We start from the raw sequence: 226,786 nt of genomic DNA, 5'->3' as shown, positions 1-226,786 counted from the left end.
TCTTCTGGTTGGCTGACAAACTCAAAATGGCCGCCACAGTCAACATTTGAGTGTTGTAAACTTTTCCATAAAATATGCCAAATAAACTTTGCAATTCTAATTAATTCAAATATAATAGAATAGTATGTTGAAATCATTAATCAATTATAAAATCTTTAAAAATATTACAGATAAAGTAAACTGAATCTTACAAGAGAGAAAACACTTATGAATATATACTGGATTCCATAAAAGACTATTGACTCATAAAAATGAATTCTTTAATGTTTTAACAAAGTATAAGTTTCTATAATAAAATGATTAAAAACGGTCGAATTATCTACGTTTTGATATGTATTGTTATATAAATTATTTATTATTTTTTTTTTTGTTGAGATGTTTTATTAATATTATGAGCATGTAACATGCTACTTAAAGCATTTGCAGTGCAATTTAAAGAATTGACAGTACAGGTAAGTTACAGGTTTTTTTTAACAGGGCAGGACTCAAACCCAGTTATTTTTCAAACTTTAGTTTTAGTTATGTGATAGGTCGGCGCCTCTAACAACTGAGCCGCGGAACCACACATTGTTAGATAATAAATAAATTAAAACCAAAAAATAAGCAAGACAAAAAATATATAATTAATTTAAATTAAGTATTCAAGTCCCTCTAAGTTAAGCTTATAGCATTGCTTATATAGCTAAACTTTTAAGAAAACTAAATGGCTATATTTAAAGAAAAGTATTCAATTTAACAACGACGTATCCATGAAGTTTTTAGCACATTTTTATTTAGCTTAGATTTTTTTATTAGGGGTGCCACAGAAACAGAAACCAACCGAAAATCTCTCAATAATGTTTGTAGATTTGGGAGATTTTCGGTTGGTTTCGTTTTCTGTGGCACTTTTGTATATAACATTGGTTTTTATTGATGACTCCGACTGACAATATTGATGGTTAAGCTGTTAATTATTGCTAAGAAAGCTAAGCTTTTATAAGTAATAAGTGACTGCATATGCGGAGTCATTTTCCTTAGACTATGACATATTGAAAATGGATTTAAATGTGTTTTAATAACATTAACTGTCTATACATATATCAAACAGAGATACTTACTTTAATAAGTAGTATTCAAAAGTGCCCAAAATATGCATTTAAAGAGACTTTTACTCTTTATCGCGATGCATTGTTCCTAAAAGCTGATCAATGTATAGAAATATAAGTTAAGATTAGTTGTTTAAAGAATAAAAATCTAAATACATTTTTGCCATTTTCTGAGTTGAGTTCACAGTTTTTGCCCATCCCTCAAAATATTTGAGACTGTTGTAAGTTGGGTTTTATGAACGCTGTGTGCGTCTTGTGGCTTGTAAACCACTTGAAACAATTTTTAATTGTAATTTACGCAGAGCAACGCCCCCTGAGGGCACCCTGCACCACTCCCTCAGCCTCCCCCTCAGCCTCCCCCTCCCCTCCCCATCAGAGGAAGGAGGAGAGAGAGAGATAGAGAGATAGCTGAGCTGGAGTGGTTGCATAGTTTTAGATGGGGGCATTGCTGGGATGCCAGCCGCGGCTGCGACGTTGCCAGGAATTTTCATAGAATGGCGCGTCCGGCATGCAGACGCTTTGAGCCAACAGCTGGGCGAGATTTGTAGGTGGGCCAGGAGCTAACAGGCCAACGGGAACAGTCAGCAGTCAGCAGTCAGCAGTCAACAGCCAACAGAAAGTCGCAAAGTCGACTCTTTAATGCACAGTTTGCAGACTCCTTTAAATTTCATGCTGTGTGTCTGTCGTTGTGTTTGGGCCTGGCCAAGTGCAATTAAAAATGAAAAATTTTCCCACACATTCGGTCAACAGTTGACTGGACGATAAGGTGAAAGACAAGAGGAGGCATCCCCAAAAGCAAATGCGATTGCAACCCATCCCAAAAAGCGAGTCCAATGCGTTTTGCACTGATTTCTTTTTCATGTCAGAGCAATGCAAACTGCGTCCACTGATTGGAGGCCAACGGAATTTTTCACATACTGAGAACGCAACTCGAATCGACTTGAATCGACTTGAATCGCATCGAATCGGGACTTGAAATGGTTGCCCTTTGGGTTTGGGTTTTGGGTTTTGGGCTTACCTTGTGCCACTTTGGCCCCTTGGAATGCGTCGAGTTATGTTTGTTATGTCGTCAGGTTGGCCTCCTGCTCTTGCTGCTTCTCCTCCAAATTGTCTCATCTTTACTTTGATTAATTTTCGCTTAATTTTTATTTTTATTTCTTACTTTTCGCAAATATTTGCAGCACAAAATTTGCGTCATTTTGAAATGTTTGTCGGGATTTATGAACGTCGTCGTTGAGTTAATTAAATTCAACAACAGCAGCAGCAACAGCAACCAACCGAAAATTAACTAAATTATGGGTCTATCTCTGTCTCTCTCTCTCGCTCTGTATCTCTCTTTCTCTCTCTCTCTTTCTATCCCTCTCTGTCTTGCCTTCCTGTAACCCTGGGCAACGCCATTAAAATGGTTGTTTTTCATCATTTTTTCCTTTTAATGAGCACAAATTGTTTTGGACTTTATGGCGCACCTGCAATTGTCAGTGTAGAGTTTGGAAAACTTATGACAAAAAAAGACCAAGTGAAAAACAATGAACATTATCATGTTCTGGGCGTGGGAATTGTCATATTATGGAAATCATTTAAATAAATCTGTAGTAATATCTGTTATGCCAAGACAACCTTCAACCCCCGTGCTAATGAAGGCACTATACGAAATTTAATTGGAAGAGAATGCGACTGTTGAAATACTCCCCAATTTGTATATACTGGAATTAGCATTTTAGACCCTGGACTTATTTTACTATGCTAATCTGATCTTTTTTCATTGAGGTTCCAAAAGTATAAATGGGATAAATGACAAAACTGAAAAGTATAAAAATTAAAATTTGTTATTTTAAACAAAAACAGTCTTAAGTTGCTTAATTCTACGTTAATGCAATGTGCACTTAAAAAAAATGTATCCATTTATTATAAAAACTAAAAGCTTCTAATTGTATAGTTCCTTTTCTAAACTAATACGACTTTAAATACCCTGTAGATAATGCTCAAATAAAAGCAACCCCTTCGTCAAACAGAGATATCAACACTTGCCCCGGACGACAAAATATGTTAATATCTGTGAAATTGATCTGATTTTAATTTCAATGGCATTTAGCCCCCACCCCCATTCCGTTCCACGCCCCTTTACTCAACCCCTGCCTCTGTTGGGAATCCCTTACAGCTCACTGCATATTTATCATGCTCAAAAACAACAAAAGCAACCATTACAAGAACAGGGGCAACAACAACAACAACAACCCTTTAGCGATTGCAGTTGCTGTTGCCAGTTTCATTTTCAGCTGTCTCGTTGTTTAATCCTTTTGGTAATTTATGCGCACTCCTCTTGCTGCCACTTACCAAACTAATCATCATCATGATGCTGCATGCTGCATGCTTTATGCTATGCTGCATGCCCCTGGCCCCGCCATGTCACGTGTCCGTCTGCTCTGTGGCTCATCCTCATCCGCTATCATTATTGCTGCTTCTCCGGCTGCTGCTTGTCGTGGTTGTATTGTTTATTGTGACAATTCTTGTCAACAGCGCAGCAAATGTCAACGGCACATTGATGGATGTGTCGCCAGAGCCACAACCGCAGTCAGAGCCTTAGTCAGAGCCCGAGATCGGAGAGTACAACCAAAATGAGATTCAGAGCCAGAGGCAGCGACTGAAGCTGAAGCTGAAACTAAAGCTGAAGCCACAACCAGGTAATGGTGATTCATGGCAATTGCATGCGGTAAAGAGATGCTCAAATTTGTTGTGGTTGTTATTATTATTACTGTTGTTGTTGTTGTTGTTGTTGTTATTCTTGTTGTTCTTGTCAAAGTAATTTGGTGGTTTGTTTGGCTATAAAGATAATGCCAAAGTGCTTAACGCAAGTGTTTAATGTCAATTAACTGATAATAAGACTAGGCACATATGATCCTGAAATATATATAAAATAAATAATCTTCGATCTCAAATAAATTTACATCTAAAATCAAGACTTGATGCTCACACAATATCTTCGACCGTCAATATCACTTTAAAGTATCTCTACCCAGTCCGCAAACCTTTAAAATATTGATGAAGTTTCGGTTCGATGGATAGAATCAAAGTCAAGATTTTAAGTGCAAAATCCTTTCAGAAAACTATGGACTGCCAGTAGCAGAAACTAGCAGAAACAGTTGGGATTTAAGAAAATAAAAGTAAGCTGCTAGCCTGAATCATTTGGAAATGAGAATTTCCTTTTGAAAAAGAAAAGATAATTTCTCAATTCAAAGTCTTAGCCCATTTACCAAGGAGCTTAAATAGTTGTATAATAAATATTTTAGCTAAATAGTCTCTAAAGTTAATCATAAAAGTCATAAAGCTTTTACAAATTCTGTAAGAAAATTGTTATGAATTTAAAGAAAAATTATTTAAATATATTTTGTTATGAATAATTAAACAATAATTTAATGTTCTATCTATAAGCCGCAGCTGCTTAAAATAGTTGCACGTGTTAAAATGCCATATTGTCATATGTTGCAAGCAAAGATGTTGCCACAATTTATAGCAAAAGCAGCTGGCAACAAGTGTTGCTTTTGCGGCATTCGCATCCTTTGAAGTGTAACAAGTGCAGCGCAAGTGAAAAGTCAAGGAGGGTTAAGTTCACACACACACAGACACACACATACACATACACATACACACACTTACACACACACGACCCACATTCGAGGTCGCTTGGGGCTTCTTAGAAACTAGGAAGTAGACGCGAATCAATTGTTTTGTCCTCAGCACTTAGTTGTTGTAAGGACGCCGCTGCATGTAAATTAGCATATTTCAAAAGACAACAACAAAAGCAACGAATGCAATAATTGGAGTCCTTGAACTGCGCCAGTTTCACTTCTGTTCTTGTTGCCGCTTTAATCCTTTGATGTTCAACAGAAGTGGCACTCGGTCGCGTGTCCTTGCCCCCTTGCAACAACAATGCCACTTAATCAGTTCTCATTTTATTTTTCGTTTTTCGTATTTCTTTCTTTTTTTAAAGAGCTTTAAACAAACAAATTAGGGTAGAGCAGGTGACGAAAGCGAGACACTAAATCCTGAATCATTGAAATGCTTTTTGTGTTAATTAGGCCGCAAGTGCAACAAAAGTCAATGGGGTACTGAGCGGGGTGGAATAAAGAGGGGGTGGCAAGGGGGTGGATGCATCGTTATCTCGCATGCGATAAATGAACACGAAATGGCTTCGGCCCTGCCTCAATGTGGCTGGCTGTGTGTGCCCTTTGATGTATTGTACTTTCGCCAGCCAGTCGCTGTGCAGCCCGTAGGAGCACACACACGAACAAATACACACATGCACACACACACACACACACACACACACACACACACACACACATACATATACAGACAGGACACACAAGCCACCCCAAGGACGGGCGCACATCAGTCAAGGCACGCGCATAACGGCATCATCTTCATCACCATCATCACCATGAACAACAACATCATCAACATTATGATGAACGTTTGCTGGCACTGCAAGGATAACAAGGCACACGCACACAGGACGATGGCAGAACTCAGACTACTCTCAAGCGTTTTCAGCTTCTGTTTCAATTTTTGATTTTAATTTGCATTTAGAGGCTGTCGCACTCGGCTCTTGCCTCATAGTCGTGCGACGCGCTTCGGTGACAGGACGTTTTGTGTCCTGGGTCTTGCCTCTGTGTCTTCCGTCAAATTGGTGAAATAGATTTTATTCGAAGCAAAGTTGATGTGCAATAAATACTCGCAGTCTAATACAATTTTAATTGAATAGAAATAAAATAAAGTCATTTTGTATAAATGATTTTTTTTTTAATATGAATAAAAATCAATTAAATGAAATTGTGAAATTTTTAAATTAGGTTCAAAGAAATTAAGAGTTTAACTAATTTATAACTGCAAATGAAATAACTTCTCAACGGCTTAAATTATTCAAATACAATTATATAAAAAAAGCAATAAGAAAAACATTTTATATTTATAAAAAAGATTTAAAAATTTACACAAGAAAGTTACAAATGTGTAATAATATTATCAATAAATAAAAAACAGAAAGAAAAAAATTAATTAAATATATAAAACAATATCAATTTAAAATGTATTTCATCAAAAATGTGTAGTTTATATTATATATATATAGAGATATATAGTTTTTATGTATATATAATATTAATACAAAACTCTCTTGTCAACATGATACAATAAACAAAGCAATAACAACCCCTAATATGAGAATAAAGAGAAAAATAAAACTTAAACTCTATGAATAAAAACTAAAAAAAAATATATATGAAAAAATTTAATAAACACAATTAAATTGAAAAATGTAATAAACTTAAATATTATAAAATATATACAGATTATGGATAAACCAAGTACCATTAAATATTAAATGTTAACAGCCATTAAAAAACAAATCCTAAAGATTCACATGTATCAGAAGTACGTGAAACTCTTCTAAATGGCATAATATCCACAAGATAAAAAGCTTTGAAAAAAAAACCACCCAGAAGCAAACTTCGTGTGCAATACAAAAACAACAAAAAATATAAAAAAACTATAAGAAAAAAGAACAGAGAAAAATGCTGCAAGCCGCTAACAGCGAACCAATCAGACCAGACTCTGATCACAAAGCGCAGTAAAACCGATTGTAAATAAACAGAAAAAAATAAGAAAAGAAAAAATAGAAGGTAACAAACAAATATTACAAGAAGACGGCAAAAAAAAGGCAGTTCCAGTTGGCTAGTAGCCAGATAGCCGAAACCTCAGCTCAAAAAGCCTAAGCTGAAAGATCAATGTTTATTGGCGCTTTGGTCACGATCGCGATCTACGGCAGTTGAGCTGCGAATGTGTCTATAAAAGAAAATGTGAGAAAATTGCATAGAATAAAGTGTGTACAAATATTTAAAAATCAAAAATGTGTAAAATGTAATGAAATAAGTAGAAATCAAAATTAACAAAATGAAAGAAAATTCGAAAATAGAAATGTAAATGTAAGGTGTGTTGGGAGCAGAGTTTCTAAAATTTCTTCAATGTGTTCTACAAAATGTTTGCTGTTGCTTTGCCTCAGCAAGCCAGCACAACAACTTGCCAACTAACTAGTGTGAACAGCAACAACCGCAGCAACTACAATGTTCAGCAATTAAAAACTAGGCTTCAATTGTATGAAAATTTATGCAAATCAAAGCCGAGCGATGACTGCGTGGCAAGCAACAACAACAACAACAACAACAGAAGCAGAAGCAGCAGCAGCAGCAGCAGCAACAACAACACAGACACAGTGCAACAATAACAACAATGGAGGAAACAACGTTGTTGCAACACAACCGCCGTCGCGTCATTGCCATTTGCATTTAATTGTTGTGATTATCTTGGCCTGCTGCACACGCTGGTAAGTGAGGCGAGTGTATCTTATAGATACATCCCATGTACGAATATCTACGAATATACGTATCCATCAACACGCTCTCCGGCTTATGTAAAGCAAATTTCAAAAGGTGTAAATCGCCTGTCAACAAATTAACTCAAGCGTTGCCGTTTGTTGTTGTTGTCAGTGGCAAGTTAATTAATTAAACGACAAACCACTACAACAACTACGACATCCACAGCAGTGGCAACAACAACGACAACAACAGCACTTTATGTTGTTGAGTCGACAGATTAATCAATTCCAAGTCTTACACGTCGTTCAGCTCCGGAAAACTGTCAGCCAAAGGTGTTGGCATAATTAATATTGATCTAGCATTAAGATTGATCAGTTAACCTGTCACCTTTAACTCCTCCAGCAATTCTTTTGGTTTCTGGGGTGTCTTCTAAAAAGCTTATTTAAAAATTGTGTAAATTTGTAATCAAAATTTGTAGTTTCTTTAAAACATTTGTAATCATATTTTTGAAAAATTTATAAAAGCAAAACAGCAAAATTTCAAATAAGTGGAAGAAATTTGTCATATATCTAAAGGACAGATTTTATGGCTTACAGTACTGAAGTTTTAAATATTGACGTAATTTAATTGTTGAAATAATTTTAATTTCTAGTCAAAAAGATAATTGCCTATTTAGTGGATAGAGAATTTATTATTCTAATCGAATATAATAATATCACAATATTGTACATTTTATTTTCATTATTTATAAATTTATTATATGATCTGTTAGTATACAAGTATTTTTAGGGAAAAATTCATCACCACTTAACTATTTTAAATAATCGTTTAACCAATATATCTAAGAAACATCCCTAAAATTATATACAAACTATATCAAAGGAACACCATATCATCAAATAAAAATTATTTTGGTACTTTGAAAAATAATTTTAAAAAAATACTATTTCTTTAAGAGAAAACTATTTTTGTATTTGGGAAAAATATAAATATATATAGTATTTAAATTTTTTTAACTTTTAGTGTAAAAATAAATTTATTATTATATGTACATACAAATTCAAGACACACAAATATTCGTCGTAGCGAATAAATAGATTATACATTTCTAATATCCATTCAAAATACCGATTTCTTAAAATGAACTCTTTATAGAAATATTTATAAAAATATTCCTTAATATTTTTTGCAATTACTATGTTAAAATACTATTTTAATCTCTAGTTATTCTTATATTAACCAATTGCAGTCATTTTTTTGTTAGTTGCATTTGCGATTGCCAGTTAAAATGGCAACTCAACTGCTGCGTTTGAGCCAAATAGTGAGATTAACTGGCAAAGCAGACAACGCCATTTTGAACAGTTCATGGCCACTGCTGGACATCTGGTATCCAACCAGAGCTAACTTGCAACTTGCAACTGACAACTTGCAACAGCTCCGCTTGCAAGCTCTCTTTTGACTGCTGTTGTTGTCATTATTGCATCTCGTCCTCCCATTGCCTCAGCCTACACAATTGAGTTGATTTCAATTGCAGGGTGGTCCCTGGTACTGAGGCCTTATAATGCGCCTGGCGCTGTCAATCGGCCTCCGTCTCCGGCTCCGTTTCTAGCTTCAACTTTGGACTGTGCGCGCAGTCAGGCGGACGAGAGAGCTGTTGTCTGTCCAAGTTCCAAGTTCCAAGATCCAGGTTCCAGGTGCGGCTGACTGACTGCCTGGTTGGTTGGTTGCTTGGTTGGTTGGTTGAATGGTTGACTTGCCTAGTAGTTGCAGCTTGTTAATCTCGTTGTTGTTATTGTTGTTGTTGTTGTGTTGTCAACAAGCAAAAAAGTATGTTGACAACCCCATGCAACAACAACGTGCATTGCAGTCAACTCGAGACTGCAGCAATGCAAGTTGAAGAGCAGCCTGCAATTCGTTGTCTTCCTCGTTGCTGCAACGTCATAATTGCAGCGCATAATGAGGCAACTGCAACTGCAGCTTGCCACAGTTTTTCGTTTGAAATGCAAATGAAGCACACAGACACGCACGCACACACACACACACGTACACACTGCCACGCCCCCCAAATAAAGCTGGCAAGTGCATTGCATAATGTGCAGCAGCCAAATCCTAATTGGGTGCAAAAACAACACACACTGGCACACACACACACACGCACACCTTTAAGTGTTGTCTTGTCGCCTGCATCACATGGCGTATGCGCAACGAACTGACTTGAATTTATAAATGAGTCGCTGCTACTTTAGCTGCCTCGAGATCTTAAGTACGTATTTGGAAGCATAAGTTTAACTGGCAGCTCATTTAATTAAGTACTTGTTAAATTTTCTGCATTTTCTTATCGACAGGCAACGCGATAAACTTGCCTCAATAGGTTGCAAAGTGATCGGCAATCGGCGAGATAGTTGCCCCTTGCAAACACTTTGATTCGAGTTTAGACTTTGGAGCTCGGCTTAAGCTGTATTATCTTAAATAAAAGTCAATAAAAGAAGATAAATGCAAGCAATGTAATTTTAATAAAAAGAACAACAAGTTCCTAAAAACCTCACTGAAAATTGCTGATGTTTAAAGATTGTAGTGATTGTAACATAATATTCTTTAAAACATGTCATTTTAAAATTAATTAATGTTTACTCATATTTAAGAATAAAGAATAGCATACTAAAAGAACATGCTAATATAACGTGAGCTGTTATTCATATATTATTATTTATCTGGATAAAGGATTGACTAATTTCATAAAATATTTTGCGGAATTTTTGACTTCCATTGTAATTTGTCAAAACACATTTTATTTAATTGCGTTTAAGGGCTTAAGCCCTTTCAGTTTTTTTCTTACTCCCAATCGATATCATGAGCTTGATGCTCTATCGCAAACTACAAATCAAGCAAACAAAACTGCAATTTAAAGAGCCGCAAGACTAAGGAAAAAATAAAAAACTGAAAAATAAGACAGAAAAAAAACTTCTTGGCAAAATGCATTTTAATTGGTTGAAAGATATGCAATGCAGGGCATCGCTGAGAGCCATCTGCCAGACGTCTTTCAGATAAAGAATTTAAACTGATGCACATTTTGTTAACAGCTTTATAAAGCGTATGGCTTTTAGTTGCCGTCTCTCTCAATGTTGTTGTTGTGAATTCAATAAAACTGATAAGGCAACAAAGTCAAGGAACCGACGTCGACGACGGCGTCGCTGACTCATGCAGTAAACCAACTTCAACTTCAATTCGAACTGGAAGATCAAGTCTTCGATCGGATCCTTCGATCCAATGCTGATGCTGATGCCGATGTCGATGTCGATGTTGAGACTGTGCGTATTTCACGCGATGCGATAACAGACGCAATTGATTCGCTTATACAATTTATCGATCTGTTAGCCATGGCTTAAAATGTGGCCAACAATTGGATTGCAGGACGAGGATGCTGCTGCTTATCAGAGGCAAAAGTGTTTCCACGATAAACTAAAACTAAATCTGAAATATATAATGCACGATGCCTGCTAAGAAATTTCAATTAAATTTTCATAATTTCAGTTTCTCACGCTCTAAGGTTGAGAGTTCTATTGAAATGCCATAAAAAGATTGAAATGTGTGGCAAAAGGCTTTAAGAGGCGCCGCCAAAAGTCGCTCTCATGTCGAGGCTGGCCTCAAGTTGGGGCCTGTCAAACGGTAGCCCATGCATAAATCAAGGATTTTTGTCGGTTTATGCTACGTCCACATATACGAACTATATCAAATCAGTTAGCTATCTAAGCCAGTTGGCATAAACATTGTTTCCCACACACATACACACACACACACACACACACAAACGCACACAGATACGCACAATCACATACACAAAGTCAGTTGGGTTGGATACGTTTGGGTTTTCAGTCGACGAGACGAGATACATTCCATGCCAGGCTGGCAACAGAGCCACGGCAACAGCTAGGAATGCTTTTGATCTGTGGCGACTATTCAAAATATACAGGGTGCCCACTGTATTGTAGCATTTAATTTCCATAGCTCACTGTAATTAAATAAATTTATCACATTCTCTATTTTTTTTTTTTTTACGTTTTGAGTAATAATAAAATGAGCAAATGTTGTGCTGAAAAGGAAATGCCTAAAACTTGACCAAGCGCAAATGCTTCTCATCCATTATAATCAATTCAAGCTATCAGCTTTTTAATTCCCCCCAATAATATACATATTTTAGCATTTAATTGCTTTCTATTATTGCTGAATTGCACATTTCTTAATTTTCTAATGTAGCTAAGGTAATCTTTGAAAATAGTTTTAGTGAAATACAGAAACAGTTGAGTATTCTGAAGCTTAAATACATTTTTAAAGTGGAAGCAAAAACGAAAGAGTTCTGCTAAAATCTGAAAATTACCATATTGATTTATTAGATTATATACAATAAGAACATATTATTCTAGATTTAAACTCAGCAAAAGCCAACTCAAAGCTTGCACCTCATTAACATGGCTAAAGAGTGTCGCAACCTGGCCAACTTGATCAACAACTGCAGCTTTTTTAATAGAGTTTGGGAGCAAGTTGTGATCAGCTTGCAGTCGACAGGCTCTATAGACTGAATGCTTCGTGAATGGCATACCAAATGATGGGCTCAAGTTAAAGCTAAAGATGTTGATGAGAGATCCTCAGATCTGCTGTTGAATTGCAGTTGAGGACGTGTGTGAAAATGGCACGTTTCTACATTTGAGTATTTTTTACATGCGCTACGTGCCCCAATTAACAACCCCCTTCCCCCCCCTCGCTGAGCTTCACGCTCTGCACGCAACAGGGATTTAACATTAAGAGAATACATTGCAGACGCCATCGTGGAGCGCATCACGTATACGTGCGGTATGCCAGGCTGCCAGAACTGCGTGTCATAGATCAACGCGATGCGATGCGATGCGATGCGATGTGATGTGATGAGGAAGTGTATCTATATGTGGCAACGATGAAGTTGTTCAACGTCAACTGCCACTCGCAATACTGTATCTGTATCTTGTGGTGCAAGATCAGAACACCTCTCCGCTGACCTTGAACGCGATGGCGCGCTCTAAATGAGTTCAATGAGAGCCACAATGAACCACAATGAGCCACAGCTCTTTGTCAGTGCTCCTAACCAGCCCCGCTGTCTGGCAACTCTGCATTTTTTCTGTGAGTCATAGACCAAAGATTTGACTTGAGATTTATGACATTTCAGGAATTTAATTTAGCTTCTGTCCATCCGTCTATATGTTGAGCTGTATATTCGCTCTTGCTGATTAAATCAGCCGCAAAACTCAAATTAAATTTCACATAAACATATAAAATGAAATTAAATTAAATTTGTTGCCAAGCATTTTTTCTACTTTTTTTAATTCAATTTGTATTTTGTCTGCGGTTTTTTTTGGCGCTCAAGGTTAATGGCAAATTTGTTGTTGATGTTGTTGTTGTTACTGCTGCTGACAGAGCAACAAGCTTGGGTCAGATTCGGAATTAAAATTGGGACTGAAATTCGGACTCATATTCTGATTTAATTGTTAGCTGCGGTTACTGTAATCACATTTCTATTCAAATGGCGAATAACAGAAAAATCTCAATCGAAATACGATATCTTTGCGAATTGAATGTCTGTGCTGGAGTATCGATAAAAATGCTGTGCTTAGATTTCAACAATCTTACTATTTAAGCAACGGATAAAAAGGGAAGGAAGGATTTAAAACACCTTATCAAGGCAAAAACAGAAAAATACAAAAAAAAACTAGTCGAAAAGGCTTTAATCAACATCCCGACCATAGGATACCCGTTATTAATTTCAATATATATGAGTACTTTTAGGAAATTATTTGTTTTACTTTAAAAAAATTTATTCGCTTTAACTGTCGTTCTACTTGTCCAACCTTGCTGCGATTCAGTGGGGTAATAGATAATAATAATAGCTAACGTTAATTACTATAAAAAACGTATTATCTTAAAAACTGTAGGTGTGGGTTTTTTTTCCGATTTGCGGGGGGGGGGGCGTGGCTAATATTTAAACATACTTGATCTGTGGGTTAAATTTGTGGATCTCTATCATAAAGTTATTACTTCTTTAAAAATATAATTAAAACAAATATTATTCTATGTTGATGAGGCTCAAATTAAAAAAAGCGTTTAGAGTATATTCAAAAACTACATAACCTGAAATTTTTTGTTTTGCGAAACAAGTTTTGGAGTTAATTTACAACAATTTCTAAAATATATCAATTCTTAAATCTTTCAATTTCCGAAATCTATATATATTTATAAGCTCAGTTTAAGGTCTCAAAATTTTCGATATTTTTTAAGAGCTCAAACATTCTTTTATCCTGTTTTAAAACTAATAAAACGATTTTAATAATTTTTTTTATTTGCCAGGTTGTATGGCTTGCCAGACGGACGTGCCACATGCCGCTCAGTGCCTGGTCTGACCAAGGATCAGGTGGAGTTATGCTACAAGGCAAGTGATGTGACTGCTGCAGCGTTAGAAGGCCTCGATATGGCCATCAGAGAATGCCAGACACAGGTATACGATTTCAAATATTGATAAGAAATGCTACTTAATGTTTTGTTATCGTTTGACTTAATGTTTTATAACATTTACATGCTGGTTAGTCTTATGAGCAGATATTCTGAGATATTTCTGCTTTGTTTGCTTTTGTTAATTACTCTTCTAAGATTGTATCTGAAATGACTTTGTTGGCTATTAAAAATCAAAACGATCTCGCAAATTGCTGCTGTTGATTCTGATGTTGTTGAGTGGCATTTCTGGTTCGACATACGAAATACTTGCAGAATTTCAAGATTTGTTTCCATTTAGTTTGTTGCATCATTAGCTAATCATTTCTCTTCTTCTTTTTATGCTTTTTATGCTGATGTAGTTTCAGTGGCATCGATGGAACTGCTCATCGCTGAGCACAAAGAGTCGCAATCCGCATGCCTCCAATCTGCTCAAGAAAGGTGAGTTCCCAAGAGTCCAAGTAGCCTGGCCCAAAAGCCATTAAGCTGACACTAAAATGTGCAGTAAGTGTGGCTCAGCTTTCACGCAAACAAAATCGCTTTATGACCAACTAACGACAACAACAACAATAACAACAACAGCAAATACAACAAACTGTCAACGAGTTTGCGGTTATTCATAGAGCAACGGCCCACACGCAAACCGCTTGGCAAAAAATAAAAACCTTAAAGATAAACGATCTAACGACTGGCTGCAATTCAAATACCCTTTCTAAAAGAATTCTGTAATAAAAAACCCCCTTTAATCGCAAGTTTTTTATCTTACGCTCTGCTTAAAAAGACTGAAGTCCGAGTTTTAGGTAGATATTGACTTATCACCATCGTCCATCCAGAAATGAATTTAAAAGAAAAATTTTGAATGGAAAAAATAATTCAACATATATCGAATTTTTGATACTTGATTTCTGAAACTATATATTATTAGCTTGAAAACTTCTTGTAATATTATTATACTTACAAAATTCATAAAAAAAATTGTCATACCTTTTGCAAGGGAACATAAAAAGTCTAATTAAATGAATACAGCACTTCTTTCCCTCTCCCAACCTTAGTCCCCTGATCAGGCAGCCAGTGTCCGAAGCTATTAGCCGTCGCATTATTAGACACGCCATGGAACAAAACCACAGCAGAGGCAGTGGGAGCCCAAGATGGAGATGGGAAACGAAGTTGAAGACGGAACTGCACTAGATGACTGACTCTCTAATACCCCGGTCCAGTTGACGCGGCTAGATCATGTTTCAAAGTTTAGCAGCTAGTAAGAGTGTTTCTTTGGGCCATGTACTGTAAACTGGGCACTGTAGTGGACGCACCTTTGTCACAGCCTAGTGCATCTCCAGGCAACGCGGCAGTGCGAACTTTGACTTTGATATCTTAATCTGTTGTCGAGGCATTATATTACACACAATCTTCCGACTACTACGGCGTGTGCCTTATGATGGCGTTCCAGCTGACCGTCTACAAAGAGTCGCCGCTTTCTTAGCGCTTTTGTTAGCCAGGTAGCAAGTAGCGGTAACTCGGTGATCACAGGCGCCGATCTTTAACTAAAAACTGTATAAAGCGACTACTGTTATGATTCAAAGAGTCAGTGTCTCAAGTTCTTCATAGAGAAGATGTAAAAATACATCCAAATAAATCAACAGCTCGATTTTCGCTAAAGCTTTTTTCCCATAATTTTTAGACCCAGTACTAAAAAAAAGTACAGCGGTCTGGCAGACCCCATAAAGTATATATATTCTTGATCAGCATCAATAGACGAGTCAATATAGCAATGTCCGTCTGTCTGTCTGTATGAACACCGAGATCTCAGAGACTATAAGAGCTAGAGTCACCAAACTTGGTATGTAGGTTCATCTATATTGCAAGCAGATCAAGTTTGTTCGGACCACTATACCATATAGCTTCCATAGGAACGATCGGTCAAAAATCAAGCTTTAGTATTAATTTTTTTGGTTCTTTGAGATATCTTAACCAAACTGATAGAGTTTACATATAAGTTAATGTTTTAAATCCAGACCGAAGTTAGTTCAAATCGGTCCACTTATCATATAGCTGCCATAGGACCAATCGGGTGAAGATCAGTCATAGCTTCTGCCATAGTAAGTCGAGTATTCTCGACTCTAGCACCGCGAGCGAAGCGAGCAGGGGGCGGAGTCCCCTAGTTTTTATTACAATTTGATTCTGATTTTTCCATCAATGTCCATTTTTCTGTACTATTCTCTTGATACTGTTTCACAAAACTTCAAAGTGTCATAACTTTGTCAAATTTTAGCCGATTTTCATGCAGAATGTCAATTTTATCATTATCTGGCCTCTAATTTGATTCTGCATCAAAAGTAAAAAATTCAATTAATTTCCACCCCTTTTCATACTTTCCCCGTGATACTATTTCAAAAAACTGCAAGCTGTCATAGCTTTGTTAAATCTTAATAATAAGTATAAGATTTTATCAAAATTCCATGAAAAAAACCCAGAGATATTCCAGGTATTTAAACTAAAAAACAGAGCCATCTTTAACTTTTAACTATGGCAATTGCTCAGGTGGCAATCAAGCGATGCTCTCAGGTTAAGTTGTGACATGCTTGGGGCGCGTTCCCAAGCGCTTCATTAGTTAAATTATGCGTCATCCAATTGCAGTAAAAATGCCAAAACAATGGGGCAGCAACCAATGATCAAAATGGCGGCATGCAATGCAGATGCAAACGATATCTGCCCACAGTGGCAATGTTGAAAAGATTTCTCACAAATTTCAATGCGGCTGCAATAAGAAGGAAAAAGTTGTGTGGAGTGAGAGGGGGGTAGAATGAAGAGAAACCCAAAGAGACAGGCAAACAAGAAGAGTTGCCTGGGAGACCGACGAGTAAAAGGGAAAGGCTTACCTCAACTCAAGTCAAGTCGTCCAGTCAAGTTGACTCGAGTCCGGCGTAATTTATTTGCATTCATCGTATAAATTATATTGTAAGCAAACCACTTCATTCAATTTCAATTTAAAAAATTGTTATCTCTCTTGACGGATGCTGCCGCGACCACTGACAACGTACTGCAAAACGACAGCGAGACATTCAAGAGACAAACGAACAAACTGAATCGCTTGGGAGCCGACATGGCTCCATGAAGGTAGACGGAGAAGTGGAGACCTGTGCTGGGAAAGACGTCAATAGCCAACCATTGACAACAGAACAACAACAGAATGCAATTTTAACTATAGAGAGGGTACTGTGGGGTAGGGAAAGAATCTAGCTATGAGTTTCTAATAATGTAATTGGAACACAAACTCACAGATACTTTGTTTAGGAGCAACCACAATAAATGTGGCAATCTATGGTGTACAAATTAAGAATTGCATATATAAATTAGAGAAAACTCAATAACAAGGTAAAAGAACCTCTTGTATTGGATAACAACAGGATCAAAGCACTGTCAGGTATGATATATAGTAGATCTGGCAATGACTTTCTAGTTATTCTATATAAAAACGTTGGAAACTCTGTATAATATTGGGTAGTAAGAAAGGTAGAACTGAACCCAGAGCTTCTATTTTAATTAATATCAAATATCCAAAGAAAAAAGTGACTCACAATTAAAGATAAGAACTACTAGTACACTTGTAAAACGTAAGGGATCGATTTAATTGTGTAAAATGCGCTGAAATGCAAAAAAAAATTTATCAAATTTTGAAAAAGATAAAATGTACTATATAGGCCGTTCTTCTTAAGGTATTTCTTAATGAAAAGTATATCAAATCATTCATTCATCTGATATAAATTTTCTACTATATACAAATACAACTTGAAACTTTAAAGGCGGATTAGCATTTATGTGATTTGGACAAAAGCCAAACAAAGTAAAAACAATGTCATTACAGCATTTCTACAAATAATTTGCATTTGGCCATAATCTTGGGGCTGCCATCAAGTGCAGGGAAAAACTTGATCAGGCCAAATGCGCGTACACATAAAATGAGGTAGGTTAAAGTTAAAGCTTAAAGCTTAAAGTTAACAACATTGGCCAATATAACAATGCCAAACCATAAATCTTCAAATGCATGCCACACCACCAGCACTTCCAAGTAACTCTCTCTCTCTCTCTCTCTCTCTCTCTCTCTCTGTCGTCTCTCGACTAGCCTTCAGGTGAACCAATATGGTAAACCCAAGCTTATGTCAGTGGCATGTCTGCCGATCCGTCCGTCTGTCCGTCTGTCCGACTGTCCATTAAATAAGGAAGGAAACAGCGAACTGAACTCTGCACATAACGAGAGTCAATATTGACAGGCAACAGCAACGCGTGCAACGTTTTGGTCGACTGGGGCGACATATAAGGGCAGAGGCAACCTGAGCAGCCCCCAATAGAGAGAGTAGGGGTATTGAGGTGGGGATGGAGGGATCAACGATCGACCAAGTGAAACGAAACAAATCAAGTCCGAGAGCCACAATGACTGACAATCGAATCGGCACACGGACAGGTCAACTATTTTGCATACATCTACTATAACTTATGGCACTGGTCGCCGATCGGTTGATCGTCGTCGCCGTCGTCGTTGTTGCAGATCGCAGATCGTTGCTGCTACTTCGCCATGCATTATTGTCAATCAACTGAGGCTGGGTCTCAGACTGGGAGATTGGAAGCGGCAGTCAGGCAGCCATGTACAAAAGTAGTAAAAGGATTACGTACGATCGTCGTCAACGATCGACCTTTATCTTAGTCTCGGTTCAAGCAAATGCATGTGACAACAAGCGAGCGACGTATGTCGCAAACAATTACTTGGGATTGCAACACAACAGAGACTCGGAAACGAGACAGGGACTGCGACTGCGACTGTAGACAGGTCGTTGTTGCTGTTGTTGTTAGTATATGGGGCCAAGTGGAGCGATCGTTGATCGTCGATCGGTTGCCAATTTATGCGCAGTAAGAAGCACGTCACATCGAGCCAGCCCCAAGGCATTGTCAAATGTAACTCTCTGGCAATGATGTGATTTGGATTTGCAAATGGCCTGTGGGGGGAACACAAAGCATGCATAAATCAAGACTCCAATCGACGATCACAGATCTCCACAGATCGCGAAATGGGCATGAGATTGCTGCAATGCCTGTGACTGTGTCTGTGACTATGTTTGTGACTGTGACTGTGATTGTGACTGTGGCATGGCATGGCTACTGTGCGCATTGATGCATTGATTGATGGCGTCTTAATCGTCAATCAAATGCGCGCTACACTTTTGCATTGCATTTCGATCGCACGTTCGATCGACCGATCGCTTGCTCGATCGTCTTTCTCGCTGTGTGTAAGACAACGACAACGACAACTTGTCACAACATTGACATTTGCATTCGTGCGCATCCTGAGTGACAGACTTGTACAAAGTTGACCGTCTGACTGATTGTTTGACAGCTCAACCCCATCCCATCTCATCCCATCCCATCCCATTCCATAGTAACGATCCTACCGTGATGCACGCCTGTCACATTGACATATGTACTGTCGCCGTATATCGATTGGCGCTGACAATTTGCATGTCAATCGATTGACAAATGTTGCCAACTTTGGTAACGCTCAATGACGCTACATGTCGATCATGATTAACGTCAATTTTGACAGCCGTTTGACAGCTATTGCATAACCACCTGGGTGGGTGTGGACTCTCCTCTATATCTCTATCTCCCTCTCCATCCCCCTCTCTCTATCTCTTGCTGACCACAAATTTTGCATCATTAAAACTTGTCTGATCTGGCGATCGATCGTTCGTTCGATCAACCGATCGATTGCAGGCTGGAGGCCAAGTTGGCTGTGCGCTCTGCCCACTTTTGGGGCTTGGCGGCTTGTCCAGGTTTATGTCAAAGCCAAATGCCGCACAATTCCCCATGGTCAGATCGTTTGGTCATTCAGTGTTAAAAATAACACCGCATAGCTTGCCAATAGTTGGCCATGATTCCCCCAGGAAAACATATTCATTTCACAGCTCTAATCCCAAGACCTTTCATCCTTCTTCCTCTTTCAAAAAGGTTATCGGGAGAGTGCTTTTGCCTTTGCTATTTCAGCAGCGGGTGTGGCACACAGTGTGGCAAGAGCCTGTAGTCAAGGACGTTTGATGTCCTGCGGTTGTGATCCTACCATCAACCGGAAAACGCTTAACAAGAATCTCCGTCAATCCTTGGACAAGGAGAAGAAGCAGTTTCTTCAATACCTCGAAACGAATCAAATACTTACCCCCGAGGAGGAAAAGAAATATGAACGTTCGAAAATTGCCAGTCGCTGGAAATGGGGCGGTTGCTCCCACAACATGGACTTTGGCGTCGAGTACTCCAAGCTATTTCTCGATTGCCGCGAAAAAGCTGGCGATATACAGTCCAAAATTAATCTTCACAACAATCATGCGGGAAGAGTGGTAAGTTAGAAAAGTAATTTGAAAACATGATGTTGAGCAATTTTTCAACCTTTATGAAAGTCAGAAAAGTTAACGAGACGTGTTTTTCTTATTTTTCCTCGTCCTACAAAATCTTAATAAACTATTATATTTTTTTGGGTACAGCTAAGAAATCAGAAAACACATGCACACAATGCATGCGTATGAGTGTGATCGATATTGAATTCTTACATTAAAATTAGTTTGTAAAGTAATAGGATTTTAATACAGACGGATAGTTTTGAAAACTTTTAATGAGTATGTTCCCAACATTATATTTTATAAAGTATACTTTATAAACTTTTTTTTGAAATAAGGTTAACTCTTTCAACTCAATAAGAACGCTCCAAAACCCATGATACTTTGTAACTTTTAAGTTTCAACAACATCTTAAGTAGTTCCCAAAATCTTCCCCATTTTGATTTCCAGGCCGTCTCCAACAATATGGAGTTCCGCTGTAAGTGCCACGGTATGTCGGGCAGTTGTCAACTGAAAACCTGCTGGAAATCTGCTCCAGATTTTCATATTGTCGGCAAAGTGCTGAAGCATCAGTTTCGCAAGGCCATCCTGGTGGATCAATCGAATCTCGGCAATGGGGAGCCCGTTGTGGTCTTAAAGCGGGCACGCAATAAAAAATTAAATGGTGGCAACGGTGCCGGCACCTCCTCGGATATGGTGGCCTCCGATGCGTCTGGCATATTGGGGGGTCGTGAGACACAACGGGATCGGGACGGCGAACGAGGCACGCGACAGCCGAATGCTGATAAGAGCGCCGCTCGCATGGCACGAAAGCTGGAGACGTCACTTTTTTATTATCAGCGATCCCCGAACTTCTGTGAGCGGGATCTGGGAGCAGATATACAGGGTGAGTAGGAGTACTACGAATTGTAATTGAATATCTATATTTAAATAATAATAATAAATAACGGTATTTTCTAGGTACTTAAGAATCTTATTTATCAATTATTTGAATTTTTTGAGGGATATTCCCTAATGTATTGAATTAATTTCATTAAAAACCAGTCATATGCTTAAGATAAATATGTTTACATTAATTTAATAAAGCAACATTATCTTTCTAGTTAATCTTCTTTTTTGAATTAATTTTATTTTAGTTAAATTTCATTTATTATTTTACAAATTTCAATTAAATTTAAGTTTTCGTCAAAACTTTCAAGAGGAAGTACCACAGAGATACGGCTAATTATGAAAAATTGCAAAAATTCGGCCACACTGCAAAATACGAGATAAACTAATTAAAAATGATTTATTGGCATGGATTAAGCGATAAATTTGATTTGCCTCTAATAAATAAATCACAAATGCAAATTAACAGCAGCCAGGTAGCAACAACAACAAAACGATAACAACAACAACAAAAACTGCTAAAAAAAAAAAAAAAAAACAAACATTTATTAACGCAGCTACCAAACATGCCACATAACTCAAAATTCGCAACGACAAAAGTCGAGAGTTGCGCATGCGCACGGCACGTACTCAACACAACAACAAAAGCCAAGCAACAACAAGCAACAACAACCAGGTAAGTAGCAACAACGTAGCAAGCCAACAACATGAACGTCTAACTGCCACTTGCAATTTTCGTTAGCCATTTTGAGGCTGTTGCTGCTCATTGTTGTTGTTGTTCCTTATGTTTGTTGTTGTTGCCGCTGTTGACACATTTGCAAATTATCAAAAGCCACTGCGACTGCGGGCCAGTTTAAAGTGTTAATTACGACGCAAATTTATAATTAATCGTTGACGGTAGCTACCAAAGTCATTGTGGTTGTTGTTGTTGTGACCGTCCCCTGCCGCAACTCCCAACTACCAACCCCAACCCTCTGCCAACCCCCTCTTCGACGGACTTGATTCATGTGCCGTGTCTAGTCAAATGATGGCAATTAACGTTGGCAATTAACATCTAACAATTATGATACTTTGCTTTTAGTTGCACTTAATTGTTTATTTATGGTTTTTTAATGGCCACAACGTGAGCTCTCTTGATTTGCGACGTGATGCCAAGAGAGCTATCGATAGACATCGACTGTTTAATTTAATAGAGATATATTTAAACTATCGTTTGATTAATGGTTAAATTTTTGTTTATTTCTTAACATCAAAGACTGAGGTTATTATTTTTTATTATCAGTTTTATTCTATGGATAGTTGAAAAAGTAATTGAAATAATTATGAATATAGTTATTGAAAGATTATATATTGATTAGCTATATTTGAGTCAGTAAATACCTATATCAGGAGTGCCACAGATAGTTAACTATAGTAACATTAAATATGGCATACTAACGATAACTCATCTAAATGGAAATTTGACAATGTCGCTTAACTGAAAAGTGGCAACGTTGCGTAACTCTAATTCCCTTATCTAACTCCTTTCTCTGTTGAAATTTCAGGAACAGTGGGAAGAAAATGTAATCGAAATACGACAACCAGCGATGGCTGCGCCTCATTGTGCTGTGGGCGTGGTCACAGCCAAGTTAAGGAACGACGAGCGGAACGCTGTCGCTGTAAATTTGAATGGTGCTGTACTGTGGAATGCGATGAATGTCATATAGAGGAATGGATAAGTGTGTGCAATTGAAAAACCCGATGGCATTCAAATAAGAACTGGATAAAAGACTTATTCTCATGAATTAACAGCAGCGTCAGCTAATATAAAAACCAACAGTATTAAAATATAAATAATTAATGAAAATAAGAATTATTTAGTCTAAAATATTTCATATCGAATAGGAATACTATAGATCTGAATATACGAATACGTCAATAGCATATTAATTGATAAATTCATGATGTGTGAGTGTAAATACGAATAAATAAGATTAACGATTGGTTTGTCAATCAGCTGACTATTATTCCATTTCCTCATCTGTCTCTCTCTCTCACTCTATGTTTCTACATCCCTCTTATTTTATTGCTTGATCCCTCAGTTTGTTTTGGACTTGGTTTCACGTGAATGCCACTAATTCAATTAGATGGGCTAAATAGTTACCCAAGGTGCATTTTACGTACCCCTCTCTATCTAGGGGGTCTTGACACGCCATGGCGACCTTGCGGGGCTTCTTCAATCTAGTAAAAGTCTTCGATTCCATTTGAACAACTTTCAGTTGGCTTTCTGCAGCGGTACATGCAGCAAGCGTGCGGTCGGTCCGGTTTAATATTCAGTCAAGGACAAAAAAGGGGCTAAAAGGATAACTACAATAGTTTGTGACGTGGTAATTCCTATAAAACAAAGGTCGGTTTACAAAGGATAACCCAAAGTTGTTGCTGCAAATAGTATAACTGAACACTTCTGCTTTAAGGAGCTGCAATTGAAACTTTTTCTAAGCAATATGCACCTTAATATCCTTGCAGGAATAGCAGAAATTATAAGCAGTTAATAAACGTGTTTTAGACTTCGCTTTCAGTATGCTGAAGAATTATATAATAAATTATTATATATGTTATTTATTATTCAGTGATATTAAAAAAGTGTATATTTTGAAACGATTATGTTCTGTAAAGTCTGAAAAATGTGTATAAATAAATAAGATTTCCAAATTATAGGATCCGCTAAAAATAGTATACAAAAAGGTCTAAGAATTACATTTTTTTTTTTGACAGAATCAAGTGTTAAGTCAAACCCTCTGCATTTTTTTAATATTGAGCATGAGAGGTCCTTAAACTCCAAATTCCCTAGAATAAAATAAAATAATTAAATAAGAACAGCTTGGTTTCTATGATTCTGAAACTAACTTAATATCTGAAGTTTTTAGTACGATGTTCTAAAAATCTAAAGATGTGCCCCTCTTATAATGTTAACTTTCTCAATACTCTATACACTTTAGTCTTCGGGTTGCTTAAATAAAATACGTAACTTAACTAAACTAAAGTCTTTCACGGTCCCATAAGTTTCCAATTCACAGCTTTCAAATCCAACCCCCAATAATTCACACAAATCTGATGAAGCCCTTGCAATGCAGTTAGAGAAAATGTTATGCAATTTTTCCATTGCTAATGCAATTTGCAGCAACAACATCAGTAACAGCTTCGTCGATGATCTCCTTTCTAAAACTACAATGATATATATATATATATATATATATATATATAGCTATTGCACACTGTGAGTATTTTGGTGAGTGAATCAATATGTATTTGCCGTACTCGCAACTGCCGGATCCGACGGATAAATTCGAAATCTATGAGGAAATTGCACAGGGTGTAAATGCCAAGGTATTTCGGGCCAAGGAACTGGACAATGATCGCATCGTTGCATTGAAGATTCAGCATTATGATGAGGAACATCAGGTGTCCATTGAGGAGGAGTATCGCACGCTGAGGGATTACTGTGCACATCCTAATCTGCCCGAATTCTATGGCGTCTACAAGCTATCGAAACCCAATGGACCCGATGAGATCTGGTTTGTCATGGAGGTGTGTCCTAGAATCAATAATAAAACTTATCCTTTTGGCTAACGAATCCTTTAATTCTTTGTAGTATTGTGCTGGTGGCACCGCTGTGGACATGGTTAATAGATTACTCAAGTTGGATCGTCGCATGCGGGAGGAGCACATCGCCTACATCATTCGGGAAACTTGTCGTGCGGCCATCGAGTTGAATCGGAATCATGTGCTCCATCGGGACATACGGGGCGATAACATACTCCTGACCAAGAATGGACGCGTTAAGCTTTGTGATTTTGGACTGTCGCGTCAGGTGGACTCGACGATGGGCAAGAGAGGCACCTGCATTGGTTCGCCCTGTTGGATGGCACCCGAAGTCGTGACTGCCATGGAGTCTAGGGAGCCGGATATAACTGTTCGTGCCGATGTCTGGGCTCTGGGCATCACAGCCATTGAGTTGGCGGATGGTAAACCTCCATTTGCTGATATGCATCCCACAAGGGCCATGTTCGCGATTGTGCGAAATCCCCCGCCCACATTGACACGCCCCACGAACTGGTCGCAGCAGATCAATGATTTTATTTCCGAGTGTCTGGAGAAGAATGCCGAGAATCGTCCCATGATGGTTGAGATGGTAGAGCATCCGTTTTTGACGGAACTCATTGAGAACGAGGACGAGATGCGATCAGACCTCTCCGAGATGTTGGAGCTGGCACGCGATGTCAAGACGTTGTACAAGGAGCCCGAGCTCTTTGTGGATCGCGGATATATCAAGCGTTTTGAGGAGAAACCCGAACGCATGTATCCCGAGGATTTGGCTGCTCTCGAGAATCCTGTGGATGAGAGCATCATCGATTCATTGCGCAATCGCATGGAAATGGGAGAGTCCTATAGTTTTATAGGCGATATACTGCTCTCTTTGAACTCCAATGAGATCAAACAGGAGTTCAGCAATGAGGTGGGTAGAAGAAATAAGCAAAGAGTTCACTTAACATACGAATCTTCTTTAAATTTACTCGATAATGATAGTATAATTAATAGGAAAATTATTGAAGACACCATTTTTCTGTCTATGTGTATTATAAGTGCAGGTTAACTCCCTGTCGAACACACTCTCACCACAGCATTCTTACTTATTGTATTTCCCACAGTTCCATGCCAAGTACAAATTCAAGTCCAGATCGGAGAATCAACCGCATATTTTCTCCGTGGCGGATATTGCCTACCAAGACATGTTGCACCACCGTGAGCCACAGCACGTGATCTTCTCCGGAGAGAGTTATGCCGGCAAATCGACCAATGCCCGATTATTGATCAAGCATCTCTGTTATCTCGGAGATGGCAATCGTGGTGCCACCGGACGTGTCGAGAGCTCGATTAAAGCCATACTGATGTTGGTGAATGCAGGAACTCCGGTTAATACCGACTCCACACGGTGTGTCATGCAGTATTGCCTGACATTTGGCAAGACCGGAAAGATGAGCGGTGCCGTCTTTAACATGTATATGCTGGAAAAACTTCGCGTTGCCACCACGGATGGCACTCAGCATAACTTTCATATATTTTACTATTTCTATGACTTTATCAATCAGCAGAATCAGCTCAAGGATTATAATTTGAAGGCGGATCGCAATTATCGCTATCTACGCATACCGCCAGATGTACCTCCATCCAAGTTAAAGTACCGTCGTGACGACCCCGAGGGAAATGTGGAACGTTTTCGGGAGTTCGAGAGCATTCTACGTGATCTGGATTTCAGTCACAAACAGTTGGAAACGGTTAGGAAAGTGCTTTCAGCTATACTCAATATTGGCAACATACGCTTCCGTCAATCGGGCAAATATGCAGAGGTGGAAAACACGGATATCGTCTGCAGAATTGCAGATTTGCTTCGTGTGGATGAGAAGAAATTCATGTGGTCCTTAACCAATTTCATAATGGTTAAGGGTGGCATTGCGGAACGAAGACAGTATACCACGGAGGAGGCAAGGGATGCCAGGGATGCGGTGGCTTCCACAATTTACTCGCGTCTCGTCGACTTTATTATCAATCGTATCAACATGAACATGTCCTTTCCCCGCGCCGTCTTGTAAGTAATGCTTCCCGATCTCCCCCTCCAGCTATGAATATATGGGTTATCTTTTTATAGCGGCGATACCAATGCAATTATTGTGCATGATATGTATGGTTTTGAGTGCTTCCATCGCAACGGTCTCGAACAGTTGATCATTAATACACTGAATGAACAGATGCAATATCATTATAATCAACGCATTTTCATCAGTGAAATGCTTGAAATGGAGGCCGAGGATATCGATACCATTAATCTAAACTTTTATGATAACAAGACGGCTCTTGATAACCTGTTGACCAAGCCAGACGGACTTTTTTATATTATTGACGATGCCTCGCGTTCGTGTCAGGATCAGGACTTGATTATAGGTAAGATTAATACAGTACAAATGCATCAAAATAAAGTAAACTTTCATAAATTAGAACCAAGTGATTTTTCGGGTAGCTCGAATTTTTGAGTCTCTAACTAAAGTTTAATTTAACATTTGTTAATATTCTATATTAAATTCTATTTAAAACTCTTGTCGGTTTCTAGATCGCGTGTCGGAAAAGCACAGCCAGTTTGTGAAGAAGCACACTGCCACAGAGATATCGGTGGCCCATTATACGGGCCGAATCATTTACGATACTCGCGCCTTCACCGACATCAATCGCGACTTTGTGCCGCCCGAGATGATCGAAACGTTCCGCTCCTCGCTGGACGAGAGCATCATGCTCATGTTTACCAATCAGTTGACCAAGGCTGGAAATCTAACCATGCCATTTGAGGCCGTTCAACATAAGGACGAGACCGAACGCAAATCCTATGTAAACGAAGATTTCATCTCTCAAATGTTATAAGAGATTTCATTCAATCTTCACCTCTCTCATATAGAACCTGAATACGTTGAGCGCTGGCTGCATCTCCCAGGTGAATAACTTGCGCACCATGGCCGCCAATTTTCGCTTTACCTGCCTGACCCTGCTTAAGCTGCTCAGCCAGAATGCGAATCTCGGTGTGCACTTTGTACGCTGCATAAGAGCTGATCTGGAGTACAAGCCACGTGCCTTCCACTCGGATGTGGTGCAGCAACAGATGAAGGCTCTGGGCGTGCTGGACACGGTTATAGCTCGGCAGAAGGGTCACTCCACACGTCTGCCCTTCGATGAGTTCCTCAAGCGGTAAGTAGTAAGAATCGGGGACCGAAAATGGAAGATATGGAACACACAATTTAAATAAATTAATAAATGTGAAAAATCAATCATGCGCTCAAAGCATATAATTATCCTTTACTTGAGCATTGATCAAAATAATAAATTTTAATTTGTATACCCGTTACTTAAAAAATAAGTAAAATGGTATATTGTGTTTGTTGGAATGTATGTAACAAGGAGATGGAGGCATCTCCGACCCCATAAAGTATATATATTCTTGATCAGCATCAATAGTCGAGTCAATATAGCAATGTCCGTCTGTCCGTCTGTCTGTCTGTCCGTCTGTATGTCTGTCCATCTGTGTGAGCGCCTAGATCTCAGAGACTATAAGAGATAGAGATACCAAACTTTCACCCACAGACACCAAATGGGTTGGAGCTGGTCAAGTTTGTTTTAAATTTTAATACAGTTTTTATAGTAAATAACGTTATCTATTACTATAATCTATAATCTCACTTAACCGCAGCAATATCGGACAAGTAGGACGGCAGTAAAAGCTAACCAAAGCTATTAACAAAGTTATTATTTCAATACAATCACCTACAAGTTTGCAGTAGCTTTTATTAGGCCGTAATTTCTTTAAAGTACTTTTATATATATTGAAATAAGTAAAGGGTATCCTGTGGTCGGGATCTCGACTATAGCCTTTTCCACTTGTTAAATATTATTTTCATACTCTTTAATAAAATTTGAAAATGTATTACAGTTTGCAATTCTAAATATTTACAATTAAGAATGATTTTTTTGCTAAAATTTTCAATAAAATGTACTTATAAATACTCATTGTATTTCTTCTTTAGCTATCAGTTCTTGGCCTTTGACTTCGATGAGCCTGTGGAAATGACCAAGGACAATTGCCGTCTATTGTTTTTGCGCTTGAAAATGGAGGGATGGGCTCTGGGAAAGAACAAGGTCTTTTTGCGCTATTACAACGATGAGTTTCTGGCCAGGTGAGCTTGGAAAGAGAACTTATCCAACTTTATACTTAAACCATTCAATACCTTCCAGGCAATATGAGCAGCAGGTAAAGAAGGTCATCAAGGTGCAGTCCATGATGCGGGCTTTGCTTGCACGCAAGCGTGTCAAGGGTGGCAAAGTTTTCAAACGTAAGTGGCGCCATCTGTGCGATAATTTGAGACAACTCAGCTAATCTCTTTTCTCTCCTTGTGTTAGTGGGCAAGAAGGGACCGGGCCAACATGATGAGGCTGCTTCAAAAATACAAAAAGGTAAAAAAACTCAAGTCGATAGGCTTAGGGAATACGAAGAGGAGCACATCGACGTCAGTGAAACTCCCTCGGAAGCGGATGAACTATTTCTGGAGGCACGAAAGGACGAAGCACTCGCTGCCGTATGCATATCAAAAATCGAACAGGCCTCATTCGATGAATAGTCGCATTCCCAACCTATAACATAATTAAACTATGCCCATGTGGGCTCACTATATAAGGTGGTTATACACCACCTCACAATACTACAACTACTACAGCTACATACGAGTACCAACAATAAAATATCAAAAATAACCAAACCACAAGTCTACATTCGTGTGGTTTAGGGTGTTTCCCTTCGGTGGTGCAGTACATCCACTTAAGCCGCTTAAGTGGTGTGACATCTTTTCCCACCCACTGATGCAACCAATCGGCTTAGCACCCACCTGAGACATTTGACTTGACAGGCACCACCCCCCCTCGCTCCCAGTGTGATGAATTATAAGTGCTGCATAGAAAATAAATGAAAACTTAATTAAATTAAGGTGACTCCCCCCCCCCACCCCTTCCACGACTCTGACCCGCTCTTATTTACTCTTTCTCTGTTTCTGTTTCTTTCTCTGTCTCAGCCTTTCGTGGCTTCCGCGACCGCGTACGCTTGCCCCCCTTGGTGAATGAGAAGTCTGGACAGCTGAATGAGAATACGGCGGATTTTATACGGCCCTATGCCAAGAAGTGGCGTGAAAAGTCCATATTCCAGGTGCTGCTCCATTATCGTGCCGCACGCTTTCAAGATTTCGTCAATCTCTCACAGCAGGTAAGGTCTACTACTCTATACCCATAAATCTTATAGATTCCCTGCTCTAATCCCTTTGCTCCTCCAGGTGCACATCTATAACCAACGCATGGTGGCTGGCCTCAACAAATGCACTCGAGCTGTGCCCTTCGAGCGGATTAATATGCGTGAGGTAAACTCCTCGCAGCTGGGACCATTGCCTGTTCCCATTAAGAAGATGCCCTTCCGCTTGGATCAGATTCCCTTCTACGACACACAGTATATGGTGGATCCTGCCAATTCCATTTCTCGCCAAACATTTCCCAATCATTTGCTGCTGCAGCAACAGGAGGAGGATGAGCCCTGGGACAGTCCTTTGCAGCGTAATCCCTCGATGACCTCGTGCTTGCTCACATACAATGCGTATAAGAAGGAGCAGGCCTGCCAGACCAACTGGGATCGCATGGGAGAAAGCGATAATATATACAACCAGAGCTACTTTCGGGATCCACAACAGCTGAAACGGTGAGCGAAATTGTTGAGATCTATATCAAGTATTTCACGATTCCCCGTCTAATTTTGTTAATTATTCTTATTTTACTATGCATAATGTTTCAATATCTTTAACATTTTTTTGTTTTAGCTTGTCGAGCTTCAAACTACCCCAAATATTTTAATGATTTATATAATTTATTCATTTTTGCATATAAGGTTAGGAAACCATATATATAAATTTAAATAAAATCAAAAAAAAAAAATTAAAATGCGACACAAAAATAATAACTATCTTTATACATTTACATTTTAGAGTGTAGCTATCAGAAATGATGAACCTTTACAATTCGTTACTAGCATACCTTAGTTACGAAAAAAATTGTACTTCTTGAAAAATGTTTTAAAAAATATCATTCAACATTTTAAAGTAGTTTTTGTTTTGAATACAATGCCATGTGTATCCGATTAAGCTGAATTGAGGATCTGTTGCCAACTATTGCTGTTGAAATTATTTAATAAATTATTTTAATATTTATATCCTACAGAAATCAAATGCAAAGGAATATGAATGACTACAACAATGCTTACAACACCTACAACAGCAACTATCAGAGCAACAACACCAATTGGGGTGTCCATCGATCGGGTTCACGTCGCAATTCCTTGAAGGGTTATGCAGCGCCACCGCCTCCACCACCGCCAATGCCCTCATCCAATTATTATCGCAATAATCCCAGTCAGCAGCAGCGTAACTATCAACAACGCTCCTCCTATCCACCCACAGATCCAGTGCGGGAACTTCAAAATATGGCGCGACACAACGAAGGCGATGTAAGTACAGTAGTGGGTTAGAAGGTGGAACTCTCTCGAATTAGAATTGTACAAAAATTGGAGGCAGTAAAGATGCGGAGCTTAAAATTTTGGTTCTTAAATAAAATAGAAGTGGAATAAATCAAATAGCGTATTTTATGAAAAGTTCAGAAAAGCAGAATTTTTTGGATACTTGTTTGACCAAAACTAAGCGATGTGATTGAAAAATAAATTTCTTTACAATAACAATGTTATTTAATCAGTAAATTAGGTTGTGTTATGTGCAGTCTAAATTTCTTGATCACCTTTCGTCGGAATAAGACAAATCATAATGGCTATAATTCATAAGAGCATTATTACAAATTATACAAGGATTGCCAAAAGATTTATATTATAAAGAATACTAAAAATATTAAAAATAAAATATAATAGCCCAAGCGAATCGAATTTATGAGGACTACTGTACAAGAAAATTTACCAATTTCCATTCAATCCTGCCAGAACTCGGAGGATGCACCATTCAATTTCAAGGCCATGCTGCGCAAGACGAATTATCCACGAGGCTCAGAGACGAGCACATACGATTTCCACAATCGTCATGATTCCGACAATGATCAGCGGCATCAACACACATTCCAGGCGCCCAAGTTGCGATCCACGGGGCGACGCTTCGATGAGCAAGAACAAAGTGGTGGCAACTATGGAGTGTCACGCAACTTTGGCCAGCGTGCACCACCGTTGCGCCAAACACCACCCAGTGTGGGTCGCAGTTTTGAGGATAGCAACGCACGCTCCTTTGAGGAGGCGGGATCCTATGTGGAAGAGGAGATTGCACCAGGAGTGACACTCTCCGGGTATGCAGTGGACATTTAATGAATCATGGAGCAGAATCTCCCATTTAATTGTTATTGTTATTAAATTTGAAAAAAAGGAAACCCACCACTATAGCCTTAACTTATAAATAAATCTATGACATACTTAGCTCAACAATTTTTAGTAATAAACATGAATTCAGCAAACAATATATGCGATTTATTTAAACACGGAAAAAGACAGTAAATATATCGACGATTACAGTTTACAGTTTAGAGTTTACATCTTACATTGCTTTTGAAAAGTTGATTCACTTGTAGTCCTAAAACGCAACAACAATACTCTCAGTATTACATAGACACTATGCATAATACATTATATATTCACTTATATGTATATACATATATATATGGATGTATATATTGTATATTAATATGTATTTTTGTATATGTATAAACGCTAATAACTACGCAAAAATTTGTAGGAATGGTAAGAACAAACACTCGTTTCGTCGTAAAGACCTTTGTGTGTTGTCATTATTATTAAGAAGAATAAGGATTTTAAGGCTAAAGTATATATATGTAAAGGTTTTAACTCCACTCCCAATAGAGACATAGTGCTATAAATTCTTGAACATGATAAAACCAAGCCTATCCATCTCACAAACGACCGCTATCAATCATCCATGCCTGGCTCACGAAGTCCATCCGAATGCATTTGCTTTCCAGCTATTTCCAGCATGGCACGATCCTCCAGATTTCCATCCAGCACTGAACGTTTCTATAGTTTGAAATAATGAATGCAATTAACATAGTTTACGCTTATTTGTGCTTAGAAATACAAAAAAATCAAAATTATTGATAGTTAATTATAATTATTCATTTGAAATCTTATTTTCTAATTTAAATTGCATTTTTTTTTGTCTACTGCTTTTCTACTTTTCGACGACTTTAAATAAATAAATATTTGTATTATGGTAAATTATAAATAAATTACGAAAATTGTTGATATGCCAAGCATTCACTTAATGAACTTATGCACTTACCTGTACTTCACCACCTTCCTCGTCCTTGACAGGCAAATCGCCTACAGCCCAAACTTCCATGTTGCGTATTTTGAATTGCTTACGTTTGCTATAATATATTTTAAAATATATTATTAATAAATAATTAAGTGACATTATGCAAGAGTGCAATCTAGGACCTTGCTTCTATAATCCTAAAATCCAACTTGATAAAAAGCAGGTTAAGCTAAAACAACACTTTGTTTGGAATTATAACCATGTACTAATCTAATCGAACTTTTCTAAAGTAAACTTGTATACAATTAAGATCTGCATATTATAATTTTTTTCTAAATACGCAGCTATCTCGTTTGTATAAAAATGTTTCTTTATACTAAAATAATTTTTCGTATGAATTCAATTTAGAGAAGGTCGTCTATTTAGCTTATATAACACACCTGAGCTGCACATAGTCTCCATATGTGGTGCAGCTCTCCACACTCTGTCCCTCGCCAAACATGCAGTCCAACCAAAGACCTGAAATAAAATATTTCCTATAAAAGATGTAAGATTAAAAGCATTTATGAATGCTCACCCCAAAAATCAAACTGTCCGCCCATGCCCTGTAACACAAAAAGATATATAATTACAGCAATAATCAATATATAGTATATGGACAATATTAAGTACTCACGAGGCCATTGGGCATTGTTTGCTGATTCAAGTTAAGATACTGATAGTGATCATTGTAGCCCGTGGAGTTGAAACAGCGCATGGCAGGGCTGAGCGTATAGAGCAATGAGGTATCATTTCCTGCAAATTGAGGCTTGAGAGCCCAAGATTCCGGCGCATAGCCACCGAATATGTATTGATCCTCATCCTCAATGAAGAACAGCGTTGGACCCTTGTCTAACACCTTGCCCAGCATTGTGGAGAAGCTTTCTCCGTGTATTTTCGATGAGAAGAGGAAACGCCATTTGTGACGCATCTCGCGGGGCAGCTGTGCATTAATATAGAGCACATGTGGCAGCTCCATGATTGGCCTGTAGTGACTGCTGTGCGGTGCATCTGCAAATATGTTTGTTTAAAAGAGATTTACGATTGTTATGATTGAGATTAATAATAAATATGACCGTATATGTATATATATACCGCACAGCTGTGGAAGAAAAGAAATTTCGACCTCCTTGATGTGTGAACGCTTGCTGCCACCATGACGTGTGTAAAGTTGTGCGAAAACCTCGCGCCATAATTGAAGAAACTGCGGTGTCAAGTGGAGCCAACGTTCCAGTGTCTCATTGGGCATGGTGTGGTCCAAATCTTTGCCAATATTGCGCATCAAACCCTTGGCAAAGGCACAGTTCGAACGTTCTGTGGTGATAAAGCCCAAATCTTGCCACTCCTTAATGCTGGAACCCTTTGCGGTGCTCTCCAGCATCAGATAGCTTTTAATAACCGATTGTATATACTGTACGAAATTAAATTAAATTAATAAGTTAATTTTTTCTTACATTTATTTTGTTTAAGGTGTCTTACATGTTCCAACTCTTTGATGTTGAAGCTTTCGTTTTGAGTACGTTGCATTGAGGATAAGAGAAAATGCATTTTCATATCAATGCTGCCCCGCTCCATAATATAGTAGGGTTCTCCAAATCGCTTTAAGGGTAAATTCATGCTATGCTGCTTAGTTGGCATAAACAAAAACTGAACTGTGTTCTCAGCTAACGACGGTTCGATTGTTTGGGACCAATATTCCTAAGAAAAAGAAAGAAAGCTTATTATTGGCTAGCCGAAGGTTTGATTCCCTTGTTTGAGACTCCTGAATTAAATTTACGATAAATATTTCCTATATAATTTATTTCCAATTTAAGTTGTGTGGACATGTATTACATAAATTTGAGCTATTCATTTTCATCAAAATATATATTTTTGTTGTTTTAATGCAGCTTTTTCTTTACCCTGCCTAAGGTCAGGGCTGGGTATAGAGGGAAACACAATTGTCAGCACACTTTCTTGACTAACTGTATATGTATAACACACTTCGCGACTAAATCATTATACCCTCTGCAAGGGTATCCAAAATAAACATATTATGCGATCGTTTGCAAATTCTTTGGCATTGAGCGATGGTCGAGGAACTTAATGTTTATTATCACATTGAATTCAATTCAATTTAATCTCGTTGCCATAATTATGAGAACCCTTGGAATCGCGACTAATTCGTTAGCAAGCAAATTAAAAACAGCAAAGCAAACAAAACAAAAATCAGCCGCAAATGCGCAAAGCAAACAAATTAGACACGTTCAGCCTAACGATAAATAATACTCGTATCGTATATAGTCGTAACAATCAATGCAAAGTAAGTTCCGAGTACGTTATTGCTGATAACGCTGATAACTTTCACCATAGATATTGTTTATATATTATAAAAATATAATGGAGTCGCATGACACTAAATGAGGAACAGCACTAAACCTTGAACTTGTGACCGGAGACAACACACTGCGTTGCAACTGCAGGCAACTGCAGCATTGATTTTTGGTAGCACAAGTGCAACGACCTAAAAAAAAACAAAAAGTACGTACCACAAGTCGATCCGAAGTTAATTTCTCCAATGTACCGCCGGATGCATTGCGATATGCTGCCTCTAGAAATCGTATTTCCTCTGAGGTGTACATATTGTCCGTTTCCTTTTTACTACTTGCGTTACCCATGATTATTTGTTTTTATTTAACAGAAAGTAAACACGCGACTGACGCTTGCAATTTAAAATTGAACACAAAGAGGTAACACAACAACGGCACAGCTGATTTCCAAACTTAGTTTAGCGCTGCCAGCTCGTTTTAAGAGTCATGACGAAACAAAATGCGGGCTGGCAGGCTTGGTTAACGGACTTAAGCCATTTTCAATTGTGATCAATTTCTTAAATATGAAAACTTGTGCAGAGTTTTTGCTAAAATTTTTTCAAATTTGTATTTATTTTTAGCAAAACATTGCAGATCATCAACATTTTTCTTGCATTGAAAATAGCCCGAACTAGCTATAAAATAGCTAAGTTGGCAATAACGGCAGTATTTTCTCAATTCGCCGCACCGCTTCCTCATTACATTCATTTTGCCACTAGATGGCGCTAGTTTGGTGCTCGAATTTGAAACTCATTTCGTATTTAAAAATAATAATTTGTTTTAAAATTTATTTATCTAACACAACTTATTGTTAAAATGTTAAATTAAAATGAAAAAATTTAAGAACTAATTCGAACAACATTTATAAAGTAGCCAAGCCATTTAAAATAATGAGTTTTAGCTAATTGCGAAATAATACAAATGGTAAAACTAGTATTCTTCAATTCCGATAAGAAATGCACTTGATTTTCTTATCATTAATTGCGTTAAAGTCAATTTCAATAACCTAATCGCTACCAAATTACATTTTTCAGAGTATGACACTACTATTTACTGTTTGAATATTTTCAATAAGCACTCTTATTCGTAACTTAATAATTTATAACTTAATATTTATTAAATTATTATTAACGTATCTTTAATATTATCAGAAATATAAATTAATAAATCCCACGAAAACTAACTACAATTGATTTCTATGTATGTATGTTTGTTGTTTTCCAAGAACTCTATCAATCCCTTCGATTTAACAAGCTTGAAAGATATGAATGTCAAGTGAAATAGTAAACAGTGCTCTATTATAAACGTATGTGGAGAATATAAATGCATAATAGTGATATAAACATTAGTATATCAGTATTGTGTGTAACAGAACCTTTTCCAATCAAAATGACGTGGAATATTTTAAAATTACTTGTAGACATTCGATATCAATTAAACGACAAAAAATATTAATGATATCATGTAGTTAAGACTGATTCAAGCTGATAATGCATTTTTGATTATGCGATAATAAAGGCTCAAGTATTATCAAAATTGTTATACTGATAAAAAAAAAACTAAAAATATCAGTACTATTGAGAATGCTTGTAACTTCCTATCAGGTTAGTCTGTCGGAAGAGCTGTTATCGATCGGACATGGCGCAAAGTGTTAACTTTTGTGATATAGAACTGGAGGAGGTAACGCTTTAATAGACACCAAATAAAATATGTAAAAAGTTGCTAAATTAACATTATTCAGGAGCTCGGGAAAGACAATTATTCTATTGTGAACAAAGCTGAATGGGAATATAGAACGATTGCGGTGAAACAATATTGTAAAATTGGCATTGTTTCGAAAGAAAATCTGAAAGAAGCGTACTCGAAATTGTTGTGCGTCAATCATGAAAATATTTTAAAATTTTATGGCACCTCAGTGTCGCTTAGTAATTGTCCATCCTTACTAATGGAATATGCAGACTGTGGATCACTGCACGAACAAATTTACGGAACGGGAATACAAAAATATACCACAAATACTGCCCTCAATTGGATGTATCAGTGTGCACAGGTAAGCAAAAATTTTCATATTTCTTTTACAAACAACTTTATTAAATTTCCGATTTCCTTTTGTAGGGTCTTGCATTTTTACATGCCATTCCCATTTTCCATTGCAATTTAAAACCAACTAACTTGTTCCTAACCAATAACTTACGACAACTGAAGATTGGTGAGTTGGCCATTAATCCAGAGGGATGGGAGAAACGTGGATCAATAGCATATATGGCACCAGAGGTATGGAACTGAATATGTATAACTTTTTACATAGTAATGTCAACCCACATTCAGGGTTTACATAATCTACTGCACAAGGAGAAATATGACGTATACAGTTTTGGCATGGTGCTCTGGGAAGTTTTGACACGACGAAAGCTTTTCTATAGGTATGACTTTCTTTTGAACTTTTTGCCGTTCCGATGCATGTGTATTATGTCCGGCTACCATCCATCTCTCACTCATCTTCCCGAAGACCTACCTTCTGGAAATATAAGATCGATGATTGAATGTTACTGGGATAATGATCCGCAAAAAAGGCCCAATATGGAAACAGTGGCCAAAGAGATCGAAAATTGCATAAGGTATATGTATATAGTATGTTCATTAATATATTTGAATATATAATTTAATTTTCCAATCGCTTATAGTTCAATTACAGACAGCAACTTTACATTTAATATAAAGGATATGTTACTATGCCAGGTATTATAAAGTCTTAATGTTTATTTAATATGTTAAAGTAATCAATTTTAGATAATCGGATATGGATCTTTCGGTACTGTCTATAAAGCTCAGAAGCTCGGTGTTACATATGCTGCTAAAAGATTTCATGAACAAAATGATTATGTTAAGAAATCCATTGAAAATGAAGTAAAATATCTATCTGAAGCCAACCATAGAAATATTATCAAGTTTTTTGGAACCATGGTAAACAACGAATTCAAAACAATAATTATAATGGAGTTTGCAGACTGTGGAACACTCTACGATTACATACATCAAGAAGGCGAAGAAAAAAAAGAGATGAAAAGCTATACGATGTCAGCAGCCCTTGACTTAATGCGCCAATTAGCCCTGGTAAGTTCAATTCAAACGGGATTTCTTCACACCAGAGTAATTGTAATAGTTTTCCAAAATTTGCAGGGTATTGAATATTTACATGCCATGCCAAAACCAATTATCCATCGGGATATTAAGACGAAAAACTTGTTACTTGCCAACAATTACCGAACATTAAAGATCGCCGACTTTGGTACAGTTAGAGAAAAGGCTACTATGATGACACAGAGTGTTGGGACAGCTGAATATATGGCACCTGAAGTCGGTGATAATCGGCAGATAAGCCAAACCAATTAAAACGCAATTTTTTATGCACAGGTTGCCAATGGCAAAAATTATACGGAAATGAGTGATGTTTATAGTTTCGGAATCGTTTTATGGGAAGCGATGTCGCAGAAGAAACCGTTCTATCACTTGGGAAATCATACATCACTCGCCATTATTAATGTGGTTAGCCAAGGTCAGTAAATATTTATCTTCTCTAAGTCGTTCTTAATACTTTCTTGACTTCAGGTAAACGACCCCCCCTCGAGGATATAAAGGACTATCCGAATCGAAAGCATACAAAAACTATTATTAAAAAATGTTGGGATACAAACCCAAACAAACGATCATCGATGAAATCTATAGTACATAAGTTAAGTAGTGATCTCTGAAAGTTCCGTTTTACATTTTTTTAGCTTAAAGCATTAGTAAGGTTTTTTTTCATTAAAAAAATCAAAAAGAGTCTATTGGGTTTGTCAAAATCGCAGTGCAAAACTGTTAAGGTTTTATTGCACTTGTTATCAATGCTTTGATAAAAAACTGGGAAGTTCTTTCCTATCGGATCCATTGAAAGCTTTTGTTTGACAGGAAGTCAAATTAGTATTAAAAAAAAAAAAACAGAGCATTAGGGCGTGTTGAATTTACTAAGATAAGCAATTATATTTTTAAAAGGTTATATTGTAAAAGGGTATATTATTTTCGTTGGAATGTATGTAACAGTGTACAATAATGTTTTTGTAGAGCAGCAATGTTTTATTTTGTTAATTACAATTTTGCTTAAGTATACATAAATTAATTGGTATTTATAGCTTCTTTTAATATAAATGTTGTTATATTAGATAACATAAGGCAAATAACTACAAATTTACTGCTTGAAAAGGGTTACCCTAGCAACACATGTTATTTAATCGATTATTTACTGGCATTTGAAATTCCTATACATAAGTTACACAAAAATTCCTAAACAACAAAGTTGTAAAACATCGAAGCGCCATCGCTGAGCCATTATATATAAAAGTATATTTTACAAATATAAATCCGATACATTAAAAGTATAGCTCAAATATGATAGGCAGCGGAGCTGCGCCGCGACGGCAGCGTAAAATACGCGAACAATGTGGTTCCTGTCCAGATCGTTTCTCTCGGGACAAACGTCAAGTGGTGGTTGAGGATTCCGATACAACTGAAGAGGAGTCCTCGACGGACGAGGAGGAACGCTGGAAAGATGTGGCACGAGCTGCCGAAATACCCGCCGAATACTATAATATCCAGAAGCTAGTGAAATACATCAAGGCGGGTAATCAGACGGCAACGATAGTATCCTTATGCTGTCTCCAGGATTACGATCTGCGCACGCAAATAAATCAGTTTGCCATACAGGATATTGGCGGTCTTGATGTCCTGGTTAATATACTGGAGTGCAACGATACCAAATGCTGCCTGGGTGCTTTATCTGTTCTATCCGATATCACACTCAACATTGACATACGCAAAACAATTGTCGATCTCGATGGTATTCCCCTGATTGTCGACATTCTGAGTTCCTCTATGAAGGATCTGAAAACCATGGCTGCCGAAACTTTATCCAATGTTAGCAAAGTTCGCTTGGCACGCAAATATGTGCGCAGTTGTGGAGGAATCTCCAAGCTGGTGGATCTGCTGGATATCAAGATGAGGTAAGAAATATGCTTTATAGAATACTCTGCATATAATCTATATATAAATTCAAAAAATCCGCACCGAAAACCCTACGAGTTATTTTTAACTAAATTTCAAATTCGAAAATTTCGTTCATTTCTTTCTTGATTTAACTACAATGATGACTACAATGATACTTTATGTATTCATCCTACCAACTTGAATAAACATACTAAGTATAAAATGTCAGTTAGTATGAAAGAACGAAAAGATTGATTACACCAATAATTCAGTAAAGCAGAGACTCAATTTTTCAGAGCAGAACTGCTTCTCATCTTTTTTAAATTGATACAACTTGAAAAACAACCGATAAATTTAACTTTTTCTTTTTATCCTGAAAGGTACGCGTAATTACTAATCAAATTAAAAAGCTTTTTTATAAAAATATAAAAATTGAGCATTTTATCACTAAAAAACTTTTTGAAATTTTTTAACATATTGTCACCCTTCAGGTAATCGAAACCTTCTACACAGTTTAACAGCACATTTTCGAATTCATTTTCCCAAATTCATATTAGCAAAAATTATTTGACTTATTTCAGTTCAATATTTTAGAAGTTAGTCCAAGAGGCTTAAAAAATTTTTGTACTTATTTTATTTTTAGAGATTTTTGTTAAAGAGTTTTCAGGTTTATTTTAGTAACGAGAGGGTTTTCAGAATCGAAAATACTTAATTTATGGAAATTCTAATTTAATTTTAATTGTTTTTCGCAATTTTCTCTCTGTGTATCTCTTGCAGCATTTTGCAAACTCCCCGAGATCAGCTTAGCGTTGAGGAGATTGAATGTCTGAACATGGCTCGGGCAGGAGCTCGTGCTCTCTGGACACTGGCCGACTCCAAGCATAATATGGAGCAGATGCGTAAGAGCGGCATTGTGCCTTTGATGGCCAATCTGTTAAAGTCCGTGCACATCGACGTGGTAATACCCATTATGGGCACCGTACAGAAATGCTCCTCGGAGCCAAAATTCCAATTGGCCATCACCACAGAGGGCATGATAGCGGATATTGTGAATCACCTAAAATCGGAGTGCATTGATCTTAAAGTCGAGGGCAGCTCGGCGCTCTACAAATGCGCCTTTGATGCGACCACCCGGGATTTGGTACGTGAGGCAGGCGGACTTGAGCCTCTAGTGGCGATTATCAAGGATAAGACGATACGGGATAATAAACCACTGTTGCGTGGTGCAACGGGTGCAATTTGGATGTGTGCCATGACGGATGAGAATGTCAAGGAGCTCGATGAAATGAATGTCATTCATCATCTAGTGGCTTTGCTTGCCGATGAGTGCGATGAGGTGCTCACTAACGTCACAGGTGCTTTGTCGGAATGTGTGCGCTTTCAGGTAGGCATGTTATTTTGAACTTAGGGGTTATGCATCGAAAAGACACTTTCGATCAATCGATATTTTTGTTCCCATAAAACATGATAAAACTTTGCAAATTTGCTTATAAGATGTTTCATTTTCTTTTAAAATAATATGCCAGATTGGACAAAAATTTTGACTTGTTAAGTTGCTAGGTCAAAGGGTCGACCGATTTCAAGCATTCATATGCAATCATAAGCATTCAACATGGCTTGTCCCTTTAATTCATTCTGCATTCAAATTATATTAAAATCGTTCAACAAAAAAACACTCCATATCTTACGGATGGCTTGGCCCAAAATTTTAAAGTCATTTAATTTTTGTGTGAACTGTGACTATATCTCACTGACCAAATTCGGCAGATAGACTTCCATGAGTATGGAGTAATATGGGAGTATATCAAACTTTTTCCACTCAACCGTTCCCCCATGCAAATCCCAAAACAATCCATTACACCATCATTTTTGAAAATAGCACTCTCTTGTTGATGAACAACGTTTCATATCGTATCTATTATTTTGCATTATCTCATTAATATCAGATAAACATAACGTTAACAAGTTAGGTTGAATGATATTAAACAATTAAGGCTCCTAAAGGTATGCAATAATTTAGCCTGCAAATACATTTATAGCAAGAAAATCAAACTTTCTTTGTCTGACATTTTGTCTAGAATGTGAGGTTGACAGCAACTTGAGAAAAACATACATAGATGCATTTGGTTTAAAAATATATAGATGCAGTGTTGGTTATTTTACATCCCAATTTCCAGGACAATCGTGTTGCGGTGCATAATTCTGGTGGCTTGCCAGCTATGGTGGCTCTACTCAATTCCTCGCACCCGCCACTGCTCGAGAACTTGGCCAAGGCGATCAAGGAGTGTGCCGAGGATCCCGATAGCATGCGAGTTCTGGAGAAACTCGATGCAGTGCGTCTGGTCTGGTCGCTGCTTAAGAACACCAGTCCAAGGGTTCAAGCTAATGCTGCCTATGCCATTTGCCCGTGTGTGAAGAATGCCACCGATTCGGCAGAATTGGTGCGTAGTCTGGTGGGAGCCATGGAACTAGTTGTGGGTCTGCTCAAATCAAAGGAAATCATGGTACTGTCTGCAGTCTGTGCAGCTATTGCCACGATTGCCTTGGATCAAACCAATCTGGCCATTCTCACGGATCTGCGTGTGATCTATAAGCTGGCAGATCTGGTTAATACCACGGATGATATGCTGCGCATGAATCTGGCAGCTGCCGTTGCAGCCTGTGCCTGTTTTGGCAACAACACCGAGGAACTTGGACGTCTGCGCACTGTGACACCCATTGTCACCTACATGACAAGCGAGAATCCTTTGGTGCATCGCACCACAGCCATGGCACTCGAGAAGCTCTCAATGGATCCACAGAACTGCATCACCATGCACCAGGTTACACTCAATTTTATGTCTCCTTTTCCTAAGTTAATTTCTTAACCTCTCTTCCAATTTTAGAGCGGTGTGGTGCCCTTCCTCCTCGAGTGCATTGGCTCCACCAACAAGGAGCTGCAACTCGCTGCCGCTGGATGTCTACGCAATATACGTGAACTTGCTCTGCGCGCCGAAGAGTATATGCTAAAGATTGACGATGATTAGCAAGGAATCTCTTTAATCATATCTAACAAACCACTCTTAGACTCCACTTTCCACTTTTCACTTTACAGTTATCTGTTCGCTGTTTAAATTGTTGCAAGTGCAAAATAAATGTAGCCCGAAAGCTTCTAGAAATCCAAATTGGAAAGTTATATACAAACTTTTTTTATCCAGTTTACAATCGTAACTAGAGTAGATGGATGGAAATGGTAAATTATTTATGTCTCATATGTTAAGGTTTTATCATTAAAATCCCGTCAATCAATTTTGTTAATTTTAGGGCGAAGAATGTGCTCCAAAATACAAAAATCAAAGCATTTAAAATTTAGTACCATGCTTTATCATATCTGTTAAAATGATAGAAAGTGACAAATCAAGAGAACAAGTACAAGTAAAATTATATCGTGAAAGGCTAGAAGAATCCTTTATTATCTGGAAGTTCCTTATAAAGAATTTACATCTTAAAATGAGTGCTTTAAAGATTAACTATAATCGTAATATCGTATAATGAGCTCGATCGTATCGTATACACAATGCTATAATAACATTTTAAAATCAAATTATTTACTTTATTGAATAGAACTCCGACTGTTCCTTATAGAGTTATAGATGCCTTCTTGGGTCTGTTATATTTAGAAGTATACCCTTTTAAAATACCTTTCTTACCTACTTTTATTGTGTATGCTCGCCAACTCACAAGCAAAGTGCCAGGAGTCATATTATTATGCTGCAATCAATGGAAAAAATAAAATATCTTTGAGGCTTTCAACAATTAGCTATAAATATATTTGGCGGAACAATTGGACTAACTAAACCAAATCGAAGTCAGGTCAGTAGCTGGCATTGCTGCCCCTCGTCGAGATGCTCATGCGACGCTCCACCCGATTCGTGTGTGGCAATAAGCATCCTGGCGGCGGATAACGCCAACGTCTCGGTCTGGACAACAAGGTGCCATCGGTGGAGGCACGATTACGAAACGGAGCATCGATATCGCTGCGGGAGCTGCCCAGACTGCTGCTGGCAATGTCATCCGTGGATTCCGTATGATCCCCGCTGCTCTCCTCTTGGCCAGCGCTGCCAATGACTAGAAACGAGCGACGTGCCACGCCCAAGGGCGTCGAATCGTAAAAGGAGCAGGAACCGGAGTCTGGTGTTAAGATGCCATTGGCGGCATGGGCCACATCGCTGGTGGAACGTTTGAGCTTTGGAAATTTGGTGAACACACGCCAAAAGCGAAACACATCGCGGAACACATTCTGCACCTGTAAAGAAATTTTGTAACTTAAATCAAAATTAATAATTAATATATATTAATATTTACCTGATCAACGCTCTCCCTAACTGAAATCTCATGAAAGCAGGCACAGGAGAGCTCACGAAATCGTCGTTGTCCCTCATCCAGATTGACCATGCGATCGCCAGTCTGATCTGTCTTATTGCCCACGAGTATGACGGGTATATCCAACGTATAATCCTGGAAGAATGATAACTGGAACTTAGTGGTGTTAAAAAATATTGCAACTTGAGCAAACTGATCCATACATTGTCAAGTCTATTCAATATTAAGCTGATGTTTCGTTTATCGAAGTTTGGATACAAACAAAATGTTTAATGAAGCCTAATACTAATTTGCTTAAATTATATAACACCGAAAAGAAGACTGAATTGAATCATGTTTTTATATATATATTACAAACTAGCTTTGCTATGAAAAAGGGCATTCCAGTTCATTTATTAATTTTTAACTTAATTATCATAAATAAATGAAAATGAAACTTAAATAAGAATCAAATTTTCTTATAACCTTTAACTTCTTGAAATATTCGAAAAATTTAATGAGATTGTTATGTATAAAAATTTAGCATAGCTGATACAATTTTTTAAAAATTAATTATTACATAAAATCTTTCTTATTATAATTATAACTACTAGTATTCCATGCTTAGTTGACGATAGATATGAAAACAAACAAAAAATTGTAAAAACGTGAAAAGTAAATTTTAAAAGAAATGTTTTAAAGAAGTCATAATTTATTTATCTATTTAAAAAATCAGAGTAAACTTTTCAAATAAATGATTTATTTGCGTGGATCAATTCGGACCCGAAAGACTATCAAAACTCAATACAGTAAGCTCGAATATTCTTTAAAAAAAAACTCACCTTGCTGGTGGAACCCAATTTGCGTCTTCGTTTGTTGTAGTTGATGAGAAACTTCAGACGACTGCACTCGTCAAAGGAGCACTTATCAGTGATGGAGTAAACGAGTATAAATGCGTCTGCCCAACGTATATTTGACTCCAGGCTTACACCATCCAGTTCCTGTAAATCAGCAACCCTCAGTTTTGCATCTAGATAAGTACAGGGTATTTACTTACATGCAGCTGCCCAGTGGCATCGAGAATGTCAAACTGTATCGCTTCATTGTCCAGCGTTGTTTGGCAGCTATAAATTTTCTCCAAATTTGGATCATATTCTCCAATAAATCGGCGGGTTATAAAGCGCACCACCATGGCTAATAGAGCGGAAAGAGTGAGTAGAAGCCATGTCTGGCCTATTATTACTTAACTTGATACTTACCCGTTTTGCCCACACCACTTTGACCCAGCACCATGACCTTCAGTGTCTTTTGTTTATTGGTATGCAGGCCCAGCTTGACCAGCGAGGACTTTGGCGAGGTGGCGTTCATTTCAGTCCAGTAAGAAAAATAGATGAGCACGAACTATTGTTGGGTTCTGCAAAAAGATGTGAGAGAGGGATTCAGCTGAGACAAGTCTTTGGTTTATGCTGACACAATGCGTCTGCTTCGTTTGATTGACAGAACCTTTTTTGATACCCTAGAATGTTGTGTGAGGGTATTTAGGCAGAGCAAAGAGAGGTTCTTTGGACTGTCTCTGTTTTATTCATTTGTCTTGTAAAACTTCCTTAAATGTTGAAAATTTTAATTTTAAAGATAACTTCAATCAAAAATCGTCCATTGACTTGACATTTAGCGCCGTTTAGTTGTATGTTAAAATGAAAATGTAACTACATAAAACATGATTAGTTAATAATTAAAAATATAATTATTTTAAATTAATATAAGTTTAACATCATACAGATTCATTTAGCAGTCCGATTCAAACTTCCAGCTATTTATGTTGTTGAAATATTCAGGTTTTCACTTCCTATTTTGTCGGATTTCAAAAATGTATTCACCATTTTATCACTTTAACTTAAAAGTGTGATATTTCCAGATTGATATGTTAAAGATTTTTTCCGACAATTCGACAAAAGTTGATAAGCCAACCAAAAATGTATGTGATTTTGGTTGGTTTTTCGGTTCGTTTGTATTTCCGGAACACCCCTGTGCGAAATCACAGTCGATATCACCTCTAAGGCGAAATTTCCTACCAGCTGTGTGATGCTTTGATTTAGTTTCCACTTTCGCTTTGTCATCCTACATTACACATTTCATGCAAATAGAATATCATAAATATCAGGGTGTACTATAGACTATCATGCTAAATTGTTGCTTATTTGCATGTTTTTTATTTGTTGCATAGCTTGGCTGCTTGTAATCCTTATTGGGAGCTGTCGACCCACCTAAACCAGAAAGATCCAGACAAGACCTGGCCGCATATTTTCGGCTCCACTTGCCAGCAATATTGCATACTTTTAAGCGTCGGCAACAAAAGACGAGTGAATATTTTACAGCATACGCCAAGGCGCAACACAAAAGACAACAAAGTGTGTGTGTGCCTGTGTTTTATAGCTCCCTCACAAACATATATATACATATACAGATAGATCGACGTGTGTGTGCTTGTTTGTGCTTCTGATAAGGTCAAAAATGTCAGCGACAACGACAACTATGAAACATTTATTGGACACTTTTTGCGTCGCGTCGTCTCAGGGTCTGAGTCACAGTTAGAGCTAGAGCCAAAGTCATAGCCATAGCTAAGTCCATTGCCAGGGACATGGCCAGGGACTTTATCTTCATCATAATGTTGATTATTATAATCAACACACCCCGACAATTATCGGCAGATTACTTGCACTTCAAAATAAGTAAATGCAATACTCGTAAAATATCAATTATCACTTGAGTCAAATGTTTCACTCTCCCAATGCACAAGTACCCCTCGATTATGGCCATCAAGTGCATGTGGACATTTCATGTTTCGAGTTAAGTCTTTATGGAATACTCCGACTGTTTATCCAGCCAACACGTATACAATGAATATGCCCGGTAACTCTTTTGCAACAAACCGAATTTTGTATACACTTTAAGCTTGTTCGAGGAATTTTGATACGGAATAAAAAAAAATCGAAATGTTATGAAAACAATAGATCGAGGAGAATAGCTGTTTTTTAAGGTTTAAGAGTTGCTTTATTCGCAAAACGCTTATAAGGACTTCCTCCTTTATCATTGCAACAAGGTATAAAAAACATATATATTAAACATAGATTTATAAATAGATGTAATATTCTATTTATTTTAAGAAGTAAATCAGTTAATGTCTTCCTATTCAATTTAATAATTGTTTATAATAGACTCATTTTGATAAAAATAAAAAAAATTAATTTTCAACATAAACTTATTGAATGTATTCTATGATAGAGTATTATAATTACTTTTGCTACTGTACGCACACAGCTCAAAAGCTTGTGTTCATATTTGTGCATTGCGAATACAAAAATACACACAGAAAGAGAAAGAGAAAGGGAGAGGGACGGAAAGAGAGTCATCTGTATGTATATAGAAGTATGAATGTCTGCTGTGCTGATAAATATTCATCAGGAAAAGGCGACAGCCGCATGCATGCTGATTATGCCACAAGCTACAAGTTCTGGGTAGTCCAGGTTCTGGGTAGTCCAGGTCAGGGCAAAACAAACGTAACCCGACATGAAACATTCTGGCCAGACTTTACCTTTCAATTTGCTGCGTAGATTTTAATTAGGTGGATTTGTAGCTCAAACAAAGCGATTGCCAAAGATGCCATGGAAACATGGAGACCGCTATGAAGCTGTGCGTGCCTAATGAACAAATTTCCTGCAACGCAACATGGCGTATACGTAGCACATCGAGTGGCAGTCATGGCCATAACGCGTATACTACAAGCATTGTGCATCAAGTGGTTGTGTTGCCGTAGCCTTAAAGACGGTCCCAAAAAAAGAACTTTGGTCCATTAGTCATTACATCGTCGTCTGAGTTGCGTCTGCTGCTGGGAAGAAACTTTTGTTTTGTTTCGATTTTGATTTCGATTTAATTACTGCGATTTTCTTTTGTTTAGCTACATGTGGATTTTCACACGCTGTTGTCCCTAGTTGAAAATCTCAAGAGATGCAAAAGCTACCAACAGCTGTGGATGGCTACAAGTCGGGTGGTGCCGCCAAGCAAGGTGTAAGCAAAGCCAGCAACTGTGACGCTCACTAATGAGCTCTAACGCACGTTATATGCCATCCTTAAGCAGTAGGGGTACTCATGAGAGAAGGGAAAAGAAAATCTTAGGCAGCACGCCAGCTAACAACTCTGGTTTATAGAAACAAAAGACTAAAAAACGAAATCAGTAACAGCTGGGAGTATTTTTGTAAAGTAAATTAAGTAAATAAATTGAGAAAAAGGCATAGATAAATACTTAAATTACTTTATTTCAATATAACATTTTTCATCTGTTTTATATCACCGATAATAGACTTAAAATAACTTTTATACTAATTAATATTTCAAAATTCACTACATTTCAGTACTTTAAGCTCAGGACGTTGATTTATATTAAGTGAAAAATATTCAAAATGTAAAGCTAGCCTCCTCCAACTAGAAAATTTAAGAGGCCCATTCAATTAACTTATAACAAGATTTAGTATATTTATATAACTCTCTGATTCACATTACAAGGTGCAAAAAATAGTTCAAATAGTAAAGGAGTTAAGGATAAGAAAATAAAAGACTAATCGACTGCAAATAGTAATAAAGCGACAAAAATTTGTGAACTAAAATTGCTTGCGAAGCACCGTAATGTTATATACAAAAGAAAAAATAGAAAAAAATAAAAAATTCAGCAATTGAATTAAATTGCCAAGGATTTTTATATAAATGTATAATACGCATAAAAAAAATTAGCAAGAAAATGTAACTCAACAGCAGCTATCGAATTTTTTGAACATTAAGTTAGAAAAACTTTTTTTAAAAAAGATTCTTGTAAAGCATATTTTAATATCAACCATTTTCTTTAAATGATAACAATCTTAGAAATTGTCATAAAACATATTAATTTTTTTTTATAACAGTTGCTTACGAAGCACCCTAATGTGAACAACACCTTGTGAGCATATATTAAGGACCAGTGACCGTAGAGACCTTGGCATAGACATTGAATTCAAAACTTGTTTAAGAACTGTACAGAGAAGAGGCAGAAATAAAGAAGGAGCAGAAGTTCGGTCAGTATTTGCAGAGACGGGGGGGTTGGGGACAGAGAGCGGCTGAAATGGGGTTGTTGAACTGTTTATGTTTATTAAAACTTATTGCGTGCTACATTTTGTGGAAATTGAGTTGAGATTGGGTTACACTTGCCATGCCACAAAATGCGCCTCTCGTTGCCTAGCACGTGTCGTACCTTTGCCACAATTGATGATTATACTGCTTAAAATTCCATAGAAAATAAATCAACCTAACCACTGACCAATAACAAAAACATCAGAAAAACAATAATGATAGCAACAACAAGGGGGCTCCGCCCCCTGATCAATTCGCTCGCGGTGAGGTGCGCCTATAGTCGAGCACGCTCGACCGGTGCCCAGGTACTCTGTAATAAAAGTTGATTTTCGAACGATTGTTCCTATGGCAGCTATATAATATAGTAGACTGATTCGAGCCAAACTTGGTCAGGATGTATAATACCAGCCCAGATGCATATTCCATCAGTTTGGCTAAGATGTCTCAAAAAACAAAATACTTTTTCTTATTAAAACTTGATTTTGACCGATCGGTCCAATGACAGCTATATGATATAGTGGACCGATTTTAACGAACTTCGGTCAAGATGTACCAAGGTTAATGCATATTCTATCAGTGTGGTTAATATATTATAAAAAACAAAAAAAACTTTTTCATACTAATACTTAATTTTTAGACTGAGCGTCCCTATGGCAGCTATATGATATAGTAGACTGATTTGAACCAAACTTGGTCAGGATGTATAATACCAGCCCAGATGCAAAAATTTTTTCATACCAAAACTTCATTTTCGAACTAACATTTCTATGGCAGCTATATGATATTGTGGTCCGATCCAAAAAACAGGCAAACTTGATGTACCTGCAATATAGAGGAGCCTACATACCAAGTTTGAAGTCTCTAGCTCTTATGGTCTCTCAAATCGACGCGTTCAAACAGACGGACAGACAGACGGATAGACGGACATGGCTCAATCGACTCGGCTGTTGATCCTGAACAAGAATATATATACTTTATGGGTTCTGCCACGCCTCGTACTGCCTGTTACATACATTCTGCCAAACACATTATACCCTTTTATGCCTATTTTTGGGATCAGGGTATAACAAGTAAACAGCAATAGCAACAACAACAACTAGTACTGTATGCTCGTGGGTTGTCATGACAGCAAAGCAATTCCGCTTCCACTTTGGCTAAGGTCATGGGAAGCGTAGCACTTGTGACTCGACTCATGACTATTGGAGTTGTTGTAGTTGCTTGTCATTTCACTTCATTACCAGCCATCGACAACATTAACAGCAACAACTCATACACACAACTGTTGCCATTGGTTGTTCGTCCCTGAAAATAAAAATGCGATATTGTTAGACTGTATGACGCGTCGAAGAGTTGCCGGTCAGCCTCCATCGTCCACAATACTCTCACTCCCCCGTCCCCCTTTCCCATCCTCACACCTCACACTGTTGCAACGTACCCAATGTATTTATTTTGTCGCGCATTTCCATGTGGGATGTGAAAGTAACTACGCACCGTCTGTATTGCAGAACCTTGAATACGGTATTAGCCAAAAAAAAAAACAAAACCACAAAAAATAAGAGGGAAATTTGTAAGTAGCGAAATAAAAACAAAATATAATATTCAAGTAAATGTGAATAGATGCAAACTTTGAGATACTCTTTAATGCTACTTTTTTAGCAGTTCTGTTGTCTATTGGATAAATAGGATAAACAGCAAAAAATTCGAATATTCTCTTGAAAGTAATTGTAAAAATTATTTTAAGGCAAAGATGTTTTTTCAAAGAATATTTCTTCAAAAAATGCGTCGACTGCAATAATATTTTAGTGCTCCTAAATTGTGTTTATAAAGCTAGTAGTAGCAATATTCCCAGTAATTTTATTAAAGAATGTTTAAGTTTAGCAAATTGAAGCTTCATATAAAGCAAAGGAAAGCAGTTTTTAATAAAACCATGATTATAACTAAAAAATGTAATATTGCAGTTCGATTCCTAGAACCCGCAATAGGAGGAAACCATTGAGTCCGGCAAACTCAGTACTATGATTGAATTCATCAATACTATTATTTATTTTCTTCCAAACTTCCAAACGGCCTTCAGTTCACCTAAAAGGAAACTAGTAATCAGCTGCATTGCTAAGAATTTTCTCTTATAATTTTCTGGGAAGCTGTAAAATCGAATATTTCTTAATATGAAATTCCGCCAGAGTACAAAGTACATTAAAAATAAATGGGTTGAATTGCTCAGAAAGGATACTCAAGACTCGCATTCAAACTGAATGGCAATGGTAACGCTTCGTATCGCAGCAAGGGCTTGTTAAATAAGCCTCATAAATACAAGTCAACCGTCATAAATGTAATTTTTGGGCAACACAGAGTACAAAATAAGGGTGGCGGTTGAGTGGGCAATGGAACGGGGTAGAGAGACAGAGACTCAAACAGAGTGTGAGTGATAAGCGACGTTTAACTTAAAAAAAAAAAAAAATGCGACCATCGGGCTAAAGTTGCTAACTCATGGGCAGTGTTGAAGAACAATGTGAGTAATTTGATACAAAAACCACAAGTACCTACATTATAAGCACACACAACCGCACACACACTCGTATGAAAATGTATGTGAGACGTGGTTTGTTGGCTTTGCCTGTTTTATTTAGTGCGAGAAACACGTGCCTAAAACTAGTCAACCCCATCTCCCTTAGTCTGGTATAGGATTGTCATCTAGGGATGGTGAAAATAAATAGCTTAGCAGGCTTATCTGGAAGTTTGTGCACCTTAAAGCTGCGTAGTTTATCCTTAACAAAATTGACTAAAATTTTGGAATACCTTTGCAACTGTACTTGAATTTTATTAAGTTCCAACTAAAATTATGTTACAATCTCTTTATATAAATAGTATTATTTTTAATTTGTATTTCTGCATAATATTATGTTTAGCCTACACAATGCGCCAAGGAAATTCCCAATCAAAATATAATGACATACTTAGCAATTAATAACTAGACTTATCTTTAATCCACTGTTTCTGCGTAATAACAATATTACCCTACACATTTTGCCACTGAAATTCCTCACAACTTATTAAACCAAATGACAGCAAATGTTTATGCCCTTATGGTTGGTAAAACTAAGTATTTAGTCGGCGAGGATTACGAGTATTTGTAATAGGAAGGAAAACTTAGAACATTTTTGTGGAAATGTATCTGCATCTGTTATCTTTAAGCTAAATTGAAACCAACAATATAATTTACTTATATTTTCTTAAAACAAAACTTCTGTTCAAGAATATTTTACAATATTTTAGAAAAATTAGCACTAATTTTTTTTTCTCTGTATAAAAAAATCCGTGAGTTTTTTATGTCCCTATTTAAGTTAAAGCTGAATTTAAGTACATTATTTCAACTTATATATAAATAGGTTTATCTATAATCTAAAGTTGTGCACAATAATAGAATTAACATTTATGATTTTCGTATAAAATTCCCCATAACTTCATAAATCAGATCTCAGGAAATGTTTATGTCTTTTATTGATTTCCAGCGATTTTCTTTGTTAATTTTCAACTCAATTGTGCCTCGAAGCGTTTTAGTCGCATTTTTTCCTTTACTGCATATTCTCGCCTTTTATGCCGTTTCCCCGTTGGGTCGCCGTCATACACGTCGGATACGTCATGTACTTTGAATATCAATAACTTGTAGCTTCCCATTTGTCTGCAAAGCCTTTACGATCAGCTCGTAAAAGAAAGCATAGTAGGCGGTACTCAATCTCAATGAACAATGAATTATGAGCCGGCGATTGTCACCAGTGGTGCACCTCCAGACGCCATGCCCCACATGCTTCACTGCCACTGCCCCACCCGATGACAATGTCTGCGGTTGCAAGGCAATAAAATTGTAACGCTTTTGTTGTTGGCTTTTCAAGTGAAAGCCACAAGTTAAGGCCGGCAGCCCAGCGGCGCGCCTTTTGTGGGTGTGGTTGACGGGTTGGTGGGTGAGTGCTGGGTGGTGTTATTAGCTAGTAAGTAGCTTTATAGCAGTGGGTTGCCCACAATTCGCCTCATTATACGAGTATTTACTGGATGTTAGAGCTCTTGACAAACACTTAGCCACAATCTCCCTTCCCTCCCAATGCTGACCACCGAAACTGTGCATCAAATACGCTTTTCACTTTTTTTTTCGTTGCTATTGCTTATTTTGCCGACCTTGCAGACAAATTTAAAACGTATTTAAAACAAATCAAACAAATCAAATCTCTCAACACGCCGCGCATCGCACACATCAAAATTTGTTGTTTTATTTTGTTTTGTTTTTTCTAAAATTTTTCAGAGTCATCGTGTCGGAAAGACACAAAACTATCTAAAGCTAATTAAAATGATTAACAACCAGATACAAAAGAATAAGATCTAATGCAGTTGGAAGTGCTCAACTAAGAAATACTTTGTAAATTGTCGCTGCATATCTAATAAATATGGTATTTGTATTAGAATTTCTATGGAGGTCTTTTTGGCTTCTTATTAAATAGATTTTAATAAATGCATTATTTTTTGTAATGCATAATTATTTAATACGCTCATTTGGCACATAATACCAATAATATTTGTTTTCTTTATTCCTGAAACTTTTCCATTAGATTAAGGCAAAATATTCTCAGCATTTGTTTTGAATATATTAAAAAGATAAAACGAAATAGGCTGAAATTATTTTTGTGCTTATAGAGAGCACTTAAAAAAAGTCTTAATTGCTTTTTAATGCTGTTCACAAATTTCAATATCAAACAACACTGAATACTACAGGGTATGAAAATGTCTAACTAATAATGCGTGTGTTTGGGAAAAATATATTTGGTTAAAATATGTTCGCAGTTCGAGGTCATTGGCGTGTTAGAGCACATAAACAATCTATGACGAAACTGGGGGTAGTAATCGGGGACTCCATTTATTCATTTTATACCAAGCTACGTTCATGTCACAGTAATTAAAAACAAAAATAGCTCACTTTAATCAAACACAAGGAACCCCCTCTCAAAGACCTTTACTATGCCACTGTTCTGTCTTTTAATTGTTTATAAATTTACGAAAAAAAAAACATATTAAATAATTTTTAAATTATGCGTTGTTTATTTGCAAGCCTATTGAGTTTGATATAATTGATATAAATTGTTGAATTTATTTTAGATCGCGCACTTTGGCGAATAATCAAGTATACGCACCGTGTGACTGCAGCAGGAAATGATTTATTTACACTTGAAAAATGAAATTTATTGTATTTCCTTTACTTTTTTGTATTAGGTTTGTTTAGTTTAGGAACCTTCACGGTTAAGTTCCTATCACGTATTAAGCCAAAGGCAGGCAGCAATTATGCTTTTATATGAACATGTATGAACTATCCTCGCGGCAAGTAAGTATTGTATGTAATTCCGATGCCGATGCGTGTTTATTGCGACGCGGCCAGGAGGTCATTGTAAAACAGTAATGTAAATTCGCAAAAAGCCGACAATAACAATAACAACGATGACAAAAAGGAAACCGCGAAGCGACTGCGCGACGCTATCAACCAAACGAGAGAGAGTAAAAGAACGAGAGCACGCAATTGCCGGGTATGAGTACCGTAACGTTCTTAACGCCCCCTAACCCGCCCACATGCAGTTGTGAAATGCAAAAGAGTTCGACACGGAAGTGCACAACACGCCCACAACACGTCAAACGGGCAACAACACGAAAATATTTCACAATGAGAGTTTGGCGGCGAAGCGTCGACGCGTCCGTTGCGCTGGCGTTCAAAAAGGCGAATAAACAACAGAAACAGCAAAACCAACAAAAAAAACACACCAAGCAAACCAAACGCCGGCAGCAGCAGCGCAGCGACAGCAACAGAAGCAGCAGCGGCAACAACAGCAACAGCTTGCTTCAAACAAACACAAACCATTAACACTCACACACACACACACAAACGAATATTAATCTGTTAATTTTATTCTTTTAAATTAATATTTATATTTTGCATAAATTTATTATCTCAAAATTCATATAACCATTTAATTTTTTTTTTTTTATTAATTTAATAAATTTTCTTTTAGTTTCAGCTGTTTTCTAGCTAAATAATCGCTGAAGCGACAGCATCTTTGACTAGTTAACAGTCTGTTATGTTCTCTCTGACCGTTAACAGATTGATAAGCTAGCTGAGGACTTAACAGTGCTTATAACATTTACATGCGCTATCGTTTAACGGTCGGCAATTCAAAAAGAAAATATTATAGAAAGAGTAAATTAAATGAAAGAACAATATTATAATAATAATAAATGTAAGAAACTAAGATAATAAATATTGATGTTGCTTTGCTTGGCTGACCTTCATCGCACTATAGGCCACATATGTTTAATATTTATTTTCTAGAAGCCTCTGACTAATGTTAAGTGAGGCACAGTGACACCCACACAATTACGCACACGCACGCGTACATTGCAAGTAAACACCTCTACTTGTCCATATTTATACAGGGATATGGTAAACATGAAGGCAACCTGTTGACATCAGGTGGAGGGAGTTCAACGCTCTACAGAAATACCCATAGCGGCACATAAGAGTATGAGGAGGATACGTGCGTGTGCCTGTTGTTTGCATAAGCATGTGTATATGTTTGTGTATACTTGCAGTTAATGGAAGGAGGAGGACACCTACGACCATAATTATCATAAAGATACAAATATCTAAACAGCATGACTGAATGTCGGACGTATGGACTTAAATCCACTGAAGTGCCTAATCATTGATATCGGAGGTTTTATAATCACATAATATTTTTATACATTTCATTGTCTAAATTAAATATCAATATATATATATATATATAATATATATATATATATATATATATATTATTAAATAATTTATTAAAGTAATTGCAACATTTTTAATATAAAATCAAACCGCAAGAAATACTTTAATGGATTTTCAACCCTCAAAATTCAAGTAGTGTGAGAAATAAATTAAAAGTAAACCTTTATTACTTTGTTAAATTTTAAATATTTGTAAACGTATCAAAAAGCAGAAATTACTGCAATGAATAATGGGCCCGAGGTGTTAAAAATAGATATTTTATACGAAAAGCCGAAATATTAATATTTAGCTTACATTGTTAAGTCTAGTTTTTGCAATCAAGTCACATAGTGTTCAATAAAAATATGCTTTTTTTAATTTTATTAATAATTAATGAAGTAAAGGGTATTTTATAGTCGTACACTTAGTAAATGTCCCTGTTAGTTAACTGTTTGGGTCGGATTCTGGTCTCTAATTGCTTTTGACAAACGCCTCTGAGCGACTGAGTCTCAATTGGCAACAGGTTAGAATGCCAACGGCACAGGATGAGCATTCATTTTTGAAGGCACTGTATGAGAGTGTGGCTTTGTGTATGTGCATTCATTACGCTTGGCTGCCTGAGGCAACGGCTTGCCCCCACTTAACCCTCTTACACGTGCAACTCAATGGTCGCCTGCGTCAGTGTCCTTACCTTGTTCCTTTATTTTGCTCCTTTACCTTTAACCCTCTCAGGTCAAATTCTATCGTCGTCATAGCTGCTGTCACTTTTCATTCGTGTTGTTTACGCATCAACAACAGCCAAAAGGTGTTGAACACTCCACTTTCCCTTTCCCTTTCCCCACTCTTACCACTATTCGATAACTTATCATCTGCTTTGTTTATTTGATGTCTTAAGGTCGGGGCATAACTAATTTGTCAAATATTAACTGTCAAGAAAACTTTTAAGCGATAATTGTTAAAATTTCTTACGAGAGATATAACGATAATTTATTAATCTTGTAAATGTTTCCGTAGTAAATACATTTATTAAATCGGATACATTCGTTTCAAACTCAAGGTCAAATATTACTTTAGGCATGAGACAAGTATTTGGTCAAGTGATGAAATGTTATTTTAGAATAGTTTATGTTGCATACAAATATATAGATAAATTAGATTTAAATATATTTTTATCGGAAAACTTATTATAACAGTTTTCAAAATTTATACCTTTCTAGTGCAACAAGAACATAATTTTTTAAATATTTATAAAAAGATATGATAAATTAAATAAAGCGCAATTCTTTTCTTTAAATATTTATAATAATTTTTTTTAACTAAAAGCTTTTATTTCATACCATGGGACCTAAGCATTTAAGAAGTCTCGCTCTCTGACCTACTCAGCATATTGAATATTTATGGAAATGTTTATTTATAGTTACCATAAACGATCAAGCAATTCTCTCACAAAATTAAAGCTTCTCAAAGCTTTCGAAGCAATTCAACAACATATGCGATCATTTAGAAATTGTTTACAAACTCATCTAACCAAACAGAAATTACGTTGTTGATTTGAAAATTGTCAATAAAAGTGACACGTAATCATTGTAATTAAGTCAAAAGTGAGTGAAAATCAGCGAAAGTGAATTTCAATCAACAATGATTCATAGGAAACTAAATGAAAATAAGTTTATTAAAGAGATTTTATTTATTAATAAGTTCAACCTTGTTGCTAACCTAGCAATAATCTTTGTTAACCTACCATGTGGTTTAAGTCTATGCCATTTCTCCAAATACTGTCTGGTTTTGGAGTATCTGCTGTCCAGACACTTGTTTACAATATTTGTAATTGTCATTTAATTAAACAACATTAACACCCAGAGAAACTCCAGCTGTGCCTCAAATTATTTGCGTTTACCCGGCCATCCGATTAGTTTGGGTTTTAACTAAGGTAATGCTAAATGGCGCACACCGATAAAAGTCTCAGAGGCTGTAAATGACAATATGTGGGATATACTCGTGAGGAGAGCCGCTTGTTTACTTTAGATAGGCGCTACCGATGTCTCTCCCGCACTCCCAAATCAAGCTGGCAAATGTCGTGAGTAAACAGTTTGGCCAATACTCAGGGGTCTGGGGCTTAGTTCAGGCCCAGACTGGGTCCAGGGGATTGTAGCAGCATATGCATGCGTCCATGGCATGCTTCCAATGGATTCGAACAATCCGAAAAACGTGATGCACAGATCCATGAGCCTGTATAGTGGGTGAATACAATAACAAGAGGCAACAAAAAATTTGTGATTTTTATTGGAAATCTGACACATACTTAATTTGGAATGCACACATAAAAATCATTACAATATTTATGATTTTTATAGGTTCTCCTGAACATAATTAAACTTTTAAAAAAAAATTTAATTTTTAATTTAAAAAATTTTACGAATTTAATTGGAAAACATAAAATTCGGAAATTATTGAGAAATTATTTCACTTTATGGTGTGATTGAAATCTCTTTCTTTATCTATCTAACTGGAAAATTCATATGAAGACGACCATTTTAAAAGGGATTCAAAGCTCTTATTTATTTCAAGGGAAATGAAAATATTGAGAAATTTTGGAGCAATAGCTGATAAGTAATAAAAATATAATATAAAATGGAAATTTTTTTTTTTAATTTGTTGACCTTATCACAGTCAGATCTCAGCCTCTGAAATCACGTAACACCCAACGGCCAGCTCAGATTATAATATTTTCATGCTGTGCCTATATTTAGAGGCTTCTCCACTAATCTCATTGATGACAAACATGTAGCAAGTATTTGTGACAAAACACAAACACAATTCGAGGGAAAGGGACAAACGGTAAACCTTAAACCACGTGCAACCCCAGCCAAGACGTAACATATAAATGGGATTAGCACTTATAAGACGAAAATATGGAAAATTACGAGAGCAATTAACTGTGTGGGGGACTTTGAGACTTTAATGGCATTAATGCATTGTTTATCGAAGCGAACTTGAGGCGAGGGCGCAATGCCCCAATGCTGCAGGCAACAGTCACTGAGAACTAAGAGCTATGACCGACGGAATGGAGAATGAGTAATGGAAGCCTTTGTTTCCCTCCCATAAAGAACAAAAAAGGAAAACAACGAAAAACTCATCTGGGAAAACGGCGACTACCTGTTATAAAAAGTCGGGTTAATCATGTATGCTTACAATAGTATCTTGTAGAACATTCAAGTGGTAAGTAACGATCTGATAACCGATCAGACATAAAGCAATTACAAAAATCAAATACAAAGATGCACTTAGAACGAGAAACAGACAGATGGAAAGAGAGAGGAAGAGAAAGTATCTACAAAAATTTGTTTTCGTCTGGAGAGATTAGCTGAGAATCTGACAGATTTGTTATCAGCTCTAGACGAAGTACGCATAACAAAAACGGCGATTTTAAAAGCAAACCGCACTATACCAGCGACTCACAGTTTCAGCTGAGCTCTCACTTAGTTAACAACACTAGCTACATCGAGAAAACCTATAAATTTCAGTGCAAATACTACAACAACTGCAACTACAAGTCATTTTGACCCTCTTTTGTGCTACAAGGATCTATACAACAGCTGATAATATGCCGAAGGACCAAGTTGCACCTGTTATCAGTCGTTTGGAGGAATTCGAGCAGAATATGCCAGGGTAAGTAAGGAGTGATTAAATAATCATTATAATCAACACTGTCATTGTCAATATCATGACTATTGTGACCTTGCTGGAGAGAGATATTCATGTAAAAAGCATTTTATTGATAACGCGGATCAGGCAGAGAAAGAGCGGAAAAAAGAGAGAGAGAGAGAGAGAGAGAGAGAGAAAGAGAGAGACAGAAAGAGAAGCAGCCCAGAGATAGCAGCAAATTGATACACAGAGAAAAAATAAAAATATTTAAAAGTCAAGTCAATAATATCAAGTTAAAAAAAAATTGTTATTATTATAATGGTTTTGACAGTGTTTGACAATTATAAATTTGAAAATGTTGTACATTATTAAATGTATGTTTGTTATCAATTTGTAGCAAAAACAAAACAAACATTTAACAGTGAAACAAAATGAGTGAAAACAGGGAAAGAGGCTTTAACTATTATTAAGCCAAACTATTTTTATTTTCATTGATAAACTTTAGAAAACATATTTAAAAATAAACAAAAACATTGGTTGCTTTTATTATGAATAACTACACTTGTTATAAATAAGCTAAATCTGGAATATTCTACAATCGTGATAAAGTTCACCCATATTATTTTAATTACTTTCGATACTTGAATAATCCCAAAACTAGTTCTCATATATGAGCACTTCCAGAAAAAGGTCAACCACGACGAAAATTGTTTAAGTTGATAGACAAATGTCTTTATCTTTTATATACATAGTTAAAGAAATATTTGAATTGAAATAATATAATGAGTTTACAGCATATTTTTGATTTTGTTGTGAAATATTGTCACAAATATGATTTTTTTTTTTGGCTGGTTTTGTTTTCGTTGTTATTTATTATATATTCGTTTTATGCTTGCAACCTTCTTTCAAGATTTTAGTACCAAGAACACATTTATACGAGAATAGAAATAGAGATAAAGCACAACAAACAGTAAATTTTGGAGTTTCTTTCACCTGCTATTTTCTGTGTCACGTTCGCGACTCCAAAATGCAGTTTTGTTCAGTACTGTTCATTCAGTCGAAGAAAGTAGCTAAAAATTAATATTTAAAGAAAGTTAATTGCGCTTAACTTAATAAAAAAAAAAAAATTTGTGTGCGTTCGCACTAGAGAAACTTTTAATTTAGTTTCCCATACGCCATCGTAAGTTCGACATATTGGAACAAAATGGTATTGTTTTTCATATTTGCTAACTTTTTATGCAGATGAGTGCCAGAAGTACCTAGACAATGTTTGGCAAATAACGAAAACCAAAAATGTATTGCAGTAGCTCAAACAGCATAATTTTTGTTATTAAACATGTAATCCATATTATTAATATCATTGTCAAATTTCTAAGTATTGAAGCTATTAATTTGTTTTTTTAAATAAAATTTGATAAAAAATTCTTGTCAAAAACTAGGTGAAAACTCTGCCACGTTCACGATCGTCGAATTACCAATTACTAACAAAAATTGTAAAATAAAAAAATTATAGTTACAAATCAAAATAATTCCTAAAATGAAAACTACACTATTTTATTATGGATTAAGAATATTTTAATTCAAGTTTCGCATTTTTCAAGATGAAGTCAAAAGTGCCTTCTATTTTTCGCCGCGTTCTTGATGCATTGTTTTCTATAAATAATTCGAAAATGTCAAGTCTTCAAAGCTTGTATTTTATAATAAAAATAGTGTTGATAAAATGCATTAAACAAGTAAGAAAACATTTTTGAAAATGTAAGCTTTTGACATTTTTTTTTTTCATTTAAAGACGTACGAGTGTCGCATTCTCGACCCTGGAAATGCATATATTTTTATACTATCTCTCGATTTTCTAGCTATCTCAACTCAAACTACAAGCTGGCTATTCTGATGGACTTCGATGGCACCTTGGCACCTCTTGTGAATAATCCCGCCAACTCGAAAATGTCCGTGGAATTGGAGAAAATACTCCGCAAGTTGGCAAACCATCCACAAATATTTCTGTCTATTATTTCGGGACGGGGTCTAAAGGATGTGCAGACGCACGTGAATATTGATGGTGTGACTTATGCTGGCAATCATGGACTGGAAATTGAGTATCCAGATGGTTCACGTCACGACTTCGAGTTGCCTGCAAGCGTCAAGAAGAACTATACGGCCATGGTGAAGGAACTGAAGCAGAAGTTGGAGAAAAATGGCGCCTGGGTGGAGGATAAGCGTGTCTCGGTCACCTATCATTATCAGGGGACGCCAGATGAGCTGAAGGATGAGCAAAGGCAGCTGGCGGTGCAGATTTGTCAACGTCACGGTTTCCGGGCCAATCAAGCACATGAGGCCATCGAGGCAAAGCCACCAGTTAACTGGAATAAAGGCGAGGCAGCTCTCTACATCCTGAAGAACCAATTTGGCGACAACTGGTCGGAGGAGGTTCGTGTGGTCTTCGCAGGTGATGATACCACCGATGAGGATGTCATGCGGGTAAGTCCGATGTTGTGTCCAGTTAGAAGAAGCTTCTAATCTTCGACTTTTCCATACTCAGGTACTCAAGGGTTTGGGTCGCTCCTTCCGCATTGCATCCGATGCACAGGTTCAAACATTTGCGGATTTCCGTTTGCCCGAACAGAATGTGATGACCGATCTGCTCAGGTGGATAGCTCGCGTCTATGTCTAGACATTCTAATTAATTTTTAACTTAGTGAATATATAATGAAATGTAGAAATTTAATAAAGATAGCTTTATTTCCGAGCAATTGGTCAGCCAGAAATATCGTTATCCACTTTATAAATAATATATGAAAACCAATCAATGGAATTTCACTGAAAACGCCAAAAGAATCAAGATGCTTTAAGTCAAACATTTTGAAAATCGTAAGAAATGTTATATTATACTTTGGTTTTTACTTTTCTTAATCGGTTAATCGGTGTGTCTACACAGTTATCACATTTATAATACCTCTTTTCTTACACTGAAAAAAAAAGACCAACTTCTAAATCAAGAACATTCATCTTTAATATTTTGTTCTTAAAATAAGATTATTTTAAGACCAAATTACAAAAACTAATATTATTAATCTAAAAAATCTTAAAATCGGTTCGAGTTCCACTCGTAACAATTTAAAATAGAATTTATAAAATATTGTAAAACAGAATAAAATGTAAATAAATTAAAATTAAAAGAAAAGAAAAGAATTATAAGTATAAAAAAAAATTTTTATTATTTTTATTGTTTGATTTTAATTTTAGGATAAGAACTTGGTCATATTTGAAATGTACTTAAAATCAAGATATGTTTTCTTAATTTAAGAATTTTATGTACTCGACGCATTTTTTAGAACAAAAATCTTAGTTCTGAGACCAAAATCGTGATTTTAGAACATTTTTTTTATCTGTGTAGCTACAAAAAAAGGCTAGAGTAGTGAAGCGATATTTTTAATTGATCTAATACAGTATTTTTGAAAACTTTTCAAGTTCGTCAAGCATGTCGTCTTCTGCGTCCCAACTTATGTATGTCTGATTGGTCCCCATTTTTTTTAAGCATACCTCTGGCACTTCATAATTATGACAGCATTCATCTTTCCTGCGTAGTTCGTGTCTAATGTGTAAAATGGAGTTTATTGTTTGAGCAGAAATTCTATTTCGAAATTTAGTTAAACATTGACAATTTAACTAAAGACTCTTTCCACGTCTGCGTTCTTGGACCACTTAATTAGGTGGACGTTCGAGTTTTGAAACACAATCTCTTCAGTATTGGTTGATTCCACCTTGCTTGGAAATAGCTAATAGCCCGCTAGCCGCTATTTTACAATTTATCCCGCATTTGCCAAGAGCAGCCCGCTAGATCTAGGGGGGAAATAGCTAAATTGGCAACACTGATCTTGAGATTTGAACTTGTCAAAATGGAACCATGCAATATATATATATACAGCTATTAGCATTTATTCTATGTACAATCTGCGAGCAATTCAGATCTGTGGAAATTCCCATACGCATGTAACACGAAATACTTTTCCATCGTTTATAGAGCCTGTGGAAAAACCACTTATTCATTTAATCATTAAAAATAGCACGTACTTTATATAAACTGTTCGATCAGGATTAAAGTATAATTTACGTTTGAATAAAAATAAATATTAAATGTATCTACATATTTAGCAATATCATTGGCTCACTACGTTAGATTCAACTTTTGCACAACTGCCACCTAGCTGAATAAAAACAAATTATCAAATTCTATAGCAAAATTTAAACAAATATTATTTACAATTTAGAATAAATTCAATTATTATTATATATTTTTAGGAAAGCACCACAAATTGGGGCTTCCATATATTTCATAAGTATAAGACACTTTTAACTTTAAATACTAGAAAGAAAAAAATTAAAATTTTTTAATCAGCATAACATTAATCCAATCTATTTGACATTCACATAAATCAGTAAATTATTAAAGTCGTGTGCCTTATGATATTTATCTGCTTGAACAAACTTATCGAATAGCATATCGATGTTATTGTCAATATATCCAGCTTCCTTAGCGACACGTATCAATCCGGTGGCCCGAATATTGAATTGGTCATATTGAGTTGCGACGAGTTCTTTTACAAGGGACTGCATTTCGGAGTTAGCTCCTTTCGTATATTGGTCTAACCGACTCACAAGTTCTTCTTTTGAAACTTTAGGCAGGAAATTATAAAAATTGGTTTTAAATGCGTCGAGTTGCGTAGCATTCATTACAAAACTTTCATTTGCAGGAATCCATTGCTTGATCAAATTTTGAAACTTTTCGATTTCCACATGATCAGCCACTCTGGAGTCGACAATCGATTTGGCTGTCCCAAATGTTAAATCAGCCTCATGCACTTTGATTACAAACGCAGTATTTTCAGCAGCCTGCCTTAAGTCATCCTTGAGACTCCCATTTGAATAAGCACTTACAAGGATCTAGGAAGAGATCAATCATTAAGAAATCTTGCTAACTTGATGTCCCTTAGATTACGAACCAAAAAAGAGAGGCTAACTTGGACGATTATGAAACGCATCTTCATTAGTCTGAACTGAACACTGAATTCGAAACGCCATTTAACCATCTTATATACGACTTAAGCTCATCAGAATGGAACCATGTAATATATAAACATGTTAATACGCATCACGTTCTTTGTAAAATTCGAAATCAAGACAGCTCTGTAGGAATGTACTATGTAAAACGCGTACATTAAAGTACTTGGGTTTTTCCATAATTTGCAATGCGAACGAATACAGAAATGTGAAAATACAAATATAATAATTAAGAAATTAACCATGGTGTGTGAAAAACCTCAAATTCATTTAATTAAAATATAATATGTAGTACAGATGAGAATACAAAAAACTGATTTGTTTATGTCTTACAATATTATATTATGACGAATAAGCATTATATTAATCCATTCTATATTCTCTTGAGATAAGAGAGTAAATTATTAAAGTCGCTCTCTCGGTGATACCGTTCTGCTTGAACAAACCTATCGAATAGTATATCGATGTTTTTGTCAGTATTTCCAGCTTCCTTGGCCACACGGATCATTTCGGTGCCCTTGGTCTTAAATGATTCGTATTGCTCTGCTACGTATTCATAAACTTTGTCCTGCAATTGGGAATAGGTTCCTCCCGTATATTGGTTTAAAAGGCTTCTACGTTGTTCTTTTGATTCTTTAGGCAGGAGATTAAAAAATTGTCTTCTGAATTCGTCGAGTTGGATGATATCCTGTACAAAAACTACATCCCGGGATTTCCATTCATGGGTAAAATTTTGAAACTTTTCGATTTCAGCTTGGTCAGCCAAACGAAACTCCACAATCAAAGCGGCTGTGGCGAGTGTTGAATCAACCATAATCCTATTGATCTGGAGCACAGTATTTTCAGCAGACTGATTTAAATCATCCTTGAGAATCCTAATTGGATCAGCACTCACAAGGATCTGAAAAGAGTTCAAGTATTATGGCATCTAACTTACATATTCGTTCGAACACTTACCAAAAGAGCCAGGCTCACTAGGAAGATCACGAAACGCATCTTTATAGATTCAAACGACACACTAAATGCGTAACGTCATTTTACCAGCTTATATACGATGTGATCGTCTTAAAATGGAACCGTGTAATATATAAATATAATTATCAGCTTCGAGCTCGATGTACAATCCGCAAACAAGATAATTCCATAAGAATGCACACAAACATATATTCACTGTGTATGCCTGTAGTGTTTTTTATACACAAAGTACTTTTGACCCCTTTCTGTGGAGATTATGGATGAACCATTGCAACTTACGACAAGTGAAATGAAAAATTCTATTTCTTAAGACATCAAGATTTCAGAAAAGTAAAAGTATTAAGGGCAAAAAACAAACTTCGATTCACCTTTGCAATAATAATCATATTAACAAATTTGAGAAATAAATAGCATAGTTTCTTCACCACATATTCTTTAAAAAATTTTAAAATAATTTATTGTTGTACAACTCCTCTTGGTTTAAAACTAAAATGTTATTGAAATTCGAAATTTTTCGTCATATCTATAAAAAAAAAATAATAATGGATTGGGTGGGTAATTTTTTGGGTGTATTTTACCACTTGTTACTTTTGTTTATTCCCTGTTCGGGGAGGAACAGGAGACGTGACTACTATAGAAGCACTAAATGTATGTCTGTATGTTATTGTTAACTCCGTAGTTAATTTCAAAGCTCGGATACTTTTTAAGCTTATGGTGTATGTTCGTGTTTTCGTACATTGCTTATAACCAAAATTATTTTTTTTTAAATGGGACAGGGTATTGTAATGTCGCGTGCACTCGAATTTAACCTTTAGGACTGGCTAGTTACATATTTATGCGTAGGCTTAGATTCTACGCCTTAGAACGTACAATAACTAAAAACACAAACTGAAATGCCGAAATTTAGAAAGGGCAACTCCACTTATGACAAGTAAAATGGAAAATTCAGTTGCTCGGGATCAGTGGATCTACATTTTATCATTTGTATATTTTGAAATGATATTAAAAAAAATATTTATTTAATCACCGAGTAGAGATTTTTATCAATCGGCTTTAACTAAATCCTTTGGGTAAATTGTCTTCAAGGTTGTCCATTAAAAGGACATCTGGACAGGGTAGTCAATTGTGTAATCTTCGTTATGATTTTCAGAAAATCTAGAGGTTTTTGTACTTGGTTAAATAATTGTTATATTTTAGTATGACTTTTCCTCTATACTTGTTTCAAATCTGTGTAACACATAGACAAGCTTTATTGTGAAGGATATGCCAAATCAATCTAGTTAAGCAGATCACACGAAGAGACTTCCGCTGCGGTTGAAGAAATAATAGACAGACGAACTGCTGATAATAAATTGTTAGGAGAACACCTGATTCATGAATGAATGAACCCTGTCAAAGCAAGTCAGAGTCAAAATTGATGAATATACTTGTATACTCATATTATTCATAGCAGCATCTGGCTAGTATGTTGATTGTTGAGTACAGAGAAGTGTGTCAACGGAGATGAGTCCAAAAACATGAAACGATCTCAGTGGAAGGTGCATAAAGACATCGTGAACGATCGTGCCAACCACTCGCTGTAGTTATGAGCCTACACGTATACATGTATACGCTATATAGATGTCAATCTGACGCTATATATACAAAACAGACACACACACACTCACACATTTATATAAGTTCATATGTATGTATTTAAAGATCCATTATGGTATGTGCTTTTTTATGCGCATATATCTCATAAATAACGTGCGCTATTACTTGGCCAAGATTTGTTCAACGGCCAAAGTTGCCACACTCAGCGAAGAGAGAGCGAGAGAAAAGATGGGCAGAGAGAGAGTGTGTGTAATTTTTGGTTGATCTTGCATATATGTAGATTCTTTGGCATGGGGCTTTCGTTGGCGCGTCTTGGGCATTAGTATTAAGTCGGTCGAGGAACGTCCAGCACGTCGCACAGTTTCCGGTAGATACAATATATTATAGAGTACTAGCTAGTCTAAATCAAAAATGGCTGAGCAAAAGAAGGCCCCGCTCTTGAAGAAGGAGGAGGATTACGTCAAGGCTCTCGAGGGGTAAACTAAAGATTTATCTTCTTCCTTCTTTGACTTCTATCTAACTAGAAATGTTATGGTATTAGTTTCATTACACCCGATAAGGATCAGGTTGTCCTCTTGCTGGATTACGATGGCACACTTGCCCCTTTGACCGAGGAGCTGTCCGTTATGCCCAAAGATACGGAAATCAATATTAAGAAATTGGCTGCCAATGAGAAAATCTTTATGTGTGTTTTCTCCGGTCGCGAACTTAGTGAAATTAAGAACCATCTAAAATTCCCCAATGTTACCTATGCTGGTAATCATGGTCTGGAGGTTGAATATCCCTCTGGCAAGAAGTTCAAGATCGAAATGCCCGAGGAACTGCTCGAGAAGCACAACAAGCTGGTTGCCGAGCTTAAGGAGAAGGTAAGTTTGCAAAATAGTTATTATAAAAACCTTAAAGTTAAGACCATTAATTTGCTTAGGTTGTCTGCTCCGGCGCCTGGGTGGAGGATAAGAAAATTTCGGTGACCTATCATTATAAGGGTGTCACCGATAAGCTGAAGGCCAAGCTGATCGCCGAGGCCAAGGGTCTGATTCAGTCCCATGGATTCCAGCTTATTGAGACTCCCTACGCTCTGGAGGGAAAGCCCCGCGTCAACTGGGACAAAGGTTAGTCTGAAAAGGGGGCAGGAAAAATATTTGACTAACCATAAATCAATTTCAAACTAATCCATTCAATATGTATTATCTATATATGCGATTTCGATATATATATATATATCTATTCGATTTTTGGCCAACTGTTGACGCCCATTGGCTGTCGGTTTCTGTCGTCGGCACCTGTTCGAAAACAATTCGATTACGAACGCGACGCTTCGATGATTTAATTATTGCTACAGATATAATTATTTCCTATAGAGAACGGGCGCAAAATTTCATATTTCCCTCGTGGTGGAATGTGGGCGTTTACAAAATAGAATAGTCCTCTCTACGAAAATGAAAATCTAAAATCTTTTAAGAAATTTGTGTCGACTGTCGTCGCAGTCAGCGTTTAAAAATGTCTCTCACTTTTTGGTTGTTGGGGCCACTCTTGACAAACAAGCAGAGCGAAAACTGATGTCAAAAGCGCGCCACCTCCTGAACGTATCTATATATACACTTATTAACATATATATCTATCTATCTATATCTAGAATATACAAATATTTATTCATCTCGATGATAAATTAACAAATCACTGTAATTTCTCATTTAAAATTTCGCTTTCATTTTAAAAATAATACATTTTGACGGTTTTTGTCTGTCTGCAGTCTTGGGCATAGGAAAATTTTGCGCTTTTAATAGAAAGAGATGCCCTATCTATAGATCTACTACAGCACCATCAGTGTAAGCTAACTGCTTTACACTGCTTGCATTTCGAGTGATTGTAACTGAAAGCAGTGCACTTTTGTAACCATTTCTAGACCCATCCCCATTAAAAGGAATAACTTCAATATTGATTCTCTGATCGACATGATACTTTCAGAATAGAAAGATGAATTCATTATAAATAAGTCCAAAGTAATCAAAATTTATATTTATAAATTCGCAAAGATTATTTTCACTTCAGTATATACCGGATACATATGTAATTATAATGAGGATAAATAGCATTTTTAAAGAACACAAACTAAGCGCAACTAATGCGAACCATCTTCTACTAATGATGCGATGCTTCAAAAACATATGTCAATTAATGTTGGCATATATAGAAAGACTATTACTCAGATTTAGGTATATAATATTCCATTTTATAGTTTTCTCGATGAAGTCAAACTTTCATTAAAACAATATGTACAATTTTTGTGCAATTTCCGCAATTACTTCACTAAATAAATTCCTCTCAGCACACTTAAGCTCTAAAAAGATCACATGATGATCACATATTCCATATTAAATAGAATGCAACCGCGACAAAGTATTCCAAAACGATCCACAAATATTTTGTCAAATAGGCGACATTACCAATGAGCCGCGAAAAATATGCATAATTCAAAAGACAAAAAATATTTACGGCTGGCTAATAAAAATTAATTATGATTCTGCCTGCGATTCGGCTGCGGGAGCAATAAATTCCTAGTGGAAAAATATTGCATAGAACAAAAAAAAAAAAAGAAATGAAAAAAAAAATAATTCAAGGCGGATCGCTGTATTTATTATTTTTATTTTTTCGTGAAAAATTTAAAAATGAAAAGCTGACAAGCGCATTTGAAATGGCAACAAAAGAGAGAATTGTTGGTGCCGTCTGAAAAGAAAATGCAATACTTAAGATCGGGACGAGACGGGAGATCGGACGGGACGTGTCGGGAACGCAGACGGGAGACTAATGCGTCATCAATTAAACAAAAATGTAGCGTTAATAGCGAGCAAAATAAACAACAAACAACAAAAAAACAGAAGCCAGCATAATTAAAATAATCAAAAGGCAAACACACTTTAAAAACATATATATATATATATATATATATATATATATATATATATGTGTGTGATCATATATAGCAAACTGTTGTACATATTCATATATTTCTATAGTAGATGTCTGTACCTAGTTGAATGATTTGAAATTGTGGCTTGCGCACAATTTACTTGACGGGCCGCAGGCCAAACAAAATTTGTTCACTCCACGCCCACGCAACCGACTAAAAATAATGCCTAGATGATACATACAGACAAACATAATGATATAGATAGATAAAATCTCTTTCCACTTTCTTTGGCACTGCAGGCGGTTTTTAATTTATATATAGCGAGTGAACGATTCAAAATATTGGAAGAAAAAAATATTTGTTGTTTTGCCACACTTTCATCGGTGTTTATAAACTGGAGATCAATTTATCCAGCTAGTATGGTATATATATATGTATATGAATATATCATCGGGTGTTCCAAAACAATACCAAAAATTAATTTTACAATTATTTTAGATTTACTTCAAACAGTATTCTATAGACTTTCTTATCCGTATAAACATTACATTTTAGTATCCAGGAATATGAATGAAAAAATTTGATTATTAAATGGGCTAATATATTAATTAAATTTTCTCAAATTAGAAAACTTTTTTGAAAAACTCGAAAGATTCCGGATTATGGACTTTAATGTAGGAACGAACTAAGAGAGTAATCGTACTTTCCAATTAAATATATTAGTCAAGTCTTTTATAAAATACAGAAAAACAAACCAAACAAAAATCCATACATTTGTGGCTGGTTTTCGGTTGGTTTGTATTTCAGGAACAACCCTGTATACATATTTTTTACAAATTTATATTCTAAAACTATAGTCATATTAAGAGTCTAGGTTCCTAGATTATAGAAATCAATCTAAAACTAATTAGCGTCACTTACATTTATAGAATTTTTAAATTGCTTTCAGCATTCTGTTTTAAAAATGCACTTATTTTTATACTTTAAAAAAAACTATAAGCGAGGAATCTACAAATTCCTTCAATAGAAAAAAAATTTAAATTAAGCACCAACATTTGTTGTAGTTATAATTTTCTTCCGTGAAATCCTGCTTTAAAATTCGCTTCCTTTTTAGGTGAGGGCGCCAAGATGATTCTGGAGAAGCACTTCGATGCCGATTGGGCCAAGAACCTGAAGATCATCTATGTGGGCGATGATACCACCGATGAGGATGCCATTAAGGTGCTGCATGGCATTGGCAAGACCTTCCGCGTTTCGGAGCTGCCAACGCTGAAGACCTATGCCAATTATCAGATCAAGACCGTTGAGGAAGTTGGATGGTTGCTGAAAGCTGTTCAGGCCTACTACGAGAAGAAGAAGAAGGCATAAGCTTTGTGTCCAGCTGTAGCTTAAGCTAATTCCACACATACACACATAAAAACACACACGAACAAACAAACAAACACATATATATGAAAAACATCTTTAGTTGGCTTGTAAAACAAAAATACAATGTTTTTTATTTCACATTAATATTATAATTACTATTATATATGTTTGTATGCTTTTCTCTTGTCTACGATTCGCAATAAAACAGTCACGTACTTTAATAATTAATTTGCTTAGAGGCTGTTCCCTTAAGCTATTGTTATTTGATTCCTTATCTGCGATCTGCTTTCATGGCTCCAGATCGAGCGGCTCCTGTGCGTCCTCCTCGTGCCGCTTGCTTCACTATGGTTGGTGGCACAACCACGACGGGTGTCGGATTCACAGCTGGCTGCACAGCGCCGGCAACCACGCCCACTGGCGTCACAGCGGAGTTTGTACGGCTACCATGCCGGCTTGGGGTGCGGGCGCCTGGGGATCGGCTCTTTTCGGTTCACTCATGTTAAGCGCCTCATTGAAGATCATACAGAATTCGCCCACTTTGAAGACCTCACCATTCTTGCCGGAATACAGGGTGAGACAGTGGCGCCAAATGGACGCATATCCTTTGGTCAGTCTTACGATATCGCCGGGCGTTATCAGCTTTCCCGGCTCGTCCCAAATGGACACATTAATGCTGGCTGTGGGATCGCCTACTTTGAAATTGCGCACCTCCCGATTCTCCTTGGTCACCGTGGCTACACCCACCTGTCAACAAATCAGATACAATTAATATAAACAAGATACAGCAAAATTGTCTTTTCTTCAAATTGTTATCGATAACTTAAGCAGACCTCAAGCACTATGAAAATAACATTTATGTTTTTCAGTCCGGGCTTAATATCCTTGATAGCTATACATTCGGCGTTATACATGATCAGAAAACGATTTAATTCTCTAGTAGTAAATTCGATGCGTTCAATAGTTTCTGTTGAAATTATGTTTTAATTGGACGCCAACTTTAAGTGCACATATCACATAAACAAACGCATTAAAACAGCTGAGCGGTGATTAGAGATGAGCGATATTTTAATAGCTGTTACTTGTTTTGAATAACATTGCCGGAGAGCAGTGACGTATTATGAAATGTGAATGCTAATTGTTACAAAATAAATTATTAGTACTAAAAGTTAATTAGATAATGTGAATTACGGTCTTATCAAATTACGTCTTGATCTGTATGTTTTATTAAAATTAATTCGCTAAACGCTCTCTTCAACACTTTTGAAGACACATTAGTTTTATTTTTCGAACAATAATGGCTGCATTTCTAATGTAACTTTATTAAAATTACTACACTTACAATTTAAAAATATATATAACTAGCCTACAATACATTAACATATCAAATCTTAGCATAGTATTGCAACATGGCAGGGCTGTGAGCGCGCTGAACGCCACTGTGAACTAGTTTGGAACTCAGTTAAATATTTGAGTTCAGATTATAAGTTCAATTTGCTGAATAAGCTCACTCGTTCATTCATTTAGTTCATGGGCTGGTCATCTGGCGATGAGTCGAAATTAATCGGAACAATTTCCGGTGACAAAAATTGACAGGGCAACATTCAAATGAGAACTAATTTTTAGTTAGTTTTTCTTAATTAGGAATATATTATTTAATTTTATGAACACGTCTGCTCCTACCCCTCGGATAAGGAAATTACATAATTAGTTTTAAAAAAATATCCGAAATTGGATCAAATTCTAGCAAAAAATCTTGAACAGAAGGGTTGCCAGACCTTAAATAAGATGTAATCTTGTTTCTGCTAGGTGGCAACGTCTTTCAAAAAACTAATATAAACAGAAGAGAATTTTGCAAATTAATGCTTGATAAATAAATACACTTAAAAGTAATTCAAGCGGAGCGTGTTATTGACGTTGTTAGCAGAGAAAGAAAGAATTTAAGTCTAAGCGACTGATAAATATATATATAAATAGTTGATCAACATGGAAAGTGGGAGTAGCTCGAGCTCCACGTCTGGAAGCACATCATCCAGTGGATCTTCCAGTTGCACGGACACAGGCAGCTCCTCAGACACCGACAGTAGTAGCACCGACGTTGCGGGTCCCGAGGAGAAGCCACAACAGACAAAAACACAACAAAGCGCAGTGCGACGCAAAATTCCAATGGATAATGAAAAGCCAAAGGGCGCAGGAAGCACCGCGTTGACGTCGGCAGCGAGCAAGGTGCGTTCTGTGGTGGCGGCCAGCAATCAACGTAATGGCGGCCTTTCCAGCGACGATGATGACGACGACGACGACGATGCGCCGCCAGCCAAGAAGAATCCACGTACAATGAACAATACGGTGGCCACAGCTGCAGCCCGAAGGAAGCCCTCGACGACCACGGCGCCAAAGCAGACAGCTGGGGGATTAGCAGCGGCCAAGCCAAGCAAAAGCAATAACCCGTCTCAGCGCAATGGGGACAATAAGCGACCCTCTTTAAGCTCCTCCTCGAACAGCACCGACGAATCACACAGAGAGGTGAAAAATGGACGCAAAGTGCCGCTGAAGCTGGCGAGCACGGCGACGGCTGTGCGGGCCAAGCAAATGCGCGCCAAGGCGCTGCAGGCCAAGACGAGCAGCAGCAGCAACAACAACAGCAACAGTATCAATAAGAATGGGCCAACGACATCGCGACGTGGCAAGAGCAGAAGCAGCGATGGCAGCGATGAATCCGACAGCGGCAGTGGCTCGGAGACGAGCTCCATAAGTGAATCGGAGGGCACAGATTCCAGCAATTCCTACAGCTCACAGCCGCCAACGGGCAAATCAAATGCCAAGGGCAAGCGAGCAGTCGGAGGAGGAGCAGCAGGAGACAGCGAGGAGGAGCGCAAAGACAAGGCGAATCCGATGAGAAAGCTTACACGTTCCCTAAGCATGCGACGCTCCAAGCAGCAGCAACCGAAACCGGGCAGTGAAACGGAATCGGATGCAGATCTCGATCAGGAGGAGGATGACAAACAGCGTGTGCTGTCCAAGAGTCCAGCTAAGAAATCCGCCACAGCTGCCGGTCTCAACAGCAACAGCAACAACAACAGCAGCAACAGCAGCAGCAGCACCAAGTGCAAGGTGAAAAAGGAAAGCGGAGTATTGAGTTGCCTCAAATCGCGTCCAGTCTCGCCGGCTGTGCAGCTGGAGAAGAAGTGTCCCATCGAGGGCTGCGATTCCTCTGGCCATTTGAGCGGCAACCTGGACAGACACTTTCTACCAGAGGCCTGCCCCATTTATCACAACATGTCCGCCTCGGAGTGCAAGGAGCGTGCCAATGAACGAAAGCTGCGCAACGAGCAGCGTCTCAAGTTGCCCATCAACATTGTCAGCGCGCCGGGAAATCAGAACAGCAATCTCAAATCCCTGACGACCGAGCAACGAGAATTTCTGGCCAAAATACGCGAATCTCGTGCTAATTTTCGGCCCATTAGCAACAACTTTTTGAATGACAAGGTAGCTATTAACCAAATCATGTCTAGAATCTCATTAATCGCTTCCTTTATCTTTTAACCAGGTCAAGCTGGACAAAGACTGCACGGATGAGGACCGCGAACCGAATCTGGCGGGCCTGGTGCCCGACTATGATTTGCAGCTGTTTCGCGAGGCGCAAGCTCAGGCCTCCGAGCGCATTGAGGATGAGCTCAAGGATCTGCCTGTGGGCAAGGGCATCAAGTATGCTGGCTCCACTACGATTCCTTATACAAATCCATCATTTTACCTTCTCTCTCTTACAGATACATCAGCATGGGCAAGTACAAAATGAAAGTCTGGTATCAATCTCCATATCCGGATGATGCTGCTCGCCTGCCCAAGATGTACATTTGTGAGTTTTGCCTGCGCTATCAGAAATCGGAGACGGGCATCAAACGTCATGCTGAGAAATGTGTGTGGCGTCATCCGCCTGGCGATGAAATCTATCGCAAGGGCAAGTTGCAAGTGTGGCAAGTGGATGGCAAACGTTATAAGCAATATTGTCAGCATCTCTGCCTGCTGGCCAAGTTCTTCCTGGACCACAAGACGCTCTACTATGACGTGGAGCCGTTTCTCTTCTACATCATGACCTTGGCCGATGTCGATGGCTGTCACATTGTCGGCTATTTTAGCAAAGTGAGTTTCTCCCTTAAACTTTAATTTAATAGAGGACTTGATGGTGCTCTATATTAGTATAGTATTAAAAGTGCTTTATTTGTGATATATAATTCAAACAGAGATATAATTACTTAGACATTGTTCATTTGCAATTAAACAAGACAAATCAAATGCTGGCAAAATAAAATTATTTTGACAAAATTAATAAAATTTTAATGCAGACTTAATTAATTGGCCAAACAATTAAATATATGACATTTCGATTGAAAATCCGTTGCTTTTTACTCAAGTTATGTCAGTTTGAAGTTGGTCAGACTTTGGATCTAGCAACTTTTCATGTCAAAATTTTTCTTCAGTTTGGTATGAAAACAGAAGAACATATTTTTTTTTAGCTAAATTAATTAAACTTGAACGCACAAAAAATTTATATAACCATGATAAAATTGACATTCCGCTTAAAAATCGGTTAAGTTTTGACAAAGTTATGAAAGTTTGAAATTGGCCGATCCTTTGACCTATTTAACTTTACAAGTAAAATTTTTGTCCAATTTGGCATGATTTTTTCCAAGAAAATTAAAGGCCTCAAGGACTAAGTGTGGTTTTATGTTAAATACGGTAAAAGGAGTTAATTAAAAGTGTAAATTTTCGATTTAAAACTTTTAAATTACAAAATTCCAATGCATCGGAATATCAAAATCAAGGGTAAAAAAATTTTGTGAACTAGCTTAAAAAATTTGAGTGCAGAAAGAATTCAGAGGCCAAACCATGATCAAAAAAAATTCCGCTTGCAATTCGTTGAGTTTTGATAAAGTTATGACAGTTTGAAGTTGATCAGACTTTGGATCTAGGTTTTTGATAAGTCAAAAGTAGTTAAACAGTTGTTTAAAAGTGAAAGGTTAAGTTTAAAATTTTCGTTTAACGATTCCGGTCCCGGTCCCGGTGTTATTTCCTGATCGTAATCTTTCACATTTTTGTAGCTTTTCAAAGAAAGAATAACTGTTTAGCCTAACACAATAATGTGTTCTAAATTTGAATATAGTTTTCAATAAAGACCTCAATATAACAAACTTCCTTATTTACATTTTATTCAACATGCTAATTTTGTTTTATTTCTCAACATATTACATAATTTTAATTTTTTTTTGTAAAATACTTCTTAAAATTATATCAAAAGCACTTAGTTTAAATATATGAATAGCTGTTTTTTTAGTGTCGAGTTTTTTTCTTAGAAACTTTTGAGAGCTTTAGTTGTTATTTGCAATCAAATTGAATAATACCATTTCACAGTTTTATGATTCTTTTGTGTCTGCAGCACAGACTGCAGAGATAGAGAGAGAGACTCAGCTTAGACAGTCTACAGACCCATGCCCAGAAGCAGATGCAGATGCAGACACCTCATCTCATCTCGTGTAATACATAGGGAGCTATGTACATAACTATACGTACTATAGTACGTAGTATATTGCCAGACATTTGGCATTCCTTGACCATACCCAAAAATTGTTTTGTCAACTGCGACTCAGTGGCTGAGACTGAGAAGATGATGCTACTTTGGATGTTGGGGTAAATAAGCTGACACTATCAGAGGCGTGGCAGGCGTGTCACATTTCCCCAGCAGTCCCAACAACAACAAAAAGAACTTCAGCTGGCAAAGGAATGGAAATAAAAAAAGAATGAAAAAAAAAACAAAGTATGCTCGTATATTGTCCCCGCCATGTGCACGAGGTTTCTTGACCTCCCCCTGAACGCGAGAGTGCCGAGAATGCCCCCCAAATGTGCCCCACCTAGTTGCACAGCTGCATACAAGTTTTTTGGGCGCTTACAGAGACTGGGTTTGTGTTACAAATTGCGCATGTCGCGCACAGTTGCCCAGTCTCAATCCGAATCCCAATCCCAATCTGTATCCCTGTCTGTATTGCCATTCATCTCAAACCAGGAGCAGTAGCAGCAGCTGGTTACACACACTACACGCTATTTGGGTGTCTAGTTTACATGACTCTCTCTCTCGCTCTCTGTCTTTGCATGATTTTCGGCAATGCTTGCCACATGGAGTCACAAGCCCAGACAGCAGCCAGACGTTAAGGATTGGGGCAGGCAGGCAGACAACATGGATGCTGCCTTTCTGCCGGGGCGTATACGATTGAGGTCGTGCACCTCGCTTTTGGTCTCTCGTGCGCCTGCTCCAAACAGTTGTGCCTCCAGCACACCCTCCTTCTTCTCCACCAGCCCCTCATTCCCTCGCTCTTTCATATGTGCGTTCCCAGACATCATGGCAGACGCGGCAAAACAAAGAAAAATTCAAAAACAACAACAAAGTGAATTTCGTACATAAATGTATTTCCGAATTTGCGAATTGTTGTCTTTTGGATTCACACCCAACAGCATCGCATTTTTTGGCAGTTCCCAGTCCATTTCCAGATATATGCGTATGTGACAGAGACCCCCCCATTTTATATATTTGTAAATACATATACCATTTACCATATTTCTATATACTATTATATATCTACGCATTTTCCATCTCTTTTTATCGCTCTGTCTCTCGCATCGATTCGTCGCGTGGTCATTGAACCCCCAAAAAAGCTAGAAGCGATAAATGACAAACCCCCAAACCAAAACTGTCTACTATGTGCTATATGCTATATCTATTTGTATGTCTGTCTCTCTGTCTATATATAACCTGTCCCTGACTTTTGTCTGTCTGCATGTTTGTGGCGTTAAGTATTTACCTATTGATTTAATTGTCATATTATTCTTAGAAGTTTTTTATTATTTAACTTTTTTTTTAAATACAATGACTATTATTTTTGACTTCATTTTATTGGACCTAAACTTGAAAGATAATTTAGCACAAAATTTATAGATATTCAAGCCTATTCCGGTTTTCACTTCCTATTTTATCGGATTTCAAAAAATTGAATTTTTTACGTTGCATTTGGGATAAGATTTTAAAATTATATTTTATCACTTTATTGGACTTAAAGTCACCAGCTCAATACACCAGTGAATACAATACGCAAAATATTTCCAGATTGAGATAAGAACAGGTTAAAGATGTTCACTTCCGACAAATCTTGCCGAAAGGGAAAACCGGAACAGGCCTGAATAATATAAGTTTCAGGGCGGGTTTTTCAATGTTTCCTTAAGTTTTATCAAAGAGATATTTTCAAATTAGACATTAATATCTATACATTTCACGTCAAAATATCTGTGATATAGTTATCAAACCCCTTAACTAGACATTGAAACACCGGCCCTAAAAAATAAAACTCAGCTTTTATGTAAATATTTTTTTTTAAATATGAATTTTAGTTTTTTCAGACAATTTCTAATAATGTACACACATTTTTATCGATTTCAGCATATACCATTCCTGCAGGAAAAGAACTCGTTCTATAATGTATCGTGTATTTTAACCTTGCCCCCATATCAACGCAAAGGCTACGGCAGACTACTCATCGATTTCAGTAAGTAAAACGGGGTAATTATTAAAGTCGCTTAAAAAACCAAAACAAAAAATGTTGCAATGGTGGTGTTGTTGAGCTTAAAAGAAACAAAAAAAAAAACGTTGCAAGTAGATGAAATTGAACAAAAATTTAAGAAAATTGAAGAAAAGGCACAGATTATTTTATATTTCAAATGTTGCGACTCATTTAATGAAATATATCTAGGCCCAGGTTTTTAATGTGTTCTTAAATTTTATCAAAGAGATAATTTTAAATTTAACATTAATTTCTTAATATCTCTGATATAGCTATCATACTCCTTAACTAGACATAAGCTTTCTAAAGCATATGACTTTAGAGCTATTCTTATCTGATTTAATAATGCTATACAAATTCAATATTTAGATAATTTTCAAAAAATTTCTTTTAAAGGAATCACCGAAAAATTTAGTTGGCTTTCTTCAAGAACTTTAATAGTTATTTAAGAATTACCACTTTATATCCGCATATGTTTATGATAATGATTGTAATGATTAATCCAAATTATTTTAAATAGTTGCTGCTTCAACTGTTTGAGCGATAAGTGTAAATTCAGCTGGTTTTAACAATTTTTTCTGCTTTTCTTGTACAACGCTTAATGACAGTATTTAGAACAAAGAAAGAAAATTGAAAATATTTGCAGATGAATTAAAATGATACTCGGTTATCGATTTAAGTGGTGCGTGTGAGTCATTGGTTTAAATATGGTATAGATACGTGTATATGCATTTTTATATGCATGTATGTATGTATGTACATAGTTAGTGCAATATAGTTAATCATCATTGCATGAGAGAAGTCAACATGCCAGACTCAACTCAACTCCATTCGAGCTTAGCTTTCCATTCTCCGGAGCGAAGCATGCAATTTCTGCATCAATTAAGTGTAGACCAAGGTCTGCAGGTGTATGTACAGTGAGTCTAGAAAATGTTTTGACAATATAAAAATTCCATTTTTATTTTTTAAAATAGTTACATGCAATGAAAATTATTTTGCGTTTTTAACTAATAATAAATAAAATCCATAAAAAATATATATTCTTGTCATTACATTTTTGCTTTTGTCAAAACACTTTCTTAGCTGACTGTATATGTTTATCTATGTGTGCGCGTGAGTGTGTGTGTGTAATGCATCGCATAAGTAATTTTTATCGTTATAGCATACTTATTTTTTCCACCAAAATTGTTTAAAATTAATCCGACTGAAGACAACGCCAGACCATAAAGAAATAATAATATTACAAAAAATGTGAAAAAAAAAATAAAGAATTACACCCCAGACCAGACTCTGAGCAGAGACTTCACTTGAGTCATAGGCGGCTTGAATGAATGGAAACGGCGTCAACGGCAACGGCGTCGGTCTCTATATAACACAGTCGATACATGCAATGCGGGTGTCCAACCAGTCAAAAGAGAGGCGTAGTGGGGGGGGGACGAACGAAACGACATTGACCTTACACACACAAAGGAAGACAGCAAGGCAGCAGTAAGTGAGTCAGAGCGAGAGAGGGAGTGAGCGTGGAGAGTTTAGAGAGAGCTTAGAATTTGGAAGTGGAGAGTGGGGAGTGCAAGAGCAAACAGTTTTTCGTCAATGTTAACAACAACCTACAAAATGTGTGGCGTTTGCCCTTTTGTATTGGGCAGGTGTCCCTCTGGCGGAGTACGGAGTGCAGTAGCAGTCTGCTCTGTCTGTCTGCTCTGTCTGCCTCATTAGCAAAAGCGAACGTCCAGCCCAGAGAAGCGAGCGAACGAGATGGCCATACAATTATGTATGTAAGTGTATGCAAGTACATAATATAGCCAGGTGTAACAACTGCATGCACGCAATATGCAAATGAGAAGCATAAAGGAGAAAAGCCAACAGCAACGAGGGTCGCCAATGATGTATAGAGTCCGCCCTTATCTACCGGCTAATGTATTAATTAATGAAATCAAGCTCAAACCAAAGGTTTTCAGCAAGTAAAATTAAAACAAAACATTTTTCAGCTGGCGCTTAAAGCTTGCAAATAAAATTAAAAAAAAAAAAGAAAAAAGAAAAACTGTAGCAGACAAACAGCAACAACCACAACAACAAGTAGAAGCACAAGCATCGCAATTGGCGGCAGACAACAAAGGTCAGCGCAGGTCACAATGAAAGGGCGTCGTCCTCTGCAGACGACTGACTCACTTAACGTTAGTCGAGTATCGGATACCCGGTAAACGATGAGCTTTTGCTAATTGCAGTTGCAACAACAACAACAACAACAATTAGAGCAACGCTAATTGACTAAGATTCTAAAGTTGTTAATTGTTTCTCACTATGTGAAAATCTAAACGTATTTATTTCACTGAATGTGGCAAGTTGTTCTCGAGTCGGGACAACTGCATGCGCCTTTGAGTATGCAACATTGCGCAGTTTGGCCAGCAATGCGAATCAAGCATCGATCGATAAAGTCGTCTCGACGTTGCCTCTCACACCCCCGCAGGACGACAGAGTCAAGCAGACACAGCATAAGAGCGATAGAGATAGAGTGAGGGGGGGGAAGGAAGAGGGAGTACGAGCGACTGCCGGCAGCGACGTTGCAAAAGAAATCAAAACGCCAACCAAAATGCGATTGCAAACGTGAATTTTCCACCTTCGGCAGTGTCAAAGCTTAACACAGCTTACAGTAGGACAGAAAAGTTACAAAGTGAAGAATTAGGTATAGCCTTTTTTATTTTTTTTATTTTTTATGCCTAAATTCCAACAGCTGTTCCTTTTTCGAGCATAATTTCTTAAATTCTACAAAATTTAATTTAAATTATCTGAGCTATACCATCCTTTCACTACAAATTATTTGGACCATACTCTATCATTTCACCAATTTATTTTCATTATTAAAAAAACTTATCCTTCTTAATTTCTCAACATATTTACATTTAAAATAAGTATACAAAAAAATTCAAATTGAAATATATATATTAATATATATAAATATAGGAAATTGCTAAATTAGAAAAGAATAGAATTACGCACTTAATGTGGTCATGGGATAACCTATAAAATTACCATTTATAGTTTGGATAACTTAATTCGAATGAAAAATAAACTTGTCCCATTGTACGCAATCCATGTAATAACAACAGCAACAACAAGAAATTCGCGACTGAAGCTTTCGCACGCCGCTTTGTACCTTCCCTTCAGCCTCCCTTTCGCTTCAGCAGCAGCAACGACAAGAACAACGACAACAACAGGGTTCGGCTTATACCTCAACCAGTTGCAGTTGTGTCTGCTGTCGAGAGCGTCTAGCGTCTGTTTGTGTGTGTGTGTGCGTACTCTTAAATGTGTCTGTGTGGGTTTGTGTGTGTGCGTTGGCTTTTTTTCCCGAGCCTGCCTCAGTGGGTTTCGTGTTGTGAGGGCACGTCGGGCTCGTCCTCGTTGATTTACTTGCTGCACTCATTGTTGCTGTTGTTGGTATCTAGACTTTGAGAATTGTTGCTGCTTGCTGCCGCCAGACGACGACGACAACGGCGACGTCGACGCTGCCGTCGAGCTTTGGGGGTTGAGCTTTTGGGTTGAATGCACGCCAGAACGCTGTTTAAATGCCCGTCGCGACGTCGGCGTTGCTGTCGTCGTCGTCGTCGACGTTGTCGGCTCGTTCCCCCCACTTGGGAACGCACACTTTGCGGAATCCTGTCTAGACACAACATACAGAGACCGCTGAGTTGGGTTCAGTATAATTTTGTATAGTTAGGTTTGAGGGCGGTGCAAACTTGGTCACCATAAATAATGCGCCGGAACTTGAAAGCTAGTTCTATCTATAGCATACTTATGGGCATGTGTTTAATGTACTTTTACCAGGCTATCTGCTAACCCGTGTGGAGGGCAAAATTGGTTCGCCAGAGAAGCCGCTATCCGATCTGGGACTCATATCATATCGCTCCTACTGGAAAGATGTGCTGCTCGACTATCTATGCAATCGTTCCGGCAATACACTCTGCATCAAGGATGTCTCACAGGTGGGTAATCTAACTTTAAAAAGGATCTATAGAAGAAATTAAATGTATACGTCTGAAATTTTTTTCAGGAAATGGCCATATACTCCTATGATATTGTCAGCACGTTACAGGCGCTGGGCATGATGAAATACTGGAAGGGCAAGCATATAGTGCTCAAAAAGCAGGTGAGTTATGTGATCAATAAGGAATTTGTACAGTTAGTAAAGTTATTTTTTTACACAAAAAAGTTAACATATTTCATTTTGCAAAAAAATATATTATATTTTTTTCGTATTTTTTTATTACTTGTATAAGAACAAGTTAATAAAAGAATTGATCATATTGTTCATATCTATTGGGTTGAACTAATTTTAAAATTAAAAAAACAAATATGTGTACTACTGGAAAAAAATACACTTTCATGCTGTATTTATTTTAATATCGTTTGTTAGAACAAGTTTTATACGATCCATTTAAAAAATATATTTACATTTTTTTGACAATTGAAAAATTAAATATATATTATTTTGAAAAACAAACATTTTCATGGATTTTTAAGTTTAATATTTCTTATCTGTTTATAAAATGTTTTATCACAGTTCCCAATAGTTCTTAGAAATTAAAAATAAGAAATAAAAACTGAAGAGAATCGTTAGGTTAAATAAGTTTTTTTGTCAAAACAATTATTAGACCAACTGTAAGGTATCTTAATAAAATATAATAATTTTACAGGATGTGCTGGATGAGTATGAGGAGCGTGTAAAGCGTCGAGGAACATTTCCCAAAATCGATGACTCTTGTCTGCGCTGGCAACCTTTTATTCCGGCGCAACCGAGTGAATCACCATAACCACGATGTTGGAAGCACTCCTCGACGTGCTTTGTGGACTCCTCCTAATAATAATTACGATTAAAATTGTGCATAGAGATTGGATACTAATTTGATGTATAGTGCTTAAGACCTCAAGTATTTGTAATTGTATTTGTATATGTTGGTAGCTAATTGATAGTATGTATCAATATTCATAGTGAAAATTCCTAAATTCTGATTCTGATATTGACTTAAATATACTCAAGATGCGAACAAATTCTTGAAAAGCAAGAAGTTGTCTTGAGATTTCATTTTGTTGCCACTGAGCTCATCAAAAGATGAATCATGGAAGCGGGTATGAAAAGCCAACGCGTTTACAACGCAGCCGTCGATGCGGTTGGGTGCGGTGCTCGGCCAGAGCTGGGAGGGGAATAGAGGGAGTTTGTATAGCAACAGCGCCTTGCAAAAAAGTGCAAACCGTGGCTGTGGCTGTGGCAGTGGCAGAAAGGCAGCAACGGCAGCGCATTGACATTGCCGCCCCAGACACTCCTCGGCAACGCCAAACCAATACCAAAGCACAAAAAACAAAGCGTCAGACAGGTAGAGAGGCACCGCACTGGCGGACAGGGGCTGAAGAGACACAAAAACTGCACACACACAAAGAGAGAGAGACAGAGAGTTAGCGAGAGAGGGAGAGAGAGAGAGGGACGCAGTCACTGCGACTGCACGCCACGTTTATGGCCAAAAAGCATATGCAGCAGCAGCAGCACCAGCAGCAGCAACAGCAGCTGCAGCAGAGACAGCGACAGCAGCAGCAGCGACGCCAGCAGTGCGGCAAGCAACCAGTCAGCGACAATGTCGCCTGCCAGACACAGACATCAATCCTTCGCACTGTGGTAAACGCAAGCTTGCATAGTCAAAAGTTTTCCTCTACAATTTACAGTTGAATTGTTTGCTTTGCAGCTTTCATAAAATAAACAAATACATTTTGGGTATTTAATAAATACATTTAAGGGCAATCACGTAAATTATTTCACTTAAATAAAAGCAAAATTTCCTTAATTTGATTTTTATTTAAAAAAAAAAAAATATTCTTGTCCTAATTGTTTAGCTTTCCTTAGCTTGTATAAAACAAACACGTCAGCAACAATATATTATGTATATTTCACTGTTATCTTAATCGGTTTTAATTTTTTCTAATAATTTATTTTCTTTATTCATTTTAAAGTTTTTTTTTCAATTTACAGTTTAATAAAACCTTATTTTCAGCTTCCATAAAACAAATAAATAAGCAGGTAAATTTGTACTATCCAAAAGTACAGGGAAACATTTTTCACAACAATATTTCAGTAGGTTTATTTGTTTTTCTTTCTTAATATATGTCTAACAGCATTTAATATTTATATTATTTCATCTAATTATTGACTATTTGGCGCAGCAAAGCGTAAAACGTTTAATGCAAATAAACGCTAGCTATGATATAACTCGTTATTTACTCCTACCTATACAATCTGCACTCTCGCAAATTTATTTACTGATAAAAAAAATACCTCGACTTATGCATACTTTTAACATGAAACGATTTTAAACTATTAAACTTTTTGTAACTTAAAACCTGTTAGATTAGGAGAACAGATTTAGATTACTTATTTTTAAATACACTGTTTCTAACTGGTTTGAAAATCTAGTTGAAATACAAAAATGGGAACCTAGAGCACATTTATGTTTCCAGGAAAGAATGATGAGGCGTATTATCAGCAAAGTGGGAGAAATAACGCGAAATGTGATACTTATCAGAATTGTGAAAAATATAATAATAATAACTACTTAGAACGGCATTTTCAATTTTTAAAAAATTACTCGACCGAGTAAAAATTATTTAGAATTTTAATTGAGTTATAATATAAAAATGAAAAAAACAAAAATAATTTAAAAAAAATAAATTATAAAAAATAAAATTAAAATAGTATATTAAATAAAAAGCATAATTCCCATTGTAACTCATAAACAAAAATGGGTAGTAACTCGAGGAGTAGATAAACTTGCATGGACCACTGTGCCAGCTTTTTGTTGCAGTCAGTTTTTGGCTGGTGGTGCCTGCCAGTTTTATAACAAAGGAACCCCGTGAGTGAGAACTGGGCAAAAAGTATATGCAACGTATGCGTGCGTTTGTATGGTATTTGTATTGGTGAACGAAAAGCGCGGTGTAGGAAGCAGGAAGCGAAAGAAACGGCAACACATACGTCGGCTGCGGCTGCTGCTGCTGTTTCTCTGCCTGTGTATGTATGTTTGTTGCAGAGACACACACAGACAGCTGACGACGCCGGCGGAGACAGAGTCGGCGGCAGCAGCAGAGGCAGCAGCGTCAACTTAGTGGCAATGCGAAATAAAATTCGCGCATTCGGCTTTTGATTAAGCAGCAACATTGAGCATTTGATCACCAACAGCCGGCGTGCGCGGTTCGCTTCGCTTCGCTTTTCTTAGCTTTGCTCAAATCGACAGAAAGAGCTGGCAAAATAGCAAAATTAGTAAAAGGCAAAGTCAAAATTCAAATCAAAAACGAAATCACAGAACCAAATAAAATAAAAGGCCACAGCGTTTCTAGGCGGTCGCACAGTCTGCCATTTGCACATCAAGTGGCCGATTGTGTCTCTCCCACTCTCTCTCTCTCTCTTCAGTTTGTGTTTTCTGTGTGTGTATGTGTGCAATGAGAAACGGACAACTCAAAACGAAATTGAAGTTAAACTTTGCAGCGCGCGTGTGTGTGAAATTAAAGCAACAAAGAAAAGAAAAAGCTCAAGTGCAACGGAAGTTGACAGTGAACGATATAAAGACCAGAAAAAGAAAAAGTAAAAAATGAAATGAAATAAGGACAGAAAAGAGACAGACCGACCGACGACACTCAAATGACATTTGAACGGAATTTAACACAGGTCAAAAGCGAACAAAATGCTCGTTAAAAAAGAAGACTTGAAAATACCAAATTGTAGTTGAGGTTGCGTTTATTTTTAGCGATTTGATATCACAAGGCACCAGCAGCAGCAACAACAAACGACAGAACAACAACAAATATTTGCTACGCACACAGTCACGCAAAAAGAGAGGACACAAAGACAGACAGAGAGACAACTACAATTCTTGCCGAACGCGGCAAAAGAGTGACGCAAGTAGCAGCAAAAAATGTTTGAAGCGACGACCACATGATTCTACACACAATCAGTCAAGAAAGTATTTTGACAACATTTAAAATTTACATATTTTCTCCTGTAAAGAAAAGGACCTATAATTTATGGCGTCTTATTTTATATCTTGTTTCTAAACAGTTAAAAAAAAAAATAATTCACATTGAATGCGAATTTGTGTCTTGCCGAAATACTTGCTTGACTCACTGTATTTCCAAATTTCTTTTGCCCACACACACAAAACTTTGTCGCTCAAATATTAATTTTAGACAAAATTGTTGCCCAGACACACGACGATGAAACGCACACACAAACAAATTTGGCAATTTTGTATGTGTAGGTGAGTGTCTGTGTGTGTATGTTTGTGTGTCTGATCAGAATTGCAAAACGTTTTTTTTTTTTGACAGCAAACTCCAACTCAGGGTTAAGGGCGTTCTCATTCAAAAAAAGCATGTGCTTGCATTTTGCAGAGAGAGAAGAGAAGACAGATTGGCAGGCTGGCACCCACACACACACATACACATGCACTCGGCAGTTGTCGGCGCATTGTTACTATTTGAGGTTAGGAATGCCCCACCCAAGCAAATAGCTCATACATATACATGCATACATACAAATGTACATGCATATGCACATACACACTGGCATATAAAGCAGTCATGTCTGCCACAGTTGCTGCTCATTATTTGTATATAAGTATGTACATATATATATAATATATATGGTAGTCCGACATCGTCGCCATTGCTATATACATGAATACAAATGTACGTACATACATATACAATTAAATACATCACTCACACATCCACATGCTCGGCTGGGCACGACAAAACGACATTCGAACATTCGTAAATTCGAAAATACGCAATTATTCACAACGCGAGGCATTCAAAAGCTGCTCGCGATCGCAGCAGCAGCAACCGTGACACATCGCGCAAACACACACACATGGATACTTGAGCGGCAGCCAAGTCCAAGTTCATTATACCACAAATCTGCGCGAGCGGCTTAAAGTTTATGAGGCGTTGTAAAATACGAAAAAAAATTAAGTGTAGCTGCTGGCAATTCATTTAATTCCTTTTTAGCGAACATCGTGCAAAAGACAAGAGCCAAAGAGCGGGAGAGAGAGACAAAATGCTATGAACGCGTTTGCAAATTCGATTTTATGCCCTCTGTGTCTGCATTTAGCTGTGTGTGTCTGTGTACGAGAGAATTCGCGAATGTAGTGGGGCACGTGTATGTTTCGGCTGCGCCGCTAAACTTGCCAGCAGTTTGTCAGTATGTGTGTGTGTTTGTCGGCGATCACGCACGTAGCTCCGCTGCGCTTAGTAACAAAGAGAGAGAGAGAGAGAGTGCGCACGAGAGAGCGTTGAACAAAACGCCGGTTCTTTTTGTCGTTTCTCTTTGTCAATTTTTTCAGTGTTCTCTACTTTTTTTTTTCTTTTCAGCGTTTCAAATATAGAATATCAAGGGTCTCTGGCTGCTAAAATATGACAAAGACTAACTGTTGCTGCTAACAAAAGCGAACAAAATCAGAAATGTGTAAAATTTTGCATTTGGCACCTGATGACGTCATATCCGATTTACTGGACTATGTATGTATGTATGTACTTGGTATGTACATTTGCTTATGGCCAGGCAGAATGAGGTGCGCAAAGAGAAACATATGACTAATTTGGCATTGTTATTGCATAAATCTGCGACAAGCAGCAATTTTTCTCTCTCTCTCTCTCACAACAGACGGTGGGTACAAATGAACAAACGGCGTTAAAGCTTCAGCTCAAAAAGCTTACACATAAAACGCTCTTTACACATATTCATGTGTATGCATGCAAGTGTGCATGAGTTGGGTATGAAGTCATCGGCGTCGTCGCATAAACACACATACACATGCGTGGAGATCGTTAACCTTAAAGCTCCGACATGGACACAACGCGCAAGGTCGTTTCCTGCCGTCCGTGTGGCTTCAGGAGCAGCGAGCGGATGAACGGATAGAAGGCAGTAACTTCGAACCACTTGGCAACATCTGTTGGGCTTATCTATTGTTCAAGCAAGGCACACCGATGACTCGCTGTCTCTCTCTCGCCAACGTCTTTTACCGTGCGCGCTAATCAGTGACCGGGGCTGGTTTTTGGTTATCCACAGTCAGGTACCTGAAGTAGCGCGCGTGGTGGCCAGACGCTCTCAACAGCAGCAAAGGCAGCAGAAGCTTTTGTAAATCCTAAGTCTCCAAATCAATCATGTCTCCCATGTCTATTGTACTTCATCAGGTGCTCTGGTGTGTCTGGCAACCCGGCACATGTTGAAGTACACTCAATATGAGGCGACTTGCATGAAAAACACAAACTGTTTTATGAATCAACTTAATTCCATAATAAACAATTTGAAACCTATTTTCTTGTTTCTTGTGTATTTATTACTGGAACTGCTTGAAGGCCACCTGCTGACACACTTGCACCTATTGAACAGGTGGTCGCATCTACAGTTAGTCATGAGAGTATTTTGACAAAATACAAATTTACATTATTGACCAAATTAAAACTTTTTGTGTGCTGAGGAGCTGCCACCTTTTCCAGAAAAAAATCCGATCTGGCAAGTCGTACCATTATAGGTAAGATGTCAAATATAGTAACTTGGCAAGAAATACCTTTTTTTTTAATTTTTCTTAATTTTGAAGCCAGCATTTTTTAAAATTTTGCAGTAATTTGGATAGAGTACTGGATTTTAAAATCTTTTTTTTAGAATTAAATTTGTATCTTCTTTTCCAGAAGGTTGACGAACTTCAACCTTCATTAAAATGAAAAACTAAATTTTATTTAATTTCAAATTTAAAGCTCGCATTAAATTATTTTTTTATTGAAAAAATATTGCTAAGAAATTAACAAAAAATTAAATTACGCGCGTTTGCAGATTGTGATACTGTTTCGTGAGGAGCAAATTGCTTATGAGGAGTAATGTGGTCGCTAATGTGACACAAGATGGCGCTGCGATAAAGACAACAGAAAACGATAGCAATAACATTGCAGAATTTAATTTTTTGGCAACGCAAATTTCAAAAATTTAAATTCAAAATAAGATAAAATAATGCCAGACATTTTAGTGTAGTTTTAAAGCTGGTCATCCCAAACGGGTAGAAGTTACAAATTTAATAATATAAAAAATCGACTAAATTCTAACAAAAATTCTGCAAAATTTACAAATTTCTGGTTTTGAAGTTAAGAAAAACTATTAAAGAAGGTACTTTTTATACATTTTTTTGTTTTGAAACTTTACCTAAAATGGTACGGCTTGCCAGATAGTAAAATGTTGCTGAGTGGTGGCAGTACAGTGCTGCCACACCAGTGCTGCCAACTTTTTAGAGGAAATAATAACTGCTTTTGGCGGGAAAGCATCTAAAACTGTTTTTGTGAGCACTTTTGCACATATTTAGAAAAAATAATAATAGCACAGCATAGCTTAAAATATATTTGAAATAGTCCGGTTTTTGGCTAATAACGATTTTTCAGATTTTTCGAGCTAACGAACTTTGAAAATAGCCAGACCTAGCTATAAAATAGCTAAGTGGGCAACAGTGGTTGTCGTAGTAAGTCGTGACCTAGTGGCGTTAAATAAGGTCGGCTGCTTGCAAACCTTCGGTTTAAAAATTTTCGACTTAGAATTCGACACGATTTTATTTATCCAAATTACGAAAACGCATTGCGCACTACAAATTCAAACTCGTAGGCATTCAACGAAAGCGTCCAGGCAAAAGAAAGATCAAGACATCGAATTAAATCTATAGAGGGAAGAATGTTGCGTTCACTGAGTACGACACGAAAAGAACTGGTCGCATTACGGGCGGTCTTCCTCCGGTCTCAAGCGGTGCGACGTGGGGCCAACTATGGAGTGCGTGCACTGTGTCAAACCTGCAATCTACAGGCAGCCAGGTAGGAAAAAGACATCACTCGAAGTATCGCCGCTGCACGGCGTTGAGGTTAGAAACTGTGTGTTGTGTAATATTGCAAATTGCGAGGCTGCATTTGCCACCCGTTTGGTCGGTCGGTCAGTGGGCGGCAGCGTCAGGTGGCAGGCAACCAATTTGTCCAATTGCGTGCGTGATTATCAAATCAGCGTCGCGTCGCATGATGCCTTCGATAATCAACTGATAAGCGGCAAAAGTGGTATATTTTGAGTTATTCTGATTGGCAAAGCCAACAGCAGCAACAACAGTGCAATTGTTTACATTTTGTGTGCGTGTTATCGATAACAATAGCAGCAATCAGCTGTTATCATCTGTCAATCGAACGCATTTCATGGTTTTGTTTTCCCCAATCGCAGCTCAACATTGAATACCAAACCGATCCTTAGCAGACCCCAAATATTATCAACATGGGGCTACAACTTTGCGCGAGCCTACGCCGACCTGCCCGATCACATACGCGTCCCGCTGCCCGCCCTCTCGCCCACAATGGAACGCGGCTCCATTGTCAGTTGGGAGAAGAAGGAGGGCGACAAGCTAAACGAGGGTAAAGTAACACATAAAAATCCCTTTAATCTACATATATGTATATTCATGTGATTGATTGATCAATGGCATTTGTAGGTGATCTGCTGTGTGAGATTGAAACCGATAAGGCCACCATGGGCTTTGAGACACCTGAGGAGGGTTATCTGGCCAAGATCTTAATACCTGGTGGCACTAAGGATGTGCCCATCGGTCAGTTGGTGTGCATCATTGTGTCCGATGCGAGCCATGTGGCTGCCTTTAAGGATTTCAAGGATGATGCTCCAGCCGCTGCACCCGCTGCTGCTGCTGCACCTCCTCCACCGCCGCCACCACCCGCAGCTGCCGCACCAGTAGCAGCAGCACCACCACCACCACCAGTTGCCGCTCCAGCGCCAGCAGGTAGTCCAACCCCGCAAACTGGCGGACGCGTCTATGCTAGTCCCATGGCCAAGAGATTAGCCGAAACGCAACAGATGCGTTTACAAGGTTGTTATTACTAATCCCATATCCTGCTGTGCTGTGTTGCATGCACCACTGCTCCACTAATTATCCCTGTTCTGTGCCTTACTAATCCTGGCCTTTTGTGCAGGCAAAGGTTCCGGCGTATTTGGCTCACTTAAATCTGGTGATCTTGCAGCCGCGCAACAGGCCCAAGCAGCTGCCGCTCCAGCTCCAGCCAAGCCAGCAGCCGGCGCCAACTTCAAGGACATCCCATTAACCACGATGCGGTCCGTCATTGCCAAACGCCTGCTCGAGTCCAAGCAGAATCTACCACATTACTACGTCACCGTGGAATGCACAGTAGACAAGGTAAGTGAAACTAACTATTAACTATTATTTTCCCATTTTTAATCCTATTGGTTAGAAAAATGCATAAGGGTGAACGCTTATAATTATTTTCGTATATTTACTTTTGGATTCGAATTATTCAATATTTTGTTGTATTATTATTTTAAATATCAATCGTAGACACACTTATTTTATTTTAAAGAAAAATCAATGCAAATCGTAAATGTTGTTTTGAATTTTTGTAACTTTAATAATTAAAATCAAAAATGCTACTTACGATATTTATTGCAAAAATAAAAGTTGTGTCAAATTTTTTAAATGAAAATTAAAGCGTTATAATTATTTGGCAATCATTCAATTGCCAAATCAATAAAGATCGTAAATGTTGTTTTGAATTTCTGTAGCTTTAATAACAAAAATCAAAAATTAAACTAACTTACGATATTTATTGCAAAAATAAAAGTTGTGTCATTTTTTGAAATGGATATTAAAGCTTTATTATTATTTGGCAATCATTCAATAAAACAAAACTATAATAATGTCTAATATTTTAAAGATTTTAAATTATAAATAAAAATTCGTCGCCCATTTCAATAATTACGGTTGTTAACTTACCGACGATTAAAATCAGTCTACTAAAAATTATATTGAAGAAATATAAAAGTTGTTAATGTCTGGGAATATTTAACATTCTTTTCTCTAACCAACATTTGTGGGAATTTTGGGGACAGCCGAGAAAAATGTAATCAAGAAAAGAAGTATTAGCTTTACTAATATGTTAACCTTTTGCCTTCACATTGATTTATTTATAATTATTGTTTTAAGGAAAAGTTTCTCACTCCATGCTTATTTCCTTCTTTACAGCTGATGAAGCTGCGAGCCAAGGTAAATAAGAAGTACGAGAAGGAAGGAGCACGTGTCTCCATCAATGACTTCATCATCAAGGCCATGGCAACAGCTTGTCGAAAGGTGCCTGAAGCGAATTCAGCGTGGATGGGTACCTTTATACGGGAGTACAGCGATGTAGATGTCTCAGTGGCCGTGTCCACAGATAAGGGTCTCATTACTCCCATTATCTTTAATGCCGATCGCAAGGGTGTGCTAGAAATCTCGAAGAATGTTAAGGAGCTGGCCGGCAAGGCGCGCGACAACAAGTTGCAGCCACATGAATTCCAAGGCGGCACCATATCCGTGTCCAATTTGGGCATGTTCGGTATGACAACTTGCGACAAAATGTTGTCAAGTTTTTAATTAATTTTCCTTTTCTAGGTGTCAATCAATTCTGCGCTGTCATTAATCCCCCGCAATCCTGCATCCTGGCTATTGGAACCACAACGAAAAAGCTTGTGCTTGATCCAGACAGTCCTAATGGGTAACTTATCTCGCATCTACAATTGAATCATTTACTTATGGTTGTCTTTATTATAGTTTCAAGGAGACCAATATGATCACCGTGACGCTGAGCGCCGATCACAGAGTTGTGGATGGTGCCGTGGCCGCCGTTTGGCTCAAACACTTCCGTGACTTCATGGAGGATCCACAGACAATGATAATGTAAATCAAGACATTTTGCGGATCAGTTAGCTAAACACTCTGGAGAGGATTAGCTGTGTCCGCTTACTGCCACGAGTCGCTTCTGGTTCATATAACGTCTATACTTTCGATGTTATATACTATACAAAATATTGTATACTTTCATTTTAATTGGCTTGCTGTCCCACGATTCACGTTGTGCGTCTTAGCGTCAATTTGACACTCAATCGACTTTTTAAGTCTCTATATACTTAAATGTGTAATGTAGTAAAATTGATGGTACTTTCATAATATCGGATATTATTTAATCAAATCAAATCAACTCAACTCGACTCAAACCCCAATCCAATTTTACATTAGCACCGCGTAGCAGCCATTTAAATTTTCGTTGAAAAATAATTTTATGTATGTCATTTTCATTATATTAGAAGAACATTTCAATACCCGAAAATTGTTAAATAAACATATTACAATGTAGTCCATTTTATTCCAAAATATCTGCTAAATGCTACAGAAAATTTCCACAGTAGGGGCAACAATTGGTGGAAAGGCATTGTCTCTCAAATGAATCGACAATTGATTTAGTCGCTTGGGATATTTAACTTTACAGTGCGGAAAATAGTCAATATTTATTGGATCTGGGAGAATCTACTCTATATTTGTATGTTGCGATTTATATATTATATATAAGAATAAAAAGAGCTTAAAATTTAAAAAAAATATTTTTTCTCCGAAAATTGGTGAGCGTAGGGGAAAGGATGATGTAGTCAGGGAACTTAAAGAATTGCACAAAAATCTCAAAGGAGTAGAAAACAATCAAGCGATCGCTCAAAAATATATTTAGTAATCAGAATTTCTAAGCTTAAATGTTGTACCTTATTGAATTCGCTGATGCAATTTAAATATTCTGTATTACAAATGCGAACGTTTGATTATGAAATTACAGACAATGCGGGTAATAGCAAATAGTATTATTTGAATGTTCCTTAGCAAGACATTTATTACAGGGACTGAAAATAATGATTATTGTTCAAAATAGAAACATAATAAATCAACCATAAGGAGAAGTTCAATTTTTGTTTTGAATGTACCAAAATTATTGTTATTTTAATATCTCTGCAAACAGCTAATAAACTTTTATTTGAGTTATAAAAGAAAAAAAATCAAAATTAAAGGTTATTTAAAAACTTGATTTTGTAAATCACATTTAATAATTATTTGTGATTAAAAAAATGTAGAATAATTATTATTATTGATTTTTATTTTATTAATCTTTTATAAGAGTCTTTGATTTTTTTTTGAATAAAAGTCTTTAAAGACTTTGAAGACTTTTATTTTGATAAATAAAATAAAAGTCTTTGAAGACTTTTACGATTTGAAAACATTTGAATAAAAGTCTTTGTCAATATCTTCGCTTATACTCAAGATAAAAATTTCAAAATTACAACACCAGTAAAACCTACGACATTCCATGAACCTTTATTCTCTAATAATTAACTACGCTCTTTTTCCTAGAAGCAATATCACAGGGGGATAGGTTTAATCTAGTGAATTTGTAAACGTGAGTTAAAATACTATGATTATTTTTTGGATTCAAAATCTATTTTTCTGTTTTTCCAATTATTTCAGTACTTTTTTTTAGGGAAAAATTTAGATAAAAGATAATGTAGATAAAAGAGAACCAATGTGTAGTTTTAAAATTTTTATCTTGATTATAAGCGGAGATATTCACAAAGACTTTTGTTCAAAAGTTTTCATATGACAAAAGTCTTTTAAGACTTTTATTTTATTCCTCAAAAATAAAAGTCTTTTGAAACTTTTAAAAGTTTAAAATCAGAAATAAAAGTCTTTACAGACTTTTAAATTATTTTTCAAAAAAGACTTAAAAGACTTACTAAAGACTAATAAAATAAAAATCAAAAATAATGATTAATTTTAATTTTTATTTTTTTTAAATAAAAATAATTATTAATTTGTATTTATAAAATAAAAGTCTTAAAATAACCATTAAAAGTGATTTATTTGGATATTCCTCATAACAGGTACGGTCCCTGATTTATTATATTAGCTAGAATCATATTGCCAGCATGTCAGCTATATCGATTTTGTATAAAGACTATAAAACCTACCATATAAAATCATTTATTTAGCCTCATAAATATGATTCATTAAGAAGTGCCAGTATTGTAGTATTTCAAGTATTTTCTTTGCACATATATTTTCAATTTGTAGTGTTTTTTCTTTATAATTTGGGTTAGTTAAAAAAAGAACAAAATCCTGTGCATAAGAATTTTTAAATGTCAACCTCTGAAACAAAAAATCTAACCGTTAAAAAATTATTTTGTTAATAAATTTTAAGCTTAATACTCGACAGAAGTTTAAAAACCAAAACTTCCGAGTGATATAGAAATAAATAATAGATACTTGGGTAGTTTAGAAATTGAATTATATGTAACTAGTTTATTGTCAAGAGCTAAAAACTAATCAATGATGTATTTATAATTAGACAAATGTAAGCGTACATTAATTAATGTAATTATTGGGCTGGCTGCCCGTTGATTTTTGAGTCCAAAATCTTTACCACTTGGCTGGTCCCAGTTCGCTCCAGGTGTTGACATATTCGGACTGTGCTTCCAGTGAGGGGAACCACTCCATACCGCCGTAATCGATGGCGGGCATTGTGCCCTTGTAGTTGGCCGGAAGAACCGAGGGATCGAGGAATTTGTGCAGGGATTTCATATCACTGCCATGGAAGTGCATCTATAGATAGAAATTGACAAAAAAATAAACAAGAAAGTTATATAAGAAATTAATGGAGCTCATGGAGCATTTGAAACTTACGCGCTTGTTCAGCTTCTCCTTGACGAATGGCTTGAAGAGCGACCAGACCATGTTGAAGATGAAGGGTTGCTTCACAAAGTGCACCTCCTTCATGCGCAGTGGCATCGCCTCCTGGATGAACGTGAGCAGACGCTTGGAGAAGCTCGGAGAGAGTGCCTTCACCTGCTTCATGGCCAGACCATCAAAGTCCATGATGCAGACAACGCCACGAATCTGTGTCTCCTCCTCCAACTGGGCGGCAATGTGAACCATGTAAAGCATGCGGAACATCTCATCACTGGGCACAGCTGAGGGATCCCACAATTTACCAGCATTGACAATAAGGACACGTCGTCCCTTCTGATCGCAATTCTTCAGGACATTGATGACGCTGCCCTTGATAAAGCGCTCCTTCACCTGTTCCACCTGAAGACCATGAACCAAGGAGGCATACTCCTTGCGGAAGTTGGCGGTACTTTTCATCTGTAAAATAGTTTGATTAAATTTACTAACTGATTATGGAAGTTTCCAACTGACCATTGAACGGTCTTAAAATCCATGTCATGATAAAGGTTTATAGCTGAATTTGAAAAGTTGCTTCTTGAGTGAGGTGGAATAAATGTTCACTAACATTGAGGAACAATACTAATTTTCTATAGAATCTCATAAAAATTGATAATTTATAATTAAACAGTAAGGCTTGTATCAAGATTTATCTCTTTTGTTCCTATCATCTATTTTAATTTATTTTAAACTAACAATTTCGATACCTGTGTAAAATTGTATGATTAAATTTACGAACTGATAATGAAAGCTTTCGAACTGACCATTGAACGGTCATAAAATCTATGTCATGATAAAGGTTTATAGCTGAATTTAACAAGTAGTTCCATAAGCCACGTCATGGTCAACATCAGCAGCCGCATGCATTATGTATTTGCTTCATATAACTAGTATATATATATATATATATATTAACTTAATTGTATATATAGTATACTTTGAATAGGAACCGCTTATCGCTTCTGTATTAGGTTTCTTTTATTATGTGGTCTGTGTGTGTCAGCGAGTTCAAAGGCCTATCAATAAAGAGAATCGCAATCGTCGGGAATCGTACGTTCCACGACTGAAGTTGCATAGCGACAATTCCAATTCCGATTCCGATTCCTTTTCACTTTTTCTGTTTTTTTGTCTTTTCTATTTTTATTCTAGGAGCTCAGATTGCACTTAGCTTGCTGAGGTTGTAGACCCTGATGTGATTATATTCTTATTTGGGATCATGAGGTGAAGCTGTGTGCTGATAAGACAATCGAATGTTCTCAAAGATTTTATGTGGGTGGAGAGTTTGAATGCATCAAACGCATGTGGATTGTGTGTAGAATGCGTCTGCTTTGTTAGTGGAATACATTTTGCTAATGCAACAATCATTTCGAGCGTCCTGTTTTATGTGTGGATGACATTAAGCTTATACAATAACCATTTCATACTATCTCTTTTGTGTGGCAAATGTTGGTGAAGATGGGTATGTGGGTTGTAAGTAAAAAGTATGAAGATTTTCTGTTTAGTTAGTGAATTTCATTTAGCTAATGCAACAACCATTAACAGCATCCTTTTGTTCTGTGGCTATTGTGTACAATACGTCATTCTAGTTAGTGGATGACATTTAGCCTATGCAGCAATCATTGACGGCGTCCTTTTTTAATTTCAATATGTAGGTATGTGGTTTGTAAGTGAATAATGTGATTGTGGATTACATTCAGCTAATGCATCAATCATTCAAGCGTATTTCATGTGTGGTTTCTGAACGTTGAAATGTTATACACACATACGTAATACACAAATGCAATGAATTAAATATCTATGAATTATATTTTATATATATAATTAATTAATGAGTGTGTGACTAAATAAATGATTGTTTAATATTTTAAAAATATTTAATTATACAATGAGTATAGAACTTAACAATGTTTAAGGACTAAATTCCAATAAAATTTGTGTACGCACCTTTTCCAATGCACTCTCAGGATAAAAGTGCGTGGCGCGCAGGAAGATGGTGAGGAATGCATCGTCGTCCTTGTAGTTGATCTCTGGCGTTGCCTTCAAAAGCTCACGCAGTTTCTTAATGGCTTCCGCTTTCACTTCCTCCGTTTCGCGAAGTTCTACGCGGGCAATTTCAATGGTTTCTGGCTTCAAATAGCCGAGACGCAGATTGAACGCTTCTTCACTGATGTCGGGGGCAGCCATGTTGTGTGGAATGTAACAGTTAATGTGAGCCTGCGTGTTTGAAAATGCGTTCCAATTAGAAAATCGGTTATTTAGATTCTTTGTTTATTTGTACTGAGGCACTTTTGAGTAATTTGAAAATTGGCAGCGAATTAAGCCAAAAACACAAACGCCAACGTAGCTTTCGATTGCAGTATGTTTACAGTAATTTTCAGTAATAAGTCATGCCGTCTATTTACCTATGGGCGTGATATGAGCAACGACTAAAGTTATGATATTTTTTTTTCACTTCCTATGTGTGTTTTTTTTTTCTTTCTGTAGCTCTAACGGATTTCAATCGCGTTCTGGTTCTGCCTGCTCGCGACTCGTGCGTTTTATACCAACTGAAATTTGCTTTTGAAAAACCCTTACGACTGAACGTTTACGTCTATATGTATAATGACAACGACGCCGATCGACACAAGCGACTATCGCAAATACAAATACAACTACAATTACAAATACAAATACGAAGGCAGCGCTTCGATCGCAGTCGCCGCTGACGTCGCAGTCGACTTCGACGTTGGCTTGTCTTGAAAATGACTTCGGTTTCAGATTAGAGAACATCTCAATCGCTTTTAGATCTTTTAAGTTTTGGAAATACTCGTATTTATAAGATACTGTTATATTATATTTTTAGGTAGTCTAAAAAAATAAATAAAAGTCCACGCTGTCAATCACCTCACGCCCTCGAGAAAGGCCCTTCATGGCATGCATTTACCTGGGTCGTGTGCAGTGTTGCCAATTAAGCTTTATTCCCGCTAGATCTCGAGTTATTCGAATTCATATGTATAAATTCCGCTGGTGGGCTTTCTAGCTATTTTTAAAGTTATAAAAACTACTGCAAATTTCTTTCGTTTTTTTTAGTTTTATTTTTTACAAATAAAATAATATTATAAATTTAATGAATTATTAATTATAGTTTTTGAGATCTTGGTGTTTATGTAAGCCGACAGACAGGGCTAAATCGCCTCAATTCTTAATCCATACTTAGTGATCCAGAATAATATCTGTTTATCTGGGCTTCTTGTTGATTTCGCAGCTTTTCTCGCTGCTTTTTTTAATGTTGATATAGCTTTTTTTGTTGAAAGTAGAGTTGGCAACACTGGTCGGGTGTGTCGTCATCGTCACGATCATTGTCATCCACTGTGATAATTGCGGGTTGGGTCTTCAAACTTGAACCCTTGGTCAGCTAAACAGAGCGTCGCGTCGCAATATATAAAATGTCAACTTTGCGATGTTCACTAAACAAAAATAAACCAACAAAAACAAAGGCCAAAAACATTGATAGCGATAAACTATTTGTATGTTGTTGCCGGGAACTCAATAACATTATAACATTCATCGAAACATTCGGTTTCTTTAGCGACTAAAGTCCAAGTTCAACAATTTCTTTAGCTGATAAGAGCCCCGAAAATTTCAGTTATTATCGTGTATTCATTTTCATTTCGAACGGGTAGTCAACAGCCGCTTTCACTCCCCCTCACTTTTCGTTTTCCGCCACCGTCTTCCTTTTTGTCTCCGTCTGCGTCTTCGCCTCCGTTTTCATTCTTTCCCGATAGTCCTTATCAATATCAGCAGCGCTGCAACGCAATCGACAAGTGTCTAAGCAGCGACGCCGAAGTCGACGCTGACGCTGACTCTGTCCTCAGTCGGCGCTTATAAAATATCCCCTCTATCTATCTCTCTCACTCTCTGTCTCTCATTCCCTTTCTTTGATGCCCTATTGATGGGTAGAATAATTCTGTCTATGCATTTGAAACAAAAAGATTTTTTAAGTAAAGATATACGTTGTATAAAAAAATTAAATATTTATTCCAATCTTAATCAAAATCCAATTAAATGATAAATGATTTTACATTTTATACTTTTAGATTTATATTCTAATATATATTAGATATTGTTAATTTTTTGAAATAAAATTTTTGATTTAGTATATTTATTATAATTATTGATACTTTTCACTTACTTACTTTAAAAATGTAGACTTAAGTTAAGGAATACTTAAAATTTAAAATATACTTGAGCATATATAAAAATTTTATTGATAGAAAAAATATTTCACTAATTATATATATTTTTTAAAATGCCATTATTATATTTCATATATATCTCATATTGTAGAGAATTCAACTTCCAAAAAAATATAGTGATGGATTATAATTCCCAATTTAAACATACAGTCAATAAACTCAAACACACAACCAAATAAAAATAAAATAAATAAAGAAAGCAGAAGATTCAATTCTCAAGAGCTGTCATTTCTTTTAAAAAAGATAAGATAATATTGGCAAATCAGGTTATTGTATCATAATTTCAAAGATAATTTACGTAAGCCTCGATAACATTTAGTAAAGATATGGAAACTTTATTTGACAACTCTTTACAGGGTAGAAAGCAGTTCACCATTAAAGCATATTAAAGTAAAGTAAGATTAACTTTTGTTGATTTCATAATTGTTTTGGGGCTTTGTGTTAAAATTATTGGATGTATCAGGTGCTACGAAACAGTTGTTTTTATGGGTACCTGACTTTAAACTTGTATATTGTGTATATGACTGTTATCTTTGTTAATTTTTCAGTGCTTTTATATTTATATATTTTATTATATTATTGAATTTGACAGACGCTTCGAAACGTGCGCTTTGTGTTCCCAAAACGCCCCTTACAAAAATAACATTTTTCTTTTCAACTGTAAATCCATATTAAATATATATTATACGTATAAACAAGCATACATTCATATATGCAATACATATAGTGTTTGAATATAACTGGATATGGGTTCTCGTATAGTGTAGTCATAGGGCAAAGTCTTTGCACTTGATTCGATTTTGTTGTCATCGTTTCTGGTCTTGTTGTTGTTGTTTCTCAATTTCAATATTGTTCAAGTATTTGTTGTTTAGTTGCTGAGTGTGTTCAATTTGTGCTTGCTGTTGTTGTAGTTGTTGTTGCTATCGAACTTCTGTTTTGCTGTTGTTAATGATTATTTAAATATGTTAAAAGATAACACACATTCACAGCTCAATTTGTATGACTTTTGCATTCATTCGATTAATTATCGCATTCATTTCAATAGATTCGTTTACACGATTACGAACACTTCTACCTTTCTCATAATCCAGATTTCCAGATCATCTGTACACAAAGACTGAACTGCTGTAAATATAATGATAAATTAATCAATAATGATAATTTAAAAGTATTATTCTTTTTCAACAAGATATTATTAATACGCTCTTTCCTCAACAAGTTGTATGAATTTTTGGTTCAGTTTTAGGCAATTTTTATTATTATTAAAAAAATATTATTTGCATTGTTAATATTTTACACTTTCTAATTTTAAATTTTTGTCAATTATTTAAATTTAATTGCTAGGTAGAAAATTTCCACAACAATGTTTAGCTTTATTTTTAAAGGTATTTTCCTTTTTTCCAATCTTAAAAAAAAATTACATTAGTTAATAGTTGTATAAGCAACAAATATTATTTTATTTTAAAGGAAAACAACGTTTTTACATGTTTATAAATGTTTATTATATGCGAATTCAATACTAAGGCAATAGCAATGCCTACAAAATTAAAACAATTATTTTTTTAAAAAGGAAGGAAACGGAAAAAGGAACTTAAGAACATTGTACTACAGTGCAACACTATCATTAGTCATATATTAGGCATATTTAACTAAGTAAGTTGTTAAATTTAAAGGTTAATTTCTAAGCAGATAACATGTCGAACGGGATAGTCTAAGTATTCGACCAGAAATAGTTGAGTGTAATATAAGGGAATATTTATCAGAATCGGAATACTTTACGAGCTCTTAACCATGTGTTCTAATTTAGATAAACCCGTCGCAACTAACTATGCCAAGTACAAATTCTCGTTCCATTTGAATCGTGTTATGGAAACTATATAAAGACTTTCAGCTGTACTTTGCACAGACCGAGGTTTTCATCCATTCATAAAGAAAACAAGTGCGAACAGTTTATAAGTTAAGTTAATGATATACATTCAAAAATCGTATGATGAACTTTGGATTGTGTATAAAACTTATGCTCAATTAAGAGATAATGATTCAATTTGAATTGAGTAATCAGGTAGTTAGAGAAAGGGAAATAAGAGAGAGAAAGATAGATAGTGCAACACTCTATAAGCAGTTGATATTGCGAGTACATATGAACTAAGGTGCAATTGTTTGATCAGTGATTTAGCATTGTGTAAATCAAGCAGAGCTACACATGTTGAAATCAATCTAAACTTTGATCGCGCCTCACAGCGATGACGTGAGAAAGAATCTTTGAACACTTGACTGACTAACTGCCTGACTGACTGACAACACCCAGCTCTAAACTGTGTCAAGCACTATTCCTATGGCATAGGCTTGTAAAACATCTTGTTACTAGAGTATTACAAGTACCTGACACCTATAAGTGGTCAAACAAATTTAACGGATGTGCATTATATTATTTTTGGAGAACCCCCTATGAGTAATATTCAATTTTAGTAAAATAAAAATAAAGATTTTGAAAATAAAAATGTTTAAAAAGTTTAAAATTGATTAAAACTGGAAGCAATTATCAGAAAGTAAAATAGTTTATAAAGTAGATCCATATGATTTCAAACCGTTCGTCATTAAATGTTAATGAAAAATATAAATATTTTCGTTCTACAGTCTACAGTTAATTTCTGTAAGTCTTGACTATTAAAAGGGCATCCACATAAATCTAGAGATTATGTAAGGCAATTATGTTTGACCTTTTTTGTTGGACAATAAATACTTATGTTTAATAAAACTATGCTAAGGCCGATCACGGATATAATATATATACGTTAATTTGCAATTAAATTTGATGTGTCAGGTTCAATGATAATGTAGGTTTACTTCAACTTTTGTTCGTGTCGCTTACATCACGTAAATAAGAAAATCAGATAAGCAGCTTATACTTAATAATTCTTATGTAGTTTATGATAAACAACAGCTCGTTTTATGCGGAAACAGGGAGGATTTTTAGCTCACCACCGTTTTACCTTATATGGTTAGTAATCAATCAATAGGCCATTTGGCTACCTTTATGGCATTCTGTTATGCCAACTTCAAGGAGGCATAATTAAGATAAGTGACAAACCGAAATTAACTGATAAAATTGTTTAAAAATAAATGAAATAATATGTATCTGATTTTCTGCATGGCTGCACAAATTGCAAAACTGCTTGAGTCAAGAACAAAAGCGTTGAACTTCACATTAATGGCCTTGGACAAGTTTTGAAAAAGAAAGAAAGAAAAGGTAAGAATTTCATTCGAGTCGAATGAAATGTTGCAATCAGCAGAAACGAAGAAGGTTAACTCCACTTATCAGTGGCAAAAATTATTCAAGTATGACAAAGTCCGCTTTAGAAAGCCCCCTACGGTAGCTGCAGTTTATTTACTTATTAATAGATTAAACACTATCGACAGCACCTTATCACACACTCAATGAACCGTATAATTACCGGCTAGTTTATTGTTAAACGAGCGCAAATTAAAAACAAAGACAAACATACACAAACAATAACAAAATATAAGCTTGACGCAACGCAGCGAAGTTTAAATACCCTATAATTTTTGTAAGTTTTTACAATCCAAGCACATTTTAAATTATCGAAAAAACTAAAAAAAAAATAAAACGCAGGAAGAAGTACACATTAAAAAAAGCGAATTGAACGTCCTTTGCTCTAAGATTTCATAATAGGTATAACTAATAATTACAAATTTTATACAAATATATATCACATAAACCACAAAATATTTTTAAACCGACTCTATTACTAAAACTACCTTTCTTTTAACTACTTACAATTCCTCGTCCTTTTCTAGATTTAGTAATGCTTAGTATCGAGGGCATAAACAAAATTGAACAGTAACATTTTTATGTTGAAGCGCTTACTTATGTTAATATCTGTCTGTTAGTTTCATTGGTTACAAAGGCAATCCGAAAGTCGTAAAACTCCGCGTCAACCCAACAACAATAAGTAAAACAAAATAAAAACAGAAATATAACATGCAAAAGCTCTCTCCATTTGCTTTGTGCTTTGCAGTTTGAAGCAAAGCTTTTGCCTCCCACAAGTTGGCAGCACCGTATAAAGAGTAATTTAGCAGGCAGAGCTTTTTATATGATTATTGGAGTACTCGGTTTGTTGTTGTTGCTGCTCGTACTGTTGCCACAGCTGCTAGTGCTTCTTTAAGATACGTACATACGTATGTACGTTTGTCAAGCTTGACTTGGCCATTTAATTAATTTTAAGAGCGGGCAAGCGAGCTTCCAACTCAGAGTAGTTTGAGCCGTGTTGCGAGTTGGACGTCGTGAATCGCTGTGCGCGTCTTTTATTATTCATATTGACATCGTACGTACATACGTGTGTACTTTCGCCGTTTCGTTAATTCGCCAATTCGCCGTCTCGCCGCGTCCTGCACAAACGCAAAATCAAGCAAAAGCACAACAAAGTCAAAGCCTTTGTATATGCAACTTGGACTGTTTTGTGGGTCGCTTGCAAAATATCTGTAAAGTATATCGTGAAACCTTTTTTTGGCCAATTGCCATTGCCAATTTTAAATATTCAAGTAAATAGTGTGAATTTTGGGCAATTGTTGCGGTAAGTTGCAGTTCAGTTTTATGTATGTTTAAAATACGAGTTGAACTACGAGTAATCCCATTGTTGTTGCAGCTGTTGTTATTGTTGTTGTTAATGTTGTTGGTTATGCGCATGCGCGGCAGCGTTGACACACTTTCTGCCTTTGCCTGTTGGCCGTCCGTGCGTCAGTCTGTCTGGCAGTCTATCTTTCTATCTACCTGCCACACCAGGCAGTCATAAGTCTTGGCTGGCATTCAAGTGCCAGTGCCGCTTGAGCGGATTGGCAATAAAAACAATTACCACTTGCCACCGTCCGTCCGTTGCTCCGACAGCCTGCAGCATTTCGTCAGCGATTCCATCTACCATTTGGCCCATTCATAATCAGCTCGATAAGCTGCAGCTTTTAGCTTTCAGCTCTCAGTTCACCCGCTCCCAGCTTTAGACAATGAAATACCGCCTTCCATTTATGTAGTTGATCTTCCGAGCTGTCGATAATATCATTGTAAAAACAGAAAAAATACACTCAGCGAAAAAAAGCGTGTTAGAAACATAATTATTTTTTATTGTTTCCCCTTTTATAACTAAACAATTGTTTTTTTTCTTTCTTTTATTTCCTTTTAATCAAATTCCATACAATTTTAATTCGATTTTAATTACAGTAGGCTACGATTTATTTACAGTGTGGTTACTAAAAAGTTAAACAATTCGTGATATTATTGTTGCTGTTCGCAATTGTTATTATTTTTGAAAGTTTCAGCAACGAGAGTTTTTAGTATTTTTATATGCCCATCGTAAGGTACGGGTAAGTTTTTGAAGTTTGCAATAGCTATAGGCAGAAAGTATATAATGTTTATAGGAATGAGGAAAGTGTTTTTGATGAGTTATAAAGTTATGAAAATTTAAAATTTATTATCGTGGTTTTAAGTGTTTAATAATAAAAAAATGAATCAATGTAAATATATATGAATATTGAAATGAAAGAAACAGCAAAAATGAATTATTATCAGAGTTTTCTAAGGAAATGCTTGTTTTTATACGCTGTCAAGTAGTATGAGTACGAATGTATTTGTTAAATGTAGCATAACAAACAATTAGCTTGGAAATTATTTATGGAGTCTCTTTGTCAGTCCATTCATTCGACTGTCTGTCTGTACATCTGTCTGTCTGTTTGTCTGTCTGTCGCTCAGTCAATTGAAGGTTGTTGAGCTTGACACGCACCTATTTAGATTTCATACAATTTGCAGTTCTCACTGTGAGGGTTTTATAATAATGCTGATTCATGGGATCAACATACGACAGAGACTTATAAATATTTTCGAGTGCATTTAAGCTTTTGTGCTAATGAAACCAAAAGTACAATGATAGACATTCGACGCGGAGGTTGAATTGTATTTGGTTAAATAATTTAAGCTTCTATCCATATAATATAATATTAACAGTATCAACAACTTCTAAAAAACGACGACCTTGATGACGAGTTTGTATTCGTATTCGCTTTTAGTATTACGGCGTCCAATAAAAACCGCCAAAATGTGAACAGTTGAAACTGGAAACCAGTCAAACATCTTTAGCAGTTGCTTTATTTCTCCTATTGCCTATACAGTTAGTTGGTCAAGTAGTCTTGGCCAAAAAATTGAAAAAATCGAGCAAAAGCCGTTATTGAAATTTTGGCATTTGTATAAATTCGATACACGCGATAGACACAAACATTTTCATATCACAATCTGTACTTGAGTTGAAGGCGTATAATTTCTGGTTGGCCAAATACTTAAAACCAGCTCTCGCCAATTCTAGACTAGGATTTCTAGGGCGACATTATGTTTGATATATGCAAGTTAGTTTCTATGCAAATTCCTTTGCAGTTTTGAAGTTTTTGCAGGTGTGATTTAAATAGTTCTTTTATTCGCATGAGTTTTGGAATTTATTTAATTTTTTTTTTAAAGCTGTCAGATGTTTCCTCTCATTTTCCATTTAAGCCTTTTGTTTCTTCTCTTGATTACCTCAACCTCAACTCGTTATACTTGTCTTCTTAAACTGATTAACAATCAGATCATTTTTCGAGTTCCTCAAGGTTTCGTGATGATTTCAGATCTTATTATATCGTTTTTCGCATTTAAGTTTATTTAATGAATATTCTCTTAAGTAACTAATAAATTGTTGGTTAGTTATTGTTAGTTATACACCTTTTGCTTAGTAATAAATTATTAATGATCTGAGATCATGATTACCGTCTAAAAATATCACCTAAATATAGTTATTTACAAATTGTATAGTTTACTTGAGAAATAAAACACTTTAACTTGACTTTTAAGCACTGTTATTTAGATAGCACAGCATGATGTCAGTTATAAAAACATTATACATTGCAAATAAGGAATATACAAAATAAATGATAAACAAATTGTACACACTATTACTATTAAATGCAAATTAAAATTAAAGAGTATAGAAAATCTATTGTTAAAATATTGTAAGACGAGCATTTAGCTACTCCAATACAATTATAGAGTTACAAAGGTCAGTTATCAGAATTCCTGGAAATAAAAATAACAATAAAGCTCAACTCGTATTTGCATTTCTTATTGTCGTATTGATTGATAATATAATTACAATTAAATCATTTGTGTGGATTTTTTTTTGTTATATTTTGTGTATATATTAGCACGATTTGTCATGATGTTTTCCCATTTGGCAAGCCCACAGTTTTCGGTAATTATTTTTCATGTATTTTACATACTGTTGTTATTTTAAATTAGCTCGTAACAATCTTATGGATGATCATTAACTGTGGGTTCGCGTGCGGTTCACACATAGACGATCATTACTAAGTATTACAATCGCGACTTCGGACTACGCCTTAAAGCTACGGGTCTTTGGGGTCTGTAATGCATATTGACAAGTCATCGCCACTTGCATGCGAATATTGTAATTATCCAAGTCTTGTTTTTTTTTTTTTTGATACGTATCTTGTCATATGGTTAGTTGGTTGATTAATTTTAGAGCAGACTAATGCGTGCTCATATACTTAATTTATTTAGTTTTTATGAGATCTTTCAATTGCAATCCTATGTCAGTTCGAAGTACAGCTTAACAATTGCATTTATCTTTGTTTTATTCAATCAGGCTAATCAGGCAAAAATAACAAATACAATAAGCTATTCGGCAAGTACTTGACTGGTTATACTGTATACATACGTTAATCGCAGTTGCTCATAAATAATACATAAGTCTATACTTGTATCCGATTAAACTTTTCGCGTATACAAAGAGTCGTTGGGGTATTAATGATATAAATACGTATGTTTTGCTTATACAGTGTTCTTATACTGAGTATTTCACATAATCATAAATGCATTTCGCACAATGATGCTTGATAATTCTCCCAGAGATGAGCGCGTGGGCAGAGTATCTATCGTCAACTTTGACTGCATAGAATAAAATTGATTCGTTTTTATATAATAGAATATTCATATGTATTAGTGTGGTTAGTTATAAATGATTAATAAAAATTCAAGTTCAGGTCATAGCTGTTAATAATTTTACAAAATTTCTATTAAATTATTAAATGAAATTATAATTAAGCTATTCTGTACTTAATCAATTAATTTAACTTATACCTTTCTGCACATTTTGAGATGATTTAATAAAAATAAATAGATTCGAGATCAGAATAAACAAAAATAAATGACAAATTGGGAAGGTTGTTTAAACAATAGTGTGCTGGTTGAGAAGGGAAGGAGCAGTAGCTATATGAAATATGAAGAAAAAGCACGCAAATAATGCCGACCTCGAAGCCTACTTAAAAATGCACAATCTCCTTGTACATAATTACAGATGTTTAACTTAAGGTGATAAATGATGTTTACTTAAGATTGAGAAAGGGAAACTGTTTGTCAGAAGTTTATTTACTCACGCTCCCAACTCTATTTTATATTGCGGCATATTGCATCGGTTTAGTTTGGACACAATTCTCTATGTTTGTATATAAGACCAAGTAGCCGACTACCGATACCAGTTATCAGTAATTTCAAATAATACTCGTACTTATTAAATGCTATTTAGTCGTCGACTACTGCAGATAATTCGACTATTTATTGAGCGACAGCTAATTTCAGAGCAGTCACTTACTAGGATCGTTTCCAAGTGCAAGACACGTCTCATTGTATTGTCATTAAGTAAATTAATACAAGCGAGGTCAGTTGTAAAAACACTATGAATATGCATGCATACTGTGCTCCTTATATTTCTTAAATATATAATTGATATAAGGAATCAGTATGTATAATTATTTATAGATGCAAGTGCATTTATCTACATTAAGAACCTGTGGAAAGATACGCCCATTAAGTGTGGCAAACTTAATTACGATTAAAGTTTATAAATAATAAAAAATGTGATACGATCTCCCGCAGACCTTGATCAAAACTGGAAACTGGTTTAATTGTTTTGTTTACTTGTGTAGACAATACTATATTGTACCCGTTTTATCAAGGCAGTTGCAGATGCATGAACTCTCTTTGTTGTGATATACAACTAATATATACATTAACTTGTTTGCTTTCTGGAATATTCCTAATTAGCATTAGTTCATATTCCTTTTTCAAATATTCACAAAGTCCACCTACAAACCTGTTTCTAAATATTGCCCATCATTTTGTCTGACAACTTTTCATTTATCTTTATATGTGTAAATAAATTGAACTTATTTCAAAGTCCAGCTCAGGCACTTTTTTGGTTTCATTACTTGATAATTTATATAAGTATTTTTTGTTTTAAAAAATAGGCATTACATTATTGCGTATAAGATTTTTAAATCAGCTGTCTAGCATTTATCATTCAGATACATTTTAAGATATACTAAATTGTCCTTAAATTTCAGGTCCAGTATCGTCGGGTTTTCCGATACTTGTCAATATATGATGATTATGAGAGAGTATTTAAGTCTTGGCATTACATTTGTTTCTGCTTAATGTTCAGTCTGATTAACAACGACTCTTTCCTTTTAACTGTTATATTCTTCAATATAAAAATCGTCTGATTGATGTAATTTACTTGTCTGGTAATAATTTCCTGTTTGTGTCTTTTTCGACTTGATAATTTATAATATTTTAAAGCCCCGCCTCTATTTTTAATGTAATGACCATTTCAGTTGTCTATTCGTTTATATATTTTTCTCAATTTTTTTTAACTGCTCATCATTAGGTTATTTTTCTTGCCAACTTTTTTGTAATTTACGTGACACTTTGCATGTGACTAATTGGTAATTAAATCTGTGTCACGATTCAAGTACTTAATTCAAATAAAATTAGTTGCACGCTTTTCGGATTTGTTTTTTTTTTCTTTTCAATTTTACATATTTTTTGGGTTTCAATTCAGCTGCTCTTCAGTTTAAGGTCTACTGTTTAAGTTATGCGCATAAATTGATGGGATGTTGAACTCATTGACAATGTAAAGTCCAAAAAATAATTTTTTTACGAAACTTCTGGATATTTTGTGGGTCTGTTGAGCAAACTGACAGCGATTTTAATGGTCAGCTCGATGAGTACTAAAAATAAAAATAAAACTCAAATTAAATATTGATTTAGTTGGCGCTGTGCTCTGGCCATGACTTTAACCTTGAAAATGTCAGACAACAAAATAGAAATAAACTTACTAATTGCTCTTTTGACCACGTAGCTGTTAACCGACTTTTGGGTCAGTTAATGTGACTGTGTTTGGGGGCTACAATACGATACCAACTCTGTTGCTTTTGACCAACTACTTAATGGATCAGGTGTAGAGCACAAATCGCTACGTCATGCTTAAACCAAGCTGGGCCTGGTATTATTAGCTATCAGCCAAGGTGTTGCCAAGTCGTCTGCGAGCAGTCATAAATAGACAACATAATGATGAGTAGAAGAATTGTTTTTGCAACAGACGGTCATTTAATACCCTTTTATCTCACAAAATCTTGTTTATTTTAATGTTAACTTAAGTATGGATTTCTTTCCTCTCAAATTTGTTAATTATTTTTTCCCTTTCTTATCTTCAAAGATTGTTCTTTTTTTTTTTATAAGCAGATATAGAGTTGATGACTTTCTTTTATTTATAGATAATCTTTTAATTTTTACTTTATTTGACAAATTTTGAATTTTAAAGTACTTTATTAATCAAATCTGATTTTAAAATCACCTACTCTCGTTAAATCATAATTACTGCTTTTTACATCTTTTTACGCCAATTTAATGTATTTAAAAAATCAATTTTCGAGTAAAAACTAATTAAGTTAGTAAATATATGCACAAGTCAACTCATTGCATTCACTTAACAAAATATTACACTATATTAATGTGCCCTTTGTTAGTGTATTGACAAAAGTTTAGCGGCTTTTTGTTTGTGACGTTGTGTGACCAGTTTTGGTAACATTGTCTATTTCATTTCTATTTCCCTTCCGCTCATTTGCCGTTAACAATGTGTGCTTGTGTGTGTGTGATTTTTTTGTCCGCATCGTCTTCCGTTGTGGGTTTAATAATGAAGATCAGCATTGAGTCATGTTTTATCATTGGGCCAAGGCATTGAACTGACACTGCGATCAAAGCAGCGACGGAAGTAACCCAGTTGTTGTTTCAGTCGATTTTATCTACAAAAATCATTGAGTTTATAGAAACTACTTTTATTCTCGTTCGCAGCTCGAACTGAACAACATGGGCAAAGCGGAGTGCATAAGCTACGATGGCAATCAGTTGCCATATATTGATCTGGGCACCGCACATATACGCATGGATAAGGAGGAGGCGCCAGAATGGGCACTAAAAAAGGCGCAAGATGAACTACGTGAGGTAGACGGCGTCAAGGAACAGGCCATCAAGGAGCTGAGGGAGTTACTACAGAATGAGAAGCATCTCAACTTGCCACTCGACGATGAATACATGATGATGTTCCTACGTCCTTGCCACTATTATCCAGAAAGTGCACTGAAGCGAGTAAGTAGAGAAAATAAAATATTATGAAAGTAATTAAATTTAAATGCAGAATGAATTTAAAAGCCAACCCATGATCAAAATGACTTCCGCTTGAAAGTCGGTCAAATTTTGATAAAGTTATGAAAGTTTAATGTTGGTCGAACCTTTACCATATACCATATAAGGAGTCGATTAAAAGTGAAAGATTGGGATTTAAAATGTAAAATTTTCAAAATTACAAAAGTAAATTTAACTTGTAAATTTGACTTGTAAATTTAAGAACATTTAAAACTGATAAAGTATTGAAGAATCACAGAAAAAAAATATTACTCAGTTAAAAAAGCAGATTGCATAATATAAAGTAATGAATTACTTATAAGTAACATTTTCTATTATTCAAGAACTTTTGCTATATTGTCTAAATTTTTCTTAAATTATTATATCAATTAAGTATATGTATAAAATATTGCTTGCATTAATTAATGTTTAATTTCTTTATATCTATAGCTCAAGAATTTTTACAACATGAAGCTGAAGTACGGCCAGGCCTGTGAAAATATTGTACCCGCCAAGCTGCGAAATGTATTCGAGGCCGATATACTTAACCTATTGCCCACCAGAGATCAACATGGACGTCGTTTGCTGGTGCTCGAAGCAGGCAGTGAGTAATCGTACTCATATATAGTTAATGGAAAGTTACATGAGTACATTTTTATATAATTATTTTTACTCTTTGTAGAGAAATGGAAGCCATCACAGGTGCCGCTGGTGGATCTATTTCGTGGCATACAACTGACCGTGTTGGGATCCATGGCGGAGCCACATTCACAGATCTGTGGCGCAGTTGTCATAATTGATATGGAAGGTAATAAAAAAAAGTGTTGTCATTAGATAACTTTATGGTATAACTTAATGACACAAACTTTACTTTGTGCTTTATGATCTGAACGCAATCATAATTGTTCATGTTTTTGCAGGCTTACCTTTGAGCCACATTACACAGTTTACACCATCGTTTGCCGCCATGTTGTTGGACTATATACAGGACTGCATCTGTATGCGTCTAAAGGGTGTTCACATTGTGAATAATTCCTATATCTTCAATATGCTGTTTGCCATATTCAAGCCGTTTATACGGGAGAAACTGCGCAAGCGCGTGAGTAGATAGTATAATATTTAATATTATATATCCAGGATTTACCTAATGTCTGTATTTGTCTGATAGATCTTCTTCCATGGCAAGGACTGGAAATCGTTGACCTCACACATTGAGGCTAGTGCACTTCCTCCTAAATATGGTGGCTCTGCCACTTGGGAGCTGCCTCCTGGCAAAATTTTAGGTGACTTCTTCGAATGCTACTCCAAGGACTACGAACGTAAGTATCTAATGTTTCGTCTTTATTATAAAAATATAAATTAATGCTATTTACTTTCGCCACAGAGGCTGACAGCTATGGCTTCACCGAGGGCTACAAGATGAAGAAGAAATAAATGGACCTTTATTTTGCGATTTGCATTTTAACATTATAAGAGGGGTCAGTTGTGATATTGCAAATATTGTTTGTACCGTTTAACATTTAGTTGCCTGCTCTAGAATTGTTAACAGTTAAAGTGTTTTAAGTTTTACACTCTCACTCACAGACACAGAATCTAACAAATGAGGAAAGACTTTAATAGGGCGTTCATAAGGCATGTGTATGTATATTGTACTTTGTATTTTAAGTATACTATGTATTGTTTATTATACAGATTGTTGAAAATTAAAGCAATAAAAATATCTAGTTTATTACCATTCGTACTGTTAACGGCTGTAATTGTAATTATAAATGCTAATTTTATAACTACATTGTATATAATTATATACATATAATCCATAAAGCTACATAGTTTTGAAGCAACTGCAAAGATATTGCAAGCAGTTCAGTCGGGCAGCAGTGTTAACAAGCAGTGTGTTTTCAAGCAGTGAACGCAAGCAGTGTTCTACAGTTTAAAAATCATAATGGTGTGCATAGGGTGCAGTTTAAGATTCACAGTCAATGATGTGCGATAATAATGTTCAATCATTTACTATATCTGCTGACCATGAAGTAATTTTGAACGATAATTGTCGAAATCAAATAAATGTAGTCTCAATATAAGGTTAAAAAAAATGCTTGTGGCAAGTATTTATATAAACTGTTTAATTCGTCATCTTTATCTTTAGCATATAAAATGTGTTTACATCCAATATAAAAATGTTATTTAAAACTTGACTGATTAAATATACCTAAACATTTCACTTACATACTATAAAATTATAAATGTATTTCTGTATATATATGTATTTGTTTAATGAGTACTCGTATGTTATGCAAAATGCCGTGTCTTGATGTTATAACCAAAGCATCAAACTTCCAAATTTAGAGAGCAATATTTTTCTGGATCTCAAGAATTCTGTTCGAGGCTTGGTTCAATTTGGTACCAAATAAGTAAGTAAATTTTCGCAATTATTTCCATTTTCCATTGATTATTTATGCCAATAAGAAATGGTTTAATTAAAAACTTGCGAATTATTAAATAAGTATCTTTTAAGATTATGATTTACTACTTGATAATTATTCTTCGAGTTCATGTTCAAGGGGTAAATAATTGAAAAAGGTTTGTATTTCAGCCCTGGTTATAACCACATTCCGCAAGTTAACTTATCTTTGGCATTAGCACTGCTGAATGCAATAGACACAATGAGGGAGACGTTGCCTACACTAATTTACTATAGACTATAGACTAAGTAAAGCACTAGGATGGATTACTGGCTAATGGAGAGTTTCCGTTGATCCTCCTTAAATTGTTAATCCTTTTTGCTGTCCGTCTTCTCGCTGATGACCGTGGAGGCGGTGGCAACGCTATCTCTGGTCTGAGATTTTGGCATCACCATTACGTGTTTACTATTCGGAACTAGAAGAGGAGAACTATCTATAGAAATGCCTGCATTTTTTTCGCAGACCAATGTGGAGGCCTTGGACTTGAGTTCCTCGGCGCTGGAGAATTGCGACCGACTCTTGAACTGCCCGTTGCTCTTCACGTCGTAATGTCGATTACGGCAAGAGCTGAGCAAATGTTGAGCTGGTGTCCAACAGAGTAGAATGAGACCAATGGCCAGACAGAGACCCGAGAAAATTTGGCCAGCCAACAGCACTAGAGGCAACATCTTTAGCTGATCCGCCAACTCCGGCGTAATTCTCACCTTCTGCTCAAACCAAATCAAAGGGAAGAATATGCGTGGCACATCCGTATACAAAGCAATTCCATCAATGGGTTCCACCAGCATGTTGACCTGGAAACGTGCTGCGACCTCCAAGGGAATGCCTGTACGTGGCTCCACCACCATGTAGAACTCATGATCCTCCTTATTGGGCTGCAGGCCCTCCACCTGATCCAAGTAGTACTGGTCGGCATTATAGAAATGCGGATAAGACATAAAAACAGGCGAATCGAAACGACAGGCGGTGACATTCATTACGCCGGAGGGCGCACATTTTCCGCCGCAGAAGCACAGATTCTCCGGATAGAGTGTGCCTATAAGAGAAGATTTTGATTTTAATGAGAGTCAAATAAAAAGATTAAATTAAAAATAATTATTTATAAGAAAGACATTGATCTTCCGTAAATATATAAGACAACTTTAGATTATAATATATTTGATAGCCATAGCTTTATTCTTGATTGAGCAGCAGCAATATCATACAATTAAAATTAGCAATAAAAAAAAATTGGTGCTCCTCCCCTGCTTGTTCCACTCGCTACACGCGTGCTACAGTCGAGCATACTTGACTATCGAAGACCCCGTACTTACTATGAAAAAAATAATTCAAAAATATTTAGCTCACTCGACGCTCTTGCAGAGCGCCTCGGTCCCGATCGGTCCTATGACAGCTATATGATATATTGGGCCTATTTGATCCAACTTTGGACAAAAAATGTAAACACCAAGTTAGATGCATATTGTATCAGTTTGGTTGAGATATCTCATAAAACAAAAAACATTCTCGCACTAAAATTTGATTTTCGATCGATTGTGCCTATGGGCGCTATATGATATTGTGGTTCGGTCCAAAAAAATAAGTACGGGGTGTAAAAACAAACTTGATTTGCCTGCAATATAGAGGAATCTTCAAACTATGTCTGGTATCACTAGCTCTTATAGTCTCTGAGATCTAGGTGTTCATACAGACGTCAGGACGACAGGACAGAGGGACAGACGGACATTGCACATATTCTTTTAAAATAAACTTAATAGACCCCTGTACTTCTTTTAAGTACGGGGTCTAAAAAACATATAATTATCGATTCACTGACACTTAGATATTATATAAATTATTTTGGTGTATCAAAAAATTAGTTTAAATACTTTTTTAATCGGCTATAAAAATAATTAATTCAAATAAATTCAAATTAAACATATGAAAAATAAATGAATATGTTCCGGATATAAATATACAAATATTTGCAGATCAATAAATGTGCTGTCTTCAATATTGGCATGTCTAGCTGCGAAAATCTCTAAGAACTAGGTTTTTGTATTGTATAATTTTATAAACACTTTTGAACTTTAGATGAGTATAATAATAGACTGTTTACCATTATCAACGGAACGTGCTCCGCCTGTAAATTTGTAGCCCTGAACTCCCTCGATCTCCACGGTTTCCTCATAGTCCAGGCGCAGAGTGCGACACATGTCGGGGGTGAAGAGACCCACGCTACCACCAGGTTGAAGCTGTGGGGGCTGGAATTCACCAGCCGAGCCATTTGTCAGTCCACAAAACGACTCAAAGAAACCTGTGTGAGTCTGATAATTCCAGCTGTGCATTTGACCAAGTTTAGTTAAATCATCGGCACCAGTGTAGACATTGAAGACACCTGTGAGATCAGCGCTGCCATTGCGCGTATAGAACCAGCCGAATTTATCGAAGGGCACTTTCACATCATCTCCAAAAACAGGGAACGCACGGGCTGCATCGATCATGGTATCGCTATAGCCCGTAAAAAGCATTTCATCAACAGTTTTGGTAACTGATATCTCTCGATCATAGATCTTCAATCCCGTATCGACAATTCCACGCTTGATGCTCGACCATTGCTTGGCCGTGGCTGCTGCCGACTGCAAATTAAGGAAATTAGCATTGAAATAAAGTAAAGTGAGCACGGGATACCCTGTACGAACTTTGTCAATAGACATACTAAGGATATCAAATTCTGGAAACAATTTAGGAGAGCTACAAAGGAAACTTGTAATTTTGAAACGAAAATTTGTAATAAGACCTAATTAGGAAATTTAATTTAAAATAATCCGAAATAAAAAATTTTGTTTTTTTGAAATCACGTGATTATTTATAAAATTTTATTGAACTTGGTTTTTGTTTATTGTTGTTTAATTTCTATTATGAAAATTATAAAAAAGAAAACTTAAAAAAATTTTTAATGTAAACAACCTAGTGTTGTTTGTTACAGTTTTAGTTTATTTTCAATTTGGTTTAACATAACTAAATTTTCAAATTTTGTTGTTGCTTTTTTTGAGCTTTTAAACTTGACATACTCACCAAAGTAACTGCATTAAGTGTTGTCACCTCATCGTCGAGACTTCCTGCACTTCCTGCCGCATCAAAATAGTACATACTGCGCCGTCGATATGTGACGGAGCTATTTTCTGGATGCCAGACAATGTCGACCTTGTCGGGCTTATCAATGAAACGGTAGGGTCCAAGTTGTTGTAATATAGGTTTGCTGCTTAAATTGCCGAATTCCTCGGGATTCGTCCAGTTGTACATGTAAATGTCCAAGTGCAGTTCAATTGGTGGCGTCTTCCAGTTCTCATAGACTTGTGTGTCGGGTGCCAGCACCATTTCCTGATCAAAGATCAAAGTTACAATTGCCATTAATTGAAAAATCTTAACAAGTGTGCACCGAACATCATCAGCAATCAATCAATTGTGTCGGCACTTTTGAGCCACCTGCGTGACTTCACTTGGTCTAAATTGGCGTTAAGCGATTGCAGCTGGCCAAATAAACTTGAATTACCTTATGCTTGATCCAATTGAATATATCCTCCCAAAACATTCCGCACAATATGCCAAAGAGTCCAAGGCAAAGTCCAAATATGCCAATGAATAATCCACGATTACTACGCCGCCGCCAGAGGGCGCTATTTTGTGTGGGCATGGCTGACGTCAATGGTGTCAAAAGTGTTGCAAGTTCTAAAAAAGGAAGTCATAAAGCATAATTGAAATGTGAGACTCGTATGCGTAAACTTAAACAAAAAAAATTTTTAAGTAGTTTTACCAATTTATATAAATTTTAGTATATTTTTTAAGCTGCGTAGTTAATAAAAAAAATTTGACTTTGAACTTGTTCGATGAATAATTTTATTGCTGACACACAATATATGTCCACAAAATTGATTGGATCACGATTGGAAATGTGAGCTAATTTGAAAATTCATAACATTAAAAATATATACAGCTCAAGTGCATAAGCCAGAATAAAACTGGAACTTGCACGATTTTTAAATGAAATAAATAATTTAATATTTTTCACATTTACATAAATAAATTTTAAAAACTATTACCATGAGCTTGTATGAATATTTCAGTTGTATATGACAACATTTAGCTTAAGTGCATTAAGGCAGACACAATTAATTTTAATTGTTGTTTAGAAATTTGTTAAATTTCCAAATTATTTGAACAATTTAAAAAATTTTTATATATTTAAAAAAAATTGTTTTTATTTTTTGTAAACTAAATACGGGTAATGGAAATATATGCTTATATAGATAATTTTTTGTCAGGTATTGGGTTATTATATAAACAATTTTATGAAATTAAAAGTCATAATATTTTTAATTAAATAATTTTTTTAAATTTAAAATAATTTAAAGCCTGTAAAATGGGAAATTAATGGTAAATTAGCAAGTTGTTGCATACTTTACGGCCTACGGATTCTCTGTTTAATTTAACAGAGTTTAAAGTCTAAAAGAAATATAAATAAAAAAAGGCCTTGAAAAGTAAAAACTGTAATCTGAATCATTTGCAACACGTGACTATTAGCATGTTGCAAGCACTCGTATAAAACAAATGGAGTACTAAATGCACTTTTATAATTTGTTCTCATATTCATATAGTCTAACTGTCCGTTTCAGTGATGATAATTATAAAGTCCGCTATGTCAATGCACACACATATACATATACAAACCGGCGTTTAAGTTTTTAATCGATGTGATACGTATACTTGATACGTATACGCAATATATATGTGCGAATAATCGCAATGAGAATAATTGTTTGTATTACAGCAAAAAACCAACGATATTCGATTGAGCTTTGACGATTCAATTGAGCGTAAATCAATTGTCTGTTGTTGTAATTGATAAGCGTACTTTGAACCCGATAAGCACTTGGCTAAGAAACAACAAAAGACAAACAAGGAAATGCAAAAGAATTGCAATTTCACTCTCCTCTCTCTCTCTCTCTTTCCGTCACTTTACCTCTTTCTTATCAACAACCCAGAGTCGGTGGAAAATGCTCAACAATATTGTTTCCCTAAAGATTCTCACGTAACGTGCAATTATCAGGCATACAAATTGTTCAGATCGCGTGGCCATATGATGTATATTATACACATAAGTATGTACCTACATGTGAGCACATACATATGCTTATGCATGACGCTCTGCCCTGTGATATATTGCCATAATTGAGTCTATCAATTGACCCCGATGTGAGCTATGGTTGGGTCTTTGACACTTGCCGTTTATGTCGTGCTATACTTGTTTATATAAACTATATATAGAGAGCCGACTTGATGAATGCATTCGTTTTGATGTACGTATCTTTGCAATAAAAGAGAAAGGCCGCACTTTTCTTTTTTTTTTTTTTTGCGAGTTTCACGAATTTTGATTGGCGATTATTGAGTTATAATGGGAATGTTAAATTGAATTAAAATACGGTCAAACTTCACTACAATGAGACAGTCAAGAATTCTGATGATCTACAATTAAATAAAATTTATAAGAATCTTTTATGATATTGCTAAGTATCTATAGATTTAGAGTTGTAAACTTTATATTTTATATTTATATTTATCACAAATTTTTCAGAGTCCATTGAGTACTCCACCTTGAGCTATATGTGTCATAATTTAATGAAAATCAAGCTCAACGCCAACGCACGAAATACTCTTGAAACATCCGCTTGTAATAATTGGTTTCAATTAGGCTATTATTTTAATTCTTTTCTGACAGGCAAGCGGCAAGCATAAAGTATTTTTCGTTATTGAATTAAGCATGTGATGTTTCACTTTGCTAACCAAAATCTTATCACGTTATTGGGTGTCAGACAAAATGAACTATTAGTTTATCTCGATCCATTAAAATGAATAGTTATAAATATACTATAATTCAAAGTCTTGAGTATGTGACCTTTAGCGACTGAACGCCCCCTATTAAATAACAAAGTGAGATATTGATCAAGTTTAATAGAGTGTAAATATCTGTAAGATGCAAAAGTATCTCATGTTAGCTTCTACGCTTAAATGAGTTGAAAATTGCTTAAAAGTAAATTTGGTAACAGCAATGTAACTTTTAATTGCTGAACTACTTGAATTAATTGTAACTTTTTGTTAAGCTAAACGATTTGATTAGCGTTTGACAACTTTATTACCACTTTCAATTGTGAAGTAATTAGTTTTCTATGATTAATTACAGATCTAAAGTATTACTAAATAGTACTATGAATCGATTATAAAATTATTTTCATTGAATTTTAATTGAATAACACTGTGCTACAGTCAAAAAACTTGTGGGATGCGACATAGCGGAGGTTGTTGATACTGTTAAACGAAACATTGTGGCATACTAGATTTTTTGTTGCACATCGAAATTTTAAATTACAGTAAAAAAACAGTTTTTCGAGGTTGATGGAGTTAAGCAATCATATATCTTAAACTATGCATCCTACAATATAGGGTAATACGTCGTTGGAAAGGTAAAACTAACACCTTTCCAACGGCGTATTACACTAAGAGCTCTGATAAAAATTTAGGGAGCTACTTGTAAAAATAAATGGATTTTTCAGATGTTTGCATCGTCACCGTACTTTGAACGAAAATTACTATGTCAAATTGGTATAAAACTACTAACGTTTGGTATCCAGTTTTAAAAAACATTTAATTTTGAGTCTTCTGCAACTAAGTTAATTATCATCAAATTGCTGACAGTATTTGATCAATTTTAGTTCTATTTCGCTACGTTTACGTATTTTTATAGGACCACAGATCCGAAAGCTTATGAAAAGTTAAAATTTCAAGTCCAAACTGAACATTATTGAGAAGCGAGCTTGGAAATGTTATATTGCTCTATGCGATAATTATATTGGCAATAACAGGAGCGCCGACTATGTTAGCGTACAATAACATGAACTGCAGCATGTCTATAGAAATCAATTTATTGCATTCCCATTTAATTTTGTTCCCAGTAAATCTTGACCAGTTCAGCGCCGAACAAGGTGAACGGTTTCAACAAGAAATCGCTACTAAAGAAAAACGCTCTGATGGCAAAAATAAAATCATCATAATAACAAATGATTGCTGCTCACTTAGCACGGATTGAGAAACACATTTTAATCAGTTAAAAAAAAAAGATCGAGTAAACATTTTTAAGTGTGTACTGAAAAATAAAAAATAATATTACAAAATGAAATAGTTTGATAGACCTTTATTAATTTTACAGTTCTTAGAGACACTATCACTCTAAAAAATTATTAAAGAATTTACTATAAAGTGCTCAAAAATATTACGAAAGTCGACAGTGTTATAATGGCGCGCTCATCAACATACTGCGAAACATAGTGTTTCCGAAAATCTATTTTAGCTTTGCTAATTAGTGACCGATTTCAGAAAACTCATTTTACTTGTAAAAATAGGTTCTTTTTTAATAAAAAACCAAGGCTAGGGAGTTTCTAACTAAATATAAAAAAAAAAAACAAATTTTTTAAATAGCAAATACTCTAATAATGGAATGAAAACCTGTTAAGTTAACTATGCCACATTTAAATACCTAAGTTTCATTTTTCCAAAACCGTTAAAAAATTAAAAATCACTGGTTATTTGACGAAGCTATTAAAAAACAGTTTTTTTTTTTACCGTAATTTAAAATTTCGATGTGGTATAAAAAATTCTAGTATGCAAAAAAATGTTATTTACCTATACCTACATCATACGCTATCCCAGAAGTTTTGATTTGATTTTTTTTTAGCACCGTGTAATTTTCTGGGCCACGAATTTATAGCAACTTACAATAATTATATATTTGCATGATTACACTGTATTTAATAGATCACTTAATGTGGGAATTTGATCTATGTACTGTTCGAGTAAAGTAAGGAATAGAGCTAACTAGGTTGCAATTTAATTTAACTGATGCGTCAATCAAAAACATAACACTTACACCATATTAAGATAACTTTACAGATATAAGATACAGATACATTTACCAGCTACAGCAGATGACCACAAAATGTGGTAATGTGGCAACCGCAGATACTTAGTCTCTAGAAGCGAGGCAACGACGCAATTGCATTTTTTAGTACTCGTACTCGTATTAATTCTATATCTTATTTAGTCTCCCCTTCTTCACTCGTCGCAAATCTTCCGCATGTTCATTTCCACAATCGTGTTCTAATACTAAGTATGTTAATTCGTAGTTTTGAATAAAATTAAATACTAAAACAGAAAAGATGCTGTTACGGAAATACAATAGAAAGAGAGAGAGAGAGAGGCTACATTCATTAGTTTGTTGTAAATAATAAATTAACAGTTCTATTGGCATAGTTACTTAACTGTTCTATGAAGTAATTCTCTAAAGCATAATCTTAATCATTGTTAATCATACGTTTTACTTTAGCAGCTGTTTGTCTACAAAACCCTATCGAATGCTAGATTAACAACTCAAGTACTTACGAACTACGAGTACATGAGTACTTGTGTACTAGACCCGGTATGTGACCATTGTTCATCGTCTGTAGTCTGTAATCTTAATGGGTTTGCGTCCGATTAACGACTGAGTGTAAAAACAGCTTTGCAATTGCGATTATGGCCAATTGAATGTTGTCCTTTTCTTATTTTTTGGCTGACACATGGCGTTTGTTTGTTAAACAATAACATTAACTCACTTTTGCAGAAATATCCTCAAGCGTAACGCGATTTCGATACTACGGAAAAGGGACACGCGACACGTTTGGCAGGATTCTCCGGTTGAGCACGTTGATTTAGTTGATATCAATTTTAAAATTGCGCTCATGTACCGTTACTCGCCAAAGCTTGATTACGACTGTGCAGGGCCTTTTGTGGCGGACTGTCGACTGTCAACTGGCAACTGCCTCAGTCTCTGCTGCGACTGCGGGTACGGCTGTGACTACGGCTACGGCGTTTGATTCTTACTGCGAGCACTCGAGCAGCTGTTGCTGATGAATGTCTGTATGTCTGAATTTATGTATGTACTGCATACATATGTGTGTGTAGGAGAGTGACTGCAGTGTACGAGTATGAGTAGTTAGCTTGAAGAAGCGCTCAATTTTGTGTGGGTTAATTTGCGCTTTAGCTTTTCCAAACGAGTGTCATTGAAATTTGAATTAAAATGCATTAAATGTCAAGCAAATGCTTATCAAACTGTAAATATGCAAGTCAAACTGTAAAACATATTTAGTATACAAAATAGTTGCAGCGCTTCTAAAACTGTAGCTTACATTACACAGTTAAGAGATTGAGTCTGATTTAAATATAGTTGAATATGTAAATGAGCTTTTATTAGCGAAGCAAACTTATTTATTTTCTTTTATGTCAGCTAAGTTCAGTTGACCTAGAGTAAATTAAATATTTAGCTAAAATTACTAAAAATTAATATAAAATTCTAAACATTAAATCTGTAAAGATAAATAAAAATATTAAATATGGAAACTTAAAGTCTGAGAAGATTAAAATGAAACTCATACTGTAGCTTTAAGTAATCACAATCTCAAACTGCAAATCTGGAGCAATTTTATTATTCTTTATCAAGTAAACATAAATTAAAACATGCTTTTAAACAAGTATGCACTTTTTATTTATATTGAGTGCATTTTGAATTTTTTAAGGTGTATGTAGAAATGTAAACAAATCATATAAAATATCAACAATGATAAGAAATTGACAGCGCCTATCAATGCGGCTAATCGAAGTGATTAGCACTAAGTGAACAAGCACATATTTCAACCTACATAGTCTCGATTGTATTCTATGTACAGTTTGAATGTAAGTAGTTCACGATTATTGAGCAAATTTTGCATATCGCCAGTCAATTGAGAATTCTCACACACACACACACATGTACATCATGTACAACATGTACAAATTATCACCACCCGCGATGCTAAAAATGAAAATGTCACTAGCTGAGGCAATAAAGCAATCAAATGTCGTTGCATTAGACGACAAATGCCTCACTGAGTATTTGGGCTCCTTATTGGATTATGTGAGAGTGGCGTGTCTATATGGATTAGCAATAGTACTTATTAGTGGTGGATGTCATCAGAGCCGAACGTTCTATTGTGGTTGGCTTATGTTGCAATTTGGCCATAAGCTTGCGTACACGTATAAAGCAAACGTCTAAAACTGGGGCAACGCAACTTATCTTTTACACGTTTAACGGCTCGATTTTGAAATACTGCAGCGTTGCCAGCTGGTGTTACGTTTGCGCCTAACAGTCGTGAAGCATTAATTTAACAGGAATGTTAACATCGAATAGTAAGTTTTGCCGAAAGTTGGCAGCGCTTAAATTGCTTAATGCAATTATTACTTTACAATACTTGAATAATTTCAAATTTAATTCAAAAAAAATATCCAAAAATCAAAAAAGTTGTGCAAAAATTAAAAAAAAAAATAGCTTCAATATTAAGATAAATTAAAAAAAAGTTATTTTCTTTCTAGATCGAAATTGCCGGTTGGAGTTTTGCTCATTAGAGTAATGACCGGCTCACAAGTAAGAAGTTTGAATTTCGTCAATAATGACGACAATATTAGTAGAATAAAAGCAACAATGTAAATGAATACCATATCTTATTGCTTTAATATTAACGCTCGTTTGAAATTGGACTCAAGAATCTGCAAAGTATTATAACAATTTTTCTTCTTCTTATATTTAAATTTTACTTACGCCGTTAATCATCCTGAATCGACTCCGAGGCAATTCTAAGATGTATTCACCAAGAAACCATTGTTCTAAAATTAATTCCTAGTTCCCGCTTTTGAAGTTGAAAAGTTTTGTTCTTTTAGTCCTTTCATGGACAATAATATTTAATATTTTTGGAACAATTGGACCTTTGATTCTATGCAATTTTGTAAATTATAGTTCCAACAAGAGTGTTGATACCAATCTTGTCTATATCGGACTAAAATCACTCAATTTATGCTAATAATATTATGCTAAAAAACAATACCTTTTAAACTTCAAAGCTCTGTTGGCAATGTCAGAAGCTGTTAAGAATTCGCAAATATGTAGTCGTAGAAAAATTTTGTTAGTAATTGGGATACTTTTTGGAATTGTTCAAATAACATGTTGCTTTATAAATTGCATTCAGTTGGTCAAATTAAATATTTATATCAAGATTTTTATATGTTATATCGTCATAAGTTAAACACACTGCAAAATCATTTTGTCAACAGAATCTTTAATGTTATTGAGTATACATAAGCTGCATTCAAATCACTCTCGTAGTCAAGTTACACATAGTTCGTATTATTGGCAGCTTCGGTTTCGTCGACATGATGCGTAGATCGAAACTGTATAAGAATGATGAGGTAGCAAGTGGCAGCGCCAGTTATCTGAGATTATTAAATAAATATCTGTTTAATGTCAATCCATAAAATATAATATTGTCATACAAACCGTAAATATTAGCGTACGATCCAATCGAAACAATCCAGCTGCAGTAAAGCTGACTTTTCGATGGGTCAACTGTAATGATAAGCGAAACAGACGATCCCTCAGTTCCAGATCGTCGGTTATATTGAGAATCTTGTGGACAATCGCTGCGCTGAAGCTGCTATGTCTGATGGTACTGCTGCTGGCTTCCACAATTAGAAATATGATCACAATATACCATATCATTTGAGTCAGAAAGAAAGCAAAGAATTCATCTGCTTCAAAGTAATCCAAGCGTTTAGGATTTAACAGGGCCTCCAGTATATAAAAATCATCAAAGAGTATGAACAAAAAAGATATGGCAATGATACCCAACAAGGGATAGGTGAAATACTCCTCGATAGTTTGACAAATATCACAGAGCAGATTATGAATGTTTGACACTTGTCTAATGGCGTACTCTGGATTTTGTCGTATGATGGAGGTAACACTGTAGCGCTGCATTGGAGTGCTAATCAGATTACGTAGACGATGCTCGTAACGCTGATGATTAACCGCCGAATGCATGGGTGATAATTCCAAGGCTGTATTCTGTTCTATATGGGCATCTAAAATATCCTGTAGTATCTGTGAATGACACAAATGAATTTCTAATCTAGTATTTAAAATATAAATATTTAAAGAGTTATACCCTAAAATAAAGATTTAATATAAATAGATTCTTATATGTATAAAGCATTTTCTTTAAAAAATGCTTTTCGAGGGGCAAAATAGGTAGATAAATATTTCTCAAGGCCTTTGATAAAATCAAGTTAGTTTTTAATTTAACGTCTAACAACAGTTCAGTACTTTTGTTTCAGTTTCGAGTTGATAAATCAAACATTTGCAATTTGTTGCTTGTGCGTATATATCTTAAAAATATATTTTTTTTTCTAAAAAAAAATTATTTTTTTTAAATTATACGTTCTTTATTTTATAATGGATGTCTCATATAAGAAAGTTAAGAACGTAGCTGTTTTGAAATCTGATGTGACCTCTGTACGGTTTTTAACTGCATGGATTAAAAAGATTACACAACTGGAAATCCGTTCGTTGTTCGAACTTCGATCTGGCGAAGTTTACTGTCGAATAATGCATAAGCTATTTCCGAGTTCAATAGAATTATCAAAAATTTACTTTGAGTCCGAAAGTGAGGACGATTTCAAGTCGAATTTTATACTCCTAAAAAACAGCTTCGACAAGCTTGGGGTAAACAAGATAATTCCTTTACAAGAATTGTGTCAGGGTTACGGACATCTTGAATTTGTCAAGTGGATTTATAAATTTTACCAGGTAAACAAAGTCAATATGCCAGCATATGAAACTAAGGGGGAAAGTTTCCAATCTATTAAAAAATCTGTACCGATTTTAAGCGTCGTTCCCTGCATATTGGATAGTGTAAGCTCAAGATTAGAAAAATCAGCTTTGTCTTATTTAAAATCAGGCGCGAAATTGTCCAAAATGAATCAAAAAGGTTCAATGAAAGAAAAAGTTGCATTACGAGAAATTAAATATCGTCAGGTTGAGAGATTTATACTCAATCATAAGGTACTTGCCAAGCATCTTCTACAACAAATCAGTTCACTGGATTCAATGTCGATTGATGAGCTCGAAAAGAAATGGGAAATCATACAAAATATATCACTTCAAAACTTTGAAAATTTTTTACTCACGATGTATATGATTAATAAAATCACAACTGAGAACGAATAGAGCCAAAATTTTAATTCAAATCTCAATTAAATTTAATTTAATTTATTCTTGTTTTTTAATTATACTAACCTCGTTTACCATGCTGAATCGACTCTGGGCCAAGTGTGTGGTGCAGAGAAATTTAAAAACCATTAGGCTAATGTTAATGTGGGGCAGTGCAAAGGCCGTAAAAGTAACGAATGAAGGCGAAATTGTGGCACTGATAAGTAATCCAAAGCTGACACATAAGTAGATCACGTTGAAGATCACCATGCCAAAGGAGATGAGAAAGCTGAACAGTAAAATGCGTTGATAATCCAACTTTATGCCAAGACGCACAAAAATCTCATCCACAACGATATTATTCTGTATGATGCTGACGAGTTTCTGACGCTTAAACATGGCAAATCCAAAAATTGTGGACATGGCAATGATTCCCGTCAATCTCAATGTGCTGTCTCCCAATTTGGTGATATTTGTTTGAAAGAAGTAGCCGATGATGGAGTCGCCTTCTCTGATGGACGTCGCGAAACAAAATACAAAGAAGAAATAATGCACAATGCCGGCCACAAAGGAGTATGTGGATGTATGAACCTCCTTATCCGCCTTCAGGTTAAGTCGAAACGGTGCTAAGCCCACCAACGAAATGTAAGTCAACGGACGCAGCGATTGGAACACATTATCCGCCTGTGAAATGCCCACCCAGAGCCTTAAAGCCATTTCCAACTCTGGTTACCACAAATTCACGTTTACTCGTCTCGCCGTTTCACAATCAACTGACACAGGGAAATATTGCTGCAATGCCATCATCGCAGCTCATTCACGTATGTATATCTAAATCGTTAATACACCTGAGTAGCACAAGTCGTTTGGACAAGTGGACGGCATTAAAAGCTAATATCAACAGTCGCAAATATTTAATTAAGCTTAAATGTGTAACATAACGTTATATAAGCAGCCTTCCATGGAAAGGGGTCCACTTTGCTGTTAGGCATTTCGCAATAGGTGAATTGCGAGCTGAATACTCTTTGCCATGTGCATTTTCATATTTCACATGACGATGTGACTTCATATACCAAAATTTAATGACGAGTCCTTAGTAATAAAAGTGGGAGTAAACAGAATTGACAGCAATTCATTAAAATAATATAAAAATAATAGAACAAAAATAAGCATTATTTTCATCAAAAAATGTTCGTTTTATTACAGCTATAATTGATGTTAATACTACCAAAACAAGTTAAAAATTGAAAGTCGACTTTAAGTTGCACTTTTTTTTTCTGTAATCTAAATTTACTATTTTTTTTGCATGAATAAATATCAGTAAATAAAAAATAAATTATAATAAATATGCATAAGCTTAAAGATTGATTTATGAAGAAAAGAACACTAGAAAAATAAATATGTCAGGTTACTACTTTTATTTGACAGGTTATCACAATTATTTTCCATTTTGGAACAGTTTATTGTTTTCTACAGAGCTTTCAAATAAGTGTCGACTCAAATTAATCCCCTCAGAGTTCAAGGTGGCTACCAATCTCCTACGTAAAGCGCTTTTGGCTATACCAAATCGGATTTTTTTGTCGATAAGCTGCGAGCTTTTGACCCAAATAAGTACAGTGGTTTCGCCCTTTGGAAGTGCACTCGATGACTCCAGAGACACAACACAGGTTTTCCCTCCTCCGCAGGGATGGGAGCTGGTCCCGATCTGATTCAGAAATTGCTGAGGAATTTTTCAACGACCTTTGCGAGAGGTTTACTCCATTTGACCTGGCTACTGATGGGGAAGTGCTCGCCACTACCACTTTTTCCGGAGTTATCCCTGGCCCTATTGCTGCCATTTCCCCAATCTGTGAGCCTGAAGTTGTTGAGCAAATAAAACGCCTTCAGCCAAACTAAACTCCTGGGCATGATGGCCTGGATGGTAAAACTATTATAGCCTTACCCGACAAAGCCACTGCTGCCCTTACTAACATCTTTATTGCCATGCTCCAATTCTCGCATTTCCCTCCACAATGGAAAAGGGCGCTTATCGTGATGATTCCAAGAAGAGCTTGAGCCATAACACTCCTGCCGCTTTCCGTCATATAAGCTTGCTCCCAACTTTTTCCATGACAAAGCTAAAGGAGAATAACGCATACTCATACAATAACACTACAAATATGTGTCCAAAACTATTTACAAGTTTTATGTTAAGTTTAACTGTATAAAAAAACAACAATAATAAATTAATGTTCGTATATTTGTGTTTAAAAAAAAACAACAACTACCATTTTGATATTTACCATTACCAATTTTCCAGTTTGCAAGACACAATTGTAATTTAATTATCATTCTCGCAATTAACTAATTAAATTTTGCGATGATAATCAGTTTATTACTAATAATTGATATATAAACATACAAGAATAATGAATACAAAAGCAACAGCTATAGAAACCACTTAATATTATTTGCTGCACACCATAGAACGTGTTCATTTAAATGTCACCATAACCCAGACTCTGGCCGGGAAATTGTCCGACAATTGGCTAACCGGTGCGGTTCGTCATATTTTGTAATGTTTCACAACATTCGAAACCATTGCTATTCTCATTGCTGGGCGAATTCGATGTAAACTGCAGCAGAATAATAAGATAGGTAGTCAGAGCTCCGCTGATCTAAAGAAAATAAAGGAAATGAGGTGAAACTGACATGTAGTTAAAGAAAGAGAATATGTCCTCACTGTAAAGTAGAGTGTGCGATCAATGTTGAATAGACCTGCAGCTGTAAAGTTGATCTTAAGGTGCATCAGTTGCATGGAGAATTGTTGCAACTTCTCCCTCACTTCGGCACTCTTTGTCCTGTTGAGTAGCGAGTGCACAATGCCGCCAGTTTTCTCACTCTTCTTGATAGCCCGATTACTGCCCTCAACAATCGAAATGATTGCAATCAAATACAAGATCATTTGGCATGAGAAAAAGGTAACAAATTCAACAGTTTTGAATTTGCTCTCTCGCCTCGATTTTCCAAGCAAAGTCTCGAGCACATAATAAGCATCAAAGACAATGATCAGGAAGGCAATTGAAATGATCGTGAGAAGTTGATAGGTAAAATATTTGTTCGCTGTTGCAGCTGCCTCGCAAATCAGATGATGTATCTCCATGGACTCTTGAATGATTTCAACTGGATCCTTGGTCACAATGGTATACATTGAAAAGGAGTCCAGGCATTGTAGAGATCGTTGCTTTTGGACGCCCTTAATGCTACAAGTGTCCCACTGGTGAGCGAGGTTCTTCAGCACCTGAAGGAATAAAAAAAAAACTATTATTTAATATAACAATATGAGAATAAAAAGTTCTCAGCAGACCTCATTTAAAGCGCTGAAGTAAATACGTAGTTTAATTAACAATCCACATACGAGTATGCAAACACTACAAATTACAAAGTTGGGCGAGAAATAACTAAGGATCGCCAAGTATGACATAAAAGTCATGGCGGTTGTAAAGACCTTCAAGTAACTGTATCCCACAAAGATTAAGAGTGTACTTAGAAGAAATGCAGCCAAACCATTGATTTGATAAGCAGCTTGAATCTGTCTGAAGTTAATGCCCACACGTGGAAATAATTCACTTTCCAGACTGTTAAATAGCTTCATCAGGTAAATCAACTCCTCGCGATTTATTAATGAGACAACTAACACTGCTATTATGCCAAACATGCTATTAAACATTTCCAAATCGGCAGTTAATCTCGATAGATTTGTTAATGACAAATCGCTCATCATTGTGCGACGTTCAAAGATACTACAGCAAAAATTGAGCATATAAAAACAAATCCGAGCAATAATGTTGATTAAACCGATCCACGAAATGCGAAGTCTCCCCGCTGCTGAGCTGTCCACACAATATGGCACAAGGCCAAAAAACAGAGCCAGACCAAAGGTCACACGGTAACAGCCGTAGACGTTTTCAGGTCGCGCCAGTCTATCCAAATACCCCGAAAGCCACATGGCGTATGGGCAATGTCCTCAATTGAATTCACTTGTAGAGTGATAGATATACCATCTTCGAGATGATAATGATTACGCTTTATTAATTCATTAGAATGCCGGACGGTTAATATGTTAACTGAATTTAACAGGTAGCATTTCAACTTACACTGAGCGAAAAGAAAATATGTGAGTGACCATATTATCATCAAAGGGAGAAAATAAGAATAACTATTATTATTTTGTGTTAATTATTAATGTGCATTAACACCAATATTATTGAACTTGCCAAAATATTTAAATATTTCTATGGTAATCACGTTTAACTGCTAATCTGTTCTTGACCCAAATCTTTAATTTAGTAAGATCTAGAAGAATGTCTTATAAAGTTTAAATATTAATTTGCGCAGAAAAGTATGCTAATTAAATAACATAAGTTATATTTCTTAGATTTCCTATTTCTAAAGTTATTATTTTCTACTAATATAATTGCTAGTCGTTGCTTAGATCCCCGTCCTTTGGCTTACCTTATTTAAAGCTGCGCAGAAAAGTATGCTAATTAAATAACATAAGTTATATTTCTTAGATTTCCTATTTCTAAAGTTATTATTTTCTACTAATATAATTGCTAGTCGTTGCTTAGATCCCCGTCCTTTGGCTTACCTTATTTAAAGCTGCAAAGTGCTGCCAACAACGATGAAGTATTGCTCCAAAAAGCAGAATGATACTGAGCAAAAATACCTGCGGCACATAGAAGGCAACAGTGGCTGTATAAATGGGTTGAACATCATTCCAAAGCAGCATACAAATGGAACTAATTAAATAGCCCAACTGTACGCCGGAGATGAGAAAAAGTTGTGTGTGCCTTAGTCTCATTATTCGAGGATAATTGAAGCAAACGCCCAAATTGAGCATCCGATCATCAATGTGAGCAATCAGATCAAAGTGGTCAATCAATAAACGCACTCGAAGTCCACTGCAGAGGAAAAGGGTGAACATTCCCATCAATCCAATGAATTTCTGCAAAGAGTCTCCGACTTGAGAGATTGCGGAGTGGAAAAAATATCCCACAATGCTCTCCTGCTGAATGAGGGCAGTGAGAAAGCAGTAGCCAAAGAAACTAAGCTGAAGTAGGGCATTTAAATATCCGAGGCGACTCAATTGGAAATGCCGGGTTCCCGTCTCGCCCCTCAGCACAAAGGGAGTCAACCCTAGGAGATAAGTAAATAAAAGTAATGTCTGCTCTGCGCCGTAAGCATCGCGTGGTCTAAACAATTGCCTCCAAAATGACCACATGACAAATTAAATGAAAACTGATTTTCCAAGCGACTGTTGAGCGGCTTTTATAAACACCTCAACAATTGTTTCACCTGATTTATTGATAGAGTTTAAAACCTTGAACTATTCAGAGCTTTGAGTTGCTGTCTGGATACACGTAATGGAAAACCTGTCACAGCAGACAGTTTCCATTTATTTGATGGCAGTTTAAGTTTCGTTATTTGTTTGTTTTTGTTATGAAATAATAAAGTGTGGTCACAGAAGGGTTAAGGGAACGTTTGGGGAGCCAAAGCTGGCGGGTTGAGGTCATTAATTTAATTGAATTTGGTCATGCGCTAATTATTGAGTCTGACTAACAAGCTTATAGCTTTTAAGACGCCACGAACAGCGGAATGAGGAAAAATAAGATGTTCTTTTTATGTGAGGTATCCTGTACTGGGAAATATTTTTATTTCCAGTAAAAAACATGAAATCATAAGTTTTATTACTCGATCTAAAATAAAAATTATAAAATCATAATTCAATTTAAATTTTTTACAACTCTAATTCTACATTTTTTTTTAAAACTATTTAACGAAAGAAAGAACTAAAATTGATATACTATATATACATTTTTTTTTAATTTCGACCGGAAAATGTATTTTAACAAAAATAAAAAGTTCATCTTTTTGAATCTTAATCGTTACGATTGCTGGTTTACTTATTATTTATTGCTGTTGTTTCCACATAATGTACTTTCTTGATGAGTCCGTTAATTGAAAGTATCGGAAAATAATATATGCTAGCAATTTCTTACCTTGTTGACCATCACAAGTCGCATTTCGACGAGATATGTGAAGCAGGAGAACATGGTTACAGCAATTGCAATCACTGTATGCTGGATCATGAATGTGAAATGCAATGCCAGACTTGGAGATACTTTCGAGGAGTATAAAAGACCAAAAGTGCCCCAGGAGAAGGAAAAGTTCACAATCAACATGGAGATCATGATGGCATAACTGAATCGTAGCACTTTACTGTACATGATCTTGATGCCAACACTGTGCAGTTGGAGGTCCATGGAATAAAATTTTTGAAGGCACTGTTCTAGTCGATGCTTTGGTACGATGGCCGTCAGATAGATGACAGTGACGCCAATCAGCCCACTAGCAATCTGCATCATGTCGCCAAAGTAGGTTATCCTCGAGCGAAAGAAATAGCTGGCAACAGATTCGCAACTGTTCCAAATGGTAATGATATAGCTCACACTATAAAGTACAATATGAAGAATGCCATTGACATAACCGAACCAGGTTTTCTTAATCTCCCTCTGGCCAGTTTCATTATTATAACTGATGTAGAACGATGTCAATCCATACAAATGGGTCACATGGAACAGAGGACGAAGAGCCTCGTAGAGTTGCTTAGCGGACAGCAAACGACGCAATCGACGCCTTAATGGATGTTGAAGCTCAATTTCTACATCAGTATCCTTCTCCACATCCATCCTTTTAGTCTCGTTTGTCGATGTCGTCGTCGTGTGGTCGGTTGAAGGTTTACGCGTCAACTGAACTCGAGAAGCGACAACAATTTGCATGTTGTCAACGTTGAAGTCAACGTCGACGTCGACGCCTACCTAATGAGGTGGGTCACACATTTCACTCATATTCATTTCCATTTTCATTTTCATTTCCATATCCATTGTCCATTGTCCGTTGCCATTGCCCATTGGCTTTAAGCAAATAATTCCAGCATTTTTATGTCGCTTGACAACGGAATGCGGGATAATGAAACATATGTCAAGAATTTTTTCCTATTGGATTAAACTGTTGCACTTTAATTAATGCCCATTTAGAGGCGAATGCTAACTCTCCCTCCTTGGGGACCCACTTAACACAGGAGTATAATTTGACTTGCGATTTTACCTAACGCGTTTCCTACTGTCTCAATAAACGACCGTTCAACGACAAAATACGAATATTGTTATACCCCCTAACCGTTGATAAATACACATATAACCTACATATAGTAGAGTTCTTTTGAAAGTGAAAGCTAGGTGTATATTAACTAATTGTAGGAGCTATACATTTCTACTGAGTGGTAATATTTTGTATTTAAATATGTTAACAGCAATCTAGTTAACATTCAACCAAAGTATCATAACTTTGTTAAAACTGGACCGATCTTCAAGTGGAATGTCATTTTGCATATGTTTTGGTTTTTGTTCTATATTCAAATTCAATTAATTTTGTTAAAAAATTTTTTTTTTTTAATCTTCGTCTTGATTTTAACGAAAATATTGAATGATTACCGAAAGCAAACTGCTTGTGGAAGCTCGATATTGTTTTAGACATATGGTTTCTTGGGCAATTATTTTTAGAATTCATCGTATATTACGAATTTCATAACCGCTTTGTCGCGAAGAAAATTTACCAGTCTAATGTTCATCTCTGAGTTATTTGTTTTCATAATCGTAAACATCATTTACTATAATAAATTTTATGGTTTCCATGATTGAACTTGAATATGTTTTGTTCAATTTATGTTTGACAAACGAGCTGAAAGTGGACATCTAGACATATAAAAGCTCATAAAAAAACAAATAAGTTTTGCTCATTTGCCTTTGAGAGTTAAGTAAGTGTGGCAGCTAACGTGGCTAACAGGGTAAAATGCAAAAAATAATTAAAAAGGCAATAAGAATAAAGACAAAGTATGCAAATGTGTTGTCTTTTGTGTGAATATTATATATGAATAGCATTTGTCGGTGAAAATGCTTGAAAAATAGTTTACTTTGGTCTCGGTAATACGTAGTTAAAATTTGAAGGTATACAGCATTTTTATGGCAATATTCAAAGGGGGCTTTTCAGTTAATCCAGTTAGTGGCTGGCAATTAATTTGTTAAACTCTTTTGTAACGAATAATTTGAGCCTCTAGCAATTTCCCATATTTGCACATTGCTTTCTGTTTGGTAAATATCCAGTTAGTGGCTGACAATTAATTTGTTAAAATTTTATTGTAACGAATTATTTGAGCCTCTAGCAATTTCCCATATTTGCACATTGCTTTCTGTTTGGTAAATATCCAGTTAGTGGCTGACAATTAATTTGTTAAAATTTTATTGCAACGAATTATTTGAGCCTCTAGCAATTTCCCATATTTGCACATTGCTTTCTGTTTGGTAAATATGTTTGGAAATTAATTGAAATTAATTTGTTGTACTCCGGTGGGTTTTATTATTAATATTCATATTTATTCAAGATATCTTTAGTGTCTTTATACATTATGGCCAATGTTTCTCAGTAATTATTAATATTGGGGGAGTTAAGCAAATACATCAAATATAATTATTGAATTTCTACATATTACTCCGAATGCTTATCATATATTTTACGCCTTTCTAAGTAATTAATTGGTGTCTAGTCAAATCGCAGAAAGTGAGCCAAGAAACATTTATAACAATATTAACTTAAATTAAGTGTACATTTGTTTGAGGTTAGACTGTAAAATAACTTCCTGCAAGCCTCAGAGAGTAATAATTTGTAAATTACAGGGCGATAACCTAAGAGAGGAATTGACTTACCTGATTGACGATACTCAAACGTCGCTCGAAGCTGAAGGCAATCACACAGAACAAACAAATCGCAATGGATACCACTGAATGTTGCAGGAAGAAGGTCATACAGACACAGATGGAGGGCGTGACGCCCAGTGAGACGAGTAGCCGGAACACGCCTACAAAATACACGCCTAATATGAGCAGCTTGAAGACGAGCAAAAGTATAGAGTATCTGAAGATTCTTGAGTATTTTACACGTATTCCAATATTGGAGAAGTTCGTGTCGAGACTGTGTAGAATTGTAAGAGTGCCGAGGAGCTTGCAACGCTTCAATATGGCCGAGGTATAAATTACAGCACCCGCGATAAGTCCATTAAAGATCTGCAGACGATCACCAATTGTGGAAATCTCAGTGCGAAAAAAATAACCCACAATGGACTCGCCCTGACGGAGCGAGGAGATGTAGCAGAAACCGCACAAAATGATGTAAACAAATATGTTAAAGATGCCAAAGCACGACATCTTCAGATAGGATTCGCCCATCTTCCGACGGACCACATGGAACGGCGTCAAACCGTAGAGAAATGTGAGAAAAAATAATGGACGCAGTGCCTCATAGACCTGCGAAGATATGAAATATTTGCGCACACGACGCAGCGCTGTGGACATTTTAACGAGAACGCACAACCGACGGCCTCAAAGTGACAACTCGAACTGCAGGCAGGATACGAGAACGAATCGCGTAAGCAAAACATGGAACAACAAATACGTGTATATATAAATAGTTCGCCTTCTTTAACCGGAAATGTAACCGAAGCAACAGCGTGTGCGATATGTTCATTATGAAGTTCATTATCGAGAGCAAATTCATTACGATGTTCATTATGGAGATGTGAATGCAGCAACAACAAGTGCTGGGTGCTCAACAAGTGTGCGAATGTCCTTCGGCAGAGGCATCTCCTCTTACTCTGAGTACACACATTGTCAAGCAGCCTTCGTTGTCTGTGTTCAATTTAATATTTAGCATAACTGTCAAGTGATAATGATGATAATAATGATGATGTTGAGGATAACCGGCTGGGAAGTATAACATTGACAAATCCAGCACAAGAAGCAAATAATTAGTTATATAGTCAATATATATTTATATTTTTAAAACCGACAAAACTAAAGATAGATAAAAGTTTAAACTGATTTTGAAATATTCTTGTTGTTATTTATAATAACAAACTGTTTGACAAAGTCTAAGATACTTCGTGATTCAAAATATATTTTGGGTAAAATTTATATTTCAACTTCTTGATATGCATAAATCATTAAGATTAGAATATTATGCTTTTACCCAATTTTACTTAAAAATATCAAATCTTTTTTATTGCATCATTAATTTGTCATATACCCTAAAGACATTCCACATCTTTAGCTTAGCCTTAGTCGGACTTTCGGTGTACAGAATTTGAATTTAACAAGCTTTCCTAATAGCACAAATTTTGTTTTTATAATATACTCTTTAACACGAGTACTATGTAACTTAAATATCCTGTCATGTGCTCATCCCTAACGTGAGTCAACTGGCTGACTGGTAATTCATTATCAGCATATATTGCTTACAGTCTTGACTAGACACTCAAGTCACAATCTCATTCCCAGTCGCACTCAGCTGCACCGCAATACGATGCGTATGCGCAATGTGGAACATATTATGAGATAGAGAGAAGAAAAGAAAGGGCATCATCCTCTGACCTATATGCTGATCAGTTTGTTCTTATTTCCATCAGCCGCCTTGTGCGCATGCATAATAAATCGCATTTATGGAGCATGCCATTGAAAACAAGTAGATAGTTAATATGCGACAACAATTTGAATGACGTGAAGTGAGTTGGGCGTAAACAGCGAGTCCAGGCAGTATTTGGATACTGACAATTGCTAAAGGACATACAATGAGTCAATTACGGTTATTACGGATATGTTACGAGAATTTAAATACGAATACGCGCACTCACTATTGAACAAGTCCATTAAAGTTTCATGTTGCATACTTTTAGGAGGCAGTTGAATATTAAATATTGCAGCCTAAAGCATAACTTCAAAATAGATTTGTGTCAAAGACTTTTTGTACAAATTTAAGAAGATATAATATGTCTGATGGCTCTAGACTCTAATTGTCATAAAGGAATGGTAGAAAATAAGCTCACAGATAAACATCACGTTATTGAAAATGTAATAATTTTGAATATATTCAACTCACCTTATGTAATCGCGATATTCGACGTCGTATCGCCAGAGCCAACATACAGAACATGACAATGGACATGGATATGGTGACCAGTTCATAGATCATGATGAAGGTAAGCTGCCACGACACGCCCATGTGGGCAAAGCAGGCCAGGCAGACGATAACGATGGTGCCATCCAGAGTCAAGATTACTAAAAACATTTTCCACGACTCAAACTGTACACGAGGATAATCCACCGCACAATTCAAATGCAACAGATGTCGATCGATCCTCACCAGATTCTCAATGGTGCGACGCAGTTGATGACGCAAGAAGAGAGGCGCAATGAAGATTATAACGGCAGCTATAATGCCAGCGATATCGTGAATGCGGGCGCTCATCTGGGAGATGTGATTGCTCATAAAGTAGCCAATTAGGGATTCACTGTTGAGATTAGCGTGGGTGTAGCAATAGGCGAAGATTAGCCAACGACTGATGGCATTCGCGAATCCATACCACGATTCCCGCATCACACGCTCCCGGTGGTAACCGTCGCGGGTGACGTGATACGGGGTTATGCCCAGGACTAAGGCCATGCCAATGAGGACCCTTATGCTGCCATATAAATCCTTCGCCTGAAAGTTGCGATTCCAAATGCGTTGCCACAAACTCGGCGACCTCAAATCAATGTGGCCAGTCATGTTGACGTGATGGAGCACTAAATAAAATTGAATTGAATTCACAAATGTTGCATACCTTGCGGAGCACACGCTGCCTTCTGTTATCACAGAGCCAATATCGCGTACCGTAATCGCATTGATGTAATTAGGCCGATTCGCCTTATTCCCAACACCAATTAGAATTAGAAATGAAAATGTCAAAAGAATTAAACTTGATGATGCTCTTCTTATCATCTATACTTAGCTTTTGTAATAATGGCTAATGACAACTCACCACTCTATAAAGTCATTGGATTTCATTCCGCAATTGCTTCTGCGTGTCAAATTGAATCAAAATATTCCAAGCGGAAGTTTGTCTTTCTATCGAGTATTGAAATGAATTGCACACTATTTGGAGCGTATTTAAGTGCAAATAAAAATTAAAACTTAAATTTGGGTGAGTTCAGAAAAATATTTAATTGGATGATAAAATATTATACCAAGCAACAAAATGCAATATTTCTTAACAAACTCGTTTGAAATCCATCGGATAACATAGATTATAACTAGACGAAAAATTAAAAAATCCTCATTAAAAACTGCTTTCTTTTCGTTTTTTCTTTGAAAAATTGGATATCAAAAAAATTGACGTGTTAATTTGATTACCATTTATTTTTTAAAATTAATTTTATTTTTACTTTATAAATATTTTATTTTTTAATTTATTTTTTATTTAAGTCAATAAAATAAATAAGTTTTAAAGAAACATTAGTTAAAGTTAACAACTAAGTGTTTATATAGACCATTCAAATTTGAAACTGAAAAGATTAAAAGAAAAAAAAAACAAGTAGGCGGCTACAGTCGAGCATGCCCGACAGTAGGATACCCTGAGCCAGGTACTCTGTATAGCCAAATTCGGCCAGGATATCGAACACCAACTTAATTGCATATTCTATCAGTTTTGGTTAAGATGTCTCAAAAAACAAAATCCATTTTCATACTAAGACTCGATTTTCGACTGAGCTATATAATATTGTGAACCAATTTAAACCAAATTTGGTTAGGACGTAAAACACCAACAATAATGCATATCCCGTCAGTTTGATTGAGATATCTCAATTAACAATAAACTTTTTCACACTAAAACATGATTTTCGACTGAGCATCTCTATGGCAGCTATATGATATAGTGGTCCGATTTGAACCAAACTTGGTCAGGATGTAAAACACAAGCTTAGATGCATATTATGTCAGATTGGTTGAGATAAAACCAAAAACTTAATTTTCGACCTATCATTCATATGACAGCTATATGATGTAGAGGCCCGATCCTAAGCTAATAAAAAGCTTGATCTGCTTACCGTGTCCAGAAACCAACATACCAAGTTTGAAGTTTCAAGCTCTTAAAGTCTCTGAGATCAACGCGCTCAGACAGACGGACGGACAGAAATTCGGACAGCCTTCTTCTGCCTGTTACATACATTCTGCCAAGCACATAATACCCTTCTTTAATGGGCCCAGGGGCAAGTCAAGTCTGATTAACATTTGTGAAAAACTTAAAAAAACCTCATCAGATAAATTTATTTATTTGTATTATATTTACAGATACAGGGATATTTTTAATTATTTGAATTCCAAATTTATTTACATATATGTATATATTTCATTACTCAGACACGGACAAGGCCGGGTTACACCAGTTAGCATTTTGAGAAACACACACAATGCATATTTAACGAAGCTCATACGCCATGTGGATGCCACATCATCGGTAACTGTGCTGCATCTTCAACAATGGCAACTCGATTGCATAATGAGAGTAACTTAATGAGCTGACAGCGTCAACAGATTCAGCTTCAGCTTCAGCCCCAAAACATCGTGCAGTCGAGTATATGAAAAGTGCAACAAATCATGTGGCTCACTTAGAATTTTGTCGCACAATTTGCCAACACACACACTAACGACAACAAACACAATGCCACACAGCCATAACAATAACAAATAAAAATAACAATAAGAAAATAACAAATGCAACCGCATTGGAAGATCTGCAACTTGTCTGGGTCTGAGTTTGAGTCTGACTCTGGTTGGATTTGCTTTTCTTTTGCTGCTTTCTGCCTCTGCCAGCGCCGACGATGTCATGCCACCAAATCCCCGGGATGCTGCTGCATATGTTGCACAGACAATGAGGCATGTGGCAGACTCGAGTTGCATATCAATTTCACATAGTGCAATGCTCATTTCAGAATTGGTATTTGGCGCTAGATGACGTTAACTGATTAATGTTATCGCTGTGAACTTCCAGAAGTAAAGTAACATTTTTGCTATATCAAAAAAAAAAATTTAACTGTAAAATATATAGTAAAAGATTGTCTAAAAACACTATTTTGGTTTGTTATTTTTACTAGGTAACTTTTATAATTTCGCCATAGGAAAGACTTCAGTACGACAAACTTTCAACCAACTTCTAGTAAACAAGTGACATTAGGACTAATTTCAGTAATCAAAATAATAAAATACAAATATATAAAATAATAAAAAGTAGTTCTACTACTACAACTAATAGCAAAGCAAGAATATTATTAAACACAATAAAACTTAAATATTACATTACAAATATATACATAAAATAAAATAAAATTGCCTAAGAAATTTAATTTCTAGTTCATTAACTTGTGAAAGAATTCTTGTTAAAGGATAATTAATAAATACAACAATTCTTGCCGCTAGTGATGTTTATCAATAATACTTCCAAAAAAACTTTGCAAAACAAAGTCCAATAAAATGTTTCAGGTCTTAAAATCTATTTTAAACAAATATTCGTATTTGATAAAATTGAATTAAATGCAAAACATAAAATCTAATCGAATAATTAAAAAAATGTATTTAATTTGTTACAATGATTAGAAAGATGTTTTCCTAATAGAAGCGGGGTATTTTGAGCGTTGTCACATTGTTGTTATACTGTTGAACTGCAACATACATAAATAGAATACACTTGATTAGAAATTAAAAAGCGTCACCTGGCGGTTCAAATATGTATAAGTACTACACTAAAGTGATAAGAATAAACAATTCAAATGACTCGAATGAGTTCAATCTTAAGAGGAGGCACGTTATTTGACTGATAAGAGTTGAGCCCTAAGCGGCGTTATCAACCACAGTTGACCCACAAGTTCAGAGAAGACAAAAAACAATATGAGATTGGGAATCTTCATGGGCAGCTGCTGTGGTGCGATGTGGTTTAGTTTTCGAATTGATTTCAAATGTGGCGCACGGGGATTGTAAAGCACGCAGCTTGCCAGGATTTAAGGCGTCTTCTGGCCAGAAATGCCTCAGCAGCAGCCGCAACTGCAGCTCCAACTTTGCCACAATCGGCGGATGTGGTGGTGATTGGCGGTGGCTCCGCCGGTTGCCACACACTCTACCACCTGGCCAAGCGGGGGGTGAGGGCGGTGCTCTTGGAACGTGCTCAACTGACAGCTGGCACCACATGGCACACAGCGGGTTTGCTCTGGAGATTGCGTCCTAGTGATGTGGACATACAACTACTGGCCAATTCAAGGAACATGCTGCGTCAACTGGAGGCAGAGACGGGCCTGGATCCGGGCTGGATACAGAATGGAGGCATCTTTATAGCTCACAACGAGACGCGTCTCGATGAATATCGAAGATTGGCAACTGTCGGCAAGGCACTCGGCATTGAGAATGAAATACTCTCCCCGGAGGAGACGCAGAAACTGTTTCCGCTGCTCGATCCAAAGGCGTTCATTGGTGCCCTCTATTCTCCGGGAGATGGCGTCATGGATCCCGCCATGCTCTGCACAGCCTTGAGGCGAGCGGCGACTGCAAATGGCGCCCAGGTGATTGAGAACTGTGATGTGCAGGAGATTCTCGTGGAGGAGGGATCACGTGGCAAGAAGGTGGTGGGCGTGGCAACGCCGTTTGGCAACATACGCACCGAGACGGTGGTGAATGCCACAGGAGTTTGGGGACGAGATCTGGTAGCTCGTCATGGCTCCCATCTGCCATTGCTGCCCATGAAACATGCCTACATTGTCTCCGAATCGATTCCGGGTGTGCGAGGTCTGCCCAACATAAGAGATCACGACTATTCCACCTATTTCCGCATTCAGGGCGATGCCATCTGTATGGGAGGCTATGAACCAAATCCCATACTCCTCGATCCCGTGGCCAAGGACTTCCACTTTGGGCTCTACGAGTTGGATTGGTCCGTCTTTGAGACGCATGTGGAGGGAGCACATAAATTGTGCCCGGAATATGCCAAATACGGTGTGAAGAGTACAGTGTGCGGACCGGAATCCTTTACGCCGGATCACAAGCCTCTGATGGGTCCCGATCCCATTGTCTCGGGTCTCATGCACAATTGTGGCTTCAACTCCGCTGGCATGATGTTTGGCGGTGGCTGTGGCGAACAAATGGCCTTGTGGATCATCAATGGGCAACCGGATGTGCCCATGTTCAGCTTCGATCTGCGACGTTTCACTCAGGAGCAGGGTCAGGCCACCAAGTGGATAGCTGAGAAATCCCACGAGAGTTACGTGAAGAACTACAGCATGGTCTTCAAGTACGATCAACCGCTGGCAGGACGTGACTTCCAAAAGGATCCGCTGCACGAGCAGATGCTGCAGGCCAACGCCTTCATGGAAGAGAAACAGGGCTGGGAGCGACCTGGTTTCTTCCTAGGCAACAAAGTGGATTCGGCGCCGGTGCTACCCTATGATTGGTACGGCAGCTATGAGCATGCACGCCACAAGGAGAGCAACTACGAGCGTGTTCTTGATGGAGATCTCAAGTACAACAGCTTCTCGGAGCATCATGATTTGGTAAGATTCACATGAATAAAAATAGATTCCTTTAATTACGTAGCATGGGCAGAGAAGGGTATTATTACTTCGTGCAACTGCTTGTATTAGATTGACCCAATTAAGTAGATTATCTTAAGTCAAGTTATTATTTGCCTCGATTTAGAACTGTCTGACCGTTTTTATAATTACGTAGATCTCAGAGACTTTAATAGCTAGAGACTCGAAATTTAAAAACACATTTTTTGATAACCCTTTATACCTAAAAGTATTCTATTTACAATTATATATTATTTATTTTAATTCCCAAAGAACTGTTATGATTACCATTTTTTTTCGTGATCATACGCCAATCAAGAACAAATCTAATTTATTTTTTTAACTTTTGCGCTAAACCGAAATACACGAGAAGCTTTTAAGTTGTAGACTTGAATTTGAGAATTAATGCTGCTTAAGTATGTATTTATCAAGCCTTAAAATTTCATTATAGTTAAAAATTATTTAATAATCCTTTTTTACATTCAAATTTTACACAGTATTGGGGTAAAGGAATTAGAAATATATCATAACATTCTATTGGATTTGGGTTATCTTAGCGCTGGGTATCTCTAAGTCGATCCTACTCAACTAAAATGCTTACTCTCTATCCGATCTTAGATTGGAGCTGAGGCTCACGCCTGTCGCAATAATGCTGTGGTCTTCAACATGAGCTACTTTGCCAAGCTTCTACTTCAAGGACCTCAGGCTCAACAGGCCGCGGATTGGCTCTTCTCCGCCAACACCAATCGCGTTCCCAGCAAGTAAGTTAATTCTTCCTGAAGATAACTGATAGATTACTTAAGATTCTCGATTTCTAGAACTGTCTACACTTGTGCCCTCAACGATGCTGGAGGTGTGGAGGCGGATGTGACTATTAGTCGCCTGGTGTCTGGCTCTGGGCAGCTGCATGATCCCAAGTTCGAGGGTCAGGGCTACTACATTGTGGCGGGAGGTGCCTCCGCCTATTACACTTATAGCACTTTGCTTGGAGAGATGCGACGCAAGGGATTCAATGCCAAGTTGAGTGACATTACAGCGGACCTAGGCGTCATCTCTATACAGGGACCGAATTCGCGAAAGATTCTGCAGCCACTGCTCGACTGCGAGCTGTCGGATGAGCAGGTGCCTCCCAATAGCACCAAGTTGGCCAAGTGCAATGGCATTGGCCTCCGCCTGCTCCGCGTCAGTTTTGTGGGTGAACTCGGCTATGAACTCCATGTGCCCAAACAGGATTGTGTCGCCGTCTACAAATCTTTGATGGCCGCTGGAGCGGCACAGAATTTGCAAGATGCCGGCTACAGGGCACTGTATGCGCTCAGCAGCGAAAAGGGTTATCATCTGTGGAGCTATGATCTGAGATCGGATGACACTCCTCTGGAAGCAGGTCTTGGTTTCACCTGCCGCAAACAGGGCGACTATCGAGGACGTGCCGCTGTCGATCGTCAACGAGTCGAGGGCATCAAGAGGCGCATGGTTTATCTGACACTTCAGGAGCAGGTGCCCATTTGGGGCCTTGAGGGCGTCTATCGCAATGGAGAACCTGTGGGCGTTCTAAGACGAGCTGAATACGCTTACACGCTGGGCAAATCTCTTGGCCAGGCTTACATCACCCGCAGCGATGGTAAAAACGTTGATGTGGAGTATCTCAAGGTGGGAAACTACGAGGTGGATATTCTGGGCAAGCGTTATAAGGCTGATTGTCATCTGCGCAGTCCTTTCGATCGCAGCGGACAACGTGTTTTGGGCAATTATGAGCCGACTGGCAAATAAAAGATATAAATATATTTAAAAATAAAATTTTAATATTAATAAAAGAAATTAATAAATTTAAAAAATTTAAAATAAATAATCGAGTGCATTATTTGATTTCTAAGCAATCATAATTAAAGATATTCAGAATCTGAATATTAGATTAAAACTCACGTCTTTATGTATGCTTAGAGTAACTTAGTATACAAAGGAAGACATTATAAATAAAAGACATTGAGCTCACTTTCAAGATGCAAAACAACACAAATACTAAACGCAGTGGAGAAGTTAAAGTTCGATATGTCGAACTAAGTAATACTGTACTGTACTGTATTCTGCTTAAGGAATCCTAATTCATAAATTCAAATAGTATTCGCAAATAAATAATTTTCTTTTAAATATTTATAGTATGTTCCCAATTATGCTTGCTATAATATTTTATAGTTTCTTAAAAAACTCAACGGTAATTAATTTTGAAATCCGCAGGGTATATATTTTCGAATTAATGCCTGAAAATATACTTTATCATATTTACCAACCAAAATTGTTCTCTCGAACTATGATAATTACCTATTTAAGCAGATTGACAAACTGATAACGCAAAATCTTTTTTTTTTTTGTTTACCCATTCGCAATGGGTGCAGTATAAAGAAATATTTTATTAAAATATGTATTTATCATGTGTATATGCGTTTGTCAAATGCTGAACTTTGTCTATTTATAAGTACACACATTTGTTGTATTAGTTTGACTAGCAAATTGAGTTCAAAAACGTTTTAAACAAACCCAAAGCGATGGCAATATGAAGGTTCTTCAAATAATAAGACAACATCTGTGACGATTGCTCTCGGTATTGTTTGGTTTGCTTTGGTAAATTGGCATGGAGTTTGCTTTATATTTATTAAAACACATCCTTGAACAATCTTCAATTCTATTTTTATAGTTTCAAAAATAATAATAATAAAAGCAAATTGTTGCAATTTAATTCAGGGTTAATGGAAAATGTTTGGATAAACTTGAACTGACCGACAATTAAATTGTGTACCACTTCGATTGCACAGTGTGACGAAACTGTGAACAATCGAGAGATGAATTGCGGTGTTAATTCTGTTGTGAGTTTTGACCTTTTGTTACAGAATCCCAAAAGTTTGGCTCGCGGTGGGCAATGCAAAGTCAGTCAGTCAGTCAGTGGGTTATGGTTATAGAGTTACCACATCTACAGACACAGACACAGTCACAAGACAAGTTAATTAGCTCTCTCAATAACAGCTGAAGCAGCAGCCACCACCGAGTTAGAGTTCGAGTTAATTATGGTCTCATAATATGATGTTATTGTAATTTATCATTGTTTACGCTTTGTGCGCGCACTTCTTGAAGATTCTACCGCTAAACGGCCTTGTCGAATGAACAAGGGGGAACAGCTAACATAAGGAAGGGGTTAGACGGAAGGGAGACAGAGGGGGATGCAGCGCCCAAGGCTCTGAGTGATGATAATCGACGGTAATGCCAATTAAATGACAACATTTCTCCAACAATACTCCAAATACTCACTATGTCGTAATGTTACATAATTCCCCAAACAATAACTTCGCAATAAGTTGAAAGCAATTAAAAATTGTCGTGCTTAATGACAAAGATGTCAAATAGCTGATTAAGCCCACCAATTCAGGTGTGGGATGAGGCAGAGAAAAGTGAAAAGCAACCTACACATAGGCATTTCCATACAGACAGTTAAACTTCAGTAAGGCGAATCTGTAGCTGGCAAGAAAAATTGTAAGTATTTGATTTATAAAGTAACATTTAACAGTGTTTTTAAATTTATATCAATTCAATACTATTTGTTATTGCCGATTTCAATAAAGCAGAACATTTGATTTATAGACTTATTTAATATTCAAAAATATTTTTATCTTACAAAAGAAATAAACAAATAATTAAAACAAGTAAAACAATTTTTTAGTGATATATTTATTCTCAAGTATTCTCAAAGAATTGACATTTAAACAAAACACTTTTAGAGACTTAAGAAGTTAGTTTATAAATAAATTTGCGTTGCTAGGAATAAGCTAATGTAATAAATGTTCAAATTGTGGAACAAAAAATTAGATTCACACGAGATCGTCTTATGGATGCTTCACTGCTTAATATCATAACGGGCAATTGTAAAGGCCACGGGCAGTTGACTTCATGGTAAGCGGCTTTAATAGCAGCCTAGTTTTGTGAGACCCAATTTTAAATTGGCTTCATTGCCAGCTGGCGGGGGTTGTATGGTAGGGGCCTCCTTCCAGATCTAATTGCAGTCATAGTCGTGGATAATGCGAGAGAAGCAGTAGCACTCAGGGCGGTCTTATCTTTTCTTTGCAAGTCAGCAAGTCAACCATATCGACAGACAGATAGTGAACATTCAAGTCGAGCCACTTCAAGTTCAAGTTCAGACTCCATCCTTAAGTCAAATCGTATCGAACAAACTGCAATTTGGCAATGTTCACACTTAATGAATTCACACATTTTCTGTCCGTTGCCATCTGATGATGATGCCCCTTTTTGCTTTTTGACTCTTGCCGTGTTGTGGATGCTGCATAAATCACTTCAATGAATGCGCTCAAAGTCAAGACGCACTGAAAGAAGATGCACGGCAACAGTTTTGATTTCAATTTTCAATGATTTCAAATTACGATTGAGTTTAGATGACGTAGTCACTTGAGATCTACGAGTTGCAATTAAGCAAGTAGGGGCTCCCAAATAAGACAGAGACTGACTAAAAGATACTTTGTAATTCCAGTTAATGTTACTTCAAATTTATGTTTAGAAATCTCAAATAATTTTAGAGGTAGATATCCTAAGGTTAAGACTCACTTGATCACTTTTTTGTTTACAGGGTATTAAAATTAATGTACTCAACGACCTTACAGCATCTGTTGCCATAATTTTCGATGTTTGTAATGTGTTTGAAGATGCGCTTGTGACTCCCAAAGTGCGTGCAATGTAACTTACCTTGTTGTTCTCCAGCTGAACTTGAATATTGAAAGTGATCAAAGATCAGAAGCTGATTCGATATATTGATGCGATATTCCAATTATATTTGCTGTTGCAATAAACAATGCACACCTGCTGGGAGGCATAAAAGCATCGGCATTCAAATTAATTAAAATATTTGAAGAGTCTGAACATAAACACATCAGCACATCATTAATCAAAATATTTCTGACTCTAATAATGGAACAAAGGCTGCCTGATACACTTAATGCTTAAAAAAAAATTTATATATTTCAAATATTTTTGTTTTGTTATTTTCTATTTTATTTTATTTTACTTATTTTGTATTTATTTCTCTTATTATGTTATGTGGTTTGGCTAATGATGACCAAATTGTGCCGGAAGCAATTTCGCTTCATTGATTTTACTGACATTATTGACACAGTTTTGTAGCCACCTGTGGCTCTCTGCTGGCCCCCACTTTGAGCAAAGCTGCAAAAATAAAAGTTACATAAACGAAATGTAAATAAAATGCCGATAAATGCCGCAAGTATCTACAAGTGTGCCGCCAAGGGGGCACAACAAAAACTGAAATCGACACTAAAAAATATTTAAAATCAATAAATAAATCAATATTTATTTGTTTAAACAAAGAGCATAACGGACTTAAAATGTTTTGCATTTCTATATAAATATTTTGGACTTTTGGACAACATTTTTGCCACAGTCAAAACAAAAGACTCAGGCAACAAACTTGATTCGAGGAGCGCGCACTTGCATACATGTTGCATGCAACCACTGCTACTGCAGCTCGAACATAGCACAGTGACACAATTACGACCGCCTCCTTTGGGCCGACGGTTTACTAGCCCATAACTCAATTAACAATGAGATGTCAAGCTGAAGTTTTGAGTGGAAATCGTTTTGGTTGCAGCACTTGAAGCGCCAAAGCTGCGTATCGTCTCTTGACTGTTTGTTTTTGGCCATATGCACACACATACACAGGCACACATTGATCGATAGAGAGAAAGAGAGAGTGAGCGTGAGCGTGAGAGAGAAAGAGAGGCAGAGGTGTACAGACATAGTCACAAGACCGCGCATAAGCGCGGTTCGAGACGCGTTCGAACGGCAACCGCAGTGTCAAGTTGTTCGTTGTATGCCGTTCGTTGTACTTGTTGTTGTTGTTGTCGTTGTCGTTGTTGCTGGGTGTTTGTTGTTTTTTTTAGTTTTGTTTTTGTTTTGGGGACAAGCTATAAACCGTGGCAAGATCGTCGTTGCGTTCAGTTGGTAAAAGTGAAGCGTTGCGTGCGGTTGTCTCCACACTCCATAAAACAATTTTAAGTACATCATTTTCAATTAGTCTCTCGCTTGACTTGATCAATCGCCGCTGCGTTTTCAGTGTGGTGTTTTGATTTCTAACCAAGGTGATTATCTAGAGCACATCCTTAAAGGATATTAACTCATAAAACGTTAAAAACTTCAAATAAAAGCCGTTAATTTTATGACTTTTAACTTGTGTTGTGGATTTCTAAGTGCGTTTTCAATGCTAAAATAAAATGTTGTTTAAGAAAAGATGGAGTACATAGATTATATTTGCATAGAACATCTATAGAATGAATGGATGTTCATGTAGCATGCAAAAAAGTTATTTTGTTTAGTCTTTGATTTTTTTTCTGCAGACATTGGGGAGGATTATTATTTGCTCTGCTAATGATAAGAAAACACAATTCTGGATCCAGTACATATTTTCAACCCTTTTGCTCCGCATTGGAAGTGCTTTCTTAAAAATGGAGAAAAAGTTTCATATTTTCATAAATATATTTGACATTTTTACAATAAAAATGTGCAATTCGAAAATAATTTACATTCGATTCAACGTTGATTTCGACTCGAATATATAGCTGTCCACACAAAAAATGAAGAACAGATAAATTAAAATGTGAAAAGTTTCGAAAGCTTATTAACAAAAAAAATTAGCAATGTTAGAAAAAAGGATCATAGAATAAAATGTTGAAATCTTAATTTAGAATGCCAATTATTTTTTTTAACAAAACTAAGTTTTTTTTATACGTTTTATTAATATTATGCGCACAAAAAATGCTACTTAAGGCATTTTCAGTGCAATTTCAAGAATTAACAGAACAACAGATTTTTAACATGGCAAGGTTCGAAGTTCGAACCCAGTTATTTTTCAAACTATAGTTCTAGTTATGTGATAGTTGGCAACTGTAACAGCTGAGCCACGGGAGGGAAAAAAAACTTAGGATTCAATATTTTATGCTCAAAGTCTAAAATAAAATCTGGAGATTGCTTAGCTGAAAGCAAAACTGGTCTTCTTATTGTATAAGAAGTAGTAAGTAAGCCAAGTAGAACAGTTAAGAGCTTTATAAATACTTAAGTAGTTATCGTAGGTACTTCAGGTTCCGTATTTACACAGTTCGCCTATCTTGGAGCAATTAAGTATGCCCTAGTTATTTACTTTAAGCACTTCTGGCGAGAACAGCCCACACCTATACAAACACACACACACACACACCCTCCTCTTGTCACCTGCCTCCTCAGTCAAATTAAGTGCATTGAAGCAGAAGATTGCGCAATATGTTTTGTGCTTTTGGGCTTCAGTGCAAATGAGCGGAAAATCTAATTTTCCAGCCGCATGCAAATTTTGTAGTGTTCTTTGAATTTTGTTATTGTTGTTGTATTTTGTTGCAATATGCCAAAATGTCAGTAATGGCGTTGTGGTCATGAGCTAACTGCTGCTGTTAACGGCTAAACAATAAATGCTACTGCAACTTTGGAGGTCGTAAACGCAAAACATGCTCATAATGCTTAATGTTAAGATAACACCTGAAATTAAAATCCCAACAACAACAACAAGAGAGCTGAAAAGATGTGAAAAATGCCATTTGACATTTTTGGTGGGAAGCAACTGTGCTGAAAATTACACAGAGCACAGCTGATGGCCAAGTTTTGTATAGCATCGTGACCATACTAAGTATATATCGTATAATGCAGGCAATCTCCAAACTGAACGTTAAATTCCACTAAAGAAATCGCAAGTCACGTCTTCTCTGACAACTGGCAACTGGCATCTGAAAACTGTAAACTGGCAACTGCAATTTCAAGGCTGCCAAATTGACAACAAATAATTTATTTTTAATACGATGCGAAAGTCGCACAATCGCAGAGATCTTGAGCAGATCTCCCAAAGGAAAGTTATTCACGTTACTCACAAATGACAGTGGCGTGGCTAAAAGGGGAAACTAAAAGGGTTTATTCGAAAAGGGTTTATTCCCCCTAGCACGTAAGCGTGTCTCAAGACACTTATACGTTTAATTTCAATAACTAAAAAAGTAATTAATTTTTTAATACAAAAATATTTTTAGAATGTTGTTAGTAAATGCAGCTAATCAATTGCAAATGCTTAAAATCTCTCAGAAGTTCTTTTTTTTGTCTTGCACATGTCATGTGGTTTTTTGTGCGTTAAATTTCATCTTTAAAATTTGAGTTATTTTTGAATTGATACAACTTGAAAAATAACCGATCAATTTTACTAATTCTTTTTTTCGTGAAAGGTACGTTTAATTATTAATCAAATTAAATAGCATATTTGTGAAAATATTTAAATTGAGCATTTTATCACAGTAAAACTTTTTGAAATTTTTTTAAATATTGTCGCCTTACAGGTAAACGAAATCTTCTACACAGTTTCTGAGCTCATTTTTGAAGTCAAAGCCCCAATTTCGTCTTGTTAAAAATTGTTTGACCTATTTCTGTTCATTATTTTGGAAGATAATCTTAGAGGGTTAAGTGAATTTTGACTAGCAAAAATGTGTTTAAAAGCTCCCCTCTAAGTCTAAGTCTCTGCTTTAAGCTGTGTCAAACAGTTGTAGGCGCAGACATTATGCATTCTAAATTATTTATTCAAGAGCATATTTATTATTCAGCTACTCATAGTTATGATCTCTCGATTACTTGAAGTAACTATGTATGGTTTTTTTTACCTTTCTCTCAGCGTTCGAAATTTGTTCAACTCATTAGCAAGTTTGTCAGAGTTTTAGACAGACTTCAGAAGACTCTCTCAAGAGTCTGCCGTTCGCATCTTTATATAGCTGCCATATATCTATATACATACATCTTTTTTATGTCATGACCAAAAAAGCTGCAAATATTTTCACTATCATTTCGTGGTAAGCAAACTGACATTGTTAATGTTATTGTTATTTTTGTTGTTTATTTGTTGTTTTTTTCCTCAATGTTTTTCTGTTGTTGTTGCTATAAAAAAAAATAACTCGAAGCTCTGCAGCAGTAAAAGTAACGCACCTTGCACTGACCAACCTGACAGCTCCTTTGCAGTCGTCCCGCGCCAACTGTCTCATCTGTACCACCTGTCTCCCAGCACCTGTGCAGCCACCTGTCTGGCCGATCACAAACTTGCTTGCTCGCTTGCAACTTGGCTGACTTTCTTCTACAGTCTGTCCAGTTGTTTTTCTACATTATATTTGCGCGACTTTGTTTATTCGTGTCTGTCTGGCTGCTGCGGCTGCTTCTTGAAAGAAAACCTCGTGCCTTGCACCGCCTGCCCCATAGCTTGCAACACGTACCTCTTGAGGCAATTAAAACTCACTGCAATTGCATCCGCATGCAACTTTCTTAACAGTTTTGTGAGCATCCTGCTTGGATTTAATCAGCCCTTTCAGTCTACGCTTCGATTTGACCCCGTGACATAGCACAAGTTGTTCTTGCAACATGCGTCTAATTAGCACCAACAACAATGCCAGCAAACAGCTGCATATATATGTAAGTATATATGTTGTACTTATCAAGATATACAAAGGCTTGGAACAGACCTACTTTTGGACAACAGCCAACTGGTTGTTGTTGTTGCTGTTGTGGTTGGCAAATCCGTCTTCTTTATAATTGCTGTCATCGGTGCATCATGACTACAACAAAAACTCGTCTCAGCATGGCGTTCTACATACGGGTACTCGCACTCGCACTCATACTCGTATTCATACTCAAACTATTCACTCGCCAAACCAAAACAAACTGATTTCTCTGGGAAACTGATGAGCCGCTTTTCAAATGATTTCCCATTAACAGAAAGCTGTCAATCAATTAGAAGCACAATCGCATCAATAGACCCAGATTCGATTAGCTTTGACAATGTCTATATATAGATTCAATTTCGCAGATTTTTAATATGACAAAGGTCTCTCAACTCGGTTTCTTTAGTTTAGATACGCATAATCGAAAACGTTTTCAGAGAGACATAAGATTTAAGGTAAATTAAATTTAAATTCAAAACTGATATTTTGTAATAGTCTCATTTCTTGACAATCACTACTCCTAGAATCAAGAGGTAGCTTTTATCAATAAGCCATAATCAGTTTACATACCATCTTCACCTTTAATCCGTGCTCTCTTATATTCTCTCACAAACATTTCTCAATTAAAATTAAATCAAAATATTTCGAAATTATTAAACCATAAACAAGTTGCCACAATAAATGCGTTACGAATTGTTCAACTAATAATATTTTTGCAAATTATCAACAGTTGAATTAATTAACAGCTATTTGGCAGGTAAATTAATCAACGGCTAAATAAAATTTGTGAAATGAACAAACAAAATATACAAGCAAACTTTAGCTTGATGGGCGAATTAAAAGCTCGTGATACATAAATAAGCAGCTAAAATGTGGTAGATTAAGTGACTAAGCAATACCCTGTAATGTGGGGCAGTTGATTGGTTGATTGATTATTTATTGTGGACATTTCATCAAAATTGTTAGAATATTAACAATGGCACATACATAATATGTAAGTTGTGGTAGTCTAATTGTACTGACTCTTAAAATAAATTTATTGATAAGTACAGAGTATAGAAAATACAAATACAAATAGGAAATTGCTACAAAATAAATGCAACAAGTGTGAAAAACCTGTTGTGATTAATTTGCAGATTTTTTGGTTGTTAAGTGTGTCTAAGTCAGAGATTTATAGACATTTTGTGACAGGGGTATGATCAGGGGCTGGAAAGATGAAGGGGGTGCATGGAATGAGGCAGTTGAAGAAGGAATGCAGCTGCATGAAAAGACAGGCAGATGGCTCCAAGCATAGCACGGAATTAATTATTTAACACACAGACAGATTTTGGAATGTTGCACAGATGTTGCACATTAATAGTCAAAAAACCAAACTTATGAACATTTAATTTTTAAGCTTTGGCGATTGAACACGCTTCGAAGGTTGAACTATTATTTGTTTCTTTTTGCATTTGTTATTGTTGAATCTTACCACTTATATAAGGAAATGAAGTGGCGGTTAAATTATTGAGCATCATCATTATCATATTAGTCATAACAGTGCAAGTGTTTATATATGAATATACAATTGTTCATATTATTTGTACGCCTTTCTCCCCCAACTGTGATCCACGCAATTTACAAGTGCGCACCCAAAAAAAAGCCAAAATACAACAGAAATAAATAACCACACAATATATTCAATGAAATGCGTTTAACAATAATTGCATAACAATTTATAAACGTTAACCAAAAATCGAATTGGCCACTTAAACAACGCGCTAAGAGCCGACAATTGTACGACTTCGAATTCAAGTTGGTTTCTTTCTTTCTTCACTTTGGGCCTTCTTTTTTTACCCACGACAATTAGCTCAGCATTAAAATACAAAACAAAAAAACAGATGCAAGTGAAGCAACCTGAAATTTCAATTACAACATAGCAGCAACAACGAGATACTCGTACAAATAAAAGTTAAAAAATAATAATAAAAGCAAAGTCTTTGCCGCCTTATCAGACGGAAGACACAAGCTCAGACAGTTGAAGTGTCAGCCAACTGCGTGTAATATGTGCCCCAAAAACGTTCGGCAACAACAACAATAGATCAACAATAACAACAACAAGCAGACAGCAATGCAACTTTCTCCATTAAAGCTAAGAAAAAAAAACTATTTGGTATGCGAAGCTAGACTTTGGGTTTAATAGCTAGAAACCACCACCAAGAAACCATTTGGCATGTGCTCTGCCTCAGAATGAGCTTCATCCAGCTCACAAGTTTTAACTTCAGGCTGAGTTCTTCTGTAGTGTAGTGTTGTTGGCTTAGGTCAGTTTTTGGGGCTCGCTTTTTGCTACCATGGAAATGGGTAAAGGTAAAGGTCAAGTTTTAAGTGAATTGTAGTTTATGACTTGAGTTTGAGGTGCATGTAATAAAAAAAGTATGTAGAAAGTAACCCAAAAAGAGGGTCTAGAATTGTGGCAAGAATTTTGAGAACTTGATAAGGGAAAACAAATAAAAACACACAAATATTGCAAAGTTCTTTCAATTTATGAATTCTTTTTCTCTCATTATTAGAACAAATGTCTCAATTGATGAAACTTTTATTTCTGTCGATTTTCTAACTATATATTAGAACCAACTGAATTTAAAAAGAGTGAATAGTAGATATATAAGTCAGATTAATCTGATATTTTGCTATACTATACAGATATTTTACTATATCTTTGAAAAGAGAGTATCTAAGAGAAGTAAGCTTTATTCTATTGATTTCTTTACATTCCAATTCACATTTTCAGATAATAATATTTTGTAAATGTTTCTATAGTAACAAGACTTTTTTAGCTTTAAAAATAGCATTCTAGCTTTTCTTTGTATTTAAAATACATAATCTTGGTTTGTCTCAAGGTCAACTCGATTGTATTACCAACTGATTGAATAGCTTTAGATCATAGTTAAATGTAAAAACAATTTCATTCCGGATCTAATTGCAGTTAATAAACATTTTTATGTAAGTTCATCAGCAGATGCGAAGTTAATGTACCGGAGTCGGAGACAGAGTCTGATGTGGGCACAGCTGCCATCAATAGACCATAAAATTTGCATACAATTTTGTTTAATTTAAGTCATAATAATTTATAGTAGATAAAAGCATAAAACAATAAAGTAATTTGCATAGAGGTAGTCAATTGATCAAAGATTTGTTGCCAGGCAGAAATTGAATCCATTGTAGAATTCTCATGATTACGAAATAGGGCCGAGATTAAGAGAGACAAGGCCAGTTGTCGAACCCAAAATCGATAATGGAAAACTACTCAATTAGGCGAAATGGAAATGGAAAAACAAATTGTGACGATTTTAACAATTGCCAGACGGCAAATTCCATACACAAAAAACACATACACAAATAAAAAAAAAATCAAAATAAAAGACAAAAACAAAAGTCAAAATCGCTCAAATCTATAGAGACCCCATAGATCTGATAGATCTATTTCCAATCAGTGATTTTGCATAAATGAATGGTGAGATTCATCCAAGCGGAAATGGGTTGGGCCTTTCGTTGGGCCAATCGTTGGGTCAGTCGCCTGATTTTCCCCCAAAAAAAAAAAATAAATAAATAAATAAACATTTTCATTTGAAGCTTAGTTGTAACCACTTTGTCACTTGCAGTGTTTTTCTCTCTCTAGATTTAACTCGTGCCACGCCCACACGCCCCCGTCAATATGTTTGTGCTACGCACGTTGCTGCTGCTGGCAGTGAGCGCCACTGTGGCTCTTGCCCAGCGTCGTCTTGCACTGCCGGATCCGAGGAGCTGTGCCAACCGTGTCCGTCATGCCACGTATCGTGATGCCCGAGGCGTCTCACACTCCTACTTCTTCAGCTGGGAGCATGCGCCGACGCGCAGCCTGGAGGTCGACTGGTTGGATGCACGCAACATTTGCCGGCGGCATTGCATGGACGCCGTCTCGCTGGAGACCCCCCAGGAGAATGACTTTGTGAAGCAGCGCATCGCACGTGGCAATGTGCGTTACATCTGGACGTCGGGCAGAAAGTGCAACTTCGCCGGCTGTGACAGACCCGATCTGCAGCCGCCGAATGAGAACGGTTGGTTCTGGTCGGGATCGGGTGGCAAAATTGGTCCCACCTCGCAGCGCAACACTGGCGATTGGTCCCAGACGGGAGGTTACAATCAACCGCAGCCGGATAACCGTGAGGCCGCCCAGGGCAATGATGAGAGCTGTCTGTCCATACTGAACAACTTCTACAATGATGGCATCAAGTGGCACGATGTTGCATGCCACCACATCAAGCCATTCGTCTGCGAGGATTCCGATGAGCTGCTCAACTTTGTGCGCTCCCGAAATCCCAATGCCCGTTTGTAAATTTAATTTTAAATAATAAGCGAAAATCAAAAGAAAACAAAAAGAAACGAAAAACAGGAAAAAAAAAAGAATATTTATGTAGCATTAAAACGAAGCATTGATTGAGTCTTTGATTGATTGATTGACTGCTTCCCAACGCGCTTTGGCCAATTCCGTTCATATTTTTATTATTTTTATGGTTTTGTTTGCAACAAATTCTAAAAACAAAAATTTGAATAACAATTTCCGTGTCGATTCGCGCATGAAAAACAAAATTGTTAAATAATTTTAAAAACATATTGTTAATAATAAATACAAATTGAAGCGAATGTAATTGGTTTGCTTAATGTTGAAAAATCGTAAGTGTTTTTGGTCAATTTATGGTATGCAAAAATGAAAGACTATTTCTTCTTAAAATTAATGTTGGTAAGCAGAATAAATTTACTTATCAATACCGTTAAAAGAGGTAAGAGAAAGCTTTACATTTAAATGAGCTAAGCTTTGAATAACCAATTGACCGCCAGATGGCGCTGCAACCACAAAATCCACGTCAGCTGTGGTTTTTGTTTAAAAATCTTGACGTAGTTACATAATTTCGAAAGTCAATGGCTTCTATTGGTTTTAGCAGGATGCTGGAAATTTAAATATCATTCAGTTCCCGTAGGAACTTTAGACTTTTCGATCATTTGAATCACTCAATTCTTTCTTAACTACTTAACATACTACATACAGTTTAGCATATAAAGACATAAAATTGTTAGATTGTATACCATCTGTGCACCAAAACAGAACCGTTTTGAGTGTACACTATATATATGTATACATACATATATATTCAAAATCATTTCAGAGTTGGTTTTACAATCCATAACAATGGAAAACAGAAGTGAAAGGAAGCAGGAGTTACCGTGTCAATCATTTCCAAATCTATCGCTGAATCCCTTAGCATCGGAGTTTATACCATCGTATTTGAAGAACAGTTCGAACTCTAAGCCATATTCAAAGATGAGTCCAGGTCCGAAAAAGAGTAAGAACAGTCAGAATATGAAATCGAAGACAACATCGACGACAACTTTGGTTCGTCGCGAGGTTGTTGGCGATGCATCCTATTTGCATGCTCAGAGGCAGCTATTTGAATTGTTGCATCAACTGGGGAACAAATTCATGCCCCTAAAAGCGATCGATGTGAGTCTGTCGCCAGACGGACAAGGTATCAATGTGCAGTTCAAGGGAGAACAGGGAACACTGGCCAAACAGATGCTGGACGAGAACCTTTGCCTGGATGCATCCTTGCACTTGGAGATCAGCGAACGTTCGTTTATGCCACGAAAATTACCCAATGTGCTTGCTGCCAATTTTATGGCTCGCATGGGAGATGTTCTAAATGACAAGATGGAGTGGAATGAGCAGTCGGATGTTACCAACTGCCCATCAACCACAACCACCATCGATTCAGATATTACGCAAGAAAATCGGTCCAAACGCATCAAGTCCTCCGTCTCTTCTCTTGCCAGTGAAATAAGCAAGACACACAAGATAAGCTCCAGCATACTAGGAACAACAACTATTCCAAAAAAGCAGTTGGAGTTAACCAATCCCAATACCAGTCCCACTGTAATGCCTGAGATCATGACCCTTCCAAAACTAAGTCAGATTACCAAAATTCCCACTCCCATTGGCGGTTGGAATGGAGTGAAGACTGTCGACAGTCGAACCGAAATGCGTCAACGGTCCGGAAATGCTAAACAAGATTCACAGCATGAGTACGTCCATTTAAAATTGCTGTAATGTAGTTTACAGTCTATATTAATATGCTTACATTATTTAATTAATTTATCACATCAATTAACACTTTTCTTCTCCCAGTAAAAAATCGATTAAGGGTAGACCTACGCCCAGGAAAAGCATAGGTCAGTCCATTAAGAAAAACACACAAAAATTGGCACCACGTGGCACATACACATCTCTGATGCGCCAAACTGAGGCACAGAAGGTGAGCTCAGATAACAGACATATTTTTCGAGTTTGACTAATTCCATTTTTTTGCAGCGTCTGAGTCTTTTGAAGGATGACAATAACTAGGGGAGATGTTTTATCAATAGACACACACACTAGGGATATAAGGAACTAAGGGTCCTGGGAATATATTTGCTATATCATTTTACATAACAAGTGGAAATTGTAATTGTTTTTAACTTCGCGATCAACGCATTTGTAAATCAACGACTAGTTTCTACTTTAAGTTCTCATAGATAGAATCAAGCAGGGAACAGGAATAAACAATAGTTGGTCAACATTGGTTATGTGGCCAATAGAGATAGAGTGAAAAATGGAATAAACAGAAAGAGCAATGTGAATAATTATAATAAAATTTTGTGTTTTTTTTTTAACATTTATAATATTTATTTATTCGTTAATCGATTTCACTAGAAAATGCATGTAAATATATATTCATGTATTTGTTGTATCATAGTTTCTTTTTTTGTTTTTTAAATACTTTGGTAAGTTCTGTTGCACCTGTTCTGGAACTTAGAACTACAATTACAATTAATTGTTTTAGGTAAATACATTTAAGTTTATCATATAATAACTAAATTTTTAAACAATTTCATTTTTAGCTATTTGAGTTTTGAAGAAGACACAAAGTTAGCAGATTTGATCTTATAATGGAGCTCATTGCGATTACTACACATTAAGTATATTATTTTAAGCATATATTTAATGATAATTAATTAAAAATCCTTTTTCATCAGTTTTTGGGTTTGATGCACACTGGAATCGTAATAATTAAAATAATAATATAAATAATAAAATGTACAATCAATCTATATAAACAGTTATATATAAGCTAACAACAATTAAATTTCGTTTCGTTTATGTTTAGGGCTATACAAAAATATATAAAATTAACAAGTACATGTGGCTTTTTTTCGAGTGTACTGCAACATAGTCAACTGGTGAATTGACTGTCGTGGTTCTGGTTGTGTGCGTGTATTTTTATATGCATGTGTATTTGGGGTACTGATATTTGACGGTATGCATTTGGGCTTTAATATACGGCAAAACCAAAACCTAAAACAGAAATTAAAAAATTGAATTAAATAATGAATTTGTTCGGTTTTGATTTAATTCTTGGGAAAAGTTTTAAAAGCAATTTTAGTATGAGTTATTATTGATTTTAGTATTGCATTTGCTTAGTTTGGGTTAGTAATGACCAAATACCTTTGCTACTTAGTTAGTCACATGGATGCGCGTTTTAACATTTAAGATGAGAGACGACAGGACGAAATTCTCAGTTTACCTGCTGCCAGAGAAAGAACAACGGCAACGGACAACGGGTACGACAACGACAACATCAAACATCAAAGATCATACATCATACAAAAGGAACACCAAACATGTTGATAAAGGCTACATGAATTAGTCTTCTACTTGGCTTGTTATTTGAGTAATTGTAATAACCATTTTAGTAGCTGTGCGTATGTATGTAAATAATTTTGGTTTTTGTTTTTGTTTTGAACTGAACTTAAGCAGTACTTGAGTTATGTGAGGCCCCACTGATCGCATTGAATAAAGCCATGCTATTGCGCTGGGCTGCGGTGTCGGCATCATCGCCAAGCGGCTGGAACGATTCGTCTTGGAGTAACTCACTGAGTGCCTGACACAGTTTCTCATAGTTCTCCTGAAGCGCATGATGATACTCCTTCTGATCCGCGCTAATCATGCGCTCGTTCACACGTAACGCCTTGTGACAAACGCCAATAAAATCGCTGGTTACCAAAAAGCAAATATGCATTATTAAGTGTAGTTAACTGGGAGTCTGTTAACCTACCGAAAGACATCCTTGAGATCCTCGACACGGTCGAGTGAAAAGTTATTGATCACCTTGGCATCCAGGAAGGCATGTGCATAGGCCAAAGGACCCGCGTTTACGGTAACTGCAACGCTACCCTGCAAACGTAGCTGCAACTTCTTAACATCCGCCGGCGGGAGAATGATCTCCTCCAGCTCTGAAACCTTTGATTGCATCTCATCGATGGCCACCTCAATGGGACTCAGTTCGATTATCTCGCGAGACTTGACGGGTATGCGCTTAAGCACATAGGGAAATGAGTATTGGGCTGAAGGAAAATAAATGAATAGCTGATCATTATAGTAATTTAAGATCACTCACTTTTAATGACAGTCTTGCGTTTCCACTGATCCTCTACGCTGCCACGTGCAGCGCCCGACTTGGTGAAGGGTGTTTCATACATAAATGTGTCCACATCGTGATTTTGTTCGAACTCATTGAGACGTTGATCAAGCTCGTCTTTGCTGAAGAAGGGTATCACATGGGTCACCTGTATGTAGGCCAGTTTGGCATCCAATTCGTCAACTTTTACCTAAAACAAGTGGTAACAAGTAGTTTAAAAAATAAATAAATAAGCCCCATGGATCTCAAAGTAAGCAAAGTGATATATGCGATATTTTTTTTCACAACAATTACATTTTAGATGGCAACCGTGGATGGCAAAGCTTTTCCAGCGATCAATTAGGCTGCTGAACAGTAATACCAAGTGGCGCCATCTGGCCTTAGCTTTACGCTCTCGATCAAAGCTGCTTAGCAATAAAAGTGAACGACAGATGGCGACGGTACGAAAGTCGTAGCAACATTTGAGTTTTTCGGATTACTTAAACCTAATATTCTTGCTATTCAAAAAGTACAAATATATATCACAAAACAACAATTGTAGACATAAACTAAAAATCGCAATACAAATAATAAATTATTTGTAATCTGACAGAGTGCATTAACAACAGACCCAAATTAAATACGCAATTTTCTACTTAATCCAGTTTTTTTTTTTTGTCGTCATTCAACCAAGTGAGAAAGTAGAAGCTAACATGGACTGTGGAAATGAGATGCATCAACAGTTCCTCAAGGATTTCATACAATCGCTGCAGGCTGGCAGCGACGATAGTTATAGTTTAAGCGAATCCTCGTTAAATCCCAATGCGGCGGAGTTTGTGCCCTCGTATCTGAAGAGCGAGGATGAGGAGTGTGCTCCATATGAGGATAATTGCCAGGCGAAGGTGGCCACAGACGAGGTGACGACGTCGACGACAACGCTGGTCAGACAAGAGATTGTGGGCGATAATCTGCACATATCACAACTGGATGCTCAGAGTCGCATTCAGCGACAGCTCTTCAATATGATGGATCAATTGGGCAGTCACAATTTTCCCCTCTCCGCAATACAATTCAATCTCAGCTCGGATGCACAGGGCATCAATGTGCAGTTCATGATGCCAGGAGGAGCAAGTAGGCCACTGTGGGATGACAATCTCTGTCTGGCATCTGGACTTCGTGTGGAGATCGGCAATCATGAGACTCGGCCAGGCAATGCCCTGGCTGCTCAATTTCTTAGTCGCATGTGTGCAGCCCTCAATGGCAAGAGTCAACAAACGAAGGAGCCATCGATCTGTCCCCGATGTACGGCTCTTCCCAAGAAGCACAGTTACACCGAGTTGGAAATTGAGCGCCAGATTGAGGACATTAAGGCCTTTGAGAAGCTGATCAACAATGATGGTGGCACACGCTATCAGGAGGCCTTCAAGGAGCTCTGCCACAAACTGGGATTGGCGACACCCGAGGAGCAATTGGTCAATTCTGGAATTTCGGCAGCTCCAATGCCCATCAAAACCAACGATTCCGAACTCATCACCAAAGATCATGACATATGCTACAATGAAGATGAAGAATTGTCAGGATACGACTGGGATTCGTTTACGCCAGAATTTAATCACATGAAGGTCTATAGGTTGACGGATGTCAACGAATCGGATATGATAAGAGAGGCAGATGAGGAACAGTTATCATCTAAAGAGGATTTCGAACTGAATGTGCCACCAAGCACCCCAGCCATGTCCACGACCAAAACCAATGTGAGCTCCGTCTTCCCCAAGCTCTACAAAGTAGCCCAGAAGAAGTGCATCAACAATGCCCGCAAGACAGCCATCCACAAGGAGAAGGAAAGCAAATTGCAGAGATGCCGCATAACCTCACCAAGCAGAGGAGTCGTGCCAAGTGGACCAACAAGTAAAAAGCAATCAGAGCCACTCTGCGTCACGGGCAATCGTCCTAAGACACATGTCCGAGAATTGCCACCCAAATCTGGTGTAGTTAGAAACCACATACCCGACATGGCGGACAGTCAAATTCTAAAGTCCAATTGTAAAATAGAGGCAAGTTCCCGAGTCAAAAATCAGCAAACATCGGAGCAAGTTCATGTGTAAGTTAACAATTTGATCGTCAATCAATTTATCAGTATATCTTAGTAGCACTTATTACATCAATCATAGCCAAAGCAATAATTGAAAATGGGGTTTAAGTTATTGAATAGATTTATATTCCACATAAAAGAATAGAATATAATCGAACAGAATCAATTTAATTAACAGCTGACAGTAATAAAAAAAAGAGAAAAAACATGATAAGCTCAAAAAATAAAATATCTACTCTTCAAAACTTAAACCGATTCAATAAAATATTTAAAATCACTTTAAGAATATTCAATATTTTTTAAAACTTCAATTTTAGTTCAACTTGATTTCTTATTACACAATTCTTTTCTTTAAAAAAAATTAGGGTTAAAATTCATCATAAATTAAAAAAATAAACTGTAACATATCAAGCTATAACCGCAACGTTTCTCAAACGGAATTTTTTGAATTATTTATTATGTATATTTTTAAACATAATATTTTACCAAAAATCTCCTTTAGCCCATTTAAGATGCCACATAAAATAACAGATAGTATTTTTAATATAGGGGGATAAATGCGCTTGTTACTTATTTGCCAAAACAACGAATTTAATGTCGCTTAAGCTTTTCTGTTTAGGACTTGTATATCAAGACTATCTAACCTTATTTATAAGTTAATTAAAATAAAATATTGCAGTAACAAACATAGTAAAGCAGCCACCTTGCCACGGGCAACAGGTAACACTGGCGCAGGACAAATGCAGAGCACAAAACAGAGTCAAGCAGGAGCAGTTCCAAGAGTTGTGGCGCCACGAATGACACAGGCCTCAAAGATGCGGCAATCAGAGGTGAAGCGCGTAAGTCAAAAATATCATTTATGATATTCAATTCCACTTCTTTCCCATTATCATTGATTATCGGTTTTCCATTTTCCAAATCCATTTAGCGCTTAAGCCTAATGCGAGGGGAAGACACTGACGTCCAATTTAATGAGTATCTGTTCAAATGAGCTAGTTCCACTTATTTGTATATGTATGTATTGTAGTTATTTTAGTTTGACAGCCGCAGCCGTATTCTTAAAAATTTGTTAGGTTGTTAGACATTCTAAAAAACAACTATAAATCAGTCAAATGATCTTAAGCTGTGTGAGATAACAAATAATGTTAAGTATTCATTAGGAAAAAATAATATACATACTTTGTTGTAAACAAATAGCAAAACCAAAAAAAAATTCTATGTAGTTTTACTGAAAAATTTTTGGCAAAGGAAAAAAAAATATATATTCTCCTGATAAAATCGTAAGTAAGTCGTAACGATCACACTAAATAGCCCATGAAATCACTTGTGGATCATTGTTGAACTGGTTGCGACTTGGAAGTTATCATATTGGATAATCTCGCATACTCGAACCATAATGAGTTTCAAATAATATTTTCAAAGGTTTTCATAGGAAGAACTGACTTAAAATTATTTATTTTTCCATAATTTAATAGATAAACATTTTCTCACATACCGGAGATGAATCCATAATAAGTTTGACAACATCGGCGCCAAACTTCTCCTTATACTGTTTGGCCAAGCGTTCCGAGATTTCACTAAGGGATGTCAGCTTGGGCTCCTTGTACACATACTCAATGGCGTGATCCTCCTCGAAGTACATCTGAAAATACGCAGAAAACTTGTTAGTCAGAATATTAAGGAAAATACCACCGTGAACACTTACAAATTCAAAGGCACACAAATTATAATTACGTAGAAAAAAGAAAACTTAAAATATTAAAGTTTTGTATGAAAAAAAAGTGTTATTGGTATATTTTATACAATAAATACATTATAACTATTCCATTCAAAAATTAATTTACTTCAATTCAATCAAAATATAATTTGCGATCCCAGTTTTACATTTTTTTTACAAAGAGCAAAGCCTGCAAAACTTTACTCATTTTGGGTGTTTACAGTCTTGATTAACTTCGAAGTACTCACCATGCCATAGAAGACCACACGATAAAAGCGACCCAGCATGCGCCTTCCAGATCTATTCACCTCCACAATCTTGTTGTAGGCCTGGGTGAGATGCTCATAGCAATGGGCCAACTCGATGAAGTTGCGAGCACGCTCATAGATGGGCAGGATGAGCTTGTAGAGTTCTCCGAGGCACTCGAAGCGTTCGGCACGATCGAGAAAGTCGGCGCATTGTTTCAGCTGTTCCAGCAGCATTTGCTCCGTGTACTGAGAGTCCTGGGCACCCGCATCCAGCTTGAGTCCTTGTTCGTCCAACGGAATATTGCGTGAGATCTTGCCAAAGGCTGTCGAGGACCAGCTCAAAGTGCAGCCACCTTTCAAACGCAGATATTCACACATGAGAGCGGCAATATGGAGATGACAGCAGGCCGCCTCCGAGAGATTGCCATTCTGTTCGTGATTCCGGGCCATGGTGACGAGCCAGGTGTGTCTCAATTCCGGCGTGGATGCATATGAATTGGCCAGCGAATATTGGAGCTCCAGAAGACGCTCTGGATCCATGTGATGAGCCTGCATCTGAGCCGTGGCCATGAGAACAGTGCGCACACGACGTGTCAGATCCTTGACCTCCAAGGGGAATCCTGTGCCCTTCATTGCCTTATCACTATTGGCATAACTATTGATAATGGACAAACTCTCCTGGAAGCGTGCATTATTCAAACCAATCACATTGCCAATCATCTGAGACACAGAGATGATGACCTGCAGATGAACTCGAGTCAAGGCTTTGCGTCCACTGAACTCAAAGTTGCTGCGCATCAGGAGATAGAGCACGGCACAGGATTCATGGCGTATGTCCACCAGGCGACTGTCGCAGGCCTTGAGCAGCTCATAGACCATCTGTCCACAGAGCATGGCATTCCCCTTGAACAGGGCCATGGAATAATTGTTAATAAATGCCCGTAGAGCCGCAAAGACGTGCTTGGAGAGACGCTCCGATTGTCCCAGCTGAAGGAATCGCAGATAGACACGGGCTAGCTTGGGCAGCACCAAACTGTCCGCCAGCAGCTGTCGAAACTGGAGCACATAGAGTCCCAGACAGTCCAGTATAATCATGCCCACTTCAGTGGCAAGGTTCGATTCGTACAGTGCCTGCTGTGACCTGGCTGACATGTCCATATCCTCCAGAAAATGCTCTCGAGTCTGGGTCAGTGTTCCTGTGCACGGCTCCTGGTGGCCATTCTCCAGCACTGGCGGTGCAGTCCGTGCGGGAAGTGTATGCGCCTTCGTTGGACGTATCACTCGAGCATCTGTGGCAAGGATCACATTCTTCTTACCCACGTATCGAAACTGCAGCAGACACAAGTCCAAAATGGATAGAAACTGAAACGTTTCCGTCTCGTTGCAGTTCTGCCACCAGCCAACCATTTGATCCTGCGACAGGTGCTTCACTATGAACAGGAAACCCAACAGCAGATCCTTGCTCTCCCCAGCGCTGAACTTATCGCATCTGGAGAGGATCTGCGCATGGGTTACGCTCACCGAACGATTGTGTCCATTGCGTAGGGCAACATCGGTCTCCCCATTTGTGTAGGCGCCAATTGTCGTCGTGTCCTGCGAGTGCTGTAAGAGATCAAAACAAAACGAGAAAATAAAAATTAAATGAATATTCAATCAAATAAGTAAATGATTTAAGAATGTAATAAATCATTAATACAAACTTATTAAACATTTTTATTTATTTTCGAATATTGTTTAGCGCCATCACTTGATTTATTTCTTGAGTAAATCTAATAATAAGATCAGTGACAACATAAAATTTAAAGTTTAAATTTTAACATTTTTCAATTTAAACTTTTAACTTGGGTTGTTTGTTATCTATAAATGTGGGAACAAATGTAAAAAGTTTGAATACTCCCAGAATTGGAAGCTTAAAAATTTAAATATTTATGAACTAATATTTTATAATTTTAGTTGCTATCTATATATTTTTTTTAAATTTATTGTCAGTGCTATCACATTACTAATTACTTGAGTAAATAAATAAATAATTTAAATTATAATCTTAAGGATTACTTACGCCCGAATCGGAGTTGGAGTTGAGCGATAGATTGGACACACCATTGCTTATCGCTGAGCCGGCGATGGCGGCCAGATAATTGTGCTCCTTGATGTGCATGGAGGTGCGGCAAGGACTCGGCTGATCAATGTGCAATGTTAAGCGATTCTTGGAACGCGGCGTGGAGGTTAAGGAGCCAAAGTTGGAGGAGTCCTTGCTGAACACATAGCTACTAGAGCAACTAAGACGCTTCGTATACGAGGCGGAGTCGGCATAGACATGACCATTGGGAGTGCAGGCGCCCGACTCCGACAGATCATCTATGCGCTGCAAATTGTCCATGACAATGCCCAGCCAAGGAACATAGAGCAAAGCGATCCTCGACAGCTGACCACGTTGTTGATAGCGTGCATCCAGCTCGTGCTTAGCCAGCAGATCCTTAAAAATGGCCAGCGCATGACGACGCACATGACCCACTTCATTAAGGCTGCTCTTCAGCTCCTGCAGCAACAAACCCGAGAGGAAATGCTGTCGGCAAAACTGCTCCGAGAGCGTAAAATGCTGCAGCAATTCCGGCGGACGATTTTTAGGATTCAGCACAAATGGCAGATTCAATGGTACATAATGCTCATGCTGGCAAATCTCCTGCAGAAAGTTGAACTTGTATTCGTGAAGCACACGTGCGTTTCCCGGTGCGAAATGTTCCATGTAGAAACGTATCAACTTGAAGACAAATCCACGATCCATATAACTCAGACACTGACGCACAAATCTGGCCAGAGAACGATTGAGTTGCTGTGTCTCCTCGCCCAGATCCTCGTAACGCGTTGTTATATAAGGCACGAGGATTTTTATTAACTGCTCCACACGATCCGCATACTCCTTGGGAAATCTTTCGTTGCGCAACATTCGAATGCGTCCGGTAGCTAAAAGATGTTGCGCCATGCTCTTAACAATCAGATCAAAGAAGATCGATGAGTATCTCATGAACTTGTTGACTATTAGGAAATCCGTATTGCTCGGATTGAGGAGATATGGCAAATGACGACACAGTTCTCCGTGCACAGTCCGCATCCTGGCCGTCTGTTGACTGTAATAAGGAGCATGGAACACATACTTCACATACGCTGAAAGCAGCTCTGTGCGATTCGCCTCATCGCTTATCAGATGTATAATGTTGGTCAACAAACGTATGACATTTAAGCCAATTTCCTCGGATTGTGTGTGCACCAATAACGTAAAGAGTTCATTAAGTAGCGTAGGCAGAAAATTGATCAAGGATCTCATGTCAATAGCATGCGCTGCTTTCAGAATCTTGCAAGTTTCCATCTCCGCCGGCAGAGCTCCAGATTTTCCACCTTCCAGCAAACGTTCGCAATGGGCAAAGAAATTGTGCAAATGTTGATCTGCAGTCAAAACCGTAGAATCCAGACGTAAACCAACGTTATAAAGCTGTCGCTGATTGTCTATCCATTGAATCTCCGGACCGCAATTCTGCTGAGAAATTGAAAGGGTTTGTAGGCGGCCAGAGGGGAAGAGATTACGGATTTGCGGATGGTATAATGCATGGAGATGGTGCGAAAAAGAGAACAATTGAGAGCGGGTTTTTGTTTACGGTTAGACAAGCAAGGAACGTATGTGAAAGTAAAAACAAAAAAAAAAACATTTCATGAGTCGATGATAAGCGACAAAGCGACAACAACAACGACAGCAACTTACCCCCTTGCCAAGGCCCAAAGGCTGTATGGACAGATATCCCACAGGTAAGGTCGCTGCCACAGGCAACAGCTTCTCCTCCAGACAGATGCGATTCTTCTGCAACAATGGCAACCAAGCATACCCGATGGGCGTCTCAAATGCCGCATGTGCATCACGTTTCTTGCTCAGATTGCAGGACACATGATAAAACGAGAAGAGCAAATGATGTTCGGGAAAGAGACCAAGTGGAAGGCGCAGTTTGATCTCCTCATACCAAGTGGGCGTCACATTGTGATGGAGAACGGGACAGGCTATCTGAGAGACCAACAAATCCTGTCCAGGTCGGCCATAGATGCACTGAATAAAATCAAAAGAGTTGCATTAATAGATGTAAACAATTAAGAATGTTACAGTCAGATACTCTCCACAAATTAAAAAAAAAAAATATATATATATATATCAATAATTATTCTAAATATTTATATTCCAAGAATCGAAAATGTAAATGGGACTTTATTTGAAATAATTATTTTCCCCAAAAAATCTTCAATAGCTCCTATTACTAAGTAATAAAAAATCAGTAATAATTATTATTACTGATTTATATTATTATATTATTTATATAATTATATTATTTATATTATTATAATATTATATTATTTATATATATTTTTTTTAATCACAAATAATTATTAAATTGTATTGAGAAAATAAAAATCTTTAAATAACCATTAAATGTGAATTATTTGCCTATTTCTCATACTTTTTAGAGTGGAAGTTATGCCTGTTAAATATATTTGCACAGCCTTTTCTTTCTGCTTTTTTTCCGCTTACCTTCAATGGTTTGCTGTACTCCCCATCTCCATCCCTCAGCTCCACCACGACTGTAATGTTGCGAGCTCGCGAAAAGATCTTTTGACTATCAAATTGCAAACTCAATGGATAAACATAAAGATGATTGCAGAAATTGGTATAAGGAAACGCATCCCGCTCGTGTTGACCCTGAAACTCGGTGAGTTCCAAGGTGAGCGGTTGCTTGGCGGAGGCACTGAAACTAGACAAGGGAGCTAAAGATTTGCTGAGACCACAGGGCGTCGTCTGATCCAACAGCTGCAACTGGAGACGCATGCAACCCGGGATTATGGTCAGCTTGCTGAGTTTCTCCGGCTTGCGATAGTCGAGCAACAGCTTGAGCATCTCTTCATCCTTTAGTTTGGGCAACTCCTGGCGATAGATCGTGTTGAACTCGAACTCTCGCTGAGGATCCACATCCAACTCGTGACTGTAGGCCTTGAATAGGGGACGAGCTGCCCAGGCGAATGGCTGGCGATAGTGTCCAATGTGTTGGGCACAACTCTTGGCTGCCTTGTGCACCTTCTGTCCCAGCTTGGCATCCCGAGCAGCCTTCACATAAGGCTCTGCTGCCTGGGGAATGCCGCACTGCAGCACCTTCTCAATGCGCAGCACGATATAAATATCCGCATGTGGAGCAGTCACCGAGAGGAGGCACTGCCTCAGCTGTTGGAACTGCTGGCGAGGACACCGAAGCAATTCCGAGGAGACGCCATCGAAGAGAGAATGTGGCGCCTGTGCTGCATTCTTTTCATCACTCTCCGAGCGTCTGGGAACGCCGCAACCTGCCACAGAGGCGGGCACAGGTGTGTTGGGCAACAGTTGAGCCGCTGAAGCCTCGTTGATGTTAAAGTAGAAACTCTCGCTGAGCTTGCGACCTGCCTTCGCATCGTACAGCGCCAGGCTGGTGATGTAGGGTTCCACCTGGCACAGCTGTTCCCCTCCAGCTCCCTCTGCCATATCCGTGGGTTGACATTGTAATCGAAAGCGTAGACTGCGGCAACAAAGGAAAATCCTTGTGCCAAAGTGCTCACGATACTGCTCCAAATTATCACCAGCAATGGCTTTGCCCGGACTCTGATAGCAGGCAAAGAGTCGACGACGCTGCTCTCGTCGTGCCTGGGCAATGGAGTGATCCGTCTCACGACCATACTTCATAAGCTGTGGATGCAGCGATTGATCCAGGCCTTTGAGTGTACCAAATGTTATTGGCTCCATCGCCGGTGGCTGTAGTTGGAGAGTGGCCTGAGGTTGTCGCTCTAACGATGCATTGCGCTTCTCCTCCTGCGCCTTGTTCTGGGCCAGCACCGAGGAGAGCTTGCTCAGCCAATCCTTAAAGTCCTGCTCATTTTCAGCTGCCAATGTAAATGATTTGTGTCCTGCGGTCATGCGCAGCTCAAAACAGAAGCGACCACGTTTTGGATTCTAGAATGAGATACGGAATTTTGTTGGAACGGAATTGGAATCTCATACTCCTGAATAATTTGGAAGTGTACGCACCTGCACCACCTCCGTGCAAAAGTCCATGACAATGGTGGCCTTTGCTTCGCCCTGTTTTTCATCCTTGTGCAGCTCAAGCATGTAGGTGCCATCGATCTCCTGGCGCAGATAGCAATAGCGACGCTTAAAGGACTTGTTGCCAATATTGGCAAACATGCGATCCGAGGCTGAATCAGGTCCCTTCAGCAGATATCCTTGCTTGGTGATGGTGTCCGCCTGGGAACGTGTCATTTGCTCATCTATGCGATCCTGATCAGCATCAATTTCATAGACTTCCTCAAGCAATTCCTCGCCAGGCGATGTGCTGTAAGATAAAAAACTGTTAAAAGAAATCGTGTAGAGATTATGAATGACTATAACACCTAGGTAGATCATGACAGTTTCCTCCATAAGCGCTGTACTTGTAGTGAATGAGATGATTCTTGGCACGATATGTGTACAACGCTTGTCGTGTGAAACGTGTGCACTCGGCACGTGTTCCTGTCGTCGTTCCATCGATTACATCCTCGCTAGTTGGATGCTCCTCATCCCCATACTCGTCTACCTCCTCAGGCTGTGCTAGATGGGATCGCAGTGTTGTGGATGACAATGCTGATTCGTAGGATTCATGTGACAACTTTCGACTTGTCGAGCCATTGGAACACTGTGAACTCTTTCGGGACAACTGACCATTTCCATTGGACAGACTCGTATTGCTGCTGTGTCCATTCTGGTAGCTGCCATTCGACTGCAGGCTGCCCTGTCGGCTCACCTGACTGTGTCCATTGCTGCCCAACGCCATGGAGCCGTGAAGTGGACAAACAATCGCCTCATTTGGTGGCTCAAATCGATCTGCCACGGATTTGTCATTGCTGCGTTGCTTACGTGGCATAATGATCTCCTGAAATGAATTTATTGTATAAATTGTATATCTTAGAGTAATATATATTATGCATAATCTTCATAAGAAACTGAGTAAATCGATTTGCGATATAATTGAAAATTAAACGTTAAAAAAAAAAATATTATAATTTTTTAAATTTATTCACTTTAAAGGCTGCATTACGATCAATCAAGTTAATTAAACTGATTTTCATGAAAAATGAACAACTGAACAAAAAAAGTTCAGAATATACATGTTATTTTGACAAAATTATAAAAATGTTTATTTAATTATAAATTTTACTTGATCTCTATTAATGAAACTGGAAATCTGTGCAATACAAAATGCTTGACATATCAACAAACTAGAGTTAATAGAAAAATCCATTATTCTGAATTAATGTGCGTCGAGCAATTGCGACTTGTTTAAGCATTAAAATTTTAAACGAATCGCTTCAAAAGTAAAAGTTTTAACATAAGTGAATAAATTATTTGTGGTGCTTTCTTTCAGCTTAAGTAGTTTTTCTTTGTCTTTCTGATATTCCAACTTACCGAGACATCATCTGCTGGATAGATAAGCAGCTCCCGCTGCGGATCATTCTGTATGAGCGTTTTATTTTTGGCTATAAAGGCTTCAAAATCGATGGGCTCTACAATGAGGGGTTTGTTCTGCAAGTAAAGAGAAGGGAAACATTTTGGTTAGATATTTGCTAATTTATGTATGCCACTTGTAAAAGCAAAGCGCAGCTATTAATAGACTCCCCCAATAACCGAATCCAAATGCAGCTATCCTAGAATTTATTGAATCTAGCCACGCCATAAATTTATGGCTGCTTTTCTCGGTGCTTCCCCCTTCGAGTTCTCCTCTTCCCTCCGTTTAGACCTTGACCGCATTTTACAGCGGATGTCGACGTCTCCGTGGTTGTATCTTGTAATGATATGTTCCATGTTTTAGACACGTCGGCGTGGGCCCAGACTATTGCCATAAACAAATCGATTTTGTTTAACCATTTGGCATTTTGCAATGCCCAGCAGACGTTTTGAGATGTTTTGGTTTGCTTAGCTTTTGTTTTTGATTTTGGATAAACGATGACACCATGGAGGTGCGCCTAACTGACACCAGTAGGTTGCAAGGTGCTATTACTACCCAACCCAACCCTTTTGTGACATGGCGCCATCAATCCAAAAAGGTTAAAGTGTCATTTCCGGTGTCACCTCTGAGTGTTGTCATTCAATGAGTAACCTGAGCTTCCTGGGCTTGGTTAGGGACTGGAAACTTCGTGTGATAACTGCGCAAATGTACACCAATAAATAAAGGATTGTCGAGGATTCCAAGTGTTTCATTAAACGGGTTGGGTCAACATATATAACAATAATTGTCTTAGGTCAGAACATTTATTAAATACATACTATAAATTATCATATATTAAATTTAACCAATATTTCCTTTATTTCTAATTTGAATTATTAAGAATAATATTTTTCATAGCTTTAAATTATACGTATCCCTAATGAAATGTTATGTCTTGAATTTTATCTTTCAATTTTTCTTAAAGTTTAACCTTTCTAATATTTTTATCAATTTTATTTCCCTTCAGTTCTGTAGCTACCTCAACTCTCTGAATTTGTAGCTTAAGCATTTTGTGAAATCTGTATACGTTTTTATAATTAATCTAATCAATAATAAAATGTTCAACAGAAGCCGCTCACAACTGTAATTTGCATAAAGTTTAAGAATTTACATGTTGTTTATTATTCATATAATGAAAGTTTTGTTTTAGCAATTCTTCAACATTTATACATTTCGAACTTTCTGTTAAGGTTTTATTCAAAAGCTCTTCCGTCTTGCCCTGCGCTTTTGAAAGCCTTGACTTAAGTTATCGGGTTGCTTATACGCAGTACAACCTGTGGTTACACGTTCATTCAGTTCGATGCACTTGACGCCTGTCACATGTGGAAAGCATTTAAGTTGATAAGCCCAAGTTTCTCTTCTACCTCTTCTCTTCTATCTCTTTCGCCCCCTCTTTTTCAAGCTCTTTCTGTTTTTTCACGCATTGCATGCAAATTGCCAACGACGACGACGTCACTTGCGTAATTAAAACCCCTTCTCCTTCCCCTAACACCTCAGCATGTTTTAGAGCCTACGGCGACAATTGCATCGCGAATTACGCAAAGCAATTACCAAATCAATTGCTTAGTCAAACAAAAACAAAAAAAACTACAGTTAAGTTAAAAAACAGATTGTTGAAGACTATGATATATACCCTGTAACATTGCCTAGCAGATTAAGTCATAATATACAATTTTTAATGTAGCCTAATTCCTATAAAGTGTTGCCTGAAGAAATACTCAGTCATTGTTCTGAACAGCTTAAATACTCTAGCAAATAATCTTTAGTTTAAAATAAAATATACTTTTATAGCATGTAAATAAAAAATTTATTCTATAGACATGTTGTCTGTTGAGATGCTTTACCATGGGAAACTTCCTATTAAATAGATTTCAGTGAAAAACAAAATATGCTTCATAATGTATACAATGTATACATTGCCTGTTGCCATATGAAAAACTCTTTGTCTCTTAATATATGCTGAGACTTTTCAAAATACTCTAAAATACTTGTGGATAGTAGAAAAAAAAATGGCTGAAACCGTAGAAAAAATGAATAAACAAAGGATATATATTAAATTAAGATAAAATTATTACACAGCTTCTTAAAAAATTTTACTAAAACTATGCCTAAATTATCTCGTACTTTAAACTCGTACTTATAAATGAAAAGTTTATACATTTGATAGAAATAATAAGAAAACCAAAAAAAAAATTTTGGGTTTAAAAACATGTCACTCAGTCAACACACAGCTAAGAATTTCCGAGAATTGGGTATATAAAGTCATTAAGCTGGGCGTAGTCAAAATGCCAATGAAAGGCCAAGAAACTTGTTTCAATCAGTCAGTATCGGCACTACCAATCATCAATCTATCAGTTGATCAGCAGTAGAGCCCAACACGCAAATTTGTTGTAAAATAAGAAACTGGCAGGCAATGAAAGCAGCAAATGGCCAACCACAATATCAGCAGCAACCACAACAACAAAACAGCAACCACAACAACTGGTCCAGTCTGTGTGGCAAGGCGTGAAACCTGAGCAAAAGGCATCAGCATCATCATCATCATCATCGTCATCATCTTCAGATTTTGTTGGTTGAAGGCGCCACCACAAAACGTGATGTTTTTATGCCTACTTCTCGCTAGGCGCTGGTCATGCAATTCCAGTGCAGCCAAGTGGCATGTGGCATGTAGCATGCTACTTGTCGCTGCTTATGCTGAATATAACAATATACAGTGGCAATGACCGAGCCATAAACGAGGGGGAATCTCATTGATTTTGATATGGTTATTCGATGGGCAGCTCGACAATGTCACTTGAGCAAAAGAATCCCATAGGTCGTCTAGCCCCCCGTTTCCCTTGCACCACAATTAACCCACTCTAGCCATCAATTTAAATTGCAACAATGCAGTTGCCTTTTCAGACATACAAATATCTTGAGTTCGAAGGGGGGATAAATTACTTTTCGTTTTCTGTTTCGCTTTGAAGTGAATTGGAAACCATTGAAGTGGCCGTCTGCCTTTTCGCCTTGCCACTTTTCTCCCTCCATCCTCCACCATGAATGTGATTTGCATTATGAGTCTATGGAAAAGTTTTGACTAAATTTAGCTTGCCCCACTGCATTAGTATTTGTATGTATGACTGTGTCTGTCGAACTTTTGACCCACACTAAAACCACCTTAACTTTTTTCTGTTTCTTTTTTATATATTTTGAAAGATCAATTCATGGCATCATTTCGTAGTTTTTATTTCAGCTTTTTAGTTTTCCAAAAGTTCCAGTTCGCTTGTTGCCATCAAATGTTTTTTTTAGTGCTGCCAATGAGTTATTGGATTGCCAAATTGACCAACAATAAAGCCACAAAGTGTTTTACCATTTTCAAGAGCTCATTCAAATCGCATGAGTTTTCGATTGTTTTAATGGATTTTGCTGATAGCCTTCAGTGGGTTTTTTAAACTACAACAAGGTAAAATGTTATCAAAAAGCAGAGAAACATATAGATTTAAGAATTATTCTGCATTTTATTTATTTATAAGATTTTCTTAAATTATTTTAGTAAATTAATTAAATTAATATTGAAATTAGATATTATAATTTCAACTGTAAATTAACTTTAAAACTTTGTAAAAGTAAATGTCAAAAATATTAGTAAAAGATGAATCTAAAAGTACGAACGCTTAAAAAAGGCCAAGCGTATAAGTATAAATGGAAATGATTTTAGGTAAATTAGATAGATAGCTACAAAATACAAATACTACAGATATACAAATTCGATGGGTGTCAAAATAAAAAAGATTAATAGATAAGGCAAAAATATAGACACATTAAGCTGATAGGTACTATCGATAGATAAATACTAAAGTTTCTATATATATATTATTTAAATAGAAACAAACAACAAATAAATATATTCTAAAATATTAGTTTTTATATGAATTTCCTCAACAAACACAATGAGTCATTAAGTGATTAGGAACAAGTATATATACATCTGACATCCGCAGCTAGAACTTTTGGATACCCTTGCAAATTCCATAGAGCTATGCACGCGCCCTGTCGCCATTTCCTTTTGCAGCTGTTCTCATACATATTTTTTCATAATTTGTGTATATTATCGCATATAAAAATACCGCGAGAACGAATTCTGAATTTGCATTGTGAACTTGAGCCATAATAAAAAGACGCAGAATGTTGATAAAAGGGAAAAGAAAAATGCATAACTATGTCGTTGGACTTGTGTGTGGATATTTTTATACATTTATAAGGTTTAACTTTATCAGCCTCTGACATTGGTGCCGGTTTCCCAAGTGACGCAGCGGAAAAGACCACAAAAGGCCCGGGAGTTTATAATGTTTTGGTCATCATCAGTGCGAGGTTTTGGTTCAATGAACCCAACTGTGTGAGCGTAACTGAAAACTTGTTAACTGGGCTGTAACAGGAGGTAGCACTCGCATTCAAGTGCAGCTCATATGTGGTGACAAGTCAGCATTTTATGGTCTGGAACCTGATGAATTGCCATGACTTTATTTGTAGACCATTTTGATATCATAATCAAAAGACAAGCGAATTCCATTGGGACATTTGAAAATCTCTCGCATTTGTTATAATAACTTTGACAATCGACACTGACAATAACAACTTTCTAAGCTGTTCACGACAATTCTTTTGAGAAAGAGCTTCAGTTTTTATTTTTATTTATATTTTTGATCACGGCAAAAAATTTCACCCAGTGTCTGATCTTGGCCTGTAAATAAATCTCAATCTAATACAAATACCTTTATGAATCGTTCATAAATTTACATGACCGATTCAACAAATAAGGAAGTTTATCATTAGGCGTTCAATTCAAAGAGCGCAGACATGTTGGATAGTTTAGAGACATTCATTAGACGGCTTTTTGTTCACTACCACAATGCGATCTGCGACTCATTTAAGTCATTTTAAATAATGCCAATACCGACCTACTATTATAAAGCATTTTAATCGCATCACATTGCATAAGTTTCAAGTGGGTAAAAGTTCCGCAAGACTTTCATTCGATTGCGAAATGCTCATTATGATGATAACACCAACTAATAAGATGTTGTGAAGTCAGTAATGTGAATGATTCTACAAAAATATTTTTGAACAAACCTATTCAAATCGAATTGAATTGAATACATATTTGCAAAAGCAAGTATACGACAATATATAAAAAAAAATCCATAACTAATCAATTTCATGCACTGATATTTGAAATATATATGTATATATATATATACATATATATATATATATATATATGAATTAATACTCTAACAATAAACTTACTTCAGTTTACTAATTTAAATTTATATGTTAGACTCTGAGATAATGGTGTTATTATAATTTAAAATTAATTATTTATATTTTTAAACGATTTTAACAACATTCACTTATTTCCATTCTAGTCTTTTACTATGTATTTTAAAAAATGTTTTGTCGAGATCTTAAAAAAATCATTAAAAAAACTCTAAAAATACTTTTTAAAGAAAGTAATTCTTTTAATTCTAATCCTTTATAAATTGACTTCGGTGACAAATTCGTTATCCCATTATGTTGCACAGTGTAGCCCCAAAGATCAGCTTGAGGCGCTTAAGCGGCTTTTGGGTTCTTGAAACTTGTTTTCGGGTCATCGAAATGGCAACTCGAGTGGTTTATGGTGGGTGTGTCGGCATCTAGGCCTCGGCGGACAAGGCACCACTCAGTGTGGCAGCTTGTAAAAGTTCAAAAGCTGCAGCTTAAAAGGTTTATTCAACTCAACACTCTCTTGCTTTTCGACAATTGAGCAATTAATGAGAGGAGACATTTACTTTTGGCCATCCTGCTTAATTAACACTTATTTCACACCCGGCAACAAAAAGAAAAGCGGCTTTTGGTCCATCATAATTAGTTGGACAGGCGCTGACAGGTTCTTTAGCCTGTTGTCTTTAAAAATTGTTTATACAATTGAAAGTGCTTAGTACATTTTAGAAAGTAGCTGCATATACACAAACACACACAACTAAGCAAACGCAATTTTGTTGCTGCACTGAAACTGTCAACTTTCCCAAACAACGTCCATTTAATTGAAGACGGGAGTAATTACAAGCTTAGATTGAAGACTGAAGACACGTCGCAATATTCTTTAAACAATGTTTGTCATACAAGCCATTTAAGACTACAATTGTTTGCTTTTCTTTTACTTTCTTTCAAACGGTCTAACAAGCATATCAGGTCTTTAAGAATTGAAAAACTATACCATGTTCATCTTCTTTTTGTTGTTTTTGTTGTATATGTAATTAGCTTTTGCACTTTTGTTGCGTGGGAACTTTTTGTTGCCCTCTTTAACTGTTTATTGCACTTGCTTTTCATGCCTATTTTTACTGTCGTTTTACTTTGAAGTTGTCCTCAAGGTTGACCCTCTGCATTTTACATGCAATTCTTGTTGTCTACTGTTAAATTGTTATTCTAGTTGTTGCTGTGATTGTTGTTGAGCAACTTCTGCAGGGCAAAAGCGTTTGAGGCAAGTCGAAACTGTTGTCGAGGTGGGAAGTACTAGATAAATACTCAAGTTAAGTGGAGCAGGTGACCTTGAAAGGTTAAGCTGCCGGACAAGTTACCAACTTTATTATGCATTTAAGCAGCTTTTAAGGTTACTTAGCAGCAATAAGTGTTAAGGTGCAGATGTGGAATTGACATAATTATATTAAGATAAATTATTTTAAATTAATTTATAATTTATAACCTACAATTATAAAAATATTTGGAATTAGTCTGCAAATCAAGTTTTATTATTTATTCGTAATACGTAATACTTTAGTGACCATTTATAGAATAATTAATAATAAAAATTGTGTTTTTTAAACTATTCTAATTTAAGTTTAAAATTACGTTAAATAAATGATAATATAGGTATTGTTTTTCCTGCAAATTCACTATTACATATAGTAATATGAAGAGTATCTATCTTAGTTGGAAAGTATAGTGTATATGTTTATCTATACTTTGTTAACTTAATTTCTTATCAGTTAACTCAACTTTCACATACAAAATGCATTAAACAAATCACTCGTCAGACTGCCACGCCCCTAAATCTGTGTAGATGCATTCCTCATTTCCCATTCCTCTCTTTCCAACCCTTTGGCATGTTGCACCCTTTTCCTTTTGTGCTTCTCGCACTTAAGGGAAGAGTCTGCGACTTTTGCATGTTGGCACTTGTACTTGTTTGTTGACAACTGTCACTCAGTGTAATTGTTGTTATAGTTGTTTTTGTTGCTATATTTGCACTTTTCTCTATTGCATAATAAACAAACAAATTGTTGTCATGCGCCACACAGTGACTTCTCCTCTTGCCTCAATAAAAACTTCACTTCAATTTAAATTTTTCTCATTTAACTTCCCCAGACTCTGTCTCCCTCTATCTTTCTCTTTGACTCTATTATTCGCATACATCATTAAAAATGTGCATACCAAAACTGACGCATCGTAAAATTGAAATGCAACTTTTCTCATGTGCGCAGTAATCACATTTTTCATGTTTCTTATTTTTAACAACATTTCCCAATTGACAACATTTGTGCAAATGTCATTCACTTGTAGAAGGCGTGAGAAGGGGTGAAAGGGGGCGGGTTCTGACTGCAAATGTGTGAGGAGGCTATTAGCAACTGCTTTATAGATTTCTACGAAACGTATCTAGATACAATGTATCTATAGACACATGTATCTGCAAAGTTAGTTGGCAAATACTCCCGTGTTCACATTCAAATCTCTTGTTGTGTGTGTTTGCCTCTTCAGTTGACACATTTACTAAAAGCGAATAGCAAAAAATTAAATTAAAAAAAAAAAAAATAGTTAACTCGCTTCCGTACGGAGCTCTAACAATGCGAGCTTTGTTTTGAAGTTGGAATCTGTCTGTGTTTTTCGCAATCGCATTCTGTTTCTTTTTTTTGTATTTTGCTTTTTGCTCTTTGTTTCTCTGTGTAAATGGGTAAAAAGGGTATGTGGACAAACAATCACAATGCTACATGTCAGCGACCTTTACTTGTCTGATATATCACATATTCTTTTCAAAATCTCTGAGTGTGTTGAAAGTTGAAAGGTCTGCTGTCCTAAATCTATGTGACACGAACTCTATAAGACAAACGTTATTCAGAATATAGCTTAGATTTGACAAATATAAAATTTTCTTTTAATAGAATCATCACACAATCAAATGTAATTTAAGACAGAAAAAAAACATATTTATTTATTTTTGATTATTATAATAAATGATTTAATTTAATATTATAATCAATTTTTAATTTATTGACATATCAACTTGTAAGTAATATAAAATTTGCAATATATAACTTTAAAGCTAAATATTAAAATAATAATAATTTTACAAAGTGAAGTGAATACAATTTGTCTAATAAGACCTCCTTTCACATTCCTTATTCTTCTTTTTATTTTCAACTCCCATTTAAAAGTCATACTTTTTGCTAATCTTTAAACTAAGTTTTAACTAACAAAAAATCAGCTGCTATAGTACATCATTTTAAAGACCCTTCAAAACCTTCTTCAACAGTTTGATGTATAAGCAGATGAACAGTTAAATTATTAACACCTTTCACCTCATGGAAAGATTGTGTCTGGAGTTACTCTCTCCTACAGTTTTACAGCTTTACAACTTTACAACTTCCATTCATAGATTTATCAATATCTATTCGTTGTGATTTTAACACCTTTCGCAAATTCTTCTGCTTTTCACTTGTAATCATGTGGGTTCATAAATGAAATGGATCTGTGTATAACTTATTTGTTTATCAAGCACTTCAATTCTTAATTTACACCACAATTTATCAGTGCAGAAAATCCAAGGAGAGCTCATAAATTAAGATGCCATTAATTTGTATAAACTTCGAAGCTCGTGGAATTCGCAGAAATGTTTTTATTATGGGTCAAGTGATGCGTCCAACACAAAGAGTATACGAAAATAGGCAGAAACTGAAGTGTAGTAAAGCTAGAAAATATCCTGTAAAAAAATTGAAATACTCTGAGACTTATTTTAAACGTAGAATTGATTTTTCTCTACTCTTTGTTTTACATATTATTATACTCAAAATATTTTTTAGAATTCACTATTAAATTTTATTTTAACTATGTAAAAGTATATACCCGTTTTAATTCTATTATACAGAGTATACAAAATATATTTATGTGGAATATCTCTTTGGGTGAAAATCCGAACAGAAATTCCCAAAATAAAAGCAAGACAATTGTATCGAAAAGTGTGAGAAGAGTTCGCAAAAATATCTAATACATATTTTCATTTGTTTATTTTTGTGATTATTTTGTGTATTGTTTGTGCATTGGTTTGCCGACAATTGTGTCAATTCCGGCAAATTTCGCGGCAACAACAAATATAATCAACAATTTATTTTAATAGCATCAATTTCAATTGTGTGCAACGGTTTTGCCGCTAAGCGCGAAGGTCTCCACATCTCCGTATCTGGCAATTTGCGATCTAAATGGAGCATTCAGTGACCCTGAGTTGAGATAAACAAGAAGCATAACAATATTCATAAGCCATAAAACTGATTGCACCTGTAGTTTTATTCATTCAAGCATACACTCTTCACTTTCCCCTTCCGTCAAATAGAAAACCTATTCAAACAAAAAAACTTGACTCATTCTCAACGAATGAACAAGTTTCAGAGACTTGACTTGGGTTTTCCAGTTTTTCACCGTACTAGAAAACATTTTCAATGTCAATATTAGCACGTCTGTCTCGTGGTAAAATAAATTTAGTTAGCTATGCATCTTATAATGCATGACAAACATGTATTTAGTAGTTTCAAGTATGGAAAGTCGGGAAAATGTTTGTATGACAGATGAATGCGTGGAAAGTGCTTAAAATATTACGACTCTTGGAATTATCCCTGTGGTATATTAAATTACTTGTAAATGATGCATGACACGGCCAAATTAATCATTCACAACACAACTCAGAGAAACAAAACAGGGGAAATTGTGTGTCAGGCAAAGTGAAGGTCGCATCAGAGAATCAATAAAATGAAAATCTTTGTTACAAGGTATGATATGATGTGGGTTGAAAATGATTTGGGTTATTGACAATTGTTATACGTAATTTGCTTTACCAAAATTGAGAGACTGCGCTGATAGCTTCCAGGGCAGTGAATCTAAAATGATAGAGAATAGTTAAGAGAAGCTCGGTTAAGTACAAATTGTTTGTTTAGTAACAATTCGTTGAGCTGGTGGTTATATACAAGATATATATATGATTATAATAGATAGAGCACGCATTAAATAGTAAATACACACATGTAGATGAGTCAGGTAAACGAATTAAGTAAATGTAGCGCTCATTAAAGCGCAAACACACACATAAAAAAATATACAAATCGTGGAAAGTTCAGAGGCGATGCTTCCGCTAGGTAAACAACGCCGAATAGCACGAAAAATACGGAAAGTAGACAATTAAGTATACAATATATTTGAAGCAAGCAAATAGTCAGGAATTCAATAAAGTAAACGACTGAAAGATATGCTCTTAAAGCAAACTAGTAAAAAGATTCTAATAATGAGCTTAAGGATTTAAATGTAATGTATTTAAATGTATATCTAATGTATTCATTTTTGAGAGTAACCATTTTTATACATAAATTATGTGCTAATTAATGTTAATGTTAAGAAAGATAATTAATTATATATGATAAAACAATATTATAAAGACGATAGTTTAGTACAGGGTATACGATTGGACCGACCCCAAGCAGTTGAGCCGTGACAAAAGCGCTCAACACGTGAAGCGTCACTTTCATAAACAATAAGACAGAAATGGGATAATACGAGAGCGCATAGAACAATGAAATAGAGGAAACACTAAAAACAAATACATACTCTACATATGTATGTACACACACATAATAAAAGCTAGTCTCAACAGAGGAGACCCAAATATATTAAACAAAAAAGTACAAATGTTTATAAAACAAATGCCGAAAATAAAATTTCTAACATAATTGATGTGTGCAGAAAATGAGTCTTTTAAATTTATAGAATGTATAGATATATAATGTGTAGGTATATTTAATTATTCAAATACTCGTTTCACACTTAAGTGGCAATCGAAATGAAGCTGCTCACTTCGGCTTTGCGTTATTTATTTATTTATCTCAGATTTTTGGGTTAGCTAATAATTTTTTTTACTGTTCGTATTGTTTATAATGCATGTTTCTATCTGTTCTCAACATCATTAAAAGCTGACGTCATGCTTAAGGTAAAAATGTTTTTGTTGGGGAAACATTTGTCATAAATCAAAGTTGAAAATGTTTCAAGAATTATACGAAATTTGTAAAAGGCGTTAAGGGCCTAAAATGCAAGTTTGAAATTAAATTTATAACAAATTTCTTTGAGAATTCGCTTCGTTACTAAGTGAGACTAAAAGCAAAATTAATGCTCGTAAAAGTTGTTTACTATAAATGCCTTTTGTTTTATTGGAATTCACACTCTAAAATAAAGTCGTGCAGCTGTTTTTTCTCATTAGAATATTTATTATATTCCAAGTTTTTAACTCATAACGTGTCTTTAGATTCTCGACTTTTCAATGCAGTTGTAAATAGAAAGGCGGCATTCAAGCTTCCCCTTTTAGTGGTTTCATATTGCACTTGTTATACTTGATATATGAGTGTGAGAGTGTTTGTGCACAGTATGTGTGCACATGTGAACAATAAGCAATAAAAAGCATTTATCTTTAATGAAAAGCAGGCTTAAGAACGTACACACATAAATATATTCGTAAAAACATTTAAAATAAATATATTATACATATAGTAATATGAAGAAATACAAACTCAAACGAAAATTGTTAAGATTATATAATTTATGTGATTTAACAAACTTTTCTATACTGAAATACAATGAATATATTTTAACGTAGGTAACAATATACACATTCATGTATATTGAAATTTTTGTATAAATAGAAGTACATGTAATTTATATATGATTTAATAAACTGTTATCTGAGTAGATACTATATATATACAACAAATTAAGGGAAAGGGGAGTTTCTGATAACGCAGTATTAATATGAATGAAACTATATCCGTACTAATACAATTAGTTCCCATTTATATATAAACACTGTGTCAAAACTGCAACAGTTGATGGAGTCAAACAATAATATTAATATTGTAAATGTACAAATCAGCTAATGAACCCTATATTTTAATTTTGTTATTTAAAATCTGATATACAGTCGAACTTCCCTAACTGGAATCACCATTATCCAAAAAAAAAGTTGGACTTATGGAGAATTCGAGTTTTGTGTTTTTTTTAAGTTTATTAATAGAAACAACAAATTCTTTCATGTTAAATTGTGATCTGTTTAAGTTTTTTTTATCTTGTAGGGCTTACAAGATTACTTAAAAAATAAAAAAACCCAAGTTAATAATACAAACTCATACGTTCAAATTGCGATCTGTTAATTTTTTTTATCGTTCAAATTAAACAAATCTTAAAAAATCAGAAATTAGTTACTAAAATTCATACAATTCAAATTGCTTTTACTCTTACTTTTACTTTAAAATTTTCTCAAATTTTTCAAGCAAAACAGAAGTTCAAAAAATCGGATATTAGGGTCTGATAATTATTTTTTTTTATGCTAATTTCTATTTTATACGAAAAATTCGACTAACAGAAGCACGTGCCAATATTTTTGTTCGAGTTATGGAGAAATTCGACTTATGGAAGTTCGAGTTCCGGAAGCAGAATTGTTTGTAATTTGCTCAGTAAACGCTATTGCCACTCAATTTTGTTCAAATTAGAGAAAATTCGAGATATAGAAGTTCGGGGGAAGGGAAGTTCGACTGTATTTACTCAAAATGTACTCTTATCTGTGGCTTGACAACTATGCCCATCTTCCAGTTTAACAGAAAAGTACTTTAAATATTTCCGTATGTGGCAACGCCCTTTTGTAAATAAACAATTGACATAGTACCAAATATGTCCAAAAAACATCCAATAAACCGCTGTCTAACTTGACTGACCCCAAAAATGCGCAGCTGGTGTCAACATATTTAATTAATACAATTACGGACTAAAGATAGAGTTGAGAAAGACGCTGGAACAGCAGGAGGGGGCAACTGATAAGGCAAATATTAATTTGACCAAAAGTAAAGTGAAATGTTGGTCAACAAGTCGGTGTGCAAACTCCATAACCAGCTGAAAGACACGAATCCGTCAACTCAATTGGCCATATACCCTATTATTATTCTGTTTTCATTTTTATTAAGGCCTGATTGACTGTTAGTGGGCATTTGTGGTAGTTGAGCTCATTGATGAGGCACTCTCACTTACCGCATTATTACGCACTAATTGAATTAGATATTGACATGGTACTGAAAGAGAGTGAGAGAGAGGCAAAAATGGGGAGGAGAGGGAGGGGACAGTGCCCACCCACGTTATGGATCGCTTGGAGCACACTCTAATTGGCATTGAAGCGCGTCTTATGTTGCCCCATGATTTGATTATGTGTGTTGCGGGCCAAGTAATGTAATTAGTGGAACAGCAGCTACACGTGGAGTATGCAGCATTCAACTCAAAACTCAATTCTGTAAACTGAAATGAAGTCACGCCCCGGCCACAAAACACGCCACATATTTGCTTTTATTATGTACAGAATACACGATGTACACGGACTTCAATCTATTGATATTTGAGTATGAAAAACCAGAAAAATAACAAAAAGCGACTTTAATTATACCCTGCAGCGGAAGGAGGAAAAATAGTATAATAAACCTGTGCAAATGTATGTGACAGACAGTGTAATCATATGCATTATTCATCAGATCGTGTTGTTGTGGATTACACTATAGAGAGACTTCCTACTTGTATGTTACTACACCTATTAATAACGGATGAATCTGAATATTTTTAGATGCATTTATTTTAAAACTTTGACTTACAGAGAATCGTATTCAGGTAGATAAAAAAAAATTTTATTATTTCTGAAAGTTTGGACTTACAAACCTAAAATAAGTTTATTAATTTTACTTGAGAGATTTCTAACAATTTAAAATTTATTAAATTCCATTAAACACATTTTTTTAATAATTGCAACGAATTAAAACAGAAGTGTAAGTTCTTTTATATGAAATATAATAATTATTAAAAATTTTGTTAAAATTAAAAATATATAGAGAAATTCATATTTAAAAAACTGAAGATTGAAAATCAATTATTGTTAAAACAAAAGTTTGCTTTAGGCAAGTATCACTGTAGATTTTTCAGGCAAACACACGTCATTATCATTTGAAACATGAATGTAAACCAATGTGGATGCTGCGGTATTTCAAATTTCACGGCCTTGGAGCTCCCTATGATTATCATCAAAGCGCGTTGAGAGAACGAAACAAGCAAAACAACAACAATAACAATAAGAACTGAGTAAACTCGTGTTGACAAACAAAAAAAACGAGAAGTCAAGAAGTCGAATATTCAACGCCTCTTTTGTTATTGTTTTGTTGTTGCTTATGCAACATTACATTTTGCTAGACGTCATAAATTAAAATTAAAAATGTGCCAAAAGATTTGTTTAGCTGCGAGAGCAGAAATACTCGTATTATAATTATACGTTCGAATCAAACATTTTGGATGTTGGCCAAAAAATGAAATAAAAATATAATAATGATTCTGTATGGAGGCATTGCAACACAGAGAGAGAAAGAGAGAGAATGGAGCAGAGCATAAAATGTTTATTCCATTTACATTTACATTTACTGATGCTCCCACGCATAGCACGTAACGCAACAACAACAAATGCACACATGCAATGGGACACACCCAAAACAAAAAACAAAAACTCCAATGTCAACATAAGAATCAAATGCAAAAGCAAATCCAAATGCAATAGCAATAACAGCTAAAGCTAAACTGAAGGGCAACAACAAGACTTACCAAAACGGCGCTCTCACGCACCACCTGAGAGACGCTCTCTCTCAGCTGTGCAGCCATTCCCGGCTTATTCAAGCCACGCGTGAATTTACGTTCCATTCTCAATTTCCTTTGCGTTGATAGTTGTTGTTCCAATTTGTTGTCGTTGTTGTTACTACCACGCAGAGGTAAAGCGATGCATGAAGAACAAGTTGTTGTTGTTGTTATTTCTGCTGCTACTGTTGTTGTTAATGTAGCTGCTCTTTTTGCTAGCAGTGTGCAAAAACCGGCGTCACACCAATACAAGCAAACAGGATGCGTTGACTGCGCTGCTGCTGTGTATATATGTAATTGTACACTTGATGACTAATACGTGTTATCCTGTCAGTCCTTTGATGCTGTTCAGCTTTGTTTCAATACGAGAATTCAACCTTAAAGCACCTTCAAAGGACACCCAACACAATTCATTTTGTTATACACAAAACTGGACCACACACACTCGCACTTTTAGGGCACACACACACACGTACAGCGTCAGTCGACGACAGGAACTTATAAAATTTTTTGATCAAAAATTTCTTGCCTTTTTAAACGGCACCTTTCAAACTGTTTACAAACAATGCGTTTTAATTACTTAAACTTTTAATTGCAGCTGTTTTTAATGTTTGTAAACAGCTTTACGCGAATTTTCGATACAACAGAATCTTATTCAAATTTGCCTTGTGTCTTCGGCAATCGCTGCGCGTATTTGTATTATTTTATTAAACGATTGCTAAAACGTTGAATTAACATTTTTGTCCGTCGCGCACAACCGCAACGCACGAGCGTTCAAAGAAGAATGTTTGCGAATAGAGTTGTACAAGTGAGCGACGAACGTTCGTTTCGTGCAGTGCTGCCAACTTTTTAGAGAAAGATATAGCTGTTTTTGGGTGGGAGAGCATCATAAAATTAGATGATATTCCATTATTTTACTTATTTAGTCAAATTCGTCATTAATAATGGTATTATAGGCATCCATTGCACCATTGCAATTTAAAGTACACAGGTACTTTTGCGACACCTCATGGCTATGACAGATATTATAATTCATCATGATATCCTGATTTCTGCCTGTTATCAATTTTAATAGATGTCTAGTAATTGAATTTTTTAAATAGACAGAACTAGCTATAAAATAGCTAAGTTGGCAGCAGTGGTTTTCTTGTGGCAACCTTGAATTAATAACGGTGGGGCAGCATTGGTTCCCAGAAAATGAATGCATTCCATTTTTAGGTCATTTATTAATGGTTTTTTGTTTTTATTTTATATTGAAGCTTAGAGACTGATTTGAACTTTTGTTAGAGTTTTGTCAAATTTCTATTTTTTTTTATTTTTTAAGTTAAAATTATATAAATTAGTGCAAATTATTAAGAAAAATCATCAATAGTATAAATAATTAAAATTAGTACAAATTAGTTAAATAAATGCGTCAAGTTGGCAGCGCTGTTAACATAACTCTGTTAACCGGCTAAAGACTGTTAACGATTCCGCATTTGGCGCGCTTTTTGAAAACAATTACGTTTATACCTTAGGTGGGCATTTTTGTTTTATATATGCAAATTAAAGTAAGAGAGCATATCAAAAGAGTTCCTATAAACTTTAGAGACTATATATAATATACAATCTGTCTCTATTCCGCTTGGCAACATTAATGTAAGCAACATTTCTGTTAAACTCATAATGGCACGTTGATCAACAGTGTAAATATATCGATAAGCAACATTTCTGTTAAACTCATAATGGCACGTTGATCAACAGTGTAAATATATCGATATGCCAGTGTGGAGTAAGGCAAAAGAAATAACAGCAATTTATTCAATTTAAATTTGAATTTATATTAAAAGTTTATTTCGAAAAAATATAATAAAGAACTACACATTTCCGTTATTGGTGTGTTTATTTTTGTCAACTTTCAGCGGTGCGCATAGGAAAACATACAAAATGCTTGCAATTACATACGTAAAGTGTAAAACGGCGTACAGAGAGCTTAAAAACTACAAGATGAAGTTTGATTATTATTTAAATATTTACAATAAAATATGTATTGAACAAAAAACGCTTCCACGCTCCCCAAGCTCACTTAAATCGCAAAAAGTTATCAGCGCCGCCCAATGGGCCATGGCCAAAATGCAGAGCATCTGAGGTGGCCTCGGAACGGGTGCGCGCATCCAAAACGGAGGCGACTCTCTGCTGGCCACTGATATAGCCAAGGGAACCCGATCCCAGGTAGACATTGCCATTGGGCAGGCGGATGTAACCCAATCCTCCCGATCCCAAGGCGATGGCATCGTTCTGGCCCTGACTCTGGAAACGTGGCTGAACACTCAGAGCCTGCTGCTCCAGGACTAAGGCATTGGCACGTGAGTCCAACTGGAGGCCAGATCCTGCGGCTCCCGTTCCCGTTGCGCCCACATGCGCCCGATAGCGATCAAAGAAGTTGGAGCTTAGGAATGGGGCAGGATTGTCATCGATATCGTTATCAATGATCTCGATAACAGCATATTGCTTCAACTGGCGTCCATTGGCAACGTAAGATTCCCCCGGCGAGATCAGGGCCTGCTTTCCGTATGGAATGCGCAGTGGCTGAGCTGCTGCCGGAGCACTTGGCACATGGATGGGCTGCTGGAGGATCTGAGGAGAAGCAGGAGCAGGAGCACCATGATAACTGATCGACGCAATGGGCGAGGCGAAGGATGGAGGCAAGTAGGTGCTCACAATGGAGCTGGCCGGAGGAGTTGGTGCACTGGGAGGCAGATAACGACTCAGGATGCTGCCAGCTGGACGAATCCTGGGCAGCGGACCACGTGCTGTCGGCAGCGCAGGCAACGCAGGAACCGGAGGCAGTGGCTGCACAGTGGGCAGAGGAGCAAAGTGATGGCCCGTATAAACAGATGTGCCTGGTCCTGAGGGAGCTGAGGGTCCCGAAGGTCGCGTGGGTCGATCGTAGTAATAACCAACGGGATCAGCCGTCAAAGATTGAAAGGAAACCAGAAGCAGCAGTAACAATCTGGGCAACTCCTTCGTCAAACGATAATGCGACATCTGAAATGGAGAAAGAGAGAAGAGAGAGAGGAGAGTTATTAACAATTGCATTACACATTATCGCACACACATTTGTGACATCATAATAATAGCCCCAATCAATCTTATAAATATTTAATGAGACGCAGAGACACAAAACATAATTGATGAAAATCACTTGACGTTAACGGTTATTTCTTTCGATACCCTTTATTGCATTGAGAGTTCCTTGAATAAGTCATTGGGTTTGATAACTTTTCTGTATTTTTATGCCAGCTTTTATAATACAATTTTTAAATAATTAATTCCAGTTTCTAAATTTTTTTAAGTTTTTGATTGTAGCGTGGTTGAATATAGTTCCTGACTGACTGGCATTTTCCAATTTTTTTCTCAATATCTCGATATTGATAATGATTCCATTTGGAGTTTTGAAAATAGAAAGTTTTAAATCTAAATCTCTTACTTTAAATCAACTCCTTATATGGTAATTAGCATAAATTAATACTATTAACTTGATTTTGAGACCTTTCATTTTCTTGTAAAAAATCATGCCAATTTAGACATAAATGATGACTTGTAAAGTTGCTAGATCAAAAGTCTGACCATCTTCAAACTGTCATAACTTGAGTAAAACTCAGCCGATTTTCAAGCGGAATGTCATTTTGATCATTGTTTGGCCTCTTTTTACCTTTTACCAATATAGTTCATTGGGGACTACCGGAACTGATTTGTTTCGATTTTGAAAGTTTTCAGTAGTAAACTAATAAATTTTATATATTTTCTAACAGGTTTATAAAACCTTTTTAAATTTAAGTTCATTAAATGAAAAAGGTTTAAAACTATCTAGAGAATGTTTTCACTGTTAGAGTATTTGGAGTTTGTCCATTGTGTTTGCAGATTGACAAACGTGTATTGCTTTTTGTTATTTAATTGATTTAATTTGTGGCGCACGCTTGCAGCAGCCACTGTTCGAGTTGAGACTCCACTCGATTCGAGTTGGAACTGTGGCCCGTAATTGGCGTGATATTTCATGCATGGATTGTGTCTCGAATATTGCCCAAGGCACAAACCGTAGGTAGGCTACATTAAAAACTACAGCAGTCAATCCGCATAATGGACTGCAGCTAATTAGGAACAATAACAACAACAGAAGCATCGCAAATGTAAACATGCAAAGCTGTCAACAATTGTCGCTGGGCGGTCTCAAATGGGACACGTTAATAGCTCATTTAAGATCTGGCTTAGACATTAACACAAACACCTAAGGGGGAGGGGGAGATGTAGAGAGTGGGGGCGTTAACAGCTCCACCCACCGGTCATTATCAAATCGAGACTAGAAATAAACAAACGTTGCACAGACCGTCTATTGATGATGTTAATCAAGTTGGAGTTGCCACAGTCAACGGTTGCCAGTTGCCCCAGCTGGTGGCAGGTTCAAATGTGCTGCCACTGGGTGGACTACTTGCAACTTGTGGCGTGTGGCCAACATGACTTTGTTGTTTTTGTTTGCCTTCTTGTTGTTATTGTTATTGTTGTAGGTTGCGCGTGGGCGTCAAGTCAACACAGTTCATGGGAATATTTATTCCAGCTACCAAGTTACTCGCTGTATTAACATAAATGCCGCTCAATTAAGTTATTAACAACGATGCAACAACAACAAAAAAACCAAGACGTGCTACAGGAGTCAAGTTTCAACATAAAGAGTTTAAGGCCCCAACTAAGTTTCTAAATTAATCATAATAGATAGTAAATAATAGATTTATTGATTACTCAAATAATGCGAAATTAGTCAATAACTTTAATAGCGTTAATTGATGGACTTTTTATAGATGCTAAGATATCAAATATCAATCACGAATAGGTCATACGTAAAAACTAATCGATTACATAAGAAATATTTATATATCGACACAGAGATGACACTTTTTTCAAACTCAATATATCATGATTTATTTAAATTTGGACAAACGACATATTTATTGACTAATTTTTATGTTTTTCACTATCGCTAGAGGTAGCAATTTTTTACAGAATATAAAGAATATAAATAGAATATTTTTAAGTTTCTTAGAATGCTTTAAGATTAATAACGCGACCCCATAAACAACATAAATCATAATTTGTTCTAATTCTAAGAAGTTTTCAAGAATTTCATTACAATATTTCCTATACATTATTTTTTATATAATTCATTTATTTTATAAGCCCATTTGGATTTTCAAAATCAACTTCTTCAATTCTGCCAAAATTCACAAAGAACTCATTAAATTTATCTGCGCATTTTGTTGCCAGATCTGTTGATTTCAAGTTTGTTGCCTAAGTCTTTTGTTTGCTCGGTCTATAAATCAGCAGAAAACGCAGGAAAAACTTACACAAATGCATGAAATAGTCAGAGCTAGATTTACACAGATTCCCAGTTGCTTGACCAACACAAATAGATTTGTAATAAATTATGCACTCCCGACTCCATAATAAATCAATAAATGTTGCCATACGCAACTTTTTGTTGCAGTTTTTATGCGTTTCTTTTGCCAGCTTTTTAGTAATTTTTTTGCATACGCACTCAACGCATTTTTTGTGTGTGCTGGCAGCGTGTGCCGAAAATTCAATAAAACAACTTCAAACTTAAGGCACTTAGGGGGGAAACTAACCAGAGATTGGCAAAGAGCTCGTTCAGGTTGTCGCATGGGTTGAAGAAAGAAAAATACAAGAAACACAAGTTACAAGTACTGATTTGCGACAACAACTGAATTGCGCTTGGGGGAGAAGTCCTATGATTTCTTGCTTTTATTATTATGTAGTGAGTAATATTTTATATAAATATAAGTGTTATGACTTCTTTGTTTTTTTATACGTTTTATTAATATTATAAGCACGCTAAATGCTACCTAAAACATTTTCAGTGCATTTTCAAGAATTAAGAGCAGAGGTAAGTTACAGATTTTTTAGCATGGCAGGGCTCGAACCCAGTTATTTTCCAAACTGTATTTCTAGTTATGTTAAAGTTCGGCGACTCTAACAGCTGAGCCACGGACCACACGTTATCTTTAGATAGATAGAACAAATATATTAAAAATAATAAAACAAATTTGTATATCGATCTCGTAAAAATTTGAGTATATAAATTTTATAATATTATAAATTTTAAGTACAATGCGCATAAAAAACACATAAACAAAGACTTTATTCACTTTGTCAAACTGTGAAGTTAAGGCTTTATCTGCAACTACATCTTGCCGCATTGATGGAACATTTCAGTTGCCACCTTCACTGACATCTTATGCAGCACTTACTCACGCTGTTGCCACACAGTCACTTCTCCTTAGCCAGAGCTACAATTGAAAGCAACTTGAAAGGCACAACTTGGCCAAAAGACCCAGTCCCAGTTCCAGTTGCAGTTCCAGTCTGAAATCTCTGGTCGCCGAGTTCCTCGTCTTTGTCCACTTGCGTGTTGCGTTGCCCATTTCAAACTCAATGAATGAATTGCATTGATTGAGCGACTGCAACTGCAACACACGCACCTAGCCGCAGGTCTGGGACTGACCAACAACAACAACTACAACCACATCCATTTAAGAGATTTGCGTCTCTACGCGCTATATAAATTTCGTTTTGTCGATTTTCCACTCGTTGCCCTGCCACAGCCACAAAACTGTGTCAATCTCTGCTGGCAGCGACGTCGACGTTTGATTTGCTGGTAACTTTTGCGTGGAGCTAAATTTTTTTTCTATATATTTATTTTTTTGGGCTTTTGAGGTGCGATTACATCACTTTTTGCAGCAGAGTTGCACTTTATTTTTGGGACGGAAATTAGATTTTTGTGTAAATAATTAAAATCCTTGGACATTTAGCCGCTTACTTTGTAGTCTAAGCCAGGGGCTTAATCTGGCCAAGATTGGCTCATAAAGTACAATCACTGTGCGCATATTAAGTTACTCAGTAGCCAGTGGCCACTGTGCCAGGATGTCACGTCATACCCTGCAATTGTGCAATGTGCATAGATTTAGATCGCTTTTGGAAACGGGCGGAGACTTGAAAGTGCGTCACATGAATGTTTTTATTGAATTTGCCATGCAATATTTTTAATGAAACCAGTTTAATAAACTGGTATCATTTGGCAACCAGAATGCCATTGGAATGAGGGATTCGCATGCTGATCAAAAACTAATCTTACTTAATTTGTATTTATCATTAATCATCAAAATGTACATCCTCCAAATATCTATTGCAATTTCTCAATACACAATAATATACCCGAAGAAAATAAAATACAAATAACCAAAAAAATACAAAAAAACAAACAACAGTCTTATGACAAATGTTGCATATACGCAATGCTCGCCACAAGCAGCAAAAACATGAAAAAGGAATGTACAGTGCAGTCGAAAGTAATTGAAACTTGAATACCCTTACATTGAGACAAATTTGATAGGTAAAGTAGTCATAGAACCACAAAATCTTAACTAAATTTTAAGCAGCATATTAAAGTGTAACTTAAAGTTAAATTAATAATTATTTAAATAAAAAAGAAATGATAAAATAAGAGCTTGTTAAAAAGTTGATTTAGAATAATGGAATTAAAGCATAATAATAAGCAAGGCGAAACTTAAGAGATTAACGCTGCGTTAATTAAATATGTGAGTATATTGATTTAGTATAAGTCATTTGTGAATAAATAAATTTAGAGGAATTTAAAACCTACAAAGGAAAAATAATAATTAAACAAAATATTAATAAGAGCCTTAACAACTTAAAAAAAAGCTGAGCTCAACTAAGAACAATCTACAGAAAAAATAAACCATAAAACGGCGAATAAATCAAAAATATAAATGCAAAATCAAATTATATATTTATAATTAAAGTTTAGAGATGATTTTTTGACATATTGAAATTTAGGAGTTATTATAATTGTTGTATAAAATAAATTTACATGATAAAATCTTTAGAATTTTATTATACAACTTGTTTAATTTAAATATATATTATGATGTGAACTCCTTAATGTATGCAATATAATAAGTATCTTGACAATCAATTGTTTTCAACTAAAAATCAGAACATTTCAATAGCTTTGCATTCCATAGATCCGAGCTTAGACACATTCTGCTGGTACAGTAATCACTCTATATGACATAACGCAGACAGAAACTCGCACACACACTCACAGATACACTCACAAGAGTATCAAATGGAACGACAAGTTTTTAATTACCCCGAAACGACGCGACTCGGGCCTTTCGAATGCGTAAACGAGTTGGTCAGGCAACGCAGATTTCAATTAAAGTCACATTGGAGATAGGGTAGGGGGCAGATAGCATTAGGGTGTGCCAGTGTGTGTGTGTGTGTGTATGTGAGAGTGTGCGTGCTGATGTGTTGGTCTCCTCCACCTTCGATGAGGCTGTAGCCTGGCGGCGGTTCAAAAAATTTGCGTAAGTCTGCCGCGTAATTCGAGTGCCGCCTTTCCAAATAGCTTCCAATCTGGCATCGGCATCGGCATCGCAATCTGAGAGCTAGTAACCAAGGCTGCATGGCCAACACTTTGCCAGTTGGTAGCCTAGTTAACCTGGTCGGTCGCCTGGTCCCGTCGCCGTTTGGGCTTGTAATACGCGTCGCTCGACACACAACAAAATTGATTGACTCGAGGCGTTTTTCTACGCATTTTACTTGGCATTTGTATCTTGCTCGACTCTTTTGCTGTTTCACGCCAAATGCGGCCGCATTAAAACCTCTGCTAATTGATGTCGTTCACAAGCCTCCACTTGCCACAAGTTGCCGGTTGCAACAGCTTACAGACCAGATTACAGCGTGGGCCTCGCTGACAATGATTGAATTTGTTTAATTGCCTGCAAGGTGCCTGCCACTTAAATTCCAATTAAGAACGCTTCTCGGCCAACATAAAATGCAAAAATGGGAATTTCCAAGCAAGGTTCGCAATTTTGTAAAATTTTAAAAAATTTCGGATGGATTTTTATACCAACAAATGCCTGAAACTAACTAGTTGAACTTATTTAGAGCACTCTTTTAATTGAGATTTCGTAAGGTGTTGGAAGTCTTCTCAACTCTGGATCTTTTTACTTTTCTTTACAAAATAAAATCCAACATAAGATGTCATATTTCCCATATGCTCGTTGGGAGTTGAATCATGAAGTTTAAAAAAATGGCTTAAAAAGGTTTGCAATACTTTGACTAGTAATTTTCTAATATAATTATCCCTTTAAATATGTTAAGTAGTGCACTTCAAGAATCCTTGCTTATATAATAGTTATATATAGCTTTAAGCAACAAAGAACAAAAGCTGATCGAATATTAAATTCCCTAACAAATAACCCAATATATTTATAACAAATTATTTAAAAAACATCTTAAAAATTTATTTAAACAGAAAGGTCAACATGTAATCCTTCCAAATAGAATTATTTTGATCGCAGTTATCCACCAGTTATAAATAATACCCTCTTAGGGAGTATACAAAATATGATTCTTGCAAATACTTACAGAACTCAAATTAAAGCTAAAGCCGTTTCAAATCGGAGATAATAAAATGACTTCAATAACCCGAAAAAATGTGAGTAAATAAGTAAAAGTATAAAAACTCGATTTGCGTTTTTTCTCCTGATGATGAGGTATAAAATTAAACTAAGTCAAACAAATCCATATAACGCATATTTGAACTATTCGCAATAATCAAAACTCTAGCTTCGGCTGACTTCCTTCAGTTCATGGCAAACTGCAACACGTTGCATGCTCTCTTGTTTTATTATTTAATCGAATTTGAGTTAACGCCTTGTGCTGAATAGCTTAAAGCCGGACCACGCCCACATGCGTTCCATGCGACTTGCCCAAGCCCCAATTTGTAATGGAACAAGCTACAAAAAACATTGCACAATAATTTGCATTAAATGACAAGCCGACTTGACCTGGTTAACTGATAATACTTGCTGAAAATCCAGTTAATACCTGCGACAGGTGTTAACAGTGGAGCACAAGACTTCAATTGACCTACAGAACGAACAACTACGACGTATTCATTAATTAAAATGCGTTAATCACAAAATTGCAGATTTGTTGTCGACTCAACTGCGTCTTTTCAATGGCTTTTTGTTGCTAGAAAGGCAACTTGAATATACACTATAAATAACTCTAAATCTTAAATATTTTAATTTGTCAGATTCAGATTTTTAGATACTCAATTTGATCAAATTATAATGATGCAAATATACTATAGTCTTTAGACTGATACTACCCTTCTGTTGCCTTGTGTTTGCTACAGGGTATATTAATTCTATTAACACTAATTGAAGTTTGTTGCACAAGTCTTTTGTTTAACAGCAATTAAGTTATAAAAGCGGCACGATATAAAAACATAAAAGGTTAGTTAAATTGATATATAGGTTATATGGAGTGTATATATAAATCAAAACAACTGACAGTGCCGATTGGAGAAGACATTCAGCTTGTGGCAAATAACAAGCTGCCAATTTGAATGTCATTTTTGAGTTGCGGCTAATTGCCCCAAAGTGTCAACTTAGTGCTGTTAATGTTAATGTTGTTGCAGTTGTTGTTGTTATTGTTGCAGTTGTTGTAATTGCTGTAGCTGCTGTTGTTGGTGGAGCACATTCTAACGCCTGTGACATATCACGAACTTTGTTTTTGAGAAATGCAAATTTTTTTGGGCAAAAGATAAATTTGCATTGGGCTCGCATTGAGAATTGAGTAATCACAGCAAAAAAAAAAATGATTCGTAGAAATCGAAAGGCATGCGTGACTGGCCAAATATCGGGCTAACCAACCCAAAAAAAAAAATATGAATAAAACGCAGACAGTCTTGACTTACTGTCCAATTGAACTCGTCACTGAACTCGTAATAAGCAAACGCTTTTGAACTTTTGACTGACCAACGCCATCGCCGTTGGGTAACGTAAACAAAGAGTTTTGCTATTTTGATACAAATTCGAGATAAACAAGTAGATATTTGTTTTGAGTTGTAAATGAAAGTTTCGAAATCAAATCGAAATTTGATAAATTCAAAATGCTTCTTCAACATTCATTTGGGTGTATAATAAATAAAATGAAGTAAGATAACAATTAACCAGGATACACTTTAAATGAGAGCTTAATTGGACTAAAGATTCATAATCTAACAAGTGTGGTGTCTTTCGCGTATTTTTAAGCGATGTGTATTGCATTGGTGATATAATTAAGTTTGAAAAATGAATTATGTAAATTAAAATCTTCAAAAATATCTAGTATCTATTTATACTCGACTTTTCTTAGACATAAAAATCAATTCATTTCATACACATCAAGATCGTTTAGTTAATGTTTCTTGAGAAATGTTTCAAGACTAACTGATTCTCGACTCTGCTACCGTTGATGGTTATTTCTTGGTCTATTATGACCTTTTCTTTTACTGCTTAACAAATGTAGGTAGCTTCTAGATTTCCAAACGATTTATCTTCTAACTTAGTCTAGTCATGAACTCTCCATCACTTGGCTTACATTTAAACAGTCTATTAAATCAGATTGCCCGCTGGGTTCAATGGCTTAAGACTGTTTCTGCTTGAGCTTGTTCTTCTTCTTAATTTTTCGATTGTAAATTGTAAGAGTATGATACGTATGTATAACGAATGCTTGTTGATTTTTAGACGATTGCTTTTAATTAAATTATGTGCTTGCCCTTGTTATTGTTTGTAAATTTGGTTTGTTTTGATTTCAGATATGTTTACAACTCATTACGTAATGAAACGATGTTTTGGCTCTATTTGAATGCAGCTGACGTTGCATTTCTTGTTGTTGTTTAGGCTCTATTCTTGTAATTGAACTTTGAACCGAAATGTGTTTTTGAAGCCTAACCAAATTGATTTTCAGTTGTTACACAACTAATAGCCAAAACAGGGAAACGCCCTGAAATGAGGCCTTGAATGCACTTGAGGTTAACGGAGATGCCAGAGACAAAGCTCTAGTTAGAGCCATAGTCAGAGCCAGATCCATGGTCTCAATCGGGCCGCTCCAAATGTGCTCTAGTTAGACAGTTCGACTAGTCAACTACTTGAACTGCTCTAAGAGGGAAACTCAATTAATGTCGTTAGTTTCACTTGAGTTTCTGTCTGTTCGTCTGTCTATTTGTCTGTCTGTCTTTCTGTATGTCTGATTGCGGCTTTTTGTAGTGCAGCGACTTGTCTGGCAAATGTCAATCGAGTCATACGCATTTCTAGGCGCAGTTTAGAGTATGTTTGTGGCATGTGGCATGTGGCTCGCCCTGTCTGCCTGCCAGTTGTGGTTAGAACCAAGTCCAATTTGACTGGCAATGCGTCGACTTCATTAAGATAAATATCTATGTTCCCTGTTCTATTAGTCAAACGACTGCCATATATCTATATTAAGTGCGTTGTCTAAACTGCAAGAAAAGAAACTGTTTATAAAAATGAATAACAATTATACCCAAAGTAAATTTCAATGTGAACATTTATGGAAGTCAAATGGCTTCTTTCATTAATCTCTTGATTATTTTTTTTAGAAAAATGTATGTCTTTCGACAACATCATTTGAATCCTTAAATATTTTCAATATAATATTTAACTTTGGAGATAAAGAAAATTTTGTAATTAAATATTTAATTAATTGATGATTTAATCGAATATAAAACTTGGCTAAAGTTGAAGATATTAAAAAAATAATTACAAATAAATCAAATTTTTTCGATTTACTTTTAAATTATTAAATGAGCTGTATTTTTTAATTTTATAAAGTCTAGTACTTCCCTTAAATACCCACTATGTTCCATTTCCTATCCTTATATTTTCAGCACGCACAGAGAATTATTACAGTTTGTGCCAGGGTATTTGAGATATCAATTTACCGCGCTTCGTTAATCTTTAGCTTCTCCGCTTAATAGCTCAGTTAACAGTGTTAATTAATTAATTAAATGTTCAAAATGCATATTTAAGTCAATTAAAAACAATAGCAAAGAGATTAACAACAACAACAGTTTTAACTACATACATTTATGCCATCATCAGATAAAATTCTACACATGTTGCTTGCCGCTTTGCCAGTGTATGAATAGTCTATAAAACTACGATCAAATGCACAGAATTGTATCAAGTCCAAGCTTAATGGCTTTTGTACTTGGTATGACTGGCCTTTTTATTTTAATAGATGTTTGTGTGTTTTTGGCCACAATTAAATGTTGTGGGAATCGCATTTGCATATGCCAATTGAAAATCAAATACCTTTTTAGATTTGCAAATTTTAGTCGTAATTTACTAGTATTTCGGTTTTTTGTTTTGGATTTTATTAATGTATTTTTTAGTTTATTTAAGCTAAGTCAATGTCATTTGGCAATCAGATTTAGGACCAAAAAAGTCACTTTCAAGGCGGAAGTAAAGGTGATCACTTGGCATATGCAGAATTTTACGACTTCGTTTTGAATGTCATCAAATTTGTTATGTACAAAAATTGGCAAATCAAAAGACTTAGGACATAAACTTGCTATCTCAATATTTCGCACATATTTGAAATGCCAACTCGAATGCGTTAAGCAGTTAACACGCTGAGTCTACTGCGAAAATACCAAGAAATGTGCATGAATTATTCATTGGTCAGGAGAGAGACTGGAGATCAGATGCAGAGTCAGTTAAACTGATGTCTGAGCCACATTTTCTGGGCATTGGGCATTTGTTCGTGGTGTTCGACAATCTGTCGCTCGGAGTTCGAATTGTATGTTAATTTGTGTTCATTACAACTGAAATGTTGTTTGGACCTACCGCAGTTGCAGTTTCAACTCCAATGGCTTTATTTAACTGACGACGCCAATTCAAATTCGAATTTGAATTTGACATTTTCAACTTCAATTTCATTTTAGAAACCGCAGCACTTCATCGATGCACTCGACTCTGTTCATTTAAAAATTAATATGTAAATTTGTTGAGTTGAATTATAAATCAGCCAATGATTGACATCCATCAAACTGATTTAAACTTAATTTAAATTGCAAATGTCAAGTGTATTTTTTATTCGCACAATTGCAAGACTTTTACTCGTTTATGGTAGAGTGAAATCATCTGTAATTTACTACTCATTGTCAATACGAACAAAGGAGAAACCTGCTCTAGAATGTTTTATCAAATGAATTGCAATAAATTTGTTATTTTAAATGTCTTATTGTGTTTCTTATATTTGCGACATTTTATCTCTAATCTCGTTTTATCAACCTGCTCAGACATTTTGAATTTAAAAATACTCGTAGTTGTTTGTTGATAAAAAAACTGCAAAATTGGCAGCAGCAAGTTATATAATTTTTAAGTCAGTTTCCAAGAATTTAGCCAATCAGCAAAAGATTGAATATTTATTGAAAATTAAAGAGCTTTTTATGTTGAGAAAAAATTAAAATAGTATATATTATTTTGATTTTCATTTCATAATTTTATTATTGATTTTAATTTTTGTTTTGCCTAATTTTTATTAATTATATTTTTTATTTCCTTAAAAGTATTAACTTAGAACTTTCAATGGAAAACGTTATTATTTAATTTGAAGCGTATTTAATTTTTTCACTAGAAGTAGTTTAATTTTTTTTTAACTTAATTTATTTTCTTTTAGAGTTCACTAAATTTTCATTCCAATAATCAAGTATATTTTGTCTGTATTAATTAACCTTCATATGTTTGACAGAAAACTCACCTTCAATATAATTATAAAAAATGTTGTATCCGCAAAAAATATTTTAATCCAAATTTACGTATACGTTGAAGCTGCAAAATGCAAATGAATGTATGTGAGTGTTAATTATCTATTCGAATATATTTAAATGGAATATTCAAATCTCGTTTTATTGCAAATGAATCATTTTATGAGCATTAGCATTTGGAGCACACAATAAATTAAAAGCCTTTGCGCGTAAATTCCCAATAAGGATGCGTTGGCTCAACAATTTTCAACACCTACACTTCACTTCCGCGCCGTATAAGATGCAAGTCAATTAAAAAGTATCTTTAAGATACTTTTAGACGCGTTCGCGATGTTTTCAGGCTGAAGCCGTTTGCTCCACTGAACCACTTTTTATGCAACGTTAAGTAGAAGTACTCAGTGAGTCTCAGCTTAACAGCCGAACTGCAGCCGAAGTTGAAACGAAAGCGAATGACGAATGCCGAGAATAGCCGAAGCTGTGCAGGCGAAGATTCGATAGTGGTTTGTGACTTCGCTAAACGCTTTGACGCGACGCGTCTCGCCCACAAAATTTATTTAAATGGTATTGAATGCATTTGATTATCATCTTTATGCGAACAGAGCTGCTCATGGCCTTTATTTTGGCTTAATTAAATTTTGCAAACAACTTTGCTTTTTGGCCAAAAGCACGCTTGGCCAGTGCGGCTTCCTTGTGACCAATCGATAAGCCACGTTAGCTGTGCATTTGTGAGTTTTGCCTATTATTTATTGGCAATCGGATAAATCATGACTAAATTAGCCATAAATTGTTAAAACTGAAAACTACAACAAGTACTCGGACACGTATCGCCAGTGGCACATTTGGGAATTGGCAAACAATTCATTTTTCAAATGCACGCTCCCAATTTTGATTATAGAAATCATAAATTCAATTTAATAACTTTATTTTACTTTTGAGATAATTCTCGACTCGGCCATAAACAATATGTAAAGTGGCAGCATGTGCATGTTAAATTTCATAATCACTTGAGCTCAAGCATAATTTTCTGGAGTGTATGGACTGTGGATTGTGAGGCATGTCGATCCGTTGTTGTGGCACCAATGAAACGTCAATGGGTTGCACCAAAGTGAGTGTGAATTATTGCACTTCGCCTCAACACGACTTCTCCATGTCTTGACGTTCCATGCTCCACGTTCCACGTTCCAATAGAAGCCTCTGTGTGCCATGGGCTGAGCCATTGACAAAGTATGCACCAAATTTGGCTAAGAGTAGACATTTAGGAATATGGTCAGGCAAACTGCAAACCACGCCAAGCTAAATGTTATCTAAATGGCATACATTTCACTTTTACATAAAACTTTGACAAGCCTCTGCAAAATGTTATGCAATCCACCGATTGGCCTCTCCAAATAAATCTGAAACAACTAATTATATATTCACTGGAAAAAAGGGCATCATTAACTTATCAATCAGGTTTTTAAATCAGGAAAGAGGTATATATTGTCATCACTTCGCACAACATTGGGTTAATTTTATAAACTCTCGATGCTACAATCTTTAATTTTGAATTATTTTAATTTTCATAACAATGCTTTTAGACCTTTTATATATTTTAAGTAATTTTCGATACAATTTCAGCATACTTGTCTTATACATTTCGCATTTGAAAACCAGCTATTACTTTCGTTATAAACATTTTAAATTTCGTTAAATAAAGAATGTTATTCTAATCGACAATCTTAAAAATATTTAATAGGCTTAAAAAAATATTTAATTTAGCTTACTTCGTGTTCATTTAACTGTTTTTATATAATAAAGTCAAGTTTCTCCCAATATAATAGTTAGGGTATAAAGGAGTCGTAGTTATTATAAAAATTTGGCTTTTATATTTGTGGCTTCTTATTGTCAACTACTTTTATTTGTCATGTGCTAATAATAAGGCTCTTTGTGATCTATGTCGCCCAACAATCTGCTGTTGATTTTGTTATTGTTATTGCTGAACTTGATCTTTAGTTTGGATGCGAACCAGTTTTTGCAACGGTTATCGATCGATAGATTCTATTGTATGTATTGAAGTGCTTGTGTCACTTTCAAATCGTCTGCGATTTCCTGTTTAATTTGCATAATATTTTTACCAGCCAAAGTTTAAATCGAATTGTAAACACATCAACGCCTTCCATTAACACCCCAACATTGAGTAGATCCAGAGACCACCCTGAGTAATGTCTTGACACTTGGCTGACAACTCAATTGACGCTGACGCTTTTTGTTGTTGGCCGACTAACTGCAGTGTTGGCTAATGTGATCCAGACACGCAATGCCTCAAAAGTCATCGTCAAATAATTCCCACCGAAAAAATCAACTCCAATAATATTACAACAGCAACAACAACAGCAAAAGTAATAACAACAGTCTGCAGATTGAGGCGCACGTTTACAGCAAATAAAATTAGCTGCCTGCCTTGGTAATTGCACGGCTTGGCCAAAGCCAAAAGCCAAATCCAAGTTACAGTCACCAAACAACAACAACAGTAAAAACAACAACCACAAAGATGTTGACGACGTGGTTGGAGACTGAGACTCAGGCTGCATTCTGCATTTGGTAAGAAGAACGAGGGTTGGAAAATGAACACCTTATAAAATTAGCGAAGTATCGTATTCATTTATAAATATAAACTAGAAGGAACAACTGGTTATTAATTGCTTAAAATCTAGAAGAATATATTTGGAAACTATCTCAGAAATAGAAAACGAATACTCAATCCAAATGCCAGAGTTTCCTTAACCGAAGTAATGTAATAATATTTTAAAGCCAAAGCTGGTAAAATCCCTCGGAAAAAAAGCTCTGATCGTCGACATGAATCACAAAATACGTTAATTTATAGTTAAACAACCAGTTTTAAATGATGTGCAGATAGAAATGGTGAATAAATTAGTAATGATAATTACTTCATGACATCCCATTAATCGTCAAATATATTTAAAACATATTAAACTTAATTTTAAAATAAATCTAAGTCGTAAATTCTTTTCTAGGAAACCAACCGATCTTATTAACCAAACAAACATTAAAATTTAATCTCGCTTGATGACGAAGTACTTAAGAAATTCAGTAAAGACGATTGTCTGAAGTCATAAATTGAACTGAAAAAAAATTTAATTAAAAATTGTTTAAAAGCTCACAAAATACTGTAATAGATATCATCAAATTAAACACTTCTTCCCACTTGAGACATCGTATGTATACAAGATTTTCCTTTGATTTTAAAAGAATACAAATAAGTTGCAGGAAAGAAGCCTAAATTAATATAATCGTCATCATATTATAACAATCGAAATGATGTATAGAATTTGCATATTCTTATTAAGATTAGGAATATTTAAGACATGAAGAGAAATTAAAAGAAAGTTCAATATGCAGATGCCAAAATCTGTGAGAAATATCATACAAGACTTTCCAGCTGTATTTCAAAAGAACGATAAGAAACAATTTATTATTTAAAGTCGTTTAAATGCAAATAGCTCCAGTATTCTGATAGATATTTCTCAAAACTTCACTTTTTACTCAAATTTATTTGAATGTAGTTGATTAATGTTAGTCAAATATGTCAAAATATTTGTAAGCACCTAAAAATTATTCAAAGTGTTTTTGAGAAACTGAGTTTAGAACTAGTTCATCACCGTTTCGAAAAAGAACAAATTGACCTCCAGTTGGTGATTCGAGTGGGAATTTTTTTTAGTTTTTTTGAGGAAAAGAATAGCAGCAACCGTGGACAAAGCCGGTAGAAAGAGAACATTTGGTTTGGCCAACTCGTGCAGCGTTTGCTGTCTTGGCCATGTTGCAATTAACTGCCAACTAAACAGCAATTGGCCACAATTATTATTATTATTATTCTCGTACGGTTATATTTGCAATGTTTGCTCTCGACTATTTGTGAGTTGTTGTTGTTGTTGGTAACATTTTGTAATTGTTTTTGGCATGTTTACCAATTTGGTTAGCTGGGCTTTGGCCGTACATTTATTTATTTATGTGCAGTTTTGGGCCATATTAAGCATATGTCTACCTATAAGATTTACTTTGATTTAGCTACCGTTTGGTGCGTGGACATCGAACAGTCGCTGTTGCAGTTGCAGTTGCAAGTACGGAGATTTAAGTTTTCGACGCCAATGACCTTAATTTGCTATGGTTATTGCTCGTTTTTCTTCTGGCACCGCCAATTTGTAGCGCATATTTCACATTCAGCTTACAAAGATCTATCTGTTCCCTGGCTTTATAAACTACTTTTATACTTACATCGTTACAAACTCGAGGGCTCAAATTGTGTTTGTATTGTCATTTGTTAGTCGTTCACAGCATGTGGTTTGCATTGGTGATCTAAGAGGGAAACATGTAAAACACTTGAAGTCTACGAGTACAAGAAAAGCTTTATTAGTTTAGATTTCTGAGCATAGCTTTACAGCTGGATATAGACATCGTTCATCGTTACAATACATGCAAAAGTGCTCCTTAAAATATATATATATAAATATATATAAATATAAATATATTTATGTATATAATGTGTATAATTTATTTTATATATTTTCATTAACTAACATACTTTTCTTTTCAATGTCTTTCATCAATGCTGTTAAAATTTCCATCATGGTGTATGTGTATATTTGCACTATTTAACCAGGAACTGCCCATTTATGTATCATTATAAGTCTAACTTAATTAAAATCAATTCAAATTTGTAACCCTCCATTATTTATTGAAATTTGTTTCTTATAGCTAACTGTATGTTATCAATATAATGCACTTTTTTAACGTTTTGGAATAAATATTGGGTAATTTCCTTAGCACTTAAAAATATTCAAATATAACATATAAGAGTTCAAAAATATATAGATTTTGTCCTCTGATGCTTAATGCTAGGTTAGTAATATTAATACTAGATAATTTAAATACATTTTTAACATTTAATTTTGTCTTAAGAAGATTTTGTATAATATTAGATACAAAATTTTAAAAAGTGAAGGTACTTTAATGAACTGCCATAAATTGGTTTTTAGATCTGATTCAAGTCTGACTTTGTCTGCTTTTTTGCGAATCATTCGAATTATCTGTAACAATAAATTCACTCGAATCATTCAAATTACCTGTATCATTTGCAATCGATTTACTCCAACTTAAGATTCGATCGAATATGTATCTCTGTCTCTCTTTCTCTCTGTCTGTTTCTGTCCCTCTCTTCCTCTCTCTTCCTCTCTCCCTCTGTCTCTCTCTGTTTCTGTCTCTGTCTGCCTCTGTCTCTCACACAATCCGATTGCTCAATGATAATGCGGCACTGGCACACGGAACTCATGCTTCTCATCCTCATCGCTGACATACATGCGGGTCAAGTCCGAAGCCACTGAAACATTGTCGCTGCTGCGATAAGAATTGAAGATGTAAAAGACATCGGCAAACATTAGCAAACTCGCATTAACTTGTATGGCCCAAAAAACCAAGCAAATATTAAAATAAAAATTTATAAACTGATAAAAAAAAAAATGGAAAAAAATCCAAAATCACCGATAGCTATTTGCATTGCAAACAGTCACGCCTTTAATGGCAACGTGTAATCGTAGGTAATATTGGAGTTTGACATGCAACCGCCTCCATTTTGGTCGCTATTGAATTCGCCTTAAATTGAATAATTGCCTGCCATAAATTTATGTGAGACACTGTTGAAAAATGCTTGGCATGCTCTCCTGGCCATTGACTATTTGGCTATTGACAGTTTGACATTCTGTCAGAGATTTGTTTCATTTTTGGGGTTTTTTTCAATTTTGATTTTTGGCATTTGCGCAATGTGTCTAATTGTCAATTAGTTTTTTTGGCCTGGCTCAATCCCAGAGCTCCAATCTCAATCTCTCAATCCAATTCACTCACTTGGCTATCTCGTTTTCGCAGACCGCTGCCACCATCGCACTGTATTCCTGATCCAAGTTATTGAGCCGCGTAAAATGTCCACCAGTCACCTCCAATCGCTCAAACGATGACTTCATCAACGCATCCGCATTCGAGTCTGCGGCACTTGTGCTCATCAATGGCACCATCGACTGTGATGAGACGGTGCCACCGCAGCCAGAGCTGCTGCTGTTCTCATTGTGCTGCGATATGTAGTTGCTGGTGCTCATCTTGGTCAGACAGGCCAATGTACTAGCCGGAATTATCGAATTCAGTGTTGTGTGCGGTGCCTGAGATGTTGAGGAACTCGATTTGCCGATCCCCTCGTCATCAGCTGTCATTGTAGTTGTGCTTATACTGCGACAGAAAAGAAATGGGAGAGCTTATTAGAGATCGATCGATAAAAATGCAGGAAACATAGAAAACGATCTTGAAATAAGTTATCAACAAGTCGGAAAGGCGATAGATATTGAAAGTACTTTTATAATACCATATATATAAAAAAGTACTTTATAGAAATTACTACGCAATTCTTGCAACAAAGTTTGGTTCACTTATAGTCTTTGCATACCCCAGATGTAATTTTTATAATTTTTTTCGTTTCAGTTCATAATTTATATTTAATATTAGTTTTAATTGTTAGTTCTTAATATAATTCTTAGACTTATTAGTTTTATCTTTGCCGACTGCAAAAATAAATTTGTATTTTCAATTTATATCGAGAAACTTAAACTAAGTTGTTTGTAAAACCCTATTTACACGTATAATGTGACCATTGGGTTAGATTTCTAAGATATTAAAAGTATCATTTGAGAATGCTCATAAATAATTAAAGTAACCATAGAAGGTGCATGTCATTCCTTTATGTGTCAAAGTGATACATATACATTCACTATAATATACAATTAAATGAACCATGGAACATTAAAAATAAAAGTGACAATGGACCGTTTATTGATCATAATGATAATAATTGATTTCAATTAAAATACCAAGAGTTAAGATCTCTTCTAATTTCTATTAAAATACCAAGAGTTAAGGTCTCTTCTAATTTCTATTAAAATGTCCAAGGAGGACACTTAGCAAATCAATTTCAAGAATTTGTTAGTCAAGGATGAAGATTTCTTTTAATTCAATTGATTGATTAGCAATACTTTTTCACTTTCAACAGTCGCAAACTCATTTCAAAGTACCCAATTTAATTTGGTTAGACAAGAGACGCCTTTTTGGCCCACAGTTCAGATGGTTGAGGCTCAATTAACCCTTTGGTACCTTGCCTCATATATTCTCACACCCTGTGGCAGTGGCAGTTGCATTTACAGTTGCTAAGTCAGTGGCTGAGTCAGCGTGTTGTACTTGTTGCTCTACTGGAAACTTGTTTATTTAATAATTAAAATGATTTATGCGACTGATTGATGTGGTGTTCAGTGGTGCTCAGTGGTGCAATGAACAGCAATCCACACCAGAGCAATTGGTGTCCATGTTTGTCTGCATGTTGTGCTTAATGCCTCCTCGATTCTTGGCTCATAAATTACAGCAGCCATAAAGCGAAATGTTAACAATACTTGTATCTATAATATGAATACGAATCGGAGTCGGAGTTGCAGCCAAAGTCTGGCCAAACCTAAAAACAAAGCACCCGTTAGAAGGCCGTCAATTGAACCCACGAGTTTTTTTTTTGCGAATTGGATTTGTTTTATACGAAAACGAGTACATGTATTTGGCCAAGTCATCTGCCTGCTGCCGTATTATGAATACTCTTATATATCAAGTACAATAGAATGCAATTTATGCTCATGCTGACTGACACTTAGGCGGACATTTCAGACGGACAGATGGAGAGTCAACCCACAGATAATTTGAACACTGTGAATGGGGCTTTCAGTTTCAGTTTGTAACGCTAGCTTGTTGGTGACTTGTCTCTTGGCTTCCTTGTGGGCTGCACAACAAATGTCAATTTCAATTTTCGCCAGGCGTCTAAAAAAATTACCTTGGAAAATTGCAATTTTGTCAGACGCACACGGCAACGACAGGCGGAAAACCCTGCGGAAAACTTCTCTGACTCGTGCTCACTTTGCAACGCCTTTGTGTTAATTTGTTTAAAGCCTATTAAATATAACTAAACTACCAATGAAGTCTGGCAAATGAGTTGGCCGAAAGGCACACTTGAATATGTCAGTTTTATGGAAAACTAAAAAAACTCGCAATTAATAATAGAAATTATTAAATAAATAATTAAAATAAGTAAATTTAGTTATCTATCAAACGCTTAATATTTATACAAATTAATTTTTCAAAACTTTCAAAACTTCAAAACAAGGAACTTTCAAAACAAGGAACGGCGCTAAAAATAAAGAGAGATCTTTTAATTTAATATTTATATTTTCATAAGTAGATAATTTTCCAACACATACTTATTTAAGAAAAAAAACAATGATTAAAAAACATGGTTCAAGAATTGATTAGATGCCAATCGAATTGGTTATTTGTAAAGAATCGTTTTGTCATTGTCATTGTTCGATGAGGTTTATTGAAACCCGTCCCATGCATTCTGAATGCTAACTCCACGCCTCTGGTTAACCCAAAAAGTGAGATTGACGCAGCTAACGATTGCGAGAATTAATTTAAGAACATAATATGTACCGATTTGCATTTCAGCTAAAGTTAAATCATATTTTTAGCACTAAGAAAGACAAATCAACTTTTTTGCTATTTCTTAAAATCAAACTCGTTTTTTAAATTGGTATTATCTATCTATATGTTATATGTAGACGGGGGACTTTGTATTCTCCATGTGTATAGATGGAAGCTAACCACAGAAAATAAAAGTCAAACTTGTTTCGCATCAACAAAATGCAACAGAGAATGATTTGAACAACAAATTAAATTTCAGCTTAAATATTTCACGTGCCGTCGAAGCGTAGAAGCCAATTTTAAATATCTTTCAATTTATAAAAACTGGTTCACTTTAGTTCAGTTTTAGTCTCGTATTCACTCGTCTTTCTCACAGTTCCGTCGAACCGACTGCGAATCTAAAGATGATGATGCAGTTGAAAAATTTGCAAAATGTCATTTTGCATTGTTAGTCGGTTGCTTTGATCGCATCATTTTTAACCTGCACAAATAAAATGCGGCAAAGGGTATACTGATATTTTTCTTATAAATAGTAAGTCTGAAGAAAGCTTGATATTACATTATAATAATTATAATTATAATAGCTTTATTATTGAAATAAATTGGTTCCTTTGCTTTATCAGGGTTCTCCCTCTCTCGTTTTTAATTTACTTTTGTGTTTCTCTCCATTAAATTCATTTAAAATAAATCATTTATATATATATATATATATTCTACTTCACACTCTATTAGTTTTGTTCCCTATGTTTTATCTTAAACTTATAGCTAATTTAAAGCCCATAGAGAGGTCATACTTAATTACTTATTTAATCGGGTAATCAATCGGTAATAGGTAATCGGCAATTGGTAAAGGGAGAAGTGGTGGTGAATGACGATTAAACATGTTGATGCGTGTTTGATTTTGATTTGAATTATTTGATTGCTGTGGCTAAGTTAGTTAATAAGTTGGCATTTAAAATGAACCAAGTAAGCTAAATTTAATCACTGCAGTTATTGTTATTATTATTGCTATTATTAAAATTTCAGCTACCGTTGAGATTATTTGAAATGTAAATGTATCCATCAGATACCCATGCTACATTTAAAGTTGCGCGTGATAATTGCGATGACTTCATTTCGTGTTTAACTCGAACTCAATTCTTTGCTCTGATCGGCTGTTAACAGAGGTCAGACAACGTATATTTCTCATATACAACTTTGATTTGGTTTCAGTTGCAGTTATATGGTAGATTTGTATAGCTGATGCCAAGCGACACGCCCAAAAATACAAAAATAATATAACTCAAAAGGTGTCAATGCATAATCAGCACAAAAAGAGTAAATACGACATTAAAGTGCTCTATATAATAATAAAAATTGATCATGTTTGAAAGCAATTTAATTGATCTGAAAGAAATTTGAGAATTTGTTTGTATCAATTAAATGAATGTTATCTGTACTTATGAATCCAGTTATTAAAGTTACATTCCTTTTTTTGTATTAAAGAAACTTAATGAAATAGTCAAAGTTATATTCAATTATTAATAAAATATTTAAAAAAAAACAGTTAAATAATAACTAAATCTCTTTTTCTGTAAGCAAATTTTATAGTTCTATTTATTTTTTTATCCAATTTGATCAAATATATCAGAAACATTGATGATCAGATATCATTCTTAATTATAAAGTATAAATATCCATTCTTATAAAGTTCTGTTAACTCTTTGATGATTGCACTAATTCCATCCGTGTACACAGCCGCATGTTAGTATTATTATTATACTAGACTATACTTTAAATATGATTTAAATTTCAAATATAGCTTGGCATCACTTTAACTTTGTTTTTTATTTTATACCCAACCCAAAACTACCCAGTTTGCGATATGTGAGCGGTTCAGAGTGCACTTATCGCGGATCTAAGAGTTATGTACTCGTACCACGAGCATAATATCAAAACCAAACAAAAAACATAGCAAAAGGGGAGAGAGAAGAGGGGTAAAAGCTATCATAAAGTGTACGCAAAATGCCGTTTACATGGAGCAGCGGGCGATCGTGTGAGGTCCAAAAGCGCCAGAGATACAAACAGTTAGATACAAAGCAGCAACACACATAGATACACACATACATATATATCTGGATACACAGAGATGTGGACAATACCGAAAACGGATGAACAAGCTTATGAATTTAGATGAGGCGAACGGGCAAACGACTAAACGGCAGGGAGGCCAGTTCTAGGCAAAAAAAAAAAAAAACAACGGTTTAAACAGACAATGGCCAAGAGAGTTGCAGTCTGACATTTAGTGCGAGATGCAAGCAAGTTGCAAGCTGCAAGTTGCAAGTTGCAAGCTGGCGACAACTGTCAACACACGAAAGTAAATGTGGAGCCGGGTCTTAAAGTTCATAAATTGGATTGAGGGCGCCATGTAAACAATATGTTTGTTGTACGAGAATGGAGACTCTTAACTCTTAACTCTTAACGGCTGCCGTGTGCCATAAATCTGTTGCATTGTCTGTGCTGCAAAGTCTACTATAAATACAAGTACATAACATATGTGGCACTTACCAATCGCTGGAATCTGTTGCTGGACCCGATCGTTGATTGCATTTGCTTCGCATGACCAACTGCAGCCAATTGGGTACCGGAGGCGTTGGATCCGGCGTATATCTGAGAACAATTATAAGTTATCAATAAATTCACCCTTTGTCTATTTAACTAAACGCACCTGATCATCGAATTGCAATGCTTGATGCTGGGCACCGCAAAAACTTCTGCTGCCTTTTCCACTGCCGCATCCACTTCGGGAATCATCGCCAATTCCTCGGATTCAACGGGATCCACATCGAGACTGCTCACAGAGCTGAGGGAATTTCGCGCTCCAGAATTACGATAGTGCGAAGAGGCGCCCGATGAGGTGGCATCCTCCAGTTCGCTGGGATCGAACTTAAGAGTCACTATAAGAGTCGAAAAAGTGGAGAAAGAGAGGAGGCACAGAGCATATCGAAATACACCGATTGACGCACACATAGAGACACAATGAGAATGATATTCAGATGCAAATGTTGGGAAATTCGGATTGGAATCAGATTGGAAAAAGGTTGAGGTTCAGGATATTTTTTAAGGAAACACGACCGGCGAGATTCCCATAATCAAATTTTTGTGTCGTCGAAAATGAGAGCAAAAATTATTGATAACGGTATATACATCACCTTTCAATTCGTTTCTTTAAGTGTTCAATGAGTTCAACTCACGTTTATCCAACGATCCCAGTCTCTTCGCCAGTCCATACATTGTCTCTGGCGTCCAATAATCTGGAATTCTGGCAAATATCGAGCCCGCATCCGCCGGCAATTGTATTCCCAACTTGTGCAACAACAGCACAAATGGTTGATAAAGCATCGTCGTCGACTGATCATTGTTCCACTGCACCACCGGTATAGACTTCTGCATGTAGATGCAATGATATGCCACCGGCTCCATTATGGGATCCACCTCAGGCAGACGGCAGTCACATTTAAGCATCAACTTGATGTAACAACATTCCACGAGCAGCTTCTGTAGCCACAACAAGTGGTGCGATTTGTGCTCCTTAATGATCAAGTCCAGCAGGATCTGCAAAAGGAATACAACTTGCTTGAATAATACTTTCTTATCCCGTACAAAATTAAATAAAAATATATATATTAACGTATACAAAAAGTAATGCTAAGCTTCTCCTTAAAAAATTAAAATAAATAAACATGTATTTATAATTAAATGTCTTATTTTACGCAATATACAAATACGTATATTATTATATTTATAAGTATTATAAAAGGCACAAAAGTGTAATTAATATTTGCACGCCTTACTTAGAAATGGTCACGTGGTGGCTCATCGAGCTCACCGAGCTCTTTCCGTTATTTTTAGCGTTAAAAAAGTATCTAGCTTCTTTTGAAGAGCGTCTTTTGATTGAGTTACGAAATAACAAAACTACCATTATTACAATTTGAATATTTTGAACAATTGGAATATTGTGCTTCTGACTTAATGTGTCTGCCCACCCCTGCTCTAAATAATCTAGTTGATCTAAGAGTATCTTCTAGTCGACTCACCTGCACATCGTCCGATGGCTTTCCGTAGGGGCATTCCTTGAGCTCAATGCCCGACTCTGTGGTGACTGATGAGGGCGTTTTCAGCAGCGCGCGCTGATATTCCGCATCCTCAAACTTCATCAGATCATCATACTCCAGCAAAGTGATGATGTCCTTAGAGAGATATGAGATTAAAAGAGATTAAAGATACAAACTGATGCAACTTACCTGGTGCAGCAACTGCTGTATAATGGTGATGCGTGTCTTTAACTTATTGCCATTGTTGCTAAAGAGCTTGGCGATCTTGCCTATAACATCATTATTCTTCTTGCCCTGCACATAATACCAATAAAGGGTATCAATATCCTCCTGTGACCAGGTGCTGTAAATTGTGAAGAATTATTAGAAGGTTTATCAGAGCAGATTTAGTTTTTTACTTACCAATTGGTGTGCTCCTGATTGTGTTCCTTGGTCATTTCGGTCAATGATGTGGTTGGTATAGTTAGCGGAGATTTGGGGGGTGTGTTCATAAACTTGTGTATGACATACTCGATAAGATCGGACCAATCCTAAAGGATAGAAGTTAAGGTCTAATGAATAAACAATACACTAATATTTCAATACTTTCAAAAAACACATAATAGGTAAATTGCAAACATAACACTAGGCAACAAATTTGAACTTTTTGGCTATTGCACGAACCAAACTCACTTTTTTTTTATAGAAATGGGGCCCCATATGTCAAAAAACATTTTTTTTTCTATGGTGATATTTTTTTTTAGAATTTTTTAAATTTGGCATGTTTTTTAAACTTTTTTCAAAAGTGCGCCCACATTTGTCTTCATATCTCGAGAATTCCAAGATCGAATTTCTAAAGCTTTAATTTTTTGAAAGCCGTTTTGAATAATATTTACAATTTTAAAAAATGTTCCAAAAAAAACTTCAATGAAAAACAATGTTATGATAACAATAAGTAAATAAAAAGCAAGTAAACATGGTTTATCGGTTAAGTTAAAAAAAAATTATGAGAGTTCTGAGTTTTTTTTTATAAATTCGACTTACATCGCATAGTTCATATTCGGCCTCCCAGATGCGTGAGAAAGTCTTCAGTATAATAGGCTGGAAGAGCACACCAATTTGTCCAAGATCGCCGCTAATGTGATGCATCATTGTAAAGATGCAATCATTAACAAACTCGCCATTGTTATTGAAATCCTCCAGAAGGATGCCATAGTAGTGCATCACCTCCAAAGTGGCAAATCTGAAAGATAATTAATGATATTATTAGAGTATTGGAACAGTGAAGGATTCCTCTTTCAACCTACTGTGAAATGTGCTCCGATAGACCAATGACCTGTCCACCATCCAATTTGGCAGCACCGTCGAGAATGAGCATTAGAATGTGGTTGGTAACGACCAAATCCTGTAGATACTGTTTGGAATGAATGCTGGGATTGAAGCGTCGCAGCAACAGGACAAACAAACATCTTAGATCGGTTGTGGAGCCAATCTGGAGTTGAAGCTGTCTCAAATGCAGACGATCATCCTCGCTGAGATGTGCGATTTTGTTGTACGTTTCAATAGCCTGAAGGAACTCTCTTATAGCTGTCACCACGAGGTGCATCCGGCGAAGGTTCGGCTTTAAATCATTGCCCTCCTGCCGGGCATTCATTTCCATTTGCTCACAGAGACTGACTCCCTCATAGGTGAGATAACTGAGCACATCGTAGGTGAGTATGGTATCAATATGTTTCATGTCCAGCTCCAGTTGACCAGCAAATTTCAGAAAGTATGTGACGAGCCAAAAGAAGTGCGAGGTATCAATGGGAACCTTCTGAAGCAAAGTGCAAAAGATTGGTTAGTTAATGGTTAAGAATTAAGATAATTATAAGTACTTTACCGTATTAGACATAAGTTGCATGTGTAGTTCATCCACCAAATAGTTGTAGCCCTTGAGCAGAAAATCCACCGTGAATTCCTTGAGCAGATTCGAAATGTCATCATCTGTGGGTGTGTGCTGAACCAGACCCTTCATATTGATGCTGTATCGGAGAAGGCGGGAAAGTTAGAATACGCTTTACAGTTCTGAGTCTCTTCATCATTATATTTTAAAAGATTTTTATTTGTAATAATAATTTGATAATCTCTTTACTTACAGGCTGCTCTTGCTGCGCTTGACGAGCTTCTTGCGACGCAGTTCCTTCGAGTCCAGTGGCATTACCAAAGTGCGTTGTTTGTTGCGTGGTTTCGTGTTGCACGGTGGCTTCTGGTGCTGTGGTTTACCCTCTGGACCCTCATCATCATTGCTGGAGGTGGAGATGGACTCTCGGTTCTCCACTTGGGTGCCATAGCCGCAATCGGAGAGTTCCGACTGTGTGGAAGGACACTCTCGTTTTTGAGGACAACATTTGCCCTTGGTCAACTGCAGCTGTCCTGCATGCGGTGACTTTTGTCCCAATTTGACAGCAGAACTATGTGAATGTGAGTTATAACTCTCGGCCAACTTGTCGGTCAAGGAGGTGCGCCGGCTGGGCAGCGGTGCAGGTGGTTTAAATGGTTCATAGCTTAAGCAAGTCGTTGTTGCTAACGACGCTGTGGTTCGGGTATCTGTGGCTGTGGTGCATGGATACACCGCATTGGTAGTGTTGTTGACATTGTCAGCTGGTTGGGTAAGATTTAAAGGTTCTGAAGTGGACATCTGTTCGTGTTCCTGCTCCTGCACCTGCACGTCGTATACTAAGTCATCCATTTCCTCCTCCGAGGATTTGTGTTGCTGTGATGAATCGGGCAAATCGGTAATATCGCTGGCTACCTCAGATCTATTGGGTTTGTTTGCCGTCACCCTGGCCATGGCATTCTGATACTCATGTCCCTTCCGGCTCACCTCCTGGAGAGTCGCCTCAGTGCCTTCCCTCAACGCCTGACGTCGCTCCTCGCAGCCTTCCTTCTTGCCACTGCTGCCATTGTCCGAGGCATCGGATGTGGGATCCGAGGTGAGCATGGGACTCGAATCACCGCTACCCTGTTTCGGTGGCGATGTGTTGCTCTCATTATCATCCGAACTATCCGAGAGAGATGCCTCGAACCAAAGGTTCAACAATTTCTGCAATGTGCTGACATGCTGATCCTTGTAGATCAAGGCAATTAACTGGACCATGGTCACACCCCAAAGCGCACGTTGTGGACATGACATCAGATAGAGCATCAACTTGTCAATGCTCTGGATGAAGAGGTTCCACAATATTGTATTCTGCATTGACATTTGTTGGCTGCCACTCGACTGCATCAAGAAATTCGAATGGGTCTCCGGAATGTGAAGTATATTACGCAACAACAACAGGCAATTGTTGATCTGATCGCATTTGTGTGGCGATAATTTTGTTTCGGATTCAAGTAAATGCTTCATATACTCCAGCACACTCTTGGTGCTCTTGGGATCGGTAAAGGCCTCCTTGCTGCTATAAAGCAGCTTGTTCAGCTCATAGATGGTGTGACGTCCCACCTCGGTCCGATACATGATATCCACTGAGAAGAGACATTCCACCGGCACCGTTAAATTCACCAGTATCCGAATAACCGACTCCAACACCGCATCATCCTTGGCATTCTCCAACAATGGTATCAAATCGGATCGAACATTTTGGCCAAATCCAATGGCCCGTCGAAAGGTTCGCAAAGTTTGATCCTCGTATGTCAATTTGTTATTAATCTCCTCCAAAATGGCTGTTAGTATAAAATTTAAGATTAAAAACAATTCTTCTTCTTCGAATCTCCATTTATTTTTAACTTACCCAATGCATTGGGGCTGACCACATAGGTGTCACCCTGGAGGGAGCCCAGCGAGGAGAAGACGCTATGCAACTGTGGAGTTGCGAGTAACCAATCCATATCAAGTTCTCTATTTTACTCTATCTTGAGGATATATTTATGGTTAAGATTGTGATTCTTAAACTGCCACTTGTGGCACATTGTCAGAGTTGCACATAAAAAGGATCCCTTGCAGGGTTCTAAGCTCTATATATTGTCCTTTTTTTAAGTTCTGCAACGAAATTTAAAATTTTATGAAAATTTATTAATAATTGAAATATTTATTATGTTAATTTCAATATTAATTTCAACATGTAGTTAAATTCTATTCATCTTAATTAAAGCTTGAGTTTGCCAAATCTATTTTCTAAATTATATATTTAATCAACCGTTTTTAATCAAATTTGTATGATAGTTAAATCTTGATAATTAAAATCTTAGTCGAGATATCTGCAAAAAAAATTGTTATATAACAAACATTTCTTTGACCGTTGGTTTCTATGCAAGCTATATGATATGGTCCACCGATTTAGTTACAGCTTGATAAAAATGCTGATAGTTAGGTTTTAATTGGAATTTGATTTATTTTATGGAAATAATTAAGAAACCATTTTTTAACTGATGATTTTTTGGAAGATATATGATATAGTTTCCCTATTTTAAAATATATTAAAATTAAAATAATAAAAAACGAACACACAAAATAAATAAAAAAAATTTAATTAATTAATTTAATTTTAAATGTTACGGCTTTGAATCGAATTGAAAACCCGTATGAATGAAATGCCAGTTAAATATATGTATTCATCATTCAAAAGCTGCTGTGGGTATTTATTATACAACCATACATTGTCCAAGCTTAAGTTGATTTCACAAAAGCGAGCCATAAATAGAAACCTGAGCTGCCCACAGTGAGCTGCATGTGACCAATTTCCAAAGTGTTCAAGTGCACTCACCCACTCACCCCCACCCCCTCACTCCTCCTCACCCCCCTCACCCCATCAAATCTCACCTTTCTCCTCGCACTGCCCATCGATGCAATGTGCAGTCGCAGCATGCAGGATAACGCGACAGATTCTCAAATTCCACACGTGCCCAGTCAGCGTGTGGTTGATAAATTGCCAATTGATTCATCGAATGTTTTTCTTTGTTGTGGTTTTTGTTTTTCGTGGCAAGTAGATGAAAAGTGGAGGGGAAGGTGATTGTAAGCTAACAGTGTCTCCTCATATAACAACAAGGACAATCCTAACCCTAACCCTTAATGCCCACGTAACTAGACGAAGCATAAGCACTCACAGGCATCCGCAGTTCGCATGTGACTTGCACACACATACACCCACTCACACACACTCTCTGTCACAACAACAAATACATTGGGCTTGACTTTGATGATTGTGTAAACGTCTCAGCTGGAGAAAAGAAAACTGCGCAATGTTTCAATCAACCCATTTCACCTCAGTTCACCCCCTTTACCCATTCATGTTAGTTTCTATGTCGTTTTCTTTTCCCCCTGCTATGTTATATGACATTCATTTCGTGTCTTGTTTTCTGTGTCAGGTTAAACGGCGTTTTATGAAGCTTCTCAAATATTAATAATTGTTAATTATTAGTTTATTTTGGTCGAATATAAGCAATTTTTAATTTTTTTTTAGCTTATCTTGACTCCAGCTATTGTTGTTGTAGGCATCAGTGTTTACAACTAAAAAGTTTCATTAAATTGTTCATTATTTGCCAACTTATTGTTAAAAAACTAAAAAAAATTCAAATTAAGCGCGTTTAGCGTAAAAAAATTACTGCTGCATACTTTTGCGCATGCAATTTAAATCGCATGTACTAAAAAAGTGAAAGCAGCTATAATACTAACCTTAACCACTTTGTTAATTTGGCTGAACTATTGTAACATAAAATTAGTTTTTAGATATAATAAATGTATAATGGTACAATAAATTTGAATATTATAAAGTAAATTTTATTTCTTCTGTGTTTTTGCAATCTTGTTTGCAATTTATACACAACAAAGCCCAGAAATAGTATGTAAAGTTTGTAGTGGAGTAATGGATATTAAAAAGATAAAAATTTAAATATATGAGAAAATATGACCATTTTACCAAATAATTTGTCTTTTTTTAACAGAATTTGTAAATGTTTTTTGTCATTTTTAAAACAAATACAAAACTCAGCTTAATGACTATTCAATTTATAGTAATTTTTCATAACTCAAATGCATTGACTAATATCTATACACACACATCGTATATGTATGTAAAAGTTCTCGTATCTATTGCAATGTTTGGGATCTTTACGAAGCTCAACCCCAATCCAATTTCCGCTGAGAGTTATGAAACCAAGTGCACTTCTATTGAGACCCCTTACATAAAATTGCTTTACAAAATACAATCAAAGATAACGAATGATATGTGTATTGTTTGTGTATTTCTTAAAAAACCTAATCAAAATGCATTTTTTCTTTCGCAAAAAAGGAAATTCATTCAAGTGTTTTAAGGAATATTTTACATTTGTGAGACGGATTGAAAAGTTGTTCTTTCTCTTTTTAATCTACATAAATAAATGGCGGGATGATAAATTCGAGAAATGGACTGACTTTGCAATGCTAATTGGGAACGAAGATTTCCTAGCTGTCTGTCAAAACAGACTTGGTCACTTGGGCACATCCGACATTTTCTGAGCCTGGCAAAAGCAGACCATTAACAATGAAAAAACAATTAATACTTGGCTATGACGAAGATTGCATACTCTTACTACACCTACATACCTGATTGATATAAATTTATTGATATCAATTTGGTAATACTATGTATGGCATACTTTTGGGAGTAATTCAGATCTCTGACTATGAAGTTTAATAAATAAAATCCGATCGGATCTAAAAAAATTATTTATGCTCTATAAACATGTGAGGCATCATTTCTATTGAATAAGTACTTAAGAAAATAGTGCAAAATTTCAGTGGTCATTTATAAACTACACCTCCTTAGATAGATAAGATAGATATTTTAATATCAATACATAAATATTTTTTCCTTAAAGACATATTAAGGAAGTTTTTAAGCACAGCCATACAAAAAAGACTACTTAACTTAATAAAGAATTGTAATAAATTACAAAAATATAAAATGATTAAACTTATACCAGAAATAATAATAATAAAACTTTGATTGGATAAGACTCATTGAAAGTGTATTAAATGAGCTGATAGACTGTGCTCAAAAGCGGTTCAATGACTGCAAATCGAAGTTAAATTTTTTCGCTGAGCTGTTTTAATTTTTTCGAGCTTCTATTTTAATTTCATGAGTGCGCTTTACACATAAACTGTATTATATAAGTTATATAATATGATTTACATATTTCCGCATCAGATTTAAGAATTTGTTAACATTTTACGTTGTGCAATTTAAAGAAGCGTCTAGAGCGAAAAACTAATCTTTTTGTATGAATCTTAATGAATTGCTTAGTCAGCAGAAAAACAGCTCTTGAGCTTGTCGCTTTTAAATATATTTACAATAAATAAATGCAAAAGCTTATAAACATTCTAAGCTTTAATTTGAAGCTTTAATTTGTAGGCTAACTGATTGTTAACTGTGCTAGGTCGTGAACGAGTTTTAAAAGGATCGGTGATCATATGATACTACTTACTATAGTTTGTGTGTCAATATGCTTACCGTATTTCTATGTGAATTATTACTGTACAGTGAGTACAGTTGCTTATAAAAATTATTTAAGTTGCCCCCTATTGTATATTTAAATAAATTACAACTTTTTTTATTTGTTTCAATTGAGGAACACTGACGATAGCCTTTTGAATTCTAGTCTTGCGTGTTGTTTTGCACGATTTCAAGTTGAACTTACGTAAAATGCAAAAACAATTTGCACATTTATCAATTGCTGAGTAAGCAACGAGATACAAAGTTTATATTATTCACTTGCACCAACACATAGGCCAAGAGAAAAAAATATATATCTAATTTCGACCTTTGTTGCAATACTAATCACTTTTCACAAGACAATAGACTTTTTGTAGTTGTAAATAAAATTTGTGTTTTATTATCTTGATTTGTTTTACGACGCGACACGAACCGTTTGCTTGAAGCGCACAAAGTTGAATGCTCAATTGATTTGCATTCTTGCTTCAGTACAACTTGCCGCTTGCACCGAGCAGAGAAGCAGAGACACAGCGAAGCTTCTGCTCACAAACACAAACGCGTGCTCGTTCACATTGCATTTACATGAGACGTAAAAGCTTCGTCCACAAGTTGTCGTTGTAAACTGTTGTTTTGCCGGTTTTCGGTTGCTTGTGTGCGTGCAAAAGCTTCTGCTCTCTCTCTCACTTTCTGTATCTCTCTCGAGTGCTTGAAGAACTCACGTGTAGTCGCAACGTGCGCACGTTTGTTTTTGCTGTTGCCAGCAGCTGTGTGAGTCTGTTGACATGCTTTTGTATGCATGTGTGTGTTTGAGTAAGCAACAATAATAACGCACCGTTAAACGATTTTTCTGCCTACACTTTGTTTTTGCTTTACGCTTGGAATTCCCTATTGATTCTTGACTTGCTTCTTGTTGTTGATGTTGTTGTTGCTCTTGTTGTCGGGGCTGTGATTTACATTGTGTGGGTGTTGCACACACAGTTAAGCCACACCGCATTGTCTTGGTTGCCTAACACTTTTATCGTTTGGTTAATATATGTATTCAATTATTTACACAACATTCACTCAACAGTTGGTCAGTCAGCGTAGCGTATGCGCAATGTGCAAATGTCTAGTCACTTCTACGAAGTCGTGAGTCTGCGAGCTCGTCAGCTTCTCAGCTCCACTGCAATCGATCAAATGAGGAGTTCAAAAATGGGCCACATTATCGTTATCACAACAATCAGCGTTTATAATCTCCAGTCAGTGTGAGTTCTCTTGTACTGCAATGTTACTTAATCAATTCTCAATACATAAGCATAGGCAATCAAGGCTTGTGATTGGCTGTGTGAGTGTGTGTGTAATTGTGAGTACATTGTCATTGTCAAGTTCAGGGAAAGATCGTACTTACGTCTCATTCACACTGCAGCGATTAACAATGCTCAATCGATATGTGTTGCGTAAAAGGAATTTTCATACACTTTAAATTATTTAATAATATCAATACTAAAGCTATCAATAATATTTAGTGTATGCATTGCTTATATAATTGAAATTAAGTTATACTTTTGTTTGCAGTATACGCGTTGTCTTTTATTTTACGCTTAAATTAAAATATTAATTTTTATTTCGTCATTATCTATAATACACTTATTTTTACTTAAAGTTTCTCAAATTCTCACTCGAAATGTAATTAAATTTATAATTTATTTATTTTATATTTGCATAATATATTTCTAGTTCAATAATATGAACAATTTAAAGATATTTTTTCTTTATTCAATAATATTTTTGAATC

The 226,786-nt window shown here is 36.2% G+C and overlaps 26 protein-coding genes across 41 annotated transcripts; 13 read left to right on the top strand and 13 right to left on the bottom strand.

The window, feature by feature from the left end:
* Positions 1 to 7,267: 7,267 nt before the first annotated feature.
* On the top strand, positions 7,268 to 23,226 carry LOC117781464 (protein Wnt-10b). Its single transcript, XM_034618227.1, is given in 8 exon segments — positions 7,268 to 7,291; positions 7,293 to 7,355; positions 7,358 to 7,464; positions 13,829 to 13,976; positions 14,332 to 14,410; positions 19,967 to 20,349; positions 20,797 to 21,232; positions 22,779 to 23,226. Coding segments are annotated over 8 exon segments (1,428 nt in total). The 3' UTR covers positions 22,967 to 23,226.
* Positions 23,227 to 23,490: 264 nt separating this feature from the next.
* Positions 23,491 to 32,349, top strand: LOC117779555 (neither inactivation nor afterpotential protein C). 2 transcript variants are annotated; one of them, XM_034615788.1, is made up of 14 exons: positions 23,491 to 23,620; positions 24,479 to 24,801; positions 24,866 to 25,729; positions 25,923 to 26,860; positions 26,921 to 27,213; positions 27,380 to 27,651; positions 27,719 to 28,005; positions 28,839 to 28,988; positions 29,047 to 29,144; positions 29,212 to 29,265; positions 29,877 to 30,064; positions 30,132 to 30,547; positions 31,063 to 31,348; positions 31,829 to 32,200. In XM_034615788.1, exons 2-14 carry the CDS (start codon positions 24,517 to 24,519, stop codon positions 32,198 to 32,200), a joined length of 4,503 nt encoding a protein of 1,500 aa, XP_034471679.1. In that variant the 5' UTR covers positions 23,491 to 23,620; positions 24,479 to 24,516. The 2 variants fall into 2 exon arrangements, with proteins under 2 accessions (XP_034471679.1, XP_034471680.1); XM_034615789.1 differs by lacking the exon at positions 23,491 to 23,620 and having other exon boundaries at positions 24,517 to 24,801; positions 31,829 to 32,349.
* Positions 32,338 to 35,929, bottom strand: LOC117779556 (MTOR-associated protein MEAK7). Its single transcript, XM_034615790.1, has 8 exons — positions 35,729 to 35,929; positions 34,680 to 34,898; positions 34,296 to 34,611; positions 33,838 to 34,211; positions 33,739 to 33,766; positions 33,602 to 33,680; positions 33,186 to 33,273; positions 32,338 to 32,920 (listed from the first exon to the last, which is right to left on the bottom strand). Exons 1-8 carry the CDS (start codon positions 35,855 to 35,857, stop codon positions 32,816 to 32,818), a joined length of 1,338 nt encoding a protein of 445 aa, XP_034471681.1. The 5' UTR covers positions 35,858 to 35,929; the 3' UTR covers positions 32,338 to 32,815.
* A 1,187-nt stretch (positions 35,930 to 37,116) lies between these two features.
* LOC117781107 (putative mitogen-activated protein kinase kinase kinase 7-like) lies at positions 37,117 to 39,422 on the top strand. Of its 4 annotated transcripts, XM_034617824.1 has the most exons (9): positions 37,118 to 37,228; positions 37,290 to 37,598; positions 37,664 to 37,822; positions 37,877 to 38,166; positions 38,233 to 38,287; positions 38,339 to 38,662; positions 38,729 to 38,905; positions 38,963 to 39,104; positions 39,158 to 39,420. In XM_034617824.1, the coding sequence occupies exons 1-9, from the start codon at positions 37,187 to 37,189 to the stop codon at positions 39,298 to 39,300; spliced, it is 1,641 nt and encodes a 546-aa protein (XP_034473715.1). In that variant the 5' UTR covers positions 37,118 to 37,186; the 3' UTR covers positions 39,301 to 39,420. The 4 variants fall into 4 exon arrangements, with proteins under 4 accessions (XP_034473716.1, XP_034473719.1, XP_034473715.1 ...); XM_034617825.1 differs by having other exon boundaries at positions 37,117 to 37,228; positions 38,963 to 39,263; XM_034617827.1 differs by lacking the exon at positions 37,290 to 37,598 and having other exon boundaries at positions 37,169 to 37,228; positions 39,158 to 39,422.
* A 261-nt stretch (positions 39,423 to 39,683) lies between these two features.
* Positions 39,684 to 43,742, top strand: LOC117781106 (armadillo repeat-containing protein gudu). Its single transcript, XM_034617823.1, has 4 exons — positions 39,684 to 40,584; positions 41,345 to 41,951; positions 42,745 to 43,389; positions 43,453 to 43,742. Exons 1-4 carry the CDS (start codon positions 39,974 to 39,976, stop codon positions 43,591 to 43,593), a joined length of 2,004 nt encoding a protein of 667 aa, XP_034473714.1. The 5' UTR covers positions 39,684 to 39,973; the 3' UTR covers positions 43,594 to 43,742.
* Positions 43,743 to 44,353: 611 nt separating this feature from the next.
* Positions 44,354 to 55,685, bottom strand: LOC117780885 (ras-related and estrogen-regulated growth inhibitor). Of its 2 annotated transcripts, none has more exons than XM_034617570.1 (6): positions 55,243 to 55,685; positions 46,168 to 46,322; positions 45,966 to 46,102; positions 45,751 to 45,909; positions 44,912 to 45,079; positions 44,354 to 44,852 (listed from the first exon to the last, which is right to left on the bottom strand). In XM_034617570.1, exons 2-6 carry the CDS (start codon positions 46,274 to 46,276, stop codon positions 44,421 to 44,423), a joined length of 1,005 nt encoding a protein of 334 aa, XP_034473461.1. In that variant the 5' UTR covers positions 46,277 to 46,322; positions 55,243 to 55,685; the 3' UTR covers positions 44,354 to 44,420. The 2 variants fall into 2 exon arrangements, with proteins under 2 accessions (XP_034473461.1, XP_034473462.1); XM_034617571.1 differs by having other exon boundaries at positions 44,912 to 45,064; positions 55,243 to 55,684.
* Positions 55,686 to 60,324: 4,639 nt separating this feature from the next.
* LOC117780886 (trehalose-phosphate phosphatase) lies at positions 60,325 to 63,329 on the top strand. Its single transcript, XM_034617572.1, has 3 exons — positions 60,325 to 60,518; positions 62,351 to 62,972; positions 63,034 to 63,329. Exons 1-3 carry the CDS (start codon positions 60,454 to 60,456, stop codon positions 63,163 to 63,165), a joined length of 819 nt encoding a protein of 272 aa, XP_034473463.1. The 5' UTR covers positions 60,325 to 60,453; the 3' UTR covers positions 63,166 to 63,329.
* Positions 63,330 to 64,873: 1,544 nt separating this feature from the next.
* On the bottom strand, positions 64,874 to 65,579 carry LOC117781354. Its single transcript, XM_034618101.1, has 2 exons — positions 65,495 to 65,579; positions 64,874 to 65,435 (listed from the first exon to the last, which is right to left on the bottom strand). The coding sequence occupies exons 1-2, from the start codon at positions 65,537 to 65,539 to the stop codon at positions 64,908 to 64,910; spliced, it is 573 nt and encodes a 190-aa protein (XP_034473992.1). The 5' UTR covers positions 65,540 to 65,579; the 3' UTR covers positions 64,874 to 64,907.
* A 217-nt stretch (positions 65,580 to 65,796) lies between these two features.
* On the bottom strand, positions 65,797 to 66,596 carry LOC117781334. The gene is made up of 2 exons (XM_034618077.1): positions 66,510 to 66,596; positions 65,797 to 66,453 (listed from the first exon to the last, which is right to left on the bottom strand). Exons 1-2 carry the CDS (start codon positions 66,546 to 66,548, stop codon positions 65,926 to 65,928), a joined length of 567 nt encoding a protein of 188 aa, XP_034473968.1. The 5' UTR covers positions 66,549 to 66,596; the 3' UTR covers positions 65,797 to 65,925.
* A 1,830-nt stretch (positions 66,597 to 68,426) lies between these two features.
* LOC117780908 (probable trehalose-phosphate phosphatase C) lies at positions 68,427 to 72,626 on the top strand. The gene is made up of 4 exons (XM_034617602.1): positions 68,427 to 68,599; positions 68,665 to 68,989; positions 69,049 to 69,235; positions 72,149 to 72,626. The coding sequence occupies exons 1-4, from the start codon at positions 68,535 to 68,537 to the stop codon at positions 72,400 to 72,402; spliced, it is 831 nt and encodes a 276-aa protein (XP_034473493.1). The 5' UTR covers positions 68,427 to 68,534; the 3' UTR covers positions 72,403 to 72,626.
* Positions 72,503 to 73,434, bottom strand: LOC117780909 (SOSS complex subunit B homolog). Its single transcript, XM_034617603.1, has 2 exons — positions 73,233 to 73,434; positions 72,503 to 73,146 (listed from the first exon to the last, which is right to left on the bottom strand). The coding sequence occupies exons 1-2, from the start codon at positions 73,311 to 73,313 to the stop codon at positions 72,823 to 72,825; spliced, it is 405 nt and encodes a 134-aa protein (XP_034473494.1). The 5' UTR covers positions 73,314 to 73,434; the 3' UTR covers positions 72,503 to 72,822.
* A 754-nt stretch (positions 73,435 to 74,188) lies between these two features.
* Positions 74,189 to 85,066, top strand: LOC117780047 (histone acetyltransferase KAT7). Its single transcript, XM_034616425.1, has 7 exons — positions 74,189 to 75,885; positions 75,947 to 76,104; positions 76,167 to 76,539; positions 79,883 to 79,988; positions 83,826 to 83,983; positions 84,052 to 84,147; positions 84,695 to 85,066. Exons 1-7 carry the CDS (start codon positions 74,386 to 74,388, stop codon positions 84,809 to 84,811), a joined length of 2,508 nt encoding a protein of 835 aa, XP_034472316.1. The 5' UTR covers positions 74,189 to 74,385; the 3' UTR covers positions 84,812 to 85,066.
* A 6,456-nt stretch (positions 85,067 to 91,522) lies between these two features.
* On the top strand, positions 91,523 to 95,252 carry LOC117780135 (dihydrolipoyllysine-residue acetyltransferase component of pyruvate dehydrogenase complex, mitochondrial). Of its 3 annotated transcripts, none has more exons than XM_034616553.1 (7): positions 91,523 to 91,883; positions 92,275 to 92,462; positions 92,540 to 92,842; positions 93,081 to 93,253; positions 94,097 to 94,445; positions 94,502 to 94,604; positions 94,661 to 95,252. In XM_034616553.1, the coding sequence occupies exons 1-7, from the start codon at positions 91,747 to 91,749 to the stop codon at positions 94,788 to 94,790; spliced, it is 1,383 nt and encodes a 460-aa protein (XP_034472444.1). In that variant the 5' UTR covers positions 91,523 to 91,746; the 3' UTR covers positions 94,791 to 95,252. The 3 variants fall into 3 exon arrangements, with proteins under 3 accessions (XP_034472444.1, XP_034472443.1, XP_034472442.1); XM_034616552.1 differs by having other exon boundaries at positions 92,540 to 92,929; XM_034616551.1 differs by having other exon boundaries at positions 92,540 to 92,929; positions 93,033 to 93,253.
* Positions 95,253 to 97,194: 1,942 nt separating this feature from the next.
* On the bottom strand, positions 97,195 to 100,230 carry LOC117780573 (clavesin-1). Of its 2 annotated transcripts, none has more exons than XM_034617152.1 (4): positions 100,051 to 100,230; positions 99,593 to 99,869; positions 97,607 to 98,068; positions 97,195 to 97,525 (listed from the first exon to the last, which is right to left on the bottom strand). In XM_034617152.1, the coding sequence occupies exons 2-4, from the start codon at positions 99,830 to 99,832 to the stop codon at positions 97,343 to 97,345; spliced, it is 885 nt and encodes a 294-aa protein (XP_034473043.1). In that variant the 5' UTR covers positions 99,833 to 99,869; positions 100,051 to 100,230; the 3' UTR covers positions 97,195 to 97,342. The 2 variants fall into 2 exon arrangements, with proteins under 2 accessions (XP_034473043.1, XP_034473042.1); XM_034617151.1 differs by having other exon boundaries at positions 99,593 to 99,862.
* A 5,933-nt stretch (positions 100,231 to 106,163) lies between these two features.
* Positions 106,164 to 115,044, top strand: LOC117780478 (alpha-tocopherol transfer protein-like). Of its 2 annotated transcripts, none has more exons than XM_034617032.1 (7): positions 106,164 to 106,478; positions 113,126 to 113,419; positions 113,906 to 114,059; positions 114,138 to 114,263; positions 114,376 to 114,554; positions 114,624 to 114,774; positions 114,840 to 115,044. In XM_034617032.1, the coding sequence occupies exons 2-7, from the start codon at positions 113,141 to 113,143 to the stop codon at positions 114,887 to 114,889; spliced, it is 939 nt and encodes a 312-aa protein (XP_034472923.1). In that variant the 5' UTR covers positions 106,164 to 106,478; positions 113,126 to 113,140; the 3' UTR covers positions 114,890 to 115,044. The 2 variants fall into 2 exon arrangements, with proteins under 2 accessions (XP_034472923.1, XP_034472924.1); XM_034617033.1 differs by lacking the exon at positions 106,164 to 106,478 and adding an exon at positions 110,535 to 110,651.
* Positions 115,045 to 115,561: 517 nt separating this feature from the next.
* Positions 115,562 to 124,824, bottom strand: LOC117780477 (protein peste). 2 transcript variants are annotated; one of them, XM_034617031.1, is made up of 6 exons: positions 124,602 to 124,824; positions 124,390 to 124,462; positions 119,453 to 119,628; positions 118,975 to 119,280; positions 118,016 to 118,535; positions 115,562 to 116,953 (listed from the first exon to the last, which is right to left on the bottom strand). In XM_034617031.1, the coding sequence occupies exons 3-6, from the start codon at positions 119,591 to 119,593 to the stop codon at positions 116,226 to 116,228; spliced, it is 1,695 nt and encodes a 564-aa protein (XP_034472922.1). In that variant the 5' UTR covers positions 119,594 to 119,628; positions 124,390 to 124,462; positions 124,602 to 124,824; the 3' UTR covers positions 115,562 to 116,225. The 2 variants fall into 2 exon arrangements, with proteins under 2 accessions (XP_034472922.1, XP_034472920.1); XM_034617029.1 differs by lacking the exon at positions 124,390 to 124,462.
* A 2,310-nt stretch (positions 124,825 to 127,134) lies between these two features.
* On the bottom strand, positions 127,135 to 129,778 carry LOC117780954 (putative gustatory receptor 28a). Its single transcript, XM_034617654.1, has 3 exons — positions 129,149 to 129,778; positions 127,352 to 127,954; positions 127,135 to 127,287 (listed from the first exon to the last, which is right to left on the bottom strand). The coding sequence occupies exons 1-3, from the start codon at positions 129,776 to 129,778 to the stop codon at positions 127,186 to 127,188; spliced, it is 1,335 nt and encodes a 444-aa protein (XP_034473545.1). The 3' UTR covers positions 127,135 to 127,185.
* Positions 129,779 to 131,508: 1,730 nt separating this feature from the next.
* LOC117781212 (putative gustatory receptor 28b) lies at positions 131,509 to 134,324 on the bottom strand. The gene is made up of 3 exons (XM_034617965.1): positions 133,692 to 134,324; positions 131,784 to 132,341; positions 131,509 to 131,718 (listed from the first exon to the last, which is right to left on the bottom strand). Exons 1-3 carry the CDS (start codon positions 134,322 to 134,324, stop codon positions 131,590 to 131,592), a joined length of 1,320 nt encoding a protein of 439 aa, XP_034473856.1. The 3' UTR covers positions 131,509 to 131,589.
* Positions 134,325 to 139,683: 5,359 nt separating this feature from the next.
* On the bottom strand, positions 139,684 to 140,758 carry LOC117779702. Its single transcript, XM_034615978.1, has 2 exons — positions 140,090 to 140,758; positions 139,684 to 139,767 (listed from the first exon to the last, which is right to left on the bottom strand). Exons 1-2 carry the CDS (start codon positions 140,756 to 140,758, stop codon positions 139,684 to 139,686), a joined length of 753 nt encoding a protein of 250 aa, XP_034471869.1.
* Positions 140,759 to 143,982: 3,224 nt separating this feature from the next.
* LOC117779701 (sarcosine dehydrogenase, mitochondrial) lies at positions 143,983 to 147,380 on the top strand. The gene is made up of 3 exons (XM_034615977.1): positions 143,983 to 145,563; positions 146,200 to 146,342; positions 146,400 to 147,380. Exons 1-3 carry the CDS (start codon positions 143,983 to 143,985, stop codon positions 147,349 to 147,351), a joined length of 2,676 nt encoding a protein of 891 aa, XP_034471868.1. The 3' UTR covers positions 147,352 to 147,380.
* A 4,219-nt stretch (positions 147,381 to 151,599) lies between these two features.
* LOC117780138 lies at positions 151,600 to 159,797 on the top strand. 2 transcript variants are annotated; one of them, XM_034616558.1, is made up of 2 exons: positions 151,600 to 151,730; positions 158,794 to 159,797. In XM_034616558.1, exon 2 carries the CDS (start codon positions 158,830 to 158,832, stop codon positions 159,487 to 159,489), a length of 660 nt encoding a protein of 219 aa, XP_034472449.1. In that variant the 5' UTR covers positions 151,600 to 151,730; positions 158,794 to 158,829; the 3' UTR covers positions 159,490 to 159,797. The 2 variants fall into 2 exon arrangements, with proteins under 2 accessions (XP_034472449.1, XP_034472448.1); XM_034616557.1 differs by having other exon boundaries at positions 158,777 to 159,797.
* A 389-nt stretch (positions 159,798 to 160,186) lies between these two features.
* LOC117779550 lies at positions 160,187 to 161,841 on the top strand. The gene is made up of 3 exons (XM_034615782.1): positions 160,187 to 161,231; positions 161,335 to 161,461; positions 161,518 to 161,841. The coding sequence occupies exons 1-3, from the start codon at positions 160,342 to 160,344 to the stop codon at positions 161,548 to 161,550; spliced, it is 1,050 nt and encodes a 349-aa protein (XP_034471673.1). The 5' UTR covers positions 160,187 to 160,341; the 3' UTR covers positions 161,551 to 161,841.
* Positions 161,842 to 161,846: 5 nt separating this feature from the next.
* Positions 161,847 to 191,003, bottom strand: LOC117779547 (dedicator of cytokinesis protein 9). 3 transcript variants are annotated; one of them, XM_034615779.1, is made up of 13 exons: positions 190,217 to 191,002; positions 175,201 to 175,317; positions 174,150 to 174,667; positions 173,788 to 174,091; positions 172,270 to 173,712; positions 171,457 to 171,792; positions 169,759 to 171,234; positions 167,700 to 169,301; positions 167,230 to 167,376; positions 163,643 to 163,853; positions 163,301 to 163,589; positions 163,006 to 163,238; positions 161,847 to 162,540 (listed from the first exon to the last, which is right to left on the bottom strand). In XM_034615779.1, the coding sequence occupies exons 1-13, from the start codon at positions 190,310 to 190,312 to the stop codon at positions 162,518 to 162,520; spliced, it is 6,795 nt and encodes a 2,264-aa protein (XP_034471670.1). In that variant the 5' UTR covers positions 190,313 to 191,002; the 3' UTR covers positions 161,847 to 162,517. The 3 variants fall into 3 exon arrangements, 2 of the variants coding, with proteins under 2 accessions (XP_034471670.1, XP_034471671.1); XM_034615780.1 differs by having other exon boundaries at positions 169,759 to 171,231; XR_004617019.1 differs by having other exon boundaries at positions 161,966 to 162,540; positions 162,770 to 163,238; positions 169,759 to 171,231; positions 190,217 to 191,003.
* Positions 164,168 to 166,941, top strand: LOC117779548. The gene is made up of 3 exons (XM_034615781.1): positions 164,168 to 165,743; positions 166,414 to 166,573; positions 166,663 to 166,941. Exons 1-3 carry the CDS (start codon positions 164,356 to 164,358, stop codon positions 166,723 to 166,725), a joined length of 1,611 nt encoding a protein of 536 aa, XP_034471672.1. The 5' UTR covers positions 164,168 to 164,355; the 3' UTR covers positions 166,726 to 166,941.
* A 1,106-nt stretch (positions 191,004 to 192,109) lies between the features above and the next one.
* On the bottom strand, positions 192,110 to 205,282 carry LOC117780783. Its single transcript, XM_034617439.1, has 3 exons — positions 205,199 to 205,282; positions 204,935 to 205,005; positions 192,110 to 193,273 (listed from the first exon to the last, which is right to left on the bottom strand). Exon 3 carries the CDS (start codon positions 193,271 to 193,273, stop codon positions 192,308 to 192,310), a length of 966 nt encoding a protein of 321 aa, XP_034473330.1. The 5' UTR covers positions 204,935 to 205,005; positions 205,199 to 205,282; the 3' UTR covers positions 192,110 to 192,307.
* A 4,044-nt stretch (positions 205,283 to 209,326) lies between these two features.
* Positions 209,327 to 225,831, bottom strand: LOC117780585 (protein timeless). 3 transcript variants are annotated; one of them, XM_034617168.1, is made up of 14 exons: positions 225,031 to 225,368; positions 221,335 to 221,582; positions 219,700 to 221,266; positions 219,444 to 219,585; positions 218,869 to 219,377; positions 218,606 to 218,804; positions 217,985 to 218,112; positions 217,772 to 217,925; positions 217,565 to 217,717; positions 216,722 to 217,082; positions 216,196 to 216,424; positions 216,036 to 216,137; positions 210,837 to 211,211; positions 209,327 to 210,332 (listed from the first exon to the last, which is right to left on the bottom strand). In XM_034617168.1, exons 2-14 carry the CDS (start codon positions 221,429 to 221,431, stop codon positions 210,233 to 210,235), a joined length of 4,116 nt encoding a protein of 1,371 aa, XP_034473059.1. In that variant the 5' UTR covers positions 221,432 to 221,582; positions 225,031 to 225,368; the 3' UTR covers positions 209,327 to 210,232. The 3 variants fall into 3 exon arrangements, with proteins under 3 accessions (XP_034473059.1, XP_034473060.1, XP_034473061.1); XM_034617169.1 differs by having other exon boundaries at positions 218,869 to 219,374; XM_034617170.1 differs by lacking the exons at positions 209,327 to 210,332; positions 210,837 to 211,211; positions 216,036 to 216,137; ... (2 more) ...; positions 217,565 to 217,717; positions 217,772 to 217,925 and having other exon boundaries at positions 217,981 to 218,112; positions 218,869 to 219,374; positions 225,031 to 225,831.
* Positions 225,832 to 226,786: the final 955 nt, after the last annotated feature.

The sequence above is a fragment of the Drosophila innubila genome, assembly GCF_004354385.1.
Source record: "Drosophila innubila isolate TH190305 chromosome 2L unlocalized genomic scaffold, UK_Dinn_1.0 4_B_2L, whole genome shotgun sequence".
NCBI lineage: Eukaryota > Metazoa > Arthropoda > Insecta > Diptera > Drosophilidae > Drosophila > Drosophila innubila.
Note: the sequence above shows the minus strand (reverse complement) of the source record. Positions and strands in the feature narration are given on the sequence as shown.

Excerpts from the sequence above, each read along its gene's own strand:
- LOC117779555 (XM_034615789.1), top strand. The coding sequence starts at position 24,517 with ATGTATTTGCCGTACTCGCAACTGCCGGATCCGACGGATAAATTCGAA. Across the intron at positions 28,006-28,838 it reads TTCGATGAGTTCCTCAAGCG|CTATCAGTTCTTGGCCTTTG; the intron begins GTAAGTAGTAAG and ends TTTCTTCTTTAG. Across the intron at positions 31,349-31,828 it reads CGCGACACAACGAAGGCGAT|AACTCGGAGGATGCACCATT; the intron begins GTAAGTACAGTA and ends CAATCCTGCCAG.
- LOC117779556 (XM_034615790.1), bottom strand. The coding sequence starts at position 35,857 with ATGGGTAACGCAAGTAGTAAAAAGGAAACGGACAATATGTACACCTCA. Across the intron at positions 34,612-34,679 it reads ACATCAAAGAGTTGGAACAT|TATATACAATCGGTTATTAA; the intron begins GTAAGACACCTT and ends AATTTCGTACAG. Across the intron at positions 34,212-34,295 it reads TTTTCTTCCACAGCTGTGCG|ATGCACCGCACAGCAGTCAC; the intron begins GTATATATATAC and ends ACATATTTGCAG.
- LOC117781107 (XM_034617824.1), top strand. The coding sequence starts at position 37,187 with ATGGCGCAAAGTGTTAACTTTTGTGATATAGAACTGGAGGAG. Across the intron at positions 37,229-37,289 it reads GTGATATAGAACTGGAGGAG|GAGCTCGGGAAAGACAATTA; the intron begins GTAACGCTTTAA and ends AACATTATTCAG. Across the intron at positions 39,105-39,157 it reads TATTAATGTGGTTAGCCAAG|GTAAACGACCCCCCCTCGAG; the intron begins GTCAGTAAATAT and ends TCTTGACTTCAG.
- LOC117781106 (XM_034617823.1), top strand. The coding sequence starts at position 39,974 with ATGATAGGCAGCGGAGCTGCGCCGCGACGGCAGCGTAAAATACGCGAA. Across the intron at positions 41,952-42,744 it reads CGGAATGTGTGCGCTTTCAG|GACAATCGTGTTGCGGTGCA; the intron begins GTAGGCATGTTA and ends CCCAATTTCCAG. Across the intron at positions 43,390-43,452 it reads ACTGCATCACCATGCACCAG|AGCGGTGTGGTGCCCTTCCT; the intron begins GTTACACTCAAT and ends TTCCAATTTTAG.
- LOC117780885 (XM_034617570.1), bottom strand. The coding sequence starts at position 46,276 with ATGAACGCCACCTCGCCAAAGTCCTCGCTGGTCAAGCTGGGCCTGCAT. Across the intron at positions 46,103-46,167 it reads AAGTGGTGTGGGCAAAACGG|CCATGGTGGTGCGCTTTATA; the intron begins GTAAGTATCAAG and ends CCGCTCTATTAG. Across the intron at positions 45,080-45,750 it reads AATTGGGTTCCACCAGCAAG|TTATCATTCTTCCAGGATTA; the intron begins GTGAGTTTTTTT and ends ACTAAGTTCCAG.
- LOC117780886 (XM_034617572.1), top strand. The coding sequence starts at position 60,454 with ATGCCGAAGGACCAAGTTGCACCTGTTATCAGTCGTTTGGAGGAATTC. Across the intron at positions 60,519-62,350 it reads TTCGAGCAGAATATGCCAGG|CTATCTCAACTCAAACTACA; the intron begins GTAAGTAAGGAG and ends TCGATTTTCTAG. Across the intron at positions 62,973-63,033 it reads CCGATGAGGATGTCATGCGG|GTACTCAAGGGTTTGGGTCG; the intron begins GTAAGTCCGATG and ends TTCCATACTCAG.
- LOC117781354 (XM_034618101.1), bottom strand. The coding sequence starts at position 65,539 with ATGAAGATGCGTTTCATAATCGTCCAAGTTAGCCTCTCTTTTTTG. Across the intron at positions 65,436-65,494 it reads AAGTTAGCCTCTCTTTTTTG|ATCCTTGTAAGTGCTTATTC; the intron begins GTTCGTAATCTA and ends ATCTCTTCCTAG.
- LOC117781334 (XM_034618077.1), bottom strand. The coding sequence starts at position 66,548 with ATGCGTTTCGTGATCTTCCTAGTGAGCCTGGCTCTTTTG. Across the intron at positions 66,454-66,509 it reads TAGTGAGCCTGGCTCTTTTG|ATCCTTGTGAGTGCTGATCC; the intron begins GTAAGTGTTCGA and ends AACTCTTTTCAG.
- LOC117780908 (XM_034617602.1), top strand. The coding sequence starts at position 68,535 with ATGGCTGAGCAAAAGAAGGCCCCGCTCTTGAAGAAGGAGGAGGATTAC. Across the intron at positions 68,600-68,664 it reads TACGTCAAGGCTCTCGAGGG|TTTCATTACACCCGATAAGG; the intron begins GTAAACTAAAGA and ends TTATGGTATTAG. Across the intron at positions 69,236-72,148 it reads CCGCGTCAACTGGGACAAAG|GTGAGGGCGCCAAGATGATT; the intron begins GTTAGTCTGAAA and ends CTTCCTTTTTAG.
- LOC117780909 (XM_034617603.1), bottom strand. The coding sequence starts at position 73,313 with ATGTATAACGCCGAATGTATAGCTATCAAGGATATTAAGCCCGGACTG. Across the intron at positions 73,147-73,232 it reads TTATTTTCATAGTGCTTGAG|GTGGGTGTAGCCACGGTGAC; the intron begins GTCTGCTTAAGT and ends ATTTGTTGACAG.
- LOC117780047 (XM_034616425.1), top strand. The coding sequence starts at position 74,386 with ATGGAAAGTGGGAGTAGCTCGAGCTCCACGTCTGGAAGCACATCATCC. Across the intron at positions 75,886-75,946 it reads ACAACTTTTTGAATGACAAG|GTCAAGCTGGACAAAGACTG; the intron begins GTAGCTATTAAC and ends TCTTTTAACCAG. Across the intron at positions 84,148-84,694 it reads ATATAGTGCTCAAAAAGCAG|GATGTGCTGGATGAGTATGA; the intron begins GTGAGTTATGTG and ends ATAATTTTACAG.
- LOC117780135 (XM_034616551.1), top strand. The coding sequence starts at position 91,747 with ATGTTGCGTTCACTGAGTACGACACGAAAAGAACTGGTCGCATTACGG. Across the intron at positions 93,254-94,096 it reads TGGAATGCACAGTAGACAAG|CTGATGAAGCTGCGAGCCAA; the intron begins GTAAGTGAAACT and ends CCTTCTTTACAG. Across the intron at positions 94,446-94,501 it reads GTCCAATTTGGGCATGTTCG|GTGTCAATCAATTCTGCGCT; the intron begins GTATGACAACTT and ends TTCCTTTTCTAG.
- LOC117780573 (XM_034617152.1), bottom strand. The coding sequence starts at position 99,832 with ATGGCTGCCCCCGACATCAGTGAAGAAGCGTTCAATCTGCGTCTCGGC. Across the intron at positions 98,069-99,592 it reads CTGAGAGTGCATTGGAAAAG|ATGAAAAGTACCGCCAACTT; the intron begins GTGCGTACACAA and ends ACTATTTTACAG. Across the intron at positions 97,526-97,606 it reads AGGAGAAGCTGAACAAGCGC|ATGCACTTCCATGGCAGTGA; the intron begins GTAAGTTTCAAA and ends TTCTATCTATAG.
- LOC117780478 (XM_034617032.1), top strand. The coding sequence starts at position 113,141 with ATGGGCAAAGCGGAGTGCATAAGCTACGATGGCAATCAGTTGCCATAT. Across the intron at positions 114,555-114,623 it reads GGGAGAAACTGCGCAAGCGC|ATCTTCTTCCATGGCAAGGA; the intron begins GTGAGTAGATAG and ends TTTGTCTGATAG. Across the intron at positions 114,775-114,839 it reads CTACTCCAAGGACTACGAAC|AGGCTGACAGCTATGGCTTC; the intron begins GTAAGTATCTAA and ends CTTTCGCCACAG.
- LOC117780477 (XM_034617031.1), bottom strand. The coding sequence starts at position 119,593 with ATGCCCACACAAAATAGCGCCCTCTGGCGGCGGCGTAGTAATCGTGGA. Across the intron at positions 118,536-118,974 it reads CACTTAATGCAGTTACTTTG|TCGGCAGCAGCCACGGCCAA; the intron begins GTGAGTATGTCA and ends CTTAATTTGCAG. Across the intron at positions 116,954-118,015 it reads AGCACGTTCCGTTGATAATG|GCACACTCTATCCGGAGAAT; the intron begins GTAAACAGTCTA and ends CTTCTCTTATAG.
- LOC117780954 (XM_034617654.1), bottom strand. The coding sequence starts at position 129,778 with ATGGCTTTAAGGCTCTGGGTGGGCATTTCACAGGCGGATAATGTGTTC. Across the intron at positions 127,955-129,148 it reads GATTCAGCATGGTAAACGAG|ATACTACAGGATATTTTAGA; the intron begins GTTAGTATAATT and ends TGTCATTCACAG. Across the intron at positions 127,288-127,351 it reads ATCGTACGCTAATATTTACG|ATAACTGGCGCTGCCACTTG; the intron begins GTTTGTATGACA and ends TAATAATCTCAG.
- LOC117781212 (XM_034617965.1), bottom strand. The coding sequence starts at position 134,324 with ATGTGGTCATTTTGGAGGCAATTGTTTAGACCACGCGATGCTTACGGC. Across the intron at positions 132,342-133,691 it reads ACTTTGCAGCTTTAAATAAG|GTGCTGAAGAACCTCGCTCA; the intron begins GTAAGCCAAAGG and ends TTATTCCTTCAG. Across the intron at positions 131,719-131,783 it reads ATCGCACACTCTACTTTACA|ATCAGCGGAGCTCTGACTAC; the intron begins GTGAGGACATAT and ends TATTTTCTTTAG.
- LOC117779702 (XM_034615978.1), bottom strand. The coding sequence starts at position 140,758 with ATGACTGGCCACATTGATTTGAGGTCGCCGAGTTTGTGGCAACGCATT. Across the intron at positions 139,768-140,089 it reads GAATATCGCGATTACATAAG|CAATTGTCAGTATCCAAATA; the intron begins GTGAGTTGAATA and ends TATGTCCTTTAG.
- LOC117779701 (XM_034615977.1), top strand. The coding sequence starts at position 143,983 with ATGTGGCGCACGGGGATTGTAAAGCACGCAGCTTGCCAGGATTTAAGG. Across the intron at positions 145,564-146,199 it reads TCTCGGAGCATCATGATTTG|ATTGGAGCTGAGGCTCACGC; the intron begins GTAAGATTCACA and ends ATCCGATCTTAG. Across the intron at positions 146,343-146,399 it reads ACCAATCGCGTTCCCAGCAA|AACTGTCTACACTTGTGCCC; the intron begins GTAAGTTAATTC and ends CTCGATTTCTAG.
- LOC117780138 (XM_034616558.1), top strand. The coding sequence starts at position 158,830 with ATGTTTGTGCTACGCACGTTGCTGCTGCTGGCAGTGAGCGCCACTGTG.
- LOC117779550 (XM_034615782.1), top strand. The coding sequence starts at position 160,342 with ATGGAAAACAGAAGTGAAAGGAAGCAGGAGTTACCGTGTCAATCATTT. Across the intron at positions 161,232-161,334 it reads AAACAAGATTCACAGCATGA|TAAAAAATCGATTAAGGGTA; the intron begins GTACGTCCATTT and ends TTCTTCTCCCAG. Across the intron at positions 161,462-161,517 it reads GCCAAACTGAGGCACAGAAG|CGTCTGAGTCTTTTGAAGGA; the intron begins GTGAGCTCAGAT and ends ATTTTTTTGCAG.
- LOC117779548 (XM_034615781.1), top strand. The coding sequence starts at position 164,356 with ATGGACTGTGGAAATGAGATGCATCAACAGTTCCTCAAGGATTTCATA. Across the intron at positions 165,744-166,413 it reads ACATCGGAGCAAGTTCATGT|TAACAAACATAGTAAAGCAG; the intron begins GTAAGTTAACAA and ends AAAATATTGCAG. Across the intron at positions 166,574-166,662 it reads GGCAATCAGAGGTGAAGCGC|CGCTTAAGCCTAATGCGAGG; the intron begins GTAAGTCAAAAA and ends AAATCCATTTAG.
- LOC117779547 (XM_034615779.1), bottom strand. The coding sequence starts at position 190,312 with ATGGAACGTAAATTCACGCGTGGCTTGAATAAGCCGGGAATGGCTGCA. Across the intron at positions 169,302-169,758 it reads ACTCCAACTCCGATTCGGGC|CACTCGCAGGACACGACGAC; the intron begins GTAAGTAATCCT and ends GATCTCTTACAG. Across the intron at positions 162,541-163,005 it reads TGGGGCCTCACATAACTCAA|GTTTTGGTTTTGCCGTATAT; the intron begins GTACTGCTTAAG and ends TTTCTGTTTTAG.
- LOC117780783 (XM_034617439.1), bottom strand. The coding sequence starts at position 193,273 with ATGTCGCATTATCGTTTGACGAAGGAGTTGCCCAGATTGTTACTGCTG.
- LOC117780585 (XM_034617168.1), bottom strand. The coding sequence starts at position 221,431 with ATGGATTGGTTACTCGCAACTCCACAGTTGCATAGCGTCTTCTCCTCG. Across the intron at positions 217,083-217,564 it reads AGCCATCGGACGATGTGCAG|ATCCTGCTGGACTTGATCAT; the intron begins GTGAGTCGACTA and ends TTCCTTTTGCAG. Across the intron at positions 216,138-216,195 it reads CATTGCAATTCGATGATCAG|ATATACGCCGGATCCAACGC; the intron begins GTGCGTTTAGTT and ends AATTGTTCTCAG.